At 37.9% G+C, this 236,717-nt stretch overlaps 12 protein-coding genes and 1 long non-coding RNA gene across 14 annotated transcripts; 6 read left to right on the plus strand and 7 right to left on the minus strand.

Moving 5' to 3' along the window:
- Positions 1 to 14,044: 14,044 nt before the first annotated feature.
- On the minus strand, positions 14,045 to 16,396 carry LOC6561801 (cell division cycle 7-related protein kinase). Its single transcript, XM_001988477.3, has one exon. The coding sequence runs from the start codon at positions 16,226 to 16,228 to the stop codon at positions 14,165 to 14,167; it is 2,064 nt and encodes a 687-aa protein (XP_001988513.2). The 5' UTR covers positions 16,229 to 16,396; the 3' UTR covers positions 14,045 to 14,164.
- A 7,458-nt stretch (positions 16,397 to 23,854) lies between these two features.
- On the minus strand, positions 23,855 to 24,647 carry LOC6561800 (transmembrane emp24 domain-containing protein 5). The gene has a single exon (XM_001988476.3). The coding sequence runs from the start codon at positions 24,645 to 24,647 to the stop codon at positions 23,913 to 23,915; it is 735 nt and encodes a 244-aa protein (XP_001988512.1). The 3' UTR covers positions 23,855 to 23,912.
- Positions 24,648 to 37,599: 12,952 nt separating this feature from the next.
- On the plus strand, positions 37,600 to 124,597 carry LOC116805318. 2 transcript variants are annotated; one of them, XR_004365127.2, is made up of 5 exons: positions 37,600 to 37,988; positions 42,993 to 44,090; positions 73,668 to 73,772; positions 118,615 to 118,660; positions 124,249 to 124,597. It is a non-coding gene; the product is annotated as an uncharacterized LOC116805318 (long non-coding RNA). The 2 variants fall into 2 exon arrangements; XR_006246612.1 differs by having other exon boundaries at positions 37,601 to 37,988; positions 42,990 to 44,090.
- LOC6570878 (aminoacylase-1) lies at positions 97,069 to 99,572 on the minus strand. Its single transcript, XM_001997054.3, has 6 exons — positions 99,293 to 99,572; positions 98,797 to 99,141; positions 98,222 to 98,368; positions 97,871 to 98,154; positions 97,675 to 97,808; positions 97,069 to 97,612 (listed from the first exon to the last, which is right to left on the minus strand). The coding sequence occupies exons 1-6, from the start codon at positions 99,381 to 99,383 to the stop codon at positions 97,405 to 97,407; spliced, it is 1,209 nt and encodes a 402-aa protein (XP_001997090.2). The 5' UTR covers positions 99,384 to 99,572; the 3' UTR covers positions 97,069 to 97,404.
- A 40-nt stretch (positions 124,598 to 124,637) lies between the features above and the next one.
- Positions 124,638 to 183,046, plus strand: LOC6562014. Its single transcript, XM_032735984.2, has 11 exons — positions 124,638 to 125,644; positions 132,683 to 132,834; positions 132,871 to 133,901; positions 135,738 to 135,836; positions 136,197 to 136,323; positions 136,413 to 136,509; positions 146,127 to 146,259; positions 151,422 to 151,642; positions 177,746 to 178,007; positions 179,155 to 179,230; positions 182,229 to 183,046. The coding sequence occupies exons 1-11, from the start codon at positions 125,027 to 125,029 to the stop codon at positions 182,455 to 182,457; spliced, it is 3,045 nt and encodes a 1,014-aa protein (XP_032591875.1). The 5' UTR covers positions 124,638 to 125,026; the 3' UTR covers positions 182,458 to 183,046.
- On the plus strand, positions 126,906 to 127,753 carry LOC6570913 (caltractin). The gene has a single exon (XM_001997087.3). It carries the CDS (start codon positions 127,046 to 127,048, stop codon positions 127,604 to 127,606), a length of 561 nt encoding a protein of 186 aa, XP_001997123.1. The 5' UTR covers positions 126,906 to 127,045; the 3' UTR covers positions 127,607 to 127,753.
- Positions 154,974 to 158,152, plus strand: LOC6562013 (receptor-type tyrosine-protein phosphatase kappa). The gene has a single exon (XM_001988471.3). It carries the CDS (start codon positions 155,117 to 155,119, stop codon positions 157,292 to 157,294), a length of 2,178 nt encoding a protein of 725 aa, XP_001988507.2. The 5' UTR covers positions 154,974 to 155,116; the 3' UTR covers positions 157,295 to 158,152.
- A 1,647-nt stretch (positions 183,047 to 184,693) lies between the features above and the next one.
- LOC6562003 (2-oxoglutarate and iron-dependent oxygenase JMJD4 homolog) lies at positions 184,694 to 186,209 on the plus strand. Its single transcript, XM_001988469.2, has 2 exons — positions 184,694 to 185,315; positions 185,375 to 186,209. The coding sequence occupies exons 1-2, from the start codon at positions 184,705 to 184,707 to the stop codon at positions 186,066 to 186,068; spliced, it is 1,305 nt and encodes a 434-aa protein (XP_001988505.1). The 5' UTR covers positions 184,694 to 184,704; the 3' UTR covers positions 186,069 to 186,209.
- Positions 186,120 to 187,501, minus strand: LOC6562002. Its single transcript, XM_001988468.2, has 4 exons — positions 187,265 to 187,501; positions 186,978 to 187,204; positions 186,742 to 186,918; positions 186,120 to 186,484 (listed from the first exon to the last, which is right to left on the minus strand). Exons 1-4 carry the CDS (start codon positions 187,472 to 187,474, stop codon positions 186,232 to 186,234), a joined length of 867 nt encoding a protein of 288 aa, XP_001988504.1. The 5' UTR covers positions 187,475 to 187,501; the 3' UTR covers positions 186,120 to 186,231.
- A 392-nt stretch (positions 187,502 to 187,893) lies between these two features.
- Positions 187,894 to 189,070, minus strand: LOC6562001. Its single transcript, XM_001988467.3, has 4 exons — positions 188,844 to 189,070; positions 188,546 to 188,775; positions 188,304 to 188,480; positions 187,894 to 188,241 (listed from the first exon to the last, which is right to left on the minus strand). Exons 1-4 carry the CDS (start codon positions 189,054 to 189,056, stop codon positions 187,989 to 187,991), a joined length of 873 nt encoding a protein of 290 aa, XP_001988503.1. The 5' UTR covers positions 189,057 to 189,070; the 3' UTR covers positions 187,894 to 187,988.
- A 128-nt stretch (positions 189,071 to 189,198) lies between these two features.
- Positions 189,199 to 190,488, minus strand: LOC6562000. Its single transcript, XM_001988466.3, has 4 exons — positions 190,396 to 190,488; positions 190,072 to 190,286; positions 189,554 to 189,960; positions 189,199 to 189,476 (listed from the first exon to the last, which is right to left on the minus strand). The coding sequence occupies exons 2-4, from the start codon at positions 190,276 to 190,278 to the stop codon at positions 189,212 to 189,214; spliced, it is 879 nt and encodes a 292-aa protein (XP_001988502.1). The 5' UTR covers positions 190,279 to 190,286; positions 190,396 to 190,488; the 3' UTR covers positions 189,199 to 189,211.
- A 639-nt stretch (positions 190,489 to 191,127) lies between these two features.
- On the minus strand, positions 191,128 to 193,395 carry LOC6561999 (transcription factor btd). Its single transcript, XM_032736189.2, has 2 exons — positions 191,824 to 193,395; positions 191,128 to 191,760 (listed from the first exon to the last, which is right to left on the minus strand). The coding sequence occupies exons 1-2, from the start codon at positions 193,218 to 193,220 to the stop codon at positions 191,487 to 191,489; spliced, it is 1,671 nt and encodes a 556-aa protein (XP_032592080.1). The 5' UTR covers positions 193,221 to 193,395; the 3' UTR covers positions 191,128 to 191,486.
- Positions 193,396 to 222,487: 29,092 nt separating this feature from the next.
- Positions 222,488 to 222,796, plus strand: LOC6571052. The gene has a single exon (XM_001988464.2). The coding sequence runs from the start codon at positions 222,488 to 222,490 to the stop codon at positions 222,794 to 222,796; it is 309 nt and encodes a 102-aa protein (XP_001988500.2).
- Positions 222,797 to 236,717: the final 13,921 nt, after the last annotated feature.

A 236,717-nucleotide genomic window follows, 5' to 3' on the forward strand; every position in this document is an offset into this window, starting at 1 on the left:
TTAAAATCGCCTCAAATGTGTTTCTTGGGTTCGAATCTTAATATGAATGACAAGTTTGAAGTTTAGTAACAAACTTGATCAAAAATCTGTAGAAGAGTTTAGAGCACATTATACCCTTTTAGCACATGTACATTATAGCTGTAGGGTATGCGAAGAAAAAGGAAGACAAACACAGTCACAGTAAGAGCCACCGCTGCGAGTCAGAGACCAAGTCCAGTTGTTAGTCCGACTTTGACAAGGGTGGACAATGGCGATTAGCGCACGGCACTAATGGGACACCCAATCCACCCACACTCTCACACACACACACATGGAACTGACTGGCAGCCATGTGTTTGCAGAAAGTCTTTGGCTGGCAGGACAAGTGCAGTGCTGCTGAAATAGCAGCAAAGTGAAAGATGTGGCAGAGATTGGGACTAAAGCTGGCGCAAATGGAATGGCAACGGGAGCTAAAAGTGGTCAACTGGTTTTGCTACTGCTGCGTCCGATTCACAGTTTTGGGGTTGGGGCAATTGCTTCTGACTCGCCACTTGTCTTTATTAGTTTTCGCACTTTTTCCTCCCCCTTCTGCCCTCTCCGGCTGCTGTCAGAGTCACTGCTTAAGGCAGCCATTGGCGGCGGGGGTGGACTACTGAAAGGAGGAGGAGAGTGGGAGAGAGGACGTGGGGGAGGAGTGTTTGCTTGCTTACCCGCTTATGTTATTAGCCAAAGTCATGTTTGCTCTGGTCGCCAAGTGTGAAAATTGTGGCCTTTTTTTTTATTCGAGCGTATAGCGTAATACCCCATAGCCATTAAAAATGGGTGATAAAGGCTGTAATAAAGCTGTACGAGGCAAGTTGTTGGAGTCCATAATGTACCGACCCATTAACGTTATAGTCTGAGAAGGAAAAAAATGAGCAAAAATCAATTACTAAAAAAATTCGATTAACTTAATGTAATATTTTATGATCAAGTTGCAAATGGAAACAAATTCAAATTCTATAAATAAACAGATTCAAGTCTAAAAATGATAATCAATTCTTTTTCCCCACTTAAAAAAATACTTTTTTTTGTCAGCAGAGTATCTGGCAGTCAAACCAACTCTCATTAGTTTCTTTATATTCTTTTGTACTTTTAGCTACTGCTGCTGACACAGAAGCAAAGCCAAAGCTGTGGCCGCAACTTGTTGATGCATGCAACGCGCCAACTGACAACACTTGTGGATTAACAGTTCGTCCCTTCAGAACTCAAACGACATTGTCCACAAAGACCGAGTTGTTTGTCATAGTTAAAGTTCTAAACGATAACTGCTTTGGGACCCATTCTTCGACTGGGGTTCATTGAACCAAGTCGGGATGATCCAACATGGCAAATCCATCTAACATACATATATAACTGAGATTTACATAAATCCATACAAATTAAAAGACATCATATTAAATGGGTACGGCCTGCGGGCATCTCTAAAGTGTTGTCTTCAAGTAGCCATAAATTTGGTTATCATATCACAAAAAGAGAAAAATCTCTGAATGCATTTATAGAAAACAAAAACAACAAAAACAACGCCCTGCAGTCAATGAACCCAAATATTTCAAGATGTTGGTCAAGAGCAACTCGACAACGACAACAGAAAAGAATACACAAATAATAATAAAATGAACGGCGACAGCCTCCTTCTCGCTCAGGTAATCAAAACAACTCCAGATATTGGGGTCCCAGTTTGAGAAAATGTCGTTTTGTTGTCACGCTTCAAAAACTAAAATTGGTTTCTGTTTTCTTGTTCTTTGTGTTGTTGTCGTTGTTGTAGCTATTGTTGTGTGTGTTTCAGTTTTTCAAAAGTTGAACGTGGCTGCAATAGCAACAACAACAACAGCAACGGTAACTGCAACTGCAACAGCATCCAGCGGCTGCTCTTGGCCAGGTTATTGACTTTGATTTTTGGTTTTTGATTTGACCGAACCCTCAAGAATCGACTGGTTGCTGCAACTCTTGTGTATGCCATAAAGGGCTCTGCTAAAGGTATAAATTAAAATTCAATAAAAATGTCACAGCAACAAACAATTTTGTGTGTGTGTTTGTGTTTTGTCAATTACTGTTGCATTTTGATTTAAAATGCGGTCAGAGTTAGCCAGCAAACACATTATTGTATACCTATAGATGGGATTGGTAAAATATCTGATATTAAATCCAAAGCAAAAAAGAAACACAATTTTCGTTGCTTAGATTTGAAGTTGACTTTGACCTGGAACAGATTTGCAGTCTCAGATAAAATCTTATTTATATTGAGAGCTTCTAATTGAAAACAGAGTCTAAACTTCGTTGAAATACTTGAGAATGCTTAATGTTCGACTAAAGTGTGTTCATCTCAGTTTCTAACGGATATATCCACTAAGATCTTGAGCTATATTAACTAAGGAGCTTCAGAGCTAGGAACAATGGGTTCAATTTGAGTGTATCTAAAAGCACTTTTTATACCCTTATCTATGTAGATTATTATAATATAATCGTAAAGTTTGTAACGCAACTATTTTATTTAACAATATATTCAAATGAAAGTTACTTAATATGTCAATTGTTATTCAACTCACCATTAAACAAAATATCATCCATATCAAATAATTATATGCTATAGCTTCCATTGGATACATTGGTCAAGAGATTAGTTCTTGTTGCTATCGAGGGAATACTATATAATATAGCTTTCATATGAACAATCAGCTGGTTTTTAAATTTATAGTCAAATTTCGATGACAGCAATTTCAATCCGGTCTACAAGGGTACATAATCCTCTGCTTACTAAAGATAGTCATTCTCTTTACGAATCGAGATATTTTACTCAAAAAACTTTAGAAAAATCCATAAAAAGAAGTCAGTTTGCAGCTAATGATTTTTATCAAATGATTTTCAAAAGAATCATTTTATTTTGCATGTGTATAGAAATTGTGATATTGAAATGTTGTCTGTTACCGGTTTCTTTTCGGGTAAATAATATGCTAATAAGCTGGATTAGCATTCAGTTAATATAAGCTTCCTTACTGATTAGGGATACATTTCAATTAGTTAACTTTCTGTTCTGTTAACAAATCCCAAGCACAAAATTAAGATTTCCTTCGATTGGCCAAATCTGGACGGACCCAAAAGAAAAAAGTTGCTGACTCACATTGCTATCCATTACCCTGACCCCCCTAAAAATGGCACAAGCGAACTGGACATGGAAATTTACACCCCCAATTGAGTTGTGGGCTGCTTCTGGACCAACACACTAGACAATTAGCCAACTTTTGCAGCCATGCATTAACTCGACAACATCTACCAGCAACAGCAACAAGAGAAATGGAAATGAAAAGTGTCCCAAAAACAAACGAAACAATTTAAATGAGCAGACAACTAGCAACCAGGGTGGAGTTTGACACTGGGTGGTTGGATGTTATTTTTCCTTTTTTTCGCTGCTGCCAGCTGAAGTAACAATAAATTAATTAAAACTTTTTAGCCAATTCAATTTGTGTCGTTGTCTGCGACTTTTGTTTTCTGTTGCTCTACTCTCCCGCTCTCTCTCTCTCTCTCTCTCTTTCTCCATCTCTATCTGTCTCTCCTTTTTGTTGCTCGCTGTCCCTTTCAATTAGAAATGCGCATAAATTGTGGCATTCGTTCTGTCAGTTTGCCCATATGGCCACGCCCCCTCGCTCGACTTAATGACACTTGAATTTCAAATAATGTACAACAGTTAACGCCAGCCAAAGTGCAACAAAGACAACAACTTCAATCAGCTAACTGCAACCACACGAAATTCAAATGCAATAAAAGTTTGTCTTTTCACATTTTTGAACACTTTAAAGAATGGCGATAAAGGGTATAATGATGTTGTGCAAGACTATGTAACAACCAGAAGTAAGCGTTTGCTAGCCACTAAAATTCAATCATTCTCTATCAGTATTAAAAGTCGTATCCATCAAGCCAAGTTCGTCCGTCTTTTGTCTATTCATCTGTCTACCTGTATGAACAAGGCAATCAATGAGACTATCCTAAATAGAAACCAAATTTTATTTCAGCCTATCGATAAATATCGATACGACATCGATAGTCATAAAAAAACACATTTTTTAAGATACAGCTTTACATTTCAAATTTAAGAAAATTTGACAAAGATAAACATCATCAGATTGTATATGAATATTTACCAATTAAACAACAATATCATTTTACCTGTTCCTGCGAACACACACAAATTTTTCATTGTGTTCAGGGTAGTTCCTAGTCGAGCTCTGTCGACAAAAGAATTCGTACTAGTTTGCAGAAACTTTGATTTGGTGTTAAGTGAATGGTTGCAGTGTGGTCAAGCATTGTATTGTGAAAGTATTGTGAAACAATTCGCATAAATATCTAAGCAATTTACATGTCTCTCAAACATGGACTCTAATATTGAATTGGCTTTCCAAACTAGAAAACTCAGAGCTATGTTTACAGAACAAGACAATGGCCCGACCCAATTTGATTCTCAGCTCCATTTTTAATTTGCTTTCATTCACAACTCCAAAAGTGCCGCATCAGCAAACAAAATTTCAAGTTCTACGCAACAGTTAAACAAATAACAATCAGTTACGAAGCTCCAATTGGGGGTAAGACAAAATTTTAAAGTTCACACCTCAACACAAAAAAAAAAAAAATAAAAACAGAAATGGAAAATACATCTCATGAAATTTAATGAAATTAAGCATTGCAGTCGCAAGTTTTTCGTAGACCGAACAATTGAATTGAGTATTTTACTATTCTTGCCGGGCATTCAATTAGAAATATTTCTCTGGTCTGGTGGCAAAAATTATCATGTGGGAAAATATGCTGCTGCTGCTGCTGCTGCTGCTGCTGCTGCTGCTGCTGCTGCTGCTTCTTCCTTCTCTTCCTCTTCTGTACATAAACAAATCAAAGAAAAGTCGGGCCACAGAATCAGAACGTCGCCAACCGCTAGCCTTGAAACTATTTTAATATGGAAATTGATATGGAATATATACGAGACAGGGACAGATGGTTGGAAGGGTGGGTGGTTTGAGGGGCTTTGGGACGGATAGCTGCACACGCTTATTTATGCATGAAGATGACTTTACATTCCACTGCAAAGACAACACTTTTACGGTTGTCAGTCAGTCCGGCAGTCAACAATCCGACAGTCGAGAGTCGTCTATCCATTTGGTTACGGCTCGCTGGACAGCCCTTAGCAGAGACTTGTGTCTCTGGGAAAAAAGAGCAATTTCAGCTTGCGGTTGAAGCTAAAATACCCTTGCAGGACATTGAATTTCCACAACCTATAATAGTCATCTGTGAAACAGAAGACATTTTTAATCTTTATTACTATTTTAAAGAATTTCTTTTTTTGTGCTTAAACAATCTTTAAACAAATAGATTTTAAATAAAGTATCTTCAAACTGGCAAATGTCAGAACTTAAAGTTCTCTAATGGAAATAATTTGCTTATATATTTATTATAATAAGTGCACATTACCCCACTGGGCACACAAATGCAGGGTATACAAATGCTTGACTTTTTGTATTTTGTGAGCATCTCGCTCTTTTCCATTCTCTCTCTCTCTTTCTGTCTGTTTGGTTGCACGTTTGTCTGTTTGTAACTTTGGGATCGTCTTGACCTTTTTGTGGTCAAAGTGCATACAAGCATGAATCCAACTGTAGCTCTACCTTTACCTTTACCTTTACCTTTACCTTTGCATTTACCTGTGCGTTCACCTACGGCTTTGTTTGCCCTGCACTTGGCTCAAATACACATATAACAGGTTTGTTTTCGGGGCAGCTCAATTTGTGTGTTTGCTTGATAGATGGCTTCGTTTTCTTTTTGGCCGTATCTGCCATAAATATTGATTAATATATACATTTACATTCAATAGAATAGAAAGAGCAGTTGATCGCTTGAGGGGTGGGGGAGGTATATGTGCGGTCTGTCAGTGGCGGGCAGCTGTCGGTGTGCATCATCCAAACAACTTCATTGTGCAATTGGCTTCGACTGGAATGTAATATCCTTTACCCTATTTTCTAAGATAAGTGGCGTTAGACGTTTCGACATAGGCCTCTCTCTGTTTGTTTGGGGGTTGTTTCGGTATTTACAGGTGTTGTTCAATTCACACGCTTATGCCAAGTGCAATTGAGGGTCTTCTTTACTACTGCCAGTAGGTGGACAGGGACAGGGACAGAGGCTTCCTTTCCGTGAACTGATCGTTGACCTTTGAGCGTATTGAGATCATTTGCTGGATATTTATGAGACGAGTTCTTTATTAGGCCACTTTCTAGCTGCATTTTTGAGGTTTTCGTTTCATTTCTTGTTGGGTTTCCTAATCCACAAATACATTTTTAGTTTTGTGGGCTGCTTCATGCCGCCTGCGGTGGTCTTTCCCATTAGGTTTCCCATTCACTTCATTCTTAACTCTGTAAAAACTATTTCGTTCCACTGTTGATATTTTAATATCTTCGAGTGATTTTGAATGTGTGGAATTATATGAATAATGCACTGGACCATGTATTCATTCTACTATTATTCAATGTCAGTTAAGCTGAAATATCATATAATTTTCGTTTGCTGTGGGAAACGTTGCTAGATTTGTATTATTAACTGAATTATATCTTAAGTATTTAATACATTTTTAATTATGTGCATTCTAAACTAATTATATTGAATTATCTTTAATATTAAAACAATCTTAAAGACTTCATATGACAACAAAGTCATAGCCAAGTCTTGGTTATATTTCATTACAGGACTTTGTCTTGTGCTTCCTGATCCTTGACACAACAAGCCCGAAGGCATTTCCGTTCAAATTTAAATATCAAACTGTTATTTGAGCTGCTAATTTCGAATAGCAAGCATATAATTAGCCCAAAAGCAAATGACCGGTATCCCAGCTCATTATTTCAGCCCCACCTCCTGCTCCGCCCCCCCAACTGACAAATGAGCTCCGGCTGGCGACGTCCGTTGCCAGCTGCAATCCGCCAAATTCCCGAGCCACACCGCAATGCAACTCAATTAAATTCGACAGCGGTGTCATACGTATATATGTGTGCATATACTTAATATATATATATATATATTTGCTGTGCATAATTTCACTCACACACACACACACACATGCTTGTAGATTGCGCCCATGCCAGAAGTCAGCGTTTTATAAAATATATTACGCTGAGCATAATAATTCACACAACGCACCGGGAACTGAACGCTGCCGGGCTCTCGAACCGTTGCGAAAACTAATTAAAATGGAATGGCCACTGCCAATTAATGTGACTATAAAGTAGTTAAGGGTTGGGGCAGTGGGTGGAGTCGCGTGGAGTTTGCCACACCTACATGGGAACACTCATAATAAATAGTAAGCGCCGTCTGCTATCAGCTTCACGTGTGCGTTACACCTGAGCCATTGCTTTCGTCCTGCTGCACTCAAAAAAAAAAATATATATATAAATAAGTAATATAATTACACGCTGAAGTTTGGAAATCAACTCTGAAATTATAAATTAACATATTTTTTAAAAATAAAAAAGTCTGATTTTCTTTTATGTTTACTTTGTCCAAATGCATTTGCCCAATATTCGACATTTTTAAAATTATTTGTAAAGGTATAAAATCCATTTTGAAAAACGCTTCTCTTTCAACGACAACCTCAAAATTATCTGCTCTATTTTGACTAAATATTTGATATAGTTAGATTAAAACGACGCTGTTCACATCGCCTTTGGCATCAAAGTCTCTCAATTTAACATTAATTTGTGCAAGTGTATTTGCTGTCTAATTTACATGGCAGCCTAATTAAAGCTTGCAAAGCAGTTTTATGACTTTTGTGGCGCTCGGCCCCAAAAACCCGTTTTGTGTTTCAATAGGCCGCAACACATTTGGCCCATATATCCGCTGGACATTTGACCACGAACCGAGCCGTGTTGCAGTTGTCGCCCCAACTCTAATTAATTGCCAGTCAGTCAGACATATAGAATGGGAGGCAGAGAGGTAGGTAAGGAGGCATTGTGTATTCCTGATATGTAGATAAAGCTGTCCACATAGACTTACAGGCACAATGAACACAAGCACATACAGTCACTCACACTCACACACACACACTCACACACACACACTCACACACACACACACTCACACAGACGCACTCACTCACACAAATTCCACTGTGACCCTAATTACATGTAACGAGTTCATAAATGCGAGCCAGACGCACCTGTAGCTTATACTCTGTTGCCAGGTGGGTGGTTGGCGCAGGGATTGTGGCGGATCGGGTCGGTCTGTGGTGTATTATGTTAGTAGCTTCGAGGAGATGCGTCAATGTGACACAAATTGTATATTTTAGCTGCTTTACAGCCAGTATTTTGAGCTTGCGGTTAATTAAAATCGGCAGAGTAAGCTAGTATGGGGAATGCGCGACTAGCAGATGCTCACTATGTTTTTTGTTTAAGTATATCTCTCTATATCAGAATATGAGAAGATTGTGTGATATTTATATACCAAAGTTGCGAGAGTTACCAAGTTAACTAGAGAATATGCTTGAGAACATATAGCTCATCCAAGTATTACAGTCTGTGGGGTGTACAGGGTATATATTGGCTGTTCTCAGCTGTCAGCCTTGACTGGAACTGTGACGTGTCGTGTGCTTTTGTGATTTGCCAGGTGTTGCTTCCCTCCAAACTGCTCCCAAAAATGAGAAAGGACAATCATTTCTGGGATTGTCCGTCTATTCATTAATCATGCTGTTTGTCGTGTTGCTCACTTGCAGCTCGGGATTATTTTTTATGTTGCTATTGTTGCTGTTGTTTAATAGCAGTTGACGTCATTTGTGGCCCGCACCCTTCACTGACATCATTTTGATTGTCTAATTAAGGACACATATAATAATAACACACACCTAACTGTAAGCACTTTTTGGCAGCATAATTTCCATATGAGAATCGAGAAGCCAGAATCGCATTTTCAACTTTAAATGCAGTTGCAATCTGGAGATCAAAGCAAATCTGATCATTTTTGATCAATTTTCCATGATAACATTTTGGGGGTAATAGCTTAACAAGGAATTTATGACAACAAATCGTGGAAGGAATTAGAATTCATCTTTATATATATATGTTTATATCACGTTTACAGTAGTAAAATGTATATAGAATTAAAATGATAATTTTATTTTATAAGCTGGTGACAAAATAACAAATATTTTAACATAAAAGGAGCACACACTTAGCGGTTCTACACATATATTTTTGTCCAGAGTTCGTATTGACTTTTTAAGTCTCAGATGCGTGTGTTCACCTTATTATTATTACCTTTTAGCACGTGCTGAAAAGTTGTCCCACATCTTGAAATATTGCGAACTTTAGCTATACAAGGGCTATCAGCAAAAAGCTTTTCACTGCGTGTTTACTTTACAAACCCAGAAAGTAATTCCTCTATTCAACACGAGGCAACCAACACTTTCTTGCCATTTAAGCAGGGTTTATCAAGAATTGTTGTTGCTGCTGTTGCGCTTTTTGTTGTTGTTGTTGGTAGTTGTTTTCGTGTGCAGTTGCTTCAACACAACAGAGTCAAAAAAAAGCAAGTATAAAATAAGGAAGAGTGTTGTTGTTGTCGACTGACAGATATCCTATATATGGCTGTAAAGTCATTCATAATAAATCAATATTCTATTTTTTGAAGTAGGTCTCTTAATTTTCAAGATATGCTAATTAAAATAGTTGTCTGAAATCAATATTTACTACTTGCTGGTGAAATCAATATTTACAAATAAAAAAAGTACATTTATTCTGCTTATATATTTTACAATTGCAGCTTTTAATCTTTATGTTAAACAATAATATATAAGTGCTTTAGCTGTACCAAATCATGGTACCCATTTTACCAAAATTTAATGGATACAGGGAATAAAAAAAAGAACAACAAATCGGCAACGTTTCCATTTCATTGCAACTGCTGGTGCTGTTGCTGATGGCGCTGCTGCTGTTGTTGGTGTTGCTTTCAACAACAGTCATCCACTAAATCTGCAGCCCGCGCCCTTGTTGCTCATGTGTGTGTGTGTGTCTGTGTGTTGTGCTGTGTTGTGTTGCAGGTGGCAAAGCATAAAACTTCATCATCGTCGCCTTGGCTCTCACGTGCTCTCATATGATGATGTGAATGATGCTGCTGCTGTTGTTGTTGCAGTTGCTGTTGCTGTTGATGGTGATGATGACGATGGCAATTAAAGCGCCTCCCAGCAGCGGCAATGATACCACAAAAAAAAAACAGAAAAAAAAAATAGGAGCACCAACAACAGCAGCGACAACAAAAGCAATATATCATGGGTCCAGCTTTTAGCCAGCTTTTCATAATCAGTGATGCATTGCGAGCAGCTCGCAGCTGACAATGTCGACAACAACGATGCAGGAAAAGCGCGAAAAATGACTGCAATGTTGCCCAGCATGACAATGCTTCTTGTTGCTGCCGCTGCTGCTGCTGCTGCTGTTGTTGTTGCCGCTGTTTGGGGGTATTGTTGCTGGTGTTTGCTGCTGACATAAATCCATATTTTCAACAGCAAATTTCACGATTGGCCACAACAAAGAACGCGACATGTGGAAGACGAGGAAATTGCTAACATTTTCCAATTAACGTTCAAGTTCAAGAAGCGACTGCATTGCAATCGTAACAACAACAACAACAACAACAACAACAGCAGCAACAAAAGGACAACAAGAAGGACAACGACACCTTTCCCAGCTTTAGCAATAGACAAAAGTCGCATAAATCTCATTTGCTGCAACAGTGCCTTCCGTTGAAGATGACAAAATATTCGCCCGTCACATTGTCACACACACACACTCTCACACACACACACATATGTGCATACCTAAACATATAGCCAGTACAGTCAACGGTGGGTGGCTGGTGTGTGTGGGTGGTGTGTGTGTGTGTGTGTGCATGTGCTTGGCTGGTCCATCATTCTTCATTTACTGGACCGACACCAACAACGTTGTCAGCAGCTGCTGCTGGCAGCAGAATCATCATCTGCAATAGCAACATCATCATAAGCATCAACATCATCAACATCATCATCATCATTATCATCGATGTGGATATGGATGATGCTTGGTATACCCTATAAACCATACAATTAGGCTAAAGAGTATATAATATACGCTCTTTAGAACTAGTTTAATCCATTTTTCCAATAACTTATATAACAATATTTCACTTTTCTGTCCTCTAAAGATAGTTATCTAAAGAGAAATTAATTGAGTCATCTGAAAAATAAGGATATGCGCTAAAATCTTAGTCTTGTAAGAAATACAGCCATTTTAGATACTTTACGTTAAAAGCTAAGTTGATTTTTCTTATAAATATAATTCATACATAAGAATTATAATGTATTCGATTTCAGATCATTACATAAATTATACTTATTATAATATTCTGCGTATTCTATTTCTATTGGAGATGAGCATAGTTTTAATTTTAAAGTTGTTTATTTTGAAGATTATTTTGGAAATAGAATATATATTGAAGTAAATTACAAATTGTTTAGTGCATTAAAAATACCGAAACTGATTTCGAAACTTCAGTTTGCCATAATATAACATTTTCTTTAATAACTTCGCAGACATATTAATTTATTTTATTTAATATTTGTGTCTTAAACACTGCTTTTATTTTTGGCAATTCCGAGCTAAGTGCAGAGTAACACCGAGTCGATCACTCTCGAGTGGAACAATCTTTCTAGTTGTTGATGGTTTGGTTGGCTGGTTACTGCGGATGCTGCGCTGCCCGATGTTGATGATGAGCGTTCAGAGATAACGATGACGCATTAACTTGCTTTAGCGTGGCACCGCATGCGAATGGCAAACAAAGCGCGACAAGCGAGCAAACAAACAAAATGACAGCGAAAGACAGACAGACAGACACACAGCCATACACACAGACAGAGACAGAGACGGACTGATTGAAGGACAGTTCGAGGGAGGAGGTCAGTCCAAGCGACAGGCAGATAGATGAATAGTTTGACAGCAGTCAACAGTTCAGCGATACTCTTGGGGTCAGAACTTTGCACTGGACTGCACCGTAACCAACTTTTGACAATATTAGGCAAAAACGCAAACAATGTTGCTGAAAGGCTTTCAAGCGCTGCTTAAGCATTGCAAAATACACCACCAAGAAATAGTTCAATAAGGCTGCTAAAGTCGATGGCTTTGAATATAAACTGCACAAATAGTTGATGAGGTGGCTAATGAAATTAGCATTACGAATGCATATTTTTAATATGCATTTTTTAACATTGCAGCATATTTTTCTCTTGGGAAATATTAATTTTAATTCGAATTATTCGTTAATTATTAATTATTATTCCATAAATCAATTGAATAAAATAAATACTCAGCATATATTTCATTTCATTTCATTTCCATAAACTACATTAAATAGTAGAAGCACACGACCTAAAAAGAGTGGAGCTTTAAGCCGAAAGCAGCTTAAAGTGTTGCCTACACTCGAGGGCCTCTCACTAATTACTTAATTACTGTTATCTGCACAAGTGTTTGGGAGTGTCAGCCAAAAGCCACAAAAACTAAAACGAAAAAAAAAGAAAAACAAGAACATGGCCATAGACAGAGGTCGGAGTAAGCCACACAAACACACACATACATGCACACACACAACACACACTCACACACATGCACACAAACACACACAGTCACACCTGAGGCCAGACTAATCTATCATGTGCCATAAAGCGGCGCCGCGATGGTGTCGCTGTCCATTATACCACTGCCAAAAAGGATAAAGGAATGGTGCAGAGAGGCGAGGATAGAGAGAGAGACACAGAGTGGATACCACATAACGGGGCAATCGTTTTTTGTTACTTACTCGACTCGCCGCACGATAAGCCTCATTGTGTCCGGTGAGCTGCGCACGCGGCTTTTGCGTACGGGCGGACGTACGGACGGATGGACAGACGGAGAGGGTGTGCGAAATGTTTACGACACCACGGGGAGTCAAAGAGGAGTTCAGTTTGCACAGATGCTGCGAAGCGAATGTGGAAGCTGATGTTGAAGCTAAAGTTTCAACTGATGCCATATGAAATGGTAACTGAGACTAAGCCCCCCAACGAGCCGCTAAAAGCCTTTCCACTGCTTGTATTTCTCTTTCTCTCTGTGTGTGTGAAAATCCTTGCGAACGATATTTGGGACGGTGGTTATTTCATTTGTACGGCATTAAGCTGACACAACATGTTGCAACAAAATGTAAAGACTATGCTGAACACGAACAGAACATGTCAAGTCACATAATGTTAACCCGCTGGATGCGGGCAGCATATCAAGCATATCTGAATTTTAGCAGCGATGTTAAATTGTAGTCTGTTAAACAGCTGCTCTAAAGTATGCAATGATTATTTTGTATTTTCCCGTTCACCTTCCATGTAAATTAATGCTGCATACTTTCAAGCGCTTGCAAATTGGAAACATAATGAATTACTTCGTATTTAATTCAATTTAATATTATATTTAATAATACAATAGCATATTAATAACATTAGAAATATATATTATATATAAATATTGCAGATTTCTTAAAACTGTCTATAAGATGCGACAGCAAACAAATAGTCCAAATGGAAATACCATAATAATTTGACGATGCCATTTCTCTTTTGCCTTCAAAACAAATACATTATGTAAAAAACGAAGAATATTTCCTGTCAATAAATGCAAATTGATAGCGCAGCGAAAAAAAATATTGAGAAGGGAGCTGTACGGAAATCAATTGGGACAAAATGGATGCTAGTAAAATATTTGAAATGATTGTCAGAAAATATGATAAATGCTGATTCAATGGGATAGGTGAAAACTTTGAGCAAGACAAATGAAAACGAGCAAGAAATGCAGGTAAGCTGAAAAGTTAACGAAAAATACCCTTTTAAAAGCTATGTTTTCTTATGGTTTCAAAAAATAACAGACTTTAATGTGCTCACTAAATATTATATTAAGTCAATAAATTGTTATTATTCATCATCATTCATAAGGAGAACTGTAGAAATTTGAAAGTGTTAAAAAGAACAAAACATCAAAGAACTGTTTATTTAATGCTGATGCAAAAATTTGGGATTCATTTTGGAACATATCCAATTTCGTGAAACGTCTCGACTTGAGGAAATCATTATTGCATATGGAGGACACGACTACAATTGGCAACAACCGAGCGTTGTAGACGCCGCATCGGTATTGGGCTGGGAAGCATAGGAAGTGAGAGTCCTCGATAGACAATTGGTCTGCATGGCTTCCCTCGAACGTATCTGTTGGCTCAACGGAATGCCCGAGACGATGCGATGATGGTCGCCAAAGAACGGATGCTTGAGCGCCTCCTCAGCAGTGATCCGCTTCTGTGGATTCACTTCGAGCAGCCGGCCAAGCAGATCGTATGCGTGTGCGGGAAACATATCCAATCCATCGTACGTCTCCAGCTGATGACTGCTATGCTTGCAGATGCAATTGAACGTTGCCTGTTCGCATTGTCGACACATCTCCGTATTGCCATCGGCACGTCGATGACGTCGCTGCATTTCCGGTGAGACAAAGTGCTGGGCATATCGCAAGCGCATGCAAACCCGACGCAAATCCAAAGCAGCCACTTTCTGGGTAATCAACACGAGGCGATCCAGCATAAAGGCTGCCTTACGCACCTCCAGATCGCCAAAGAGATTCATGATCTCCGAGAGGGCCGCACAATCCGAGGGCGCCTTGAAGAACGGATGCATTGTGGACAGCATGGAAAGCATTATAACGCCGGCTGCCCAAACATCGACAGCAGTTGTTTGATGGGGATAGCGTAGCAGGACTTCCGGTGGTCGATATCCAGGTGTGCCCGCTCTCGAAGCATGCATCTCCTTGCGACTGGTATTCGTTGAGATCACATAATTGTTTTGATCCACATTCGCATTCGTGGAACGCAATCTGTTGATCAGCCGTTGCGTGTCTGCCTTTTGTGTGGCCAGCTCTTTTTTCGTCGGTTCGGTGAGCAGTTGCTGATGATTGCTGTTTGCGATGGTGGTGGTGCTGCTGCTGCTGGTTTCCCCAAAAGCTGTGGTGCCACCGCCGACGGCACGCTTGCGAAGCGCCGCCGCCTCATTCTCCGCCTGCAGACTGTTGCCGTCGTGCCGCTGCATCAGTTGCTGCTGTGCCGCATCAATGTCATGCAACAAGGCAGCGGCGCCACTCAAATCCGATGGCTGTATTAAACGGCCATCCTCTGCCAAACGCTGAGCAAGTCCAAAATCACAGAGCAAAAATTTGCCGGTGCGACGATTATACAAAATATTACTCGGCTTCACATCCCGATGGATGACATTGAATTTGTGCACATGCTGCAGGGCAATCAATAAGTTGCGCAAATAGTCCTTGACCTCGAACAGACTCAGATTGCGAAAGATGTCGTGATAACGATCGTGCGACATAAATGGCATTACAAATGCCACATTCTCATTGTAGCGTATGCAACAATTGATGCCGATAACATTATGATCACCGCCCATCCGAAACATGCACTCCAATTCACGCAAAATGCGCTCCGGATGATTTGTGGGATTGTGATGTTTGATGGCGAAACGACGTCGCTGCACCTCGGGCAGTTGACGTTCCCGTTTCAAGGTGCCGAGGAGAACGGTGCTGAAGGTGCCGCTGCCAATGCGACAATGCATATCGAATATCTGCGATATCTCCGGTATGCAATTGTGTAGATCTAGCAGCGCTTCGGCATTTTTATCCTGCACCTGTAGCGCTGCAAACTCCCTGAATTTAATCGTATTGCGGCGAGCCATGCGTGTGAGCTTATCGCTCAAATCGTTGTTGACACGTTGCACCTGCGTCAGCAGTGGCAGCACAGTTCCATGTGGTTGCGCCATCTGTTGTTGGCTGTTGTGTGGCACGCAATAGCGTCCGATAACACCCATATTGCAACGATCCTGTTGCCTGCTGCTGCCAGTTGCTGCAGCTGTCTCCTTGTTGCGACTGTTGTTGCTAAATTGTTGACTCGATTTCTTATTCGCATTGGTTTGAGTTGATGTTGTTGTTATTGTCATATTGGAATTTGAGCCCTGCTTTAATTTAGCCTCGATTGCTGCTAGCTTGGCCTGTAGATTTTGATTGCAAAATAAAGGATGTGTTTTTTGCTGTGGCTGCTGTTGTTGTTGCTGCTGCTGCTGCTGCTGCTGCTGCTGCTGTTGCAAGTTGTTGTCCATTTTATCCATTTAAAACTTTGCAAAAATTAGCTAATTCCATTCACAGTTTGGCGGAACACAGAAGAAGCAGAAAGAAACGATTTGCGGTTTTTGAATTTTTCTTCTTGTGGAGTGTTTTTTTGAGTAAGGCGCTGAAATTAGTTTGGCGCTTACCCCAATAAAAAAACCAAAACAACAACAATAATTTCGTACAGAATTTGTGTGTGTAATTTTGTTTTGGCTAGAGAGAAAATGTTTTTATTTTTTAATCAAACAAGACTATTTAGCAGCAAAGTACAAAAATATCTGATTTTGACAGTAAAATAAAAGAGGCAGCTAAACTTTAACTACATTTTGTTCCAATTTCATTTGCGCATTGCAAGCGTTCATCAATTAGCCATTTAAGACCGATCATTGTATCCATCAATTAGGTGTTATGAATTATGTGAACCACATACCATGCAAATAAATAAATCAAATTGAGTAAAATCAAGTGTTGCAGCCACTTTCGCATTTCTCATCCCCATCAACAGTCTGACATGCACTTCAAGCCACTGACTGGGCAAATCAAAACCACAAAGTTATTCCGATGATGTGTTGAAAGTAGCACACACAAACACACACACACACAGACACACATGTTGTCTAAGTTTATTTGCATTCATATATTTCATATACGTTTCTACCTCACAACTCGCTTTGCTTTGCTTTCTGCTCGTATCTGGACATCTCTGTGAAGCTCTGTGTCATCCTTTATCATCGCAGCGAACCTCAGCCAAACCCCGCTCCCCTCATATATTGTCACAACAACACGCATGTACACACACACACACACACACACACACACGTACTCATACGCACTTGGGGAAAAGCGGCAGCAAATGGGCTAAACGAGAAAAGCGGCAGCTGATGCTAGTTTGTGTTGTGCAACTGGCGCCATCTAGTGTCAACTTTTGTGCATGCAATTTACCGTTACACAGTCGACACTTAAATTGTCTGAATTGCCAGCACCCCATCCAGGCTCCCTTTCCACGTGTACCCCCTTGTCCGAGGACTTTGTGTCAACATCAGCTGCCTCGCCTGTCCACTTGTTTTTCACTTGATGCTCAAAGTTTTCAGCGTTTCAGCGGCAACAGCTGCCATTGGACTGCCACGCCCACCGATCCAAAGTTCTGGTCCGCCAATATATTGCCTCTATTATTAGTTCTCTTCAGAGTCGTTGATTATTTTGGAATACCTCGTTTCCATTTAATATAGGGTAGAATGGGTGTTAGATGAAACCATTTTATACTGATAAATTCTATTCAAACTCCAATAATTTTCGAGTATATGTTGAGGATAGATAATATCATATATCTTGTATAGACTTATCTCCCAACATCAGTTTTATTTCTGGCACATAAACATCATCAGGTGTAATCCTTATGCTCAAGACGAATATCGGACAATGGATATAGGATTTATTTATATACCAAATTTCCATCGTTTAGGCGTCTGGGAAAAGGAAGCAAGAAGGAATTATTGAACTCGTTTAACTTGTGTATATAATGCCAATTACTGGGTATCTGTTAGTCGTGCACACTCGACTGTCGTTTAATATTCTCCCTGGCCAAGTTTGTTCGATGAATATATTAAAATATCGTTTCAATAAAAGTTCTCAAAATGTTTGACAGTGGGTTAGACAAAGTTGCCACTCCGAAACTCTAAGCTGCCACCATCCACTCCCTTGCACCGTTCAAAACTCACAGTTATATTTCGAAATAGCAACAGTCTGGCAACATTATTAAATTTCGATAAATCAAGCACTTGATTTTCATTTTAATGGGAATTCAATACGCCTATTATTATGAAAGTTGAAAGCTTGCCGAGTGCTAATTGCTGGCGATTTCAGGCGAGTTGGCAGCTCTCGAAATTTGACTACAAATTGGTAAAACTAGACAAGTTACGATCTCATATTTGCTGCCTAGTTTAACTGTCTTCAAGTGTCCACTAACTTCAACTCAAAGAACAATTGCCGGTTTGACTTGGCTGGACGCCAAGAGGCCATGGAACACAATACCGGAGAGCACTTGATGCCGACTTTTGCCAGCTTGCTGCCCTCGTTGCGGGCAAAAAGCAAACTTTATCAAAGTATTCGGACCAAATTTACTTGGCATCTCATCCTCTTCCGGTTGCTTCTCCTCTTGCTGCTCCATACAACAAAGTAGACGCGCGAAGTAGTAAACACAAAGTTTTAGCCAATTGTGAATTGGATTTGTACAGCAGACGCTCAGCTCGACGCCCCAAATTGAGAAACTAGAAATACAATTAAGTACAAAACGAATTAGCCAAGCTCGTGAGCATTTTGGGCCTGCCAAATAAGCGGAAGTTGTGGCGGGGCAGTGCGGAGTGTTGGCGAAAAATGGGCAATGGGCTAAGTTTGTTTTGTTTCTGTTTCTATTTATGCTTAAAGGCTTTAATAAGTTCAAGAAATCTAACACATATATATGCCTACACTTGAAGAAAAATGTCTAAATTAAATCTATAATTGAAATCGATGCACTTAAAAACAAAGACATTCTACAAGTGAAATTGTTGCACTTAAAATAAATTAAAAAATACTTTAAAAGTTCATGCCAAGAAAATCTGAGAAACGAGTTTGAATTTGCTATTTTTTCAATATTTCTTGCTATCATACTTGATCCAATCAAAATAATATTAAAACTGTTAACAAGTATTTATAAAATCAGAATATATTTTGGAGTATACATAAAATATTGGGAGTGCAGTTCATCAAGGCCAAAACACTCCGCCAGCACATTTAAGCCGATTGTAAATGCTCTTTGAAACATCATTTGACCAATTCCTGGCCACATTCCTCAATGTGACCAGCCAAGCGGAGTCTTCGCTTTGGCAACAGGACGAGCTACGAGTGGCATTTGGCTGTCAATCCAAGCAAATTGCCACCTCATGCTTATTTTTGTTCTCTTTACTCATGTCCTGCCTGCAGTACACATACGCACACACATACATACACGCATAGGATGTTTGCCAACACTCGATTCGTTGCATGTTGATTGTTTTGCCATTTTGCGGTTTCGTTTCCCGTTCCGGGAGCGTGCACAACTTGGGAGTTGGTTGCGGTGTCCGGTGCCTCAGCCGCAGATTGGATTCAATGCAGGATGTACGGATAAGGTAGTCACGCGATGTTGCTTTGCTAGCTTCCTTGCTTGCCTGTTCATTTGATGTCCTTCTGGTGTTAAAGCCTCAACGCATATTTACACATGACGAACTATGTTCGGCAACTATTCAGGATCCAAATTCGCTTTGTGCTCGCTTTTCATTTTGCGCTCACGACTCAGTTTCATTGCCCACAACAAAAAATTAACTGTCCAGCATAATCTCAACAAATAACACACAAATTTCATGGGCAAATTTCAAAAAATAAAAAACAAAATAAGCAACAATGATGATTTTATTTAAAGGTCAACGCAGACTTAATACCCTAGCAATGGACGACAGAGTATTTTAAGATTTTTGTAAAATAAAAATACGATTGTTAAATAAACTGTTTTCTTTTAGCTTTAAATAATAGATTAATTATTTCGCAAAAAGTATGAATTTTTCCATTGGGAACTAATAGAGTAAATACATAATAAAATAGTTCGCTTATAAGCTTAATAAGCTTAACAGCTGATGAACTAGCTTGCATAGAAACAAGGAACAAGGCTATATCGACTTAAGCATGCCCTTTAACATCCAATAACAATATCAGCTTTAGTGCGTGGCAAAGTTCACGACAAAATGATAGTAGCCTCTTGAAGGGTATAACGAGCATCAAAAGGCGCTAGTAAACTTTTTATCGCTTTGCCAGGTAAGACAGGCAGCAACTTTTAAGCGGGCCAAAGGACAACGGCAGCCATTAAGCACACAGAGATAAACAGATTTATTATGCTTAAGGACGCACACATAAAACGAGTGGATGATGAACAGACAAAGAGAGGCAGATAGAGAGCGAGAGAGAGAGAGAGGGAGATGAGGGGAACAAGGACTCAATTTAGTGGCTGTGCGAGTTTCATGTTTATAGATTTTTCGGGTGACCCTAAGCGGCGTCAATTAGCGCCCCAGGCTGCGGGTGTGCAGCGGATATTAGGCGAATAAAAGCAGCCAAACTCAGACAAGGACAACCAACAACAACACCAACAATAACAACAACGCAAGTAGCACAAGGACAGCAAGCTGCACTAAGCCAAACCAATTCAGCCAGCAAGGAGGCTGCACTTCGATTGCCACGCAACACTGCTTCGCTGCTCACTTGCGACAGTTAGCGGCAAGGACTCGGATAAAAGGACAGCAGCAGCAGCAGCACTAGCGAGAGTAAGGACTACGAAATTAACCGCAAATGAAACTAAAGTCGAGTTGAGTTGTGAATCTAATGGATGCCGCCTCGCCAAAGGAAAGGCACTCATCGAAGTTGCCACAGTCGCGACCAGGTAAAAAGTTTCCTTCTACCTAATTTTGGCCGCTCGAATTGGAATTGCGCACAGGGAGTTGTTGGTGAAGCGTGTAGGAGATGGAGGGGAAGCCCTGCTCAACTAACCGCCAAGATAGTGGAATATCCCACGTTGTGTCCTTTAGAGCTTAAGTACGGAAATTCTTTATAGCTTCATTTGTAAACATTTGGTGGCTTATTAAATTAGTCTGCCTTCCGGTTTGATTGGATTTGTAGGGGATTTGTACTGTGTATTCCCTCTTGGCTTAGTTAGCTTGTAAAGCAGTTTAAAATGCGGTCAAATTGTTTTTTGAAAATTATAGTAAAATGTAAATAATGTTGGAGAACTGAGAAAATATTAAAATACCTGCATAAAAAGGCAATATGCAATCGAATTATGAGAAACTGAGACATTTTTCTTTGAGATTGCTTCAAAATAGTTTGAAAATGTCAATCAAATTGTATTTGTTTATATTTCTTATGCAGAATATAGGTTCTTGAACTTTAAGCTTTGGATTTCTTCTTTCCTTTCCCACAATTTATTTGTGAAAATGACCAACCAATCAACTTGAGCAAAAATGAGCGGTATACGCATAAACCAAAACCCAGCTGAGTTCAGTGCGCAACCTTCGAGTAACCTTAGTAAACAATTTAATTGCCGGAGCAGGCACAACTCGCTCATACTTGACTGCGCAGCAGAAGCAGCAGCAGAAGCAGAAGCAAACAACAACAACAATAACAACAAGAAATACAACAGCAAACTTAAGGAAAATTTGTCGCCTAGAAACCAACAGCGATTTTCTCAACAAACAGAAGTTGCAACAGTTGTTGCTGTTGCCGTTACTTTTGCTGTTGCTGTTGCTGTTGGCATTGCTTTTAAGCTTAGTTAAGAAGCACTTTGAAGTGCTTTGGCTAAAGCTGCGCAAAATATCCTTGCAAACAGAATCACAGGACTCGAACCACTTCGAAATCAACCAAAAATTGTTGCTTCATTGCGTTTTATGTAACTGCTGCTGTTGCAAGTTGCTTTTTTATTTGAATGCGAACTTTGAGCTCCCGACTCCACTTGGCACTGCCCTAATGCCCATACAACAATGTCCATTGCTTTCGACTGCGGTGTCTGAAATCTCTGCACAGCATTTGATTGGAATTTATATTAAGAGCAGCTCATGCATGCAGCATACGGTAATAAATTTGTTGATGTTCAACAGCTCGAAAATGCAATTGAGACTGTCGCAAAGAGTATGATGACTTTTTCGATAAGGTGAGCAAATCAGTTCAGGCATAGTTTAATTGGGATTTTTATTCAAATTACTTTACAAATATGTTTAATATAAAATATAAATTATTTTTAACCTTAGCTTCATATATATTCTTTTTCAGATCTGTCATTTTTTTCCATGTTTCTTAGCAATTGCTGAACCCTCCAAGTAGATTCAAAAAACTTTTCAAAAATACTTCATTTATATCAGCTCTTTTTATTGGAGAGTTATCCTATTGAAATCCTACCCAATATTATATAAATTGTAGGGTATTTAAGACTTAGAATCAACAAAATTAATCTTCTTATATATATCAGTCTGACTGACAAATTGTCGTTTGTCACTAGGAAATGCAAGGAATATTTTCAGCATGCAGACCAGTGGAAAAAGTAAGGACAAAGGCAATAAAAGCTGAGAATCAAGAGAACATTTTGCAATTGGCTGCATTTTTGGCACACACGAGATATGTATCGAAGTGAAAGTGAAGAGAAAAGCTGTGAAAACTCTGACAAAATGCAATGCAAAATTCATTTGACTATGAAGCTCAAGCTGACTGTGTATATTTTTTGGTGTGTTGACAACACTTTGGCTGAAATATTGCCTGCTGCAACATTTTGTGGCCACGTTTTGCTCTTAAATTCTTAATTGCTCCACATTTTCCATTTCCCTCGATCGTTCTGCTTTTTCATGCTTTGGAAATCGTTACACAAATATCAATAACAATAAATTGTAAATTTATTTCGAAGCTTGCCAAGCAAGTAAAAAAAAATAAATATATTATTATATTTATTTTCGCTTTTTTTTGTGTTTTTATTTTTGGCATTTTGTTTGTTGGGCTCGAACCAAAAACACAATTTGCCTTTATTGAGAATTTCGTAGGCAGCAACAACAATTTGTCTTGCTTAATCTCAGTTCATTAATTTAAAGTGCTACTTGGAGAAACGTTTCAGAGAACTTGGGACTTGCCAACTTGTCCCCATCTACTGACCATCAGCCACCCATCCCCATCCCCACCCATTTACCCACATTCTCCCTCCACACTTTTGGCGTGGTCAGATGAAGGCAAACAATTGGTTTTAGCTCTGCATTGTTGGCCTGTCAAAACATCTTTTGGGGTCTTGCGGTTTAGTTGCGGATTTTTGGTGGGTTGCCTCTAGACGCTGTTGCTGGGCACCATTTGGCTTAGCATTTTGCAATCATTGTCGAGTCTGGTAGGGATGTCAGTGGAAGGGGTTTGGGGTATGGGCTTTGGGGTTTGAGATTAGGGTCAAGTAGTGCCAACTTTTGGCCACACACTTTTGCTGCCTCGCTTTTAATAATTCATGAGCCACTTTCTGTGGCTGACCTTCACAATTTCTGGCTTAATACTCATTGTGGTGGGCGAACAGAACATCTCTTTAAAGTCGCCACACGAGTCTGGCCAGTCGCAATGTCAAACGTTGGGCGCGTGGTCCTCTAAGAGGCGCGTTGGCATAGTATTTGCCAAGAGTTTGGCATTGATTTCATTTCATGTCCTGACAAATTCTGTGGCCTATTGACTGTAACAGTGACAGATTGAGGCAGCTAACACCAAAGTTTAAGTTGTCAAGTGAGTGGGAGAGCTTTAAAAAGCTGTAAGCTGCTTACAACAAGTCTTCCACTAATAGTGCAAAAGAGTGTGTCAAGTTTTTAATACAATGTTTGTTCTGCCTCCGTTTCGTTACATTCAATTTAATTGAAATTGTTGTTTATTTTATTATATGAATCTCAATTCAGTATCCAATACATATTTATAACTCTTTAATATATTGCATGAGTTCAAGTCTAGCCAATTTTTTTAAATAAACGTTAAAACTTCACGTCACGTCAAGTGCTGTAAGCCACTCGTCCTACAACAATCAATCAATCAGTAATTTTCGTCAATAAACAAAAAATGTGAACCAATTCCTACTTCAGTTTTTTTTAATACTCGCTCAATTCAATTGGGCTTATTCACATATGCTTATCGAAAAACATTTCGATTTTGCAATTTATTCCACAACTTGTTGAACTTTCCCTCAGGGTTGAAAATGCTGCGCAGCATAAAAACCTGCAGCAGACCCACAAATATCATGGCAACCAACTGAACACTGGACCAGATATTGACCAAAGCAAAGTTGGATTCGGCCAGCTTGCGATCCCTGGCCTCAAGGGTGCGTATATAGTCCTGAGTCTGTCTCGATCTCATCATATTCAGATTGATCTTGCCGACATAGTCGTGCATATGCGTGTAGCTGCGATCAAAATGATAATCTGTGGTCATCTCCTTGATCAACGCCTGACGATCCAGTTCCTCCTGATTGCCAGCCGCAATCTCCAAATAGAAGGTGACAGTCTTCTGATTGAAGGTGCTGATGGTATTATCGAAACACAATTTATAAATGCCCGTCTCATTGGCATCCATACGATGCTTGCTATTGCTCTGTTTGTGATCCGTGACGAGCAATCTGCGATGTGGATCCATCAGTATGAAATTAATGTGAGCCTCCCCTTGCCCACCGTCAATCACCTGATATTCCAATATTATGGTCTCAGTGGCTGCGACTGGTTGATGAAAGCATTCCATGCGAGCTGCTTCTGCAAAGACTGTCAAACGATGGCGAAATACCTCTGAGTTGCCGCCAGGTGGCATCGTCAACAGCAGCAGCAGCAGTGGCAGCAGCCAAAAACGAATGCAATATTTTGCAATTTGGAACATTTTATGACGATTTTTCTCTTTTCAATATAATAACGTAAAAATCGCTTTTACAAATGTAGAATTCGTCTAACTGCTTCCTTTTTATTCTGTATTTATTTCTCTCTCTCCTTATGGCAACGCCTACTCAGATTCAGCGGCTCTCAAGTAATAACTGGTTGCGCACAGTGGCTGCTGGCAGTTACTGTCCTCCTCCACGTAAGCTAGTAAAAGTGTGTTAGTTGAGTGTGTTCAACGAATAGATACCCTATGAAATGCTATTTTTGTATAACTTGTTACTTTCAGTAAAGAGGATAAAATTAATTCTATATATTAATTTTCAAGCAGGAAGAAATATGATTTCTCAAAATGAAATCAGTTAATGCTACGCTAATTTTTATTTTATATAAATATCTAGTTTATATTAAAACAATATTTCTCATAATGAGTACGAGAAGATAATCTCAGCATGTTAAATATGTTAAAAGTTGGAATACGTTAATGTTAAAAATCTAAAAAATGTTAATATGAAAACATACAAAATAAATATAACTATTTAATACTTGCTTCAAAACATTTTCTGCGAGAGGTACAGGGTATAAATAGGATAAAGTTGCACTGCTACCCTATAGATACAGTCTGCTCTGCTGCAGCAGCTGCAGCAGCAGCAACTAAAAGCAACTGCATCAAAAGGAATATGAATTGAGGTCGATGTGTAAATATTTGTCAACGGTAATGGAAATTTATGCAGGGCTGCTGCCGCTGCTGTTCTTGCTGTTGCTCTTGCCACATTGCCACACCGTGGCAGTCTCATGTCTCGTGCGTGGGCATGCCAAAGTGGGCGCCGTGCTTTCATTTTTTCGTGCAAAACTGTTGGTGATGACGACGAACGCCAGCAAATGGCGCTGTTTTCCAAAGAAACTAAGCAAATAGGCATGCACACACACACACACACACACACACACACACGCACACACACTCGCATCTAGTTACCTTTTGTTTGCACACGTGTGCAGCGGTTTTGCACAACATTTTTTCTTATAGTTTAGTTTTGAGTTCCATGCAATGTTTTTTATGTATTTTCTTTTTTTACTTACTATGGTGTTGGTTGCCCATAAAAATTTCAACAGCTCCGCTGCACTTCAGTTGGGTTATTTACTTTAAAAATGCGCGCTGCACCGCTGCTCGACCTCCTATCTCCCACCAACCACCCCACCCCACCCCACCGCACCACTCACACGTCCTCCGCTACCACAGTGAGGGTTCAAGTTTGCCTCTGGCTAAAATACGCAGTCGATGCATGCTGCAGAGCTACAAATAACGCACCCAACAAAAAATATACAAATATACATACGAATTGGAAGTGCTCGACTGCAAAATACCCTGTACGTTGGTCACTTCTACTCACACAGTTCCTTGCAACTTTGCAACTAAACAAATAACGTAAGTCTTATTTTTAACCTTTGTAATTCAATTGTGTTGATTTTTAATTTACTAAAAACTATCTTGAATTCTTCTTATCAAAAGGATTATAAGTCGAATAATAAATGAATGTAATTTTGTAATTCCAAAACCTTTCATAAGATGAAATAATTTAATATTAAATAATATTTTATTTGCTTATGCTTAACCATAGTTTTTTTGCTACTATTCTGAAAATGATAGTTCTGTGTTACAAATACTTTTCACTTTCGTGTGTTTTGCATTTTTTCCAGGGTATTAAAAATGTTTGTCGGGGTCGATGTCGCCGTTGCCATTGCCAGGTGGCAGTTGGCAGGTGGCAAGTTGACGTCGTAGCAACTGGGACCAGTGCTGCTCAATGCTGCGGTTGTTGTTGCTGCTGTTGTTACAACTGGGCGCCAAGTTTTGCACATGCCGTGAAATGTTGAAGCCTTTACAAGGTGGGTGTGAGAGTGTGTGTGTTGCTGTAGCTGATTGTTTGCCCTAGGCGCGTCAGATGCGTGGAAGAAGCAAGTTGAAAACTTTATACGAGGCACAGGATCCAGCACAGACATGTCAACAAGGCAGCCAATTCACTTCTATAAAATTAAGAAAATTGATTGCCGGACTGCATGTGATTAACTTTCTGGAAAGATTTCAAGGCAAGTCACTGATATGGTAAGAAAAATTCAATAAAAACCTTAAAAAATAAAAATTTGTGTTCTATTTAGAAAATGTGAAAATCGAACAGAGGAATGTGTTTGAATTTGTTAATTCATAAGTAAAACAAATTCTTAAGAAAGGTTTATTAGAAGCGTAGCAAAAGTCAAAATTGCTTGATTGATTTAGTTTTTATTTTATTTTTGTAGTTCCTTAAAAATTGACAAATTCAACGTGACTCTCGTAAAGAATATTATTATATCAGGATATCTTAATTATATTCCTAACATTTTGTCAGCAAATTGACCACAAACCGATCAAATAGAGAGCATCGCATTCATAGCAAAAATACTTCAGTTATTTTCTCTTATTGCTCAACGAGCTCCATTGCATCTCTAAATATACTTCGGACATGTTACAAATTATAAATGTTAACGCTAGTTTACTTTATATATATAATTATATATATATGTTTTTCAATATGGTTGTTACCTTGCCTCTTTTCGACCACGCCCACTGTGCAGTTGTTGGCGCTGGTCGTGTAATTAAGGAGTGCATCAGTTTCCTATTGTTGGCTCAGCGCACAGCAACGACGCAGTGTTAATTACTCCCCAGCGACGTGGCCAATGTGGCTTCTTCGGCGTTCCTTCTCTGGCCAGGTTCCGATCTGGCTTCCTCCTTCCCCACAAATATCCCCCTTCCATCCATTTTCGGTTAGTATTTCTTGTTTCTCTATGGGTAGCTGGCATGTCTGACATAGTGGCTCACTTAGCGAGCCAGTGTGTCCTGTGTCCTGTGCCCTGTGTCCAGTGTGCTGGGTCTTGGGGAGCAAGGCGTTGACAGGTCTTCCAGGCGCGTGAAACCACGCCAATTAAAGCGCCACCTGTGGGCCTGTTTGTATGCCTCTTGTGACTGTCTGTGTGTGTGTGTGTGTGTATGTGGCTGTGTGCTCCCCAGTGATAATATCAAAATGACGCTTCACGCTGCTGGCAATTATGGCTGCCACGCCCAGGTACTCAAAAGAACAATACACAATAAAAATACAACAACAAAAAAAAAAAGGAATAAAGGAAATTTTTCTTGGACATTTAACGCTTAACAAGCATTTCACAGCAGTTACTCGTAAGTGGCATTTTAAAGCTTCCCAATGGTGATCGTTTATCACAGGCCACATTGGGCAACAGCAGGGCACAACAGAGGACAACGTCGCGACTGTTCTGGTCTTGGTCCTTTGCTGGCATCCCTGTTAATTTCATTACACAGTTTTGCAAAAGGCGTCCACTGCAAATGCTGCACAATCGTAAAAACACATTTAATTGCAGTTGGGAGCAAATGAAAAGCGAGCGCACAACTCAGGGAAAGTCTCGGAGTGCGAGAATGGTCGAAGGGGAGGCAGGGGACGAGGGGATGATGGAAGCACATGAAGGTGTGGAATACATACACAAACCATTAAAAAAGCAGTGCCCATTTTAACGATCAAATTATTGCTGCGATATAACTATAAGAAAAAGCCAGCACAACGCAACGAAACGCATCACAGCGCAACGCAATCGGAAAAGGAGCTACAGGACATCGCAAGAAGTCAACTCGGATGCCTTTTTAATGCATACGTCCAGAACGATAATGCGAGATGTCCGCTGACCAGAGAGCAGTCCTGTCATTAAAGTGGCGCCATCTGTCGTCGACCCGTTTAAACGTGCGTAATGCAAACTTTTCAACTTTTCAATTTTTCAACTTAACATGCGGGTTGAAAGACCTGTTTTTAATTTGTGTGCAACTGAAAACGACGTTTCCGACTCTGATTGTAAATGTGTTTGGGTATATAAAGATAAATTCTTGTTAAGCTGATTAAATGTAACGATTTTAAAGGAAATGTTGATTGTCAATTTGTATGGTACGCAAGATGTTGGGAGAGGTATATTCGTGAAGTGTAACTGAACAAATTTTAAGTTCGAACTGCGAGAGGTGTATTTAAGTAAACAATTAACAATAGACAATTCTATCCATTGCACTTTAAATATCAGGAACCTATGATTAAAGTTGTCTATATTGAAATAGAAGTTGTATTATCAATGTTTTGGTCGTTGGCAATGATTGAAAACAAACTATTCTAAAATGTGAACTAAATATCGATTGATTCTTAGTCAAAATATTAGTTTTAACTTATTTTCAGTTTAAATCTGAGTGTCTTAATATACTAATTAGTAAAAGCATTTCACACAAATTAGAGTTTCACAACTTGCTCTAAACTAAAAATAATAGATATATTTTTAAAATGTTTTTCTCCACACATTACCTATTTTTAAAGGGGCTATCGTAATTCGCCATTGTCTTTAAATCAGTCTCTCTTAGCGGTTTTAGCCTACAGTTCCCTGGTCTCTCTACAAAGATAACGAGACTGCCAGCCAGCTGACCTCAAATGCTGAAACTGAAACTGCCCTGATTGTGTCTAAAATCTAACAGAATCAGCTTAAAGTCAGATCAAAAGCCTCGTGCGAATTTGTTTCATTAAATGAGAGGACGCACAATGTGTTTGAGTATGGAGACAGTGCTTGTATCTTAAAGTTAAATGTTGAATTTACTATAAAGCATATTGTAAGCTATGATAATAAGTTTCCATTATTGTAGCAGTCATATTAATATTTCTTGGCTTAATATACGTAAATCATAAATATAAATAGAACAGAGAACCACAAACTTTGTCATGGTGAGTATTAAAAGTGATCATAGTCAAGCAGTTATTATTAACTTTGCTTAAAGCCGTAATTTCATAATTTTAAGCTCTTTTCTCGACCCTAAAACTGTAAGGAGTTTCACCTCATTTCACTTGCCACATACGAGGCAATTGCTCAGTCCACTCACTGATTAAAGGAGAAGACATTATCATTACGAATGCAAGATATTACGAATGCTTAGATATTCAGAAAAGGTAGAAACAGAATCTATTGCATTATGTACAACAACGGGCATATAAAGACACAATAGCACAGTTGCCAACTTCAACTAAAACTTTAACACCCACACGATTCCGTTTTTGGGCACATCCTCCCGACTCTTTCCAAAATGTTCTTTTATTTTCGGGGCGTCTTAATTGCAAACTGGCACACAATGCCCAAAATCGGACAGTGTGAAGAGTTGCGGCTGAGGTTCAGGCTCAGGGCAGCAGCCACAGCTGTCTTGGCCACCATTGCGAAGCCATTAGGGCTGGCCAGACATACAACACACCTCTATCCCCTTCCCACACACACAAACACACACACACACACTCATATCCCAATGAATGCTGATGGCAACAATCAAGCGAACAAATTGGGTTACTGCTCAACTGTCTGGTTAATGGCTACAATGACACAATTAATTGCATGTCGGTCGTCAAGCTTGCTCCGAAAGTCAGCATTGCTCCCTATACAATCCCGTTCCTCACCACTGCACCCAAGAGCCAGCTGCCAACATGAATTCATTTTTGTGCTAAAATTAAATATGCTTAAAATAAATTAATAATTAGTTGGCCAACGACTACAGTTACAGCTAACAAGCCAAACTGGAGTAGCATACAAATTTGGACTTTAATGTATCTGATAAAGAAACTTTAAATACAAAGAAAATCAATTTTGGTTTTAGCGTATCCACAAGTAATTTCAAAGGAGAAAAGTTCTGTTGACAGACTTTAAATGAGAAATACATCAAGTTTTAATCACCTTTATCATGGGTTGTCAAATCTTTAATGAGAAATAAATCAAGTTTTAATCATTTATCAACATGGGGTGGCAAATTGGTAAGCAAAGTGCAAATGGTAAGGGTAAGGGTTATGAATTGGTTTCACATTTTTCTTTTATATTATTGGTTCCTGTAACTCGTTCTTAAATAAAGTTTAATTTCGGTTACGGCTCTGAATTTTAATGGGAAAAGTTGGTTTCACTTATTTGCTATTAATGAGAGATTTCTGTAAAATATTGCTACAAATAAAAGAAAAAATACTTAATTCAAGACATACACGGACTAAAACCACACAAACATAAAATAGACACAACTAAAATTTAATAATATTTTCTGAGTAACTTTTTTTTGGCAATTGAAATCTTATATATATATTCTGGCACTTGTCTAGTATATATGTAGTTTAAATCAGTGTTTTAGAATGCACAAAACGCATTCAATTCGTGCAATGAAAATTCTTTCTTTTCATCAAGTCTCTTTTGCTTTCTAGTAAATTTGTTGCGCTTTTTGGGGCTGTGGATCTGTTAACTGCACCAAGTTGTTTGGCGCCAGAATGTCCTATGCTGGGTGCTTGGGCCAAAGCATATTTGCTGGCATTGTGTTTGGGCTGGTATTTTGTATTTCAATTGGCCCAGTTCGTTTGTATTAGTTAATGCCAGCCTGATGCAGAGCGTAACGCTTTAAACTACGAAAAGCTCTTTTCTAACGTTTCATATTCGGCTTAGTTACTCTGTTTTGCTATCGTTGCAAACTTTGCCTTGAGCCAAAGCCGAAAGCCAGTTTCTAACAATGAAACTTTTACATCCTTTCCAATTACATTTGTGTCGTAGGTGTGTATGCGTGTGTGTGTGTGAGTGTGTGTGTGTGTGTGTGTGTTTGTGTGTCAGTGTGTGTATGTGCATATTGTATTGACAGTCTTATACACACATACAGTCATGGAGTCTGCACCTGCAGATTGGTTTGCAAATTAACCCACATTTGCCGCTACTTTCTTTACTTAGAGTATAAAAGTGAAATTTTCCCATTCGGCTTAATGGAAAATGCGTTGCACAAATTTCTTTTTGCAAAAGTTTTACTGACATAAGTTTTTTTTGCCAACTTTTGTTCGGCTCTAATGCGATATGCTCTTTGTGAAAACTTATCAATGGATATTCTATTTATTTTTAAGCATGTCTTTGGACCTTGGACTAATTGGCAAATTGATTTTCACTAACAAGCAAGGTAAATACTTTTGATAATACAGTTAGTTGCTCCAACTTGAATCAAATGATTGCATATTTAAAGTTGACTATGACTGAAAGACACAAGCACCTGTGAACCAATTAAAATGAAATACTTAAAACCGACAGTCTAATTAAAGAATTTTAACTACATTTCAGAAATTTATTTTTAAAGTCTGTTACGAAAAGTTTGACTTACGTAAGTTTAAGTTCGAGTTGATATCAACCATATTTGCCTTACTATAGCTTTTGTGTGGATTAAATTTTGTTATTAACTTTACGAATAATATGCAAAATGCATGAGAGTCGCAGCTGGCTGCAATATTTTTTGAAAATAATATGCAAACTGCACTGAGCCGGGCTAGCTATGCATTTGGGCCAAACAAATTGGCTCCGGCTGTTGGCCAAAACAAAACGCCTGCAAGCCGCTCATTAAAATGCCACCGTGCAAAAGTGCGACATGGAAAAACCGTGCTGCGTGGAAAACAAAAGCCAAAGCAACGACGCCCCTGTTTCCGTTAACGCTTTATGCGTCGACGCTGCGCTAATGGCCCAGACGCAAAGGGTGCGGGGCGGAGATGGCTGTCGGGGAATGATTGCTAATGCAGGCGCGAAAAGCAGCCATTTCTTACAAATTGCCTAGCAACTGTAAGGCAAAAGCAAACTGCGTTAACAAAAAATGCAACAGCATAACAAATTAACTGGCAAACAATCAAAGCCACTCTTGGTGTGGGTGCATACTGCTTTGAGTAAGTGTCCCTACTTTTATTACAAAATTATAGCCACAAGCTGCAGCTGATGAGCATAAAAACTACTGTAAGTGAAAACTAACACAACACTTGACGAGAAGATATCCTGTAAACAGGCGCATTAAATATATTAATTAGCGATATTTAATTAAAAAAAAGAAAGCCAAGTTGGAGTTTAAGTTTTGTGAGCCAAACGCACAAATATAATCAAAACTAATTATTAATTACAAATTTAAAATTTAAATATTAATAGCTTTGGTCAATTTATAAATTATTCGTAAATTTAAAATAACTTTGACTGGAGTTTGATGTATAAATAAATTGTGTTTGATGTCAATAAACTATTACTATGTGATTATATTGTCCTAAAATGACTGATCTATTTCTAAATTGGTTCAGCACTCAGCTAGTTCTCACTTCACAATCTAATATTTCAACTATCGTTGAGTTTTTCGCACACACTTTAATGGTTTGAAATGTTTTAAGTCCCGACTGCGTCACAAAGCCATTCTGTTCTGTAAATATTACGTATACGCAACGTTGCGCCTTCGGCATGCCTAATGAAACGTGTTTTGCCACAGCCAAATTGTGAGGCATACTTAGGGGAGCGCAAAAGGGGTTTTTATGCCCGGGCAACTGGGGAGCTATTTAGATCGTATTTAAACTAGCCCCCAACCTCCCACGCCCAAACAAGGGAGGAAAAAACAACGACAAGGCGAAGGATGACACAATGAGTCAGAGGACATACAAGTACAGCGGCGAAGGATGCCGCCAGCCCTGTGACAATAATTTAATTTAATGTCTTTGCATGCAACGGCGACAAAAGCCAACTAGCGGTGGGTGCAATGAGGGGGGTGGCATGGGGAAGCGGCTGCGGTTGCGGCTGCTTCTACGGCTGCCACAGCATCGACCCGCACCAAAGATAACTCACAATTTGTGGCCGCTGCGTGCTATTCGCATCTTGCAACTTGCAGCGCCACCAAGAGCAAAATTTATGATGCTTCCGCTTTCGCCATCTCTGGGGGAATTTATGTGAGAATTATTAGTGTAAACATTTTGTATTTAATTAATATGGCACACGATGGCAGCAGTAAACTGGGCGCCCAACAGCAGCCACAGCAACAGAAGCAACATCAACAGAAGCAGCCGCGTTGACACAATTTTCTGTCAATTCTTTTTTTATAGTTTTGGTTTTTGGGGTCGACGTAATGCGATAATAATGATGTGTGTTATTTATGGCCCGGCAAACCTATGATAAAGAAAACGTACATGAAAAAGTTTCAACTCAACAGTTCAAGTTGAGTGGCTTTTTTGTAAATAACATACAAAATACCAAAATAAACCACAATTTAAATCAACATTATTACAGAAAACTTACCCAGTGGATATTCCCAATACAGGTTCAATGCCATTTTGATATGACAGAAACATTATCAATGGCTCCACGAAGTGTTTGCAGGTAAAGATTGCCTTAATGGGTCGACCATTTGATTTACATTCGCTTGCCCTGCATGTAAATAAATATATATTTTTCTGGTACTTATGAGAACCATAAATTGTCTGCAGCAATTTCTAGACATCGTAATGCAAAGTGTAATAAATATGCGACAAGGCGACTGCAAACATTTAAAACACTGAAAACAAAACAGCAAACAAATAGAAATCAAAATAAGCTTGCGAAACACAACAAAAACAATAAGAACAACAATGGATTTCAGTCGTGTTGTTTTTGTTATTATTATTATTTCCATTGGAAATTGAAAGCAAGGACACTCTGTGTTGTGGCTGTAGCTGAGGAGGGAGCTAAAGCACCAGCAAATGCGAAGTAATGAGCATAAAAATGACAGAGCTATGAAAACCACAAGAAAGCAAGCACAAATGACAGAGAAAGAGAGAGAGAGAGAGAGAGAGAGAGAGAGCGAGAGAGAGAGAGAGAGGGCGAGAGAGGGAGAGAGAGGGAGAGAGACCCTAGATAAATAAAGAAAGGGAAAGATGTTGAGAGTGGGGTTTGTGAGGTGACAGGGTGACCGTAAATCTTTTTTGTAGCGCTTTCAAGGTGAAATAACAATTTAAGTTTACGACTAAAGCGACAATAACAACAATAACAATAAGTGAAAGATTTTGGATTTTCAGTTTGCCTGACTAGGTTAATACCCAGTAATTGGTAAAACCAAAACTGCAATTAAGCAGCAAGGAATGCGTTCACAAATCACAGTTTATCCGATATTGAATAAATCAAAATTGAAATTATTGGAATTTCAAATCAAATATCTAGCTAGATCTCGAAGAACGGACATGGGATAGTTGCCCCGTTTAAGGATATGTGGAATCGGATATGCTGCCTTCAACCTGTTACATACATTTGCACAACAGCGTGATACCCTTCTAACCGGCCATTGTAAAATGCTGCGAAAAAGATACTCGCCAGAGGCATCGTGGCACGCACTCAGAAGCACACACACGCACATACAGCGCAAAAATAACAATACACACACACACCACACAACAAGCTGTAAGCGCAAGCAGATTCTATGACGTATGAGAGAGTTGTGCGTCAGTTGCCAAGACAACTCATGATGTATGTATATGTGTGTGTGTTTAAATGTGTGTTGGGTGTCTCTTTTCTCTCTTTTTATCTGTTGTTGTTTTCCTTTTTTTTCCTTTATTATGCCAGGAATATTTCAGACAGCCGCACAGGTAAGCGAGTAGGAGGATAATACGCCCTTCAGCTTCATATATCATGCCTTAATAATCTGCACAGTATTCCACTGAAATCTCTTAAACCACCGACAGCGCCTTCCCGCCGGCCCACTTATTTGCGCTCCGCTTCAGGCTGCATGCTTTTTGGGAAAGGAATCTTGTGAAAACAAGAGTTCAATGTACGGTGAATAATTTAATAGAAGACGATTAAGAACAAGCAAAAGATGAAGGAAAATCACAATGAAAAATACGATAAAAAAAACACACATGAAGAAATTTAAGTATTTTCACATGGTAAAGTACAGATTTTATTCACTTATTACATATACTTTTCGAGTGGTATTATTTTTAATAATTTTTTAAGTAGATCTCTTTAATGTGTGCAAATAAAACACTTACATTTAGTATTTTAAAACCATAATTGTTAACAGAAATATTGTAATTTTATTTTGATTAAAGCCAAAAGTTCTTGTTTATATTTTAGGCATAGCTAAAGCGATTATATTACATTGAATTGTTGTTGCAAGCATTTCGCACAACTACCCTAATAATGTAGATATGCAAATACTTTTCCCATGATTACAGACGCAATTATTATTGCATGCCTGTCACATTTTCATATCACCGGGCCATTTTCACATTTCCCATTTTCATGCGACGAGTTCGCGAGCTAATGAGCATTGAAATGATCCATGCAATACATCAAAATTATACGCTACATTTCTTGCCCTGTAGTCCAAAGACACCTGTCGGCTGCCGTTTCTGGTGTCGCTCTTTGGGTCGACAGCTGCCACCACTTAATGGCCAAATAACGCAGTTCGGGAAGAAGCACTCTGCCGCTTTGACAGAGTGTGCTCTTTTCTCCATCTCTCTCGCTCTCTCTGTATATATATATATATATATATATATGTCTCTCTCTCTCTCTCTCTCTCCATCTCTCATTTTGGCATGAGTTCCAGTTGCGTACAAATCACAATTCGATGGTTTCTACGTGTCAATCACAGGATATACGTAGGTGGAAGTCAGTCAACTGCATTTAAGCATCATTTGTGAGGCCCCAACTCACTCACTCTCCACTCCACTGACCATCTGTCTTTTCCGGGCAGAAACAAAGCAGTTAATGTGCCTGCTGCAAGTTGAAACAACAGACACGTTCATTATCCCAGAACTTGTATAAGCTGCTATGCCTTCAGCTCTTGCTACTGTCCCAGTAGTTTAATTAGCGTATGCTGCTGCCTGTCAGCCATGTGGACAAATTTCGTTGCTGACCAGCATTGACCATTTAGCCGATAAATGTAACTAACCCACCTTGATTGGCTTTCCGGGTCTGATATCCCATATCTGTGTCCAATTCGTGTGTGTATGTGTGTGTGATTGTGTATTTGGTATTAGGTTTGCGTTGGAGTTTCCATTGGCAGGCGCACGGTATAATCTGTAAAAAAATCTTAGTCGTGCTCCAAAAAGTATGCTAAATAATTTATCCCATTCTCTTACAGAGCGTATTAGAATTTTTGGCGTGAGCTGTGCATTGCATTAAAGGATATATATATTATATATACATTCTTGACAAATATACATATATTAAAATTTTATTTTTACAGCTTAGCTTGGATACCATTATTCCGCAAGGGTATGCAATTCCCTTTTTTGGTTCTTATATTTACACAGTCAAACAATAACCTCTAACCACCTGTTAAATTGTCTAAATTGGCAGCCGACAGCACAAAAAGCAACACTCACACACAAATATATATATACAAGCAAAGGGTTTGAAAAGGATACAAAGCTTAAAACTGCACAGCTGAGGCCCATACTATAAACAAAAATAGAAAAACAACGAAACGAGCATTTAATAAAAAGCCTACATAAATTGATATAAAACAACAAAAAAATGAAAAGCAAGCAGAAGCTTTTGAAAAGCTCGCTCATTTGCGCTCTCGCTCAATGTGCTGAATGTGTATTGCAAGCTCTGCGAGCTTTTGCAATGCTCTTAAGCTTAACGCTTGCACTCTTTGGGCAAAAGCTTCCCTTGCAAAGCTGCTGCAGGGATGCTGTAATTGTTGCAAAGAGTCGTTGAGACTCGTCGACGTTGGTGTCGCCGATGACAACGATTCGAGTCGACTCGATTCGACACAGTGCCACATCCTGGCATCCTCGTGTGTTCTGACTTCGTTTCGGGCGCTTGGGCAAAAGCCGTTGCCGTCCGTAGTATTATAGTAGGTTCTGGCCGCCGCTGTTGGCGCTGATGATGCTCCAGCTAAGGTGAACGCTGCTTTCAGTCAAGCTCCAGCATCCGTTCAGACAGGGAGCAAGCATTTTGCACGCGTTCCGATTTTTCTTGCCAACAATTTACAAGAACGACGCACACACACAGCCAGAACGCGTCCTATCCCCGGTATTAGTTGTACGTGTGAGCTCGCGTGTGTGTCTGCTGTGTGTGTGTTTTGTGCGAGTGTGTGTCTCTGAGTGTGTGTGTGTGTGTATGTGCGTGTGTATGTGCGTGTGTGTGTGCGTGTGTGCGGGTAAAGTGCGTGCGTGCGTTCGATTCGATTCGTGGTGTGTGGCACAGCGTGGCGTGGCCTGGCTTGAGTTGTGCATTGGTGTGTGTAAATTTTCGGGCCAAATCGAAAGCAAACAGTGAAACAAAGACTCCAAAGGGACAGGCTCAGGTAACGCGTATTGCCACCAACGAATGCGAATGTCCCGCGAACCGGTTGAACTTAAAGTCCGCTTTGTATTCTTTGAGCTTTGGAGCAGCCGTAGGGCCTCACATCTCCAATAGGCGAAGTCGGCGCTCAAGTAACAACTTCGATGAACCTACAAAGCAAAATACAAGCTGAAGCTTATTGCAGCCATACAATCTGCTGTGTGTAGAAAATGTAAGCTTCAAAAGATAAGCCATTTTATTCGAAGTTGTGTCTTTTAAGTTCAAACAAAACACAAACAAAAAATAGTTGAGAAAAAATAGATTTTAAATCTTTATGAATTCCTTTACTAAGGATAGCATTTTAAATCGATGCTCAGAGTACAATTTGAAAGAAATATCAGATATAATTTGAATCTATTTATCGTACAAAACATAATAAATGAATCTAAATAAAGAAAATTCAACCATCAAATACAAACTAGGTGACAAAATTGACCAAAAAGAATGGAAATCTAAAGAAAATATCAATAAATCCAAAAAGTGCAACAATAAATTTGTTAATAAATACCAGGCTTAAAATCAACAACACTAAATTCTATGAAATTTGTGCAAGCGTTATAACAAAATTTATGGCCACAAACAACACATTACAAACGGCTATCTTCCAAAGCCGAAAACTATTTTGTGCTTAAAATTTGGCATCCTTTTGCGCCAAATATATATATCATTTATATATTTATATATATATATGTTTATATATACAGATAGAAAAGTATTGGCAGCATTTCAAATTGGTGAAAGTTCTTTTACCTTTGGCCTACTGCAACTAAACTGGTTGAAAAACAGAAGCGAAGCAAACCAAACAAATTTCAACTCGACTAATAAATCACTTGTCCAAGCTGCAAAGGGAAACTGTTAACTTCAACAGCCTGTAGTCCAAGCGCTTTTCCTTTAGATTTTCCCATTTGTCCCTACCAAGAAACCAACCAGTCGTATGAGTAATGATTTCAAAATTGTTTTGTTCAGTTGCATATGCTGCCGAGCAAAATAATAAATAGTTAGTTGCTTATTTATTTTACGCAATCCTTTGCCAACTGGCTAAAGAGCATACAAAATAAATGTTATTTACCAATATTTGCTAATGTCAGCAACTGAGCCAAACAAATATATAAAAACAGCTCTGTCATTGAGAGAATATTGAGAGCGTTTAGTGTGTATAAGCCTAAAAAATGGCAAGCAATATTTTACTTAAATATGGAATTACCTAAGTGTAGAAAAGAATTTATGAGTGCCATAGATTAACCTAAAACCAACTTACAAGCAATTCCAATTAAAACTTTTAAGGCTGTAACAAAATGCAATAAATTTCAGTCAACCAAAAAATCAAATGGACTTCTCAGCCTTTTTTGAAATAGGCTTCAATATATTTGTTTGATATGCTCGTAAAATTGCTTTCATGTGTGCCCAGCCATTAGCTCAAATGTCGCCACATTTTCATGAATAAATCAAATTGAGGGGCTTTGCTTGGCACCGCTTTCTAATCACAGCGCATTTACAAAAGTAATCTTGAAAAGTGATAAACAGATGATGTCCACAACATAAAATATATATATATATATATATATTTGTATGAATATAATGCAATAAAAAGAAAAAGTTCAAATCAAAATGTGACAGAAACTGAACTGTCCAACTGTCTGACTGACTGACTGACGGACTGATGGAGTGAGTGAGTGAATGAATGACTGACTGATTGACTGACACCTACTCAATGGGCAATGGCTAGCATTTTCCATTGTTTAGTTGGAAAATTTTGTGCTCATCAAGTTAAATTGTGAAAATTAATCAAGTTGAAAAGGTTGCTTGGCCATTTTTGAGGCCGCCATCGTCGTAGAATCTTGCACATGGCAAACAAAAATGAGAAAGTATGTATGTGTGTGTGTGTGTGTGTGTGTGTGTGTGTGTTTGGAATAGCTTTTGTTTTGTTTTGCTTGGTCGCTTTTAGGTCGAGCGGCAGTCAAATCGCAAGTCAACATGCAAGTGAAGGCAAACCTTTTTCATGAGCTCGCCCCCATTTCCCCAAAAAGGAAAACCTTTTGCTTTGCATTCAAGCGGAAATTAAAGCGCCATATAGCACAAAGAAAGAGACACAAGAGAGAGAGAGAGAGAGAGATAGAGAGAGAGAGAGTTAGATACAGAGAGAGAGGTAAAGGAAGTGAGAAGAGTATACTCATAGCTCACACGCGCTCGAATTGAAATTGTGTCCTTAGGCCTGAGATTGACAACGACAACAAAAACAGCAATAAGAAAAATACCAGCCAAAAAAAAGAGGCAAGATAGAAAATAAAAGGCCAACACCAAACACGTGCGATGCGTTTCCTTAAAGCATCCTTTAAATTATTCCCTTTTTAGTTTATTTTTGCTTTCACATTTTTTTTATTTTTGCTTCTGCGAATTATGTTTTTTGGTTTTTTTTTGTCCGGGTCAACAGTTGAGCGAACATTTTTCGTTGCCGACTCAAATGGTAAACCCTTTTTAATTAATGCAGTGACCCCTCTCACCCCAACACAGTAGCTCGAACAAACACCTCATTAACATTTTTTGCAACCGTAGAATGTGTGCAACTCTCTTAAATGAAAATATTAAACGAGTTTATGATTTTTAGATTTATTTTTTGTTTTCTTTTTGAAGCAGCAGGTGCAGCAGCATTACGTTTATAATTAATTTAATTACCACGCACTTCCGAGTTGTTTGACACACAACGTTGACGAGTTGGCTAATAAAATATGTCCACATAAAACTAATTAGTCTGGCCATAAAGCGGAAACAAGAAGTCTGAGCCTTTCTTTCCTGTTGATTAATGTGTATTTCAATAAATGAAATAAATTTCCTGGAATAAAATACGTTTTACTTTTGCAAACAAAACAAATTCCGTGGATTGCAAAACATTTTTCAGTTTCAGAAAGCAACTTTGTTTTGTAAATAAAATGAATGGAAAAGTGACGAAAGCAACCGCGAAAAGTGTCAAGTCAAAAGTTGTATTCATAAATCAAAATATTGCTATAGTGTTCTAAGTTTGTCAAAAGCTATTTACATTTAGGCACTTATTCACCACAATTTAAGTTTCTAAAACTTGTCTTAATTGCCGAATTCACAAAAAACATTTCCCAATTTTAAATCTATGATATTTTATATTTGTACATTTTAATTAAGTTAAGTGAAGAGCAGTAAATCGGGAAAAATATTTTGGTCTGCGGCTTTGCGAATAACACATTTAGTTGTGATCAAAATATTAGTGATGTTGATTTACATAATCTGTAGTCCATATTTTAAATATATCTCCTTTCATATTTTCTCCGATTCCATGAATCATTTTACTCCTCTACAGACGTCATTGCAGCTCGTATTCTTAATTAATCAATTTATTTTAATAATTCTTGTGTGAATAATAGCCAATAAGTCACTGAATTTGACTTACATAATATCAAACAATCTTTGAATATATTAATATTAAAATGGTATTGGTCAGTTGTATAAATTAATTTACTGTAGCCTGACCAAATTTTACAGACACAATCTGCCCATAATTTCACAAACCGGATAAAGTTTAATCTTCTGATTTTCTTAAACATTAAGTGCAAGCACATCTTATACATTTTTTTTAGCTAAAGTTTGCAATGAACCATTAAATGCCAGAAAATAACAACAACAAGAACAACATGTATAACCAACTTTGCTGACAGAAAAAAAACACACCATCAAAAGTAAATGAAGCATAAATGCCAGAAACATACAAGGGGAACGAGGCAAGTGGCAGTGGAAAAATGTGATTTAATTTTTTTTTTTTTTTTTTTTTGCCAAACAACAATTTGTAAAATTGTATAGGGGAATGTTTGGGTGGGGGTCGAATTGATGGAAATTGTAGCTGGCTGTTAGAGCTGTTGAATTCTGGCCATGCGGATGGTTGCGAGGAATTAGAAACACTCTGCGGCAGGAATAACCGGAAGGAATTATATCAACGTCAGACGCGTAGAGGAAATTAAATATTTTAGTGTCTGCGGCTGCTGCGTCGAATTTACACAAATTATAATTTTGTGAATGCAAAAAATAAAAAGACCAATTGTGAAAACGAATTTTTTTTTATGTTACAACCTGCAAATGTGTGTGAGGGTGTGTGTGTGTGTGTTGTGCGTGTGTCTGTTAATGTCGCAATGCGGCTTTTGGAAGTATTATTAAACCACTCACAAGCGAAAGGTAAAACGGTCACGTTAAGAGGATCTGACAGTTAAATGGAGAAAAAAAAGTTCCTTCAAAAACTGTAACAGAAATACAGAAAAAGAATGAAAAGCGAGGAAAAAGAAAAAAAATGTATACAAATTATAACAGCAGGCAAAAATGCGACATGCTAAAAGCGACGAATTCAATTAAAAAACTGTGAAAAAAGAAACGGAAATGAAATTGCTATAAGCTCATTCAACAAATTTCGCAGCGACGCTTCTTAATGGTTTCTGGTTACTGGTTTTTGGTTTCTGGTTATAGCCGCAGTTGTGCCACTCTTCAGCGGCATCGGGCCAAAAGCTACACATGAATAAATTATAAAGTGATTGTAAAGTGTATGTCAAGTGACGGCAAGGCTTGCTGCAAAAAATTTGACTTAACAAATTTTTAACAATTTCCAGTGAATTTCACTGCAATTCACGACTTTTCAAAACCTATTTCGAAAGAGGTTTTCTTTAAATTAATCGCAATTTATTGAAGGAGTTTGCTTTAAATTGTGAAGAGTTGAGTGCGTGGGCATGTTTAAACTTAGAAGGCAAAACTGTTTAGTTAAAATATTAATGAATCTATCAATTCTCATACTTATTATTTATTTTTTTTCTTATTATTATGAAATTAAGACTATTTCTGTATTTTGTGCTTTTCAAAAAACATTTGCTAAGAATTCGATATGTATTTAAAAAGTCACACGAAATTGTGAACTGCAGGATAAAGTTATACGTGCATAAGTATAAGCATTTTTTAAATATCCGCCATTTTGATAACAGTACTTTATATATATATATAGTCAATACAATAATAAAATACATACTAAATAAATATTATTTTGAGTTCTTATGCCTGAAAGTGAAGGCAAATCTATTGTAAATACAAAATCATTTGCCAAAAGTTCCTACTAATAAAAAGTTTTTCTTCTTTTTTTTCTCTTACGCACACACACACACAAACACACCAGCAGCCACTGTAGCAACCGAAAATCATCGAAATTGTCGTCACTTCAATCAAGTGGAAATTTGATTAAAGAAATTTAAAAAAAAATCAAATCTCAAAAGCTGAACAAAACGAAAAACACCCAAAATAAAAGCTGCTAGTATATCAAAAGGTAACAGCAAATGAAATCAACATGCACGCACATGAACGAATTTGGAACGAAAACATCAACAATAACTATAGCAAGTCAAACAAACTAACATAGCAAACATTAAAATTCAGCGAAGCGGAAAGCTCTCAGCAAGGGCCAAGTAAAGAAAGGTTTTTCAAAAGCGGAAATACAAAGCCTCATAGAACCAATGAAATCCATATACATATAAAAGATTAACGAAGTGAATACGTATTAAAAACCCCAAAAATAGTAGCAGCTACACAAAAAAAAGAAAGAAAAAAAGTAATGCAAATTGAAAGGTACGAGTATAGTAGTTAGTGGCTGCAACGCCTTGGGGACTTAAAGTACAATTAAGGACGCACAGCTGACGACTGCCTTGAGACAAGGACATTTCATACACTGCTTTTTTTTGTGTGTATTTGTGTGTGTGTGTGTGTGCTCTCCATCGACTAAAGCACGAAATTAAGTGCAGATTATCAGCAGATTATATTTTAATAGCATTTCAAGCTGTTGCCTTTCACGACAAAACCTAAAGGACGTCAACGGCAACGGCAACAGCAACGGCAACAGCAACAGCAACGACGACGACGGCGACCAGCCGCAGCCAAAAGGACTTGAATAACAACAAATACATTGTAACAATGTGTTAGTGCGCCGGTTGTGTGTGAGCGCATGTGTGTGTGCGCATGTGTGTGTTAGTCAATGTGAGCAAGAGCGGCTTGTTACACGATGGCAGCTCTTCGATTTTTTCAAAGCAGCCTCAACTAAAGCAAACATAAGCGCGTTGGAAATTGAAATAAAAGCAAGCCGAGTAGTTTTATTGCCCAGTGTTCCGTGAGTGTGCCACAAAACAAAAAAATAGTAAAAAGAAACGAAAAGAAAAGAATTGAATTAAAACATTAAGTATACGCGGTGTGAAAGCTTAACGAAGCTGAAGGAAAATCAAAGCAACAAGTGAGTGAACGAATTAATATAAAACTATATACATATATATATATATAACATTGGACCTTGGTTAATAAAATGTTAAGAGCTATTTAATTATTGTATTTTTCATTTGCGAAACATTCAGCTAAAAGGTTTCTGTTATACGTCAAATCATTTTATTTTAGTTATATTTTTCACTACATTTTTTAAGAAAAAATCTAAAGGCATATACTATATTATTTTTAGTTATTCCTTAGTTCGTATTCAACTTTACAATCAAACGAAAACTATTAAAAAATCACAACGTTGTACAAAAAAAAAACTTCCTAAACACATGTGACTAAAATGCCTTCTCCTATCCATTTTACCCCCATTTTATCGCCTAAATAGCTTTGCTGTCTGAGAGCTTTGACTGTTAATTAATGCCAGCCAAGAGCAGCCGCTGCAGCATATTTAAAAACGCATTAGCTTTTCGGCTTTGGAGCCCGCAGAGAGTGTCATAATTTTATTTTGGGTAGCACAGCACAAAAAACATTTCGACCAAGGGCTTAAAAAATATTAGCGTAGTCCACAAAATATAATACAAAAAATATGAGTGGCGCATACATAAGAATTATATTTTCATATACGAGTGTGCAAAAGAAAATGTTGTAATTATTTGAAATGCTGCATTAGGACAACCAAACAGTTAAATCTCAGCCTCTTCACATATATACATATATACATTCATTTTTTTTGGGCAACAGCTCGCATATGTTGCTAATTTCATTTTTTTTGTTTGTTTTTTTTTTTGTGGGGGTGTGGAGGGAGGGTTGGGGCAACAAAGAGACAACGCATGACTGGCAACACTTGCTGAGACATTAAAACGCAAACTTTTGTTGCGTTAGGTAGTGGATAGAGGGGTGTGGGGCGCTGCTGCTATATCTGCATCATCCTAAGCATCCTTGGCATCCTTAGTGGCTCATAATGTGCTGTTGCTTAGCTGCCGTTTGTTGGCTTAATGCTATTTGCCTGCCAGTTGGAATCTGTCACCAAGCAAGCTACGTGACAATATAGCATCGTACAGAGCGTGTGCGTATGTGTATGTGTGTGTGCGTGTGTGTGTGTGTTCTGGTGTGTGATTGCGGTAGACCGCTACTTTCCTGGCTGACCTCAGCCAAGCTGCTGCGCAACTTACCTGACAAAACTTTAACGCAAAAATTTCATTTAAAAGTTTCACCGTTGCTGCGGAACTCAACTGAATCGTTGCCCACATCCAACATTCAACATCACCCATCTCCGTCCTCTATTCCCCAGGGTCACCTTTGGACGCACGCCAGCTGCTTGAAAGTTGCACCCACCCATTCCACCAGTCCAAATAGCCATCAGTTTCTTGGGACAACTTTTCTAAATGGACATTGACATTCTATGGTTTGTTTTTAGTATATTCCATATTTTTTTCTTTTTATTTCTGCCCATCATAAGCGTTCACACAAATTTTAAGGATACAAGACACGAAGCCTTGGCCTGACCATTTTGAGTTGTCAACTCTGCACTCTGGACAGTACAGAGTGGACAGTGGACAGTGGACACTCCCTGTCACTTCATTAGCATTAGCAAGTTGCCAGCGGACTTTACAAAAATTTGACGGATTCTGTGCAACAATTTAATATGCCGTTGGAACATCAAAAATTCAACTAGATTTTTTTAAAGCATTTACTTTTAGAAAATCTAATTTCGAAAATATTGCCATGCCAGTTAGTATATTTTTATATCTGTTTCTCGAGTTATTTAATTAATCACGAACAAATTTAAAATGGCTGTTTGAAAATATTTTATGTATTTAATGCATATTTTATGAAAATATTGTAACTTTTACGAATTTAATATTCAAGCTATCATACTCAGCTATCCAAGGTGGAAGAGTATATTAGTTTTCAACAATGTTCGTAATAATAAATATTTGTATATTCGTCAGATCAAGTTTTATAAGTTGGAGATGGAAATCGATTAGATGGAAAAATGAATCTTACATCGATAAAACCACATATCTCGCACATTTTTAAGACTAGAGTCACCAAAACTTGGAAGATATCTCCAAACTTAAAGAGTGAATTCAAAGAATAAATGGTTAATAATTGGTCCAGGTGCATCCAGTCAGATACGCAATATCCACAACCCCGAGAAATAGAGTTTTTGGACACCTTTTATATAGTTGTTGTTATTAGAGTATTCCGCAGTCGGTTACGCACTACTAGAACGTTTTTGTTTGTTTGTTTTTACCTGTTTAATGGATCGTTTTTTTAACCATTTTCCTTCTAGGGAGCAAATTTAATTGGTTTTCAGTTTTTGCCGCATAAACGAAATTGTTGAAATGGTTGAATTGCATTTTTTTATGCGAATTTTTCACTTTGTATTTATTTTTTTTTTTTTTTTGGAGTTTGTGGTCGTACACGCATACTTATTTATGCAACAGCTGTTGTTTTTCTTTAGTCTCGTTGTTCTTAACTAATTAAAGCGGCTTAATTGCATAAATTAAAGAAACGACGCAAATGGGCAAATAAAATGATGCGTATGTTATTTGTTTTACATTCGAGCCGCGTAAATAAAACACGACGGAGTTTTTCCATTTGTCTACATAATTTAAATCCAAACTTTTCTGGGTGCCAATTAACGTATTGTAATTCATCAGGATTTATTTTTAATGTTTTTAATGTCAATATAAATATTTATTTATACAGTTTATTAATATCTTGTGTAACATGCGAACCTTTTTTTTTTAATTTGAAATCAATGTGAAAATCGATTTTTATTCATAATAAATAATATTAAATTTATTCACATCACAATTTACATAAATACATATATGATGTCAAATATAACTTAATTTATATAATTTGAAAAACTCTTTCACATCAATCAAATTAGCCTTAACTTCCAGCAATTTCGTTAGACAAATAAGCAGCAGAAAAAAAAGTTCAAGCAAAGTTAATGCGAAAAGTGTAAAAAAAAGTGAATTGCGCACAATTTGTTCATTTCTTATCGACTGGGAATATATGTGAGAGGAGTCCACAAGGCGGGAGGCGTGGTGGTTGGGGCATCCAGCAGGGCAGCAAATTGTAACAGACACGAACTTGTGCACACACCCACACACACACACACACACATACAGCCCCTATGTTTTTAAAGCACTGGAAAAGCGTCCTCGTTGGGTAGTAAACACTTATTAGATGTCACCAAGACGAAGGAGTGCGGACAGCGCAGAAAGGGGGGGAAATGGAGCAATGGAGCATGCTGCTAAGGAGTATTCAACTAATAAAAATGTCAAAACGCATGAAGTTGATGACAAGCAAACGCAGAATGACAGCAGATCCTATGTGAGCAGGACGCACAAGGATTTTGCTCTAACAGCCTCCCCTGCCACCGGTGGGAGGCCTGTTCTCTCTGCCAGTTTGCCTGCCTGGGTTCCGTTTTGCCCCTTAATACTACTATGAGCAACAATTTGACACACCTGCTGTGTGCGCGTGTGTGTGTGTGTGTCTGTGTCTGTTCGTGTGCGCAGAACTCAATTCTATTCCGGGCGCTTATGTAACATGTGTGTGTGAGGCTTAAGTTGCACTCTCTCCCACTTATTTTCTTCAGCTTTTCTTTTCCTCGCTAAACTTTCACAATTAAAAGTTGGAATTTTTCGCCACGCACGCATCGTTTCAATTTTTGTTTGTTGGATTGGCTTAAGTGGGACTTATCATATCAGCTGGCCAAAAGTTGTCTAAAAATATCTCAATATATATTTATATATATGTTTTATACAACAATATATTAAATACACATATTTACTCGACTTTTAATTACGCAGCTTTTCAGTGCGCTCACGTACACGGCAATGTCGTGGTGAGAAAGTTTTATTCCTTTTACTTTTGCTACGTGTCCACGAGCAAAAAGCATTTTCAATAAGCGTCCTCTTCTATTACCTTCCCCTACCCCGCTTTCCCATTCCCCTGCTCATTCGACCATTCTTCTTAGTCTGCTTATGGCCTGAGGCGAATTGATAAACTTTTTGGGCACTTGGCCTTGGCCTGGTCAAAGGTCAAACAATAAACTTGTACGACCCAACATGCACAATGCCTATTTAAAATATTATCGTATTTCATTTACCAATTTACAAAATCATTGCGCCAGACATAAAAAACAACAATAACAACAGCTTTTAAGGACATCAGCTCAAGTTTCCAGCTCAACGCGCTGCTCAAAAACAAAGTAAAACATGATATGGCAAAATATGTATGAAGCAAAACGGGTTGCAAATAAAAACATGGCTTAAAAGTTGTCAATGTACAAAGGAAATTGTACTTTTGCTCTATTGTTCAGCCAAAAGCCGAACGATTAAAATATTTCCATGAAAATTATATACTATGAAAAATGATTTAAAATGGGTAAAAAGAGTATAATGAAGTTGTGTAATAGGCAGAGAGAATCATCTGTGATACCATTAAGTATATTCATTCTTGATCAGGATCAACAGCTCAGCCATTTTGGTCTGTTCGCCCTTCTCAGAGACTATGAGCACTAGAGACTTTAAATTTAGAATAGGTCCTCGTACATACCGAGCATTTCAAGTTTATTTTACTTTGTGGATATCCATAATGAAAAATAAATTAATTTAATTCTAATTCCAAGAAAATTAATGTGCCTTAAATATCAGAGGTGAATTCTAAAACTATTCAAGCTGTCACTAAATTCAAATGCGTATTATTTAATTCAATTAAATTATAATAAATACACAGAGCTGAACTTGATTTAAAGCATAAGCAACCAGAATATATGTAATTTTGTATAGTTCACAAGTTATACAACTAAGAATTAAGCTCATAGTTTATTGCTTTGTGGCATCAACGTTTAGGGAGGCAGAAAATTAGACAAGTAAAGAGCGGAGACTGCACACAGGGATACACGTGACACACACACACACACACCCATCCATACACACACTTATGGATTTACACACGTGGCGTATGCGCCATATATTAAGTATACGCCTACAAGACAAAACGCTGCATGTTCACGCTATATGGCCCTGGATTCGCTGCCAGCAGCTTTGTCTGTCTGTCTATCAGTCTGTTATTTAAACAAAGCAATTAAAATGATTTTCCAAGCGCTTTCTTAGTAAGGAAAAAAACAAAACAAACACACACACACACACACACAAAACAACAAGAATAAGAACAAGCACAGCTTGAGCTCTTCATGTAATGTTTGCCCTTGTTGTAGTAGTTCTTGTTGTTGCTGCTTTGTTTTGTTGTTTGTTTAGACGCAGGCATGTATACATAACATTTTCAGCAACAGCAACAACAAATTGAATGAACACGCGCCCCGAAAACATTTAATAAACACAAAAAGCATCAACAACAACAACAACAAACATAACAACAACAACAGCAACATTTCACAGGCTTCAGCGTCTGCCTTTGAAACTTAATGAAATGTAATGATGAGCGGTAGCTGAACGGTTACGAGCGAGGCGAGGTGCCTAGTCAGCAGTCAGACATAGGCAGACGAGCAGACAGACAGTCGGTTTGATGTAAAGGGGAAATGAAAATAACAATAGTAAGTGTAAAGAACACAGCAGCAGCAACAAAAACGACAACAAGGCGTTGTAGTAAAAGGGAAATGTTGGAACTTTGCATTGAAAATGAAAATGAAATGAGACATGTGTAGTCTGACAAGGAAGTGAAAGTGATATACTTAAGACACATGCGTACAACTTCAACAAATTGAAATGAAAACAATTCTGTATAATATAATTTTGGTCTGACGAAATCTGAATACTCTTCGCGTTGACATAATTAGATAAAATGTCTGTTTAATTGACAGAAATTTTGTAGAATACTTAAGTGTTATGTGGCAGTTTCCGATATGTTTAGTTAGGTAAGGTGAATCATATTAGGCTCATTGTGCTACCTCATTGGAGTTAATTGCCTTAATTTTTGATACTCCTGCAGTAACCATTGGACTTATTTTATTTCATCAGCACGATAGTTTCAACAGAAGTCAGTGTGAGCGACGGACAGCCAGGATATATTCAGTTGTACGAATGAGATGCAAAAGTTCACATATCACACTTCTCGATATCAATTCCAATAAAATATCTCTGGCAGGGTATTAAAACTTGTCTTTAAATTCTTAATCTTGAAAACGGCGCTTAAGCATGTGCCAGTCATACATATGTACGCTGTCTGTCAATTCATTTCCGGCTTAGTAATTAATCCTTTTGATTCCAGCATGCTTAAAAACCAAAGAAGAAAAAAAATTCACACAGACACAGTCAAATTTCATGAAAAACTTTTACCAAGCCAAGGGCAAAAGTTGAAATTTGGCTTCAAGCGAGAGAAATGTGCATGTTGAGGTTGGGTGGAGAAAATTGCTGGTTTTGGCTGCTGGAGTGCCTTTTAGTTAAGCAATTTTAATGCGTGCACAATTAATTCAACAACAGCCAGAAGGACTCCACTTTAAGCTCCACTTTTTGCTTGCTATCCCCGTTTTCCAGGAGAGTCCTCAACTTCGCTGCCAGCTAACTTTATTTTTTTCCCCTTTTTCTGTTGCACTAATTTGCATACGCTACAAATTGCAGCGCAGCATTTGCATTTTTTTTTACTGTTAGTCTCACGTGCGTTGGGATAGAAAAGTTTTCGAGGGCGCAGTTAATGTCAAATACAGCCACTTAACAACAGTTATTCCTGTTGCTACTGCTGCTGCTGCTGCTGCCGTCGATTACCAACAAATTTGTGCAAATCCCGCACATGTGTGTGCATCACATTAATCTGCATACCGCCCCCCAACCAACTGACGGATCGAACACCTGCTAAAGGCCACATCGACGGAGGGAAAACAAATATGATTAGAAAAAAAACTGTAATTACCGTTAAGTGCTGATTTTTGAGATTCATTTACAGTTGCGGGTGCTGCATTTGAAAAGAGGATTAAAGAGGCGTTGACAGCAAAGTTTTCCAATACCCAATAACCTGTATAGACTAAAAGAATCATAGAGTTATATGATATCTTGAAACACATTAGATATATGTATAAATTCCAGACCAAATCTAATCGATTTGGCAGGTAGATCGAGTTAGTTGATTTTAATTTATTAACTGAAGTCTATCTATGGCAAACTGAGAGAGTTAAAAGCACCAAGCAAAGCACCAATCTGCATACAGAGTATCTGCTAGTCGTGTACTCTCAACTGGATTACTACTACTCGCTAATGTCAAAGTTCCAATTAGTGCTGTAATTTGTTGAAGTATTTAATGCAATGCCATGGGTAAAAAAAAGATACGTATTTAAAAAATGTAAAAAGCATCGAATTCAAAAGAAAAATAAAATGGAAAACGATGTTGATATCAGTTAATGCTCTTGCCTTCTGTGAAGTGTAACAAATGTGCATGTGAGTGGGAATTTATCCAGCCAGTTAAAAATAATTCAGAATTGCAGCTTTTTTATTTGTGTGGACTAAGCTTTGAAGTTTTTCACACTGTTTTTAGTTCAATTTAACTTTTTTGCTGGGGAAACTCGATCAAAAAAAAAACACCCCATTAAATTAGAAAATTCCAAAGTGAGTGCACACATTTGGAAAAATAAAATGCCGGATAGCGTATGGCAGACTAAAAAAAGGTATTTAAAAATATATTCCAATTTGGCCCAGCAGCAAAATTCCCATTGCGATGATTTGGCTTCAAGAGTGAATTTCAAACATAATTGTAATCAAATTTTACATTCACCCCAATGCATTCATTAATTAAGTTCGCAACTTCAGTTTTAGTTGTTTCCACAGAAACCTAAGCACCAATTAATTATCATCATTTATTTTGTGCGTTGTATCTTTTATAGCTACCACATTTAAATGCTCGCAAGCACTTGCGTTGCAAATTAATGCTCGACGCGTATTCCAAACTGTTGTTAACTATCTTTAAATGTCAACTGACATAGTTTGCCACAGTTGAACTGTGCACCCCTAAATATGCTCTACATACATTTCACTTAAATGCCAGCCATATATCGTCTGTCTGCCTGGCTGCCTGGCTGCCTGTCTCTCAGTCTGCTCTGTGCTCTGTGCTCTTCGGCTTGTCGTGGCAGCTGCCACACTCCACACTCTGCATAGTTTTGTTGCAGAGAGTCTCGCAGTCACACACTGAAATTACGTGACACATTTAAAAGAAAGCAGAACTAATGTCATAGCCTCTGCAGAGCTTGTTTCGTTACGTGGGCTGGGGAGAGTTGCGTATGGAAGCGATGGGTATGCGAATGGGGATGGGGATGGGGATGCTGATGGGTATGAGTGTGTTTGCTGGTGGTGGTGCTATCATCATGGCATCATGGGAAAAAGCCCAGCCCAAACACTTTAGATGTCATTGTACCGCATTTAGATTGAGTTGCTCTCAGCAGCCAAAACATAACACACGCATGAGGAAAAATCCTTGTGCTCATCCTCATTCTCTTCCTGAACCATTTACACAGAAAAAAATTAGTATGTAATGCCGTTCATTGTAACAAGAGAAATAAAAACAATTTTCAGATGCGAGTCGGTAAATTGGTGTGCCAAAAATTTGGATTTATTGTCTTTAATTAAATTTTATTTAAAATTTAATCAAAGTACAAATTTCATGCTAGATTTGGCTTTTCAGTGTAGTCACACTGTTTCGTATGCCTGACTTGTTAGTGTCACTTAAGCTCGAGTCTTTAGTATCCATCCCCCAACCTGAACACACACATGCAGATGGAAAGATTTCTGAGACTGAGGCACTTGTATATAATTGTCTATGTAAAATTATACAACATATAAGTATTCTCTCATGATTTTTACCCCTCCTCCCTTTTTTTTCTTCCACCTCTGCATAATTTGAGTGGAGCTCTCCAAATAATCATAGGCATACATTTATGTGTAAACACAAACACACACACACACATGCCAAATTTAACGCTGGCCTCATAAAATATTTATACACTCTGGCCAAATATTTAATTGTCAAACACGAGTCGGGAGCACAGAGATAGAGATAGAGAGATAGAGAGAGAGAGAGAGAGAGAGCAAAGTTATATTGCAGCCATATTTGCTGGCGCAAAGGCGTGTACAAATATTGATATCACGGCTAAAGCTCGACTCTCTGGCAGATTGGCGTGCAGTACAGTCAACAGTATAATGACCAGCGTTGACGATGATTTGTTTGTCGAATGAGTTCCATACTAATACCTAACCTGTTTTAACAATGCTGAAAATATCGAAAATTTAATAGTTTAATTGCACGGAAATCAACAAGCAAATAAGCTTCAATCCACACAAACTCACACACCTGCACACACACACACACTCACGCACAAGTTTACACACACAAATGACCACAAGCAGTTAAGCTACAACAAATACAAATCAAATTGTGCATTTCCGTTCAATCGCGCTCTCTCTCTCCTTCTCTCTCTCTCTCTCTCTCTATCTCCTTCTCTATCTCTAGCTCTCTATCCATTTGTTGTTTGTTGCCTAGTTACAATCCCTCTTTCTCTCACCCCCATTCTGGCTCAAAATCATAACTGATTACCGCTGAAAATTGTTATCAATTTGCAATTAAGCACCATTGAATGCCTGAAAATGTGCATGTCTGTGCCGCATCTGTGGTTTCTGCGAATTTCCCTGCGGTTTCCATAATCATCTAACCATTTTCGCTCCCCCACGAAGCTGTGTCTGGCATTTAGTAGCCGTAATGCCCTGCAGTTATTCAGTAAGTGTGTAACTAAAACGCAGAAAACACAATTTAAATAAACGTACAACTTAAGCCAGGTATAATGTAAATCTACGGCTTATTTTGAGTATATATCTTAAGTTATTTATACGATGCTATTATTATTATTATGTTATATTATGATAATATAGAATTAATAAGTTTTAGCCACTTATTCGTTTATTTTTTAATAGTTTATATCGTAAAAGTACTGAAACTGTCAAGAAAGAATAAAAAAAATAAAAATTAATAAATAAATTTTTTGGTTTATTTAATTGATTCGAAATAACACACTTAAGATAGAATATACTAAATATTAATTTGTTTTAAAAATCAAGCAAGCAAATAGTTGAATAAAATAACTAAAAGGAATTCCTTATTTTCAAATAGTTTCTTTGACTAAATAAATTGATCAGAGTTTGTTAAAAACTATATCAATTGGTTCAATCAAAGAACCTCAATAATTGCTAGCTTCCTTGTTGTAAAGATAGTTCAACTAAAACAATATCATTTTGTATTTTAAGGAGTGTCTTCAATTCAGCACAAAGTGGTCATTAAATGAATCTCGTCACAGTCGACCATTTGACATTAATAGACACACAATATACAAAGAATCAAATTGGCTTCATTATTGTGTAAAAGCCGCATTCAAGTCAAGTCTTATGATATCCATGATAAACAATTGTCACAAAGATGCATTTGTCAAAGTGAAAATCCAATTGATGTTGTAAATTGAAACTAGACAAAGTGCAAAGCTGCATGCCAAGAACTGAGAAATCAGGGCAGTTTGTTGTTGTACTTGTTATACTGCTATACAAAATACACATCTACACAGACATCTACAAGCGCACAGAGATATTCCTATGCTCGTATGTGAATGCGATAAAGCTCAAATAACAAAGCTATCTGCCTGTCTACACATCCATATTCACATCCATATCCACATCCACATCCACATCCATATCCATATCGGGCCGAAGGATGAGCAGGATAACGAGTACGCTGGCGTATCAAAAGTTATTGTGGCAGAAGCGGCGAAGTCGCAGTCATAGTTGGAGCCAAGGATTATTAAAGTATTAGAGACAGGCAACGACCAGCAGCAGCGCGCTTGAATGAAGCTTGAGCACAAGCAGCTGAACTATATGCTCAAGATGTCGCTATACACTGAGCGAAAAAATAGATACAATTTTCAGGAAAGGCAGCTCGCTAAGAACATTCAGCACTAGCGTTTTTCTACGTTTTTTGATTTTTTCATTAAAATTCTAATTCAAATAACATTGAATGGGCCTAATTATTTTTCAACCAAATAAGAAGTGTTTTGTATTGAATAATAAAAGTGTAATAAATGTTAAGAGTGTAGCTAAATTTGCTCACTTGGCTGCCCTAAGGCTACAAAAAAATCCCTTGAACAAAGCAATCGAAATACTTTGCTCGAAATCAATTCTTTCGAATCAAGTTTCAAAACTGTTTTGTTTTGTACAGTGTAGCTGTAGCTGAGCTTTGATTGTAACTTTGCGCACTTTATGACGCCCGTTGTCTTTGCCAAAATGCCTTGGGGCTCATATGTGAGAGGCTCGGCAAGTTGGCGTGTCATAAAAACTCCAAGCCCCAAATAGGAAACGCACATGCATAAGTGAAAGACAAAAGGCGCACCGAAGACAAAAGCTGGGCAGCAGAACGGAATGGAAAAAGTAGCAACAACAACAGGCAAGAAAATATGGAAAACTACAGAAGCCACGGCACTTGACAACGTTTGTTGATAACAAGCAGAGAACAGGACGCAGACCCTGTGTCTTTGTATCTATAGCACTCTCCTTCTCTCTCTGTCTCCGCTCCTATGGCCCTGCTTTCCTGTCCGGCGGAAGTGCTCGGGCGTGTAGCTTGATAAAGAAAACCAGCAACAGCAGCAGCAGCAGCAGGATAGTGGCCAACAACTCGACGCAGTTCGGCGACAAGTAAGAAGTGGAATTATTAACTGCTATTGCACTTTCAAGTGCTCCCTTGCGCCTGCCCTTGTCCCTGTCTCAGCCTCTCTCACTCTCTCTCTTTCTCTATCTGTGAGTAATGTGCTTGGCCTGCAAAGCGGAAATGCAGCCAGCGGTGCTATGTGGCACCAGCTGCAACTGCAACTGCATCTGGCATCGAAATTGCAGTTCGTAAATAAACAAGAAAACAAAACTTTTTTTGACACACCAATGCTTAAATACCCTTCCACATCGGAGCTCACCTAGAGTCTTATAAGTTTTACCTAAAAGCCCATTAGTTATTTCTATAAGAGCTTAACGAAACTTCCCCGCAATGTTAAGAACCCAACAGAACTGGAAACTATTAAGTTTGTATATGTATATATATATATGTATATGTGTACGTATTTATGTATATAAATCATAAAGTTACACATATCAATGAAAAAAGAAAGTATACTCTTTGAAAAGTGTATAAAAAGTGAAAAGTCATAAAGGAAATATGCTTTCAGATAAACGTTTCAATTGACATCAGATTTTATGAGCAACATATTATTTTCACTCTGCGAGAAAAGCGCGCAGTTAAAAAACGTAAAAAAAAGAAGCTGTTGCTAACATTTCGAGGCAAAAACTAAAGTTTTTCATGCTGCCATTTGCCATTTGCAATCGGAATTGGAGTTGGCGAGTTTAGAATTTTGCTAAAAGTTCCATAAACGTCAGTCATTGATTTCTGCGAACTGGAATTTTCGTTGCAAAGTTTTATTGTTGATGTTGTTATTTGGAATATGTTTCATATTTCGGCATTTGGCATTTGTTTGGCCCGCAGCCAAACAATTTTCCACGTTGCGTATGCGTAATATGTGGGCGGCACATTTAAGGGGGGATGGCAGGTCGGGCATAACTATGGGCGTGTTTAAATACATCTCATATTTCTGTCTGCCACGTGGTTCGTTTGTTTGCCAAATATGTAGCACTCGATGCGTGCTAATAACGTGGTTTCACTTAATTAGAATTTGATGGGCCAATGCCTAATTAAACAAATAACATCTGTTTCAGAGTGGAGTGTCAAATAACATTGAGCTGCAATTTGATCTGTATTAATATTCGGTATATATTAATCTTAAACATATTTCAAATGTACTTTACTGATAGACAGTAAACTTGTTTTGATATTTAAATCAAAAATATGTTTAATATATATATATGGTTTGTAGCACAAATCTATAAATTTAATTAACACAAGCACTCAACGCAAATGCTCACAAAACTATGCAAATTACACATGCCGATGAAATGAAATTTTCAAAATGAATAGTCAATCGAAAAGTACGAACATCAAATAAAAGTTTGCTCAAAATTATGAATGAAAAATAGCTGAACTGTTCAATATAATAATTTATTTGTTTGACAGCTCAATAAATAGAATGGATAGATTGATTGTCCAAAAACACATATGTATTTATATATAGCCTGAAAATTTGACTTCATATATACAACTTTCAATTACTTAATTAAACGTACTGGGTAAAAGCGGAATTGATTGATTGATAAACGCAGATTTTGTAGCAATTTTCAGATTATTATTTTCAATATAGATTAAATTCTATATCAAATACTTTATTTATATTTGAAGTGCATTCAATCTCTGTGGCAATTTGTGTTCAATTCATTAGAGCTGACAGGGACGTAGAAAATGGTAATGATTTTCGTAAACATTGCCAAGCAAATGATGAAGCACACAAAAAGATGAGATCGCAATGAAAGAATTACTCAATGATTCCTGTTTTTATGTCTCACTTTAATCGGACGCGAAACGGAATTCGGAAAAATTGGAAATGGATAAGAAAAGCGAGCGAATTTTTGAACGTGTTAATGTCGAGTCTAGGTTGCTAACAAGTAGACAAACAAAGTTAAAGAGAGCGAAAGAACAAATGATGGCAGCCATTGAGAAATGAAATGAAATCAACGCCATTATTATTTTTGGACACGCCCACTCTCCCCATCCCCCCCGCCCACACGCACTCACCCACTTCTTAGCTGTTGCCGCCCATTTCGGCACTTGCTGCTTCTTTGGAACAACGGCATCTTCATTTTCCGCCTGTCTTTTGGTATTCCTTGCTTTTGGATACTTTGCGTTTTTCTCCCAAATGAAATTTAATTGCAAAAAATAACAAACAAACATAAGAAAAAAATTCAAAATGAAAATGGGAAGCAGAACTGTGGAAAATAAACAAAGGCAGAGGCAGCAACGTTTAATTCATTTGCATTGCTCTCCCACGGCTGTCATCAGCAAATGAATAAATAAAAGAAAGTGTATCTCATCTGGCCTTGGTTTACATTGTGGGAGTTCATAATTGGACTGAGATTTCATTGTCTTCGAACTGTTAAGTGCATACCAAGTGCGTGTCATGCTAAAATTAAGTTGATTTCCGGTGGAGTAAAAACAAATAACATTTCCATCATCTTATGTGGAGAGTACAGAAAAAGATGTGTGCAGTTGAATTTCAGTGAGTAAAATACTGTTTAAAGTTAGAATTGATTAAGAGTAATCACATATAATATATTTGTATATATTATTACATTAATAAATAACCAAAGGGTTTCAGACTGCATCGCAAGAGTGAAAACCATAAGGTTTTCCATTTAAAAAAGTTTTCGGACTGCTAAGCAGAAGTCGACGCCCTGAGTTTTTCCAATAAAAATTTTCCATATAGCTCCTCATTCCAAACTTAAATATATGGTTTTTATACCCTGAACTCGTTTAAAATTGGTGAAAAGGCAGAAGCATATCCAATTTGACCTAAATTATAATAAATATTTAGATCTATTTGAGCCACAATTGCGTCCAATCGACTGTTTCAATAGCACCCACAAATTAAATGCTGCAACAGCGTGAGTTGCCATGTTGCCACGTGCCACGAGCCTCATGCACTCAAAATTTCACTTTCAATTTGCATGGCTAAAGCCAGTTGGTGTTTATGGCCAACACGCGTGCATGGCAAAAGCCGAACATTTTCATAATTCATAAGCGACGCGGTTAAAACCGACACTGTGGCAAGCAAAGCGACTCTATTGCAGCAATGGAGAGCAACACTTGAATTTGCTATTTGTGCCAGGCAAACAGTAAATTATGTTTTAACAACTTAATAAATGGTGCCACACTGGACACGGCCAACATTTGAATATTGACCGCTAAAAACGATACGGCGAGGGAAGGAAGCAGCGCCAACAAATGTCCATTTGGCGCAGCTTCTCCTACGGATGCCTGACGAATAAAGCGTGCAGTTTGCGTCATCATCAACGAAATCCGCTCGCTTTTTATTTGACTGCCTTTCCTCTTGTTTTTTATGACAGTGGTGAAATTTATATAATAATCATAAAAGCTGAAGAACATGACCGTTGCGGAAATGCTGCGATTTATTTGTATTTGCAGAGTGTGTGTGTGCTTCTGTCTCTGTAGTTGCCTTTTTTTATATGCCGCCAATTGATTTGACTGGCAGTCCAGCAAAAAAGGGGGCGAGGCGGCCTGAGGGCCTGCCATATATGGGAGGTAAGTGTGCATGGCTTGGGGATTGTTTTGTGCTCACATCGGCGCATAAAACCGAAACATTCACAAATGCACGACTTGATGCGGCACAGTTTATGAGCAGGCAGTTTTTTTTTACTTCGCTTCTACTTCTTTTTTATGACACAACAAACACACACGCTGCACATCTGATAACACATCAACTGAGGGCTGAGCTGTGAGCAGTGATGAGCTTGGGAGGCTGGCAAGGCTATTAAACGAGAATATTGTTCAAATTAAAGAGCATATAATGAGAAAACATTTAATGAATTAGGAACTGAAGGTGATCCACTAAGAGAAATGAGAAATGTTATGTGTTATGTTCTAATTAAATTTAAGTATTCATCTTGAGGTCAAACCATATACAATAAGGCCTGGTTTTTGAAAATCTTATCATTTTTATCAAAGTTATGCGTATGGAAAGTTAAGAACCCTCCTTAACAATGACACTTTTTGAGGCAATACTTTTAACATGAGAACCAAAATCTCATTTTCTATATTAAATATTTTATTAATTATAAGGTCAGACTATGATCACGAAGCCCTGGTTTCTGAAAATCAAAAACTTTTGGCAAAGTTGTGACAGTGCATGAAACAAATTTATTGAAATATCCGTCCTGAAATGCAAATTGTTCTTTAATACACACAATGCATTTGATATATTATGTCAAATTTGTGTCGAAAAATTGTTTATTTATTTATTTTGGCTACTCGCAACTGAACCTAATGGAAAATTCGTCATGCTATGTGCTTTCGCTCGAAATTGAATATTAAAAAGTTCACATCATCACAGTTTTGGTGGCAGACAACGTTGATATTCCATATCGATTCATGTAAAAAGCATTGCTTTATTGTTTGGTTGCCATTGAACAGGACACTGTTCGCTTGGCCAAATTCAAATTACTCTACAAATCAGCCAAGCGAAACACGTGGCAATTTTAATTCCAACGCGGCAAAAAACAAAAAAAAAAATCTAGTGTGACAATAAAGTCAAAAAAAAGGGAAAAATGTCATACAAAAAAGTTGAACATAATTTGTTCAGCAATTAAAATGAGTAAGCTAGATTTTGGTTCGGAACCCTTTTTGCTATATGCATGGTTAAGTAGCTGCCCAATGCTGGCCTCTCTTACCACTTGCCACTTGGAGCTGTCAATTACATTTTGTGAACGGTCTCCGAACAATATTCCCTACGTCCATAGTCCACCCATGTCAAATTCATTTTCCTGTGCATGCATGCGAAATTCAGTTCACTTCGCCTGAATTTCATAATTTTTTCTTACTTTTTCAGCTTTTTCTTTTATTTTCAGTTTTTTTTTTTTTGGGCATTTGATTAACATTTAAATTTGCTTCTGGACAATTCCTGGCTCAGTTACTTGCTGCATTTGACAGTTCTGAATGTGTGTGGGTGTGTGTGAGACTGTGCGTGAGTGTGGCATGCCACCAAAATTTCTTCTTCTATGTATTTATTCGAACCGTTTCGTCCTGTGTGTTTATGACACACAATAATCAATTGTTTCTGGCCATATGCCTTGGCCTTACATACTGGGTTTGTCTGTGTACATCATCAATTGACAGTCGTCGAGTGTATGATTCGACTTCTGTGTGTGCGTGTGTTATTGATGGTTCTCCTGGTGCAGCAGCAAATTGTTTATTGCTTATCGAAATGAAATATTATTGGGGTCCATGCAATTTGGATGTGCTGATTGCCTAGATGAAGTGCTCCTTCAAAACGGAATGCTATCCACAAAATAAAGGTGCTGGTGTGGAAGGAAGAAGAACAAGTCAACAAGTCAGTAGTTTCAATTAGGCTGAGAGAATTGGGAAAGTAAGAGACCAGAATATTTGATGTATGTTCAAGAACAGAAACAGAAACATGCGCAACTCCCAATTTTAATAAAAATTTGATTGTTGATGCACTTGGAATTTAATTGGAAAATGCTTACTGCTTTTCTTGTCAGTCTATTGAAGTTGTATAAAAGCAAGTAACTTTCTTCATTTTCTTCACGCTTAAGCATCTCTTTGCAGCCGAGTGTAACCGACAAAAACACACAGAATTAACAGAAAGATAATTAAGGTGGCAAATGCCAAAGCTTTTCTAAGATCTTCAGCTGCCGTTACTTTGTCAACAGTGCATTTCAATTTGAAAATACAAAACGCATTGAAATTCAGTTAAATACCATTACGAACACTCTAAGCCCTAATCTGTGCACTTTAGTCGTTAGTAATCTCTGTTTTATTTGACATTACACAATCCATTCCAAGTCGACTCGCATTTGCTGCATTCTTAATCTATGCTTAAGTTCTTGTCGTAACAATTTTGCCATCGGATGCAAATCGCAATTCGGAATGCAAATTCCATATGATATTTTAAACAGAATCCGATTTGTCTGATGCACACGAATATACTCAACTAACGACAGCTCAATTCAATTTGCAAATAATAAAAAAATAGAAAATCGAGTCGAGATGATATCAAAAGAAGAACATATCTATATTCAATGAATTGACGCGATGCGAAGCTGCCTGTTGATTATGTTCTCTCACGCTGACGCTGACTCTGACTCTGACTTTGATTATGATTACGATTATGATTATGACTTTAGATGGGGAGCGAGAAATGCGTTTGCGTCGTTGCCCTGTTTCGTGTTATGATGTCCTTACCAGACATTGAACCGCATTAAACTATGCATAAATACACATTGCGATCCTTGCGTCGCGTTCTCGTCTTCATCATTCCATATGCCCCCAAAAGGCACTTGAGGCGATAAAGGGGTGGCGCTGGGGATGGTCGTGGGTTATGGCAAATGCAATTTGATGCAGACATTACGACTACATGACGATTTTATCGTCGAGTGTTGTGTGTACACTCACACACACATATATATATATATATATATGCACATATATTTCGACATATGGCTTACAGCTGGCGGGGCTCTTCAGACATCAGCAGATAATACGCACACACACACTGAGAGAAATATAACTGCATAGAGCACTCTTCACCCTTTGCCTCCGATGATGCTCTTAAATATTTGCATAAAAAACTACATTTGCTTATATGGCGGAATATGGTAAATGGTCTAGAAGTTTGCCTCATGCTTGTCAAGGGGCTGCTTTTCCTTTGGCTCTGCTCTGCTCTGCTCTGCTCTGATCTGATCTGCCATGCTCTGCCTTGCTTTGCGTTGCAGTTGTAGTTTCTGTTGCCATTAACACAGCGGCAACAACAAAAATAACAGCAACAACAGTAACAACAAAATCCATGCCATAATCAACACGTACTTACACAAGTCTGAGCGAGGCGGGGTTAGTTATATAGAAACGGGAACGATTTAAGTATGGAGCAGTTGCAACAACTGCGAATATTAAAGCAAAGTTGAAAGGCCAAAGATTGCAACTCATCTAAGGTTACACATTTGCTGCATAAAATGTATTTAACTTTTGTTTTTGAACTTTGAACAAGAAATTGAATATTGAACGAATTTATTCCGAGTTTCATTAAAAAACTTGTTGTCTGCTTTACACAAGAAATTATACAAAAAAAACTGCAACTTTTGAAAGCAAAAACCATTCAAATATAAGTTTCCAATGGTAAATATAATTGTAATCAATACTTTGCTTACATAATGCTATAATGAAGTAAAATGGTGCTTGGGCGAAGCTAAGCAGCAGCCACAAGATGATTAAACGGCTCTTAATAGCCCTCTCTCTCTCTCTCTCTCTCAATTTCTCGCCCTCTCTATCTCGCTGTCTCTCAAGAACTTGGCTTAAGTAAATAGATATATAGTTTAGGCAGGGGCAAGTCGAAGTTTCCACTGAAGGACTTACCATAAATAACTATGTGTAGTATAAGGCCACTCACAGGACGACCTTGGCCAGGGTTTCTTTGCTCCTTTCCTTTTCTCATTCCCATTCTCATTCTCATTCTCATGCTCTCATTCTCATTCTCATGCTCTCATTCTCATTCACATATCTCATTCTCATTTGCTGCTGCTCCCGCTGTTCACTGTTTGCAGGCATTTTATCATTTTACTGTGTTGTTTCAAGTAGTTTTGTTTGCTATTTTTTTTTTTATTTTTTGCTTGTCTCCCCATCCTTGTTTTCGTTTTTCTGGTTTTCCTGCTCCGACTGTCGACTTTTTCAAGATGCAAATGTCCATTTAACTGAGATTTATGGCACATGGCCAGATTATTTATTGCAATTTATTTTATTTACACGCTATCTGAATGTGAACACACAAACGCTACTCCGGCTCCTCCATTGCTACCCTCGTATAGGTGGCGTATGCGTAATATCTGCGTTTTATAGAGTTGTTGGCCTAAGCAAACTGCAAACAAAATGTATACAAATTATTATGGGCCATTGGATTAAAAGCGCGCCCATAAAATTGCCAAAAGTAAAAAATAGATGGCCAACGGCAGGTGGCCAATTTTCAGGGCGGATTTCGTCTGCTGAGGGATTTGTTTTGGCGCCCTGCGTGTCCCTATATCGTATTTATTGGCATCGGACTGTCTCTGTCTCTCTCTCTCTCTCACTCTATGTCAAATATATAAATTGTCAGTTAACGGGTTGCAGGTGCAGCTGCACACAAATATCCTCTGGAATGTAAATAGCTTAATACAATTTGAAACAGACCAAACAAATTCCCGTAAAAAAGTGCACTACACTCTAAAAATGCAAATCTCGACTTGCAGATGCCCTGCTAAACAGATGAATTGCACCATTTTTTTGGCCGTTAACTTAACTGAATTAAATTGTGTTTTGTGTAACTGATCTTTATTTGGAAGCTGTTTTCATGTCAAAAGAATGCAGATATGCCTGTATACCAAAAAAATTTATATATTTATATAAACCTCAATGCATAATGAATGCCACATAAATTCGCTGCCAGCACTGGTTTTTCCCGACTATGAATTTGTAATAAAAATGCATTTTTAATACGAAAATAAATTGCCTTGAAAATTGGTTTTTTTTATCTCCTTTACGTTTTTATCCATTGTCGAGTTGTTTGCATAACTAACTGCATGGCGAGTCGGGGTCTGGGAGGTCGGCAAACAAATTGCATTGCAGCCGTGCTTTAGCCTTTTGGGTTATGGCTCAAAGCATGATAGAAAAAATGGCTCGGATGGCCATTTAAAGTGCATTAAATATAGTGAATCTCCTTTCAATGCAATCAGTTGCAATTATCAATGCAAATCAGGAGCAATCATAAATAATAAATATAATAATAAATTAATGAGTTAATTGCTGAATGCTTAATGTAGTCGAAATATATGGCTTATTTGGCTAATTACCAAATGGTAAATGCAGCGAATGGGTAATATAAATTAATTGTATTTTGCTTGTGGACACAAATTGTTGTGTTCGTTCTAATAACGAAGTTAAATGACTTGAAGTCATTATATTGGTGGCAAATTCAATTAAACAACCGATTTATGAGACGCACAATCACAGAAATTGCAAAAAATTATGGAAAATTTATTTGCATAACAAATTTCGTTATCCAACTTAAGCCTTTCATTGATAATTGTTGTTTCCCTGTTTGTATACATCTATTTAGTGAGGTCTATAAACCATATATATACATATATATGTGTCTAAACTTATTTAAGCCTATTTTTGTGTACCGGCAAGCAAAGCTTTAACAAATAACTGTTGAATGTTTTTTTGTGGCACAAAGCTTCAATGCCAAATCCAAAATGGCTGCCGACAAAAATGACGACAACAAGAATACTACAACAACAGCAGTCACGTCAATCCTTTAAAACTTTTATTGTTCATTCGAGCATAAACAAAAATGTATCGAAATAAATAAAAATAAGAACACACACACACACACACACACACACATACACATACCTATGTGTGGCGACAAGCAACAAACAAGAAGAAGAAGAACAACAACAAAACTAATATGCTTTAATGGCTTAGACTTTCAGCACTTTGAATGGTGGCAGCGAGGCAGGACAATGTTATCCTTTCTGCCTTTCGCTGCGCAAGCAAGTCAAATGGATATAAAGGCTGTCGCCCCCCCCCCCCCCACAACCCATCCTCCCTCCATCCACCCTCCACCGTGCCCAACATCCGGCTGCATATGTTTGGCTTGACTGGCGTCTCTGCTTAATGCGCAAAATATTGCGATGATCAATAACAATCGCCAGACCGCACAACCCCAACAACAACCCCCCCCTCCTCTCCATAGCCAATCCAAAATCACAGTAGCCGCCACATTCTATAGACAAACTGTGCTGCTGCTGCTGCTGCTGCTGTTGGCCCTGTTAGCATCTATCAGCCATGTTGTTATCATGTTTGGCGTCATTATTGTTGTAATTTATTAACGCACACAACATTTTTCGCTTACGCCTTCGTTGTCGGTCTGTGCGTGTGTATTTTTATCATCACATGACTGAAGACTGCGACAAATGCGTAGCAAATACAGCAGCATACACACGCACACACACACACACACACACACACATACAGCCTCCTCTCTGTTTCAGTTTTTGTGCATTTGATCTTTCAATTATGGTTGATGCTTGATTTATAATTGAACGCCAGCTTGTGGGCAGCAAACCAAAAGCCCAATCAAATAGGTTTAACCAGGCAAAAATGGGTATTATTGGCATGCCACAGATAGCAAACGAAGAGCGAGAGATAGAGTTGGCCAACAGCATAGAGAAAAAACATCGATTTGTCTGTGCATTTTCGTGCTGTGGTTGGTTTCATTTCAAGCGAAATACAAATGTCTTTTGTATGCCTTCTTTTTTGGGTCTTGACTCGCATACATTTGTATGGACAAATGACGAAAAACTAAAGTTTTAATAGACGAAAAAGACATGATACTACAAATGAAGAGATAAATATTATTATAACTTGAGCAAAAGATCCGAAATGGGTTATGGCTAGCATAGTTTGTATAACAAGCTTGAATGGAACGAGTTGGAAAATTCCATTTAATTTCGCTGATGAATACGGAACAATCAGTTGGAGGTGCTTATTTGTTTGTGTCAGATGATTACGTTATTCCTAAATGTATTTAAGTTATTATTAGCAATCCAGTTGTGACCTTGAAGTGCACATATAATGATGAACCGTATGAATTGGAAAACCATACATACAAGATCCAAAGGCTGCCCAAACTGAAGCTTGTTCAAAGCAACTGATTATTTTGCACGCAAAAATATATTTGCAATAAAAATAATAATTTATTTAAATTGAAAATAAACTATTTATTACTATTCATTTATGTGTTTATCAAGCGGTAATCTATGTATAATTATCTTATACTTAATAGAAGCCAGTCTTTAGTTCAACTTTGGTGTTCTTGGTATTCGCCACTTCGCTTAAAGCTTCGAGATTTATTAGCTTAATCAATAGCCAACGAGCGGAATCTAAATAAAGATCTAGTTTCTGCTCAATTACTTATTGCACTTGAGTGCAAACAGAACAGTTTCTCAAACTCACTTGGCCATTAATTTCGTGTGCATCCTTGTTGCCCCTTGTTAGCTGTCAATAGCAATGTTGCCGCCTGGTGGCTCACAGATGCAGATGCAAGTTACTGTTGCAGACACTAACCACCACATTGATAGCTACCCCTGACCACGTGAAGACAAACATAGAGGGAGATAGAGAGAGAGAGAGAGAGAGAGAGAGAGAGGGAGAGATGGAGAGAATGAGAAGTCGGTGCAGCACTCGCCAAATTGCAACACTTGATTGACTTTCACAGCACATTTATTTTGGGTTCGTATGGCTTCTAAGACTGCGCCAAACACTGCTGCAGTAGCCAAGTTTTCAACGACTTTGGCCAAGTTTAGAGCTAAAAGCAATTCGTGGCAACTTTTTGCCAGCCCCAACATAAAGTTGCACCTTAGCCGCAATTCTCAACTCGCTGCAACTCAGCGGCGTCACACCTGTGTGAGGCGTATTTTACTGCAGTCTTCCTTTATCCAGCTTAATGTGCAATTTATTCATTTTGGTTTTACTTTCAGTTTTAGTATTGCAATCGATTTCATGTGATTTTTCTTTTGTTTGCCACATATTACAAATTGATAAATTGATTTGCAGCCATTTCATGTGACAGTGCCACATATGCAACACGCTCATTTTGCCCTCAGTCTCTATTTTTACCACTGAAACACAATTTGTAGGCAACACTCAATGCTGCCTGCCACGCTTCGACAATTTGTTACGCCACAAATGCCGCGTGGGCGGTGCGGCAGGCGTGGCTGTCGTGGCAGTCGTAGCAGGTTCTATGTGTACTACACAGCTTGTAGATGTAGCTTCAATTGCATGTTAGGCTTGCATACGCTGTAAATTTCGATTTTAGTCTAAAAGTGGGTTATATTCAATAGCACAAGAGAGACATCAGTACGACAAATAATTTATTAATTAATTATAAAAGGAAGCAAAAATAAAGGATAATAGGAGAAGTATAATCCATAAACTAATGGTAAAAGAATGTAATACGTTGTTGTAAACTAATGGTAAAAGAATGTAATACGTTGTTGTAAATATTTAACAAAAATTAAATTAATCTCTTGAACATATCACTTTAATAATTCTTATACGGTCTTTTTCAGTTCTTAAGTATCACAACAAGGTATCTTCTAATGCATTATTGCCGACTACCGAATATTGGTTCACTTCGATAGGCAGTGCATTTGATTTAAGAGTTTTGGTTGAAGTAGCTCTCCCTCTCGTCTGACCCAATTTATAACGCATTCGATTGGCTTGAAGCATATGTGGCTGGCTCTGCTTATATGTGTGTGTACCATAAACCAAACCGCCATATCTTTTGCGAGCTGGGCTGCGACAATTTTTTATTGCCAGAGCACTGGTGTTGCGGCTTTGACAAAGTCGGCACTCGACTCAACTCGTTTCGATTCGACTCGACTCGACTCGACAGTTGCTTTTGAAGTTTTGCATGGCCTTTGCTCTCTGTTGGTTGCCTGGTGAGGGTCATCCCCTTTGGCGGTTTTTTAGTTCTCAGTAAGTTTCGAGAACATAAATCACTGCCGCATAGTTTCATTCACATTGCTGGAAATTCTGTTCCGGTTAAAGTGTGTTCAGCACTAACCCCATCGAATTTTCTATGGGTGCGAATGTGTGTGGCAGCTCTCAGCACAGACTGGCTTTAAATTTATTGTTGTTGTCAAATGCAGGCGTCAAGCATACCCAATTCCCGTATATCTCAAACCTTAAAATGTTTACACTCACAAAACATTAATTTGGCTTAATAGTTGAGAAAATTGCACTAAAAATCATTAATTCATTTCTTCATTATGTGAATTTATTGAAAGTAGAAAAACTTGCCCCTAAATGTATTAAAGTTTTTCTGTACTTTTAGTTTTAAAAGGAAATCTATAAGTTTTTTGAAAACTGTAAGTGTAAATAAATCTTAAAATTTATGAAAAGTTGTATTTTTAAAAACAATAGCCCTCATTTTTAGTAACAGTGTACACAAGAGCCACCAAAGCAAGGACCTTCACTAATTATGCAAGGCTCACTGTTAATCGTCATGTCAGGTGAACATGTAAAAGAACATCAACAACAAACACAAAAACAAAAACAAGAACATCAACATGAACAAATGGCTAAAGAAAAACAGTTGTAAATGATTTTAACCCACTTTCGTACATTTTGACAGACAGAATTTCCATTTGCAACATGCTTTTGTCATTTGCGTAAATTAATGCCTGTGAGAACTGAAGTAGCAACTCGATGAGTGGCATGCAACAGCAGCGGAGAATGTGTGACTGAAGGGGGCAAAAATGAAAGATGAGCTAAGTGCTACTTGAAAGCAGTTGGCGCTGCTAAAGAACATTACATTCATTTGAGACTTACACACAGAAATCAGCTACATATTAAATTGTACTATAACTAAAATATTTAAGAAGACTTGAGAGATTCTGACAATGCAGTTAGTTATGGCTGCGAGTGAGTGAGGAAAGGAAAGCAGTTAGAGCTGCATCAATACAAGACATGCTAAAGTCTGGAATTGAATTAAAGCAGGCAAACATATTTCATGGAATATCTAAAATAAAATTAAATAATCAATAAATATTTGAGATACTTTATAATCTAGTTAGAATGCTCTAGCCAAAACAGCCAGAAAAAATAATATATCTGGGTATACTTTACAAAGCTTCTATACGAACAAACCGAAAAGATTGAATAATCCTGTTGTTTAACTACACTTGCTGAAAAGAATTACTTTATACATATTATTCATTTTCATATAGAACATATAAATATATGGATATATACATGAATTTATCTAGTCCGCTTCTCTTTGACCATCTTTCATTTATTTAGCCAGAACGCAATCTCCGATAAGGCTTACAATTTGTTTACCATTTGCCAAAAGTCAAAACACACACGTACACCCTGAGATACACATATTGAAACACATACAAACAACTCCAACAAGTCTGGAATATTTTTTATTTATTTTTATTGATTTTACGGGCATTTGCCAGCTTTAAGCTTTAACATTTTTCGTTTCCGCTTTTGGCACGGTTTCGCAAAAACATTTGCAGTTTTTTGTTGTTGGCCTTGTTTTCTTTTTATGATTTACTTTATTTACTTTTGGTGTGTTTTTATAGTTAGTTCATAGTCTTTGTATCTGTGTGTGTGTGTGTAGTTGTATTTGCGCCGGTATCTGCGTGTGCTATTTTCCATGATGCTGACATAAATCTGTGATATATTGCCATGCAGCTGTCGGGCCGAGCATTTTTTACCACGTTTTCCAACGCTTAGTTTTATTTAGCGAAAAGCTTTCGCCTCGCGTTCTCTCTCTCTCTTTCTGTCTCTCCATCTCTTTCGGTCTCTCCATCTCTTTCACTCTTACTCTCCCTCTCTTTCTGGCGCTTTAAGCCACATCGCCAACACGTTAAAAACTCTACACAGTAATCCCTGTTGCCGTCCAAATCAAATCATAAGCTTGTCTAACAAACGCGACGCGCTGATGACAAAAAAGCCAAATTTTTCGCCAACCATCTCCCACCCATCCACATTCCCCCCCACACACACAGCAAACTCGGCCCACAATCCAATTCTACAAAAGTCATTATATAACAAGTGTTGGCCACATTCCCAGCGGACACTTGAGCATAATTAATGCGCTGCCCGCGAAATGGGCACAGAAACACAAGACGAATCTCGTTGGTTGCTGCGGGGGCAGGATTGTAAGATGTGGCTGCTGATGCAGAAGCCGCAGGGCTCAAAACTCCGCAATTGTCGCTCTCAAATTAATTTGTATAATTTTGCAACAAAAAAAAAAGTAAAAAGTAAAAATAGAGGAAGAAAAAATAGAATAAAATTGAAACCTGGCAACGAAATTTGCGACCACAAGGGAAATGCCTGCATTCAAATAAAGTTTTGTGCGCCCCGAAAAGTAGGCAATTATTTTGGAAATAGCTAGAGCAAAGCAAGGCATATAATTAATGAGAAAGTACATGTTGAATACAGGTTGCCTAGCGACCAAGCAGCAACGAAAGCTGTATGAGCAAATAATTTAAAGCAGTGATGGTCAGATAGTTCTATGTGGTTGGTTAAGGTTGCTTGAATAGGTGCCTCGAATATATAGCTTAAGCTGACTAAATTGGGGCAGAGTAGCAGGAAGACAATAGATTCGGGTTAAGAAGTTGCTGTCGAAGGAAGACAGCTCACCTCTCTGGAGGAAGGACTTGAACCGGCCAAAAAGTACTGAGAAGTGCCAGCAGGCTCCTGTTGGAGCCAATATGTAGCAGAAGACTTCTAGGCAACCAATTGTTATCTACTTAGGATAACAGCAAGCTTTCCGAAGGGACACTGAATCTGCCTTGTGTATGACCAGACTTCAGAACACATTCTGGGTGAGTCAGTAGGCTGAGATTTTCTCAATTGGAGGCCCACATCCTCAAGCATAGATAAATGGTAGCTAGATAACGAGCTATAGCTTACTTATCACTAGGAGACACAATGGATGCAAGTGGTCGCAGTGCACTCAGTTTAACAATAATTATAATAAAAAATAATCCAAGTAACTGGCTTATAAATTATATTCAATTAAATAAATGCTCATTTAGTAACATGGCCAAATTAAATATCACCAAGTTAACCGCATTTCGACATCATTTATTCTATATTGATGTTGTATAAACAAGGCTTAAAGCGTTATATAGTTAACGCAGGCAGCTACAACAGTAAACAGTAACCAGCTGACCATAAATAATCAAATCTTCCACACAATCTGCAAACAGATTTTGCGTTTCTAATAAATTTCACTTTGTCGAGCGAGCAAAACGCCTACGAAGAGCAAGAATATATCTATATATATATATATGTAGTATAATCTACAGTATATATAGTATATATAGTAGATAGTGTACATATATTTATCGCCAACACAAAAAGCGATTGAAGCTTGAAGGCTGCTCAGAAAAGAATGGCAAAAAGCTATTTGCCAGACAAGAAAATATAAAAATTTATATTTATATTTATGTCATGACAATACATCCTATATATATATATATGTATATATACGGGTAGGGTCAATTTTGCTATATCACAAAAACTATGGGTATAAAAAAGAACTGTTTGTATATTTATTCGCAAAGAGCGGCAACAAATTATGGCTTACTGATTTTATAAGTGTTTTTTTTCTTTCCCTTTTTGTTGTCTGCTGTCAAGGACGCGGTCCTTATATAAATATATATAGATTATATATGCGGTGTGAAAATGTGGTTAGAAGTCAATAACATAATAAAAACGTTGACGCCTGCGAAGGTCGCACGCCTCAGCTGAAACAGCTGCCGCAATGGACACCCAAAAAGAGAAAAAAAAAACAGATACAGATAGGGAATGGGATATATGTTAGCCCAAAAAGCAGTAAACCGAATCTCTCATTGCGGAATTTTGTGTGTGGTTTGTGGCTCTGTTCGTCCATTTCGGTTGGGAACAATGTGAAAACAAAAGTTTCATTGCATAACAATAGGCGCAATGGCGTGCCACAAGCAGCATTTAAATATAAATACCTGCTGGCTCGAGCAGAAAAAAAGCTCACGAAAACCGCCGCTGGATAAAAAAAAAAAACCACAGTGAAAAGTTTCCCTACTTTTTACAGGCAATTTACCCCTCCCCCCTCCCTTCGGCTGCTCCTTGGTCCATTCACTCACTCATTTGTATTTTGCCGTTGTGGTCGCTGGCACGTAAAAGAAAAAGTGCAGGTGGCACAAAATAAACAAACTTCAACTTTCTGCGCACTAAAAAAAAAAACCTACAAAAAATGTCTAAAAAAAAACAGACATAAAACAATTCTAGGAAAAATATCTAAAAATGTAAGAATAACAAATGCAAAACAGAAATGGGGCACCGAATTTACAGCAAAAAAAAAATTGTATTTATTATTTTGGTTGCAGGCAAAGCATGAAAAATTCGTTAAGCTTTAAATGGTTTTCTCGTTTTTGTATCTTTGGTTTATGGTGTTAATGTACGCAAATAATAGCGAACAAATACTGGTACATATAAGTTGGTAATATGCACAGGTGGCCAGCACAGATGGCCAGAATGGAGATTAATCTGAGACTGGGGTGTGAGCTTTGTGTGCTTGAGGAATATCTGTGAGCAGCCAATTGGGTGAACAGTGGCGCAATAAGACGAGAAAAGCTGTCGCTACTCAATAATTTGAAAACTTATCGCCATTCTTCAGCATAGATATATTTAAAATTTATGTATGAATCACAATATATTATTTATTTTAAACATTCAATTGATATATACTCTCAAATGAGCGAAAGGAAATCTAGAAAATCTGGATCCCGTAATTCTTTCTGAGGCTCTCAACTTATTTCAATCCATATATTTTCTGCAATCAAGATTAAATACAAAGGTTTCTTATAAGAAAAACCTCGAAGTTTCAAATGAGAAACTGTTGTCGTCCGATAACTAAATGTATGGCATCAGACTTAGAGTGGGAAAAGACACTTCTTTTCATCTCCAGGACACTCTAAGACCTGCTCCCGTTAAGCAAGATACTTCTGTCTAAGTAATTCCAATCCATCCGAATTTTCAAATTTTATATTCCAACAATTTTAAAATTCAAAGACTCAAAACGGCATATTCCTACTTCTACTTAGATTAGCATTTATTAAACTTTATATGAGGCGAAGTCAAAAAAAAAGCTGTTAGCCGCACAATTATACTACAAAATTTACTCAACTTGATGAAAACTCTTAAACTCAACTTTAAGCTAATTAACGTAAGGCTCTTCCAAACAACAAGAGCAAAAGGATTTAATTATCAAACAAATTTAACTAAGGCAAAAACAAAAAATTTCACTTTCTACTTTTAGTGTGCGCACCCCAAACGGACTTGCAGCAAAACTAAACAAAACTGAACTGAGCTGAGCTGAATTGAAGAACTGGAGCGTGGTTTCCCAAAGTAAACTAAACAGCAGGTAAAAATTGCACAAAAAACTGAGTCGAGTTGTAATTAGCACTAAGAATAAATGCCAAAAACGAACGCTGAATTAAAAATAAATAATAACAAAAGTAATATTGTTATAAATGTATAGAGATAAAATGCGAAAAGCTAAACTGCCTTCAAGCCAAAGCAGACCATTTAATATTTGTCACAACTGTTGCTTTTATGTAATTAATACGAGCAGATATATATATATGTATGTATATATATGTAGCTATGTATATATAAATATATAAACCACTTAACAGTAGTGTGTGGACTGGCTGCACAAACAGTTGAAAAGTTTGCTGCTTTCGCTGGCAAGACAAACTACAGACCACACACACACCCACACACACACCCACACACAACAATAACAACAACAAAAATCCACAACAAAAACTTTAGCCCAAGAGCCATTAAGGGGTTAAATAGATTTTTTCATTATTTTGCTTTAACTTGGTCGACAGCGCTGCGAAAAGTTTTACGCTGAGTTTTCCCATTTTTATTTCGAGCGCCCGCAAATATTGACCGAATTAACAAAGCTGATAGGGAAAAAGCTGGGAAAAAAAAGTTCTCACCGCAAAACGAGGCAAGAGAAAAATGTTCACAGTTCCCAGTTTCCAGTTTAGCAAAGCAGTTTCCATTCCCGAAATGGTTTACTTGGTGTCAACAGTGTAACAATTAGGAAATCCCCTTAATAACTGCTTTAAGGCAACTCAGCTTGGCAAACAAAATGAACTGAAATTGAGGAAATTTGCTAAAGACTCTAAGACGAGTTGACACTTGGTGTAAAAACTAAAAAACTTCTCGATCTTAACTAGCCCACAAAATGTAGAACAACAAATTGCAAAAACAACGAAAAGAAAGATTCGCTTGGTCAAAAAAAAAAAGAAAATCAAACAAAACGCAATTTATTGAAAATACAACAAAGTAGAAAAATAGAAGAACGCAAAAGGGTTAAGCATGTTAGGGATTATAGTAATAAGAGGGGTGTTAAGGGGTGGGTGGTGGGTGCGGGTGATGGTGCGGGTGGGGTTATCTCGCTAAGTAAGTGGGTGGCAGCTACAAAATGCGACCATGTATTTGTATTTGGCAATGCCGCGCACGTTTGGCCAAAGGAGTACGTGTCTGGTGCAGAAACAGGATCAGCAGCAACAGCAGCAGTAGCGACAGCAGTGCCACCAAAATCAGGCTTCAGGCCAGTCAGCAGTTCAAGAATGGGCGGGGTGTGTGGTTGGGTGTTAAAGATTTGTTGTACTGACCAGCAACATCAGAAATGTTGGCTGGCACATAATGTTAAAAGCAAAAAGTCATGCAACTAAATCCTGTCCAAAGCGTTTTAAACAACAAAAAAGGATTTGTGCTAAAAAGCGGCTAAGGATTCTCCAGGCAGCGGGTAAGTGATGCGCAGTGGCAAGGGCACCAGTTGCAAGAAAGCGGAAATAGCTGACTTAAAAAATACATACTCAAGAATATATATATATAAATATATATATATATAGATACACACACTATTGGATCAGAGCGAATTGCGACTGCGCTTTTAAGTATAAACAAAGTCAAACTTAACTTCTCATTTGGCTTTAAGTTTTAGCTTCAATATATAAACATTGAATTATTTTACTTTTGGAAAGGATCAAGACTCAAATTGGAAAAAAAGAACTATGAAAAAACTGTTGTATGAAGAAAAAAAAAACAGAAAACTGTCTCAGCCTATCTTAAACATATTTATTTTCAGCAACAAAGATGAAATACAAGTTTTTTAATTAGAAAAAACTTGAAGTTTCAAGCAAAGTTTCCAATTTCTCTCTCTCTCTCTCTCTCTCTCTCTCTATCTCTCTCTGTCTCTCTCTCTATCTCTCTCTCTCTCTGTGGTTGCAACAAAAAGATACAAGTGTCGACTATGACCGATGTAGCGCACAAATTAAGTGCAGCACGTTGACAGGCCAAGCAAAAGTATCAAAAAACATGGTCAAGTCAGTGTGGGGAAGGGGAAGGTGATGGAGATGGAGATGGGCAAGGGGGTTGCTATGCAATGGTGGTGGTATTGGGGCAGGCAGGGATAGTAGCCAAGTCGTCGCCTTATATAGCGTTGAGTCAGCATTAAGTGCAGCCTGGCATGCAACATTGGCTGGCATGCAATGCGGCTAACAGAGAGTTACCCGAACTACCCACCATACCCCCCCCCCCCCCCCCACTCCTCCCCCCTCCGTTCCACTTTGCCACACTCAACATTGCGCCGTCCTCTTGTCTTCTCGTCGCTGTCAATGACTGTCAACGGCAGACAGGCAGCAAAAGCGAACAACGACACGATGGCTTGCACTGACTGCAGCTTGGGATTTCGCAGCATGTGAGAGCTAGGGGCGGGGGAGGAGTGGAGGAAGGGGAATAAGGGGGGCACTGGTTGACATTTCAATTTTTATGCACATTTCAATGCTTGTGTGTGTGTGAGCGTGTGTGGCACCTTCGGTGCAGCAAATGGAACGGAAATTAAAACCCAATAAAGTGCAGAAGCCAAAAAATGTTGTAAAGTTTCACTTTAATTGCATTGCTCTTGAAATTAATTTTAAATCCCAATTTTCCACGCCCATTGCTAATTAGCCAGACACACTGGGAAAATCGCAAAGACAGCAAAGGGGCGTGTTTTGTGGCCGACAGCCTGCCTGCTGACTGCCTGCTGCCTGCTGTTGAATTAGTTTCCACTGTGGGTTCAAGGTCGCCTCTCACTACAAGCTGTCGCCTCATGGATTTTTGTGGGTCTCATCATGAATATATGGCCAGCACTGGATACTGCTGCTGCCGCTTCCACTTGCTCCTCCTCCTCCTCCTCTGCTTCTGTGTAGTATGGCAAATTACATGCAAATTTCATGGCCCGCAGCATGCCTTAGCCGTTAGCCATTAGTAACGAGGCTCAAACAGCTGCGACGTGCCATCAAATACCCTGTGGACAGAATAAATACAAAATTTGACAGTCAGTTCAATCAATATTTATTTATATAGAATGGTTATAAGCTATCGGATATGCTTTTCCAGTCAAGACGAAGGGTCAGCAATCCCAAAACAACAATTGTGGTAGAAAACTTAATTGTTGCCCTTAAGTCAATTGCCCTTGAATTAATTTGCATTCGATTGATGCAAGTAAATAAAACACATATTTCAATATGTAATTGTTATTACTTTAAAATTATTTATTTTTATTTGTAATTTAATTTACATGTTTGTAGCTCTTAAAGTTTGTAAACTGTTTTAAGTCTACATTAGATAAATAAATAAAACAAAATCCTGCAGGAGAATATATAATTTGATAAGTAAATCGATTCACAGACTTTATAAATTATAACTCCATTTGCTATTTATTAATAGAAAGGATAAAAATTGTATAACAAGCTTGTACAAAAGTATGCAATATACAACTATATAGTATATATATTCTAGATCAGGATTAACACTGTTAGCAAAAATGACACAATTTTAAAAATATATCCTTATATTATTATTATTGAGGGGCTTCAAATCAATTGCGCCTCCTTCTGAGCCTGATACTTGGATGAATTCCTAGTTCCTAGCTTAGATATAACTTTATAAACGAGTTTTTGTATTCCTTGATAAAAAATATCAAGGATAAAAAAGATCATCGAATAGTCATATTTATCAAATTACTCAGCTGAACTTTCATTTTGAATAACAATAAATTGTGATAGGTTAAAACTTTGGTTCAGAGTATCTCATAGTCGAGCTCTTTCGACTCGAGCATTCTTGCTTGCTAATGCTCTTTTTTTTTAGTGCAGACTCGTTGACATTGCAAATAAATGGGTGTGGTTGAAAACAGTGTCAAGCAGCAAGTGCAACGGCAACAACAACGATAACAACAACGAACACAACGAACAAACAAAGAACACAGCACAGCTGAACAGAACACAACAGTAATGTGAACAACAACAACAGCAACAACCAAAACAGCAACAACAACAACCAAAACAGCAACAACAGCAGCAGCAGCAACAATGGGGTAACACGAAATGTGCAAAATTTTGTTTAAATTTCCAGCTTGTTGTGCATTTGCCATTGTTTCTGCTGATGCCTGTTGTTATTGTTCCTATTGTTGTTGTTGTCGTCCTGTTTTAAATGAATCATTGTCCCATATGCCGCGTATATGAGAATATATATATATATACATATACATATATATATATATTTTAATAAATTTTATTGTTTATGACATTTGGGTCAAGCAATTGCAATGCAATCGCAACCAGCGCGTAAATTGCTTCAAGGGTCATACAATGAAAATTGGGGAAAACCAAAAGGGTGTTGGGGGGAGCGCTGCGAAGGAAACTGGTGTGAATTGGTCGTGTATTGTGAGTTGATGGGTCACAAATAAAAAAGGGGGTTGGCTGCCTGTGCGAGACTGCAAGGCTGCAAGTGAATGACGATGAGGATTGCTGAAAGTGTTGCAAGCTTGTAAAACTTGATGAAATGCGAAAAAAATATTGTGCTCGATTATTATTATTATTATGATCAATCAACTGTTATATTGATATTATTTAGAGTGCAAACAAATATAAATCAAATTGTTTGCCATCCACACTTTGAACTAAAGTTGTGCTTTTATGTGAATTGTGGCTTCATTTTGGGAGCTGCACTTGCAGTAAGCTTTATGGCTGTAGACTACTTTATATAATTGACCATTTTATAGCGGATAAATCCCGCAATTTCAACGCAAGCCATAAGAAAAAGTTTTTACCAAGATAAAGTCAACTTCGACAGGGCTGAGACTTAAATTTTTAGCATAGTTTGTTGTTGATTTTGTTTTGTACGAGTTTCACCTGGCAGTGCCAATAAGCCAAGTTAGCAAGCCAAGTTGCAGTTTATGCTGTCAGGCAGCTGCTTGTGGCGTCACCTGGTTGCGACAATATGCATGGCACTTATTGCCGCTCCAGTTGACATGCGGCACAGGCTAATGTTTGCGAGAGGGGAGTCGAGGGGGTAACCAAGAAAAATGTTGTAGCTGCCAGGGCATATTCTTATTTGCTCAAGCGAAAGTTTTTAGCAGCAGTTTTTTTGGGGTTGCTTTTCTTATTTTATTTTTTTAGTGCCTGTTGAAAACTCGGTAGCCAAAAACAGCCAAAAGCTGCATAAAAACAGGCAAAAAATGTTGCCATCAGTTTGCGTTGAGCTACGCGCCACATGTCCAAAAATCTCTGCACAAACACACATAAGCTCGAAGCTCATATAAACACACACACACACACAGACACACACACACACAGATACACACACAGACACATGTTGTATCCTTAAGTTGTTTTCATTGCAAAGGCACATTAAAGTTAACTTCTTTGGTTTTGTTCGTTTTTCAAATACCCATCAGACGATAGAGAGGAGATACCCTGCAGCCAGCTGTTAAATTTATAGTAGGCTTCGGCTTATTAGTTTGTGCAATTTAAAAATAAGTTTTGCATCTCATCGATCTTTAATGCATCTGATCAAATTGATTTTTAATATGTCAGATAATACAAATTGAAAGTATAATTTACAATTGGGTATTTTATTGCTATCAGAAATCGATTTGCTTTCCTTCCATCTGCTTCATACTCTGCACAACTTTATTGTAGGGCAAACAAACTGAAATAAAAGTATTTTCATGAATTTTATTTAAAATAATAATAATTATAATGTTGAAAATGATGTATATAACTAGATGTGAGTACAGGATATCTACTAGTCGAGCACACAACAACCTCTGTTTGCATTTGTTGCTGTTGTTGTGTTCCTTGCTGCACAATGCCAGCCTGCGGCCAACTCACAGCAGGTGTGTGGCCGAGTGTGCAATGTGGTTACTGCGCTAGATGTGTGTGTGTGTGTGTGTGTGTGTGTGTGTGTGTGTGTGTGTGTGTGTGTGTGTGTGTGTGTGTGTGTGTGTATGTGTGTGTGTGTGTGATTGGCTGCACGGTGTAGAGGCCATCATATCCCTGGGTAAACGCTTCAAATTTATGCACTTGTGGGATTTTACATGGCACTTGGTTTGCCATTTTGATATGCCACCTACCTAACACCCGGTGTCCCCTTCCTCATTGCAGAAACCACACACACACACACCCTCTACTTGAATCAGCTTGCTTGCAATGTTTCTTGTTCAACTGATTTATGCATTTACATTGCAGCAATGTTTTTATTAGATTTCGGTTAAGAATAAATATGCAAATGGCCCAAACTAGAGCAGCAAGCAAAGGAGCACTTACCCAGACCACCCACATCCCCACTCAACCCCAACTTGCACCTGCCACAGGTGCAAATATAGATGATGCTTGAGATGTGCACAGGTGAAGGTACAGCAGACGACAAGTGCTGGCTGCGACAAATGAATGTTAAAATACACACAATGCATGACAAAATGCTGATTGCAGCTGTTGACAATATTCAACCAACCCATTCTCACCCTCACCCTCATCCTCCCCAACCCACCCCATCCCCCAGGGGTCAAATTGATGTCGTTGCTTTGTCATGTGAGAGTGATGATGAGTTTTGAATCGAGCATAACAATTGTACAAGTTGGTTTCCCCACCATAAACATGTCTGTCAAATCACACAAATCATTTTGCATTCAAATCATTATGATAAAAAAAAAAGTCGAGATTGAAATTTGTTGGTTAAGATAATGAATATATTTTTTTTTAATAAACTGAAAGCATTTCACTTCAGATTGAATACTGTCTGCTAAATGTTGTTGCATGCTGTTTTCAATTTCGATTTGAAATTCTGCCAGTAAAATAATTATAAGATATAGAATATGTTTGCTGTTTAGTTTAAATAAGCAGTGTTTCTACTAGTTTGGAAATGGAATAGAAATTTGGCATTGCTCAGATTTCAGACATTATTAAAATTAAATGAGAATTTCATCTCAAAACTGACTAAATCATGTTTGTTTAATTTACCCATTGTATAATAAATAGACAGTGTTTCTGGAGATTTAAATGAAAATTACGCAAAACTTGTTTAATCTTTAGCCAAAAATGTTTTTAAATCACTTTAGGTATTTGCGTTTATATATTCTGAAATTAATTATTTTAAGTGCAACTTTCTTCTAACGACTAACTTGATCATTGTGGATACATTAACCGATTGTCTGTTGGCAGCAATCAATCACTGGAAATTGTGACATTTAGCATGACCTTTAACCTTTGAAGAGTTGTAGCTCAAAGTGTTTGAAATTTCATTTGCCGAAAATTCGGTTCATCTTAAATGGATTTTCTATGTGTCTGGCTGACTGTTGGACTTGTCGAGGCTGCGCATGTTTTGCACTTGACTCCCAAGTGGTTATCCATGTCAATGGAGTGGCATAGAAAAGGGGATGGGGAACGACTGAGGAGGGTTTTAGGGTCAGCGTCAATGCATGCAAAATTTGAATCACATTCAAAGGTCAACGACAACAGCAACAACAGCAACAACAAAAGCTGGAGCAGGTTAGGCGGATAAAAAAAGGTCAAGCAATTAAGTGTTGATCCGCTGACCGCTGAGTGGAAAATGGCCGTCTGTCGAGCGAGACAGATAGTCAGGCAGACAAGCAGCCAAACGGGGCAGAAGGGGCAGATGAGTTGTGTGGCTGTTTGAGGAACAACAACAACAACAACAACAGCACTGAATCTATTTATGCGCTTGATAAGAAAACAGTTACACCCAACAATTACTGGCATTAGCTTTTCCTTTTACGCAAAAGTCAGGTTTTCTTTGCAGCTTTCAAATGTCAATCTTATTTTGAGTACAAATATACTCTGAAAAGAAGTAATGAAAAGGAAATTTACAGTTATTACAGTTGTGGTTGAGCTGTGACCCTGTGGCCTGTGGCTATTTCTGGCTATGCAAATAAACGTGTGCATGCTTGAACTTTGACCTGGTCAAAAACAAAAAATGCTTAGTCAGTCGCAGCTTTAAAAAGATGTTGGTGCTATATAACATTTTGCTGCGGTTTACTTTCCAAAAAGGATATTTTTTTAATATTTACTTACACACACTTCAGCAACTGTTTCCCTCTCTCCCTCTCTCTCTCTCTCTCTCTCTCTCTCTCTCTCTCTCTCTCTCTCTCTTTCTATCTCCATCTCTCTCTCCAAATCTCTTTATCTCTTTGACAAGCTAGATTCACACGCAACCAGCTTCCCTTTGTGACGCTCATGAAATTTAATTACGCATACGCCCAGTCGCCCAGTCGCCAGCATTAAAATTATATTTATTTTCAACATATATATGCATGTGTGAATATATATAAGTATGTGCATATGTTTAGACACCTTACGCGCTAGACTAATGAGCGACGTCAGTATCTAACACATCTACAAGTATGTGGAACTGACGCCCATTATGGGCATGCAGACACTTGACTGACTTTTCCGTTTCCCTTGGCAAAATATGCTCAAACAGTGAGCATATTAGCTTCGTCATTTGTCCACAGAGAAACCTTCTGTAATTAAAATCGAAATGTAGATTAAATATACAAATATATATCACAACATAGATGAAATTTGCCAAGGATTAAAATAACATTCTGTACAAAACGCACTTTGAAATAAGTTTTCCTTTAAGTCAATCGTTGTTTTTCCTTCTTGCGCTCTTTCAATAATTAATTAATTCTACTAAAAATCATTCTAATTTTAGTTTACTCTTTAAGTATGTATTTTAAAGATATCTAGCTTAAATTATTATACTAATTCTAATAAAATGACAACAAAATTTTTAGTTTAACTAAAGAAAATCATGGCATACACTAAATTCCCCTAGGCTATATACTCTAGATTCATTATTCTTGTCTTACTTTTACTTGTCTTTTTTTTTGAACAACATTCCCCAGCAGACCCATCATATGCTGCCAATTTCCAACGCTAGATGGCGACCTGACACAGAGTGCTTATTAGACAGTTGGTTTTATAGTGATTTAATTTTTTTTTATTGTTGCACAGAGCATCTTACAGTCGAGCAGAAGTGAGTATGCCCCAGCTTGCTAGTTACATATTCATTGCGCCCGCGATGTGCTACGTGCCACTCAAATCTGCCATGCCCAAGACCACTCCCCCCGCCCCTATTCTTTTAGGCTACATTTTATTTTCATTTTAGTTTTGGCACACGAAACTATTTTGTTGTTGTTGCCTGCAGTTAATGTAATATAACCATCATCAGTGGCTCCAAGGGAGAACAGTGGGGAGTGGGAGGGAAGTGGGGGATGTTGGAGGATTTAATGGTGGTGCAGGATACGCTTCACTTTAGCGCCATCGTGACTTGCACGAAAATTAAATGATTTGTATTCGTGAGAAAATAAATTATGTGCAAGTATTTTAAATACGACTTTCTGAAACTTTTTTTTTTTTTTGTATTCGCTGCTAAAATGAGAGCGCAATTGTTCACAAGCAAGTGCATAGAGAGAGGGGGGTTTGGGGAGGTGAGGCAAGACCAAGGCACTGTCTCCTGGCTCGACATAATGAAAATGTCGAAGTGAAAGTAGTAAAATTTACATAATCTATGCGCTCCAAAATAAATGAGAAAAATCACAAAAATCCCAGGAAAAGCAAAAGGCGAACGATAAGTGAGAAGCGGCGCCAAACGAAGGAAGTGCTGCTGGCGAAATGATAAACATTTGATTAAGCGCATTAGTTTGGAATGGGAAAGCGAGTGGCAGATGCGAAAAGGGGAAATGGGGATATGGTTTGCACCCAGGTAATGGGCGTGGCCAAAGTCTGTTGATAGTTGAAAATGTTAAATAACTTTTGATAGCGTTGCGAAAGTTTATTAGATGTGAGAAATATCAACATAGCACAAAGTATATATGTGAGAGGTGTGCGGGGATTTACTGTTACTGTTCGAATTATATGCAAAATTGAGTAAGTAGCTAAGATTGCGAAGAAATTCAAAACCATTTAAAATGTGTTTTTTTTTAAGAGTTGCAGTCACGAGAGAATGCGATGAAATGAAAGAAAAGCAACTGGGGAAAATTAACTTGCTCTCCAGAGAAGCGGAAAGTAATGAAGAAGGCAACAAAGTAAGTAAGGGTGACAAAAAGAGATGATAAACATCCAAGTAAACTGCCAACGACTGTCTTTAAAATTAGTATCGATTGCATGAGAAATGCACTTAAGGAGTACAGCTGTTGAAACACTCTTAAAATAGACACTTAATTCGTTATAAAAATGTTTCGAAATTGCAATTAAATACTAAAAGAATATCCATTTTGCTACCTCCTTCAAGCACAGTTCGATTTCCACAGAAAGAACGCATTGTGTTATTTGCTGAATGATATTAATACTCTGTCTTCTACAATACGAATTTTAAAAAAATCATAAATTTACATTTGAATAACAGCTGAAACCAATGGGTATCCATCTGCTCTCTTCTCTCCCGCACGCCTAAAGCGGTTGCTTACAACTTGACAGAATGCTTACTATTCACTCAACTACTTTACACGCACTCTCACCTCGAAGCTCGGAAGATCGGGCAAACTTAGCTCAGCTGAGCTGCAAACGTGCCTAGTTATGCATAAAAAAGCTTCACTCATATTAAAATCAGTTATGAGCTAGCTGCTCTCAATAGCACTCAGTTTATTGTCACGTACTCCAATTGTCTTGTTGCCATGAGCTATGACTCTGTCTCGCTTCCACTAACCAATTTCACCACAGATAAGCTCAATATAAATGTCGCCTTGGCACTTGCCAAATACATTTGCATATCGCGGGCTGCTTGTTCATTGATTCACTTGCGCGCTCCCTCTCTCCCTCTCTTTCTCTGTCTGCCTTTGTTCCTCAATCTAACCTCTTGCTGCTTTAACAAAGCAAAAAGAAAAGTGCAACATCAGCGCAAATAAGCTGACTCTACTTCTCCCTCTCGCGCTTAATATATATTTTATGTATTCAAATGCGCAAAATATTCATTTATCTATGTGTGCGTGTGTGTGTGTGTGTGTGTGTGTGTGTGTGTGTGTGTGTTTCGGCAACATATGAAAGAAATATGCAAACGTCATCGAATGTACAACAACAACAAAACACTTAGCTCTGATCTGCTTTGCTCAAATTCCGTTAACCTTTTCAACTAAAGGTGAAATTTTCAGGCTGCGTTTTGCTTGCTGCTGTTTGTTGTTTGTTGTTGTCTCGAGTCACATTAGCCTAAAAGCTCAGCTGCATACAGAGAAAGAGATAGAGAGAGAGATGCGGAGCAAAGCTGATTTCAACATTTAATATTCTCTTTGTGTGTAGCATTTATTTAAAATTTATGCTGATATCACACACACATACACACACACACACATGCATTACTTGGCTGCCATTTTGAGTCACTCAGTCTCTTACAATATGCTACATTTCCATAAATATTTAAGAAAATTTACATAAAATGTTAAAACGTCTTGTCCTCCTCTCTCTGTCTCGCTCACTCGCTCTTATGCAAATAAAACAGCAATATGCGGAAAAGAATTTAATTCATGACGACAAAAGTCACTGCTCAAAAAGCCCACAGAAAACAACAAAAACTCACATACACGCACACACATACTTGTGCACATATGAAATGAAAATGTAATGCAAAATGATGTGTCTGTATGTGTGTGTGTTTATGTGTGTGTGTGTAACTGACTTCTTCCGCTTCTTCTTCTTCTTTAATGTCGCCTCGTTCTGGGCAAATATTGAGGCGCGTTGAGCCGCATGAAATTGCATTAAAAGCTAATGAGCTTGAAATGAAGGACAATTTGCTTTTGAATTGAAAATTTTGTTGTCTTTTGTTTTGTTCATTGCGGTAAAACGCATGAGCATCGACCAAATAATCCGTAAAACTTTTTAATTTCTGCCATGAACTCAAAATGGAAAAATCGGTAGAAAAAAATCTATTGCCAATTGCCGCACCTTGAATACCCTCTTCATACATAAATATAATATTATGTTGTTTCTCTTTTTCGCATGTGCTTTTTATACTTTTCAAGCCATGTACATAAACGAAGCATTTTTTATTGTCTCTCTCTCTCTCTCCACACTTTGTCTCTCTCACCCGACTCAACGAATAAAAGTGGAAATGCACATGCAATAACAGCTGAAATTGGAAAATACTTTCTGAATGTTTGTTTTCTTAACCATTGTGCAATATTCGAATTTACCGCTATGGCAATGTGTAATTATCTAAATTGGTTTTATTCCAATTGCACTAAAATTTCAAATAACGACTCGGACAAAAGCACTAGAATTGTATCTAGCAAGACAAACGAATAACACTAATCTGATCGCCTGGACACCTAGCAATAGACTAACGAAAAGCCCGGTGAATGCATTTCGTTTAAGGCACGTCTCCTCACACTTCAACTCAACTGATGCGCTCAAAAGTGTGCTCTCCTTATTTGGGAACAATAACCGCAGAAGCCGCAATCCATTAAATAAAATTTTATGTTCACACCAATTTCACGCTCAATTAAAAATAGCCGCCGCACAAACTTTTACTCTCGAATACAGAAAGAGAGAGAAAGAGTGGAATTGGGAGGGAGGGAACGCACAAGCTACGCAGTCATCTAAGCAATGATCGAAAAGTTAATGCAGCAAGCAGCGCTGCAGCTTTTATTTTTTTTTTGGCAATTCCCTTTTGATTATGTTGATGTTTTTTGGTGAGTGAGTCTCGATTTTGTTGCTGCTGAGTTTGTGATCTGCTCTCTCAACTACAGTTAAGCAAATTGAGTACAATTGTGCTGAGGTGCCGTTAAGTTTTCTAAACTCATCAATCGTTTGCTTTATGTGCTCATTTGTATAAGCTGCACTTGTCACACACACACACACACTGACACACATCTGCATATGCATATATCTGCAGCAGAAGAAAAGAGTACAAAAAAAATCTCATCAGGCCTCGGTTGAGTTCTTTTTTGTTGCAGCCCCAGCAGCTTGCTGTTGCTCTTTACTTCTTTTTATACCCTGGAATCTATGGCAAATGGGTATAAAGAATATAATGGATTTTTGTAAACAGACAGAAAGAAGCAGCTTCTAACCCATAAGGTATATAAACTTTATTCAGAATCAACAGCCGAGAAATATAGGTTCTCATATACCCGCAGCAGATTCAGTTTGCTTATATCATCTGGAAAATTTTTATCAGGCATTGTAGAAAACGAATTTTCATATTGAACTCATTATTATCAGCAGCCAGTATAATATATCTAATAGCTGAAGGTATCTCGTAGTCGAGCTCACTCGACTAGAGCATTCTAGATTGCCTTGAACCCGGCTCAACTCGACTCTTTCGCACTCATGGTAAGAGATGTAGCCGTCTCAAATCTGCCCATGGAAAGTAATCTTAATGGCTTTTTTGTTGCCGCCAGACCAGGAGGAAAAAAGAAAGCAGCAGAGAAATACAACAGGCAGCCAAAGACAGGAAAAGGCAGACAGCAGCAGGCAGAGGCAGGCAAAGGCAGGCAATGAAAATTGCAAAATGCATTCAAAACCGTTTGGGGGGCCAAACGCATAAATTGTGAACCCCATTGCTGCCACAACCCGATCTCTGGCTCGTGTATGCGAGAGCGGCAGGGGTGGGGGGAATGGTGGTTAAGTTGTCTGCAGATTTGAATAGCCAATTTGTTTGTCATTGTTTGCACAGATACTTTGCCCATGATGTGGGCTGCAGCAGGAGCAGCAGCAAGTTGGGTGGGGGAGGGGCGGGTGAGATCCATTTGCATTTCTAAGATAAAATGCAAATATTTCAATTTGTAACTTAAGCAAAATTGCCTCAATGAGTGCAGCTGTCAGTCAGTCCAAAAACCCGTCAAAGCCAAACAGAAAACCGTCTAACACCAGTTGAAAACCCATCAGAAACAGAAACTCATTCACAGCTGAGCTTAAGCTGTGCAGCCTTTAGTTACAATTTATAAGTCAAAACAATATTTAAGGCTGATTGGTTCTCGTAATTGACCTGGCCCACAATTTCCTATCGAATTGCATTTTAGTCTACTCAAGCGGCAATTAACACTAACCCAACAACAAAAATCAACTATTTCCTCTTCTTGTTGCAGTTTTTTGTGTGCAGCTAATGGACCATTAGAAAAATATTAAAAAGAGCTTAGAATACTGTAAAATTGCTTGACACTTGCAATCTGGCATTTTATCCAAAGACAAAAAGTATAAATTTCATAGTAAAGACTTGAATTTTAAAGTGGATATGCAAAAATAATTTATTGTGTTTAAGCTTTAAGGCATAAAAGATTAAGCTTAGGATTTAAAGTATTGTTTTTTGCATGATTGAAAAAATTAGATTGATTATGTAGAAAAATGAAGATTTAGTTTTTATTAAGTTTGTATAGTATTCCAATCCGATAACGGCTATATATTATTATTATTATTATTAATAACAGCTGAATAGATATTGTCGTCTCCTAAATATATCTATCTGCATAAGCTAGGTGATTATTAGCATATTAAAGCTCATTATTAGGTCTTTGAAGTGACTTAAAGTATCCAGATATATATTTCTATATCTAATTACAGTTATACAAAATGTTGCAAATTTGTTTTGCAATATCGCAAAACTTGAAATTTTACAACGGCCAACTTTAGTTTGCCCAAATAATAATCGAAGTTTTGGTTTATACAGCATTGTTGCCCCGCTTGAGGGCAAAGTTTCCCAATGCCGTATTTCACATTTCCGCTTTCCACTTTCCATTCTAACAACAAGGACACACACACACATCTTCAATTGCTAACTCAATAAAATTACATCACGCAGAAGAAACTTGAGCTTTATTAGCAATCCTTTCTCTTCTCTGTGTCTGTATCTGACTCTCTCTATTTGTCTGTCCCTCTCTTCTTTCTGTCTTTCATTCTCTTGCTGTTCGTCCTGTTACCTGAACATCACTGTGCCCTAATTGCAATAAAAACAATTTGCAACAAGTATGTGTAAATAGCGAGCTGCCATGTTAAGTATTTGTGGACAGACTTCAATGTCGACAACTGCAACAACAGCAACACTATCTACAACGACATCACATGATTATATATATATATATATATATAACAACCTGGTTACAAGCACAAGAAGAAGAAGAGCCTAACCAAACAAGCACACAACAAGTTCTTGAACATCGTCGTCGGTGCGCCTTGTAGGCGCTATTCGTATACCCTGCATGGCATTTCATTTGCAGGGTATACTTAATTTGCAGAACATATTTGTAATATATTGCATTAATATATATTTGACCTGATTGACTATGTTTTTGCTGGAAGCAAAATGATATGTAATGATAAGAAACTCTTGAGAAAGTCCTTGCTAAAAATATTAATGAATATTTAATTGTTGTATACAATTAACATTCTTTGATGTGCTGTTCTAGTTTTTTAGATAAAGTCTTAATAATATTTTAGCTGTGTATTATTGTTGTTTCTGTTTTAATGGACATTTGTGGAACAAAACATTTAATTTTCTCATACAATGAAAATGCACATCGAAGCTATTTTGGTTGTTGCATTGTTGTGCACTCGAGTTGCATGTGTGTCTCTTTCAGTTCAGCCGCTGCCCAACACTGTTTTTGCGCTGCTGTGTTGGTGTTGAAACTGTCAGTCAAAATGTCATTAGATTGTTGTTGTTGTTGCAAGCTGCTGTTACTGCCGTTGTTGATGCCACTGTTGGTTTTCTTGCACAAGCTGCTGATATTTGAACAACAACTGTGCACACACTCAGAGAGAGAGAGAGAGAGAGAGATAGAAAGAGAGAGAGAAAGAGAGAGAGAGAGAGAGAGAGTGTGTGTGTGTGTTATTTCAATGGACACAGTCAGAGGCATGCGTTGTTGGAGGGAGCTGTTTTGGGGTGTTGCATGGGTTTCAGGTCTTGACACTCTTGTTTGCTAAACAAAGCAATGTATGTCAAGGCATAATATGTTCATTCAACTCAAAAACAAACCAGAGCATCAATAATGCAACACGATGGCACGATTTTTACTTGCGTGTTAGAGTGTTTGTCTGTGTGTGTGTGTGTGTTGGTGTGTGTGTTTGGTTGGTTGGTTGGTTTGTTGCTATTTGCCGACGCCATCAATGCAATTGAAATGCACTTGTAACGAATTGCAATACAAATTGAAATTGCATGCAACCGCAGGCAGAAGGTTTTTCGATAAAATACTGCCGCATATTTGGCATTAGTTAGTAGAGCGTAGCAAAAGTCAGATACTAACAAGAATATATATATTTTTTATTTCAATACAAGTCTTAAATGCATAAGTTTGCGCATAAATATGGAATGATAATATCAGTCCGACAATTGTTTCTGTTTAAGTTGACAATATATAATAAATCTCATTGCGTCAAAGTGCGCCAAAATACGAGAAATAAGATGCAAATATAAACATTCACTTTCAGTCGGATTCTCATTCTTAAGCTGAAACTTACTCTTTTTTCAAGGCAGCTTTCCTGTAATTTTCAGATAGTCTTTTTCCTGTGTTTCTCGGACGTTCTCTTATGCACAGTTAAATTTGATGTGCAGTGGAAAATCTTGAAGGAATTTCCATATTTTTAATTACTTATTTTGCAACACTGGTGCAACAAAGCAGGAATATGCAATTGAAGTTTCTCCTTTTGGAAAAATTGCATAACAACTGCCATTAAAAGGCAGACATGCAAATTAAAATTCACTGAAACAAAAAAAGAAAGTGAACAAAAAAAATTAAAAAAATAGAAAAGAACTTAAAAAAAACCCATAAGAATAAGGAAGCGTTACGGACAACATAAAAGTTATAAACTTTGTTTAAAAAACAATTACAAGCTGCAAAGTAGCAACAAAAAACAAAAAAACACAACAAACAAACAAAAAAAAAAAAGGAAGCATAAAGAAAATATTAAAAAATATAAAGTTTACAGTCAATAAAAAGCCGGAAAAGGCAATGCAAGAAAACTCTTTATGACAACGGGCAAAATAATAATAAAGAGACTGAACGGGAACGGGAGGAGTCACGTGGTGCGGAAAGGGAAGTGGGCGTGCTTGTTTGGGGGGTGGTTGTGTGGCAGCAGGCTCAACATAGGCACTAAACGGCCACTTAAACGTTAACTTGATTTAGCACCTCGTAACAAAAGACAATACAAAAACAAGAATCCCCAAAGAGCAAGGATTTCAGGCAGGAGGAATTATAGGCGTATAAAGCTATAAAAACAGATCAAAAGACAGACAGAGAAAAAGAGACAGAAGGACATACAGAGAGAGACAGAGAGAGACAGAGAGAGAGAGAGAGAGAAAGACAGAGATAGAGAGGCAGAGACAGTGCAATAAAATAAAGAGTACGCCAACGCGAAAATAAACAAAGAATTCGGGGAAGCTCTCCAAAAGGGCCAGCAAACGCCATAAAGTAAATCATATACGAACAAAGCATAGAAATGTGCAGTGAATTTGATAATTGCCACGAAACCCAGATAAAATCTTTATAAAAGCAGCCAAAAATGGCATTTCGATTGACCATTTTATATGGTCACGTCTTACGATTCTTTTAAAGAGCTATTTGAAATCAATTCGATTCGATTGTTGTCAGCGGCTCGACGAGCTGTTCCCCTAGATAAAAAAAAACACTCATTGATCTTTTGAAAGCAATATTATATATTAATCTGATGTAGAAGATGCATAACTGATTGAAGCAGACAAACAGGCGGACATCATCATATTCACTCGGATAGTGATGTTGATCAAGAATATATATATACATTGTGGGCTCAAGTACGTCTACTTCAATGCGTCAAAAATTTCATGTACAAATTTGAATTCCCACACATCCCTTTTGAAGTAGATGCAAATATAAATGAATTTGAACTCTGCGTATTTAAAGTTTATATTACAAATACTTAATAGTCTAAGAAAATTGTATAAAGAGAGCTATTCATATTTATTACTTATTATTCATTTACATTACCTTTTGCTAATGATTAACATTTCACAATGAATAATTGCACAAATCATAAGTTTTGCTGACTTCCACTATCCAAACTTGAAGCACAAGTTTATTTCGCAACTTATGCCAACTGCAGCAAAAGCCAATAAAGACAGAGTCACAAAAAAAAAACAACAAAAAGAAATACAAAGATAACCAACTTGAACACTTAGTCACCAACATATAGAGTGGAGAAGAGGGCTTGTGGCACAGTCAGGGAAATGTCTTGACAAGCCACAAGGGCTTCTAAATCGAGGCAGGGACTCCAAAAGAAATAATGTCCTGAGGCCGCACGGGAAAATGAAAACTTCTTTGTAATGCAACCGGCAAATGGCAACTGGCAACTTTCTTTACTTTCTTTTTTTGCCTGTACCCATCTATCTGCCTTTGAAGAGGGTATTTAGGCTTTAAACAAGTGACGTATTGAGAGAGGCATGTTGGGAGTTCCAAAAGATATAGACGAGAACCTTAAATGTAAAATATATCGTCAGAAGTCGGATAAGATTATATTATATAATACATTGTTTTTAATGTGGAAAATATTTGTTTATTAATTCGGCAACAAGAGAAATTACTAAATACAAAAAATACTGAATCCATATCACAAATATCTTCACACTTTTATAGGGTATTTAGAGTACGACTGTGTTGGTCCTTTTTCCTCTTTTTTTTTTGCTATATGTTGAATAAGTTTTCTGGGAATGGGTCGACGAAAGTTACGCGAAACGCTTCCAGCTGATGAGTGACGTGTCAGTCAGACGGAGTGCAAAGGACAAGAGAGGGGTAGTGGGAGTGGCAGCGAAGTGCTCAAAGGAGTCGACGCGTGGCAGCTGAAACTACAATATGAGCAAAGAGAGTATTCGTACGTAAGATGAAAGTAAACGCAAAAAGCATTTTTTTTTTTGCGCCCAACATCGAAATTTATCGCTCGGCAGTGGGAAACAAGTGGGCGAAAAAAGAATAGCAATCCGCAAAGGCAAAAGGCAAAGAATTCATCATCATTGCTCATCATCATGTGGCGGCGACTCCGGAGGTGGCAAGCTGTCAAAGTAGGCATGGCAGTAACGCTCCCAGCGGTGTGATCCACCGTTGTGTTTGATGTGCCTACAAGAAAAAATATCCAAAAAAAAAGTAAAGCAACAAACTTGCAAACGACCGCAGTCCAGAGCAAAAAAAAAAACAGAAAACAATTCATAACTACACTAAACCGAAGTTTAAATACACTTACAGACTGAATTCAAGTTGTGCTAAGGTTAAGCTTAATTATTATTTTTAATAATAACTGTATTTGATATATGAGATACAATAGTTCGATGCTGATCATATTGAGAATGATATGCAGTATGAAACTATCAACTTGTAAATGTAGCTTTGGTCAACAAAATGCTCTTCATACAGAACTTAAAGTCGACTAGTTCCATCGACAGCTATATAGTACTATGTGATATAGTATACCGATCCGGTCAGTTGCAACATATGTAGTTCTTCACCAAAACTATAAAATTAGCTACGTGAAAACTGACTGAGCTAACTAAGTTTGTCTTTCTGATTATTATTAGTATTGTAAATAATCGTAATGTGTTCAGAGATATCTGATTCAATGCGTTGCACCCTTTGTGACAAAATCCAAATAGCCTTTCTGCAGGAATATCAGAAAAGATGTCGTTTATTATATTTCTTTGTCGCTGTCTCCTCGCTTCCTTTTTTTGTCTGCTGCTCTCCATGGCAAAGTTAATCCTTGGGCATCAATTTCCAGAAATAATTTGAGCAACATCAAAACTTTTAATACGACCAATGATAATGGTCCGTCTACTCCTCGTTTCCCAGTTTCATACCACCCTCTCCCATCCCCCGCAACGCCAACTACGACCTTGTCCCGCTGTGCGTTGTGTGAGTGGCAAAAAGTTTTTTTTTATTGCCCGGCTGTCGTAATTTCTTTATGCTGAGTTATGGGGCTCAAGTAGCGGACAACGTGGCAACCTTTTGGCCCTTAAAGCCTGCCCAACCTGTGGTCAGTTCTGGTCATTATGCTGTTTATTGAGTGCCACACCTGCCAGCGGGTGTCCTTCGAGGAGCCAGGAGCCAGCAGACAGCAGACAGAACGCAGGACTCTAGACTCTGATGCATTCAATGGCAAATTGGCGTCAAACAAAAGCTCTGCAGGAGTTTTGAGACTGTTTTTTTTTTTTTTGTTCTGGTTGGGTTTTGCTCTTTGGCAATCGGCTTTATATATATTAACAGTGAATTGTTATGGCATTAACCTTTTGCCTGCATCTCAATTGAATGGAACAGCAGAGCATATTTATTTATATTGTCTCCTCGAATTGTTGCTTGAGCTTCTTTGATCCGATCGAGTTAAAGTTTTTAATTTATTTGTTGTTATAAACATATAATTGGCTTTATAAGTTCTTCTAGAGTTTGTTATGTTTTGCAATTCTTAATTTATTAATTTATATAACAAGCTAAGTAAATTTATGTTAATCGTGCTTAAAATAAAATTAGAATCATAAAGTATAAATTATGGTTAATTGTATCGTAAAAAAGAAATTCAATTTGAAGCACAAATAAGTAATAAAATCAATAAGTAATCAAACATTGCTCAAAAATTGTGAAAACAGAGTTACCAAGTTCCAAATCAAACCCCCAACAAACTACTGCCTACAGAGAGGCATTCGAAAGAGGCAGCTAACTTGTTGCTACTCAGTCGGCTAAATACCGTTGCTCATTAGTTGGAATCATGCAAATAACTGGCAATTACACGAATGAAGCTTGCCTCATGATTGTTGTGTAATGTTGGGGACTGCCAGTTGTCAATAACTGAGAAATAATCGCATTTGTGAAGTGATCAATGCTGAACCGACGCAAACTGGCAATGCAGATGGCCAATGGAAATTAGAAGGACACTGAACGTTGCAATTAGGCGTTGCCAGGCAAGCAAGACAAACAACGAGGACAACAAGGACGACCTGGAGGACACTGTGCAGGTGGCGCCCCCACATGATGCAACTAAACTTCCAGCAGCCAACTAACCTTGTTTTTTTTTGCCAATTAAACGCATTCGCTAACAACAAAAAAAAACACACACACACAATTTTCCTGACGATGGAATAAAGTATGTTATTATACACTTAAAAAAAATGTATGACCTGAAATTAGAAAAATATTGATATATTACTTGCTTTTAAAATGAATTTTGAATTTAAAGTGTACCTTTTTTGTTCCTGTGCAAAGTTTTTGCCCTGGAGTTCATGTTTTTGCTCCGAGCGCCTCAGGGCGATGCCTATAATGGGGCATGCAACAATAAGCGCAGCGCCAGCAAAACAGGTGAGGCAGGCTACTCTGCTCAACGTTGAAACAAGTTTATCAACGTGTGAAAATTGCGAAGTGCAAAATGCGCAAACAACAACAGCAACAACAACAACAACAACTTTGGCTACAACATCCTGACGCAAGCATATTCAAATGCAAATCACGTCATCAATATGCAACGCACACACAAAGCCACACCCCATCGCTACCTCCCTCCCTCCCTCCCTCCCACATACCCTACAAAAGTGGGCACCCACAAGCCAACCGCAAGTATTGCTTCTGCTCGCTTCTGCTCCCTTCGCCTTCCGATTCGCATATCGAATGTTGCATTTTGACAAAATTATCCATGGACCAAGTTCAATTTTGTGGGTCATTGTGGGAAAAATTTGCTGTTGCTTCTCTGCTGCTCCTGCACCTGTTCCTGCCACTACTACTGCTACTGCTACTGCTGTGAAGCCAAAAGCCTTAACGATGGAAGCATTTTCTTTCTGCTTTTAAGTTACACGTGTCTGTTGTCACTGTCATTTATAGCAACTTCTAACGATGGACAGTTAAAACTTGTAGGATTTTAATTATAATGCAACCGTGCACAGTTTCTTCGACAAGGAGTACGCGAGGGTTGCTCGAGTAATTCCGAATTTCTTTTATATCAATTTATCATTGCAAAATTCCGCGTTATTATTTAGTATACATTATTTTAGATATGTCTTTCGCTGGCTGCAGGTCAAGTGCTTTTTTATATTTTATAATCCGATATTTTTCGAATATTTAATTTTAAAAAATATGTCAGCAATCAACAAACAATTTAAATTAAATTATAAAGTATTTATATATATATATAGTATATATCTTCATAAGGATTACTAAACTTATTTCTTTTCTTTGCCAAATATCATAATGAATCTGAAAAATATTGTCTAACTTCAAAAGCAATTTGAGAGCTGTAACCAATTACTTAAAAAGTTCGAAGATAGCTGAACTATAAAATGAATATTCCCTTCTATCGACGCAGATAGAAATAAATACATTTTAAAAGGTTATGTTAAGGGTTCGTTATTGTTTTCCAAAATAAACTATTTAAGCTATTATAAGGGAAAGTTCGGTCTGAATAGTTTCTGGCAAACCTCTGACTCTCCTCCCCCCTAGGTCATCTCAATTAAGTAGAAGCTGTGTGCTTGCATTTTATCAAAGGCAACGATAACGATGACACTTTGCCTGCCTGGCATCGATTTGAAGTCTCTTTTTTGTTTTTTTATGGCCAACCATCTCTGAAAACTCATCAAGCGCTCTCCACGCCCTTGCTCCGCTTCAAATCCACAGCTCGTCACGCTGCCCTGGCAACTGGCAGGAGGCGAAAAAATAAGTCACTCACTTAAAAGTTCAGCGGCGGCAACGCTTGCAAAAGTTTGCTCACTGCACCATATCCAGTGCTCCACATCAGCGTCCCAAGTACGGCATCCTGCACCCAGTGTCCCGTATCCTTCGTTCTGTGTTCATGTCCTGGACGGAGCTGGTCAGTTAGTTTCAATTTTTGTTTTTAGCTTTCAGTTTAAGCTGCTCTTCCTCGACTTCAACTCGTACAGATATATATATATATATATATATAAATTTGTTGGCTCTTTTTTTTGGTATTTTTTTGGCAGCTGGGTGGACACAGTGCACGCTGATTACATGTGACAAGTTAATGAGTTTGCGGCCAAACATGGCTTGTTAAGCAAATAAATTAATTAGCGCTCTAATTGAGTTTTCTTTTCCCATTTCCGTTTCCATTCACTACCCCTTTCAGTCTGCTCTTTGCTAGGGCTTGTAAATGATGAGCTCTGAAGCGGACGAAAACGCACTTCAAATAATTTCAAAGAAATTAACTTTAATTTACATATAAATTACTCGCTTTATATGTGTAAATATATATATATATATGCAATGCACTACAATGCAAAAATTGTAAATTCCAATCAGATTCACAATTCCACGAACAAAATTCTGTAATCATTTTAATTTGCCATAAGTAAGCCGGAAGCAAATGCGCATTAAAATGCATTTTAAATGGCAAAAGTTAAAAAAGTATATCATGAGTCAGTATCTGCTGCAAGTAGTCGACTTGCATATACCCTCTAGAGTTTTATTTAAACAAAAAAATGTTGCATAAATATGTCCGTCATAATCGAACAATTGACATGAATCGGGCAAAGGTTAATTTAATGTAAATATCAACAATTTCCTGAAATAAATTTTAGCTGTGTGTAATATTATTATGAAAGATAACATTTTTGTTAGTTTTAATTTCGTAAAATCAGTTTTTAAGCATAAGGATTTAATTTTAAAATGATTTTTATAGCACTAATATTGATAAATTGTTGATGACAAACAGAAAGCAGAAATCGAATATAAACATTTGTTAGGATTTAAGACTACATCATTTCACATTGGCCAAATTGCTAATAATCTTTTGATATATTTGTACTCCTTTCAGGTATGTATCGGCGCCAATCCACTCATCGTGGTCATGTAGTAAAACCGGAGTATTGTTCATGGGCGAGAAACCCAAGGCGGGTATGCCAGACTTGCGCAAAAAGCGACTGTCTGTGCCGCCAGTGAAGATCTGTGGTCGGATATCGAGACCTCTGCAATGGCAAAATCTGTAGTATATATTCCAAGTAATATTCCCTATCCAAAGTCCACTTACAACTCATCAGTGGCACTTTTGAAGGCCAGCCAGAAGGGATTGCTAGCATCTGTGGCAGTGGGTGGCACATACGGATGCTTTTGATCGAACTCCAGCTCAATACCCCCACCAGCCTCTGACATCCAGGTGTTTAACTTAAGGTAAAAATATTGCAGTATTTTTAAGAATTAAAAGTTGAATATTTCTTGCCACTCACTTGTGTGATGAACTCGTCATGATTCACATCGAGGGCAAGGCGACAATCGAAGCCAGCTGTCAGCTCTGGTGGCACCACATTGCTCTGCACTCCACCACCAATTCGGGTTAGATTTATTGTTGTCACATCACCAATCTTCAGCTCTGGATTGTTCTCAAGACGTGCCACTTGTTGCTTACGTAACTGCATCATTTTATCCAAAATATATTGGAACTTCTCGCCAGCTGTATTTGGCAACAGGAGCGATCCGTGTCCCGCAGTGCCCGATATCTTAAATGTTAGACCTATATGGGAGTGAATTTAAAATGCAATTCATTTTAATATTTCAAGCATGACTTTGGGTGCACTTACGCCACACACTCCGCTCGGCGTAGAACACGGGAAAATCAGCTGTTGGCGAAGCGAGTCCTTCATCTAATCCAAATCCCACATTAAGAGCACGAAACTCTTCAGTTTCCACAAAGGGACGCATGCCTCGGCGACCACCCATTTCCTCATCTGAAAATGAATTTACAAATTTGTAAATATTGGGCAGTCGAAGAGATAAATTGAACCACTATTGAATTATTTCTTTAATCAACCGCAGCATTTCAAGGTGATAAAAAGCCATCTGGGATCGGGTCAGATTATACTCCTCAAAGTGTGCTAAACATTCTACAATCATAACTCTGTCAAAAGTGATCCAACTATCAAAAACTATGCCAATATGATTTTGGTTGACTTCTTGATTAATACTGTATTTAAATTTGAAAACGTGTTTCAGTTTCAATTATCAAGTTAAAATTATACTGTAAAAAAGAGCTTCTATGTAAGATTACAAACTCTCCACTGCCATAATTTAGACAGATTTTGATCATAGTTTGGCTTCCTTCAGATTCTAAAATCATGTAAAAATTCTTAGCGAAAAATTGGAATACTTGAATTACCTGCCACAAAAGACATGTGTATGGTTCGCTTGAACCTGGCTCCACTGCGCTTGAGGGCTCTAATGGCCGCCAGATATTGCATTCCCACGGATTTCATGTCTTGCGTGCCTCGGGCAAAAATGCGACCCTCGGCGTCCATTTCAGCAGCAAAAGGTTCATGCGTCCAGCTGTCCTTGAAGACGGGCACCACATCCATATGAGAGTTGAGCAGAAGGGCGGGCAATTGAGGCTCCAGCCCCTGCCAGCTGATGACAGCCACAGGATTCGCAGCATCTAATGGATAATATACAGCTATAGGTAGTTCCAGCTGTGTGGCCTGTCGTCTTAGGAATTCCAAGCAGGGAGCTAAAGATTAAATGAGTAACAGAGCAGAATATTGAATACATTTCAAAATTGCTTACATTACAAAAGGCTGATTGAAAAGTTAGAAACAGATTATCATTTGATGAAGTCTGAGATATCTCTTAAAAATAACTTCTTAAATAGTTTAGCCCACCATAATTGGGATTGGGATGTACGCTGGGTATGCGCAGATATTCGCGAAAATATTGTATCTCCTCATTGGATTCCCACAGTTCAGAGTTCATTTTTTGTTTTATGGAACAATTCACCTCCGTTGTGTTGAACAGTTTAAGTGAAACTGCTCGGTTTGTGTGTGCTGACAGCCCTGCTAATCTAATCAGAGTGTACTTTCAGCGGTTCCAAGTCGTAGTCAAGATACTTGTGGAACAGCTGGGCGAATAGCATTCAGTTGAAGCGAAGCCGCAATGCAAACTGATTAATGTGGCGAGCAGTTTGACGGAAACAAATAATTGACTTTAATTTAAGCGCACAGCTGATAAAATGTTTATACACCACATCTACCGCTATATATAAATATATTATATCTACTTGAGATACAAGCTGCAAACCAGAACAGTTTAACTAAAATTTATTAAATTGCAAAACCAGTTCTTCAATGAAGCAACTTGAATAACAAACGAGTTTTAACTAACAATTAAGTCTTCAAATTTTTGTTGAGTGTATGCAATATGCAAATGACTACAAAATATAACTAATCACGACGCTGATAAGCCACTTATCTCTACTCACAGGCCAGTTCAGTATTCTTTTTGGTGATAAGCATTCTGTTTACAATTTACACTTGCAGCGCGATAAGATTTGCCATAGGGCATCAACCCTATAAAAACCTTTGAGACTCAACTGTAAAATCCGATAGAATAAGATAGAACATAACTAAATCTCTTAAATTGACTTATTTTCTTCAGCTTCAAACTTTGCTCAGCGTAAAACTAAAGATCGCAAAGATATATTTATTATTTGGCATCGTTTGCCAAATATATAAAATAATTAAAAATGTATTCCTGAATTTATGAATTCTCTGAAAAACAAATGAATGCACTCCTGAAGCAAGACTATAAACAATAAATTGCAGTCCAGTCGTTTAGCTGTAGTTCACTGAATTGATTTTGGTACAGAGTTGGGAATTTTGGGGTTGTAAGGATGTTTTGCCAAACAAAAGTTGTTGGCCAGTGCCAAGAGCAGATAAATTTATGTATATTTACAGACATTTTTAGCTGTTTTTGTTCGCTGCTGTTTTTGGCACTGGCACAACAAGTGCACATTATTAAGCGATAATTATTTGGACACTGGAGAAATGCAGCAAATTACTGCAATCTCAGAAACATTTTTGATAAGGAAAAAATCTTAAATAAAATAAATTATACCAAACTTAAATTGAATTAAGACTTAAGTTCTTCAAAAATATACTTAAATTATTTTTTAGCTTGTTGAGTTCCGTTTAAGTTTCAAAAACGAACGGCAGAATTTTGATTGAAAAATTAATTTGTAATTCAAATTTGTTTATTATATTTGATAATCAATACGGTCTCTGCCTTTTCGTAGCTTCCTTTTCAATCAATTTCTGTATCAATAGGTTGTTGCTTACTTTCCATATTTCCTTAACTCATCCTTATTAGCATTTCAAATCAATGAATAGAGGCAAGAAAATTTGCGACTTACACATTCGGAGCTCGAACATACTTTTTGGCATACTATTGAGCTGTTGGCCCCTTCAACATTTTGGCAAATTAATTTTGTCTCTACCAGGGCTTTGGATAGGGTACTTTAATACACTGTGAGAATAGCAAAGGGAAAATGTGAATGCGTGCCCAAGGACTGACCTAAGTCAAACAATTGACTTGGGGACTTTGTGGATATCAACAAAGCGAGCAATGAACCAAACAGGACCGTCCGTCTATTTATTTGCCAATTTGGAAAAGGCCAAAGCCGAAGCCAAAGCCAGAAACCGACTAAGAAGCAAATAAATATCTTATTTCACAAAAAAATTCAAAATAAAATGAAATGAAATTATTTTCTAAAGAAGATGCCCAGGAAGAGCAGGCAAATACCCGAAAATGTAACAAAATCCCATAAACACAACATGTCACAACACGAATACAACAACAACAACAACAGCAACAACAACAAATAACATAACATAAAGATTGCTCTTTCCCCTTTTATTTTCTTCCTTTTTCTCTCTCTCTCTATCTCACTCTAGCTGGCGCAACGCAGGGTTTGAAGCTAAAGAAAATAAGGAGAGATTCCTTTGAATTACGTCAGAATTTGAAAGGCAAGAAGTGAGCGAAGCAACATGAAATTTCTCTGCTTGGCGACAAAAAGGACATACACATACCTTTACATATATAGATATATATATACTATATATATATATATGCTGTAGTCGATGGCATTTTCAAATACATATTGAACTCCCCCGCCGCCTGGAGTGGATTTCCCAAATGATTTTGTCCATTTGCATTTGCATTTCAAATTCGTATCGAAGGCTTTTTGGTCTTTTCGAGCTTCACATTTAATTGGAAATTACAAAAAAGCCCTACAAGCTAATAAGACCGCATTTCAATGCCCTTTCCCCCAGCATTTGCTAACTAATTGTTCTAGCATATGCCGTAAAGTGGAATGGCCAGCAAAACTTGGCCAACATGTGTAATTGAAGAATCGTTAATGTAAAGTCCTCATCATTGTCATCATCATCATCATCATCATCGGCGTCGTCATTGTTGGCGTGCTTAGCCTCATTCACATCATTATTATCAGCATTGGAGCTGGGGCAACTTTTGTGTCGCCAGGCATTGGAAAATATTATTTGTTATTTTCGGCAACCAATCAAAACAGAAACCGCACAAAAACAACAATAACAACGACAAATTCCATGTAACAAAAGTTTTTAGCTCAAAAACAAATGCTTCGAATTTGTCTTCGATTAAAATTGAGGACATTGTTTAAAACACAAAAAAAAAAATCTTTCGCAAAAAAATGTGAAATTTAAGGGGAAACCCAAATAATATTTATATATAATAATAATAAAAATTAACTTTTGCCCAGCTTCAGTCATTTTCCAAGTCGTCATTTTCATCAGTGGCTACACTGCGAAAAGTAAGATAAACTAAGCATGTTTATGAATACATTCCTCAACTTACAATGGGCACTAAGGGGCCATTCTCTAAACACACTTTCCTCTTGACTTTGACAGCAAATGAGTTGACTTTTCGTGTTTTTTTTTTTGTTGGGCTTTTTAACACGCATGCGAGACTTGCGCCTCAAAATATGCAAAACACAAAAATCTGCAAGGGACGCTGGTTTCACACACATTTGCATAATTATAAGATAAATAACAAGAATTTTCAGCAAAAACAATGGAAGCCAGCCAGGAATGATGATGATGGGGCAGACTTCTAGACCTCAAAAAATTAAGAAGAAGAAAACCACCAACTCCAACTCGAATCTGAACTTTTATTTGATTTCTGACTGCCAACAAGAACAATATACACACAATTTATGCAAATATGAGTGGGCGTGGCTGTGGTTGCTTTATCTCACAATTGAATTAATAAACAATAAGAGTGAGAGATGCGACAGAGTGAGATAAAAACTCGGAGAGAGAGAGAGAGAGAGAGAAAGAGAGAGTGTGACAAGCGGATGTCGTGTGTGGCACACATATTTCACAAAAAAGTGCCAAACAGGAAAAGCACACGACGACATTTTGTAAAATTTATTGCAAAATGGCCGACAACGTTGACGGCGTGGACAACATTCTAGTGGCTAGGCAATTTGCGCAATGCCTTTTTCCATTCTGCCACACTGACATCCCCACATCCTGCACATCCTGCCAGCAGAGCATCCTGCTAGTTGGCAGTCAAGTTAAGTGCCCCCTTAAATGCAGATTCGAACTTTTGACTTCGAGCTGCATTAAAATTTGACACTTTGATTACCGCAGTCGCAGCGATCGAACAAGCGGGGTTGATAAATTAAAATGCCTTAGTTTTTAAATACCTTGTAATTTTACAATGGTAAATTGCAGAAGTGATGAAGTATTCATTAGAAATTGGGTATAATATTTAACATGTAGAAGTAAGCTTATACAATCGAATAAAATTTAGTATTTCAACTCGTTTATGAATCTCCCCATAAATTTCGAACTCGAATACTGATACTTTCAGCAGTCAATTCGAAAGACAGAATTACAAAAATAAATTCAAGAAACCTAATTATAATTTTGTAACTTTTTTAAGCAGAAATCTCTTAAGAAGACTCTTGATTAAATCATTATGTTTCTTTTAATATTTAATATTCTGCCAGGCTTCAAGCTTTATAGGGTATTTTCTAGCTAGTAACTTGTTACGTTTTAGTCAGAAAAATGCGGCTATAAACAGAAATTGAAACATCTGTGACATCTTCTGAATAAGGCTTACAAATTTTCAAGGAAATGTTGAAGCTGTTTAATTGAGTTCATTTGAATTTGATTGTCAGCCTGGCACACATTAAATGCCTTTTCCTTGTTTCATTTGACCTTATGAAATTTTAATGGCTCCCCCGCCGAAAAATGTTCAATATATTCCTTGCTTCAATTTGTACAGACTGCAAGAGTAACCAGTGGAGTCAATATAGAGAAAGACAGTGGGAGTTGTTGGTTGAGAGAGAGAGAGAGAGAGAGGCGGAAAGGGTTATTATGCAGGTGAATTTGGGTCAGTTGTGTGAGGCTTTGTTAAATGTGTTAATTAGAAGTGACAAGGAATCGAGAAAGGATTTTTAAGACTCTTGCAAATACGTGAATATTGAAATCTGACATGCAATTTGGGTTCGAATAAGTAATTGAGTACTTTCTGACGTTGACAAGGGTTTTGTAAAAAATAAATATGTGTGTTACAGTCTCATAAAATCAGAAAATAATACTTAAAAATAATAAAAACACATATGAAGTTATGTCTATGTTATGTTAGTCTAGCTTCCCAAATAAATTTTAGTTAGTATGCAGTATATAAAATGATTTAATTCAGCATTTTCACAGCTTCACAAAAATTCAGCACAGTTTATAGAACAACTTTTAATAAATAGCGCATGCAAAATGAAATGCCCGTTTCTATTGCCGGTCGTTTAAGTTCGAGGTAATCTAATTACCAATCAGCCAAGAATGCAAAATCGCTTTCCACGCCCACTTGCTCGTTGCACGCCCATAAACAACAACGATCTCAGTCCTTGCCACGCCCATTAATTAAACACAACACAATGCAAACAACAACAGGAGCAATAGGAAGGAAGGCGCAGAAGTTTAAGCTAACCAAATGCTCAATTAAGCATACGCGGTGTGGGCGTCTGTTTGAATGTCGACAATTAAATGCCGTGCCCCTCCAACTTTTTGCAAAATAAAATTAAAAACAATAAGTAACGTGACTCCACTTCTCCTCCCCTCGCTGCAGAAATCTGTGCATTTAATTGAAACTTGCAAAGACAGCAGCCGCAATCAGACGACGTCCAGAGAATCTCCCTTTAGCCTTTCAGTCTTGAGTTTCAGTTTCAGAGGCAGCTCATAAATAGTAAAATATGCCAGTGAGCGACAGCGAATGAAAATTGTGCCTTTAATGCTCTCGGTATTCCACTTTTCTCTTTTGTTGCCGTTGTACTTGTTGTTGTCCTGTCAATCACGCTCCTTTCGCTGCTGATTACACGACGCGGCCATTTAGTCACCCCGCCCCCAACCCACCCACAAACCAAGGCAGCCTGACATATTAATGAAGCACAGGCCAGACAGCTGGTTAAATGAATGCCGAATTGTGGGACAAGCATCAGCATCAGCAGCAGCAGAAGATGAAGCGGCCAAGGCAGCATTTTAAATCAATTCGCAAAACAATTAAAACTTGACTTGGCTACTTTACTCCGGAAAGTGGCTGAAGAGATAGTCTTCAAATTGCTCAACTGGCAGGCTGAGTGTGTATATATATATATATATTCTTGATCGTCTCTAGCAGACGAGGTCGTACAAATATGTTTGTCTGTGAATTTTTTGAAAACCAAACGCAGAACAAGTTTATTTCATTTTGAAACTCAGACTTGTTGGCAAATATTTTCTACCCTCATTTGTAGAGCGCATACTGAAGTTTATCAGAGCTTCAAATACCTAATAATAACAAGTATTCATGTTCTCATGTAAAATACTGAGCTCCTCAAAAAGTTACTATTTCGAAATAGAACCCAATAATTAAAATAAAAATATATTTTGAATGATATTTCCTCGATTCTTGTTAAAATAGGAAACTATACGTATTCTAGAGCGTCGCAGGGTAACCCCCAGTCAGGCACTCTCGCACTAAACCCAATGATTGCATTTGATCTGACATCGCGCATACGACATGTGGTGCGGTGTACAATTTTTGCGTTTGCCCTCGTTTGGCACATTTGCCAAATGAGAAAACTGACGGCGAAAACTTTTTCAAAACATTTAGCTGTGTGTGTGTTTTTTTTTTTTGCCTTTTTTATTTGTTTGTTCTACGCTGGGCCAGACGCAGGCAAATGCACTCACAAAGCACTCAAGTTATGATGAAAAGTTGGCACCAGTTATGCGACTTCCGACTTTTTCTGGCCCTCTTTTGCTCGCTGTCTGCGCCTTGCATAATTAATGTTTTAATGTCAATCATACGCACTGTGTGCCATGAAATATATGCGCAATGCTTATCGCGTTTTCAATTTCAGCACACAAACTCTCACATAGAGAAAATGCTGCATTTTCTGCCCTCGGTGTTTTTATCTTTTTCTGGCATTCCGACTCTCTGGCAACAAAAGCTCAGCTGACAAACTTTGCCATGTAATTAAATTTGTAATATTTTTGGATGTGTTTTTTGTTTTTTTTTTCCTCCTCTTCTAACTGTTAATTGAGATTGCATAATTGGCATTAGCTGTGTAAATCAGTTCAACTTGATAGAGAGTGAAATGGCTGCTGTGCATAAAGTTTTTAATAATAAGCTTTGACTGTTATTCAAAGAAACAAAAATTTGAACTTTTAGAAGTTAGTACAATTTTGTAATTTGGGTTTTCATATGAATTAATGTGATGAAAAAAACCTATGAAATATATTTCAAGTGCTTAAAACATTTATTGAAATCTTATATTCTTAAAATAAACACATTTTGTCTTCATTGAACAAATAGAGTTCATTGCCATGGACTCAATTTTTTCTAAGAATTTCAAAATTGAGATATTTTTGTTGAAGTATTTTCATTGTACAAAATGTGAAACCCATTAATAATCAAAACATCATATAAGAGAAGAGAAATCCGTTACTCAGCTGTAATTATTACTGATGTTACTTTAACAATCTGTTCAGCTGCTTATGGTTTTTCCTCTTGTTTTCCAATTCAATGATTCGGGGAATTGATTACTGTTTTATGTGTGCATACATATTTGAACAAATTTTTCCCTTTCATTGTTTCGGAGACTTATAATCATTATTCTCGATTGAAAGATATTTTCTCTTCCAGGAAATGAATTGAATGAATACCAAACTTTTGCCACTTTTAACGTATCCCGTTTGACAAATTTTCAGGGTAATCAAAAGTTATGAATAAATGATGTTATTTCTATATCCCTAGGCTTATGCTGATGCAGAATATGTAAAGCTTATCCTTAAATAAAATATGTATTGGAATAACATTTATAAGTTGCGTGTATTTTGGATGAATAGTTAATATGCTCTCGAATCCTCTTTTCTACTGGATTCTATTCGGTTTTCAGTGGGTTCTTCGAATGTTTGCAGATCACATGTCAAAGCATATTCAACTCTTTGCACACACCTGTGCCGCTAGCTGTGGGGAGCAGACAGCTATCTGCAGCTGAAATTAGCTTGAAAATTGATTACACATGACACGCCCACACACAACACCTACACCTGCACTCTCGACCGCCCGCATCGCTGCTAATGGCCAAAAAAAAAGAAGGGAACTGAGTGAAAGCGAAAAAGGAAACTTCACACACAACATGAGATGAAAAATTACAACAAATATTAAGCAACAAAAATGCCAACAATCAGACAAAACAACAATGACAGTAGCAAATAGTAATGGCATTGACAATAACAACACAAACACACACAACAATAGCCAGGCACTATTTGTAAGCAACAACAAACAGCAAAGGGCGAAGATTTTGAGCTCACGCGGAATCCTTGTGAGCAATGTGACAAACGATGTGTGAAGCAGTTCGCTGCTAGAAAAGCTGAAAGCGTCAAGTGGCACACAGTCAGAAGGGAGAAAAAAATAAGACAGTATACGAAAGGGATGCGGGGGGAATAGCCAAATCTAACCATACAGTTATCACAGGACTTACAAGGCATACCAGATACAACCACGCGCACATTTCGTATACGCAACGTGGCAGCCAACTTGGTCATTTTTCATGCCGCACGCCAACAGCAACAACAACAACAACCACAACGACGACGATGACTACAAATCGTGACAAATTCTTGATGCGGGTTAAGTTACACATTTCTTTACCTTCTTCCATTATATTTTCCTACATATATGTACATACATATATAAATATATATATATATATTTTATATATATACATATTTTTTATTTTATTTTTTTGCTTGCCTGTTTGTTGTTGTGGTTTTTGTATGATCAACTTTTTGACACTCTGACTTTAAAAAACACTTTTCAATTTCTGCCGCTTACATTCATTTGGACTTTTGCATTAGGTTTGCCACTTTGGCATTTGCTTATTCAATTTATCCGGCTGGAAAGCCATTAGCATTGCGGCCAACTGTCATAAAAGGGATTCACACGCACATACACACACACACACACACACACACACACACACAGCAGTAAAAACAAGTAAAATATGAATGCACAAGATAAATTTCTAAATTTTAAATATTTTCGGCATACATTTTCCTATTCGCTCTCTTGTCATCATCAGCATAGTCATCTGTTTTTTCTTTTCAATTTTTTGCATCCACTTCAAAATGTGCTCGTAGAAAAACCAAACTTGAAGGCAAAACAATTTCCTTGCAGCTGGTAAAATAAATTAAGTATAAAGCAAAATGGCAAAAATTACAATGCAATATGACTATGATGAAATTGTCTGTGGAAATTCGAAAATGGAACTACTGCCTTAAAAACCTTTTATCTTATTTCTTTTATAATATACAAATGCTTTTAATTGTATGTTACGATTACAAAAGACATATTCTCATGAACTATTAAAAATAAGTTTGTAGCAATCTATTCAAAAATGTATACTTAAAATGAATTTTATTCAATTATGGTATATATTTCAGGCTGTAGCTTTATCTCGCTTTAAGTGTCTTTAAAATGTTTCCATTTAATATTAATAAATCAATTATTTGCTGGATGAAATATGAATTGCATTAGATGATTATTTATATCTCTTTCTTTGGGTCCTAAAACACTCTTTTTAAATGTTGCACATCGCATTAAAATGAATATCCGAATTGCAAATGGAATACATTGAGTTATGGGAAATATATTTAATTATTGCGGGGTCGCACTGTAGCCTTCCCTTAGTTGATTCCACCTGCACAGCCATTATCGTCTGAGGGCCATATTCAATGACAGCATTTTTAATGCAATTTATGGTCGTTAAGGCGACAAAATATAATAAAAATGAATAATATTCCAGCTGCTGTGTGGCAATGTACGCAGCACCAGCAAAAACCGCTTGCCAGGAGCTACAGATATGTATGTGTGTGTATATGCCACATGCAACACGTGACACAAGACCTGCCACAGACCGTAGGACCACAGACGAGACGCGTCGCGAGTCAAATTTATGAGCGACACAAAATAAATCGCCTCGCCAAATGTGCGAAACAATGCATAACTCAAAGGATACCGCACAAAAAAAAAAAAAAAAAAACAATACAACAATACAACAATAACAACATAATGTCATAATATTAAAATTGTTGTTTATGGCATGCAATATCCATTAATAGAATTTGCCACAATTATGAGAATAGCGCAGGCTTATAAAAAAAAAAAACAACATATTTATTTCGTATGTCAATCGAAACCAAACAGAGGTTGACCAAACACATCGAAATAAATATTTATTAAAATATTTACGCCGCTCATTAAAGCGAAAATAAAATCAAAATTAAAATTAAAAGGCACCTGCAAAAGGTACATAAGTAAGAGCAAGCCGTATGGGAACAATTGATTTATAATGTACACACATTAGTGGTTTATAGTCAGAGCCAACAAAATGCTGACCACAAATCCAATCAATATTGCATACAATTTAAAAATTTATAGACCATAAGCCATAAGCCAAATATTATTAATGAGATAAAGTGAATATTATAAACACGACAAGTGAACGTTAGCCAAGCTTGTGTACTCAAAATATCAACACCAGCCAGCAGCAGCATCAGTGATAAACAATTCAATTAATCAAAGTGAGTAGTACAAACTTGGAGATACTTAGATACTCTTCCACAGTTTGCGATTTTCTTGCTCAGGCAAAAAGAAGCTTGAAAGATAATATCACTACTAGAAAGTAAAATGATTTATAATTAGAGACTATTCTGATTACGGTTAAGAAAGATATCGAATTAAAGATCATAGACTATTGGAGAAATTATGAGAATTGTTTGCTGAGCTGCAAAATGGCTTGAGAAGAAAGATGACTTTAAAATACATCAGAAATATAATTCAAAATGAAATATGTTTACCTGCCTTCAAAATTGCATGAAATTAGAGTTGACTTTAAAATATATCAGCTAAAGAAAATATGTGCAAATAATACAAAATTTCTCAAATTTGTTTTTACTTTATTAATTAAAAGAGTCTTTGTAAATATATTGATACATGAAATGGAAAAAATTGTTAAAATAAATATTTATTTCGAAGTTTCATTAAAAATAAAACACAACAGAGCTTGAAAAAATAGGAAAAAGGCTCGTGCAAGTGTAAATCAATACGGGGTATAAAACACATACACGGATAAGCCGAAACACACACTATGAAAAGAGCAGCCTGCCCACATTTATTTCAATACACGAACGTTTCGAACATTATGACTAAGGGAAAATGCTCATAAAAAATTCAAAACGCCCTAAGTACCTACAAAGTAGCCCAGCAAAAATAACAGCAGCAAAAACAACAACAAAAGTGCACACATCAAGGATATCAGGTGGGTGGCTGGTTCTTCGTGGGTGCTGTGGGTTGGGGTGGGTGGTGCTGGCTATCAACTTCAGTAGAGTCAACTCCAATTTCAGCTCGTTGTTCAAACTGACCCCGACACGCATGTTTATGCGCTTTTTACAGCTGCTACAAACGCTTATCTCCAAACCTCTCCACCTCGAAAACTTTTTTCCACTCACAGTGTGTTTTGTGTTTGTTTGCAAAATGTTTTTTAAAATAACTTTGCGGTCATTTTACTAAATGTTTCAGGGCACAAAGGTGCCGGAGTTGAGGGGTGTGTGCCAGGTGAGGGGCCAGCAGCTCGTTAAAGGCACACTAAATTTATGGGTCAGCTTAGCGACGCCTAACGGGGGGGGCATCAGTTGAGGAAACCATCACAAAGCCGTGAAGCGGTCACAACTTGATTATTTTTTCCACTCGTCGTTGCTGCTATTTTAAAGCTTGAACTGGTTTTGATCTGTGAGCATGCGTTTGGTTTGGTATTTTTTTTTTTTTTTTTTTGGCGCGTGAAATAATTTGTGGACGGAGATTTTGGTTTTGGGGTTATGCATGCGCGCGCTTTGAGCGAAAGTTATTTATGTCCTTTTGATGGTCACTGTTGCAAATCCAGGCGACACTTTAAAATAGCCAACCACTAATTGGATTTAATGGGCCCATTGCCCAACTGAATAACCTAATTTAAAAGTTTGCGCTTCATGTCAAAAATGAAAAGTTTCCGCTTAAGGTTTAAGCTGTTATTTTAATTTTATAAAATGCGCAATAATTTCGAAAACTTGAGTTTTTTTTAAGCAAAAAGGTTTGGCTGTTGTTTGCTATTCCCTATGTTCATACGCATATATTTTACTAGAATTTTTCTTAATTTGTTATACTAATTAGAATGTATTTTATTTGAGAAAAATTAAAAACCATTTTACATTTTTTTTTTTCAAATTGGTTTGTGAAAATCAATAACTTATTTCAACTATAAATTACAATAAATTACTGTGAATCTTATCACAGAAAAATGCCTGCTATTATCAGTTTTCATTATGCCACAGAGTCGGACTCTAAATCGTCGGAATTCCAAATATATTGAAAAAAACACTTGTCCTGCAGCCATCGGAAAAACATTTCAAAAAAAGAAAAAAACTTAAGCAAAAGTAACTATTTCATTTTAATGCACACACTTCTTACAGCAATGGATAGTTGATCACTTAGAGTGTCCGATAATGAAAACACCCTTGTCAAGTGTGTAAACAAAAGATACAAATGAAACTCTCGCACACACTTCTTATGCCCAGAAGAAGAAGATTTTCAATGCGGCGTCAGTAAATGAAATGGCGGCCAACGGAAATGGAAATTTCATTGCAGAGTTGTTCATAAAACGAGCGAGCGCTAAGAAATTGGCCATTGGCAAAAGTTGCTCTCTTTAGTTCCAGTTAGGACGCCTGCCACCTGCCAAAAGATAAAACGCACTTTACAGTTACAGGCACTAAAAAAAAAAAAAAAAACTGAAAAATGAGAAGAAGAAGAAGAAGAAGCAGCAGCAAACAGCAAACAACACATGCGAGGTTTTTCTTTTATTATATTTGAACTTTAACACAGCTACAATATAAATTAAAATGGCGGGCACTTCACATGCAGAGCCAGGGAGCAGGCCGGGCTGGGTACAATGTGAATGTTGGCCATTGAAGTTTATGTGCTTGTGCGTACCTTCTCTCTCCCTCTCTCTATCACTATATTTGTTTCTCTCTCTCTCTATATTCTGGCTTTCAGGCTGTGCTTGCACTTAGCCCCCTGGCAGCTGTCATATGGAATGTTGTACACACACACAAACGTACTACTACACTACAAAAAAAAATATAGCTTGAACTCGTCTCGAAAAGTAAGCATTAAGCTGAATGTGTGTTGAAAGTAATCTAAGAAATAAATTTGTTGTAAGTTTAAGAAAGTAGAATTAGAATAATAGTTTGCTCTGAATTCGATTTCTTTTGTGAAGAATTGATTTTAAATAGATTGACTCTTTTTTTTCAGTGTACATATACATAGCACAGAAATGGGCCTACAGATACGAACGGCTGTTTCGGTTGTCAGGGGTATGCAGGATGTTGAAACAGATTCGACTCTTAATAATTTCCGCACTCGAGTTGATCGAAATCATAAAATTTTATGAGCATGCCAAGGGCGCGTAAGTGGCAACTCTGTCTGTATGCATGTGTGTGTGTGTGTGTGTATGTGTGTGTGCTAGTGTGCCCAAATGGCTGTCAGACAGACAAAAGGCAACAATGTGACAGATAGACTGACAGTCCGACAGACAAACAGACACATCAGACCAAAAATTCACAAGCCCAGCTAACAAATAAAAAAAAGAAAACCTTTTTAAAGCCACTGGGTAAATGAGCATAAAGTTTTTTTTCTCATTTTTTCCCTGCGTAATTCGAAATGAGTGATAGATGGAGGACAGCAACAGAGAGAGAGAGAGAGCGGGAGAGAGAGAGAAACATGGGGAGAGTGAGAGAGATAGAGTGAATGGCATGAATAATGGAGGTTATTCCATATCAACCAAACTAAAGTTGACTTTTTCTGGCGTTGATTGAATGCCTCGCTGTGAACAGAGGGAAAATTCTCCACCCGCCAGCAGAGGTAAAGATTTTCCATAAATTTAAATGTAAGCCAAAAAGTGTCTAGTAGATATAATAAGGCTATTATAATATTTATGTAGAAATTATGATGTGTGCCACGCAATTGAAATTCATTTTTAGGAATATAGCATAAGTGTATATATATACACACATATATATACAAACTCAAAAGATATACAACACAATCGAAATTGATTTTTATTGGCCACGTTTTCATTTTGCAATTCCATTTTGCGCTGACTTTCAATAATTTTGCGATGCCAACGTTTGTTGTCTTTTCATTTGATTTGATATCTTTTCCCTTTTGCTTATTTTCTTTTTATTTTCCTTGACAGACCATAAAAGTCGCTTAGCTTCATTTCAGAAATATTTTGCGCTTTCATTTTTCATAATTTTTTTGCCTCAAACTTTATCTACAATTTTTCATAACGTATATTAATGCTCTGCCAGCATCTTACATGAGCCACTGTAATAATTCCTCTCACCGCTCCGAATAATGCACTTGGGAAATTAATATAATATAAGCAGGGCTGCCTTTTTTTTACTATGTCTTATAAGAATCTACTAGGGTGGCTCATGAGCTTGTTGAATGCTGAATCCATTAGAGTATGTCAATTTGGGTCAGCGGCAATTTGTTAAGAATATATATTCAAATTTTGTATATTTATTAAATTAAAAATAGATTTGATTTTAAATGAACAGCTGATCAACCCTCGCATAATTGGCTGGTCATCATTTGTGTAGGCAGTGATTGAGATCTGTCGGCTCACAGAAAATAAAGAAATAATAAAACAGAAATTGGGGCGCATTAAGTGGCTAACTAGAAACAACAATTTAATTGCTCAGGTTCAGGGTAAGCATTGCTCATACGCCCACGCGCCCACCTAACATCCACTCAATTAGTAGAGAGCCTTTGAGCTGCCAACTCTCTCCCTTCCTCACTGACTCTGTGTCTCTCTCTCGCTTTCGCAATGCGGTCTTTGCTAACATAAACCAACTCTTGGAGTTGTCTGTGAAGGCGGTAAGCACCGATGTTGTGGCAAGAGTCGCAAAGGCTACAAGTTTTTGCCATTTTCGTGCATGTAGTGCGGAGAGTACTTTTCGCCCCAAGGCGAGACTCGCGACTAGCATCTCTCTGCATGGTAACAGCGCCAGACCGAAGCAGCGCAAATAAATCCAAGCCAAAGGAGCTGCAGACAACCCCAAACGGAAGGCGGCGGGTGAGCAGCCCACAAAAATAAAATAAAAAAAAAACCCAAAAACCGAAAACAAAATAAGAATAATAATAAAGGCAAAGCGAATCCAAAACAAAAGCAATGCCGAAACTGAAGGCAGTGCCGTTATGTTTATTATGCCGAGCATGCGAGTTAATTCCTTGTATTGTTGTTGCTGCTTTTGTTGTCGCTATTGTTGTTCATGTTGCTCATGCTGCTTGTGACAGCAGCGTAACAACAAACAGCAAACAGCAAACAGCAAAAGCCACATTACTGTTGTTACCCCCTCTGTGGTTCCTCTGCCACCTTGCCGCTCATTATTTTTATTTCACTCGCGTGCATGCAACACAACAGAAAGTCTTTGATAAAGATATCTCAGCGAGGTAGCGAAACGAGCAGCTAGAATGCTGAATGGAACCAGTTGCGTGTAATTTGAATAGATAAAATGCATAGCCAAATGATTGGATAGAGTTGGTTGCGATACCAGCTAATTTGGCAAACAATGTTAATGGGCGATGGTTCGTGGAAATGCTAAAAGTAAATAACACTTTCTTTTGTAGTATTTTTGAATTTGGTAAGCTTGATAACCCAGAAGCGTAAACATCAATAAGTATGATTTGAAAGGTGGTCAAGTGAATAATAATCTTCCAGCAGTAAATATGATGTTCAAGCAAACCAATATTTAATGGCTTGTTATTATCGTAACGTAGATAGGCAGACGTCTTCAAACTTTTGGGCAACAAAACAATTTCTTTGGTAATAATCACAAATCAAACGGGGGGCGGTGGGGCGTGAAAGTTAACATGCCCCTTCTATAATGTGCTTCTGCCGCATTCACTTCCAAATTCAGGGATAATCACATTGCTCTAAAGTACCTTCAGTCGAACATTAAACGCTAACGGACTGCATCATTAACCAGAGCCAGGAACACCAATAGCAACAGCAACAGCATCCAGCAACAGCATCCAGCTAAGCATCCCTTTTGGGAGTGGAATCTCATTAGCTACTTCTTGCTGCTGGCCAAAAGACTCGACTTATCGACACCGTTTCGAACCAAATTCAACTTAACTGATACATTTAATTTTATTTATAACGCACGCATGGCCTCGACTACCAACAACAAAAAAAATAAAGAAGTAAGACAAGAACATCAACAGCATTGAGTCTATGCCACAATCAAGCGTAATACGCGCATAAATATTAATGCACTGCCTTTTGAGGTAAAAAATAAACCCAGGACTAGAGAAGCGCCTAAACGCAAACTTATTGGCTTATTAAAGTATACTGCCCGTTCTATTTTGTTGTTGTCGTTGTTGTTGTTGTGGTTGTTTTGGTTGTGGCTCGTAATAATGGACTCGGCAGGTTTCTTACCGGCCCACGCCCACCTGTGCGACGCCCTAATTGTCCCAGTCAAGGTGATAGACACGATCCGATGAAGTTCAATGCTGCATATGAATGCGAAACTTTTCTCTGTCTGTTCTTTGTTCATTTAATATCCATGTGGATTATAACATGACATTCTCAAAAAGATACTCGCATTCAAGTTTCGGTTTTTTTTCTTTTTTGTCACTGAAACTGGTCAGAAATGTTTGAGCCTGTGCCAATGTGGGAGTATTAAGTGAGCTTTGACGAATGCTCATGAATAAGCAAGCGTGACAAACACACAACTGCCAATTCTGGAATTGTTTACCTGCCATTGTTTCTCATACCCTGTAAATTGATAAATCGGTAAAATTGTTGGAGTTATTGTAGTGAATATGTTTCGTCGCTCAGCTGATGATAAAATTTATTAAATTAAGCATTGCAGAAGTCAAACAATGTTTTATTGAAGAAACGAAACAGTGGGTTAAAAAGGATTTCTGAGAAAATTGATTTAAGATTTCTACTCTGCGGGACAGTAAAAAGGGAATGAACATTTTGTTGTATTGTAAAAAAATCTCAATAAAAACTCATTTTCAAAAGCAATACGTTATTAATCATGGCTTACTCTCTCTCTCTCTAATTAAGTTTTGAAGCTTTTTAACAAAATAAAAACGTAGAAACTATAACATTTAACAAGTAAAAATACTTGTTACAGGGTATTCGCCCATCGAGCATTCACACACATTTTGCTGAACTCTGTTTCGCGTTTCTACGAAATCGACTCAATAAAGTTGACTCTTTGGAGCGACAATACGCAGAGCACGCACAAAGTATTAAAACAAGAAAACAAAAAATAAAAAAAAATCAAAAGAGCAAAATAAAAAACAGGCAAAAGTTTTCAACTCAATTTTCTCGGGTATTTTGCTTAGTAATTTTTTTGGGCGTTGCTTTGCATCTTTGGATGTTTCAAATATTTATGCCATTACGATGTGCCTCAATTTATGAATTTGCCAAAGTATTTAGTCAATAGCTTAAAAAACAAAAAAGTTGCTGTCGCTGCTGCTGCATATTTTATTTATTATTATTATTATGATATGCGAGCGTCGCAGTCACTGAAGTTTTGTCGGCCTCTTATCGATGTAAGTGTGCCCGTATTTATGAGTGTGGGGTGTTGAATTTATGTCCAAACTTTCTGCTTAATGTGCACAACTGTAGGGTACTGCAATCTAAATGGAAAGTTTACTTTTTCCCAAGCACTTGAATTTGTGGTCGAAACTTTTTGGGCAAAACAGTTGCCAGATATTAAAAACAAAAAAATAATATTAAAAATGTTTTCCAACTTAATCTCAAGAATCAACAAATACATAATGTTAGTTAAAAGATAATACATTTTTAGCTAAAATCACTTTAAAGACATTCTAGAATAGATTAAATTTTCCTGCTTAATTAAGCAAATGTTTGACTTTTGAACTGGCAAAATTAAAATGTCAATCACTTAAAAAATATTGCATGCAAAATATAATGAAATTAATTTTGCTTCTAATAAGAACGTGACGTAAACAACAATAAAAAATAATAAAAAAAAATCCCGACCAGAACAAAAAGCTAAGTTCAATTAAATTAATGATGGCTTTGATGTTGTCACAGCCAACGCAAACAATTGCGTTGCCTTAACAAAATAAATCGAAAAGTAAATGTGGGATATGATGCGAGGAAAGTGTGAGTTGCGAAGGGGATGGGGGCGGGGAGTGGGGCGGGGCATATGGCACAATAGAAAATTTAGAGCAATTGGGCTGCACAAATGGCGTTACCCAAAATGTCGCTAGGACGCTAACCATACTCTCCAACTAAAAATTATTTAGATGGCACACCAAAAATACACAGAAACACACTCATGTGTGTGTAAGGTTGTTCCTATGTTTGTGTGTGTGTGTGTGTGTAAGTATATGGCATGTGGTGCCCTGGTGTCCTGGCGCGAATGCACTGAGACTGGGCACATTGTTCTAATGTCCGACTGTTTTATTTTGGTGGCATAATTTTACCCTGTAACAAGGTGTTGGAACTTGACGACTATATACTTAAATTGTGCATGGATGTAAAGTCTTTCAATTATGATAGACTTCCATAGCATCCTCACAGCGAATACTGCAGTTCAATATAATAATAAAAATATGTGAATATGTATTTTGAAATCAGAGATGAAGGCGCTGAAGTCATGATCTATGCAAATAGATCGGCGGTATTTGGGAGTCTATCACTGCTTAGTTGAGCACTTTTTGTTTTTGTTCGTTTTGGTATTGCCGTTCTTCTGACTCGAGCAGCAATTTCCGCTCCAAATATTTGCACTCGGCTCGTTGCCGAGGGAAATTATTAAAAGCGAAAACGGAGCGCTATTATTTTTGACACTGATAAATTTACAGCACAGACCTTGGAGTAGTAACCTCCGCCATTACAACGACGACGACGACGACTGTGCATCCATATTTCTGCAAGGGTGTGGCAAGAGTGGTCGGGGACGAAAGGAGAGACAAAGCTTGGCTGCCACATTGCTAACGGGGAAGTAATATAAATCGGACCCCGGGGATAAATAAGTTTGTGTTAGTTATGACAATGTGTTGAACTCTCTCATTGAAATGCACTCGTTTCTGTGTATCTCTGTGTGGCTACTCTGCGGGTATATATGTCTGTGTGCGGCGATTAATTATGCAAATATCATTTTTTAATAAAAGGCAGCATAATTGCAGATTTTCAAATTGCTGCTGAATGGGAATTAAGCATTTTCGATGAATAAAAATTGAATGACAATGAAAATATATTACTATAATCAACTATATAAATCTGTCTAATATTATAAATAATATGAAAACAAAAAACCATCAGAACAAAGAAAAAATTACTTAAATATTGATTAATTTATAAAATAAAGTTCTTATATAATTATTATTGACTAAAGACTAAAAGATTTAAGAAAATAACTATCAAAATGTTTATTTACGATGCAGCACTTACAACTGCTATAAGAAAAAACTACACCAAGTCCATTAGAGAATGCAGCATATTAAAAATATATTTTCTTAACATCTTTCATTACAGTTCGTTCTGTTTGTCGTTCGAGCTCTGCGTGGAAATGCAAACAACGGTAAGTGAATAAATAAGTCAAAATGCAGCCTGCGAAATGCGTAGGGCCATAAATAAATCAACAACAACAATGTCTGAAAGCCAGTTTAAGCATAGCTCCGCCAATGGAGCCAAACTGAAATAGAAAAGGCCAAAGACAAAAGCCAAAAAAAAGCAAAAGAAGTTATTAAGTGCTGAACTTTTTATGCTGCCCGTCTCAAAAAAAGGACAGTGAACAGAAAAAAAAAATGCGAAATTTGCACAAAGACTGCGGCGCATTGTTAGTGAAGGCAAGTGCCACGCCCATTAAGCAGGAAAACGTTCACGCCTCCAAGTCCATAGCGTCATATATATAAAAGCGTATCCATGTTAAATTCTTAGCGCAACGCCGCGCATTGTTTGAGTCGAACTATGCACACAAGTTATTTCTTTATTTAAAGTCACGAACGCCATTGTTAACTTGTGTTTTTTGACCCACTCAAAGTTGGCCCAAACCACCCATAGACCCCATACGCACAATTTTCATGCGGGCGTTAGTTTTGTGCAAAAATTGTTCTATTTTTTGTTGGTTTTCTTTTTTTTTTTGTTGTTTTTGTGAAGCCAAAGTCAAAGCAGGAAACCCTTTTTGGGACCGACATGCTTAAGCTCAAGCTTTATGAGCCCACTAAGGAGTAGTGTAGAGGAAAGTGGGTCTCTGGATTGTGGGTGGTGGGTGCAATATATTAGAGTGTATGTCCTCGCTGGTGTTAAGTCAGCTAAAAGCCTTTGGCCCACCCAAAACCACTTGAATTTTTGTTAGCTAGCGCAACTTTTAGAAACGGAAGCAAGCGGAATTAACAGATAGAGACAAAGAGACAGAGAGACAGAGAGTGCGACAGAGATATATAGATTCCACAGCCAGATGACTCTTTTTGTGGTTCCCAGAGCTCAACAGGGAGTGGCAAACGGAGCAAGTGAAAAGTTTTATGCGCTCCACCAAAAGTGCAGTCAACGCACTTGGAGTTCAAAAAATATGACTTGTGAATGGTTTTTTGGGGATTCACAATTCGCATGCAGCTAGCGTCTGCTGGGGCTTATGGTAAGACTTTTTAGTTAAATATGTTTGACCAAGCTTTGGGAAAACAGCAAAGAGTGCTGTGTGGCATGAGAAATTGATTAAATTAATTAAACATTAACTAACCATTTTGCTAAGCGTGGCTTACGGGTATTTGAAGAACTTGAGAGTTACATTAAAATTCATTAAAAATTTGCAGGTTGCAAACTTTAAATTTAAAAGGGACGAAAGAGCTTTAGTAATAAAGTTAGAGTCAAGCAGAAGGGGACAACTTATAAATTGTGATATAATTTGTTGAGCTGCCTGATTTATTAATCTCGCCTCACTAAAATACTACTGCAATCATTTAAAATACATTTACGAATTCAATAATTAATTTGAGCCATATTTATAAAGGACTTAAAAACCCAACGGACTCATGTTGCTCATGTTACTCGTGAGACATTTGATTTTTCACTGTAAATATTTTTGTGCATTTTGTTGATATTCTCAACGTATAATGCGCATATTTCTTTGTTAAACATATCAAAAATACAGTACGGGCGGCGTTTTTATTCGCTTTGCCAATGATTTATTACAGAAATTTCATTAATTTGCTGGCGCTGTCATAAAACAGCAACAAGCAATAATAAGAAAAGGACAAAATAAATATGTATATGGATACACATATGTAGATATATGTATATAGATATGTATGTAAAATGAAATAAATTTGATTGGTGCGTGGGTGCGTGCGGCGAATTGGTGTTAAACAAATTTTATAGCCAACCTATGGGCATACTTACATAGGCGAATAAGCGAATATACGACTCAACGAGAATATATACGGGCAAACGAATGTATTTACGACCTGGCGCCACAAAACTCATTATACGCTTTGCCTGTTGGCATTTTAAAATATACACACACCAACACACTCACACACACACACACACACACATACATGTACATGTACACAGAGTGTATGTATTTGACTTGTCTGGTTTTACAATGTCAATGAACATGTGTTTTGCTCTCTTTTTCTTTTGTGCGCTACGTGTCAAAAATTAAAAGTGCTCCAGCAACCATTTTTGCTGTTTTTTTCTGTTTTTTTTTTTGTATTTTTATTTTGGGTGCTACAACAGAAACGTAATCGTATTTATAGTCCAAAGTTTCTCTATGCTGCGCATAGATCGTGTCTAATTTATAGCCATAGGCAGAGAATGGAAAGCCGAGCGCATTGCTCGCAAACAGCAAACTTATTAAAAGACCTCACGTTGTGTGTGTTGAGAGCCCAAGTAAGTATGCTATAGCAAAATGACAAAATGGTTGTCATGAAGTTGGGTAAATTGGTCTGCAGCAGCCAGTGGGATGTATCTCCGAGTACACCTACTACTCTAACCGAATCCCGAAATTATATATGATTAATGAGTGGCGAGTTCTGAGCCTTAGCCATCGGTTAATACACAGAGAACTCTTAATTAATTCATACTAACTATTTTTATTTTTGGTTGGGTTTTTTCTGCATTTTACTCAATTCATGGAACAATTGTTAAATACGCCAATTTTGTATTGACATTTGAACATTTTTATTACATATTCTTAATTTGAAACGATTTCTAATATTTGACTTCCTCTGTCTCAATTTTAAAGGGAATACTTAATAAATAATATATATTTTGATGCTAATTACACGGTGTCTGTCAGTCGGTTACTCTCGCCCGCATACGTTTTTCTAATTTACGCCTTGCGTGTGCTTCAGTTCTGGCTTCCAGCCGGGCCACAAACTCAGCGTTTTCCATTAAGTCTGCAGCTGCTTTCGTCATAATTCATAGAGCTCGCTGGGACACACTCACATGCACACACACACACACAAACACACGTACTCGAACACACACATAGTGAGTAAGGGAATCACAGATTGGGGGCATGTTAATTTGTAGGCCGCTGCAGGCGGAAGTCCTTTTGGGTCTTTAAACGCAAATGAAAGGCAAACCGAAGATTTTACTGCCGCCATGAGCTCATGTATCACTTGTGTATGTATATTTGTGCCTAAGAGCTCACACTCCGCGCCGCATCCACCCACCTCCCCATCCCCTATCACCCAACCCCCTTTGCTACCCTTCTTAGCATACTTCCTGTTTCTTTGTGTGCGTGTGGCACTAAATTAGATTTTCATTTGCGTGGGCGCTGTTCATGACGTTGTCCTTTCACTCCCACTGCCACACTAAAGGCTTCGTCCTTTATCATTTGATAGGTTGCCCACTTGAAGCACTGCTTCTAGTTAGACTTTATGACCTGACACATAAAACCCTTTTGAACCTGACCCGCACACAGATTCTGTGTAAAATCAATGCCAGAATTAATTAATCCAAATTACTGCTGCCATATAATGTTGACTCCGTTCGGGAAGCTCTAAAAATAATATGATTGGCAGATTTAATTCTTTGTCTTTATCTTCATCATTTGCTTTTTTCAAGACAAATTTGATGATCGTCATATTTTGCTTGGCTTCACTTTAAACATTTTTCAGCAGTCTGCCAAGTTTGCAAACGTATTTGAAAAATTAAATCCCAAAAGGCAGCAACCGCATAAAAAGAAAATGTATTTTTATTATTATTGGAAATGCGTGCGTCAAAGCCAAGTTAAGTGAGACAGCCGCCAGTCTCAGTCTGCGGCTGTCAACAGCTGCCAGTTGCCAATTTTTATTGATCATAGACGCTTGCGCTGCTTGCCTATACCCTGTAAAAATAATAATGGTGTAGAAGGTTTTTCTCCAATTTGTGACTGACAATTTTGGCTGGAACACTTTAAAAATAAGAATAAATAATTTAATAAATTTTAAAATTACTTCATGCATATCTTCCTCAATTTTGCGTGTTACAACTACAAAAATATGTTTCTTTTATTTAATTTTAATTATTGAGTTTTATTTACATATGTAGAAATAATTTGTTAATAAGAGGATTTTCACAGTCTTTTTTCGATTCTTACTTTTAATTTTGAGAAACACACACACACTCGCACACACACAAGTAAATCGCGTGTGCCTTGGCACAGTTACCTTTATTGATTGATAGACAAATTCATCTGAATTTATGTGAAAATTTCCATGCGAGTTTTGTGAACCTTTTCCTTTTTTTTTATTTTGTACAAATTTCTTCTTCTATGATTTGCAAGCACACAAATTGAGACGCCATTTGGTTCAGGCAGCATTTCATTTGATGGCCCAAACAATTTGGGCCGAAACGATGGCAAGTTTTTAATAAGCAACGGCAAAAAGAACAAGAACAAGAACAAGAGCTATTTCAAACACATATAATTGAGCAGCTGCCTAGGCTCTAAAACTGTTGTTAAAATGGAATTTTAAGGGAATTTGCGTTAAAGCTGCAAAGCCAACGAAAATTGGGACAAATTTTTGCTACAGCTTTCGAAGTGTGCAGCATAATAATAACGTTAAAAGATAATGAGTGTATGGCAGCAACAACAATTCCCAAAATATTGAAGCATTCAGCTTGCGGGGGAGTGGGAGAGTGGGAAGAGGGGGCGAGGGCGTATCCAATTGCTGCTATCAATGCTCAAAGAACAACAACATGTAGAGTAACAAATAGGCAACTCGAGCAAAGTTTCAAAAGTCAAAACATTTGCCAATCCCCCTCCCGCCAAGCGCACACACACACTTAGTATTTTATCATGTGTGTGTGTGTGTGTGTGTGTATAGATATATAAATATACTTTGAGATATTTATCGCTTCTTAAGTATTTTTAAGAAGTTTTGCCACGGCAACTTTAGCTTTCGTCCTGGCGACAAGAAAACATTTTGTCTTGGGCATATTTCGAGTGCCACTTCAACTTGTCACAGTCTTGTCTTTTTTGTCTGCCACACTTTAACCCCTCCCCGACAGCCTTCAACTTGCCAATACAGAGCTGAAGTGCTGCAAGACATTCTTTAACAAAAAGTTTCTCAAGGCCTTAATCAACTTTGGTTATAGCTTAATGAGCGCATGAAATAAGTTAATTCTCTCTCTCTCTCTCTCTCTCTTGCTCTGTTGCCAAAAACCAACAAGTTTTTTAAATAGTTGACAAGAGTTTTAACTCAATCGTGTGGGATAACACAGTTTGAAATGTTCTCAAAATATTTGTGACATTTATCCATTAAAATTTGGTGAATAAAAAATCAAGAAACCACTTTGAGTAATAATAAATAATAAATGCTGACTAAAAGCAAATGGTCCATGGCAAATTAACATAATAAAGATGTTTGCTTTAAATAATACTTCAAATAGTTCTGGCTAACTTAGTTTATTATAATCTTGCAGACTTGTGCAATAAAATATATATCTATTTTGAAATTTAATGTAAAGCCACCGAAATCGGAATTTGTCACTGAAACGTTTGATTACAATTTCGTCACACTTTAACGGATTAAACGTAACCAAAAACCAATTAAGCATTAAACAACACACACACATAGAAAAGCACAGTCGCTTATTTGTACACACATAGGAAATCCGAAAAGAACACACAATTTTTGGCACTCACTTCTAACACACAAATTCTCCTTTGCTCCTTTCCAGTTATTAGCAGCGCAGGCAGTGTGGCAAAGACGAGTCTATTAATAAAACAAACAGACAACAGGCTGAGAGAAAAAAAAAGGAAGCAAAAAAATGAAAGCAAACGAAAGCCGAGTGGGAGTTGAACGCAAATCGAAACTGCTAAACGGCTGCCAATGAGACGGCAGAACACAGGCCACATCACACCCAGCAAGCGGGCTTAGGAGCGAAGGAAGCCAGAGCACTTGACGGTATCGGAACAGTTAGCTGAAAACGTTCGGGCTGAAAGCGGATTGCGAATTTGCTATATTGACATAAGGAAATCGTTAGCCGGCTTAGCCTCATCCCGAGGCACATTTAAAATTAAACACATACACACATATATATATATATATATATATATATATATAGATACATAGATATATATATATATATATGTATCTATGGATATCGAAAAGAGAGCCAACAAAGTGTTATGCTAATGTGGAGTGTGCGAACGAGCCACATGAATATTACATGAGTCGCACAGACCCAGCTAAGCCAACCAGCCAGCCAAGTGATGACAATAAGAGAAAGCGAGCGAATGCAAGCCAAAGTACTTCAGAGCTAGACAGAGTGAGAGTCTGAGAGAGAGAGAGAGAGAGCGCGTGCAAGAGATGGCCAGCTAAGCCAGCCAATGTGATGACAATAAGCTATCCGAGAACGCAAGCTAAACAACTTTAGACTAACACAGAGAGAGAGAGAGAGAGAGAGAGAGAGAGAGAGAGAGAGCAAGATAGAGAGAGCGAGAGATCCTTATAAGATGACGGAGCTGCGTCGCTTCGAATCAGCAGCGACGCCTCGTTTGCATAAACAGCACTCGCTGCGTGATCGTCCGGCGAATTCGCTGCTGTTGCAGCAGCACTCGCTAGCGGATCAGGGCTGCAATTTGAGCAGCGGCGGCAACAGCGCTGCCAGCACCAGCAGCAGCACGGCAACAGCAAACACAGCGCTGCCGCAGCGCATCGGCAGCAGCGTCGAGTTCGATGAGCACGATATTTACTATGTATCGCCATCGAAGCGAAAAGCGTGCGTTGCCCCAGTTGGACCCGCACTGCGTCCGGCAACCGCTTACGATGGCGGCAGCAATCACAATGTCGTCACATTCTCCGATTATGTGAGCGAACGCTGCTCCTCCTCGTCGAATCGTGGCTCCCTCAAGCGGGCCAAGGGACGCAGCAATCAATCGCTTTGCAGCTGTGATGCCGGCGATGAAGCGCAACTGCAACCGGATGCGGCGCGTCCCCTTTACGAGTACAGCTTGGAGCGGCGACGCAAGACACACACCTACACCTGTGAGCAGAATGCACAGATACTCATGAGACTGGAGCGCGAGAGGAATCGCAAATTATCGCTAACATCCCTTGGCGGTGAACGACAGGTGAGAGCAACAAACACAAGCAAAAACCGACATAGATACCCTGTAAGCCCTTTAATATGCATATGACGTATATAAGCTAACTGTTTTCTTGATCAGTTTTAAAGACTGAATTAAAAGAGCTAAAGAAATTAAATTCTTTTTTTTTTGTTTCTCATGAATTAAGCTTGTTTTATGGATAACTCTATCCATTCTACAAATTTGGAATAACTATTTCTTGAGGACCTTAAAAGCTGAACTCTGAAAATGTAGTCTATATATTCATATAAAGATTACATTGTGGAAAATGGGATATAAAACTTTAAATATTTTAATGTAATATAATAGTTATTAATCTAAGAGTTATTATCTATATCTGCAAGCAGTTTGACTGAGGGGTATCCAGGATATCCTAGGGTATTTCCTAGTAGCCGCTAGTTAACTTACTTACTTATGTTTATGTAATTGGAATCATGAGCAGCAACCGCGAGCTGCCCCATACCACAAAAGTCGCAACACCCCCTCGCAACCTATCAAAAACACGTGCCACGCATGTTGAGGCTATTGTTTTCCTGGTGGGGAAGGGTCCATAATGGCCTGTTGCAGCCTCAATTTCCTCGGCAAACAATTCGCAGCACGTAGTGGTAGCAACAACAACATCAACAATAATAGCAACAGGAACAGCGTTGACTGACATTTGGGCAGCTCACAGCTAAGAGGATGGCAGAATAACACCTGAAATTCGCTGCCTGCTGCCTGGCACCTGCCACCTGCCACATGCCACCTACCACATTTTGTTCTCCATATCTGTCCAAGTTTGTAGAAACCAGTGATCCAGCTCCCACACACTGAGTCAACCTTGATACTTCAAAAATGGTAATAAGTGGACAAATTGGGAGAGTGTTCGCATTGAAAGCCAATTCTAAAATAATTGTAATAAAATAAATGTTCTAATAATGTTCACTGCCAGCTCGGAGTTGTGAACTATCCGACTTAATATCCATTGATGTAAATATTAATAATAATTTTTTTTATAGACATAGATTCGCCTCCTATTACCAAATACCAAAAACACTTTTTACTCGCATATTACAAAATAATCTATTAAAAAAAATAATAAATAATCTATTTAGAAGATTATTTTGAAAACTATTTTAAACAGCAAACCTTGGCACTATAATAAAATAAAACATTTCACATTACTGTTGGGATACACTTGTAAATAAGCATGCCACGCCCCCACCCTAAGTCGGCAGTCAACATCAAATGAATAGAAAATCACATTGAGCTCAGTTCCCGAACGGTGAGGTCTAACAACAAAAAATACGTATAAATCTACAAAAAAATACATAAAAGTTATTTTCGAATATAGAGGAAAAAAATTTGAAACACATATTTTCAATACGTGAAAGAAGTCGCATTAAAATGGATAAGAATTTGAGCAGCGCTGGCTCGACGGCGACCGTCCAATCGAACATGAGCTCGGGTATGCTGAGGTACCGCAAGGCGAAGAACAAGCGCCTGTTGCCGACCTTTGACCTGTCGCTGGAACAGAAGGTTGACATTAAAAAGGCCTTCGATCTTTTTGACACAGAGTGCACCGGGTTCATTGAAGTCAAGGAGTTGCGAGTAGCAATACGTGCCTTGGGATTTGAGCCCGATAAGGATGAGATCAAGAATATGATGGATGAGATTGATAAGGATAAGACGGGTCGCATTGCGTTCAATGATTTCTTGTACTTGATGCGCTTAAAAATGGCCGCCAAGGATACCAAGCAGGACATCCTAAAGGCGTTCTCATTCTTCGATGACGATGGAACTGATCACATTTCGTTTGACAATCTGAAGCGAGTGTCCAAAGAGTTGGGGGAGAATCTCACCGATGAGGAGCTGCAGGAGATGATCGATGAGGCCGACTTGGATGGCGATGGTGAAGTTTGCCGCGAGGAATTCCTAACTGTAATGAAGAAAACAAATTTGATTTAGCTTGCAGCTTAAACAAGGAAACGACGTTGATTATTTTTGCTTATAGCTTTCTAAATACTTTATATTCATTTATATTTTCAGGTAATAATTCTTGAAAAAGTTTGGATATGCTTCGGCTTAATAAAAGCAGCCTCCCTTGAAACAATAGCTTTTTGCTGTCTTTATTTTATTTTTATTTATTTTTTTAATTAAAATTCCTTTGTCTGCTAACCTTGGGGCGTGACCTCAATGTGAATTGTGCCTTAAATGGTCTACAGCCTACTGTTGAACTCGTCTGCCATTTGTCACAATTAGCAGCGGAACTTTAATTACGCAAAAATTGCGCCCATCTTCATTTTCACATTATATCCGTGGCCCTTTTTTTGTCGTAATGCAGATCTGAAACACACCATAACTGTGGCTTTTGATATACCCTGTATCCAAGTATAAAAGTAATGAGATGATGATTTAAGCCTATGCAAATAAATTGAGATGCATTTGAAGCCATAAAATATGAGTTTTAATCCGTCTGTCTAACTAAACTTTACTTCGTTTATAAGACAGTTGATATTTAGAGGTTTCCTTATGAATATAATACTATATTATCTTAATATTAATGTATCTCGTACAATAAAAACAAAATTACTTAAGATTGTGAATTAATAAGCCGAGCGCTACAAAAAAAAAAAAAAAAATTATTTGGTAGACATGTAACTTTTTAAATTTAGTGTGAACTTTTGTATATGTAAGCTGGATATCATCCAGTTGTGCAGTCTCCCATGGAGCACACTTGTAATTGTTGCTGTACCTATTTTTCCAGTCCAGGCCGCTGTCATGCATAACAAATCTCTTTGACACATTTGATGTATGCGTTTGCTGGCCTCCAGGCAAAGGTTTGAGTGTAAACAGATGAGGTTTTGGGTGGGTAGCTGCTCCACTTTTCGAGTTGTTGCTACAAATTGTGGCAAACATTTTGGTACCATGTGTGTGTGGGTGTGTGTGTGTGTGTGAGAATGAGTGTGTGTGGGCGCTTTCCGCTTTGGCATCCCCGGATGCTGCACCGAGACTGGAAACGAGGCAAACAAACTCGACTCGTTATTTAGTAGCATCGTTTAACTTTTTATTTACGCCAAGCTTTGCATTTAGCGTCATTTAGTTGTTCCAGAAGCCAGAGTCAGGCTTTAAATTCATCAAGATAGAGGCTAGTCCACGAGGCGTATACGCAATTTATGTGACAATTGAGTCAACTAACGCCAGAGAAACTGATTCATGATTCTTGCTGAACTCTGAACTCATAAATCAATCACACAATAGACTATGTATTTAAGCCTCTATTTGTGTCGATAAATTAAGGCTTATTGTCATTCCCAGTTGGCAAAGAGTTCCAATGTTTCCAAATACAAAATTAAAATGATACATTTTTACATATACAATTTAACGATATGTAAATTAAATTAATTGCTTTGCATAGTTTTCAGCAATTGCAAATTTGATATGTAATTCAAGATAAATTCGAATAAGGTCTTAAATATCAACTCTGTCGAACTGCATTTTAGATGCCATCTAAACATTCTACATCCATATAAATTCCAGTTACCAGTTGAATGAAAATGTTTCTTCATTTTGGTAATTATTCATTTTGTAATTTTTGGGCAAAACTTTTTCTAGACTTCGAGGAAATCGTTTAACACCAATGAACAATAATTTTTCTTGTGCGCTCAAATTTGTGTTCAAACCCGGATGCGACTGTAATAACTACTTACATTAATAAAAGCTACAAAAGGCAATTAATGAAGTCGTAAAGTTAAGATCCTAATTACAACTCTGGATCTAATAGTAAGTCTGAGTATCCTAAGCAAAGTAAAAGAAAAATAAAAGAAAACATAAAATTAAATAAAACTAAAACAAACTTGGGCATTTATAAAAGTTTTTTGCTTATTGCTTTTGCTAAATCGATTAAAGCCAATACAGATGAGCATAGATAGGGGATGACGAGAAGTTGAAGTAAAATATATCCAACACTCAATTTTACGAACATTTAACTAAATACCGGCACAGAGAGAATCCTGCCCAGTGTCAGAATATGAAAAAGTGTAAAAGGATCTTCGAGCAACAGCTAGGAAAGTCGAGCATTAAAAAAGTTTTTCTACGCAAACTACAAAACTGCCATAACTCAAAATTACGCCCGACAAACACACTCTTACACACACACACATATACACTCACACACACACATATACACTCACACACACACACACATACACACACACACACACACATACATACCTCTTACTGTGAGCATATTCGAAATGCTGAGCTGCACAAATTTTGTAACGTAGCGAGAAAGTTGCAAGAGAAAAAAACAACAATGATGAATAACCACACATACATTCACACGGACACTTATATAAATTATGGTAAAAAATTGCACGAAATTGCAGTAAAGCAAACGAAAAATTATTATAAAATGTGCATTATGGTATTTAAGACGAGACAAAGACGAGCATAATTCAAAAGAGGAAAAGCGCATGGAAAATCAGCTGAGCTATTGCCATGGAAAATTAAGCTAAGAGTCACAAGAGAGTGAAAAAAAAAGGAAAATACCTTACATATATATATATATAGATGCATATACTTACTTATGCTATGGTATGCTACGATATCAAGCAATTTAATGCTCACAAAAGCAGCGACTGTGGTTACCCAAGTCGTGTGGTTATCCTCCTCTCCTCTCCACTCCGCTCCACTGCTGGCTGCCCTGCAAACACACAAGCACAAATACACAGCTCATAAACATGGCGTCCAATTTGTGGCATAAACGCCAAATAAGCATATACAGTTGCATACTTTGGGGCGCAGTTAACCAGCAACCCCAAAGAGAGTTATGCATATGCATGCTAGAATGACTTCTAGTTGCAGCACAAATGGGAAGCGCAAAGTGCGCTCAAAGTGCATTTGCAAGCATATTTATGATGTTTGGGACCTTTGCTCTTTCTCTCTCTCTTTCTCTCCTTATCTCCTTGTCTTTAATTAGAGAAAACTTGTAAAAGTTGCAGAATTCTAGCTTTGTGATAAAAGCGTCGTTGCAAAAAATTCAACTTTGATTAGTTTGTATCTATTTTGTTATTCTAGTGGCATAAAATATAAAATTTATACTGCATTATTAGCCTCAAAAATAGGAAATGCATTTAAATATCACAAGCATTTAATTTATGTAATTTGCAGCATATTTGTAAAACTGATTTCAAAAAATTGATATATTAATAATATATTATGAGAAAAGTAACTTTTTACAAACTTCAAAAATATATTCAAAATATTCAAATTTAAAATCAAAAATAGTAAACAAAAAATTCAAATTTCCCTTAGAGATAATTGCCTACTAAAAACTTAAGAGAAAGTAAAAATAAAAAATGTCGCCACACAATCAGCGTCTTCAACCAAATTGGCCAGCCTGTTGGACACAAAAGTTATGCAGCAGAAGTAGGAGGAGGAGGAGGAGGCGGAGGCGGAGAGCTGCCACCGCAAAATATTTGCATAAATTATTTAAGTTTTGGCCGGCGACAGGAGTAGGAAATTACCAAAGGCTGTGTAATGAAAAATTTCAATTTCCACTTAAGCAGCGAGAGGACGCGACAGGACTTGGCCACGCTCAGCACTAAGTAAATAACAAGAAAAATAATAATAATAATCAGCGGGAACAAGGCAGGCGACAACAATAAGGAGCTATACACGGGGGGATGGGCTTGGCCGAGGCCAACATAAAGCAATCAAAATTCAAAAGGAAATTTTTATTAATGTCAATGCGTTTCGTTGTCGCCCAGACGCATAAAAATAAAAAGCAAATCAATGCAAATGTATTTCCCGTAACTGAATTCAATTTCGAATACCCGCAGCGGCGGTGTTTGATGAACTTTATGATGATGCCTGGCGATGATAATGATGAGCATTATGATCACTATGATGATGGCATTGCCTGACCGTAACAAATTCAATTAGGACACCAACAGCAAAAGCAACAACACACTGCGCACTTAGATGGCCAACTGGAAACTGGGCAACTCGGCAACTGTGCGAACTGAGCTTCTTTCTTGGCTAAAACTTCTTCTTGCCCTTTTCATCGCACACTCTTCGCACCAAGCAGCAGCACTATGAACGTGTGCGTGTGTGTTTTGTGTGTATGACATAATTAAATTTCATGTAGCCAGCGGCCAGGCCAAATTCCATGTGCAGCTTCCCTAAATCTCTTTCTATACAATTTCGCCAATTTGCAAATACCTTTTTGCCATACCTGGGGCGCCGACATAAAGTAGATTATATATGTGTCTGGAAAATGGCTCAGCCTTACAAATAATCTATGGAATTAGTGAATATTTATTTAACTATATATCTGATTATGTTATTGTAAGTGTCTAAAGAAATTGATGATTAAATGAGGGAAGAATGCAGACATTTTCTATAAATATTATGCAAAAAATTCTTTTACCGAACAAATATTGTTTATTTGTGGAATAATAATTCCAAGAAAAATGCAAAAGTCTGCAAATTAATTTTTCATTTCATTTTATTTTAAACAGGTATCTAGGTACTTGCCTCGAGGTCCGGGTTGCATAATTATTACACAAAATAAACACGTTAAGGGTTCTTTTTTAATATAGAATATTCCGTAAAATTTACTCTCTGGGGCTACAATTAACATAAAAGCATTTTCACATTGAGTGAAGCTTGCAGTGGAATTTTAAACCATTTGTTTACTGAATAATTTTTAAAATTTTAAAAGAGTTTATACTTACTGCCAGCTTTTTATAAGTTTTGTATAACATAATTGGGAGTTTAATTAACATCAAAGTCGTATAACCAGAACATAATCATTTTTAATGAAATATTATTTAAGATACATATATATTGACTGCAGTTTTATCTTAAATTCGGGCTAATGCATTTTCCAAACTTTTGCCATGTGGTCTGTTTTCTGGTCTCGACTCACCGGAAGCTGCACATTTCGATTGTCATAATACAATTTCCTCTTATTGCAACCGATGCAAGTTATCAATTTACTTCAACTTCTCGTTCTTCTTCTTCTTCTTCTACTTGTAGCAGAGTGACACGCCCAGCTTGTCGGATGTGGATATAATACCGCCAGTGCCGCCGCCGCCGGCCCTCAAGCGAAACGGTAGCATGCGCAGTCTGCGACTGTTGCAACAGCAACAGCTGCAGCAACAACAGCAGCAACAACAGCAGCAAAAACAGCAGCAGCAGTTGCCCATGACTGTCAGCAATAAGAGCAACAACAATCTGGTTTTGGGTATGGCCCAATTGTGCAGCAGCGATCTGCTGGAAGACTGCACCAAAACAGCACTCGATGAATGCGCTGCGACATTGCTCAAGTGCGCCAACAACAACAACAACAGCAGCAGCACTAGCAGCAATAGCAACAGTCACAATAGCCACGCCCACAAGCAGCATAAGCCCGCCCCGCCCTTTGCCGCCCACGAGGCGGACAACATTTTTACACCGCACACACAAAAATCAGATCCGAGCTTGTGTTTTGTGCCAACATCGGCAGCAATTGTTGCAGCCGCAACACCCTCGACAGCAGCAGCAACCATTGGTGCACCCAGCAAATATAATACAATTGGGCCCAGCGGCGATTATGCACGACATTTGGCGCATTATAGTCGCTACCTACAGAAGCAGCATCAGCAGCAGCAATTGGCGCACTTTCAACAGCAGCGCTGTCGCTGCTTCTCCCAATCGCTGCTCAATTTCAGCCTGCAACAGCAACCATTACAACAGCCACAGCAACAACAGCCGCGGCAGGACACAAAACAATTGTCTCAGCCTGCGCAGATATTTCACACTAGCAGCATGGACTGGACTCGTCGCAGCTTTAGTAATTTGGTGGATATTGACGGTGGTTGCCGGGTGCCGTATCAGAAAATGCAACCATCATCGGTGCTGGCGTCATCCAGTTTCACGATGAACTCCTTCGACAGCGCCAACAGCAGCAATATGCTCAAGGAGCGCGAGTCCCAAACATTGCCACACTCACACACACACTCACAGTCCCAGTTGCATTCACATTCGCTTCCGCATTCGCATCCACATGTGCATCCACATCAGCATCCACATTCACATCCACATTCGCATCATTATCATGCACACGATGTGCCACACTCACTGGCATCTGGCGGCGGCATTCCGGCCACGCCACAGAAACATCATCAGCTGCACTCGAGCGTTACCAGCATCATGCCATGGAAGCATCGACAGTGCCCCAGTCGCGGCTCATCCAGTTCGGGCACCAATTCCTTTCGTAAGTACAACCAAAAGGGACGACAAATAAGCATGATGAGCGAATGCGCTTAAAAAGATATATATAATTTGTACTTACTTTTATAGAAGACTTTACAATTTTACCAGCAGCATCACTAGCCGAGTCAGTTTGTAAGATATTATGGAGACATCCTCAAGTTATCATCCTTTAACAACCAATAGAAAATTATTGATTGCTTGAAATCAGGCAATTTGTCAAATTTGTCCAGTTCCTGATAAATTTCGTTTGTTCAGTTTGTCGATGCAGCCCTGGTTTCCACTTACCTGCCATTGTGCTGGGCAGAGCACCCATTCCTGTTGCTGCTGCTGCTGCTGCACCTACTTTCAACCCCCTTCGGTGGCACACAATTCTATTTGGTCGTTAGCAATTTGATTGCGCCCCATGTAACATGGCCGCTTAATGTTAAGCGTGTCCAATGCCCGCGTGACTCTATCTTCGCCGCCGTCATCCTCATCAGCGGCACATCAGTTCAAATGGCACCGAGAAATTCAGGCCACATCCCTCCTCTTGGGCAATTGCAGTTCGTTAGCGACCTTTAAAAAAACTGCGTAACTGGCGTGGTGTCCTCTCACGTTTAATATATGCAAATCGTTGATGCCCTGCAACCTTCACGTACCCCACACTCTTCCCATTCTTGCTCACAAAAATCCCTTTTGTGACGCACATGGCTTCCATTTGCAACTCGTCCATCGGTAATTCACTTTTGCAAATAGAGAACATCGCAGAGAGAATTGGTGTCAGTCGCAAATCCAAAATAAGCCAAAAGCGAGCACTATAATCAAGTGGAATGCTTTATACGCTTAAACAGAAGCTACATTTAAGTCCCCGCTGACTTATTTATATAGCTTTTGATGCTTCTGCAGTTGCAGTTGCCTTATCAAACGCTCAAGTGGCATAATCAAATTTGCTTGGCAATTAAAATTAACAGCATGCAATTGATACGAGTATCTTTGCAGCGTAATCAAATCGTCTAATGAGATTCACAGTTGAATTTCATATCTATTCATTTGCATCCATTCATTCTGAGATAAGTGCAGCTTTTGAGTGATTTGAGTTGGTTAGTAAAGAGGATAGAAAGAGGCAACAAAGGTTGAACAAACTTCAAGGAAGATCATGATTTCTTAATGTATTATTAACTCAATTTCGACCAGTATAATATATATTGAAATAAATATTCTCAACTTGCTTCAATTCGTTATTTATTTCTTGACATAATTTATTCACTGTACTCCAATTTATTTGACATCACACTGACATGCAGCCTTCAAGTGTTTTGAGTTCACTACAAATACAGTTAATGAGTCAACTCTAAGCACTTTGAATGCCTTTTATCTGCCATTTATATATACACGTTAACTGATTGCTGAGCTAACACGAAATTGCTTGTATTTAGAAAGTAGAATCCAGCTAAGCAACACAATTTTCAACATTTAACTAACCATATTTCCTTATTACCGTTTCAACTGCTCTGCTGCTTGCATAATGATGGAAATACCAACAACATTTTACTCGAACAACAACTTCTCGTTGTTGGTGTAATCAATGGCACTGTCACGGCAATTTGCACACACACACACAAAATGCAACGCACAACAACCAACAATGACGACGTCGTCCTGCTGTATTACTGCTCCTGCTTCTACTGGTGGTCGGGCTGCACTACAAACGACTTGGTATAACAACAATAACAACATCAACATCATTTAACAACAATCGATGTCCCTGGTCATCATGAATGCTGATGCCATTGTTGCTGCTGCTGCCTGCCTGCAATTGCTGCTCCGGCTCATGCTGCGTATACGTTACTCGGTGCAGGATTTGATGCGGCCAAGCATTGGCTGGCAGTCAGCTCGATACTCTTGATAATTGGCGCTGCCAGTGTAGCTGTGCCCCTGGCGCTACGTGTTGCTGCAAGTGAGTACACTCAGACAAACTACTACATATGTATTTTCATTATTTATACCTTTCATGAGTGCTTTTCATTCGTAAGAAAAGTATTTTCAAAAGAACAATATACAGAATCAAATGCCATTAAGCAGGAAATTTTGTTCCTGGGAACCTTTGACTAGTTGTTGGTGTATATTTTTTCTCCAGTGTATCTGAGAACTGCAGGTCGCAGACAATAAATCAATTACCATAACGCATACGACACGTATCCAAAGCTCAAAATGTCTCTCGGCACCGAGTCCCTGAGTGTCGATAATGTGTTAAGGTGTATAAGTTAGTTTAGTAGATGCTGCTAACTAGGTTTAATGGCTCCTTGTCTCTACTTAGGTGCACCTTTTGAGGAGCGCCTACGCGTTGCCGTGCAGCTTTTGGATCAAGTGCCTTTAATCGATGGGCATAACGACTTACCCTGGAATATACGCAAGTTCCTGCATAACAAACTCAACGACTTCAAGTGAGTCCAATGCAATTGCAATTAATTTTTAATACGTTCGGCTTAATTTTTTCCACTCACTTTTTCTTTCTCCTTGTCTTTGACCCCAGCTTTGATGAGGATTTGCGCAACGTGGCGCCCTGGGCTCGCAGTCATTGGAGCCACACGGATCTCACGCGGCTGAAGAAGGGTCGCATTTCAGCACAGGTAAGTAAGAGTGTCCACCCACCGGCCTGGATTCATAATCTTGGTTACTGGCATCTTAGATTAAGTGATAATTGGACGGGTTACATTTCAGAATATGTGCAATACAAATATGATCTTAAACTTGTATTAAAGAAAGTATTTTAAAAAGTTTCTTTACATTTTTTTAGTTATTTATATATTTCTCAAAAAATATGGCCGAAATAACCCGAAATTCGAAACAAAATTGTATTTATCAGTCAGGCGTTAATACAAGTATTGTCTCTTGAATGAAAAACCAATTATGGTCAATTATAAAATTTGCTTTGAAACGCATTCTTTTGATTTTCAGTAGTGAAACTCAAGAAGAGAAATAGCTGAGCAGATCTAAAACCATTAAACTTTCCTTTGTGGAGAAAATGTCATTTACTTATTTAACTAAATTAAAATGAAATTCATTAACATTTTTTGATTTTGGCATAAAAAGTCAGTTTGTCACATTGGTTATTCTTATAATTCAACTATCTTGAGAATATGAAAGCAAAGTGTATCCGCTAATCGTATTGAAGTCATTTGAAAATTCATTCTCTTTTGCCATTCTCCAAGTGCTGCTAGTGGTTGATGCCTTGACTTGCCAACCTTTGTGCCTCGGCTGCTTTTGCTCATCGTACAGCCACAGCCAACTGCTGGGCAGCTTTAGTTTCAGCTAGGCAAAGGCAAAAAAATATAAAAATTAATTATGCCCCCTCCACTTTACTAATGAAGCCTCATATAGCTACCTGAAGGCGCGTTTCTGCCTTGAAGTCGGCTCAATTTTCTCCTACTTCTTATTCGCCCACCTAATTTTCGTATGCTTTATGCTGTTGCCACTGATGCTTTAATTATTTTTGCCATGCAACACTCAACACAAAGCTTTCATATTCTCTCTCTTTCTCTCTCTCTCTCTCTCTCTCTCTGTTTTAAACGTTGCTGCTAATTGGTCATTATTGATTCCTTGCTCTTAACTTAAGTGTCTTTTTTAATAGCTTATCAGCACTTAATATTAAGCCGGGAGCTATAAGACTTCTTGTGTTTCAAGTGTGCAGTTATTGGCCTTCTGATAATTTTGCTTTCTTTTTAGGTTTGGCTTATCTGAATTATGCACAAAAAAGCGTCGCTTAGAAAATATATTTAATTTGACTGAAACGTTAGTTTTTTTGATGCACTTTTATTCAATTATTTATAGCAATATTTGGATGTCAGAATTATATAGAAAGCGCTCGCTTTACGAACAAATATTTCTTCAGTATTTTTGATCCAATATATTTTTGTTCAACATGCAAATATAAATACAAGTTTCATAATACACATATAAATATAAATTTAAATACATTATATATGATTTTCCTCATACATGGATTTTCTTATGAACAATTTCATTTCAATTTTAATCTCAAAGTGTTCCATAGAAGAATTTATTATTACCTTGTTGGTGCAACACCAACTAGTTAGGTAAACTATAAAGTACCTATTAATAATTAACGCAAGAGACTGCAATAAATATTTGAAAGAGAACTTCTTAAATGTGCCCCATGAAATTTGAACAGGCATTTAATATTCTTTATTGCCTGCAGCAACTCATTTCCGTAGGGGTTTTCCCTGCATGAAATGAGAAGCAGTGCACCTGAATTCCTCTATGCAAGCAGCATTAACATTTGCACTCACTTTCAGTGCTCACACTTGACATCAATTAACACACCACTTGCACAATAATTTGCACACACCCCGCATTAAGTGGAGAGAGAGTGTATGCATTTTGAAAATGCAAAGCGAGACCTGAAGCCGCTGATGCCTTTGGCAACATTTACCGCCAATGCCACCATGAACAACAATTTCAATTAGCCACCATACCAACAGTCAAGAATTCCTTCAATATTCGCAAATTTCTGCGAACATCGAACATCGAGCATCGAATATGAAAATGTAGAAACTTTCACAACGTTGCCCCCACATTGTGTCTTCCGCCCAGCCTGGGGAGAGGCACAAGTTGAGCATGCCCATAAGTATGGCAATGATGATGCCTCAGGGCAGTTAACTAAAACATTTTCGGGACGTGGCGCGAGGCAGGAGGCACGAAGCAGCATGAAACTGTTAAGTTATAATAAGCATCGACTTGTGGCCCCATAAAAGCCACTGAACGATTCCTTCCTTCCATGGGCTGGCAACGAGTCAAACTCGCGCTATTTGCGCTATTTGCCGTTTTCCAACGTAATTAAATTGAGTGCAGCATAATTATGCCCTATAACTCAAAGCATCAAAAAGGGTTGTTACCAAATTGTATATACAAAGCCAGCATGCAGTTAAGCATTTAACTGTTGTATTAATGTTGGCTCTTTGACTCATCATTTATTAAGCTTGACTATTGATAAAAATAATTTATATTTAAATATAGAAATAATATAGTTTCAGAATTATTGGAACAGCAGCGTTATATTTATATTTACATTTATATATAGGATATCTCTGTGGACAGCAACTGAAATTTTTCGCTTTTTAACTTACTTCAGTTTGTGGTAATTTCGCGCTTAATGCCGCTTGCAAGTTTTGTAATTTTGCAGCGCAAACTGCAATTACACATTGCCTGTTGGCAGTTACCTGTTATATGTGTGCGACAAACCAAACTAAAAATGCGTTACAACATTTTATTTATGGGCTAGAAAGAACCATAAAATCGCCTGGCGAAATGTTAAGATTGCAACAATCGTCGGCATGCCAGACGATCCTTGGCAAAGTTAATTATCGTTAGACTTGTTGAAAGCCTCACTTAAAATGTGGTTCGCATGTTGACTTGCTTCCACTTTTATTGCCAGTGCATTTTTAGCGGCTGGCACGTGAGAAATCGTCGTGGTTAATGGAATGCAGTGGGTGCAAGCGTTGTAACTTGAAATATGGAAGTGATTTCCTGCTTCAAATATTTGTTTACCATTCATTTATGCTCTGCTCGCAGATTCCTTGAACTTTTCATTTGCCAACGAAACACGTCCAGCTAGCTTAGTTTTTCGCAACATTAACAAACTGTTGCAACGTCATCTGTACAAAATTAACTGCCAAAATTAACTGGTTGAATAATAAGTATAATATATTTTACATTATGGTTTTTTACTGACCATTAATTCTACTTATTTGGGTCATTTTGCTACTACTCTAAATTTCACTTGGTGTCCATTAAGTTGCATTTTTTTGTGTAACTTTCATGGTGCTCCAAATTTCATTTGTTTGCGTTAAATGCGTGTGAAATGCAAAGTACTCAAAAGCCGTAAAGCGCTTAACTAGCTGCAACATTTCGCACTCAATTCGTGACGGTAAACTAAACTCAATAACAACAGAAACAGTGGCAAAAACAAAAACAATGGCTTAACAACTGGCAACTAACTAACTGGATGACAACATGTTTCAACAATTGTTCCCCAAAATGCCAAACGTGTAGCGAGCAGTCGCAAAAAGTTAAACAGAAAAAAACTGCTCTGGTGCAAATCTTTAGTAGACATGCCGAAAATCACGTTTAGGCCATAACCAATTCAAAAGCGAACAGGGAGCGCTTAAAGTCAAGGAGGCAGCAACAGCAGTAGTAGTCAAGCAAGGATCGGGATCAGCTGCAGCAACTGCAGTCACGCCTAAAGAGCTACCAGGAGTTGCGAAAAAAAAAAAATTAAAATGTTGCTGCTGTAGAAAAGCAACAAAACATAGTTGCGCAGGTAGCGGCTATAATAACAACAATGTTGAGTGAAAAAAAAAAAACAGCAGACAGACGAAAAGTTGGCGCAGCAGCTGCTGTAACCAGTCAGTGGCATCGTCTTTACCAAGACATGAACACGAACACGGACACGGACACGGAAACGTCATGTTACGGTTGTCCGCCTGTATGGCTGACTGCATTCTGGTTGCTGCTGCTGCTGCTGTTGCTGTTGCTGTTGCTGCTCCTCGTTTTGGCTCTGCAGCACTGCAGCCTAATAGGAAACGTACACATTGTGGACGCTGCCACGATGCCTCGCTCTCCAGTTTAGACTCGTGCTCCCTGATCCCTGCCCATCCAGACGCAACCGGAAGTACCCGCAACGAGCTGTGCCGCCTCTGCCGCCGCTATTTCATGTTGTAATCTGTGCCAGAACAACACGAGCACAGAACGTTGCCGCATTCAGCATTTATGTAGCGAAGGGATTTGAAAAGTGGTCGTTGGTCCTTGTTGGTGGTTGGTTGCTAAGTTGTTACACTCTGAAAAATGAGTTATGTCGTTGATTCGAAAATCGAGAATCTTAGTTACAGTTTGCATTACTCACTTCCAAAAACCAGGCGCTTCAAACAACTGGGTAGATTTATCTGATATGCAAAAAATACTTTCTGCGAATTGCAAAAATGGATTGTTCTTATTTCCTAGATAAAAAATACTCTGAGAATCACTATTATTTTCTTCAAGTTTTCTTAAAACCAAGAATTATATATAATTGCATAATTTTGAAGAGTGTAGGTTGTCTGGTTGCTAACTGGCAAAGCTGGGGCAATTGGACAGCGCTTATCTTGTTGGCCGTTGGCCCAAAATTTGTATTTACTTTTAAAAAGTATTTAATGTTGGGTTTCAGACACAACACAAAACAACACACAAAGCGGATGCAGCCAAGGCTTTGTGGTCAAAAGCACTTGTTTTTTTTTTTGTTTTTTTTTTTTTTTGTTATGCCATTGCTCACCAGGTTTTATGTGGCCTAAGCTGTAGAAGATTTTCTTTAGGTGTTCTTAGATGTGTTTAAGCACTGAGCTCATCCTTAAATTATATCACACACAAATACACAAATAACAACTGTGTTTGGCAAGAAGTGCATCTAAGTGCTTCCCAATTTGGCATAAAATAATTTGGGACTTCTTTGAAGGAAATTATTTGTTGGTTGCTTTCAATTGAAATCGAATTTCATTTAAATAATTCGATATTTGTAAAGTGCTTCGGTAGTTTCCTTGCTCCACAGCTCAAAGATACTCGTATATACTTCATTTATCAAGCCAAAATGTAGCTAAGAGAATTTAATAAAGAAACAAGTTAGAATGCAGCACGACTTGGAATTGTAAAGAGATATATATATATATATATATATATATATATATATATGCATATATATATATAAATACAGTTATCGAATATGTTTAAATTGTATCAAGTATTTATTTGGGGGCATTTCAAACACAATTTGTATTTGTGATAAATTTATCTCTGTTTGCCATTTCGACCACAAAAAACACATCTGCTTTTATGTGTAGAAGCGTTTAATAAATGCCAACGACGCAGTTTGCCACAACCACAAGACACAACAAGCACACACACACACACACATACACACACAGACGCATACACAACCCATTCACAACAAATCACGCGCACACAACAACAACAATGGCGTTTCCTAAAGCATTCACAATTAACTTGAAGCCAGAATGCTGTCCTTGGGGAGCGTCGTCCTTGTTTGCTGTCCTGTCGCTGCCAGCGCCAAACAACTTTAAATATTAATATGCTTGGAGCCCAACAATGCTGCTGATGTGCTGCTACTGCTGCTGCTGATGATGATGACAATGATGGCGCTCGTGCGGATGTTGATGCTCTGATATGGAGCCACAAGCACTTTCCGGGAGAGCGTCGCCATTGAGACGTTGGAGACACTTTCGTGTATGCAGGTGCAGGTGGTGACTTTCTCGCTGATGCTGCTGCTGGTGCTCCTGCTGCTGCTACTAATAGCAAAGTGCCATGCTTAAGCACACTTTAAGCATGGTCTAAAAGCAAATACACAAAACACCCACGCGCCAACCACCACCCCTTTAATATGTGGCCCAACTGGGCAACAGGTGAGTCCAATCAACTTGGGCTGCATAAGCGAAATATTTCGCAAAAGGTAGCATCTACCAAATTGCTGCCAGCTGTCGGCAGCGTATGACAAAAGCAGACATAAAACACCCATACACACTCCAAAAAACTTAGTGCAATTTGTACTCAACTCAAGTCAAACTCAAATCAGGATAAAAGCAAATAAATTTTTAAAAATTATATTTTATGCAAAAATGCTAGCTTTGATTTGATTTGATTGTGCTGACATTTGTCAGGACTAATTATTACTTACCTCAAAATATTTAAAAACAAACTGAAAGTACAGTACAGACTTCTATACGAGTTGTAGTTGCATTTACATCGCCGTTTTTCGCTGAGTGCACACACACACACACAGACCACAACAAACATGCACACACCCAACTCTAAGCAGCTAAGCATTGCGCATACGCCACGTTACCTGTTGCCTACCTGCGGTTTCAATGGAGCGACGAAAGCCTCACGCGAAAAACACACACCACGCCTCACGCCTCACACCTCACGCCTCACTTTTAATACCTACACACAAATGCTTTAAGCGGATTTACGTGGAACACAAACTGATAAAAATTAAACAACCAAGCAGAAGAAAGCATTATAAAAAGGGACGCACGCGAAATACATGTAAAGTACGCGTCATAATAACGTTCACAAAGACTATTAAATTGTAAAGACCTGAGCAAAAAATAAAAGAGTTTAAGTGTCCCTCTCAAACTGTCCCACACAATTTTGTCGTGTTGTCTGCCCTCAAGTGCAAATGACGGCATTTCTTCTTATCTTCAGCGCAATTTTCAAAGCACAGCAAAGCTGTAAAAAAAAAAGAAAAAGCAAAACATTTACTTCCATTCAAATGGAAGTGCTTTGAAAGGTTTTGCAAATTTGTGCACTGTGGCTGGCAATCGATAAATGTTGACTCAATTAGTCTAAAAAAAAATGTAGACAAGTAGCTGAATTAAAAAGAAATCTAAAAATAGATAACAATTTACTGGCTTAAAGAGAAAAGCATTTAGGAAAACATGTTATGAAATGCTTGCTGACAAATTACAGCTAAATCAAAACAAAATTTACAACTATAAATTCCAATTATAATTTAAATTTCTTTAAAAAAAACTCTAGAAAAGTTTCGTAATGTCAATAGATAAGATAATTGTTAAAGTATGATCCTAGATAAGATAATTGTTAAAGTATGATCCTTTGACGCTTAAATAACAAAAACAAAGATTATTCATCATATTTTAAACAATCTAATTGATTAATAAAATGTTTTCATTTGTTATGTCTTCTTTTTTCTAGTCTGTTTTTGGCTTTGCTTTCTACTTTGTTAAAGTTTATTCTTAACTCTTTTTTGTGATTAATGTAAGGGCTTGCTAATCACAACTTCATCGTTTAAGGAACTTTTCCAACTAATATAATTTTCAAGACGTTTGCTAATTACACTTAAGCTTGGCTAACAAATTCCATTGTAGTAGCATATAAATACTCGTTCTCCGAGGAAACGGTAAAACGCATTTGCACCATTAGATCACGTTATATCATTAGGGAAAGTAAAAGCATGTACGTGTTGCCATCGAAAAGAAAGCGTGCAAAGTGCAAAAAACAGTTCCAAACACACAGCAACAACACCAACTGGAAGAACAATTAAAAAGTTTTGGCTTTTTGTTCGGCACACAACTCGAAACAACAAAAACACCAACAATAGCGGAATGAAAAAAATAACAAAAATGTTGGAGAAAAGAGGACTAGAACTAGGAGCAAAACATAAAATGCAATAAATAATTTTTAATATAAATTCGTAAGGCTGTGCTGGACGAATGCCAGAATTCCGGAACCTAAAACTCAGTGAGTCCTTTGAGCACGTAGTCCCGAAAAATTGTTCCAGGGGCACTAAATTAAAAGCAAAACAACAACAACAGCACAACACTAGAAAATATTCATTTGCAGTTCCCCAAGGCGTCAGCAGGAGCAATTACATGATGATTACGATGCTGTTGATGATGCTGATGATAACTATAATGATGATAATAAAGTGCATTCACTTAGGATATATCGTTCATAGAGAAATTTACGTTTACCAGGTTGGCATTTCAGATGTACAACTTTTCAATAAACAAGTCTAAACAAGTTCTGTGGTCGAAAAACAATTCAACAGAAGTTGACCATATACATAGGTAAAGAGAGAGAAAAAATAGAGACAGAAAGGGAGAAAGGGGGAGATAGTAACCGATGGGGGGTTGGGGAGGTGTTGAGCTCGCCCTTTTACAATTAGATTTGGGAACCTGGGTCAACCAAGTGCTTCACATTTGTGCAATTTTAATTGTACAACCAGCAAATTTGCACAATGCCAGCCAAGCCTCCCGGCTTACATACTGCCCCCTATGCAGCAGGAACAATAATGGCAAAGGTAAATTCCATTTTGCACAGCAGCAAAGTTTATCCACCTGTCCAGCCAACGACTCCCACATGTTTTAGCCAGAGCCCCGAACAATTTCCCAGTGTTGATTTTCAGTTAGTTGCTATAACTCGTAACCCAAAGGGATATACTTATTTAAATGCATATTCTTGAAGAATTAAACGACTGTAGCATGCATGAATAATTGAAAAAGCTAGGGAACATAACAAACAAAATAATTATTTAATTCATCACAAATAGACTGGTTGATGTGTAATTTTAAATTGAAAAAAAAATAGTTCCCAAAAGTGTATGGTCAAATATAGTATCCAAAATATGAATAGTTCAAAATGAGTGCACACACGTAAATCAAATTAAATGTTATATAATAACTCAATGGAACTTTCAGCTACAGGGTAATTGCTAGTCTCAATTTGAGAATTTCCTCTTGTTCTGAGCTCGGCATTCGGTATGGACTCCTACCATTTTTGGCACCTCTGATTATTTTTCCTCAGTTCCGGGGCCATACTCGTTGTCTCAGCTTATCAGGTGGTCAAAACATGAGCATTGCCTCAATTCAGGTTAATTGTACATCCATTGCAACAGTGTGCAAAGGTGCAGTTCAGTGGCACCCAGTTGGGGCAGTGGTAGAGGAACAACCAGTGGCAGAGTCATATGCAAAGTTATGGGTAGAGGCAACATTCATTACGATTGTACGAGCGAGCGTTTACATAAGGTATTTGGAAATTGTGTTGCCATTGTTGTTGGTGTTGGTGTTGCTGCCACATGTCATTAGTTCGTTGGATGCTGCTCTGCGACAACCCCTCTGCTCCCTTCCTCTATCACCTGCATGGCATTTTAAGGGAAATAATGAAATGCGACAATAAACGAGATAACTACTGCAATGTGTTTTTCCATGTGTATTTGAGTATGAATATCTGTGTGACTGCGACTTTTCAGCTGGTTAAGAGAATATCCAGATATATTCAAATTGGCAACTGTAAAGTTTGGAGTCAAATTGGTGGTAAATAACTATAATGGAATGAGTGTTTGTTAACATTAAAATAATTGGTATTTAATGGAACCATTTATGGCGCATTTTCGAAGTATTGAACCTGTTTCGTAATCTTAATTTGCAGCTTATTGGCAAATTCGGGAATGAGAATTTCTCAGTTAGAAAATACGATTTTTCAAAGAAATAGCATATCTGTCATGGTCTGACACGCTTTGATATGTAGATATGTATCTTGAGTAAAGAATAACTTCTAGTAAAACTCATTTGACCAGAGCATCCTAACTTGTATTATACTGGTTAACTTTTATGTGATAAATACAATATATATGATATATTTCTGCCTCTTCCTCTTGCAGTTCTGGGCAGCCTATGTTCCCTGTGAGGCGCAACATCGGGATGCTGTGCAGCTGACACTGGAGCAAATTGATGTGATCAAAAGACTAACCGATCGATATTCGCCGCAATTAACTACCTGCACGTCGGCTCAGGGTAAGTACTCATCCTCCTCATCCTCCACAAAAATACCAGGAAAAAACATCACACATACGCCTCATAGGCCCGAACATTCCCAAAAGTTTAGTTGCTGTGAATCTGCTGGAATTCGAAACATTCTCGTAGCCCACGCATTCAATTGGTTGCAATGCTGGAAACTTTTCGCGACTTGTTCAGAAGTATCTTGGCTGGCAGCCAAATGTAAAAGCAAAGCAGCCAAAAAAAAAGTAATAGTAACATAAAAAAATATTAAGAAAAAACAAAACTAAGTGTTGTCTATCAAGTTGCCGAAGATTAAATACGCTTGCAGGCATTTGACAAAAATGCGTCAGTTTCGCTTAGCTTTGACGGTGTTTTCCTTTCCTAACGCAATTTTCAAGTGATTTTTTCTATAGCAAAAATTTTACGTAGCCGATTTAAAATTATTGAAAATATGCAAGCAGAATTGTAACTTGGTTTAAATATTTTGGAATATGATTTATTCACTAGTAGTACCAAAAGTTCATATGGACTCCAATTGCTTGTGCAGCATGAATATACATATTTTATAATAATCATGCAGACTGAGAGATGTCTCCTCACGCATTTCACAAGCTGATGGCACCCTCTGCAAGGGTATTCAAAGAGAGAAAGGGGGACTCGCTAACAGTTGTTACATTTGCAGCAGTGCTCTCAGACCTGCACTTGAGTTGGCTGCTTACCGCGTGCCATATTTTTGCGCCATTTCCTTTGATATTTTGCACTCACCTAGTTAACAGCGGGTAGCAGCAGCTGGTGGGGGGGGGTGAGATAGATTGGGAAAGCACCTGCCACAAGGGGTCGCAACTGATGCTGTAACAGTCTGGAGAACTGCAAGTGGAATTGCAAGTTTTGACTTATTTTCGAGCTTTCCCGGCCAGCATTTGAGTATTTTATTATTTTCACTTCTGTCTTTTTCTGCTTTCCGTTTTGCATTTTGATTTGTTGCCATATGACTGGCAATCTCTTAGTGTGCCTTGTTATTGTTTTTTTATTTTCGCTTTTGTTGCCGCTCTAATAGAAAAGCCGGCGGCGAAACAAACAAGAAATCGCTTCCGGTATTTCGCGTCGTAACATTTATTCAGCAGTTAATGGAAATGTGAATAAATCATATGGCCATAAAATCAAGCGCAGGAAAAACATTGCAGTTGCAACATTGCTACAAATAAGCGAACGGAAAAGCATGCAACGAAAAATGCTTGCAGCATACTGCTAAATTCTGATAAGAACCGACAATATTTATTATCCAAACACAGGAATAACTGCTGTCAGAGGCTAAGGATTGAGTCATGCTTCTGCTGTTGTTGCAACAAAAATGCGAACCATTTCCACAACTAAGCAATCAAAATAGGAATGAAATTTGGAGCTGAAGAGAGATCAGCATGGGTTTAGCAAAAATTCAGTCAACTCTCTGCAGATGACATGCATGCACTTTTCTTATTTAATTGCCCAACTTCGTGCAGAGCTCCACACTGGACTCACTGTGAGTGGCAAACAAACTGCCAAATTGTGTGAGCTTTGGCAACGAGAAAATATAGCCAAGCTAAGCTCTTCTCAATTGAGTTGGTAAACTTCTTTAAATTCCTGCAGCCAAACGGTGATTGGTGAGTAAATTTGCTGAGCTAGTTTGTATTATTTCTTTTACATATCATAAAATCAGTAAGTTAATAAATATAAAGCAATTAAATACGATGCGTACTCAAAGCCATCGTTTAATCAACTGTCAGCAAATATGGACTCAAAACGAGACTAACTGAACGATTCCATTATTTACTCAGTTTTACCAATCTCATGCACCGTGAACATATTCAAATCAAAGGATCAAGCACATATTTAAACTCCAACTAACACACTTTACCAAAAATTTAACCTAACCCTCTCACAACCCCTGACGTTTTTTTGATAAAGAGCCGGGGCACGTGAATGTTGGCAGCTGCTGTTGCATAAAATAAAACCCCACATTTTATTTGAAAGTACTCGAAATAAATTCACTCAGTTTCAAATTGTAGTGCGCTCACATGTCGTGTAAATAAAAGTGACCATTGAGCGAGCAGGGGACGTGGTCACGCCCACTTCCATACAGTCAGATGTTGAGCTGCCAAAGTGATTGTAAAAATGCACAGCTAACGAACCGAAACACAACTCGACGATTGACATGCCACGTCAGTCAGTCAGTCAGTCAGTCACTCAGTCAGTCTGTTAGTCACCAGTCTCAATCCATGTGTGTCCTTTGTATTCCTGTCTTCTACTGTGTGGCAATATCATTTCTTTAGATTCATGCCTGCTCCTGCTAAGATACAAACGGACACAGATACATTTGAGTGCTGCACTCGCGTTGCATATACACAATAAATGGCAAAAAGATTAAGATTCGTTTTTTTTTTATTTTTCCTGAAGCTGTCCACCCATTTTTTGGCAGTTATGTCAGTTGCCAGCATTCTGGTACTTTGCATTTTATAGTTGTAGATGTGTGAATGCTTTTCATTCGCAGTTTTCAATTTATACCTTCGAAATGTGTAAACTTACATTTACGTTGAGCAATTGCGTGAGTGAGAGAGAGAGGGAGAGAGAGAGAGAGAGAGAGAGATTGAGAACGACGGAGAGAGATATAAAGAAATTGAACACAGAAATTGCATTCAGTTTAGAAGCCTTTGACACTTTAATGCCATCCCTGGGCGCATGCGAAATCTTGCAAGACTATCAAATGAATCGTATGGAAAAATATTGATTGTCGCTTTTCTTATTACTTTTGAATAGATAGAGTACGCGGAGTTTTGGGTTCCATAAATAAATCAGATGTGTAATAGTCGATTGGAATTTATTATCATTTTATTATTATCAGTAATTATAAAATATTTAATAGAAAAACACGAGTTACTGATAAGAGAATTATTAATAAGGCATTTCTTGATTTTTTTGAAGTTTATGTTTATAGTTTTCAAACGTAAAAATATATTTCTTTAAGACTTGCATCAATCCATAGAAATCTTAGATAAATCAACTTGTACTTCTATTGAATTCAACTATCTGATGTTGTTCTCCTTATTCACTTCTGATGTGTGTAACAAACTTTGTAGAGTGTGTTTGAGTTTCTTGATTGGAGTTTGGCACACTTGCTATTCTTACTATTGGTTTATAGCATCAAGTGGCATTTGGTTGGGGATTTTCATTCTGAAATGTGTTGGAGAATTCGATTCGCTATTGCCCCAAATCGCATCCGATGCATGGCCCATATATTATACATTACGTTGAGGCCATGGTCGCCATGGTCGAACCCAGTCACAGACAATTACGATGCCGGACCAGCAGCAGCTCCAATGCCGAGTCCCTTCAGGTCTCTTCTGCTGTTTCTTCACTCGGTTTGCTGCCCCATTCGGCTGTTGCACAAGCGAAAAATTGAACTTCAGCTCACGTGGCGCATTTTAGTGCCTTTGCTGGCACCCGTTTGAGTGCCACAACAGCAACAGCAGCAAACAACTATAACAGCAAAAGATGCTGCACACTAAAGGTCCTGCCAGAATATTTGTTTATTTGCTCCATATTTTAGGGTTTTACGACACGACGACATCGAGCAGGTTTTGTGGCAGGTATTTGCTTTCCTGGCTCCCATAACAATGCAAGCAGCCAGAAGCCATGCCAATAACAACAACAATAAAAACAACAACTACAATAGGAGCAGCAACAACCACAAGTCCTCTTTATTCAGGGGCAGCTGCTCCTACAAGTGCGCCCTTTGATTTTACGCAGCTTATTTACTTATTACCTGAAAACTTGCCAGCAAGGACCCTGTTCACATCCTGTGACTTGTGGCCTCTCCTTATGTTCCCAGCTCTCTCCAGCCCCCCTTGCTGCCTTTGTGGCAATTTATTGAGTCGCTTTCCTTGTAGGTGATATTTGAAATGTTATTACAATGCTTGATTTGAACGCAGCGACAAATTATTGAATGGCTTCTAAGTGTGCGTGTTTGTGCCATGAATTCCCCCAAGGATGCAGATTTTACTCATACGACTATTGGTGAGGTAGTTTCAATAAATATAATCGAATGCTTCACATCAAGCTAACTTTGCTATAAACAATTCATTTGTTGTCAGCTTCTAAAATTTCATTAAAAAGAAATTTTGATACCTTTTGAAAAATTAATTAATATTCATTTATCAAACAAATTGATTTAATCTACTTACAATTTTGCTTTGAGTCTCTTGTTTTCAATTTTATGAAACTTTTCACTCAACTTCTTCCAAACGTCTGCTATTAAGTTTTTATTTAATGAAATATACTCAGTTTTCAGTTCAAGAGCCATTTAATGACTTTTAGCATTTGGAAAAATAGGTCAGCCAGGCGAAGTTGTTTATGGCACTCCAACAATAAATTTAGATAGTTTATATGTTTATATATAGAAAAGAAAAACAGAACTTCTTCAAGAACTTTATGCAAGCATTGCTCAAGTTGCTGGCTAAAAACAATAGCCCAAAACAACAACCACAACCACAACAAAAATAAAAAAAAAATACCAGAAAAAAATAAATAACAATAAACAATAAGCAAGTATTTTGACAAGTGCTTCGCAACAAAACGAAATAGAGCATCATGAAAGAGATCAAAGCTGCTGGCCAAGACAAGCGTAAATATTGCATAGCATAGCACAAATGCCATGTTGGGCTAAACTGACAGACCAACAAAGAGACAGACAGACGCAGAGACAGACTAAGACCGCAATGAACAGAGAGCTCAACGGGGCAGCTAAGCAATTGACAGACGTGTATGCACTTAGAAAAATTGCCATTATTTAATTATTTTTTTGACATAAAATTGCACATATATAAATAGAAAATATATAATTATATAATACATACAACTATCCCAAATTTAGAAATAAATTCTAAAAAATGCATTTTTAAAATAAAATTATCATTTCGTAAAGTATTTTCAAATCCAGAAATTAATATTCTAACAAAAGAGAAAAATTCAAGAACAATATATTTTGCCAAGTGTACCAAAACAGAACATTTCTAGCAAGGAACAAAAAAGCGAATGCCAAGTTTAAGCCTCCAATTGTAATTCTGTGCAAAACAGCTGCAACATAAACTTCAACTTCAACTTCTTGAAATGCTTCCATGTCTGTTATTTTGCAATCATTGCAGACATCATCGATGCACACAAAAACCAACAACTCTGCTCGCTAACCGGTGTTGAGGGCGGCCACTCGCTGGGTGGCTCTTTGGCGGTACTGCGCACCCTGTATGCGATTGGTGTACGGTATATGACCTTAACATCGACATGCCATACACCGTGGGCCGATTCAAGCTATGCGGACGCGCCAAACTTTAATATGAAGCATGGCGGACTCACCATATTTGGCAAGGTAAGTGGCAAGTCTACATTTCTCCCTTTTAGCTGATTTAATTCTAATTAGTTGAGCTGCCGAAAGAGGTGCGGTTCAATTTTGTACTACTCCGCTTGGCTTAGTTTGGGTTGGTTTTGCAGCTGCCTCATGCGGCTTAAATACGGATTTTGTGGCGCTAAAGATGCGTCGTCCTCAGTCCTGCAAGCTGCGGTCAGCCGCACTCAACGCTTTGTTGGCTTAGTCATAAATGTGTGTGCGTATTTCCTCGCTCTCCCCTTGGATGTGTGTGTGTGTGTGTGTGTGTGTGTGCGTGTGTGTGTGTGTTTGTGTTTATGTGAGTTGGTTGTGGGGCGTTTATCGGTGCAGGGTGGCATATTAAGTGCCTGAGCTGCGCACCAGCGCCGTTTTGAGAGGGGCGCCACGCTTTTGTGTGCCTAATGGGTCAACAGCTCTCAAATTAGGTGACTACAGCAATTCACAAGAGCCACGCGGCTTTACGTAGGATTATCATCGGCCTGAAGGTAGGCAACTATCTTTAATTGACTACGACTCGCCAGACACAGTGTATCCAATATTATGAACCATTTTCAATACTCTAACGGAGACCGCAGAAGCTTAGGACTTGAAAATCTTCTAATAGATTTGTGTATCAGTAACTGTTTGATGCAGCTAATAAAATCTATTTATTTTACAAAAAACACGAGTCATCAAGCAAAAAGCCTTGAATCACTTTTGAATTGCTAACTATTTGTTAAAATTAAATTTTGTGTAACTGTAATAATATTAATTACCTGAATCACTTTTTGTATCTTATGGCCATATTCATTCAAAACCCGTAAAGCAAGCAATACCAAGCTCCACAGAGCTTGTTAATATAATATCTCCAGAATATGTTCATATGAGCAGAGAATATATTATTTTATTTGAATTTGATCAATTACTATTTATACCTGAGCTGCGCTGTGTGATCGTCAAATAATGCAATTATATACATAGCAAATAAATCTATAATGCATGATATAGTAATTATAATAACCGATGCATTTCACAGATCTCTTTAAATGCTTTCGTACCTCCAAGTATATATACATATATCATGAATACTCAATATCCATACTCAATTCATTATCGAGAGATAAATTAGTCTTTTGTTCGCTCATTTATTGAAGAGAAATATGCCTTTATATATCAGGACAGTTCAACATAGCTCACAGTTAAATATTTTAATAGTTATAGTTAGGCACATGATAAGTTTGAATTTGATTTTCAAAAAAATTTCAAAGAATTCAGAATTGTGTGCCATTAAATTATTTTTAAATGCGTATATCTATAGAGGGCATCAAATTGCATTAATACATATGCACACACAAATAAATATCACCAAGGCTATATACTTATCGAGACAAGATTTGATTGCCGAGGTCCAATATGTATGCAAACGATTTGTTTACATTTTCGAATTATTTGACATACGTTCGTGTAAATATTTCGAAATTCGAAATTACCTCGAGAGCGCCAAACACTTCATCAGTATCAACAGCAGCAGCAGCAGCAACAGCAACAGCAACAGCATCGGCATCGGCCACACGATGCTGTGATAATGATGATCATCATCAAATAACATCATTACGATCGGGGCATTAATTTTTGTTTGTTCTTCATGGCATGTGTCGAGGGGACGCGCTGCGCTGCGCTTCCTCTTTGGCTATGGGCTCTTGCCAAATGCTATTTCGATGAGGTGCATACGGAAATCAAATGTGTGTGAACGTGAAAATGTGAAAATGCAGAACAACAACAACAATAACAACTAGAATAGAAACAACAACGAAATCGAATCGCATGGCAAAGTTAGCTGACCAAAACAGGAAATGTTAATTTACTGCAGTTATTAAAAATATTCGAAAATCTGCGACGCAAATAATTCATAATTTTTGGGTCTGCCCTGACAATTAAATATGGAAATTAAAATGCTTAATGACAATCAAAACAAGAACAAAAACAAACACAAAATAAAACAAATCAACGTCACTTCCTCATTTAAATAACGGAATTTTCAATTACACATCGCAAAACAATCGGCGAAAACAAAATACGTGATGAAAAGCGAAAATCGCATAAGGCGCAAGCGTCAAGAGCACCAAAAACAAATTTCCAGAGAGAGAGAGAGAGAGAGAGATTATTTTGGGAGAGAGCATTTGTGGCAGCAGCATTTTGGGGCGAAATCGCTTGTGTGGCAAATGGAAGCTTTTCGCTGCGACGAAATGAGCGTGCAATGGGAAAATCGAAATTTTCATTCATACTATAAGGTGAATTGCACTGTGTGATGGCTAATCAAATGGAAATTTGAATGGAATATGTAAGAAATTATTTATACTCAGTGTAACGTAAATTATACCACAAAGGATTCATTCATTAAGAATAATTATTATATATAATAATATACATAATATAATTATATTTAATATATAATTATAGCTTAAAATGTTATTAAATCATACATACATAAATAACATTTTCTTATTGTAAAGTGGATTAATATTTGTTTTATAAATTATGAATATTATTATAAAAAATATAATTTGTTGCCTTTGAAATTCATATTTTGTAAAGAAATATATTATTATTATTATTGCTAACTTTTTTTATAAACTATTTAGTTGAGAGCGAATTGTCGTGTTTTTATACCAATGTGGGCAATTCACATTCCGTTCCACCCGCATAGCTAAAAATACCCGTCACGCACCCAAGTAGCGCCAGTCACATGTGCCATGGTGAATATGTTGCCAGCCAGCAGGCGCTGCTGCTGTTCAGCGCTCTCCCTCTCGCCAAATATCTCTCTTTTCGCCTTGTCAGGCTGCCCGTGTTGAGGTGAAAGCGCAAAACATCGCACAGTGTTCGGACAGTCGTTCACGAAATTCGCCCCAACGAGGCAGCAGCAGCAGCAGCAACATCAACAGCAACAGCGGCAGCAGCAGCAGGTAGAGCTGCAAACGATAGAGACGAACCAAAAAACACACGCCAGACAACAGTGGTCGTTGTGGTGAAGTGAAGCGAAGAGCAGAGAGAAAAATACAATAGAAAAAACAAAAAAAAAAAACAGAAAAAAATAGAAAAGAAAAGAAATAAGGAAAATAAAAAGTATTCATCTACAGCGCGAGAAGAAAATTAGCCAACAATATACGTGTGCATTATATTTATTTATAACAAATTCCGTTTAGCGCGACGCGCATTTAAAAAAAAAAAAGGTGAACAAACAAAATACATACACAATTCACAGTTACTAACCAAAAGCTAAAGCGAAAAAGCGAAACCATATGCAATGCAAAATAATAAGCTACTAAAACCAAAACCGAAAAGAATGAGCCAAATGAACAAATACTAATCGGTTACTTCCTCCTCTTCCTACGTATACGCAACGACGCACACTTGCACACACACACACACACCCGCACACACACACACGCACACAAACTGTATACTGTATACTGATTGATGATGACAACGGAGCAGAAACAACAACAACAACTAGCGGCAGCAGCAGCAGCAGCAGCAGCAGCTACGTCGACTACGGATAACGGCACCATGACAGCAGCAGCAACAGCAGCAACAACAACAACAACAAAAACAACAAATGGCAACACAAGTGGTGGAAATAACACAAAGCAAAGCAAGCACAGGTCGAGGTCATCCGCACGCTACGATGACGTCGAACGGCAGCAGCGCAAAAGTCGCGCCATTGTCTCCATACCGAATACCATAAAGCTGAGCATGCTCAACAGCGGCCTGTTGTCCTTCGACCGGATCAAGCTGGAGGCGCGCGACGAAAACAATTCGCTATCGAAGACCATACCCAATGGCCCCATCGATGTGCGGCATTTTCTCAAATTGTGCGATCTGCGTCGCAAATTTCCGGTGCTCTATAAACTGGAATTTCAGACAGCCGCCAAAGTGGAGACGAACACTTGCCGGCATGCCCTGAAGAAGAACAACGCGGAGAAGAATCAGAATCCCAAGTGCATTCCATATGACTACAATCGTGTTGTCCTGCAGAAGCTACCCGGTGTGCCCGACTCCGACTATGTGAATGCCAGCTATGTGGACAGTCTGCTCAAGCCGAATGCTTACATCGTCACTCAGGGTCCTGTGGAGGAGACGGTGAATGCGTATTGGCGCATGGTGTGGCAGGAGAACATTAGCGCTATTGTGATGCTGACAAAGACCTTTGACTTTGCCAAGGTCATGTGCGTGCAGTACTGGCCACCGAATATGGAGGTGCACGAGACCTATGGCGATATTCACATCAATATTGTGCGGGAGGAGCAGTTGGCCAACTTTCACATACGCACCTTTCGACTGTACAAGAAGAGCGAACAGGGCGAGGTGACCGACGAGCGTTTGATACTCCAGTTTCACTATACGGAATGGTATTCCCACTCCTGCCCCTTCTCCAATGCCCTGCTGGAATTTAGACGACGGGTGCGACTCGTTGTCGGCAATATCATCAAAGATGACGATGATGTCGATATGCGTGGTCCCATTCTGGTGCATTGCAGCGATGGCGGCGGCCGTTCCGGTGTCTATATGTCCATCGATGCCAATCTGGAACTGGCCGAGGAAGAGGAGTGCTTCAACGTTTTTGGCTATCTGAAGAAGCTGCGACAGTCGCGCAAAGGTCTCGTCGAGAATGTGGAACAATACAAGTTCGTTTATGATACGCTCGAGGAGCATATTATATGCGGTAAGACCTGGTTTCCCGTCTCCGAGCTTTCCGATCGCCTCAAGGCCAAAGCACGCCGAAATTCGGCCACCAAGCTGAACGAGTATCAGATGGAATACGATCAGATCTGCAAGCAAACGCCACGTTTCACCATCGGTGACTGTGCTGGCGGTCATCGGGCGGACAATCGTGAAAAGAATCGCGATGTGCTCTGTGTGCCACCCGACAATTTCCGTCCGTATCTCACCAGTTTTCAGGGCAACGCCTTCACAGACTACATCAACTCGGTGTTTGTGGATGGCTACACAAAGCCACGGGAGTACATCAACACCGAATGGCCCATGAAGCATACGCTGGGCGAGTTCTGGTCACTGGTCTACGATCATGAGTGCTCCGCTGTGGTGGTGCTCTGTCAGCCGCCATCGCAATCGCAACAGTATCCCTCGTTCTGGCCAAACAAATCGAAAATGGAGAAATATGGACCGGTCTTCACCGTGCACTACGTCATGTCGAAGAGCTATACGAATATAAAGCAGTGGGAGTTCAAGATCAACAAGAAGATCGTTTCGCTAACGGAAATGATGGCGGGTGTTAAGGCGCCGACGCGTACCGTCCAGCTGTTCCAGCTAACCTGTTGGCCGATGGGTCACAAGGTGCCAAGTTCAACCAATTCGCTGGTGTATCTAATGAATATGGTCGAGATCTGGCGCAACAAGGTCGACTATGGACCCGTCTGTGTTGTCTCGCCCGATGGGCGCAGTCGTGCCGGCGTTTATTGTGCCGCAAATGCGTGCATCGAGCAGGTCATACAGCACGGTGAAGTCGATGTTTTTCAGGCCGTGAAGACCGTGCGGCGACACCGTCCACAGCTCGTCGAGAATATGACCGAGTACAAGTACTGCTACGATCTGGTACTCCACTATGTCCTTCACTTTCTCAACAAGAAGGATTGAACTCGTTCAACGCACACACACACATTTTTTGTAATGGAACCAACATTTTTTTGGAGGGTTCTACACCACTTTTTTTCGACGAGTGCAACTCGCTCAAAAAAAAAGAAAAAAGAAGTAGAAGAAGAAGAAAAGAGAACAACTGTTTTATGGTTAACAAAACTTTATGTCCAAGTGGTCCACATTTTATGCCTAATACTACTATTCTATCTTGAATGTACGTATGTCTATTCTATAGAGAGCCGTAGAGAATGGGGCTAGACTCGGCTTGGCACAGAGCCTTAAAGCAATAATACGGAGTATTTTTGTTGTTTTTATTTCTTTTGTGTTTTTACTGTCGTTGGCTAAGGGGAAATGAAATTTCCAAAATGTCACGAAATGGTACTTGTCTTTTTGATATTTTGTCCCTTAAATTTTCCTAATGGGATCGCAAAATGATGTAAGCGAAATCAAATGCAAAAGCCATATATTGTCTATGATCTGTATCTGAACTGTATGTGCCATGTCTAAATGCCCTAATTGTTGTTGTTATTACTATATATAGTATATACTTATAAATCTATATATATACACACAAATATTCATATATGTGAACTTAAACTATTAAATTTACGATTTACGATTAAATATGATTATTTTTACGATACGTTAACTCTAAAAACTTGCTACCTTATACAAAATTGTTGATATATATCTAACTATACTACAGCATACATAGCATATATATATATATATATATTTGAATGTTATGTTATGTATAAAAGAAAGTCGCATAGAATTTGTAGAGGTCTCTCGGAGAAGTGCTGTTGGAAATTGTATTTTTTATTCATGTTACCAAATGTGCGGAAAATATTTATTTATTTAGACTAAAGCGAAACGCATCAAAAAACAACAACAACAATAACCAAACTTGAGAAGCAACTATTGTTGATTTATACGAAATGAAAACACACACACACACACACAACTACATATATATAAATATACTCCTATATTTTAGCATTTATGCATTCGAAAATGAATATATTTGTCTAACAATTCAATTGCATATACCACAAACAGAAATACACAACAGACACAACACTTATATTCATATACATATATATACAAATATTATTATATTCTTGTAAATGTATTGAATTTATTTTTTTAAATGTGAATAAATGTGCATATGTATTTTGGATCGATTCCGTATGAAACTTTGGAGTAGATCACAAAAATCGAGAGCAAAACCAAAAACGGAAAGCAAATAATTGAATTGTGTTTTATTCGTATGGATTCAGCTTTGTTTTTCAGTTACCAAACAACAACTGAAATAAATACATATACATATATTTTCTAAGTAAGCATAATGATATGCACTGATCTTAATTCTTGAATATTTCGATTGGCCAAACTTTGATTGCTTTATTTTTGACCAGGCCACAAACTCATGGCATTAATTGCAATGCCACAACAGGAAAAGATCTTTTGATCAAACCATTTTACATCTTTTGATTTGTGCATTCCAAAACTGAGTCATAAACTCAAAATATCAATCAAATTATTTTTTCATTTATTTTTCTTTCCTTTTTTTTTTTGCGTATTTATTGAACATTTATTTTTGCACCGCAATTGTGGAAAAAGGGAAGTGCGCCAATCACATGAGACGATGATGATGATGACGATGATAAACAAAACAAGATGCTTCATACAATAATAATCGCAATGCGATAAAGAACCTTGACCAGATTACAGTTTAATGCGTACAAATCAAACTGAGGCCCCATTATATAGATATCGCTTGGCGATAAAGTGACTCGTGAAGGGCGTAGGGTAAAGGGTAGGGTATATGGGGAGGATGGCCAAATGAGGGGCAAGGTGTGGTCGCTATAAAATCGATACATGACAGCACAGCTCTTTCCTTTGGCCAGCAATAAAAGACAACAACAAGCAACACACAGCAATAACAGTAAAACTTGAGCGTTCGCCATGACATCAGCAAAAAAATAAAGCAGAAAATTATGAAAACAGGGAAAAAATTGAGTAAAAACCGGTTAAACTGATTTAAGGCAGCTGGAAAAGTTGCGAGTGCTTTTGGTACTTTCTGATTTTTTTTTTTTTTTGCTTTCGCTTAGCTCGAGCACCAAACAAATTTCCATTGCTTTTGTAGTTGCTGTTGTCATGCGGCATGTTTAAAAATTGTTCGCCATATATAAAATACTCGTACACAAATAAAGCAATAAGTTGCGTTTTTTTTTCTTGCGCTTGGAAAATTTATTTATGAGCTATTAATACAAAACAAGCGCGTGGCAAATGAATTTGCGGGGGCTCTCTGAGCACGAGGGTATGTGGAAAAGTACTCTAAATTAGTCATGGTTTGTTTTTGGAGAGCCATTTTAGTTTCAGTTAATTAAAAACTCAATGCCCATTAATATTGCCAGCGGGGAGCCAGATATAATTTATATTATATTACGTTCCATATAATCGTAAAAATAAACTTCTGTTTTTAATTGCATATGCTGAGCGTGTGTGCGAGTGTGTCGTGTGTGTGCAACTAAATATTCGGAAGGAAAATACGATAAAGAAAAATTGTTTTTTAATGGGATATTATCTAATCAGAAATATATGTTTATTCATTTAATGTACTTAACAATAAATCTAAGGATTTTATTATATTATTGTGAAATGAAATGTGATAATCTATATTTATTTCTGCAGAAACACAATCGCTGAAAATTATGCCTATTAAAGGTAATTTATCTAATATTTATCTGTCTAATTTAAGAGACGAATGAAAATTAATTGGTAACATAATATTGGTAACATAATATTTTTATACAGAATTTTATATATTATGCAAATACAATAGATAATTCATAGTTGGATTGTTCTTAGCCATGAAGATCGTGCTGAATTTAAACACAAAACTAAATCGTTTTATGTCACTTAGTTAATGATAAACAAGTCAGCATGCGCTGGTCGAGAGGCTTCTAATAGGAAATACCCTGAATTCAGCTGTTCGATTTCAATTTTTATCGATATTCTCAAAACGAGTTTCAGCTATCGAATACAAAACAGACAATTGACTTGGCAGTTACTGCTTTCCCTCACACATACTTTTGAACATGTTCGTAATACCCTTTCTCGAAAATTCAATAGACTTGTGGTATAAAAAGTCATCTTCATTAGACCTTTAATTGTATTAAAGGGTTATTTAAACTTAAAGCATTGTGGGTGGGTGCTTAAGTACATGTTGTGGTTTTCAACTCATACCAATTGCTTTCTGTTTGCCAGCATTCCCTTAAGGATTCACATGGTAGAGGGTCGCATTCAATGCAGGCAACTACTCATAACTGTGCTTGTGTGTATTATTTGTTTCCCCTACTTGCTGGGACTACTATTGCCGCACAATTACCTGCCACAGCTGCCGTTGTGCCCAGGCTCCTGTCGGTCGCCATTCGTATGGCACATTATTGGCCATTGTTTGAGGCATTATGTTGGATGCCGTCGGCAGCGTTGTTTGGCTAATTCAATTATGCAACGTCTACGTGAGTTTCAGTTGTGTGGAACTCTCTTTGTGTGTGTGTGTGTGTGTGTGTGTAACTGCAATTGAAGTCAGGGATGCACACACACAAACATACCCTCGTCTATTACATGCTCGCATGCACATTTGTGCGCATTCAGTCACGCATTTGACGAGCCAAGAATTTAGCGAGCGAATGCATAATAATAATAATAATCATACTTGTAATAATAATTATAATAATAAGCATATGTGTGTGGCATTATGTGCACCACAAATAAAAATGTTGGCAGCAACGAGTCGGACACGTAATGAAAATGAGTTAAAAACTGTTGGTCTTTAGCTCTTTATACACACACACACACACACACACACATGAACATAATGAACAGAAGCTCACACTAATTTACACACACACACACACATAAACACTCACACACCGCACATGTGGTCGCCTTTCATGTTTCACGTGCTTGGAGTGGAAATGAGTGGCACTAATTTGATATGACGTGAAATTGAATTTAAATAATTAAACAAATGCTTTTTGTGTGACAGTTGCTGTTGCTTTTTGCTATTGCTGTTGCTTTTTGCTATTGCTGTTGCTGTTGGTGTTGCTGTTGGTGTTGCTCTTGCTACCGTTGTTTTCTTGCCCCTGGGCTTAGCATACTTTTCAGTGCCGCCCGTGCACAGACATATTTTAATTAAGTATTTATCAGCCGAGAGCATAAGATTCTTAGCGGGAAACCAAAAAATAGGCAGAGCATAGATCAAAGTAGCGATTTATTTTATTTCAGTTCAAAAGAATATAATACAAATAAACAATTTGTATGCGCCAGATTGCTGAACAAAAAATTGTAATTGAGCCTATTAATTTAATTTTCAAATAATATTAAAGAATGTCTTCCTTGCGAATGAAATTGAATAAAATGGAATTGAATGAATACTACGAAGTTTTTGAACCGGAAATATATACAAAAATATAAATCGAGATAATTAATTTTAAATTTTCCAATAATTATTTATGTTATCAATAGCTTAAATTGAATTAAAGAATTCATTTAGATATCTATGAGAGCAGCTAAAACGAGTCAATTGCCTGACAAATGTGGCCTAATTCAATACCAATAAGTGAACAGCTTGTTTTCTGGCATTGTTTTATATATTTTCCCCCAAGGATTATAACGATATTGATATATTTCTTGCATGCTGAGAAGCACTCGATATTTGCACAATTTGAAGTGAATTGAATAAAAGGCAATTAAACCAATATTTGCGCAATATATATTTTCAAATTTCATTAGTTATGACAAAACTGCTCGCAAATGCAGCATTCACAAGCAAGATGCAAGAATCAATGGCAAATTCAAACTAAAACAAAGAATTTAGCGAGGCTGGGAGTGAGGAGAGAGAATGGAGTGAGGCTGGGACAATGCATTGTTGAATGGTATCCGAATGGATTTAATTAATGTTAACACGATGACTTTGACATGCAGACAATACAAATAGCACACACGCACACACATAGACATACACACACACACACGCACACACACACACACACGCACACACTCACAGAGACTGCACTTGGCACTTCTGATGACTGACAAATTGAAACGGGCGGTCGTTTGACTAAGTGACTGACACTGCTTCTCTGTGGCGCTGTCTGTATGTGTGTGCGGATGCTATTGTGTGTTAGCTGTGTGTGTTAGCTGTGTGTGTGAATTGCACAGCTGCCATTTAGTTTACTGCCTCTCAAGCTGACTGCCTTGGTTTATTGTAAACATGTGTGCTAACTACTTGAGACCCTCTTCTAAGCAACTGACTTCAGCTTGCATGTAATACACTAAGAGACACAAGCCCACAAACACTTGTACACTTGTCTATGTATGTCTGCGGGGTCATTAAGAGAGTAATTTTAGTGAGCGCTGCAAATCAAATTAAAGCTAAATTGCGCTTGTAACTGATTTCAAAAGCAACCACAAAGTATATAGCTTCACTGCAAAAACAAACCTTATTAGTCAGTAGATGCAAGTCAGTTGCAAGTCCTCTTTGGCTTGTGAAGTATCACTTTGGAATGTTAATTAAAAGAAAAGGTTTGTTAATATAACATTTTGAAATCTCAACTTTGATTAAAGTCTACACACATTCAACAAGCTTCCCATTTGAATTGATTTCTATAATTGAATAATTTGAGCGTATATCGAATTTAATTAGCTTAAGAAACTTGTAAGCTGTCTTATCCACATACAGACTCAAACTGCTTAGATTCAATTCTCAATGACAGATTGAGATTTAATTGGGCAGGAGTTATGGTAATCTGCACTCGTGTATCTGACATAGAAACCATGTAAGTGAATAGCATTTTTGATCTCAGGTGCACTTCAAGTGGTTGTCAGCAACAGCAGCAACAAACTTTGGCACAGAAACTCGAGTTTACTAGATGGAAATTATAGCATGCAAATAGGATGCAAACAAAAAAGCTACGTGCAGCAGTAACTATTGTTGTTGTTGTTGCTGTTGTTGTTCTTGGTTGTTTATATGCATGTTGTAGTTAGTCATAATGACCTGCACAATTCAGCTCACGCACACGCACTTTAGTTTGTGAGTTGAACAAATTTTGTAAAGCTTTCTACATAATACACAAAAATTTGAAATATGAATATTGTTGCCTTGTTCATTATGTATTTAATTATGCTTTTGTGCACTCTGCAACACACACTAGCACTCACACACCCACACACGTACTTCCGCTAAGCCACGCAAAGTTTTATGCAGTTAGTGAAAAAGTTTAATGCCACCCCAACTACGTCCCTTAAACCGTTGTCCCCTTTTTGCCCTTTGTGGTGCGCGTCAGTTGCTTCCCGTCAAATACCATTAACAATTTTTGTGAGCTGCTCCGACAAACTCGCAACTTTATGTGTTAATAGTCTAACAAAATTATAGTTTAATATTTAATTAAATATCTTGCAGCTTAGAAGCGCTTATGCACTCCCAACCCCGTAACACCACTCGCACAACAAAAAAGTGTTTTATAATTAAATTATGCCCTGCTGGCAATAGACGCCATGTTTTTTTGTGGTCTGTGCGGTGCAATTGCATTCCATAATTAGTTGGATGTTCTTTGTTAGTTACAATTATTGTTGTTGCACACGCCATATGCCATTAGCGAAATCGATAAATATTTGATTATAATTTTGTAATTTGTTTGTTGTTGATTAATAATTATTTGGCCAATGTACAACATAAGTTATTTGACAGCTACAGCTAAAATAAAATGTAAATTGATATTGCAATCTGACATGTGTGCGATTTGAAAAGTAATTGCTTTTAATTTTGTGGTTTTCAGCAAAATTAAAACCAGATCAATAAAATCAATTTATATCGTGAAATCAAATCTGGTACAAATATTATAAATTCCCTTTGCCCTTATCGATTTCAATAAATTATTGTCAATATAAAAACATAAATTATGATTTAGCTTTGCATTTAACATTTTATTTCTCTCTGTTTCAGCATATTACATTTTATTAACTTTTTTAAATGTACATCAAATATATTTATGTTATTAACATCGATACAAATATTTATATTAATTATTATTAAATAACTTATTTGTATTAGTTTTTGTTTATGTTGGTTGTCTTGACCAAATTAAATTTAATTATACAAATAAAGTTTCACATATAATTGTAGGTAGGGCAGCAATAAAACCTTTTCATGACATTTGAATCGTAATCAATAAATAATTATATACATTTTTAATGAGCTTTTCCTTTGACTTCTATTTGGTTGTCGACTAATAAATTTACATTTGCTTCCCCGCCGAACGGTTATGCATCCACAGCAATCCATTCATATTTGATGTGGAGCTTCCAAATTGTGTGTCCAAAGCTCCTTGCACCTCCTTCTCCACACTTGCGAATACAATTGAAGTCGTAAGCAAAGTGCCCAATTAGAAACATGCACAATTCCCTAGAGCATGAGCTGGCCACAAAAAAATGCTCCTTACACATTGACCGTTGCTACGCAAATCTATCCACGAAAACATGTAGAACAGCAGACGCTCCAAACGTTGCTAACACAGTTCAATAAATATCCAATAGGCATATATCAATTTACCAGAAATAATTTAATGACATTTGTGCTTATTGTGTTTGTGGGTACCAGTCCACCTATTGCCATAAAACACAGTCGCCTCACAAGATATAGTAATTGATGAGCATAGTAAAATTAGTCAATAAGGTTCACAGCCCTGAAGTGCCTGCAAGCGCACAATCATCAGTTAAAACTGAACATGTTTTGATATGTGATATAAACACAGCAACGAAAACAACAAACAACAACAACGAATCCTCGAAATAATCTTGTCCATTTGAGACGGCTTCAGTTAAGTCTGGTCTCTACGGCAACCAGGCAGCTAAGCTTCTGAAATTTAATTAAGTGGGTGAATCAGGTGTTACCAGGAGCATTCATGTAATAATACATGTGCCCTGGCAATTACATCTGATCACGATGATGAATATTCTAATCTAGAAGGGAGCAGGATTTGAAAACCCATTAGAGACTAAAAGCTATACATAGCTGTAGAACGATCAAATTTTCATTTATAAACAGCTTAAGATGATTTCAAATTTGATTCAAAAATATCATTTGCAAACAAGCAAAAGGAAGTATTTAAACTAGTTCAATAATAAGTTGAAAATACAATTGCATTGACAACAAAATATTGCATAGATTTCGTATTCAGCAGATGAAATTTGGTGTATCGGCTTTTAGCCCCAAAAAAAGTCAGTCCATACCGACTGAATATTGACGAGTTGCCAAATAAAGCCTTAAAATTTATTCATTGATAACATCAACAAAAAAGCCTTTTATAATTCCTATATTAAAGAAAAGTGCACATTCCACAAAAGCGAATAACTTTTAAATGATTGCACCAAAAATGCCATTGACAAAATGCACAAATATTTATCTGCAATTTAAATGCACACCTGAACGTGAGCCTAACGTGCAGTTGCTGTGAATTACAGCCTGATTCCCTTCGTTATGCTGACCAAAAATGTCAGCATTTTAACTTTAGCTCGCAAATTGACGCCAACCTCATGTATACGCCCCCTTATTTTTTTTGCCACAAACAACAGCTCTGCATATATATAGCACATACAATTAAATCGAGTCAAAAGTGCATCAAATAGCTGCAGTGCCGCAAGGAGAGAGAGAGAGGGAGATGGTCAATGTATGAGAGAGAGGGAGCGATTAAGAGATGGAGTGTAAGGCAAACGCTTTTAATTGAAAATATTTGCAAGTTTGACACTGCCATTGACCACAATGCAGCTGCATCGAGCTGCATGCATTGAAAAATACAAAAATAAAATAAAAAACAAATTAAATTAAAGAGAATGCACTACTTAAAGATACCCTGTAGCAAGTACCTCAAATTGATTTTTAAAAGAATTTACAAATTAGAATCTTGCTGGAATATCCCATATATCATATACATCATATTATAAACCGTCTCAGCACATTCCTTTCAGCTGCAGGGTATTTAACATGAAAGAAACCAAAATTATCGAAAGGGTAAACCCGATAAATGTCTGCCGCAATGCCAGGATGCAGTAGACCAAATTGCTCTATCACAAATTTTCAAACCATTTATTGATAGTGCACATTTGAATATTTAATTGTACTTGCTGGCTGACACTCTTGCAAAGATGTCCAAAATACCAAAATAGGACACCAATTGGATTCAAGTATTCTGTGCACCTGGTCAACAACTTGGGAATATTTAAGCCATCATTTTGTCGGGCTGTGCATAGTTTAATTTAAATTCCTATTCAACAGCTAAATGCATTTGCAGCAAACACGAAATGTGCTTTGTGACCAAACATTTTTCGGATTACACAATTCACATTTCACATTTGCAATTTAGTATTTAGAATATTTCTGAGACGTAATCAAATTATCTCCACATTGCCATATAGGAATTTTCATTTTCATTTGAATGTGGCATGATTGTTTGGTGCTTTGGTCTTTCGTTAAATGTGAATGCAAAAGTTTGAAAGCTGCTGAAAATCGACAAACGAGTACGTTCTGTTCCCTAGATAATATACATATATCACGTTTTCCCGGTGAAAAATCACGTATACAAAAAAATATACTGAATATATTCACATACATAATATATACATAGCTAGAGAAAGGCTGCAAGCAAATAAATATCTCGTGAATATCTCACTTTTTAATATGCATAATTGTTTTGGCATCCGCTTTCGATTGAGTAAGACACAAAACGGTTTTTATAAATAATATATAAATAATAAAAATCATATTTTAAAGACGAGAATACAGCTAGCTTAATGCATAGATATATTTGACTCATTATGCGTAGCTATTAATTATTTTACTATTTAATCCACTTTACCAACCATTTCAATTACACAATCTAAATCCATGGTGGCAAATGTGAATCACAAAAATAGTCAAAATCAGTATGACATGGCCTTTGGGAACATATAAACACAAACAACAAATTTACAAATGTTTGCCCATGCGACGTATGCGTAATTTTAAACCGCTCATTTGGTGAAATTAAATTTTTGACAAATAACCAACATTTCGAACTTGCATAGGGGTTAGACTTGGCTAACCTGTATACTACACTTCTGTCTTGTCTTTTAAGCTAGGGGATGGGGTTGGGGCAGTTATTAAAGTTTTGGGCTACTACTTGAATGACAAGCTGGAGGTGGTTCCATTGTGGCACTGGCAATTAATTAATGCTCATCAGGTTTCTGGGGAGTGGAAACGCATTAAATTTGATAAGCATTTAAGCATGTTACTCGGCACTTCCGCTGGGAGATAAGCAAAGACACAAAGAGTGAAAGAGAGATGGAGACGCATACACACACACACACACACACACACACACAGAGAGATATATGTATATGAGCGACAGTCAACTAATGCACAGCTGCAATGATTTATTATTAGGTAGCTAAATTATTCACGCGTTCGCCGGCACAAATAAAGATTAATGACGGCATTTCAGAATTCTGCACGCCCAGCGACGCCTGTCAGCCTGTCTATTTAACTGTCCCTGCCCCTCACACACCCCTTCATCCAATGTGGTTTGTTTTTCAGCTCTTCTTTGTGCAGATTTCCGCACCCAATCGCTGCATATACTACAGCCAAAACCAAGCTAACCACATACACATCACCATCCGCATCCGCTTTCACACACACACACACACACACACATACGACAACAGCATCAGCACCATCGCAATTCAGTTGTGCGTAAAATTTATGCATATGTATGTAGACGCGTGTTGTTTTTCCAACAGTGCTCGAGGCGACCTGGGCACATGCCAAGCCCTGCCTTTTCCCCGCAGCACAACCCATAGATAAATGGAGCTAGGCTCGGTTTGTGTTTGATCCATGATATGTAAATTCGTCAGCGGTGTCTTCTAACCTCTGACCCTGACGTACGGGGGAATAAAATAAAACTCTCATTAGAGCCACAGGCAACAGGTTCTATGGTAGATACAAATATCGTATTTATTGGAGACTAAAATGAGTGGCATCTCTGCAAATGGAATTTTTTGTAACTACCTTTCAGACTGATATTTGTATCCCATATATAGAAGACGACATATATTGGCTTGAAATTCTTTTTTCAAATTCATAAATTCATTAAAATTATGCTTCGTTTATGCTTCGAATTAAAAAAAAAGAATGCAACTATTTATTATAACATGAAAATTATATTCCAGGTATGTACAACGATTCATTTTTGTGCTGAGTTCGCAGCTCAAACTTAAAGAGAAAAGTTAGCATTTTAAAACTTCAGTTTGCTTTTTGTGCTCTTGATGCAACCGAGAAGCAGGTGGCAGACATCATTCAGATGGACTACATGCCTATTCCATTTGGCTACTGTTTATAAAGCTTGTCTAACCCAATAGCTCCCAGGCTAGCCTAAGGGTTTAGTCTACTCAAAATCTAACGAGCCGATGGTGACTAACTCAGTACAGAATTGAACCCATAGAAAATACCTGGGATTTAAATGCTATTTACACAGCTTTCGGCAGTCCAACAATACACGAATACAAAACACACACACACATGCACACACTCACACACAATTACATATGCAGCAGAGCCAGCAGCACAACTCAAATCCATGTAAGAGCCTAGAAATCTGCTTCGCATTCTATGAATCCACCCCAAAACGACCCTAAAGTGGCCCCCATGTCGAATGGGTTAAGGCCCTACTAGTGTTGACCTTTTTGGGCCATTGTCTGAGCACGTCTGAAAGGGGCTAAAAATGTGACACTGCAGCAAAAAGCTGGCCGAGATTCAACTGAAAATTGTTGGCGTACACCTGTCGGCAGTCTGAGATTGTAGCTGAGCCACCAAAGCATTGGAATTGAGGAGTTGGCATTTTGGGAATGGGAATGAGAATGGGAATGGGCCTCGTGGAATGTTATTATCTAGCCACATGGGTAACGGCTTTGTTTTCGCCTTTTGCACAGAATGTATTCACCTGTAACAACAACGTTGGCTAAAGCGCCTTTCTGTCTGCCACTCTTGCCACGCCCCCTCCACACATTTACCCATCTGCGCTGCGTGTTGCTAATGCACGTTGAGTCCAGCTTAAGACACAATTTGAGTCCTTTGCCAAGAAGTTTCGTTTGATGTTTTACCCAAGCAGCTGCCAGAAATCCATTTAGCAATTCGTTCGCATTCACTTCGTTCGCATTCACTCGCTGGCAAAATTAGATCCCACCACACATACATATGTGTGGCACGAGGTTATTGTCCAGATTAAGTCTGGGGCCAAGAACTGGTATACGATGTCCTTCGAATTTGTACATGAATTACGATCAAATATAGGTGGTATGTATCTAGACGTCAAACATGAAAAGCGTCGTTTTTTCGCCAAGGCTATCAAAGTGTAAAGTTTTGAGCAGACACACTTTGAAGGTATAAATTGAACTTAAATGTAAAATGTCGAGCCATGCTCCTTCAGCATTGGTTTTTGAAAATCGAATAAATTTCGAAAAACTTATGGCAATTGAAAGTTTTGAATACAACTTTAAATTAAGTATTCAGTAAGAAGTTAAACCGTTACTAAAAAGGTATTACTTGGGAATATCAGTTCAGTTTTGACAAAGTTATGAAACCGAAAACTTTGTAAGCCACTTACATATTTAATTCGTCAAAGCTCGAAGCACAAGCAGAGATAGATATTTGTCAAATCGCTCTATAATAATATATATTTCATGTATAATAAATATATTGAACAATAGCTTATGCAATTTAAAACTTCAACCTAGATTTATTGCACGGGGGATTCATTTTTATGGGCCATTTGCAAAATACAACTTTTTGTGTTCAACTCCTGACTTTGCCACTAATGCAGACAAGTTCACCATTTAACCCAATGGGAATGTAGAAAATTGATGAAATTGATTTTCACATTGCAAGTTTTCTAACGTGGCACAAACTTGCCAAGCTGCCAGCTGCGACCAGGTAGAACAGGTAGCTGACTGCCAGCTGACAACTGCTGCAACCTGGCTGACCTCCCACTAAATATTTGGCCATCCATCTTGGCCAGACTAAGGCCAAGCCAAGCCAAGCCATCCAAGAGGCAGAGACCACATCGCACGTCGCTGTACATTTGCTATAGCTGTTGTTGTCCTGGTTGACTCAGCTCCCTGCGGGCGCAGACGTAGCCATCAACACGAAGCAGCCATTTTCCAGTCTCAGTCGCAACTTATAAAGGAGATTTTCAGCGTGTGATTTTTTCCTCTTTTTCCATGTAATTTTTTATTTTCCTTCACTTTTCTGTTTGGCTACTGCAACAAATTGTATGACCTGGCATAAAAATCTGCAGCGCACGTGCAGAGAAGAAAGGGAAAACGGCTCTAACGACAGTTTATAAAATATTCAACTTGGCTGCTTATGGTGGCCCCAGCCCCAAGCTAACTGCCTTCCCACTTACCTTGCTGCCTGTCTGCTTGTCTGCCTTGTCTAACGCTAAAAGTTTTTAATGAATTTTTTAGCAAACTAATCGAAGTCACTTCTAGTTGAAAGATATATTAACTATCGCTCTTCGTGTACAAGGTGGCGAATGCGCAATATACGTGGACGACTCGATATCGCTTATCATTTGTGGTGTTGTCTTGTGTGATGCTTGCTGCTGAATAAAAACAATTAAAGGATATATTTTAAATGAAAATATCATGTATATTTAATGAATATCTCATCTGTCTTGTGTTACGTTATTAGCTGCTTCAAACAAACTTTTAATACAAAGCTTGAACCACTAGTTTAACCTAAGAGCTTTGCAAACACTTAGCTGTAACCATAACTAACTTTATAATGGATTCTGACTAAAATCAAGTATATCTAGGCCATAGATTAAGTCTTTAGTATAAGTATAATTCACAGAACAACTTGCTTGTTTACATATCTTACTGTTCCAGCTCGTTTTGGCTATTTTATTTCAAATGCCATTGTCTCTAAGTCTATTGAATTCTCGACACTGAGATTGAAACTCTATCTGTCTTGCTGGGTTCTTTTAGTTGAAGGTATCTTGTTGGGAAAGTGAATTGATTTTTGCACGAGCTCAAACAGACGAACAGAGAGAGTGTCAAGCTGTCGTTTGCTAACAGAAAGAAAAAAAAACAAAAACAAAAGGCAGCTAACAGCAAAGACTTGACTTGAGGCCTCCGCCTGTCATGTGAGGTGTGGCCAAAAGGATGTTTGGCTGTCGAGTTGGCCAAGCAAGGACACGACTCGTTGAGCGCGTGTCACACACTGCGTTTGCATAATTTAGTGCGAATGGTCCAGTTTTTTTACTTGTCAAGAATGTCCTGGCCAAAGAGAAGAGGGATTAATTAGCTGAGCGAACGAGCTCAAAATATACACAGCACTATTTGCATAGTCGTAATTAAGTTTTCAGTATCCTGACCCAAAAGAATTCTGGGATAGCTGCTAAAATAGCTGAAATATCTTTCCAATTAATTTCACCTGCCAGCAATTTATTGCAACATTTGCTGTGTAGTGCTCCGGCACACACACACACATACGCACGCACACACCCATATTTATGTACATCCTTACTGAGCATATTTTGCTTGGCTTATTTTGCTTTAGTTGGCTGCTTTCAAGGTATATCTTGGCTCTTATATCTTATTTCAGGCAATTGCAGCTGCCACAAATGCCCTGGGTTGTAATTTCAGTTGCAGTTTTCCTTGCTACTTGATTGTTGCTTTCCTTACCAGTCCCTTCTGTATTCCCACTTCTGCTGCCTGCCGTCATCCGTTCCACCAACTAAAGGCTTCAATTAAAGCCATTGACAGGCATCAGTGCGGAAAGGGAAACGGGTAAAAGCAGAGAACGAGGAATAAAAATAGAAAGAAAAACATTGAGGGAAACTGGGAAAGGCAAACATTTTTGTGATATTTGAAGCACGCAATGCGTTGTTTATGAGTGCAACTATGAGCATGAGTCTGAGTAGTAATATCTTTAAGTATACTAAAAGTTGTTATATGCCCTGCAGTTGAGCTTAGGTATACAGTCAGTTGCAATCGAGTATTTGATTGCTAATCAAATCCAATTGCCGACAGCCATCAGTTATCAGCTGCAATTTAAGCAACCGACAGCTTAAAGAAAGTATATTTTTACAAAGTTAAATAAAAGCGTAAAAATTTGCCAATAGCTCCCAGACAAAATATTTAAACTGAAGAGTTAAATCTTAGTTTTATTGAAAATCTCTTTAATTTGTACTCTGAAAAATATAATTTTCTCCTTGCATGTCCATGCAATAATATATTTATAAGCACAATGCTTGCCTACAAATTAGAAAGTAGTTTCAAACTCATTATTTGTGAATATAATATTTATTTTGAATATGTATATGTTGCCAACCATTTGCAGTTAGATTGTGATTAGTAAGACCATAGGAAGCAACCGCACAAATAACATTTAATTTATTTGTTTATATAAAATGCGTAAATATGCCAAATGCATTTGGCCAACTGCTGGTAGCCAGACTTAGAATGGAGTTGAAGGCATGTCGGCAGTTCAGTTGGCCTCCTGCTTAGTCTCAGTCTCGAGTCTGGAAGCCAACAGAGTGAATAACCGCATGGCAACTCGGTTGTTGTTAGCACTGTTTAAATATTTGAAAATCCATTAAGCATATTGACAATGTCGATGTGTGTTTGTGTATCTGAATCTGGAACTGGCTGCCAGCGAATTTGAATTTGAATTTGAATATGGGGTCGCTTTCAGGTTTTTCTTTTCCAGCTCCAGTTGTGCCTGAATGGATCATTAGTGCAGCTAATGGCGCAGTCAATAAATGGCGGTCCCACGGCCACGCCCACAATTCCAATTTGAATATGAATCGAAGGGAGGAGGGCGAGATGTGAATGTGGCACAGTAGAAACCACAGCCGCCGGCATTTCCGGCCAGTCGGAGGCGGCGCCACGGCAAGACATAAAACGGATTTATTAGGTCATTGCTGTTGGGTAAATTCTCTCGATTCTGTGTGGATTTTCTGTGGCTGAATGTGTGCTGCGTAAGCACTGGATAGATAACAAACTCAGCTGACTCTCATTATTCTAACAATTGTTGGCAAAATGTGAAAACCAACTTGCTGACAACGAAATCTTATTTGTAAATTGAAAAGGCCCCTGCGAGGCGACACAACATTCCAGATTAAGTGACGTCATGGGTAATACGCGATTTCAATAATAACAAATCAAACGGACAGAATCAGCATATCCTGCTAAATACTTGACATATTGAGCAGAATAATTTATAATTTCGGAATTAACTTTAATTTTTATCTTTTCTGGTCGAATTTTCATCCGGATTTAATTGAGAAATAAAATAACGTTTATTTAAATTAAATTTAAATTAAAATATTATAATTGCATTTTTAATCTTAAGTACAGTTGTATGCTAATTTTTCTTTTGGAAACCATTCACTTTTTTGACAAAATTTACTCTTTGAACAATAACTGTTAATAAAATTAAAAACAAATAATGTTAAGTAATTTACAAATCGCTACAAAGTGGAGTAAAGCATTTTATCAATTACTACATCTGCTTGTTTTATTTATAGCAGACCTTATAACCTTTGTCCTTATTTTTTCGCAGTATCAGGAGATTGTTAAATGCAGTGAGGCATTTGTAAGCCAGTAAATAAAATATATAAATATAAATATGCACTTTATTTTATTTCAATTTAAAGTTTTTAATGAGTTTTTCATTCTGCGCTAATGCCTCCGCACGTAAGCTGAATAACTTTGCATGTGTGTTGGTTTGGCGGCTGCAGAGAGGTTAAAGTAGGGGCATGGGAGTTGGGGGCGGGGGCATGGTCCACCAACTCGATTTGTGGCATACCAGCTTATTTATTTGCCAGTGTTATTCAATTTTAGCGCAGATTTTAACAAACTTAAATGCACTTTTTGAATATGAAACTCATTTTAATTGTATGTATGTATGTATTTGTTATTATCGATGAACATAAATCTGCAGCGAGATTCTGCTAATGGAATATTACAGCTCTAAGCATATTTTATAATATTTGCCAGTGCATTAAATGGCAATCGCTGGATAATCTACATAAAAATCAGTGCTGAACAAAAATTCAAAATTAATAATAACAATTTTATATTCAACACACACACTCAAATGGGAAACGCGAATTGGACACAAAATATCGGTAATTAAATATTAAAAAAGAAAATTTGTTTAATCTGCAATTTTCGGAAAATATAAAAAAAAAGCTATATTGAGGAGAGTGACAGTTAAACTAAAAATTAATATAAAATGGGAAATTGCTGAGCGTAGTAATTTGTGTGGAGGCGAAAACATTTTTCCCAAAATATTAGAAATTTATAAAATATTCTTCAAGGGGCTTATAAGTTAAATACCCAGGTAAAAAAAATGTTTGCTAAAGTCTACACAGACGTACCTAATGGAAATGGCTAACAAAGGACAACAATGCGCCAAAGTAGCAATAAATGGGCATCAGTCAACTCGGTGACTGAATGCCAGGATGACCATCGTCCAATTGTTGTCCGCTGACAGCTTTTAAAGCCGCTGCAGTAGCTGAAGCGGTATCTGAAACGGTAGTTGAAGCCAACCCGCTGAGAGGCATATCGATGTAGAAGCGAAGTCTGACATTAATGAGCATTGTGAAATGTTGCTCCTCAATTTGGCTGTCACTCAAAACAAATCCTGTGATGCCCATTGTGAGCGCATATTTCTCTGTGTGCCATTCGGCAATTTTGAATGCTTTGTGTAAAGTTTAATAAGGTTTTACAATTCCAAGGGAGGACTGGTTGGGGCAGGACATGCATATAAAATACTTTACAGCACTTCGATCGGTTTATGCTTATATATTATTGAACAATCTTCAATTATTTGGCGAACCACACTTAATGCATTAAGCATAATTATAAATTCAATAACTTTTTTCCTTTTTACTATACGAATACATTGTATTAAGCATACGACATGTTGCCCATACAATGGACTCAATTATAAATGCAATTAAATCCGAAAAAAAAAATATTTAAAATAATCTTTTTCATATGTTACAAATAAAATTGATTACAGTTATTATAATTGCTAAATGAAATGTAAAACGTAATTTGATTGCAAATGGATATTTCGTATCATATAAATGAACAAAAACGTTTTGGCAAACAATTTGTCATGGCCTTAGTAATTAATCACAAAATAATTTGGTAATTTTAATTTACTGCTTCGAGTAACTATAAACAGCTCATTGAACATACATGCACTAAGAGAAGAACCCTTTGAAAACGGAATCCATTCAAATAACATTTGAAAGTACAAAATTTGAGTGAGTTGCATTCAAGTTAGGCGATTGGCTTTGGCTTCGCGCTTAGTCAATTCTATTCATTTCAGTGTTTGGAATATTTACATAATCAAAGATATTTTACAAAAACGGTGGGGAACAATATATAGTTTTGTTAGTAACAAGAAATTTGCAACAATTTGCAAGCTATTATTATCAAAGTTTTTAAAAGTGACTATGTACTTAAGACAACAACAAACTCAAGCTAGTGCGAATTACTTAAAAGGTATAACAGGTTTAACAAAAGGTATAAAGGTATAACTAATAAAGTATATAACGGACAGAAGGAAAATATATTTCCTTGATCAGTATACAATCCTGATAGCTATAGCCCTCTGTATGAACATGCCGATCAAGAGATTATATGTGATAGAAAGTCCAATTTGAATACTCAGCCAATGTTGATTTCATTTTATCGATAACTTGCCTGTTCGCGAATATCGATACACATACATTTCCAATAGCAATGAAAACCACAATTTTTTACATCGATTTAGACTAATCGAAAGTTTATATCTGAACACAATATTGATGATCTATCATAAGTATCAAGTTTATATAAATTGTAGTCGTGTTTTTTTTCAGTGCACGCATATATAAATGAGCATGCACCGTTAATTAAGATTTAATGAACAGAGAACTGGCATTTCTCTCTCTCTCTCTCTCTCTCTCTGTGTCTCTCTCTCTTTGTCTCTCTGTGTATCTGTCTCTATCTCCATCTATTTCAATTCATATATTTCTCTGTCAACCACGCCACGCCCCCTCAATAGTTTAGTACACTGGCACTTGAGCCGCCCAAATTTATGTGTATTGTGTGCGTGTCTGTGTATGTTTGCGCGTAATTAGGCGACAATAAGCATTTAGTACACATTTTCTGGAACACAACTTTCATACATAATCACACACGCACACACACTATTAAACTTGGCTCCCAATTAGTTGTGGCTGTGTTTACCGCTTTAATGCCACGCCCATTAAATGCACAGGCATCGGGGCCATTGAGCATTTTGGCCAACTGCAATTTGTTAGCTAATTTAAGGCCAAACAGACCGGCAAATAAACAGCCGGCTCGTTTGGCTATTGACTATATGGTCACATCTCAGTACCGTTATCTAACTGCAATTAAAAATTATCTACGAGACGGCATCGCACACAAAATACACACAGCTGACTAACTAAACATTGTCTGTGTGTGTGTGTGTCTGTGTGGGTGTGTCTGTGTGGGTGTGTGTTTAGCATTTCTGGTTCGTTTTGCAAATTTATTTCCATTTTACTGACTCTGTGCAAAAGTTCTATCCAATTTTTTTCTCCTAGGTCTTTCAGAAGTGGGAAATTGCTTTAATCTCAAGTCTTATTCAACTTTGGCAACTAAATATTAATTATGTATTTCTTAAGGAAATTTATAATTTTGTTGTGGTTTGTTAATCATTGCAAATATCTTAATAATCTACTATTATAGAGACTCAAGTTGTAATCGTACTTCATATTGAATTGATGGTCTGCTCCACAATATGAATGTGCAATTTGTGCATTTAAAGCTCGCTTTGAGTGCCTGATGAGTATCGCCATGCTCAACTTAATCTTCTAACCAACTAATTAATTTGCTCAAAATTTGTGGCAGCAAACTTGCATCAGATTAGTAATTATGTAAGCTGCTCACACACGCACAGTAAACACACAGCTCACACACACAAACACACAGCGATGCCCATAAATCCGCGCATAAATACAAATTACAACGGGGCGAAGGGAGTTCAACACACAACGCACACACAACGACAGCAATATCAATTTACTTAGACATATGGATGGCAGTCAAAGGTTAAATAAAAGTACATGCATAATGAAACTGTTTGGAGCTCCTTGGGCTGCTTGTGGCATCATTCAATGCTCATTACTTATGTTTTATGACATCGCCTTAGTTTATGGCATCGCATTTTGATATGAAAGCCATTTAATGACACAGCCAACGCTGACCAGCAACTAATCACTGACTAACGAACTTTCATTAATCCGACTTTCCCTCCACGCCTCTCTCTCTCTCTCTTTGTAGACAATCATACGCGAGATGAATCGGCTGGGGATGATGGTGGATCTCTCGCACGTGTCCAAGGGCACCATGCGCGATGCTCTCGAGGTGAGCGAGGCACCCGTTATATTCTCCCATTCCTCGGCCTACGAGCTGTGCAACACGAGTCGCAATGTCCAGGACGATATCCTGCAGTCGCTGGCCAAAAATGGTGGCCTCGTCATGGTCAACTTCTACTCCAAGTTCTTGTCTTGTAGCGACAACTCAACCGTTCAGGATGCAGTCGGTAAGGGGATCTTAAGATTATGAACTATTATTGTATTTATTTAAAAGCATTTCTCTTATTTCTTTTTTTTATTTATTTTTAAAAAACAAAATATCATAACTAAGTATTCATTATTTATTATATTAATTATTTGATACCCCAATGAGCAGGTACCAAATTTGTTGCATTTCTAAAGCAGAAAAAATGTAGCAATTTAAAAATTTAATTTTTACTGCAGTTGTGCTCAAGTTGTGTAATTTGTGAACTCTGAAAAATCTCGTGCATTTAACATCCAAAACAATTAACGCCACTGACTTGAAGTGGTTTATGTGGCACAGCCACAAGAAATGCCAGCACCACTGATTGTCCACTGGCCATTGTTTCAGCTAGTTCGTTATTGCCTCTCGGCTTGTGCTGTCAGCTATTCTTCGTCTTCTTTTCTTCAATTTTGTTTTGTCATTGCTTTTGACACGCTCTCAAAATAGCGAACGTAATCACTTCCGCTTTCGGTGGCTGCCACACAAATCGGTGGCTTCTGCTCCATAGCCCAGACAGAAGGGTATTTGAATTTGATGAGTGAAGCAGACACACTTCAATAAATAAATATTTTTAAATATGAGATCAGAATTGAAATTGTTCTCCTAAATTTATTCAATTTAGTTTTTTCATTAAAACATTTATCTGTTTTCCACATATGCATATTAATTTTTATCATATATACTTCCATTTAATTGTATGCGTATTATTTCTGAAGAGTATTTGAGCTCTTGCACAATAAATATCACAATTTTATGCTGTTTTCCTTCTCGTCGCGTTTTTTTCGTATTTTCAAATTTATTGTGAAGTTGTCTAATGCCACATGATTTGTTTGCTTCTCTTTGCATCTTTTCATCATGGCATTGCCGCGCTGCGCTGTGGACACATTTACAATTTGCACAATTTTAATAACGATGGCTTATGGCGATGATGTCAACCATAACAATACCAACCAAACTGTGCTCTCTTAACAATGGTACTTAATGAACTTGACAACAACAACAACTACAACAACAACGATGATGATGACGATGATGACCGAATGTTGATGGCAACCCTGTCATTCGATATCCTGCTGACCAAATGCAAAATGGCCAACACACACACACATACACTTATTATTCATATACAGCGCATATTAATCACATTAAGCGCGTCGCTGGCATCGATCACGTTGGCCTCGGCGCCGGCTATGACGGCATTAATTAGTAAGTAAAAGTCATTTATTTCACTTAAATGCGCATTTTCCTCGACCACAAGCTTCAACGGTTTTCAACTGCCACCCGGCTCGCCTTCGAGTCAATAACTGAAACTGTAAAGCACTTGGCGTTTCTCTCTCTCTCTTTCACACACACCCATACACAGAGACAGAGTTCTCCCTCTCTCACTCAGTGTCTCACTCACAGTTCAGGTGGTTTTTAAGTTATTAATTGATTCTATTTAAGTACAGGAGCTTAACATTGGCATATTGCGGGTGGCAATTCATATTGAGGCTCGTTAAGGTATCCAATTCAATAGGGAGAAAAGGCTGCAGATAATTATGCTGCCGACCTCAGGGCTGATTTATTTGTTCAGCAACTTTTTGCTGTTGCATGCAACAATTAAAACCCATTTATCGTATTATTTTTATTGTAATCTTATCTTTTAAAAGCACTCCAAAACTCTTATTCTATAATATATAGCTGATTTTATAATTGTACACAACTTTGAAGCCAAGGCAATATTTCTACCAGCTGTTTTAATGAACACATTCTCTATGAAGATGATCTTTATAGCATTAAAGTTATTTTAAGCCAAGGTAAATTTTATGCTTATCGTAAAATGCACCAAGAAGTTTCTCCATATTTTTGTACACAATTCAACCGTTCAGCCCTTTACGGAAACATTATTGTAATGCCGTCCACACAACTTGTTTTGTTTGTTTGAGGACAGCATTGTTTCTGACATATTCTTATTATCGTTATCATGAATCAGAATTATTTTAGTGGAGGCCAGGCAGTGAATTTGCATACATTTTCGTGCCACTGCATTTCATGCTGGACACATGGCTAAAACAGCAAATCGACGAAAACATTGAACAACATTGAATTTCCGATCGTTATCTGTGCCTGTGCGGCAGCCTTTTCATTTGTTGCGTGTTTTTCAATTAAATATTTATACTATATTGTGTAGCGAAAAAAAATGCCGGACTTTGTTGTAATTGTTGTTGCAATGTGTTATATACAAATGAACATTTTTAACAACAATTTTCGTGTAAATCAATTTTCCATGCGAAGCGAACTTCATTTTACGCGCCGAACAAAGGGAATATTGCAAAAAAGAAAAAAAAAATAGAAAAAACGCAAAACTGAAATTGCGCTTATGAATATTTATAGGCCACTCACCCAGCAGGACATGCACATTCAGGCATACACACATACACACATACATATACATAAAGAGTGACGTACAAGTCCCGAAAATTTCACAATAAATAATGTAAAATTCTATGAAATTACAAAATGTCAAATGGTATTTTTCCGCTTTTCCCCACGTTTCCGCTTCACTCAATGACTGACATTCGACCCGTTAAACAAACAATGAACATTTGTAGCTGCATACATTTTGTTGCAACAATTTTCACTAGTTGCTGCTGCACTGACATTTGACATATTTTCACAGTTTTGCTCAGTTTATCGCATGTATTAGCCATTACTAATAAGGAATACTAACAATGCAACCACAGAAGTTACTAATTAATTATTCATGTGAACTTCTAATTGAATGTAATCTAAATGCCTTAACCGCAAATGATTGTTATTATATACCAAGTACACAAAATAATATTGAAATGCCACACAAAAAGCAAGTAGATAACTGAAATATTTTCGATTGTTTATATATTTGTGTACATAAGCAATAGCAACCGCAGAGGCAACTCAGCCAGCATTGCAACCACTACTGACATGCAACAAGGCTCAGGTCGAGAGGGAGCTCGACTAGGAGAAATAGTTAAAGTTTTCTTTAAAATTACACTAACTACAAATAGTTTCTAGTTTATAGTTATAGCGTATTATAGTGTATATATATATATATATATATATATATATATACAAATACTTTATGGAGTCGGAGATGCTTCTGCCAGCTACAAACTTTTGCTTTATTGTACATTTTTAATATATTTTCAATGGTATATAAATATAAAAACCAACTAAAGGCAAGTGACTTAAATTGATTTTATATTGGCATTTTGAAGAATGCTCGAAGTACTTTAACGAAGTAATTTATATTACATACAAAGTGTCTCAAAAGTCCGAAACTTTCGATAAAGCTGGAGCAGTTTTTGAACTACAACTAAATAGTCAGCGCATTGATTTTGAAAAGAAACCAAAATAGTTAAGCACTCTTTATATTTTTTTAAATAGCCCACATACTTTATGTACTTATAAAACTTACAAAAAATACACCCTGTATACCAAGTACGCACAGACATTAAATATTTCCATGTCATTTGAAACGTTGCCTAAACGCTGCATAATAAAAGTAAATTATTATTTATTTGTGCATTCCTTACAAGTGAGAAGCCAGAAGTATTAATTTATTATTTATTTGGTATCGTTTGGTTTGTTTGTTATTTATTTGTTTTCTGTGGCTCAGACATACATAAATTTCTGCTTTATTATCCAAACAGTTCTTGGACACATTTCTGCCTGTGGCTTTGCATTTTATTTAATTTTTATGACAATTTTTGGCATTAAGTAAATGAATTGTTTCTGAGGACAATGCTGTATGTGCGTATTTGTGGCATGTGTACGTGTGTGGAATATTTTATTGGTTATAATTTAAGGAATTTCAGCAAGTTTATTAGATTAGTTGCCCGTTTTTGACAGGATTTTCTTTTTGGGTTTTTAAAAGAAATTTGGTTACGCTCGGACGCTCAGGGAAGGGAAATAATTTCTATTAAATTCTGGTGTGAAGTCAAAAATAATTATACAACATTTAAATTTGCTGATTTGATCCAGAGTCTGGTGAGTCATGGGTATTATATATTTATATAAATGTATAAGTAAAGACTGTTTCCTTAGCTGTGGCTCATAGGTGGAAATCATATGTCCATATTGACATGAAGTTGCTTGTTTGTTTAGCTTGTTTCTTGGATCCACCTTTGATTTCTTAACCAAAAACGAAAGTATGACTTCAAATTCCCTTTCTATTTGCTTACAGTACACCCAAAGGCCTGGAGGATGTATCCTCGTATCCAACGCTATTTGCTGAACTCTTAGGAGGTGGTTGGACCATCGATGAGCTGACCAAATTGGCTGGCGGCAATTTTCTGCGCGTCATGCAACAGGTGGAGAAGATACGTGATGAAAAGAAGGCAGCTGGGATCAAGCCCTATGAAGATCATCCCAATTTTCGCACTGACGATCCATATAATTGTACTTCCAGCTAATTAAATTTAAGACATAAATTAAGACAGGTTGTACAATAGGCCAGACTTTAGTTACAGTAACTGGCGGGGCATGCAACGAAGCGATTTTGCTGCATATAAAAAATATAATAAATAAATATATATAACTATATACCTATATATAGTAGAATATTGATTAAAATGAATTGCATTCTAGTTGAGATAAGGTGGCCTAGCTATGGTTTGTATAAGCTTTAAGTATAGTTTAGACTAAGTACTAAGTATTTGGATAATTCTCTCTTGGTTCTATGTAAACCCTTCGAATTTTCGGTTATGTTTTTTGTGACAATCTACAGACTGCCAAGAAATGAGTACACCCAATTTATTTATATGCCACCTGCAAGCAGCTTAATTAACGGTTTTCTGTCAACACCCACAAGAAATTCAATTTAAATCCCAATTGCGACTTTCAACTGGACCAAACATGCTAAATAGTAAATGAACAAAAAAATCATTATCAATTATTATCATTATGTTTCCGATTTGATTGATTTAGTTTGTATGAAAAACTACATATCAAGTATGTAATAAAACTATAATTAAATAATTTTCTTAGATTAATGTTGATGCAAATATTGAAAAGTGGGAAAGCATACACTTACATTAAATAATATTCATATTATAAATATTATAAATACTATTAATATATATATACAATTATTAATAGGAAATTACTGAAGGCTTTGCGCATCTAAGGCGAGGCATTAAATAAATGTTTATTAATTAATTAGTTACACATTTTTTAAACAGTTGCGAGCAGTTGTAAAAATGCATGAATACTGAATAAATCAATAGCGTACCACACACTAAATTAGTCAGTAAGCCAAAGTAGGCGTGGCAGCCGCCTCAACTGCATGCCACAAAATTGTATATACTAAATGTAGGTTGGATTTGGTAATTCCAAATAGCTAACTTTTGTCACTCTCGAGTATTATTATAAACAAATACCTTCTCCCCCTCCCCATAAAAGAAAACCTTTAAAATAAAAGAAAACTCTGTCAGTATCTCTGTACCTTCTAAACCTACAAAGAAAAATAAAACATCTAGTCAAATGTGCGTAGTCTTTAAGTAAATAAATATATATATAATGAAATTAAATGAGCAAATTCAATAATTGTACATTTTCTATGCCAAAATATATAAAAACCGACTATTGTTACAATTTTTTATGACGTATTTTATACGATTTTTGTATGTATTTATCTGTATATAACATTTTTACCACAGTATCACACACCGTTTGGTATAATTTATGAAGACAAAAATAACAAAACCTATAGTTTTCTAGTAAAAGAATTAAATATGAATATTGAATTAAATTACAATTACATTGTACTATCTAAGTTGTTAGTCAAGCGTTAGTTCTTAGTCTAAAAATGTTTGCCTACAAGGCGAGGGCATAAAAATATCTGTAAAGTTTACACCCACATACATGCATACATGCAAATATATATATATATATACATATATATATATATAGAACATGATGCAATTTATACACAAGCTCAAACACATACATAATTACACAAATAAACCTTCGATTTGAATTCTTCAAGCGTCACTTCATAATGTGAATTTGTGGATTATTGCATATAGTGAGAACACACACACAAACACACACACATACTAATGAAATGAATATAGTGTATGTAAATCCAAATTGTAGTTAAAACTTGATAATGGGTAAAATGTTAAGCGAATAAATTTCAATAAAATGGCAAACAGAATGCAGTAAAACAAAATTTTAAAGTGTATTTTTCATTTCAAATTTAAATCGGTTGGCTGGTTTGTGTATTGGCTAAGCATGTGTATAAGCTACACACTTAACAGTAGTCTGTTATGCAGTCAATAGCAGTTTGTAAAGCACTTAACATATTTGCTCCTCACTGGACTGCATGAATATGAGGATTGCGCACTGCGCAGCTTCGTTCAAATGATAGAGGAACGTGACGTCACAGCTGCTGTAGCACATTGAAATATCTAATGAATTAATGTAATGTAATGAACTTGAAAGTCTATTTGGCCATTCAAACCTGATTGATTATCACTTTATAGCAACACAAAAAACTATTATTATCTTACTATCAAATACTTCAAAATGCTACTATAGATATTGCGCAAAGAGAGGGCAAACCGGTTACACACTCTCTCGCATGACCTTGTAGCACACTCGCCAATCTCAACTCATATTTTGTTTACATTTTCTTTTTTTTTTTGGGCTTTTCTGACATGGCGTCGGAGAAGGCGGCGCCGGAGCTGCTGGCGCTGCAACCAGAACAGAGTTCTCAGCTGGATGTGGACAACAGAAATTGGATTATCGAGCGACGGGCCGCCGCCGAGCTGAGCTACAACGAATTCTATTGGAAATACATGCGGCCCAACTGGCCCGTCATCATTACAGATGTCTCCAACAGTTGGGAGTGCCGCAATTGGGCGCAACAGAACAACAACAACGGAAGAGATGCGAACGATAATTGCTCAACTGGTGGCCACATCAATTTCGACTACCTCAGGCGTCGCATCGGCAATCTAGCCGTGCCAGTCGCCGACTGCAATGCGACCTATTTTAATAGTCACGCCAAATTGGAATTAAAATTCCACGATTTTTTAGCACGCTGGCAAAGCAACGTGCTCGATTCAAGGGTGCAGCTGGAGCCGAACTTCAATGTGAAGTTAAAGGATAATCTGTACCTCAAGGACTGGCATCTGGCTGCCCAGTTGCCGTCTTATGAGTTCTACAAGGTGCCCAAATATTTTGCATCCGACTGGCTGAACGAGCAGCTGATTGCGGAGCAGAAAGACGATTACCGATTTGTCTATATGGGACCGAAGGATTCCTGGTAAGTGGCAGCAACACTTTGGGAATAGACACAACAATATTTTCACTGCCTGCTTGCAGGACGTCCTTTCATTCGGATGTGTTTGGCTCGTTCAGCTGGTCCACCAACATAGTGGGTCACAAGAAATGGCTTATTATGCCGCCCGGCGAGGAACTCAAACTGGCCGACCGGCTGCGAAATCTGCCGTTCAGCATCGATGAGTCGCAGCTGGAGGAGCACAAGGTGCGCTATTTCACCATCAATCAGACGGCCAATGAGGCGATATTTGTGCCGAGCGGCTGGTACCATCAGGTGTGGAATATGACGGACACCATTTCCGTCAATCACAACTGGTTCAATGCTTGTAATATTGCTCGTGTCTGGAGCAATTTACTGGGCAATCTGAAGGATGTACGCAAAGAGATCGCCGACTGCCAGCAGATGGACAACTTTGAGGCACACTGCCAGACCATGTTGCGCGCCAGCTTTGGCATTAACTACCTCGATTTTATAGAGCTTTTGGAATTCATAGTTGCCCGCCGAATCGCCGCCAGGCTTAAAGACCAACAAACAACAACAACAACGACGACCAAAAACAGCCTCTTACTTTTTGATAAATATGAGATGAACGATTATCATGTGCAATACGATCTCGAGTGTGTGCAACGTCTCCTCAAGGACACAATGCTGCACGAGCCGAGTGTGCAACAGTGTCCTGCGCAGCTCAACGAACGCTGCGAACGTCTGTTGCAGCAGCTGCCAACAAACGCATAGCCTTGGCATATTTTTATACCAAAGTTGTATTCATATACAATGTAGCTTGTACGATTTTATTGTATATTGTAATTTATTTATTATGAAATGTATTGTATATGTATACACATCATACACAGACGCATACAGATACACATATATATGTAACCATAGAGTACTGGATTTATTGCCCATCCGGCCAGATAAACTCGCCCGTCACGGGCTCAGTTCTCAGCCAATAACACTGATCGATTACCTTGAAGCCCAGCGCATCGAACATTGCGTAAGATGGTTTATTCTCTGGATTGACGAGTGCCATCACATCCTGGCCCAAGGCGGCAATGCGCTTGGACATCGCCTTGGTGACCAGACTGCCAAAGCCACGTCGCTTGTGAGAACTCTTCACCTGCAGTGCGCCCAAAAAGCCGCCTTGCAGTCTACGCATATTAAAGATCAGTTTAAGTTATCTTTCTTTCGTTCAGGTTATTGTTCGGATACTAGAATGTCATATTTTCTAAGTATGCACTTCTTTAACTATGAAAAATAACTCAAAAAGAAGATTTTTAGACTGATTAATTGATGAAAATTAATGACAACTAGTTTGTTTTCAATCTAATCTAATCTATTGAGAATTGATAATTGCTAAGTGATTGATGTTCTAGTATCCGAATGACCACTCAAGTTAACTGCTTACCTGATACACCAGGCCACCAATTCCTGGCTGTTCGTTCTATATAATCCAACATTTGCGCACAAGCGAATCTGTCGTTGGATGTAGTACAAGGAACCCACATGATGATTGGGCCACTCATCATTAATCAAATCCGCATCTTTTTCACTTAGATTTGCCAACTGGAAGCCATCTGCAACTCTAAGCAAATATTAACCTCATTTTTCAAGCAAGATTTTTGAGACTTTTGCAAAACTAACTCAATTTGTAGCGCGGAGGCTTCCTTTTGTGGCATATAGTAGAGGTTTGTGACATCGTTGAAGGCCACTTTAAGATTTCTCTCCTGAACCACATTCTGAAGTGTTGTTATATATCGAGCTGGAACAGAACTGCATTTGAGACCGTTTGACCAATCAACCAAATTTAGTGCCTGCTTCAGCAGCTCCATTGAATCGCCCAGACAACCCATAAACAGCTGATAGCGATCCTAAAAGTGGCAATAGACAACATTATAAACCACGTTATCTCTTTAGACACGATGACTAACCACAATCACAAAGAGAGCTGCGTCTTTGGCTCTCTGATCGTCGGACAGTGTGTAGGCTTTAACATTGCGAATGTGCGGGTCAAACTTGAGAAATCCTATAAAATTATCAAGGCAATAGAATTCAGCACAATATTTGGGCCATTGTTGTGTGTAAAGTTGCTGAAATCCTTGTAGCTCCTCAAGGCCAACTGCTTGCAGCTCAGGCGCCATTCCATAAACGTTCACTCAGCGAGACAAACTGAGCTGTATTCAAACATAGGTGCTCTTTATATGAAAGATTTGTAAAATACAATGAGAAAGAGAGAGCAAAGAGAGGGAGAGAGAAAGAGAGCAACACGATGAGCGTGAGATCATCTAATCTTTGAGAGCTTTCTTGACAGACTTCATTTGCTGCTTACTACAGAAACAGACAAATTAGTAAAATCGTTTGTCGCTTGTCAGTTAGTGAATTATAGTTTTGATATCGCTTCTAGTCTCTCAGTGTATAAGCGAGTATTTACCGAGATAAGCTTATTGAGTGGCTTTAGTTTGTGTTCATCGGTTATTCTTATCGAGTATTTTACATCATTAAACAATTAACTAATTGATGTATTTACAGCGGTTTTGTTCAAATTTTTAATTGTGTATGAATTATAAACAATGTACAAATGAATAAATGTTTATATTATATATAGTGAGCATATTTTACTCAGTTGCTCATAAATATACATAAATATTCCAGAAATTATTGTCCATCTGGCCAGGTGAAATCGCCGTTCTCAGGCTGAATGTTCAGCCAGTGGCAATGGTCAATCATCCGAAACCCGAACTTATCAAATATGCGCACAGATGCCAGATTCCCGGGATAGATCTCAGCGATGATATCATCACCCAACTCAGCGATGCGTTGCGAAAGTGCCTGAACTATGAGGCTGCCAAAACCACGTCGCTGGTGCGTCTGCTTCACCTGCAAAACGGTCAGAAGACCATCTTGGTCTCTACAAAAGATGTAATTTAAAGTTAATTGGTTTAATTATTCAGTTTGAAGAACACATCAGACCTGATGCACCATGCGACCAGTTCGTGGGTTTCATTGTCGTATAATCCCATGCTGGGACAGAGGCGTATTTGCCTTTGGATAAAGTAGAGGGAACCCTCCTGGTTATATGACCATTCCTGATTGATCAGATGTGCATCCCGTTCAGTTAATGATTGCAGATAGAAACCAGTTGGACATCTGTTAAAAAAGTTAATATCGAATAAATTTGGCGATCAATCCATGTGGGTGGATCAATAACCTACTTGACTTGGAGCTGCTGCTGAGCGTGCTTCGCTGGCAAATGATAAAGATGGGACCGATGATGATAGTCAACTGTTAATCCCTTCTGCTGCACCACTTTGAAAACAGTTGACATATAACGATCTGGGATTGTTGAGCAGAGCAGACCCTTTGACCAATCTAGCAAATTTAGAGCCAGCTCCAACAAATTCAAGCATTCGCCCAGGCAGCCCACAAACAGCTGATACCGATCCTTGAATTAAAGTTCAAGTTAGCGAGCTTCCACTGTACTATTGCAGCATAAGCTAATCGTGTACCTACCACGATCAGAAAGAGTCCCAGCTCTTTAGCACGCTGATCCCTTAAAGTGTATACATTCAAATGCTTCATTTCCGGCTCGATTTTGAGAAACGCAATGAAATTCTTTAGAATATAAAATTCCTGACAATGCTTGGGTAAATCCCTCCTGTACAGTGCCTGCAGATTGCGCAGTCCTTGCAGATCCACCGATTGCAATTTCGCTGACTCGGCCATATTTGATGATGAGATGCCACTAAACAACTGCGACTTGGTTGTTTCCTCTTATATGGCAGTTACTTTCTCGCTTCTTGAATAATAATAATCTGAAATCTTTATCTAAATATACATATATAGATAAGGGATATCATTTCTCTGGCTCGTCTGCTCATTTACTCATTTGCCGGCCATTTTATGGAGCCATCTGCTCTTGGCAAACACATGCTCCAGAAATAATGCTCGTCGCTTAGCAACTCAAAGTCCAGTTTATCGAATACCCTACAAGCAGTTGGATTTTGTATATTAACTAAAGCTGTGACATCCTGGTTCAAGTCGCATGCTATGTCTTTTGATATGGCAGCGACTATTAGCATTCCAAATCCGCGACGTTGATGTGTGGGAAGCACCTCCAGAGCGCCCAGGAAACCGCTTTGTAGTCTGTTAAACAAAGATGTGGCAACAAGGATGAATAAGTAAAAACTTTCTGTTCTTTCTTCATTATTTTTATAACCAACCTTAAGCACCAGGCGCATAGCTGATCCGTTTTCTGTTCGTAGAGTCCCACACTAGTGTTATTTTCAATCAGCAGCTGGATCAGCTTCAAGGAGCCAGGATGACGCGCTGACCAGCGATCGTTGATCAGATCGGCGTGCTCCAATCGCACGCTGTCCAAGTAATACCCAAATGGACAGTTAATCTGCAGTTCATTGGCCTTCTCGCAGGGCAGGCGATACATAATGGTCTTCATTTCACGTTCTAAACATAGGCCACGTTCCACTTGAAACTCCTTGTAGATGCTGTGATGTGTCTGGTGTAAGGCGCTGACCTTATAGCCAACTGTCCAGTTCAGCAATCCCAATGCTGACCGCAATTCAGGCGTCCTTTGCCTGCTCAAATTGCTGAAGAACAGTTGATAGCGATGCTAAATAGTTGGAATAGTTAGGTGAATTATATAAAGAGCTGCCTAAGACGTAAGAGATTTGTATCTGTAATAAAATCCATTAAATGAATCTTTAGAAATTCAAATACAAACCACCAAGATAAAGAGTCCATCCCGACGCCAGTCTCCGTTTAGTGTGTAGAATTTGAGATGCTTCAGCTGCGGTTCTTTGGCCAGCCAGTGCACATAGTTGTCCAACCAGAAGTGGCCAACACAGTGTTTGGGCCATTCTTGTTCGTAAAGTTCTCGGAGCGCCTTTAGATCAGCTGTTTCAGTTATCGTTGTTAGCTGCGCTGTCATTTTTAGTGCTGTGCAAAGAAAATAAATGTTATTTGCTGAATTAAATCCATTGTTGATAGTCGCTGTATTCATGTTTCGCATAATCGCCAGAGTGGTAAATGTTTCGGCATTATTTACTTTGGTTTATTGATCGTTGTTTAACTAATCTTTTGCCCTTTCGTCGATCAGCTGCAGATCAACTGTTAACTGTTAACAGCTTGTTGAAATGTAATTAACAGCGAGCAGGTCCACATATAATTTGAATGAAATATGCGAAAATAATTGGGAATTCATTAAAATGTGAACTTTGTAATTTGTATTCGAAATCTTTTACAATTTTCAAAATGTTATCTTGTGCAGTTTCAATGTACTGCAGCCAACTTCACGCTACGCAGCTTTTACTCTCACCTGGCAACCATTTCACCTAGATGGCGCCACTTCGCAGTACATTCAGTTCGTCTACTACACACTAGATGGCCGAGGCTAAACATTAAAAATAAGACTGTTTTTTTTTTAGTAAATTTCAAAAAACTTGTAACTTTTTATTTAAACAGTGGGCGCTTGTTGCTGTCATTTTACGTACATGTCTCGAGTGTCGCTTTCGTGTATATACAAAAAATACCAATGCTTAAATTACTACGTACATATAAAATCGATATAGTACAATTGCCAATTGTCTTGTTTTTTTTTGTTTTTTTTTGTTTGTACAATTCGTTATACACAGATTAACATTTAACATATAAAAATTACAAATTACAAAATATAAAATATATATTTACAGCTAAACAAGTATATATATATATATATATATGTATATATATATGTGTATATGTTTATACGATCTGCAAATAGTTTTTTTTTTGTGTTGCCATTTAGGAAATTGTGTTTGTTTTTTTCTTTTTTAATACTCTTGCAGAGGATAATATACAAGGTATATTAGCTATTGCATAAAGCATAGTCTGTCTAGCCAACTATGTGAACTCGGTCAGTATTGAAGCCACTTTGCTGAAGCTTGGAACATATATCTTTAATTGGTGCAGGTTAAAAATCAAGTCAAGTTTTATATTGCTCCCAACATTTATCAACATCGGACAACTATATTAAATACTATCAAAATTTAGACTGCTTTTAGGTTAATTACTTGCTGCAAGAGTACGACAAATTCGGCATGCCGAAGATCGATTTTCTTTCTTGTTTTTTGCTTTTCTTGTAGTTCAGGATTTGGGATTTTAGGGTTCCTGCTTGACCGTTAGCTTTTCGGCTGCTTTTGTTGCTGGTGTTGATGCTGTTGCTGTTGTGGGAAATAGTTTGGAGGCGAGCGTTTGTTTCAATTGCTGTATGGACTTGGATTCCTCCGACTCCTCATCCGCCTCGTCCTGTTGCTCCTGTTCTGCCTGCAGTCGCTTCAGCTCCAGCGCCAGCGCTTCCGCTGACTCCGATGATTGCGTGGGCGTATGCGAGGATGTGGGCGTGTCTGAGGCTGAGCAGCTCGATGATGCAGAGCTGCGTGATTGCGTTGCCAAAGGCAGTGACTGTAGTTGTTGTTGTTTTTGTTGTTGTTGTTGCTGTTGATGTTGCTGATGCTGCTGCTGCTGCTGCTGTTCTTGTTGCTGCTGCTGTTGCTGCTGCTGCTGCTGCTGCTGCGTGACCTTGCCCATAAATGAGCGTATCTCCTCGAAATAGGACTCCTCGCTGGGATTCTCACAGAAGCGTCTTATGCAATGCATCCGCTCGCTTACCCCGCTCAGCGCGCTCAGCGACACCGCATCCGATTCGTGCTTCTTGAGATGGCGATCGAGATTCGTTTGCTGGCCAAAGCAGCGTTCGCAGATCTCACACTTGAAGGGTCGCTCCTTGTTGTGGATGTTGCGCACATGACGCTGCAGATTCGAGGAGATGCTAAAGGAACGTTCGCAGTATTTGCACTTGTACGGCTGCTCGCCCGTGTGGGTGCGCAGATGTCGCGTCAGATTCGCGGAGCGTGGAAACACCTTGCCACAAAACTTGCACGTATATCGATCCTTGTTGCGCTGCTGCTGCTGCTGCTGTTGCTGTTGCTGCTGCGGCGCCAATGGATTGCTGCTGGCAATTGCTGTGGGCGTTTGTCGCTGCTTGGCTTTGCGTCGCGTCTGAAACTCCTGGAGTTGGGGATGTGGCTCCAGCTTCGGTTCGTTGCTGTTGCCCCAACAACTCAGGTCGCTCTTCTTCAGCGGATGACGAAATGGAAAATCGCTTGCTGCAACACTGGACGCTTGCGGAGGTGGAGGTGGCGGCGGCGGCGGTTGCGGTTGCGGCGCTGCTGCTTGATGGAATACATTGCGATATTGCAGTGGCAGCGTTTTACTCATTGCCTCCAGTAGCGTTGTCGCTGTGGGCGCTGGCACTGGCGCTGGGGGCGTGGCAACACCCTCACGCAATGCCCGCAACATCTTGCGACTCATATCGAAGCCCAGATCGGCCAGTGAGGCGGCTATATGATTATTGTTTAGCTCCTTCTCCTTGACACGCTGCGTGGCGAACATTATCAAATTGCTATTCTCATCCTCCAGCGGCTGTGCAGGATGCTCGTCCACATCATCCAACTGCTGCTGCTGTTGCTGCTGTTGCTGCTTCTGCTCCAGCTCCTCCGCCTCGAGCAGCTGGCGACGCTTGTGGGCCAATCGCAAATCCAACGGTTGATCGTAGCTGCTGCGTCGTTTTGCTTTATTGCCATGATGATGTTGGTGTTGTTGTTGATGTTGTTGGTGTTGTTGTTGGTGTTGGTGTTGCTGGTGTTGTTGTTGCAGTTGTCGCGCTGTTGTTGTCGTCATGCTGCTGGTCGCTGTTGCCGCCGTCGTTGAGGCGGACAGATCATAAGGTACATGTGATATATACGATGTGGGTATTAATCCTAAGGCAGGGTATACGCAGCCCTGTTTTGGGCTAGGAAGCATCTTTCTTGGTGAGTGGTCTTTCTCTCTCATAACTGTTTCAAAAACTGTTAACCCAGTTTTGTTCTTGTTGTTCTTGTTGTTCTTGTCCTTTATCGTTTCTCAGTAGTTGCTCAATTGTTGTCAGTTTTCTTCTTCTTCGATTTCTTCTACTCCAGTTATACTTATTCTTATTTGTTATTGTGGCTGCCTTCGAGTTTTAAAATTATTATAGACACGGCTTATAAACCTGAAAGAAAACATAAAAATTTAATCAATACTAATTTATGCCTGTGTATAAAGAATTGTAGTTATAATCCTAGAATTAAAAGTTATTTGATAAACAAAAAATGTTGTATGGATAATGATCAAATCCTGATATAATGATCAATTCCGCCAGGCACCGATCTATATACTGTCTTTATAGCAAACAGTCGATTACATAAAGATAGCCTTTAAGCTGAGGAACTTGAACTTGATTGCATTGAAAATGACATACAGACGAATATTGATATATCGATTCGTCTGGGTCAACAGATCAATAACATATATACACTATGGGGTCGGATTGCGTTGCAAACTTCACAGCAAAATTAGAAGTACATTGATTTTTTATATATTTTAAGACCTCAATTTATAGTGTTTACTCAAAAACCAGACAAATATTTGATGTTTTCTTTGCCTATCTTCATGTGACTAACCGCAATTCTAATATATCTCTATCTCTTTTACAAAAGATGTCAGGCTCATTATTATTATTTATATTTATTAAGATACATATGTTAAGTTTTTTTAATGCCCACATTAGCCTCAATCATAATCAATCAATCAATCAATCAATGCTCCTTTAATCGAATCTTTGTTTTTATCTATTTATCTTAACCGCTTTGATAACCATTATCTGTACTTAAAATGGCTGCTCACTAATGATATAGCTCAATTAAATAAATCTATGACATGTCACATTTATTTCAGGTTCATCATCATCATCATCATCATGATGATTATTATGTCATCCATATGCTAAATGCAGCATTTAGCGAATTCCGTTTCAGTTTCTGTGTTCTTTGAGCTGATTATAATAGATATTACAGTATCAGATAGAATTCCCACAGCTGTGCCAGTTTTGATGGCTCCGGGTAATTCCCATATACGTCATGCATTACTTTTAACCAAAGCAACAACAACAACAGCAGCAGCAACAATAGAAATAATGCCAAAATAGATAATTGCCACCTTAACAAGAACTCAATTTTCAGACGACATCTTAATTCAGTTGCCGTTTTATTTTTTATTCTTATTATTTTTCTATTTTGTTCAACTTTTTGTGTATTTTTGGCGCAATGCCAAAAGACGCCGTCACAGCCGCTACAGAAGTTTAAACAATTGTTCTATTGTGTGTCATTTTAGGACGGAAAGAAACAACAACAAGAACAACAACAAAAGGCAAAAAAAAAATACAAAATAAAAATAATAATACTAACGGTATCTAGAGTGACGATTATGTAAGACAAACAGACAAAAAACACTGACAAACATCTAAGTACACACAGCTGAGCCATAGGCTGGTTGGTGGGGCGTGTGTGTGCCTGTGTGTGAAGATGGGGGAAGGGGGGTTTAGTGGCATGTTGATGAAGTTGCCCTCGTGGAGGTCGTCACTTAAAGGTGCGTGCAAGGCAAACTGCGTAGGCTGCAGTTTAAGCCAACTCCAGTTGCCAGTTGGCAGTTGCCGGATTTTGGCCTCTTGGCAGATGGCACGCAAGTCATGTGAACCAAGCCAGCAGCAAACAGCTTAAAGATTTGCCAACAAAAGCAACACTCAACTGACAGTCTGCTGCAATCAGTGTTGCCACTTTTGCTACCTGTTCCCTCTATCAAATCTGGCTTTTTTTTACTATCATAAAAAAACATTTACATACAAATTATGATGATAACCATGCCTGAAGGACTATAATTGCTGGGGACTTTAATCAATAACTAACTCCATTTAGCGACTATCGATACAAATCGATAACCGATAGCAATAAAAGACACAATTGTAAAAATATGGTCATCCAATTGATACATAATATACTCTAACATATTGAGCAATTATAGCAATGTCATTCAGATCGGATAAGAAGCCAAACAAACTAATATAATAAATATGAATTAATATATTTAACAGGTAGCTGCAGGGTATCTCTTAGTCGAGCTGTAGCGCCTGGAACGTTTTTACATGTTTAAACTAACTTTATAAATAATCTTCTATCAAATATCTCAAATTTTACCTGCTGAAAATTCGTCAGAATTTGACTTTATGCTTTATTTATTAGTTTTTCTTCAAAATATTGACAGCTGTTTTTTTTTTTAATATTCCAGCCAAAACTAGCTTTTTTTGGGTTCTCAGCAGTTGGCAACATTGGCTGCGGCAGCTGTGGGCGGCCTATGAAGCTGCAACTGCAACAAGTTGTTGATATCTAGAACAGAATTTTTCACTAGACATTTTCCGTGGGCTGGTGCAGCATTTAGCGACTTCAACACACAATCACACACACACACACACACTCACACACACACATTGGCACAACAAATTGCCTTTTGTTGCCGTTTGGCCTAAAAGTTAATTAGCCGCATTTGCTGCTTTGATTAACTGCTTTCAGGCATTTGTATGACTTGAGTTATTTCTTCCAAAAAAAAAAATAAAAAAATTAAACTGAAAAAAAAAATAATTTGGAGCTTGAGAATTTTTGCGTTGGTTGCTTCGCTGATGACATAAGCGGATCAAGACCGCATTCAATATTAATGATTCCACTTAGAAGTGGCTACTGTTTAACTGAATATAGTACATCATTGCACTTGTATCTAACATCTTGGTGAATCAACCTCAACTATGACTAACTGAAATATTTATTGCTGATCTTGAATGCAATTCAAGCAAGGTTTGAGAAATCTTGAAAGCTAACAATCAATTTTGATTGGTCAGCTCAGCCAGACTTGCTCATCTATAATTAATATATTACAATTCATTATTTGATCTTAACTTAGCTTCATTTAGTTTAGTCAATTATAAGAAGCTGATTCTCTTGTTATTAGCACAACTTGGGCCTTTATAAGGGTGTTATTAGGAATCGAGTGGAAAACCACAAAAACATCATCAAAATGGCAATCAATTTAGAAACACAAATTTTTGATGTACTGAAAAAATCTTTCTGATTAGGTCACTATCTATTTATAATAAACCAAATTCAATCAAAAAAAGCTGTAATTTCTTGTAGAATCTGTAATTATTATTATGTTAAGAGGCAATACGCATACAGTTTATAAAGTCAGTTTTGTGCCGTATTTTATGACATGTATTGTTTGTCCATCTGCAATAATTTCTGCAATTTTTTTATCTCTACGCCCACCTTCCTTGTCGAGGCGCTTTTTATCGCAATTTCTCTAGAAATTGCACAATGCTTGGAGTCGGTGCGAGTCTCCTTCAAATGGAATTGTATATCAATGTGCTTATAATTTGTGGCTAACGTGCAAAAGTGGTTGACAATTATGGCTAACACTGGCTCGGTGGCTGGCTGGCTGGCTGGCCACTGCATCATCATTAAAAAAACGGATGCCTTAAGAAGATGATGGGGAGCGAATAAGTGCAAAAAAAAAAAAAAAATAATAATAAAAAAAAAACCAATTAAAGAGCCACAAAGTTTAAGCGGACCGACAGCAATGGTAACAGCAACAACAACAACAGCAACAGCAAAAAAGACGACAACAACGAGAGCAATGAAGCAAACAGTTCAAAAAACGGCCAGTGAAGGTACAACAACGACAACAACAATAACAACAAGCAACAGCGTCGCATGTTGCAAAGAAAAGTGAAATCAAAGTTGTAAAACCGCGAAAAACGCAGTCAGGCAGACAAACAGACAGCGACACATAACAGCAACAACGGCAACAGCAACAGCAACAACAGCAGCAACAGCAACAACAACTGCAACTGCAACTGCGCTCCAGATTGGAAAATGTCCAGTGGAAGATGTCGACAGACGACAGCAATGTTACTATCTTAGGAGCCGAACAGCTCACAACTTTATGCCCCAGCATAATCAGCCCCCACAAAAGCGATTGACAATACTTGTCAGCCAGCAACCCAGCTAGCCAGCAAGCCAACCAGCCAGATTAGCGTCGTCATGCTCAAAATGGATCACACCGGGACCCATCATCAAAATATTCAGCTAAGCAGCCACTTGAAACAGCAGCAAACATTATGATTATAATTGTTACCCTGTAGCCAAAATATGTATTAACAGAGATTAACTAACTGAAATAAGATGGTAAGTATAAATTGTGGCTGAGAAACTGAATTGATTTTGAAAATGAATTAGTTTTCTTGTATACGGCTTGAAGTGTGGAATAATATAATGTTTAAGATTACAAAATCTATCTTGCGATCGGGTTCTAATAGTTCATTGCCCAAACTTTGTCAAAACTGTGCCGATTCTTAAAACAAAGTTTCAAGTTGCAAGTTAGATTTTCACTCGAACAACTCAAATGATTTTCACAAGCAAAACTAAGACAGTTTAAAGTTCATTGTGAGTCCAGCCCAAGAGCCTAATTATAGGGCATCTATGCGTCAATCAGTTTGTTTGCGAGCGGATTCGTTGACTTGTTATTGGCCTGCAGCTGCATAATTATAACGCCAGGCGGCTGCAGGCCAGTTCGAGACAAAGTCACCGCTGTGGCAGCAGCAAGCAGCAGATGCATAATAATAATCATCATCATCATTATTGTCATCCACATCTCCACATAATCAGTGGAATGGCTTCGGTTACGCTTGTGGTCCGAGAGTGCGAAACGAGAGGAGCAGCATCAGCAGCATAATCAACCGCAACCAGCTAACAGTTAACCGAAGCTCAAGCTAAAACTAAAGCTAACTAAACTAAAGCTAAAAACTCTAAACTAAAAAGCCGGCGCCGCACAATGAAAAACGAGAGTAAAAATCCAAAGCGCAGCCGACGCGCATTGAAATGGAAAATTAAACCTTGTTACATCAGTTGGCCAAAGCAAAATGCAACAAAAACAACAACAGCGATGACAACAACAACAATAACAACAACAGCTGACAAGCAATGCGACGACAAACGTTTGTTGGCAGGATCAACACACACACACGCACAGACACACACACACGCACACTCATTCACTCTCTCGTCTCGCATTTATCTCGAACTCTAACGAGGCAACCTGATACCAAAATCGTCACAACAAACAACAAACAACAACAAATAAACACGCAAAAGCCGCAAATACAAACACGCACACACACACACACACACACGCACACACACACTGGCACAGACACTGCGACATGAGGCAAAGCGCAAGTTGAGGCAGGTAATAAAAAAATAATGCGAGGCATTCATTTTGGAGTTCATTGTGAAAATCATTCACGTGTCTGCCTGTATATTATTATTATTACAAGATATTTAGTGAATTATTTAGAGAGAGAGAAAAAATTAAAAATATAATTGAATTAATAATTGGAATTACTGAAATACTATATCTAAAACGAAATATGTTTTTCGGGATTCGCAGGCATCAAAAATATTACAAATAAAAAAGCACTTGACACAAAATTTCAAAAAGAGCTCAGCTAACAATTATAAGCAAATCTTAAATTTGCTTAAATCAATCTGTAAATTTGTTTCAGATACTTTCTTAAAGTTCAATCAATCAAATTAAGTCGAAGACTGTTTTTTTTTTATGGTTAATAGAAGTCAACAATAAAGCAATAAAAATGAATGTTGATAATTTTTTAATCTGTTAATTTTATGAGCAAAATGAGAATTGGATTTGGCAGACTTCTATAGCTTAATAAACCAAAGTTCAATAAAATCGACAATAAATCTACGATAAGGAAAATAAATCTATAAATAAATGCCAAGCAATAAAATAAGTAATTTATCAATTATGAAAATGAGACAAGTTTCAGCTTGAAGTACAGCAGCTCAAGCGTAAATGATCATAGAAATTGTTGCAGATTAAAAGTTGTTGAAAGAAATGCCGCAGTAAAGTGCAACACATCAACAAGAGTAACATCAGCAGCAGCAGCAACAGCAGCAGCAGCAGCAACAACAACAGCAAAGCTGCAACTTGGATGCGTTTGCTGCTGAATTGTAGATGATGATGATGCCGCAATGGAGCAATCTGTACCACTTTTTCCTTCACTGGACACAACAAGTGTAGCAGCAGCAGCAGCAGCAGCGACAGCAGTGACAACAACCACAACAACAACAACAACTATTGCAGTTACAGTTGCCACAGGCAACAACAACACATCTCCAAATCACGTCTTTTGCAGCATTTGTCGTCTGCGTTACAAATATCTCTCTGTCGTTGCCTAGATTGGCTGCCGCAACTATGTGGCTGTATCTGACTATGGCCTGGACGGTCGTCAGTGAAATAAAAAGTGAGAGTGACATCGGAAATTGTTTCAATTTCGTAGCCAAAACGAAACCAACAGCAACAACAACAACAACAACTACACCGACAACAACAACAACAAATCCCAACACAAGTTTGCCGCATTTGTTTTATGTTGTCGGTCGTTGGTCGCTAAATGAATGAATGTCGAAAACTGTATCGACAACAATATTTCCACAGCTTTGGCTACCTTGCAACAGCTCCTGCAACGGCTCCTCAGCGCCTTAGCGACAAGTGCTTTCCCAAGTGCTAAGCTGAACTCTGTTTTTATTATTCGTATACCCTTCCAGGCGGGTACATTAGTTTTATCTCTGCAGAGGGTCATTCATCTACCTACTTATAAAAGTGATATTTGACAGGTATTTTATGGCATATAAATACATGATCAGCAATAGTAATCCTTTCGATGGAGTCTGTCCATTCATCTGCCTAACTATGCGAACTTTGTCAGTCGACCTTTTTACTGCTGGAATTACTTATGCCAAAGTCAGTTAGATTGAATCAGTCTATCATTTAGATGTCTTGTGATTAGTGACAAGTTTCTATTGCTTCCCACTTTTGTGGCAGACAATTAATTAACATTCATCAAAGGTACAAACCCAATTTAATTCTTTTTGAACTTCAAGAGTATCCAGAAGAGTATTAAGTCTTCAACTTGTCTTTGTTTTTTCTTCTTTTGCTTGCTGTTTGGTTGTCTGGCAAACAGGCTGCATCCTGTTGTTTGTTATAGTTTTTTCTCGACATTTTATTTCTTACTTACAGCCTTTACATAACTAGCACACATGCAGACGACCAGTTCACGTTGCAATATCGACGTCCAGGCTTCGTTTCCAGTATTAAGTTTCAGTTTTAGTTTTGGGGGCATTTGGTGCATGTGTGGCGGGTTGAATGTTGCCTATTTTTTGCCTCTTTGCCCAAGCCTGCCTGGCTGGAATAATTGAAATTTTTCAGCGCATTTCGTAGGTGCAAAATTGAGTTGCAGTTGTATTTGCCATTTAAACACAGACTTTTCGACTATTTCTCGACTAAGAGAGCTCATTTGTAAATGACAATCGCTGGCCAAAATAAAACAGTCTAGTTTGGGTTCCAATCTGTGTTAGTCCAGTTGGTCAACAATTGACAGATTTTATGGAGCTGCAGCTGCTGCATATTTGTGGCAGCTAGCCTAACAGTAAATGATATATGTGCCCCGTGGGCGGCGGTACTTAATGCCAGCTATCTGGAATGGTTTGTTTGCATGCCATTTTTCATATACGACCACAAAAATCTGACATTTATTTTAACATATTAATCGTTCAAACAGTTCTATTGTTATTAACATTATGTGCATAGCTGCGGCGACTATTTTAAGTAAGTGTGGGAATTTCTTCAATAGCATTTTCCAATTTTTTTTAAAGATAAATATAAGTAAGCAGAACATAAATGTTGGTTTTCATCAGACATTTAATTTTCTAGCTTTGTTTTATGTGATTTACTGGGCAACAAATCTTGTGTGTATCTTTTTGTGTTCAAATATCAAATAATTAAAATATTACGTATACGCAAACATCAAAAATCTCTTGAGCAGTAATAATATTTTAACTTTCTGCCAAGTCAAGACTAATTAGTCAATTTGTTCGCTTGCTGTGAATTCCTAAAAGCAAAGAGACAAACAAATTTACTAGACACACACATATCCGTGGCATGAATATCCGTTTTTGGCGCCCACTCGTTGAATGTGAATGTTGCCCAGCGAAATTTGAAAGTATTTACGAGTATGCAGCGAGTCCAAGAGCAATACTAAAAATCCAGCATTGCTTAAACGGCCGAATTTATTCAGATATTTAATTGAGCAAGCCAGCTTAAGCGATATTTAAAAAAAAAGAAGTAATAACTGTGCATTTCACGACTTCATCAAGTGCCACAAATCAATCAGGGGGTAGAGGGGAGGGTAGTCCCCAAAAATCAAACTGCTCCATTTGATTGCCTCAACGTTGATGCAATTAATTAAATTTTTATTTCTTCATTGAGCCTCGCACTTCTGTCTATCCAACTGTCTGTCCAAGTCTGTCGCTAAGTGTGTGTGTGTGTGTGTGTGTATTTGATGCAACTCATTTGATATCAATTTATTACCACATAAGTTTCAGTTTAGTTTCAGTTTGGCTCAGTTTGAGGCAATGCGCCACAATTATTTCAAGCTGCTGGGGAGCCAGTTAAGCTTGTTCTAGTTGAAAGCGATAGCCAAGAGGCTCGCGTCCAGTTTTGTCGCCAGTTAAAAAGGAATAGAAAAAAATATACTAACAAACTCTATTAAAAATAACGAAATAGAAGCAACAAATATATATATAAGAAAAGAAAAAAAAAATTGAAAAGAAACCGTATCAACATTCACATCATAAGTAAACCAGTTTGCACCTGAGAGAGGAAGAAGAAAGTTGTCTTGGCCATTTTGGTGGCTCACTCGGCAAAACATTATAACTGCATCGAGTGCATACTGTACACATATATGTATATTTATAGACACATATATATATATATGTATTTTTTTTTTGAGTCTGAAGGAGCCTCTACACACATCTACCTGTGCCTGTGCCTGTGCCTGTGCCTCAGCTAACCTGCACCTAGCTAACTAGCTGACTGCGGGCGTCGAACAATGGCCAAAAACCACTAAGCTAACTGTAACATGGCAGGCTTTGCCAACTCGGCTGTGTTGTTTTTTCTGTTTGGTCATAAGCATAAAATATTGCGCACATCCCCGACCAACAACAACAACAAAAACAACAACAGCAACTGTAACAACAACAAAAAAACATTCGACAAACGTCGCATGTCCGAATGCCTCTCGCTGCAGGCCTAATTATATTGCAGGCCGGGCGCAGGCAATTGTGCCTCCCCCTGCCACTATGCTTTACCCGCTCCTCACCCCAATCCGCCTCTCTATCATTCCGCCCCCATCAGCATAGCTTTGCCTGACACATGCAACAAACAAAAAACAAAAACAAAAACAACTGCAACAGCAGCAGCAGCAACATCGGACATTCATGGCTACTGTTCAGGCCACGTGCGCTGTTAACATCATGGCCATAACGGACAATGGTTGACGACAAGCATCCAATGATCGACTTGGAGAGTAGCCTGTCTTAGCCGGCCGAGGAGTAAGGAAATTCGATATTAAGATCGAAAAAAATATCATCGAAAGTAACAAATCTTATTCTATATCGAGAAGAATTCAATGATCCAGTTAAATCTTAAGGTATAGGAATTTATGCTGAAAGGATACAGGATCCTCAGCTTAAAATATATAATTAGTTATTGCTATTTATTGAAAATATATAATTTTTACATATACAAACACAAATAAACAATTATTATCCCATATCGAGAATACTTGAAGCTTGAAGTATAGAAATGTAAGGAGTATGGAAACTCGATCTGAAGATCGAAGCTTATATATAACTTATACTTATATGTTATACAAGATAATATTCTTAAAAAGCTTCAGCTATCTATTTATTTGAGAGGCAATAAAATATTAATTAAAATTCGTTTCACATGCCGATTATTAAATGACCTTTTTAGAAAATTATGCGTATTTCTTAGAAGAAATTCAATTTGATCAATTTATGGAATATCATAAAATGTATATAAGAATGCAAGCAAATCAATCCAATTCCTGTTGTGCCTGTGACAAAATACCCTCTCTCTCTGTTTGCTTTGCTGCTGGGTATTTTTAAAATAAGCTAACAATCAATGAGCAAATTCCACACGATGCCTGCCACTCGGCCACCTAAAGTGAAAGTGCTCCAGTTGCGACAGTCCGCGGATGTTGCCAGCCAAGTGCTTTGACTCCTCCTCAACGCAACAAAACCAACCCGATTCACAACCGATCCCCAACCGATCCCAAACCGATCTACAACCGATTCGAGCCGAGACGAATTGAAATGAAGCTGCTGCGCACTTGCTGACAAGTTGGTTTTTATGTGTCGCACCCTCTCGTGGCTTGAATGCCATGCGATGCGATGTGATGCGAATGCCACGCCCCGATCCGCCCGCCTTTCTCACTGTGGACGGCGTTGCCATGTTTATGTGCACATTGCAGAATAATTGGCCCCGACTGGGAGCTCAATTAGCGCTGCCTGGGCAATTACATTTGACGGCTTTGCACACATGTTGTTGTTGTTTTTATTATTTTTATTTATTTATATTGTTTTTTTTTTTCAGCTAGCAGCTTTACAGTGTTGGTAAATTGCCCAAAAGCATTAGCGACATTCGTCACATGGCGGTTCAAATGGGTTTTCCTTCCGGCCAACCAAAGCGAATTGTCTGGCAAAACTTGATCTTGCCAATGCATAAAGTTTATTCTCAAATCGAGATCTCAAACGGTATAACCCGTTTATAATTGCATACATTTAGGCGCTAGAAGCCTTGGCATGCACTCAACTTAATATCATTTGAATGATTCAAAAATAATTGCTTAGCCCCTCCAGATTTATATTATTGCTATATTTATACTCAATTCTTGTATGCGTCAATCTAAACTCGAATTGTGGAGTTTAGTTGAAACAAAGTCTGTAATTTACTTAACGAATTTACTTTCTTATCTTTTCAAATCGAAATGGTTTTCATAACTCTTACTTTATACAGCTAAATCAGTATTGATTCTTTCTTTAGCTCGTTTGATCGCATCTTCTCATTCAATATAATAAATATCCAAGCCGCTTCTTTCTTGGCGTTATTTACTTTCACATTTCCAACAAAACCGTCTATTAATATTTAACTGGGTATTTAATATTTTTCTTTTTTTATCCACATGCACAGCTCAGAGGCAGTTAATCTTTTTCAATTTGAGTCCCGTCTTATCCACATATTTTGTTTGGTTTTTTTTTCTTTAGTTTTTTTCTTCACCTACTGTTTACTTAACGGCTTCACAAACGAGCCACTGTCATGTCAACCCACCATTTTACAGGCACCACACAATCCACATAATGCCACATAATGTGGGCAAATTCTTCAAAATTGCCCACAAACTAGCCCACTTTGGTTAACCCCCCAACAATAGAGCCCAAAAATACAACAAAAAAAAAAAACAACAAAAAAAATCATTTTCGGGCCACATAAATTGCGAGGCAAGTACAAGCTATAGACCAACTACACCTGTGTGTGTTTGTGTGTGTCCCTCTCGTTGCCCATATATCATCCGACAAGCATAGTAGCAGACAATATACCATGCTAAATGCGCTACAATTAGAGGAGAGACCGACAAGACGTTTGAATCAGAAATGCGAAAAATACAAAAAAAAAACAACAAGAAAAACAACAACAACAACACAAAAAAATAAAAAACACTGACAAAATCCACAATTTCACACACATGCGAGGAGTACGAGTTAAGATTCAATGCGATGATTACATATTACTCGATTGTTGTTGTTGTTATTGTTGCTGTTGTTGTTGTCTGCAGAGTTTTATGGTCCAAGGTTAAATGCTTTGACTTGGCTGGGGTAGCAGAGACAGCGACAGAGACAAAACGAGAAACTTTTGCGACTTTGTGTCGCTTTAGTTGAGCACTCGCACTCGCACTCGATGTCATTGTGTATGAGGCTTGCGGCACAACTTCATTTGATTTGCAGTGAATATTAAAGCAATTTGTGGGATTATTTCCTATTGTAATCAACGGTTGTATGTTTACTCATCAGTCTGCCTTCGCCACCTCCCCCGTATCAGTCGCCACCAAAAACACCTCCACCAATATCAGAGACCCACTCTTGTCTTGTCTTGTCTTCTGTTTCGGCCAACTCATTTTCAAGTACAAATCTCAAGCGACAATTACAACAAACATCAACAACAACAACAACAACTCTGATGATGACGTTGTACTGCAAGTCGGGTGGCTCATAAGGTTTATGGGTCTTACAATATGAGCAGTTGTTCGCAGCACCCATTGCAGTTGGGTCTGATGAGTATCTCAAACATGACCGACGGTTTGTGACGGGCAGTGGAAAATGATTCCTTATTCAGTTCTTATTCAGTTCTAACAACAACGATTCGAGATCTCAGAGACTATAAGAGCTACTGGATTATTTCAGTAATTTTAAGATATATTCTTACCAAATAAAAATAACTAGAAAGTTCTTCTGGTTTTTAGAAATAATTTGTAAATGTTTGCAAAAAAAAGTCTTCAAATTAGGTAGGCTATTTTTCAGAAACATATTTTTTAATAAAATAAAATATTTCTAAAGCGTATAAATTCAATCCTAATTCTTAGAAAAAAATCCTTTCAGATATTCAGCAAAGAGTAATGAAATTTTCTACCTTGAATGGAATCAAAGTACCATGGAAATTATATATAATTTTCTAGAAAAACGTAGCCTGGAATTAAGAAGGGAAATCGTAGACTTAAAAAATGTTGCTTCTGAATAATAAAGCAAGTTATCCTCGGCTACAAAAGTAACTTTTTAAATACCTAAAGTAAATGTATTTAAGCAGTCTCCCTGTTCCAGGGCATCTACTAGTCGTGCGCTTTTACTAATGTTTTATTTGACATTTTTTGGTTGTATCTTTTGTCGCTGTTGCCCTGCGGGTAAAATGACGTTTATTTATTTTTGTGTTTGGTTTTTTTTCTTCATCTAGTTAGCGTGAAAATTGCTCCAGTTTTTAGCTCAAGTTTTTATTATAAACATGTCTATATATATATAGACGATCTCAAAGTTGATCAATGATGAGGCGCATTTATAATTCAATAGAGGCGACATAGAACCATTTTTTTCAGTTGCTTTTTATGCTGGTTTTTTTTTACACCTTTTTAATTGTGAACACACACACACACAGATGAACAATTAATTAAAGCCCTCTCATTGCATTCAAGGTTAGCGCAGAGCCTGAAGCGCTCTTGTGTTGTTGTTTAGTTGGTTAATTTACAGCTTTAAATTAGTGTAGTTGACTTTCAAAACAGTTTACTCTTGCTTTCAAATACACTGCTGCTGTTTTTGTTTTTGTTGTTTTTATAAATGGGTGGGGTAATCATTAAGTTAAGTTTCTTAAATAGATTCGCTTAGGTTTGTCTTGCTTCTAAAAAACAATACTAAAATGTGCAAAGCTCTTAGATTTATGGTCCCATCATCATAATCATCATCATCATCATTATCATATAATTATTATCATCATCAACAGCTAGTGCAGTATTTGAACAATCTGCTAATGGTTCGGTTGAAAAAGTTCAAAATGGTATATGGGTGTGGCAGATCATCTTTGTGATTTGTTTTTGAATGAGTATGCAAATTATAGTTATTGGAGCGGGTTTCTTACGTATGCGAATAACTTGTAATGTATTCAATATTTAAGATTAAATGTCTGGCATACTTTAAGAACTGAACTGAGTAATGCTGACACCACCTGCGAATTCTTGAGTGGGAGTTGCAATTTCAATACATGAAGAAGATACTACAAATATTTGGCATAAGAATTGCAGTCAGTTTTATTTAGCTTAAGTTTAACAACAATTAAAATATTCAGTTGAACACTTGCAAATTCCCATTTAGTCATTTTTCTGTGTGCATAAATAATAACGCATAAATTTCCAATCTCTGCCAACTTCAACGATGATATTTTCTCCAACTAGCTTTTACTGAGGAAGTTCAACATTCACTCTAATAGAGGATGCGCATCATTATCTAAACTCTCTCGATGGCACAACTAGTTGCAGTCAGCTCTCTATTTATTCAAAAAGAATGAGGCGTCGTCACATTTACGTTGTGTTCACTGTATGCATTGATTGCATTGACTTGCATCTGTGTCCAATTAAAATACAACTCATCTCCTGTGCTGCATTGCAAATTATCTTACATAAGGCTGCAGCGGGCGCAACAACAAACAATTTATCTGTATCTATATTATCTACATAGACAATATATATATATATCTATATAGAAATCGATCTACCGATCGCTCGCAGTTTTCTGCTCATAGCGAATGCTTTTCATTTAATCGATTTGCGTATTTCGGGCAGCGGTAATTGCAGGCGCGGCTGAGCGGGGCGGGGCTAGCAAAGCAGGCAGGGCGCTTAACTCGGGCAACTTTCATTGCGAGGCCATCTGTAGTAGAAAACACCACATCAGACCCCGCCTCTCCACTCTCCCCCTCCGCTGCTACACTTCCCTCAGTAACCAACAATTCCCGTACTGAATGTGGATTAAGTGTATGCCAAGGCAATAAGGCAAACGGGCTCTAGCTTTTCTATACCCTGTAGCTAAACAAAATGAAAAGAGGTATGTCTAATGCTGCGCAGCCATAAAGTTATATATTCCTGAACAGCTTCAACGTTGCAGTCGATCAACGACACTTAAAAACACACTTTAAACGAAGACAGATCAATCAATATAGATTTTTTTAGTGTATCTTTAAGATTTAGGCTTGCACATTTTGGGAAAAACAACTTTACTTTTTGGATATCTCCATAGACAATTTAAATTTAATGGGATAATCCTGAGTTGTTGTATATTTACACAGTTGGTTGCCCAGTTTAATGCCTCCACAAATTTAAGACGATCATAAAACCAAACACAGATGTTAACCTCATATCAACATTTGTATCGTAAATGGATTGGGAAGAACAAGTTCTCCCTTGAGCATAGTAAGTGGTATCTGCTTGTTATTGTTGTAACTACAGACTATCTGCTGGTCGAGCACTCTCGACTAGAGAGCACCCTTTGTGACTGTTGAGTCTTTTTGGAGCATTCGATGCTTTTGGTCTGTGGACTCGCTGCAAATACGCTGCTGCGTATCCTCGAGTGATTTGTTTTTTAGATTTTCAAAGTGATTGCGGTTATCGTTGGAAGTCACAATCACAATCACAATCGCAGCTAAAGTCGAAGTCGGCGTCATTGCTGCTGCTTACAACACCACAAGAAAAGTAACAACAACATGAAATTGAAAAAAGAAAAAAAAAATTGAAGGAGAGAAGGAGAGAAGAGAGAAGAGAAGCAACAAAATCAGCGCACATTCCAAGTACACGAAATGTGTAACGCAATCAAATCCATCGCTTCCGGTTTAAGGCGCAATTAACTGACTTGGATTACGTACGCGAACCGGGCACATCTCCAGAGCCTCTCACTTCATATCAATCCCCCCCCTGCCCTATCCCTACCCCAAGCCCAACTCGAACTCTATTTTAGATCCATATAAACTAAAATGTCTCTCTCGGTGTCTGTCTTTGTCTGTCTATATATATATGGAAGTCATGGCCATCAGTTCGCAGATTATCCACAGTATTTCACTTATTTCTTATTACTATTTTTTATTTTACTTTACGTAATTGGCATTTTGAATGTGTGTTATAAACAAATTTGGATTCGATAGTTAAAATGATGAAATGTCATCATTTGGTGCGTGTGATTTTACTTGCAAGGCGCCGATGTGCCACTCGCTTAGAAAGTTGCTCGATGTTCATAATGGTCATCAGCAATTGGCTATGAATTTTTATGCATGAAAATTGAGAAAATTGTTTAGATAATAGCGTTGAATGCGATCGAAAGTCTCAGCCTGATGGAATATCAAATATAGTTATTATTATATGAAATAGTTCACTTTTCAAATTGAGTTTCAAGCAACGTTGCTGCCCGAAAAACATTTAAGAATGTGGCACAAAGTGAAATTGAAAAAGATGCGAGAGCAAAGGATTAATGTGTAAATGATGCCAGAGAGACAGAGAGAGGTAATAAAAAGATAGAACGAGATAGAGATAGAGATAGAGATAGGATATAGATAGAGAGAGAGAGAGCAATAGAGAGATATAGATAGAGATAGAGACAGAGTTAAAGATAGAGTTAGAGTTAGGTAGAGATAGATACAGAGAGCTATAACCAAGCCCAAAATTTGATTAAATCATCTTTTTATAATTTCGTAATCGGTGTTGCTCTGCATAGTTCAAGAGCACTTTTGTTCATTTGTATTTAGTTTTCGTGTTCCACAAAGCATCCATTCTAAAGTACAAACATACTTGTGTGGTAAATGCTTATTAATCTCGAACTAATTAACTGCTTAATGATGTTCACATCCAGCTACCACAGCCCAAGCAAGCCAGCAAGCCAGCAGGCCAGCAAGCCAGCAAGCAACCATTCATTTAGTACCTCCAACCTGTCTGGGCAAGCCACTCACTCACTCACTCATTCACTCAGTCATTCACTCAGTCACTCACTAACCTCCAAAGGCTGTTAAATTAATGATCTGTTGTATAGCGCTTCTTCGACTTCTTCGACTTCTTCTGCTTCCTCTTCTTCTGATCTGCTTGTGCTTCTTCGGGCTGGGACTACTACACTACATTATTTGGAGTGCCACCGCATGACCAAGACAATTTCAAGACAACCATCAACTTCTATTTAAAATTAAATTAACCTGCTTAATTTACCCCTGCTCCCATCGATGAGGAAGAAGAGAGGAAGCGAGACTGAGACGCGCCCAAAACATTCACTCCACGCAAATGAAAATCGAAAGGCGCTACTAATCGCTACAATGCCTATAAGTAAGTAAATCTACACACACACACACACAGTTACTATCTGTATCTGTGTATCTGCATCTGTTGGGAATATGTCTAAACTGTGGCACGTTCGAAAATTTCGTGCATTTAACGCATAAATGAATCGTTTGGACACGGCTCTTTTTGTTGGTCTCTGGTCTCTGGTCTCTTTTGGTCTCTTTTGGTCTTTCGGATGTGGTATTGGATTCAATTCGGATTCGGAGCGGAGTCGAGTCGAGCCGAGTGGAGCACAGACTCAACCCTTTCACCCTTCACCGTGAAGGCTGCTGTGATGGCCAGCTGGCTGCCAAATTTAGCGAATTCGATTTGATTTTGATCGCTCAATTAGCGTAAAAGTAACATGTCAAACCTATTAATCACTTTCGAAAATAAAAGATCAGTCAAAAAAAAATAGAGGGAAAAAAATAAACTCATTGAAACAAAAAAACTAAACACAAAAGAAACAAAAGATTTTAGAAGCGCCTTTTTAAATATTTAGAGAGAAAAAAAACCAACTAATTGTGTATATAAAAATACTCAGTTATCGCCCATCTATTATAAATTTCGCTTGTAGTATTGGTTATCATCTTAGACAGAGGATAACTGTTTTAACAATCATTTCAACTATTCGAATATCCTTTTTAAACGTGAACAATTGCAAATACTATTCAGTATTCCTTGTTCATAAATCATAGTAATATACTCGCTGTATTCCAATCTTTATGGAACAGCAGTAAAAAGGAACAAGTATCTCAAACTGCCCATTTTGATGGTTTTCTTTTTCCAGTAACTCAAAATGCATCTTTCTTTCCTCTGAGATTAAGAAGTTTAAATTTGACCAATTGCAGCTTCATTTTACAGAACTCTTAAGCTTGATAACTGAACAATCTAATTGTTTTTATTTAGTTTTTTTTTAATAAAGTATAAATTAATTATTAAATTTGTGTAATTTCTGCAACTTTTTCATTTCACAAGAGCAGGCGATCAGCGTGGCTTAAAGCATACAAAGATACTACCATTAGCCAGCTGCCCTTTACAAAAGAAAAAATACAAAAACAAAAATAAAAACTGTAAAAAAAAAGAAAAATACTTTGCTCGTGCCGTTGGCAAAAGTGCGTGAATTTAGGCGTAACCCAAAATTATATAATTTATTATTTCTTTTGATTGGCAAAAATTAAAAAGTGACTTGAAGCTGTTTGCCATAGCTGTTAATGTAAATGTATCTATGTATCTATGTATCTATGTAGCTGTAGCTGTAGCTGTAGCTATATTCAGACAACTCTATTCGCGTTGTTTTGGCTGTCTTTTTTTTTTTTTTTTTATTTTCAAGTCGGGGGGGCCGAAAGCGCTGCGTCATTACTCGAACTTCAATTTCATTCATTCATCAATTACAATACACAAAAGTCGAGCCAAGCAAACGAACTGAAGCCTTGAATCAAGCCGATACACACACATAACTGTAAATCCAGCTATGTGTGTGTGTGTGTGTGTGTGTGTGTGTATCTATGTCTAAGATGCTTGTGGATGACATTAAGTTTAATATTGCTCGAGATCCTGTAATGGCGCTTATTAAATGTGAAGCAAAGAATACTCCAATGTATCCGTGAGATGCATTCAGACTCGCTGGCTACTTACATGCTTGAAGTTGTGTGTTGTTGTTGCTGTTGTTGTTGTTGTTGCAGCATCAATTTGATAGCCTCTTCGAGATTAATTGTACAACGTTGTCTAGTTGCTGCTACTGCTGTTGCTGCTGTCGTTGATGTTATTGTGTTTGTTGTTGCTACTGCTGCTGCTGCTGCTGCAGCTATAAAATCCTCACGGATATCCGTTGGCCGGCAGGAAGAAATCAACATTTGAACACCGTTGGCTATTGCAGCGTTTTACGGATGTTGATAACCTGCACTGGCATTGGCTATAGCTATATAGTAGAGTTGATCTTGCTGCTGCTGTTGTTATTGTTGTTGTTGTTGTTGTCATTCTGTCAGCAACAACAAAAGCTGCAACTGCTGACGGCCGTTTTTAGCGATCTTTTTTTTTATATAGATTAACTAACGGTTTTCTTTTATAATGTACAAAACAATTTATTATAAATATTCGATAGGTTTATTTTTTTATATATATATATTTATATTTTTTTTATTATAGTTACACTTTTGAAATGATTTGTTATTTGCTTATAATAATTATTTGTAGTTTTATTAGGAGTAGCTCGCGCTTAGTTTGATAGCTGAATAAAATACGTCGAATTTGAAAGAAGTTTATTTTTTTTGATAGCACTTAATATTAAAGATATTTATTGTGTGTGTTTAAAACTAGGAGCGATAGGCAGTTATGGAAAATGAAAACAGCAAATATTTGCAATAATATTTCAATTTGTGTTTGATTTTCATTTAAACGGAAATTGTTAGGAGTTGCTGCAGTATTTTATTTTATTTCTTTATTATTATAATTATTACACTTTGTACATAGCATTTATTTAGTTTAATTTGTTGCTTTAAGTAGCTATTTAATATTGGTAAAGTAATTAACTGTAATTGTCGTATTGTTGACACCAATCCCAACTGAGAACTTCCCAGTGTGGCTTATATGCATTTCTTGGCCATAATCTGGCTCATTGCCTTATAATTTCACTGTTTAAATTGTATCTGTATCTGCATCTGTATCTGTATCTGTCTTAATGCCTGAACATAATCATCATCTCAGCCTGTACACATGTGCCACGAGTTTGTTGCTGTTGTTGTAGCTTTTCCGCAGCTTTAATTCACTTTGCATTTGCTGCTGTCACAATTTGCATTAATTGCATTTAAGTATGCAGTTATCATTGATTTAGCACCGATCTACATAAAATTATACTTTATATAGTCCACATATGTGTGTTACAGCTTCTGGACACGTCGGAAAGTTATACCATTTATTATTATTATTATTATTATTTTACGACTTTTGCATTAAGTATATTTTTTTTCCATTTTTGTGTCATAATTTGTGAGTGGTAGGAAATGGTTTGATTATTATTTAATTTTTTTTTTATAAAGTTTATTGGAACTTTGTAGGAATGTGAAATTTGTTGTCAGAAAATGTTGCCAGATTTATAGCAACTTCATTTTCTTTTTTAATTTTTGTAAATTACGTAGAATTTTGAAGTTTAAGCTTGCACATTTTTTTTTATTTTTTAAATTTATTAATGGACTTTTTTCTTTTTTCGACACTTGCAAATAATAATCCTTGAGCCACGCCCCCACAAAACACTTGGTATGCGCATTTAGCGGTACATTTTAATATACATGTATGTGTGGTACCGTTATATTTTGTTACGTGTTACGAGAGCGCGCGCACATCGCGTTACGTTGCGTAGCGTTACGTTATAGGGCCTTACGTAGCTTTGCTGGTCGTTCGTCTGGGGGCTTTTTGTACTGTTGTTGCTGTTGTTGTTGTTGTTGTTATTACTGTTTTGTGTGTGTGTGTGTGTGTGTATGGTGCTGGTGCTGCGACCGACAAGCGACAACACGACCAATAGCTTTGAGACCGTCTCACGGACTGATGATAGGCGGCTAGCGAGCAGCTTCACAGTCAGAGTCAGCGTCAGAGTCACAGAGGCAGAGGCAGCAGCTAGCAGCTAACAGCAAGCAGCGCCAGCCAGACTCACAGTCAGAGTCAGAGTCAGAGTCGAAGCGTCAGAGGCTCCAGCAGTGCAAAAGCGTTTTCGATTTCCTAATAATAAACGCAAAATAGCAGCGACGTCTTCTGTCTATGTATGGGTGCTCTGAATGAATACAAAACGAGCCAAACAGACGAGTGGAAGACGATGAGTTCCACAAAAAAAATATTAACAAAAACAACAGAGCAGAGCAGAGCTGAGGTGAGCAGCTCAGCAGCGGCGCAGCAGCAGCGCAGCAACAGCAGCAGCAGCGTCGCATAGAGCTGAGCATTTTGAGGAAGTCCAGAGACGATGCAATAAATCGAAGCTAATACACTTCTTTCTTAATGTGGAGCACACACCACAGATCGCAGCGATCCACAAAACTCACACACACACACATGCACGCACACACGAATAGAGCAAGCTTGACTTCGAGTCGACTTCGGCTTCGGCTTCGGCTGTGCTGCCTAGACAAGTTTAGCGGCAGCGGCAGACAAACAACAAACGGTAAATGAGGCAGTCGTTGCTTGTTGTGTGCATCCTGCACAGCTGCGAACTATGAGCTGTGCTGCCGCCGACTGCTTTTTTTACTCAATGAAAATTTGTGCAGTCACCGTCGCAGTCGACGCTGAACAGCATTCCAATTGCATCCGAAACTGGGTGGAGATCTTCCGCCCCAGCACGAGGCGCGAGTCACAAGCGCTCGCTCGCTCGTTCGTTTCGTCAAACGAAGCACGAAGCAACAGCCGAAGCTTCACATATATTCCACACTTGCGTTCCACACGTACAAGACAATGATACAACAACAAAACAAAAGTGAGCGCGAGTCTAGCAGCAGTCGCAGCGAGTAGCTCACCGCGATAACAACAATAGCAATGATGTCGAATTGCGGCTGCCAAGCCGCTTCTAATGCTGCTGCTGCTGCTGCTGCTGACCAAGAAGAGTCCACTGCTCGTAATTAAGCGGCAGCTTTAAGATAAGTCTTAACTGACTGACATGAGGAGAATGGAAAGTTCAACAACTATGTCTTTCACTCGGCCAACACAGTTGCCGCTGACGCTGATGGCGATTAACATACGATACTAACACACACACATGTGTGTGTGTGTGTGTTGAGTGTGTATGTGTGTGTGTTGTGGTTAAATGGGAGAAGGGTTTTGTGTCCTACTTCTATGTCCATGTTCAAGTCCATGTCATGTGCCTTCTTTCAAATCACTTCATGTCTACAATTGCTGTTGCTGTTGCTGTTACCGTTTTCTTCTTCTTCTTGTTCATCTTGAGCCACTGCTTCTTCTTCTGCTGCTGCTGCTGCTGCTGTTGCACGAAATCGATCAAATCAAAAATGACTTTGTGAAGTGACTAACTGCCTAACTGCCAGCTGCCTTTAGCCTGCTGCCTGCTGCCGGCTGCCAGTTTGTTGCCTGTTGCATGCAACATGCTGTCTAACAGTAGCGGTCGTCTCTCTGATTTCGGCTTGCCGCTTGTTATACCCTGCGCAACAGCAAATGAGCATCTTGAACTTGTCACATCTTTGACCCAATAACTTGAATTGAAAATATATTGAATAAATTCGCCAAAAAATGATTCGATTTCTGTGTTAATTTTAATACGTCAAATCGATAAAACCTATCATTCTATGACAAAAAATAAAATATTTTAAATTATATTCCTATTGCAAAATTTCAAAAATTATAATATCAAAAATGTTGAACTTGAAAAAAGTTCCTTAAAAATCTAATTAATTTTTTTTATGATTAATCGATGAAAGATCTCAAAAGCTATTACAGTATGTAGGGTATTTCAGAGTCTAACACTCATTGAGTATCTGTGGCATGTTTAGATTTTTGAATGAGTTGAGGAGTCCAATGTGGCAAGTCCATGGCTGAGGCCGTTGCAAATACAACACTTCAAAATGAAAGCACATTCCCTTGTAGAAATTGTACCGTTACGCGATGAAGGCTAACAACAGGTACTCGCTGCCTGCAACTAGCAGCTTCAGCTCAGATCGTTTGTCCGTTTTGGTTTACTTTTTTTTATTTATTTTTTTATGGGCAAGCCGCCAAAAATATACACTGACTGACAGACAGAGAGAGAGAGAGAGAGAGAGAGAGGGAGAGAGACTCGCATCGCATCTCGTCCTCCAGCATCCGACATCCAAGATTCAACATACAACATTCAACATCATCCGACACTTGGCAGTTTATGGCATAGATTTGCAAATCGCTGTTCCTCTATTATTGTAGCTGTTTGTTGTGGTTGTTAGTGTGGCAGCAACTGTTGCTGCCACTGCTGCTGCTGCTGCTGCTGCTGCTGCTGCTGTTGTTATTGTTGCTGATGATCTCTCGGGCAACTCTCTTGGCCGCGTGCCAAGCCGTCCTCTTATTTATTTGAGTCAATGAGTTCACAACTATTTTTTGCTTTTCTATCTCAAATTTTTTTCTTTTCTTTTTTTGTTATGTTTTTATTTTTTTCATTTTAACTTAATGGCTTTTTGTTTATCTCGGTGGGTTGAGGAGGGTGGGCAGGGGTGAAGGGGTGTTTGTGTGGCATGTTGTTGCATGTGGCAAGGAAGCGTCTTGTTGTCTGCTGCACTGATTGATGGCCCGATAATGCTTAAGTGGCAAGATGCTGATATGTGCAATGAGTTGCCTGCCCCAAACTCCAAAGATCCATCGCACGACTCTTAATGAGTTGTGCCAGCCTGAAGACAATCCTATAATTAATTTTTGGTTTTTCATATATGCTTTTTAACCACTTTCCTTGCGTCATTTATCGATATCGATATTATTGAGCTGGAGAATGTGGAAAAAATATAGAGATACATTTTTGGATAATTAGAAGAGATTTCATTTCAAATATAATAACAATTAACTTAAGTTAAAATATAAAATATATAAAATTTATCCTGTTTCTGACTCGTTTTTATATTCAGAAAGTTATCGATTGAAACATTTTCTTTTAGCTTCGATAGGTAAAATCAGCATTTTAATTATTGTGCTTTAACGATTTGTAAAAAGCGTTTTTCTGACAAACAGTCGATAATTAAAAAGATTTACTCAGTAGCGCTCCAACTTCCCAATTCATCAACCTTTCTATTTTTGCATACGATCTCAAGATCGAGGTCATGCCAATATAAATCATGCCTAGCCATGCTACAAAAATTTCCGGAATTGCCATTAAAATCGCATAAAGCTAAACACAAAACAAATATATATATCTAAAACAAAAAAGTTAAATATACAAAAATGTATTTGCAATATTTAAATACGCATAAAAATGAACATAAACGAGACGCCCAAATACATGTTATTATTACTATTAATGATCCCATTCCAAATTATACAATTCAACAAAAAATAAACAAAACAAAAACTAAAAACGATTAGTTTGCGGCTAAAACCTTTTACTAAACAAGATTGATAATAACAAACATGCAAATAAACAATTTAATCAATTTATGCGCAAAATAGTAAATAAAACTGAGACAACAACAACAACTGCAGCGATGGCCGGCAACAAGAACAACATCAACGTTTAGGAGCTTTAACACCTCTCTCTCTCTCTCTGTCTCTCTCTCTCTCTCGCACCGCTCAACGGCAGCTGCTGCACATAATTGGCTCACAAACTTAAGAAGCAAAAACAAAGAGCAAAACATGAAGCGAGGCAAACAAAAAAACATATAATAAAAAGCTCGTAAAGTTTTGTTGGAAGACCCGCCCGCCAGTTGTTGTTGTTGTTGTTGTTGCTTGTTGCTTGTTATTTAAACGTTTTCAAATCGCGCAGCGAATGAAAACGAAAGAAAAAATGAAATACATCGAAAGTGAGCATATGTATATGTATATATGTGTGTGTGTGTGTGTATGTTAGTATGTACATAACGCAGAGCCCACAAAACGATGCCCGACGCGATGTTGTCGACGTATCAGCGAAGCGCGCCTCAGTCACTTTGCATGGGTGGCGCATGCAAAGGGGGGCAGGGTATGTCGGGGAGAGGGTAGAAACAGACAGAGAGCAATGAGTTGGAATTGAAATGCGCGAACTTGTCGCGGTCTCGAAGCGAGTGCGAGTCTGATTGCCCACAATCAAGCATTAATATATCACACACAAACAAACACACATACATATACATCCACGCACACTTAAGCAATCATCATATGCCAAAACATTGCGATGTTGTCGTCTCAGTTACATTACAGTCAGTCTGCTGTCAGAGCCCCCCTCAAGCTATTTTTAACAGAATCTATGATGTTGTTACTGTTGTTATGTATGTGTGTGTGCAATGCATATAAATGTAAATTGAGTGTTTTACAGCACAAACAATTAACAGAAGGTGCTTAACACTGAAAATGGAGATTATGTTAAGAATATGTTATTGAAAGTGGCAAAAATCTAGTTAGCTACATTTTCTTATTTTCAGTTTTAAACATATATAATATATATACACTTGTTAGTGCTTGTTTTTTTTTGTAGCGTTGTCGTTTGCTTTATGTTATTGTTCTTAGCTCGTGCGCTTTTACAGTTTAATTTATATATTTATTTATGTACAGCCGGTGTCTGTTACCGTGTGTGTGTATGTGTGTGTGCTCTCCTATACATAAGCAACAAAACATTCTACAATTGGCTCATTTGGCGGTCGCTGTCAGAGCTGGCCACACACACACACACTCTCAAAGAGAATATTTGTTGTTGTTGTTGTCGTCGTCGTCGTGTTGTCGTCGTTCGTTTCTAATTATACGATAGGTGCGCTACGAGCCATGAAACGTGCGGGGTTTGACCTTCTCTAAAAACGTTTAGGAGCTGCCCAACTCTTTGAGCCTCACTCTGAGCGTTTCACTGTGTGTGAGTGTGAGTTTAAGCCCGAGTTTGAGCCGCTGTGTGTGTGCGTGTGTGTGTGTGTGTGTGTGAATTGCAGTCTTGCATTTTGCCTCTTAGGCATGGCGTCTTAAAATAGGTTTTTCGGAGCAGATTATTAAATATTAGTTGCTTCTGAGGCAGCAGCTGTTATTAACCTCAGCATTGAGTTCATCCTTATACACTAAGAAAATAATACTGTTCCACATTTTTGATTCGAATTTCCAGCAAAACTCTTCTTTTATTTTAATAAATATAAATCCTGATTCTAATTAAAATCAGAAATGCTCTTGACTCAAGTAGCAAATACCCATCACAAAAATGACCACATTTCAAATTTGTAAATAGTTTAAAGATTTCAACTCTATTTCAGTATTAAACTCTGGCTTGTTTTTTTCTGAGTGTACTCCTAATTATTGCTATTAGGCAAAATACTTTTAAGCGCTGATCAAGCTTTTCATATTCTTGGGCGTGTTCAATGTATTAACTTGGCTAATATAGCCATGGATTTGTCATTGAGCACACTCTTCCCACTCTTTCACAGTGGCCAACACTCTAATGCTGTGATATTAAGTGTAATCTACTATTAAATTAATACACTAACAATCGATTTGATCTTATTTAATTGCAAGTTGGAAGCAACTAGTTTATTGCCACGTTAAAGTGTGGGCAGTTTGTCTGGGCAACATTATTGATAGATTTGAATGATTTCCATAATTTAGATATTTATTAGCTGGACAGGTTGTTGTTCAGCTGGAATAAATAACCAAAATTATAAAGATTTTTTGCCAACCCCAAATGTTATCGAAGAAATCAGTCTATGGAGCTGAAAATAGTTTTAATGCTTTAAGCCTTGTTATTGGCATGAATCTTTCAATGAAATTAACTCAAGCTCTTTGGACATCTGCCAGATCTGTTGATCTGCCCTCGACTGGAGTTTATTTCTGTTTGTTTTCTTCACTACTTTTTTTTTATACAATAATAATTTTTATCTATTATTGTAGATATTTCGAGTAACCAAAAACAGGTAATCTGATATACTATTTGTCTAACATGGTTGGCATTAAGCTCTCGCAACATTTCCGCATTTGAAATGATTTTTAATTATTATTATTTTTCAAGACGCCCACACATCGAAGACTACATCCAACATCCAACATCCAAGTGGATGTGCTCTTTCTTTGCTCACAGCTCAAATGTCAGGCTTATTTTCAGCCACACAGCCTTATCAAGTGGATTTCGAATCTCTGTCTGTCTATTTCTATGTGTGTGCTTGTGTGTGTGTGTGTGTGTGTGTTGTGTTTGTTCATCTTTATGTGGGTGCTTAAGCTCCATTGATGACACGTCACTTCTCGGCATAGACATCTTCGTCAAAAGTGTTAAGACGAGTGAGAAAACCGAAACTGAAACCAAACTTAAACTAAACACGAAGTGCTTTAGGCTTAGAGAGTGCTCGACTGGGAGATGCCCTGTAATCACATTTTGATATGCATATATAGAAATATCCAAAGACCAGAGCCTCATCTGCTTTCCTATGATGAACTTCAGTTATGTGTAAAAAAACAACGTCAGCATTAAAATTTATTTTATCTTTTGACCTTTCATTCAAATTGATTTTATATATCTAGCTTATTTTATATTTTTGGTATATAAATTAAATTTATACGAAAAATATCTAGTTTACAGGAGATATACTCCTTCAAAGACATATTTAGTTGTAATCAAAAAATAATAATATTGATAATTTTGAAGCCACTAGTTCTACTTACAAAGGCTGAAGGGATGAATTTCAAAAGGGGGAGATTTGTAATTTTTTATAATTTATAGCCTAAACTAAATGGCGTCTGCTTGCTCCTACTCAATCCTGGCTACGCTCATGCTAATTACCTGTGTGATATTCCCAAGAAACACGCAAACTTATTGCTACGTTTTTTCAAAGGCTACAGGGTATGAGCAGGTCTCCCTCGTCTAACGAAAACAACAAAAAGTGTCAATAAAATGTCATGGAAAGCCACTTAGCCCAACGTGTGTGTGTGTGTGTGTGTGTCTGTGTGAGTGTGTGTGTATGAGCGTGTGTGTGTGGATCTATACTCGCAGAGTTGGAGCCTCACCCAAGACCCGCAAGCACTTTAAACTTTGGCCACATGCGTTGGAGGGGTGTTGGAGCGCTGCTTGAGGGGTGGTTCCCGCACACCGCCCCACCCTGCCACCCGCCTGCCCACAATATCTGTGACTATTTGTCAAAATATTAGCGTCTATGGCTTTGGTATTTCGCCAGTTTTGTTGTGGTTCTCTGTTTCTATGTTGTGGTTACTTTTTTTTTTTTTTTTTTGTTGTTGTTTTTTGCACAATTATTGCTTTGATTTAAATCAGTCTAGTGACCCAAAAGTTCAGGCTACGGAAATTGCAAATTTAATAATTGAGTAGACGCGAAGTGAAGTAAACTAAAGTCGAAGTCAAGTAAAATCACGTCGAGTAAAGTAAACCAAACCAAGGGGGCTTATTAATGCGATAACCTTGGCTGATTTAATTTCTTGTTCGCGAGCTGTGTGATTATCCCAACATCAGCAACAATAACAACAACAACAATAACAACAACAACAGCTGTAACAACATTAATAACAATAACAACAATAATAAATACAGCAGCAGCAGGAAAAATCAAAAAACTTGCACAATTTCGACACTAAACGACGATCTTTGAGTTGTTGTTTTTTTTTTTTTTTTTTTTTTTGTTGCTGCCACTTTTTGTGGGTTAGTCGCTTGTTTTAGGCTTGTAGTTGTTGTTGTTATTGTTGCAGTTCAGTCTTGGCTCTGACTGCCAGTTAGCGGCATATTTAATTAAGAGATTGAGGCACAAATAGTGTTGAACAATGGTACAAGCTGTTGGCAGCACGAGTCAGCTGCACTCAACTACACTGCAAGAAACCCAGATATGCCCTTGAATTTGGCATACATTGCACTTTTAGCAAGTGCATTGCAAAAAGCGTTTAGCTCACTTTTTTTTTAAAAGCCATAATTACTCCAAATTACAAGCTGCATTTTTTATAACTTTTAATTTCAGTATTTAAAAAGTTGTTGAAATCTTTTTTGGTGGGTCAAAGATCGATGTAAATTTTAAAACTTTTTTTTTAACGTTTACAAATCGTTTTTTGCTGCGAATATTTATTACACTTATCTTTAGGTTGTCTGCACTCCTTAAATTCCATTTGCCGCAATTCTCTGGCAACTAGCAACCAGAAGAAGTTGTTGTTCTTCATATGGATTTTCCTACTCCATCCAATCATTGACTTAGCTCCTAGCTGATGCCTTTGATGGCGATCTCTATTAGAAATGAGGCAAGATCACAATCTTAACTGGAAGTTGGACTTGAGTTCATTTCTTGGAACTGGAAGTGGACTTTGTATTCGGTATCCTTTGATACTGTATCATCTATCTGAGCTCACACACAGAATGTAAGGTTCGAAAGGATTTTAAGTGCAAGTCTGCGCAGCGTTATCCAACACTATACCTGTGACTGCAATGAGATACTTAAATTAGAAACAGCATTAATTTTTCGAATATTCTTTGATTATTTCAAAGAAATCGTTTAACTGAATCGATTTTCAGAAATGTGATTGTTAAATCATTATTATAAAAATTCGTATTAATAATAATAGTCAACTTTAGCCAGTTTTGCACCGTTTTCCCATCTTAAATGACTTTATTTTATGACTACATATTTCATATTTGTGCATACATTTGCATAAAAAATAGTAGTCGGGGAATTAAGTGTTATAAATAATATATGGAAGTCAATTCTCGAACAAACTAGAAACGATATATATATCACAAAATTCGTATTACGCATATATAAATACGAATAGTTCACAATCGGAGAAGATGTCGCTGACCTGTGAGCATTGCTCACGGATAGCCATCTACAGGATATCGTACAAGTTGTGGGTGCCAGATGTGAAGAGCCTGATGCCACGTGCCGCACAAAAGGCCAACGAGTTGAATGTTAGCGGCTACATGTCAATTATGCAATGTGGCAACGCGGTCAGTGGAGAGTTTGAGGGCACCCTGGAGAAGCTCAACCTGATGATGGCCTGGCTGGAGCAGGAAATACCCGAGGATTGCGATGTGCCACAGTTTGGAGCGGAGCAGCTGCAACTGAAGCCGGGCTACGATGAATTCTTCTGCTGTTGAAATTGTGATTTTGAGTTGGCTTGTTCGATTACAATTGTTGCAAGTGCCACCAAATTTGTTTCGAGTGCATTTCTTGTACCGTCGCCCCATAAACAATAACAATCTGCCGGCGAACAATATTGAACAATGGATCAGTCGAACTGCTGCTGACTCTGGCTGACTTTTCAAAGTCAAAAACGCGATTGTATCATCAGTTTTTAGTATTTTCTTGTATACCCTGTAGCCATTCGAAATGGCTGGGCAGCGTATTAGCAAGTGTATGTATTAGGTAGAAGAAGATCAGTCTTATTGATATTGAGTTATCAGACTGTCCATCCAATCTCAGAAATTATAAGAGTTCATGAACTGAAATTTGGAATATAGACTTGTGATTTCAATGCTTTTTCAATCGATAACTCCATATTTATAACTTCGATATGTATCGAATTTTAGTATCTATAAGCAAGAGGTGGTATATGTATATATATTTGTTGTCAGACGCTCTCTCAAACTGAAAGTTTTTACGAGCTGAAATTTTGAATGTAGACTGGTGAGTTGTTTACCTTTTCTGTCGATAACTTGCCAATATATAATATATCGATAAGTATCGATGAGAGAATTAACTGATTTGGGATAGGAAGTGAACTTCCTCTAAAAACTCCTATTCTCAGAGGTAATTTAAAAGCGATTAATCGGCAAACAGCAAAGTTTCCTTAGAGATTAGAGCAGATGCACAGCTTTTTATGTGCATGGCAGTGAATACAGGGTATTTCGTAGTCGCTGCAATGTTCAACTAGAGCCATCTAACTTGTGTCTTTCAGCTTGTTGGGGACGCGGGTGGTTGACTGTGACTGTGATTTCTGTTTGGCCAAAGTTTGCAGATAAAATAGTCGCGCTGCCAAACAATGAGGCACAAAAAATAAGAAAAAAAAAAGAATAGCTGCTGCTGCTGCGGCTGCTGCTGTCGTCTCGAAACAATCGAATCAATTCATTTTTCTAGGGCGTACTGTGCCACTTGAACGTTGAACTGCAGACGCCCCAATGCTGACTACTGTGAAGGCGACCGACCGACCCACCGACAGACAGACAGACAGACAGACCGATCTTAACTCAACTCAACTCCCCAAAACCGTTGCCATTGTTATTGTTATTGTTATTGTTGTTGTGAGGCAGCAGCAGCAGCGGCAGCAGCAGCACTTGGTCTTGATCGTGCCACAGCACTAGTCATTTTTATTATTTTCAATGATTTTTTGTTTTTGTATTTTGATGGCGCTACTTTGTGAATTTCGCAACACTCACCCTCGGAAAACTCAAGCTGTGTGTGTTGCCTGATTTATGTGCTTTATTTCGAATGGGAGCAAAAGCGTTCTTAAGCGGCAGGCAGCGGCAGGCAGCAGGCAGCAGCCAGCAGATATCAACAGGATTACGACGTAACATTTAACTGGCAATGGCAATTCAATTAGACCTAAATGCTGTCAACAGCCGGGCCAGGCTAACAATAACAGCTGTGAAATAGACAGCCAACAAGAGCCAACGTATCGCTTGGTCTCTTGTTGTTGTTGTTGTTGTTGTTGTTGCTGTCTCGCGTGTTGCATAATATTTTATGCATGCAGAGCGCCGCTTGCATACTATATTGGTTGCAACATGCTTGCTGCCGCCACTGCCGCCACTGCTGCTGCTGCTGCTGATGATGATGATGATGCATAGCCTCCAGAATTGCCAGCCCCTCCCTGAAAATACAACAAAAAAAATCAGACAGACAGACAGTCCTGGCAATGACGACGACGACGCCACAAGGCGTCCAGCTGTGAGCGCACTCGTATCGCATCGTCTCGTCTCGTCTCGTCTCTCGTCTCGCGTCGCGTCTCTTCGTCTCTTCGTCGACTGTCGGCTTGGCTCGGCTCGGCTCGGCTCTCGCTAAGTGTGTCGAATATTCAAGTGAAAATTTATCGCAGTCACTCAGCAAGCGCGCAGAGTGCGCGAGTGCGGCGCTTGTCTCCACTATTGACATTGTGTTGGTGTCATGTCACATGTATATGAGGCTGCTGCAGCTGTATGTGTGTGTGTGTGTGTGTGTTGTGCACTCGAACTCATACCGACTCACAACTCACGCTGCCAAATGTAAATTGTGTGATTTTGCATGTGGTGATTTTTATTTTTATTTTTTTCTTCTTCTGTTTTTCTAGGTGGGTTGCTCGCTGCTTGTGCTGCCTTTCGACTGGTATTCCACTCGTATTTGATTAGAGACTTGGCTGCTGCTGAGCCAAAAACTTGTCGTTACAGTTGTTCTCATTGCTGTTGTTGTTGTTGTGGCTCTTTAAGTCGAACAATTACATTTTAAGCGTAGCACAACCTTGGATACCGTTATATTTCTTGCAGTTGTTGGGCGTGTGTGCACGTTGTTGTCTAGTGGGCAACAAAACAACACAGCAAACATATTTCACTTCAAGTACCTCAAGAACAACGAACGCCTATCAAACTGTAGAGGCAATATTTCATATGACTCATAAAAATAAAAATAAAAATACCTAAAACTTGATATTTTAGTATAATATAATATAAATATAATTTTAATTACTTTAAAAACGTAAATTGGAATCTGCAGTTTTCTAGCTAAATTTCAATAGTACAAAAGCTTTTGGCTTGAATGATTTCAGCTGGAAAAAGCTGAAGAGTTAATATTTATTTTATTACTTATATGTTGCTCAAGATTTCGTCAATAATATTTGATATTTAAAGGGTTGGCTGCATTAATTCTGTACGGAAGTCGATCAGTTCTAAGTGGTGTGGAAAATGTTCATTGGGTTTGATGGCAAAGCGCACCGCTGGGCTAAACACGATTCAGCAATCTGCGAAACGTCTCGTTGCCTTCGACGTCTTTGGCAACCGTCGAAACAGATCGGCCAGGCAGACCCAGCCACTAAAGCAACAGTCAAGCCAGGCAGGCAGGCAGGCAGGCAGACAGACAGTCGATAGACATTCAGACAGTCGGCTAGTCGAATAGTCAAAGAGTCAGACGGGGCCGAGTTAAAAGCGAGTCGACCACACCCGCACACTTCATTATTTTTATGTCGCCTGTGGTGGTACGATTTAAACGACAACAACGACGACGACGACGACGACGATGGCTGGGCAACAATCAGAAGGCAACAGGCATTGGGGAATGGGTTCGAGACCGAAGACCGTGGCACGACATTCACTGGTGGCGGCGGCGTCTGAGCCGTTACAGAGAAGCCCAAAAGCAAACTTAAGAAATTAGACGCATTCGACGTTTTGGAGCGAGCGACAAGTCAAAGAGTAGCCACAGATCCAGACTTAGACTCAGATTTAGACTATGACTCTGCCTCTGACTCTGCCTCTGACTCTGTGTCTGGCACGGGCTCTAGCTCTACACTGAACAAAATATCATATAAAATGTTTATGAGTAAATCAGCAATGTCTTTATTTTAAATATAATTTGCTTTAGAGATTTGAATATAAAATTTCCAAATCATATTTAAATTTAAATACTTCGAAAGTCTACAAAATTGGTAAGTACTGTAAAAATGTATTTATTTTGTAATTTACTAAAAAATTATTTAAGAATTTTTCTTTATATTTTTTTTTCATAATTATTATGAATTATTATTAAATAATTCTTTAAGAAACATAGCTTAGAAATATTTATAGATGGACTTTAAATACATTTATATTTCTTAAAAGTGTTTCATAAAAATATACAATAATTTTGATGGGTAAAAATATGTTTTTTTTTTTTTAATATTTGATATTATTTAGCAAAAATTAAACACAAAAATCTTATTGCAATTTCAATTGATTTTCAGTTGTTTAAGTGCAGCTCCAGCTTTGGCTTTGCAAATTGGGTATTGGGGCACGGGTTTGGGCCGCGTTGCACATCTCATGTTGATGCTACAATTGCCGGTTGTACGTTTGGTTTCATTTGGGTTTTTGGGGATCGTGCGCCAGCGCAAATGTGCCTAGTGGGGTTTGAAAATTTGTAGCGCCCGACAGGAAAAAAAAGAAGAGAAAAATAAGAAGGCAGCTGCAACTGCAACTGCAACAAAAACAACAATTATCTACAATTACAACAACGGCAGTCAGCCAAAAAGTCGTTACTGCGGCTGTCCAAAGAGCTGTTGTTGTTAGACTATATACATATATATATAGCATATATATATATATATATATTTATATATATATATATATATATATATTATAGTACGCCTTCTAATGCGCTCGCTGCTCTCCGGCAGACTTCAATGTAATTTATCTTGATGTTTAAATCAATAATACGTATAACGCCATCCATCCAAAGCTGCTTTTTTTTTTTGTTGCAACACACATACAAAGACACATTGATATTTATATAATTTAATAGCTGTTGTCAGTGTTGCTGCTGTTGCTGTTGTTGTTGTTAACTATTATTGAAAATTTCAATATGCTGCCTGCTTGCGGAGTTTATTAAGGCACGAACAGCATTTTGACGACGAGTATGCTTTCATAATTATTGCTATAGGCTTGTGATCTGGTTTCGTTCTGTTTGCTGTTAGCTGTTAGCTGTATCTGTATCTGCATTTGTGTATCTACATGCATCGGTGTATCTGTGGCATGTCGACGTCGTCGACGTCGCGATTCTGGGCTCTGGCGTCTACGCCTATTCGTCTGCCATTACGATAGTTTTTTATTAGGAGGGGGATTTGTGGGGGGGTGGGCGTTGTGCCTTAGATATGGTTCTATTGTTCGAAGAGCTGCCGGGGTTTCTGTATTTAGTAGTGGGCGAAATTGTTTCGTAATTGTGAAATATGTTGTCATGCGCCAAAGTTATTGTCGTCGCTCGTTTAGATGCGACAAACTGTGGCACAGTTTGCTTTGTGCTCGTGGTACTTAAAGAGTTGCATTGTTAATTGAAAATCGCTGATGTAGAACAGTGCAGGAAATATGCAAATATCAACTTACAGAACTTGCTTGATGCCCTGAGGCGAGTGTACTTTTTACTCCACAAAGAAAATAAGCAATTTGTGATTTTATATAAAGTACACAAAATTGTAGAAAGAATTTTGCATGCTCTGAAACTTTTTATCACTTTGTTGTTATTGTTAAAGTCTCCAATTTAGTGGATTTCATAAAAAGCGCCATAAATGTGTGACTATCGTTAATAGTGCTACTGTTTAGCCATCATTAGCGATGCCAAGCGATGCTGTTATGGATCTGTAAAGTGATTTCCGACACTGTTTAAGCGTCTCCAGTTAAGGAAAGTTGCTCGATTACATTATTATTATGTTAATTGATCAGTGACTACGACAGCTATGAGCATTCTTTTTAAGTAGCTTGTGGTTAATGTAAAAGTCTCCAGTTTTGTAGAGTTCATAAACAGTGCCCATATTTGCGTGACTAACACTAATAGTGCCACGACTGTCTTGCCATCATTAGCGCGGCCAGAGCTGTTGAGCCACCACCACCAGCTCCAGCACCACCACAGCCATCGCCGCTGGCGCACCACTGTGCGTATGAGTGCTGTTTTGCTTGCTGGCTTGTTATATTCGTATCTGCGACTGGCTCGTTGCGCATACGCCGCGCACGCCACACGCCGGCCAACAGCGCTCGTATTTCTGGCTATAAAAAAACAAAAATCGAAAAACACAAAAAAACAGAAGAAACAAAAAAACAAAAAAAAACTTAGCCGAATGGGCAACCAACACATTCGCAACGACACCGGCACGTTTTAGTGCCCATTAACGAGCAATTGCAATTTAAACTGGATCGCTCAGTTAGCAATTTGGAGCGTTGCTTTTATGCAACAGCGCTGTTGCCGTCGCTGTCGTCGTCGCTGTTGCAGTTGCAGTCGCAGTTTGTGGTATTTTGGACAAATGTAGATTTTTGTTGCTGCTGTTGTTGTTGTTGTTGTTTTTGTCGAACGATGGCGATGGCGATGGCGATGGCGACTTGACTTGAGCTGAGCTGAGCTGAGTTGAGTGGCCTGTGGGCCACCGAGCAGATTCGATGGGGACGGCCTCAGCAGCAACGTCCGCCCCGACAACGCCACACGTACGCGCCAAGGCGTGCATAGATTGTTGCTAGCGGTTGCTATACCCTGTAATTGTTACAGTTGCTTACGCAGGGTATCACCACATCGAAATTTATGGAACAGGCAGTAGGAAGCATCTCTGAAATGATTTCAGCTAAATATTGTAGCTTTGAGGAGCAGATATACACATACGTCTCTCTGCTCAACCTCTCCCGACAGACAAATCCCTCCGGAACTGGCGCCAGCCAAAGATGTATTTAGAAAGATGCGTCAAGTGCAGATTTGAGTTTAACATCAGCTTATGTTCTCGATACTCTAAGCCAGATCCACAACTATCGATAAATTATGTGCCATATGAGGGATAATTAATTTGTTGAGCATCTTGCAGTTTTGCATACTCAGCTCAAGAATATTCCAGTTTTGGCACAACTATTCCGCGACATTAGAAAACAACCTAATTAATTTTATTTCATTTGAGCGATGACCTTGAAATTTGATCAATTCGCACATTAGAATGTTATAGAATGTGTTAAGATTCTTGGAAGGTCGAACAATAAGCGCAGACATCATTTAAAAATCATAATTCAATATGCATATAAAGAGTGTGAGTTATGTTTGTTTTGTATAAAGGGTATCTCCTTGCTGGGCGCTCTTTAATGCGGTTTGTTATTGTTGTTATTGGTGGTGCTGGTGGTGGTGGTGGTGGTGGTGGTTGTCTTACAATGCATTTCATCAGGCCAGCAGCTGGCTTAGACACACTCTTGATTTTGTGGCCTCTTAGATTATACGTTACGTTTTCTGCGTTCGCTTGGACCAAGCGAAAAGATACATAGATACAGATACTTTGTGCAATGTGTGTGTGTGTGTGTGAGTTGTATATTTCTTTGGCTAATAGCAAAATGTTGGCTATATGGCCCTGCTTCGTTAGATATAGATAGCATTCGATTTTTGCTCAGCCGGCTGCAGTTGTTGTTACTCTTGTTGTGGTGGTTGTTGTTATTATTGTTGTTGTTGTTGTTGGCATGCCTTCCTTGGCAGATAATCAGGCAACAGGCAAACAGCAGGCAGCTTGGGCACAGTTTGCTGCATGGCCGGATGGCAGTTTGGGAGCAGTTGATGTTGTTGTTGCGCAAAATGCAAAAATTCGATCAGCTGCATTGTGAGATCTCGACCCATATTTTGCCATACACATACAGATATATATATACATATATATATATATATATATATATATATATGTAGTTATATGTGGATGTTTGCTTCGCTGCTTAAACTGGTTTCGATTTGCATACACGTTGGACGCAGGAGTGCGATGAGTGTGCTTAGTCATATTGGGCGGCCATTAGAATGCCGCCACAGTTTTCTGCTGCGGCTGCCTCAGTTGCAGTTGCAACAAACTAGCAAGAACACGGCAATCAAATGCAACCGACTGCACCATACACTGAATTATATTAATGGCTGCCTGAACTCACCCAATAATTATTAAATTAGAGCCGTAAGCAGGCAGATTATGAAATGTCAGTTAAACTGCAACTTTGGCTCAGTGATCTAAGCTGAGTTTTAACTACTTCCAATCAGCAATCGAAATGGTTGTTGTTATTGTCTAAGATAAATCGTTAGTTCATTTAAGGCTATTTTGTAAATAATTAATTGATAATTTTACAAACTGCTATTGAATTTTTCAGTAATAAAAATTTAAATATTTCTGACACATTTTTCCTACATTTATTAAAGTATTTTGCATTTTGGGGTGCTAAATTCTTTACCAACATTTTTCAGAAATATAAGTTTTTCAAATTATTACACATTTTTGGGAAACGTTGCAAAACATTTTTGGGCCCTCAATTCAAGAGCATATTTTTTTCTGAGTGTCTGTTTTGAATAGAAGTTTAAACTTGGCGATAAAAGTATTAACATGGACATTTATGGCAACTGCACTTTTATTGGTGCACCATAAAATAAAAACTTTACAGTATTAAGTTAGCACGGAGGCGTTTACAGTTGTTTTTCTTTATTTCTTCAGCACCCCTAGTGGGCGTGTCAGAAGAAAAAAACTCAACAACAGTTCGGTGGACGTGGCCAAATGTGAGCATATATGCATATACCAAGTATCACAAGTCAAGTCAGTAGATATGCCACCAAAAGCTTTATATACACTGTTTTCAGGCATTGGGGGATCAGCGTATAAATAGCAGTAAAAGAATATCCATTTGGTCCCCACCTAAACTAGTTTTCCTATGTTTTTTAGAGCAGCAGACTTGCCAGCTTGCCACATTCGTTTCGTGTGTTGCTGCGGCTGCTGCTGCTGCTGCTGCATTTGTTGCTGTTGCTGTTGTTGCTGTTGTTGCATGTTGCAATCGATTGCGAAACGAAATGTGCGACCCACTGCGACTAATCTTCACTGGCAGCAGCGCGCTGGGCAGGCACCATCAAAATACAGAAAGAAAAAAACAAAGCCACAGCCTTAAAAAAAAAAACAGTTGTTGTTGCTGGCATTGTTTCCTTGCTTGTTTGTAATTAAGCATACGTCGTGTGGCACATGGGATGCCAGCCCGAGAGTCTCGTATCCAACAGATACTTTCACAATTTGCAGTTGGTCAGCAGCAGCAGCAGCAACAAGAATAGCAACAACAGCATTAACAACAACAAACAACAACACTCGTCGTTTGCCATTGTCGACTACTTCAAATTGTAACACACTCAAATTCTAAGGTGTGCCCGAGACGGCCATTTAGATTGTGTGGAACACAAGCATTATCTGCAGCAAAACCCCACTGCCACTTCCACCCAACCCTCTGCGCCCCCCTGCCGCCTCTCAAGTCCAACTTGAGGTGTCCGCGTGTGTTGCTGCTGCCGACAGGGAAGGCCAAGAATTTGTCGGCTAATAGAGAATGGCGAGCGCACTTAATGATGCCAACTTTATACAGCCCCAATATATATATATAAATAAATAAATACATATATATATATAAAATAAAAATAGAGCAATATGTTAAGTAAAAAACACACAAGCAACAACAACAACAACTGCTTTAATCAAGTAGAAGCGAAGTTTAACAAATTGTCGACGCCATCGGACTCAAAATTAATTGCAATTTAATGAAAACTTACCAGAAATTAATTCTCATAAAACTTGATGTAAATATATAATATATTATATTAAATGTTGACAAAACCAAATTTACGCTATGAATTTAACTACTTAGATGACAATCACAAGTATTTTGACTAATAAATAAATTATATTTACCATTTGAAAATCTTTTATAAATATTTTATTTATATTGATGCAAGATTCTTCTCATTGATCATTTTACAAACTGCTATTTCATTTTTTCAGAAATTAGAGTTTAAAGATTCTTCTTTTAGTAAATTGAAATGTGAGTTTTTATGTTATTAAAAAATTCTTCAAATTATAAGATAGCAGAAAGTAATTCTCCTTTCAATTTAATTATGTTCCTTAAATAAACTAATATGTGTTCCTCAAATAAACACACATCAGAAAGTTGGCAAACAATCTTATTAAGGACTGTTGCAATATTGGTAGAAATATGAGCTCTTCTTTTTCGATATTTTTAATGTGCTTAAAATATGCCGAGTGAGCTAATAGTTTTCTGAGCTCAAGTCTCACACAAGTTTCGTTGGCAAACAACTTTTAATTATGATTGCCAAATAGCGAATCAATATATCACAAGTTAGACTCTTACTTAATTAAGCGAATACACCCAAAAACATGCACAGGTCAGTTAAGATCAGCAGCCATTACATAATTCTATTTATATATATATATATATTTATATCTTCATGAAACCAAGCAACCGAATTATTGGTTATTATTTATATAATAAATAAATGTTGCTCAGCTATAATTTACACGCAATGCATAAATCGCGAATCAGCAACGATGATGTTGTTAACCCAAAGCAACAACAACAACAGCAACAACAGCAACAGCAATAATAACAAGAACTACAACCAAGACTCAACGCTGCTGCTAACTGAGGCGTATAAGCAAGCCATAAGCATTTTTCGTTTTTTATGATCGCTTCTCAATTAAACAAGCATAGCACTTGTCATCGTTGGTGTTGTTTTTGTTGCAGTTGTTGTTGTTGTTGTTGCTGTTGTTGTTGCTGGCGTTGTTGCTGATGTTGTTGCTGTTGTTGTTGCTGATGTTGTTGCTGTTGTTGTAATGGCTAGGCAGACTGTCGCAGACAGCATCCAGATCTGTCTGCTCTGTCTATCTCTCTGTCTCCCTCCCTCTCTCTCTCTCGTGCTCAGTCTCTCTCTCTCTCTCTCTCTCTCTCTATCTCTCTCTCTCTATCTGCTTCTGTCTCTCTCTAGTTATCGCTGTCAATCGAATGCTGCGTTTGACGCAATTAAATTGCCACTTTTCGTTTTGTTGAGGCGATATTTAAGTGCACTGGTTTTACTTGAACCACCTTGTTGCTGTTGTTGTTGTTGCTGTTGTTGTTGTTGCTGTTGTTGTTGTTGTTGTTGCAGCTACGAGACATTGTCTATATAGTTGTACTATAGACAATCGAGCATATGATCTTGTCTATACTGGTATCTACAATTTGCCGCCTTCCTCAATTCTTATCGTCACATAATAATTTCACATTGCTAAATTCTTACTAATTAGTTAATTGCTCTACACATACAAATTTCAATATACAGATACACACCTATAAATAATTCCGAGTTTAGTATTTTATTTTTATTTGCATTCTTATTGCCAATATCGTAAATCGATTTGATATTCATTTCAAGTTAGGAACTCTCCGTCGAACTTGTTACATTTATTTAGCATCAGTTTGATGCTTTTCTTTAATTAAGTTGCAGTCTCAAGTATTTTATAATATATTCTGATAAATAAACAACTTTTTCTTTTAAGCTTAATTAACGCGAAATCTTATTCAAGGTAAAACGTATAAAGGTATTCTGGGCATTTAAAGATTTGATATTGTTATGATGTTAATTATTAGGTCTTAGCCAAAATAGATGTTCCGCAGCGTCAGCATTAAGTTTGCAAGGATTAAACTTATAATTATAATGCACAGTTGATTTAGAGGAAAAGCTAGTATCAAAATTAGCCAGTTATGGGACTCTTAAAAATATTCAGTATCGCACTTAAAAATAGCATTAACATTAATGGTTTCAGGTCAGTTCGAGTTGATTAACTTAACAAGCTAGGCAGACAACTTATCCATATCTGGTGTTACCCTTAGGCTACTTAAAAGACAAACACACACACACACACACACACACATTGGCGATTGTGCACACTTGTTACCACACAATAAAAAGGCAATAAGGCAACAATGGCTGAGCAAACAACAAAAGCAGAATTTTAAAATACCGCCGGCCATTTGAAACGCAGTTAGAAATGTTTAGTGGGCGCTTTTTATGGGCGTGCAAAATTTTGCAGTCTCTTTTATGATGTTGGTAGGCTCTGGCGAAGATCGTCGACGATCGCCGACGGTGGCTCTAGACGCGATTTTAACGACTACCGAATTCTGTACGAGACAGCAAACGAGTCGAGGACGGGGTGTTGGGAGGTGGAAGCATTATGTTAAGGAGGAGTAGAAGTAGTTAAAGTTGTTTTGGCTCACCATGAATCATCCAACAGTCTTACACTCTGCACACAGTTCATCCTGAAAAGGTGAAATATTTTTCCAGATTCACCTTTTGTACTATTCGAAAATTCAGACTGAATTCTATTTTTTTAATTAAAGATTGTAAAAATTCATGGAATTTGCCTTACGTTGTTTCGCAAAATTCTAGTGTTTTCTCTCAGTGTAGTCGCGGTGCAGCATCAGCTGCCCATAAGCGTGGGTGAATCCGTTGGCTTTGTATGAACTTTGGCTGTGGCTCTCAGCATGAAGCTGTTAAAAATTTGTGCGAAAATTAAGTTGGCCTAATGACGCCTCGCACCTTGGCAATTACATAACCATGGCCAAAGCCAAAAAAAAAACAAAAACAGTGACAATTGGCCAACACGTGCGACTGCAACAAATGCAGCAGCCGCTGCAGCAGCAGCAGCAGCTCGATAAGAATCGTCAAAGTGAATTTTGCGTTACGTATACGACACGTGTGCGCCCATTGTTGGCAAATCGAGAGCGCTATGCATGTGTGTGTGTGTGTGCGAGTGTGTGTGTGTATGTGTGTATGTGTAACGGACATATATCAAGCCAAAGCCCACGGATTAGTCATTCATATCCGCAATTGTGTAACAGCCAGAGACCAGAGACAAAGTTTCAACTTCAGCCCGGTGTCCGAGAGATGTCTGGGATGTGGATGTGGATGTGGCTGTGGACAGCGCTATATGCTCCATACTCCATACTGCATGCTCCACGCAGCCATTAAAAAGTGAATCCAGTACCCAGCTGTCCAGCCAAAGCAGCCAAAGCGGCTTCAAAGTAAACCAATTTTTACAAAATATTAGAGCAACAAATTAATGACAGTGCAAACAGAGCAAAATAAATACACAAGCTGCACTCAACCACATCAAATAAAGACGAAGTGGATATACTCTTAGAGTAGTTATGTTAAATAAATATTATTGTTAGGCAGAAGATTCTCAAGAAAGGAAATAACAGTTTTTAGAAATTACTGTCTAGTTAAAAGATTACTCTGAATTATTTTCTTAATTAATAATGTGTTCTTTAAAAGATAATGAGAATTGAACAGAGTAATAACTTTCGCTGGGTTATCCTAGAAATTTAGAACACAGTTTAACTAGAATCTTTTCACAAAATTGATTAAGTCTTTTTAAATTTTTCTGTCTATTTTGTATTTAAAATTGGCCGTGGGCAATAAAACACTAATAATGTTTTTCATAAACAGAATATGTGATTCATCAGCTATTAAATAAATTTCGCTGCAATTGGCAAACACTTTGACAAAGTTGTAACAACCAAGATGGGGTTAGAGTATAGACAGCTACGCCTGGCGACTTTCAATTAAAAAAGAAGCAAAAAACAAGAATGACAATCTGATGTCGTCGTCGTTGCTGTTGTTGCCTGTTGTTGGTGGTTGTTGGTTGTTGGTTGTTGTTGTCGTCTTACTGTTTGTCGTGGTCCAAAGAAAAGCAAAAGCTGCTGGCCTGCAATGCAGTTGCTGTCGCTGTCGCAGTTTTGCTGTTGTCGCAAAGTTAAAGCCAAGCCAGGCCAAGCCCGAAACCAAGTCCAAGTCGATATTGGAGTTGTAGTCGGAGACGGAGTCGGAGTCCGAGTTTGAGGTCCGAGCAATACAATTTACTAGCTTAGATGCTTGGCATGAATAAATAAAATAGCAAAGCACATTAACGCCCCAACTGCAGCTGCTGCTGCTGCTGCTTCGGCTGCAGCCGCTGCAGATGCAGACCAAGTCCAAAAGACCATCAAAAAAACGACAACAACAAGAACAACAACAACAACATCAGCAAAAACTAAAGGCAGGCAGGCGAAACTTGAATCACCCCAAAAGAGTAAAAAAAAAAGAAGAAAAAAGAAATACCAAAAACAAACCGGACCGATAGATAGCACCGCAGCCGATCAAAATAGCAAACTTTACGCCGACTGCAGCAGCGACGCCAACTGTGTCGGCGACGGCGACGGCAACGGCGACATCACCTCTTGCGCACAATTACAAAAGGAGCAAAAGTTTGGCGGTCCGAGCAGCGGGCGCGAAATGGCTTAAAGCAAATTGACGCCACAGCCAAAGCAAGCACAACCAGCAACAAAATGCCAAGCAACAGCAGCAGCAGCAGCTGAGGAAAATACAGCAACAACAACAACAACAAAAACCAACTACGAGTGGACCGCAGTCAACTTATTTTTTTCTTCTTTTTTTTTTTGCAATCCAGTCAAGGGTGTGGTGGCGTCGCTGTCGCCGTCGCTGCCTGCAGTGGTCGCCAGTGGTCGGCTGGTCTCGTGCACA

Source organism: Drosophila grimshawi, unplaced genomic scaffold, assembly GCF_018153295.1.
Source record: "Drosophila grimshawi isolate 15287-2541.00 unplaced genomic scaffold, ASM1815329v1 contig_1377, whole genome shotgun sequence".
Taxonomy (NCBI): domain Eukaryota; kingdom Metazoa; phylum Arthropoda; class Insecta; order Diptera; family Drosophilidae; genus Drosophila; species Drosophila grimshawi.

Excerpts from the sequence above, each read along its gene's own strand:
- LOC6561801 (XM_001988477.3), bottom strand. The coding sequence starts at position 16,228 with ATGGATAAAATGGACAACAACTTGCAACAGCAGCAGCAGCAGCAGCAG.
- LOC6561800 (XM_001988476.3), bottom strand. The coding sequence starts at position 24,647 with ATGTTCCAAATTGCAAAATATTGCATTCGTTTTTGGCTGCTGCCACTG.
- LOC6570878 (XM_001997054.3), bottom strand. The coding sequence starts at position 99,383 with ATGAACTCTGAACTGTGGGAATCCAATGAGGAGATACAATATTTTCGC. Across the intron at positions 99,142-99,292 it reads ACATCCCAATCCCAATTATG|CTCCCTGCTTGGAATTCCTA; the intron begins GTGGGCTAAACT and ends TTTAATCTTTAG. Across the intron at positions 98,369-98,796 it reads ACACATGTCTTTTGTGGCAG|ATGAGGAAATGGGTGGTCGC; the intron begins GTAATTCAAGTA and ends ATTCATTTTCAG.
- LOC6562014 (XM_032735984.2), top strand. The coding sequence starts at position 125,027 with ATGACGGAGCTGCGTCGCTTCGAATCAGCAGCGACGCCTCGTTTGCAT. Across the intron at positions 135,837-136,196 it reads GGCGCTACGTGTTGCTGCAA|GTGCACCTTTTGAGGAGCGC; the intron begins GTGAGTACACTC and ends GTCTCTACTTAG. Across the intron at positions 178,008-179,154 it reads AACCGTTCAGGATGCAGTCG|CGCATATTAATCACATTAAG; the intron begins GTAAGGGGATCT and ends ATTCATATACAG.
- LOC6570913 (XM_001997087.3), top strand. The coding sequence starts at position 127,046 with ATGGATAAGAATTTGAGCAGCGCTGGCTCGACGGCGACCGTCCAATCG.
- LOC6562013 (XM_001988471.3), top strand. The coding sequence starts at position 155,117 with ATGATGACAACGGAGCAGAAACAACAACAACAACTAGCGGCAGCAGCA.
- LOC6562003 (XM_001988469.2), top strand. The coding sequence starts at position 184,705 with ATGGCGTCGGAGAAGGCGGCGCCGGAGCTGCTGGCGCTGCAACCAGAA. Across the intron at positions 185,316-185,374 it reads ATGGGACCGAAGGATTCCTG|GACGTCCTTTCATTCGGATG; the intron begins GTAAGTGGCAGC and ends GCCTGCTTGCAG.
- LOC6562002 (XM_001988468.2), bottom strand. The coding sequence starts at position 187,474 with ATGGCGCCTGAGCTGCAAGCAGTTGGCCTTGAGGAGCTACAAGGATTT. Across the intron at positions 186,919-186,977 it reads GCCTCCGCGCTACAAATTGA|AGTTGCAGATGGCTTCCAGT; the intron begins GTTAGTTTTGCA and ends ATATTTGCTTAG. Across the intron at positions 186,485-186,741 it reads TTGGTGGCCTGGTGTATCAG|ACTGCAAGGCGGCTTTTTGG; the intron begins GTAAGCAGTTAA and ends TAATATGCGTAG.
- LOC6562001 (XM_001988467.3), bottom strand. The coding sequence starts at position 189,056 with ATGGCCGAGTCAGCGAAATTGCAATCGGTGGATCTGCAAGGACTGCGC. Across the intron at positions 188,776-188,843 it reads TGGGACTCTTTCTGATCGTG|GATCGGTATCAGCTGTTTGT; the intron begins GTAGGTACACGA and ends CTTTAATTCAAG. Across the intron at positions 188,481-188,545 it reads CAGCAGCAGCTCCAAGTCAA|ATGTCCAACTGGTTTCTATC; the intron begins GTAGGTTATTGA and ends CTTTTTTAACAG.
- LOC6562000 (XM_001988466.3), bottom strand. The coding sequence starts at position 190,278 with ATGACAGCGCAGCTAACAACGATAACTGAAACAGCTGATCTAAAGGCG. Across the intron at positions 189,961-190,071 it reads ATGGACTCTTTATCTTGGTG|CATCGCTATCAACTGTTCTT; the intron begins GTTTGTATTTGA and ends CCAACTATTTAG. Across the intron at positions 189,477-189,553 it reads CTATGCGCCTGGTGCTTAAG|ACTACAAAGCGGTTTCCTGG; the intron begins GTTGGTTATAAA and ends TTTGTTTAACAG.
- LOC6561999 (XM_032736189.2), bottom strand. The coding sequence starts at position 193,220 with ATGAGAGAGAAAGACCACTCACCAAGAAAGATGCTTCCTAGCCCAAAA. Across the intron at positions 191,761-191,823 it reads CAGCATCAGCAACATCAACA|CTCTGCATCATCGAGCTGCT; the intron begins GCAACAACAACA and ends GCAATCACGCAG.
- LOC6571052 (XM_001988464.2), top strand. The coding sequence starts at position 222,488 with ATGTCGCTGACCTGTGAGCATTGCTCACGGATAGCCATCTACAGGATA.